This window comes from Mustela erminea, chromosome 8, assembly GCF_009829155.1.
Source record: "Mustela erminea isolate mMusErm1 chromosome 8, mMusErm1.Pri, whole genome shotgun sequence".
Classification (NCBI taxonomy): Eukaryota; Metazoa; Chordata; class Mammalia; order Carnivora; family Mustelidae; genus Mustela; species Mustela erminea.
In genome coordinates this window covers 69,961,025-70,194,814 of record NC_045621.1, presented here as the reverse complement: position 1 = coordinate 70,194,814, position 233,790 = coordinate 69,961,025, and the positions used below count along the sequence as shown (strand labels likewise).

Sequence of the window (233,790 nt, the reverse complement as noted above, 5' to 3'; positions counted from 1 at the left end):
TTGCCTTTCTACTCACTCCACATGAACCAGCAGTCAGCTAACCTGCCACTCCCCTACTGAGGAGGCTTATTACATGAACTTCTGTTAAACTACCTTATGTTCAATTATTTGAGCCAGAACATGGGTCTTTATACACACTTGGCTAAAGAGTGAAAAACTGATTCTCAGGGATAGTTGGCATTTCACCAAAGATCCCATGACTAGTTTAACTAAACTTCTAGCATATCATTCCTTGATAGCACACATCCAAGTCTTTTTCAGTCTTGACTTTTTTTTTTTAAGGTTTTATATATTTATTTGACAAAAAGTGAGTAAACACAAGCAGCGGGAGAGGGAGAAGCAGGCTTCCCACTGAGCAGGGAGACCATTGCAGGGCTTGGTCTCAGGACCCCGGGATCATGACCTAAGCCCAAGGCAGATGTTTAACGACGGAACCACCCAGGCGCCCCTCAGTCTCGACTCTTTCATCCGAAAAAGTATCTGCATCACCAAATAAAACAAAAGTTAAAAAAAAGAAACATCAGGCATTATTTAAGTGCTTTTTTTGTAAATTAATTCACTTAATCCTCATCAGTTTTTGAGGTAGGTCCTATTATCATCTACATTTTAGGGTTTCAGAAGATGACACACAGAGAAATGAATAAATTGCCCAAGGTCACGGAGTGGATAATGTGGGAGAGCTGGGATCTCACTTCGCCAGTCTGGCTCCAGTCTGCTTACCCATGAGGCCTCTCAAAGCAACCTTTCCAGTTTCCTGGAAGCTTTATAAAAGTGTCTCTGGTTTTAAGACTCTGCTCATGTATTTACTCAGCATTTGCTGATTTCCAGGCCTCATGGTTGGCTCTGGGTACCCATGCACAGGACAGACAGGGGACAGTGGGGCACAGGGAGATTTCTGTCTGTTTTAAGTGACAGAAACCTGACTCCAAACTAGATTAAGCTTAAAAAAGGCAGTTTATTGGCTCACGTATCCAAAATCTAAGAGCAATAGATCTTGATTTGGAGGCAGTAAGATCTAGAGACAGATCTAGAGACAGGATCTAGATCCTGTAGTTAGGGCATGGGTGGGGTTTGTTGCCAGAAGACGGTGAAGGAAAGCCTGCCAGGCAGAGCCACCTGTAGACAAGGAAGACCTTCAGCTACAAGCAACAGAGGTGGGTTCTGTTACCTTGAAAATACATGTATTAGAAGGCATGGGGTGGCTGTTCTGGTACCTTGAAAATACATGTATTAGAAGGCATGGGTGGTTGGGGCGCCTGGGTGGCTCAGTGGGTTAAGCCGCTGCCTTCGGCTCAGGTCATGATCTCAGGGTCCTGGGATCGAGACCCGCATCGGGCTCTCTGCTCAGCAGGGAGCCTGCTTTCTCCTCTCTCTCTCTCTCTCTGCCTGCCTCTCTGCCTACTTGTGATCTCTCTCTGTCAAATAAATAAATAAAGTCTTTAAAAAAAAAAAAAAACAAACAAAGAAGGCATGGGTGGCTTTTAGCATCATAAAATCACGTGAAGATCTAGACTCACCAGGACCAACAACTAAGCAGCTTGGGGGGACTCAAGTAGCATGAGATGAACTGACAGGCATCTTTCCAGAAATGAATTCACACCAGTCTTCCCCCCAACCCCCATCATGTCTCTTCACTCAAAATTAGTAAGCTACCCTTGCACACCTACTAGAATGGCTAAAATTTAGACTGATCATACCAAGTGTTGATGAGCATGTAGAGAAATAGGAGCTCTCCTACGTTGTTGGTGGGAATGTAGAATCACAAAAACTCTTTCCAAAAACAGTTATTTCTCAAAAAGCTAAACTTGCATTTATCATCTGACCCAACCATTACTTCCCTAAGAGAAATGGAAGCATGTGTGTATGCTAAGACTCGTACATGAACGTCCATGGCACTTTGTTCATTATAGGCCCCCAGGGGGAAACAACCCTGATGCCCATCAAAAGGGGAATGGATAGACAAACTGCTATCTCCATGCATTAGAATGCAAGTCAGCAATAAAAAGGAATGAACTGTTGCTGAGCACAAGGGCATGGATGAGTCTAAACTAATTCTGCCAAATGAAACAAGCCAGTCAAAAGAGGTTACATAGTATGTGATTCAATTTATATAAAATTCTAAAACAATGCAAACTAATCTAGTGACAGAAAGGACATCAGTGGGTTTCTGGGGAGAGCAGCTAGAAGAAGAAATTAGAAAGGAGAACAAGAAAACTTTTTGAGGTGATGGATATCTTTATTATTTTGACCACGATGATTTCGTGGGTATGTACTTAGGTCTCTGTATCAGCATATAAATATGTAGTTTGTTCTATGTTAGTTATACCTCAAGAGAGCTATTAAAAATGTTCTTTGCAAAGTCTACACTAAAGATTTAAGGAGGAATAATAATTCTCCTCTCCCAGTCACCACTATTGGAGAAATTATTAAATGTATACTAATTTCTTTTTTTTTTTAAGATTTTATTTATTTATTTGACAGAGACACACCGAGAGAAGGAACACAAGCAGGGGGAGTGGGAGAGGGAGAAGCAGGCTTCCTGCTCAGGAAGCCTGATGCAGGGCTTGATCTCAAGACCCTGGGATCAAGACTTGAGCTGAAGGCAGATGCTTAACTGACTGAGCCACCCAGGCACCTGGTGTATACTAATTTCTTAATGTGTCACTGGTAGGTTAGTCTTTGGAGTCTTAGCTCTAGTGAGTGTGGAGTGCCTTGGGGGAAGACAGCATTGAGCTTGTAGTTTCATACAGCCCCACACACTTCTACACAGAAAACTAGGAAATTAGTAAACCAGGATTTTTACATTTGTAGAAACGTTAGAAATCATCTCGTTCAACTGTGACACTTAATAAGTGAAAAAAATAAGAATCAAAGAAGTAATTTGCCGACACTTGTTTTGCCAGTATAAGAAAATCATGGTATAATTACTTAATTAAAAAATTATCTTCCTGGGCAAATGACAAAATAATTACTAACAACAATCTGGACAGATATTTTTGGTTGGTTGGTTGGTTGGTTTCTGCCTCTTCAGTAATCTCTGGGACTTATCTAGTCTAGAGGTGCTCCTTCCCCATAGGAAAAAGGGCTGGGAAAGAAGTGGAGTCACTTGGCTGATCATGTCTTTCTGAATTCAGCTATTTCTCCATCAAGGTCTGGACAAAGATTCCTCAAACATGGGGGCCTAGTGGTGGTGCCTATCTTCCTTGTGCCAGTGAGCCATAAAGTAGAGGGATCATGTTTGCTGATTCTATCATTTTATTTATTTATTTATTTATTATTAACATATAATGAATTATTTGTTTCAGGGGTACAGGTCTGTGAGTCATCAGTCTTACACAATTCACGCACTCACCATGGCACATACCTCCCCAGTGTTCATCCCCCAGCCACCCCATCCCTTCCACCCCACCTTCCAGCAACTCTCAGTTTGCTTCCTGAGATTAAGAGTCCCTTATGGTTTGTCTCCTTTCCTGGTCCCATCTTGTTTCATTTTTCCCTCCCTTCCTCCCCACAGCCCCTCCACCCTGCCTCTCAGATTCCTCATATCAGAGAGATCATATAATAATTGTCTTTCTCTGATTGACTTCACTTAGCATAATACCCTCTAGTTCCATCCACGTCATTGCAAATGGCAAGATTTTGGGGTTTTTGATGGCTGCATAATATTCCATTGTACATGTATACCACATCTTCTTTATCCATTCATCCACTGATGGACATCTAGGCTCTTTCCATAGTTTGACTATTGTGGACATTACTCATAAACATTGGGGTGCACGTGCCCCTTTGGATCCCGACATTTGTATCTTTAGGGTAAGTGATCAGTACTGCAATTGCTGCATCGTAGGGTAGCTCTATTTTCAACTTTTTGAGGAACCTCCATACTGTTTTCCAGAATGGCTGCACCAGCTTGCATTTCCACCAACAGTGTAGGAGGGTTCCCCTTTCTCCTCATCCTTACCAACATCTGTCATTTCCTGACTTGTTAATTTTGGTGTGAGGTGGTATCTCACTGTGGTTTTGATTTGTATTTCCCTGATGCCAAGCAATGTGGAACACATTTTCATGTGTCTGTTGGCCACCTGGATGTCTTCTTTGCAGAAATGTCTGTTCATGTGTTCTGCCCATTTCTTGATTAGGTTATTTGTGCTTTGAGTTTGGTTGAGTTGAGTTTGGTAAATTCTTTATAGATTTTGGATACTAGCCCTTTATCTGATATGTCGTTTGCAAATATCTTCTCCCATTCTGTCAGTTGTCTTTTGGTTTTGTTGACTGTTTCCTTTGCTGTGCAAAAGCTTTTGATCTTGAAGTCCCAATAGTTCATTTTTGCCCTTGCTTCCCTAGCTTTTGGCAATGTTTCTAGGAAGAAGTTGCTGTGGCTAAGGTCAAAGAGGTTGCTGCCTATGTTCGCCTCAAGGATTTCGATGGATTCCTGTCTCACATTGAGGTCTTTTACATTTTCTGTATCTGAGTATAGTGGGCACACCGTATTACGTTAGTTTCAGGTGTACAACATAGTGATTCAACCTCTATACATTATGCTGTGCTTACCACAGGTGTGGCTACCATCACCATACAACACTATTACAATGTCATTGACATAATCTCCGTGCGGTACCCTTTATTCCCCTGACTTATTTATTCCATTACTGGAAGCCTGTGTCTCCCACTGGCCTTCGCTCATTATGCCTACCCCCTCCACTCCCTTCCCCTCTGGCAACCATGAACTTGTCTTCTATATTTATTCAGCGTTTTGTTTGCTTTTTCATTTGTTTTTTTAGATTCCACATTTAAATGGAATCATATGGTATTTGTCTTTCTCAGTTGGACTTACTTCGCTTAGCATAATACCCGTTAGGCCCATCCACGTTGTCACAAATGGTAAGATCCCATCCTTTCTTATGGCTATTATTCCCTTGTATATGTGTATGTATGTATGTATGATATAGAGAGATATAGATATAGGTATAGATATATATCTCACATCTTCTTTATCCATTCATCTATTGACAGACACTAGTTTGCTTCCATATCTTGGTCTTTGTAAATAATGCTGTAATAAATACAAGGATGCATATATCTTTTCAAAACAGTGTTTTCATTTCCTTTGGGTAAATACCTAGTAGTAGAATTATCATAGGGTAACTCTGTTTTTAACTTTTTGAGCAACCTCCACACTGTTTTCCAGAGTGGCTGCACCAGTTTGAATCCCCATTAATAGTGCATGAGGGTTCCTTTTTCTCTACATCGTCGCCAACCCTTATTTCTTGTCTTTTGTATTTTAGCTATCTGACAGGAGTGAGGTGATATCTCATTGTTATTTGGATTTGTCTTTCACTGACAATCATGATGCTGAACATTTTTTCATGTGTCTGCCGTATGCATGTCTTCTTTAGAAAAATGTCTATTCGGGTCCACTGCCCATTTTTATTTTTATTTTTTTAAAGGATTTTATTTATTTGACAGAGAGAGGCACAGTGAGAGAGGAAACACAAGCAGGGTGAGTGGGAGAGGGAGAAGCAGGCTTCCTGCTGATCAGGGAGCCTGAGGTAGGGCTCTAACTCAGGACCCTGGGATCATGACATGAACTGAAGGCAGATGCTTAACGACTGAGCTATCCAGGTGCCTCCTCTGCCCATTTTTAGATCAGACTGTTTTTGTGTGTGTGTGTGTGTGTGTTCCTTTGGCATGTGTTTTAATTAGTAAAGAAGAACAATAACAACAAAACATATATCCAAGAGGCGTTTCCAACAATTAAATCATTATTTAAATAGTGGGACTCCTCAAATACTTTAAACAACCTGATATATAAGACATCTGGTTCATTTCAATAGCAATTTTGGCACAAGTTTGACTTTTTTTCTATCACATTTTGGGGACAGGTGGTTAACATTTTGCAATATAAAATAAAAACAAAATGATACTTCTAAAGCATACCTTACACAAAAATTGATTTCAGAAGTATGGAAAATTCAAAGCCCTAGAGGTGCTAGAATAAAATACTGATGAATGTGGATTATACTTGTTCTATGGTAAATGCTCAGGGCACATTCTTTATTCCCTTTGATAACTGCGCTTTCTCCACATGCCCCTCCCCGGATGAGCCCCTTAAAGTTTGTGACTCCAGCATTCCCTGGACACCATTGAAGGTTTTGGTTTGGAGAGAAGGGCGCAGAATAGGCCAACTTACAGGGTGGACTGTGTGAGTTAGCTTGCCATGAGTTAAAACTGAGGCAAAGAGATGCCAGTCTGCTCATCAGGGTGCCAGAAGTGGGGTGGCCACAGTATGGAGAAAAGAAGAGGGAAGAGTGATGTGGCTGCTCAGAGAGAAGCAGAGCGGAGAGATGAAGAGAGCAAAGCAGGTCAAAGCAGGTCAACCAACACTTTGGTTCCAGGTAAGGCTTTTAGTTCTGAGTTCCAGAATCTGCTGTGGCCACATTGACTCTCCTACCTCCAGGTTACAGTTTAGATCCCAAGTTTTATGATGAATTTCCCTTTAGTTATGCCGGCTTCTGTGGCTTGCAAATAAAAAAGCCTAAACGGAAGCAATGGTCTTGGCAAAATTCTAGGTATACTATCACAAGCAGAATCTGTAACAGAAAAATTCTTTGGAAAAAAATCTGTCCTCATAAAAATTAAGAATTTCTTTATCGAAAAGAGTCACAGGACTAAATTAGAAGAGCACTTGGGGACAGAGAACTACCTAGGTGACTAAGAGCTATGTTCTTACTATTGCTGAAATCTATAGCGAAAGGTAAATACACTAATGACAACACATCATCAGCACAGATCTCAAAATGGGCCATTTCCAGTAGAAATACAAACAACCGATTTATATGTAAAATGTTCAAGTGCCAAAAAGAAAAAAAAAAACTGATAAAATACTATTTTTGGTATATCGGGCTGGGTAGGCAGTCTCCCAAGTGTCCTCCCACTTCAAATTTTGCCTTCACTATGGTTTTTTTAAGCACAGAAGCCAGGGGGCGCCTCTTGAATCCTAAGTGAGAATAAGTCACTCCTTTATTCTAATTCCGCGTCTGGTTCCCGTCTTGTCTAGAGAAACCCTTCGCCCCAGGACCCCAGAGCAGCCCCCATTACTTCACTAACCACACCCACTCTTGCCCTTGCCCGGTGCACACCAGCCTCCTGCGGGGTTGTTGCTGTTTGACACAGGAGGGGTGATTCAGCTTCCAGAGCCTTGTTCCCTCAGACCAAAACGCTCTTCCCTCCATGTCCTCACGCCCTGATCCTTTCTCTCCTTCAGGGCTTTGCTGAAAAGTCACTGTCTCAGTGAGGGGTTCTCTGTCCCCTGTACTTACAGTGGACAACAACCCCTCTCCCCCTGCACTCCCTCCCCTGTTTGATATGTCTCTGTAGCACTTACCACCTTCTGGTACACAAAATAACTTAACTATTTCGTTAATTGCCTGTCTCTTCCTACCTAGAGCGAAAGCTCCACCAGGGCAGATATTTACCCTGAGCTCTTAGCACACAGCCAAGCCAGTATCAGGCGCTCAAAAAGCATTTGCTGAACGAACAAATGAACTTTAAAAGCATAGTATCAGGGTTGTGCCAAGTCTGGGAAGTGGTTACTTTCATACACTTTGGATGAGAATGTAAACTGGTGAGGTGTTTCTTTTCTTTTCTTTTTTCTTTCTTTCTTTCTTTCTTTTTTTTTTTTTTTTTTAAGATTTTATTTGTTTATTTGACAGAGAGAAAGAGAGAGATCTCAGGTAGGCAGAGAGAGAGGTGGGGGAAACAGGCTCCCCGCTGAGCAGAGAGCCCTACATGGGGCTTGATCCCAGGACTGAGACCATGACCTGAGCTGAAGGCAGAGGCTTAACCCACTGAGCCACCCAGGTGCCCCTGGTGGGGTGTTTTGAAGGATAATGTGGCAATAGGGATCAAAATTCTTAAAGCTGTATATCTCTTGTAGAACATTAATTTTACTTCTAGAAAGTTCTCGAAAGGAAATAATGTATTAGAGCATTTTTGAGGGGGTCACCTGGGTGGCTCAGTCAGTTAAGCATCTGCCTTCGGCTCAGATCATCATCCCAGGGTCCTGGGATGGAGCCCAGCATTGAGCTCCCCGTTCAGTGGGATGTCTGCTTCTCCCTCTGCCCCTCACTCCACTCGTGCTCTCTCTCTTTCTCTCCCAAATAAATAAGTAAAATTAAAAAAAAAAAAAGGACCTTTTTGGTTACAAAAAACAAGAAGCTGCTCCGGGTAGTTTAAGTAATAATTGTGAAGTGATTCATTACAAAGGATTTATTACATTATTAGCCATATTACAAAGAAAGAAAGGGAGAATGCATCATGTGGGACATTTAGACATCTCTGCCACCCCCACCCGCATAGGGGAGGCTCCCCAGGAAACAGTCTGAGACTCAGATTTGCATGCAGAAAGCTTAGTGGGCAGTGCTCTTGGAGTCAGTACTTGAAAGCAAGTGAGGAAGGAGGACTGGGCAGAGGGCAAAACCGAACTGTGATCCATTGTGATCAATGCTGTAGTCAGTGGCACGGGGAGCTCTACAGTTGTCCCATACTGAGGTAAGGAGCCAGGCTTTTACACCCACATATCAAACAATCTTTGGATGCAGGTTGCCCCTGCAGAGGATATGTGACCTTGATCCAAGCAACTCCTTCAGCCCAAGGGCAAGGCCTGGGAAGTGACTCAGCTGGGAGCCATCAGCAGCAGACATTCCTGGCATCTGGGAGAACAGCTACCTCCATCCTGGAGGGAGGATCTGGACAGTACCAGGACCCAGCAGCATGCACTCTACCTGCAGAGCTTAGGGAAAGTTTTCATTCTTCCAAGACTTTGAATGACTGGAATCAGACACTTGCATGCCGACAGGGCTCTCTCTCATCTTCATTGTTTTTGATGCATCTCTTTCATTCTGGACTGTTACCTGTTCCTTATTGCACATGGTCAAAGATTGTTTCCAGCAGGCCCCAATTTAAACATACAGCTTCATCCTCAGAGAGCAGGCAACTCAGAATGGGCCAGCTGGGGTCGGTGTCCATTCACTGACCTACCAATGAAACAGTGGAGGGGTAAGGCACACAGTACAAACATGTTATAACCATCTGGACTCGAGGAGGCAGGAAAATGGACAAATCTATGCCGGCATGTGCCATATCTATAGAGTTGGGGGAAAAGTCTCAAATAATATAAAATAAATGTAAACAGTGGTTACTTTTTAGTGGTGGTGGTGGAATTAACAATGGTTTCCCTTTCCTCTTTTTCTTATTGCGTGGCTATGTTTGTAACTTTTACGTGTAGAGAAATAATATTTTTGTAATTGAAAATAGTTTTGGGGGGTGCCTGGGTATGTTCAGTCAGTTAAGTGTCTGACTCTTGATTTCGGCTCAGGTCATGATCTCAGGGTCCTTGGATCAAGCCCCACATCAGGCTCCACACTCTGTACAGAGTCTGTTTGTCCCTCTCCCTATTCTCCGCCATGTTCTCTCTCTCAAATAAACAAATTTTTATAAAAAATATTTTTTAAAAAAAGAAAATATTTTTTAAAAAGAAGAAGTAGGTACTCATCTCTGGCCCTTTGGATAAAAATGGTCACTAGTCACTGGGTATAGAAAGACTATTCATATAAAGTAAGATTTTCTAGGAACTGGGATGAAAAAACAATCTGGCTTGACTTTGCAAAGCTTATTCCACTGAACTGTAAACAAACTGAACATGAAAAAGCCAAATACTCAGCACTTATAATTAACCTTCTTATATCTCCTCACTCCTTAATCCTCCATCACGTAAGCACCAACTTTAAACAAAACACCTTCTGTTTGCTTTTGCCAGAATGTAAACCATTGATGAGAATGTTATCAATATCTTAGCACGCTGCCCCCCAGGAGGTCCAGGACACAGACAGCCTATTTGGAATAACTGTATTAGCTTTTATACTTACATGAATGTATTCAGCTATGTTTGCTGAGTATCTGTGTGCAGCAAAATATAAAGAAAAACACAGGGTGCCTGCATGGCTCTGTTGGTTAAGCACCCGACTCTTGGTTTCAGCTCAGGTCATGATAACAAGGTTGTGAGATCAAGCCCCACGTTTAGTTCCACGTTCAGCGCAGAATCTACTTCTCTCTCTCTCTTTCTCATAAATAAATAAAATCTTTGAGAAAGAAAAAACACAACAGAACCCGACTCTTAATCAGCTAAGGATCCAGTAGGTAGAAAGTGTGTGTGTGTGTGTGTGTGTGTGTGTGTGTGTGTTACTCACAAATATATATGTTATATGTGGGTGTATATACACACTCAGAAAACTAAACAAGGGACGCCTGGGTGGCTCAGTTGGTTGGGCAGCTGCCTTCAGCTCCGGTCATCATCCCGGCGTCCTGGGATTGAGTCCCACATCGGGCTCCTTGCTCCGCAGGGAGCCTGCTTCTCCCTCTGACTCTGCCTTCCACTCTGTCTGCCTGTGCTTGCTCTCACTCGCTCTCTCTCTGACAAATAAATAAATAAAATCTTAAAAAAAAAAAACTATAACAAAATATAAAATGTATTGAGACCCATAGCTGGACTCAAAGGATGGAGTTCTCTGGGAATTAAAAGGACTGGTTACTTCTGGGTGGGTGGCTTCACAAAGAATTTCAGTTTAAATGATTGGGGAATTTCAGGTAGACAATATCATTATACATTTACTTGTTTGGACAGTTTTGTTTATTTTCACCAAGCATCCCTATTAACATATCCCTCTACTGCCATGGTCTCCACACGAGCTTGAAAACTAAAAAGAGGTCATAAAGAAAAACCAGCACTAAATATTTTCAGTTACATGACACTCCTAACTCCAGTTTTAGGGGAGGGAAAAGAAAGGTGGGACTTTAAGGCCCTGGGTGGGGGAGAGCTCTGGGTATTGGAAAAGACTACAGAATGTGGATGCTGTCAAGCCTGACTTTCTCACTCTGAGAGATGCCTGGATCTGACCCCGATTACAGGCAAACGCCAGTTCTTCCCTGAAAGAGACTGCACTATTAAAAAAAAAAAATGCTGGAGAAATGAATTAGCTGTTTCATTCCATTAAGTAATGGGATAAAAATGCATGCTGAATGGTAGAAAGCCTAATGTTTCCCATCATAGCTGGGGAGGAGGAGAAAAAAAAAAAAAGGCTTTTAAGATTAAAAAGAGACTTTACTTCAATTTGCAGGGACAAACGAAATGCACTAATATGCCGGGACTGGAAGGGGTGGGGGAACAGGCATGGCCATGCTGAGTGAAGACCGGATAGGAAAGCTGTTTCACGTTCTGGGTGTTTTCTCCTTTTTGTTAGGACTCGTGCCCTACTTCACCCCGTCTGTCTCGAGAGGCTATCTTTCTCCACTTTGCATTGTTCTTCAGAAGAAACACAGGAAACACAGGAAGACATACCCTAAGACAGCTGGTTTCCCTTCACAGCTCCAGAAGTACTAGGCGTTTAGAACATTTTTAAAGCCTAGGAATTGGACTAACCCAGAAAATAAGGAGCATTGATGAGGTCACTCATGGATACAGTAAACACTCAACAGGGAGTTATTTACTCTACCTCAGATTAAAAATTTGAAATCTTACTTGCCAGTTAAATAAATTTCACCCTGGCACTCATCTGCTCCGGAGCCCATTCTCGTTTGACTGCTTGTATTTCTGGGGTGAGCAACGTCTGGGCCTTGTGGGGGCCCTTTCCTTCTTCCTCTTCTTCTCTCTACTGCTGAGCCGGCTGCCTCGCACCAGTCACCATCACCCAGAGGGATTTCAGGGCAGGCTAGCCCTCTCCCAGCATTTAAATAATTTAACCCCCCTCCAATTATATGGTGTTTCTTTCATTTGGTCTGTCCAAAAGGCAGAAGCTTTAACCCACTGAGACATCCAGGCACCCCTCCCAGACAAATTCTTGCTTAGAATGTAACTGTAGGCCATTTGGGGTCCTGGAGTAGATTCGTCTTATGATTAGCTCTATCGGTTTTAGCCAATTATTAACATCAATGAATACTTACCCACTCCTCAATGTTGTTTCTACAAATATAAAGCCTACAGGTTCATCCCATATGACCAGACTTGGAATCCCAGTTGAGGCTCAGGTGGAAACCCTAAAACATACAGAAAACAATTTTCCTGATGTTGAATCAATTGTATATTTTGAAAGAGATTTAAATTATTTTAAGGCAGGGAAATGGATGACAAAACAGGTGGCTGTTTTAATGAAAAAAAAAAAAATCCAGCCAAACTATGGAAAGAACCTAGATGTCCATCAACAGATGAATGGATCAAGAAGATGTGGTATATATACACAATGGAATACTATGCAGCCATCAAAAGAAATGAAATCTTGCCATTTGCGACAACATGGAACTAGAGTGTATCATGCTTAGCGAAATAAGTCAAGCAGAGAAAGACAACTATCATATGATCTCCCTGATATGAGGAAGTGGTGATGCAACATGGGGGCTTAAGTGGGTAGGAGAAGAATAAATGAAACAAGATGGGATTGGGAGGGAGACAAACCATAAGTGACTCTTAATCTCACAAAACAAACTGAGGGTTGCTGGGGGGAGGGGGTTTGGGAGAAGGGGGTGGGATTATGGACACTGGGGAGGGTATGTGCTTTGGTGAGTGCTGTGAAGTGTGTAAACCTGGTGATTCACAGACCTGTACCCCTGGGGATAAAAACATATGTTTATAAAAAATAAAAAATTAAAAATTAAAAAAAAATCCAACAGTTTAGTTGGCACTGTGTAATAGACAAGCACATTTTGCAAAATAATTGATTACAATGTTTCCCCCCCCACAGGTTATATCAGTGATGCCACCCAGACAGTGTGGAGAGCAAGTATATATGAGGTTCAAAAGTTGGGCATTGCTTTTAAATGTGGGAGAAGGTGGCTTAAGGAGGAGAGGTCTTGTTGGCACAAGACTCGGGTGCTTTTAGAGAAAATAGGGTTTTTGCTGAATATTGAGGAAGATAATCCTCATAGAGAGAGGAAGAAAAACCATTATTTATTACATGTCCCCTTAGTGCTTTATTTAATTCTCAGAATGACCCTAAAAGGCAGAATGACCCTAACAGGCAGACATGTATGAACCTCCTGCCCAGCCCCTTCTCTCTCCTCCAAGCTCTGTACTGGGTTTTCTTTAAGGGATTCACCTCAGCCATGATGTTTGGAAGGGTTAATGCACTCAGATTTGGGGTAACCTGTGATTGGCCTGCACTCACCCCTTCTCCCTGGCCACAGCAGTGATTCATGCAAGGGCACCTATGCCAACTCAAGCCAATGAGAGTGAGAGATTCCGGGACTCTTCCCTTGGATGGAGAGGTAGGACTCTGTAATGCCTAGAATCTCTGGAGCCATTTTGCTACCACAGGGGAGATTCTGGGAGATGCCATGAACAGGGGACTCTGCGTTATATAAAGACTAGGAATAGAGAGATTAGGTCTTTGGGGACATTTTTTGCACTGCTGGATCAGTGTTCCCTGAAACTCATCCTGACTCTGAGTTTGTCCATGTCAGGGACAATAAATTTCCTTCGTTTGTTTAAGCAGATTTGAATGAAGTTTTCTGTCAATTACAATCAAAATGTTGCAAACCAAGAGATAGAGCAAGTACCTCTCTTTTGCAGAGGAGAAACTGAAGTCCTAAAAGATTAAATCTACCTCCGGTCACATAGATACTGAGAGGTGAAGCCAACATTGGAAGCCAGATCTCCCCCCGGCCCCGCCTTTTTTTTTTTTTTTTTTAAGATTTTAAAAATTTATTTATTTTGGAGAGAGAGAGAAAGAGAGAGAGAGCATGCAAGCAGGGGGAGGTGGATGGGGAGAGAGAGAGAGAGAGAGAGGGAGAGAGAATCCCAAGCAGACTCTGCACTGAGCACAGAGCCTGATGCGGGCTCAATATCATGGCCCTGATATCACGACTTGAGCCGAAATCAAGAGTTGGATGTTTAACCAACTGAGCCACCCAGGTGCCCCTGAAGTCAGATCTTTTGACCAGTGTTTCTCAAGATGCACTGTGGCATTGGAGAAGTCTAGGGAGGTAGCAGATAACAACTTCCCACTCTCACCCCCAGGTTCAGTCAAATGCAGTGTTTTATAAGCTATGTGTTTTATGGGCTGTTTCCACTCAGTATTAAGAGGAAACAAAATGTTCAGAAAACTTTCATCATGCCTGGTTTCTGAGTTGTAGAACATTCTACTGTAGTGCTCGGCCTTTCTTCTCTTTATGGCTAATCTTCTTTATTCCTAACTCTCTAAAAGTTGCCTCATTTTCCCCAGGATATCAGAAGTGTTGGGTGACATTTCCTGTAACTGTTTAAAGGCTAGGCTCTCTCAAAGTTCAGAGCAGAACTCTTAGTCCTTGGGAACAATTGCAATAATAGGTGGGTAGGGCTTGAAGTAAGAGCCGCTGTAATTGTTTTCCTCCCTTCAACCTCTCTACACACAGGTAATCAGAGTCACCTTTCAGAAGGTCAGCCCTGACCATACTACTTCACAAGTATTTTCCCTGGTTTCCTGTCCATACCCGCAACCTCCAAAGTAGAGTGTACCTACCCCCAAGACTTTCTTCTCTTATGGAAATAAAAAGTAGGACTTCTAGGTAGAGTTATTAGTTATTTTTATAAGTGAGGAGAAAATTAAGCTTTATTAGTATTTTATGTACAGATTGACAGAGATTTGCTCACTCACTTTGTATTTTAGAAAATCCTGCATCATATAGATCATGTATGAGTTATCCTGGGGGAACAAAGAGAGTTTCACTCTGGGGTGGGGTTGACAGTACGTTGACTCATCTCTTCCCATTTGGCTCATTGTAACTTACTGTAATTTACATGGCCAAGTCAGTTGGATTTATGGGTTATAGTATACGCTTTTTAACTAAACTGAATCTTACCAAATGAAGAAATGCCTTTAAAAGATCCTTTCAGGGCGCCTGGGTGGCTCAGTGGGTTAAGCCTCTGCCTTCGGCTCAGGTCATGATCTCAGGGTCCTTGGGACGGAGCCCTGCATCAGGCTCCCTGCTCAGCGGAAAACTGCTTCTCCCTCTCTCTCTGCCTGCTGCTCTGCCTACTTGTGATCTCTCTTAAAAAAAAAAAAAATTAAAAAAGTTTCTTTCAAAGAAATCCTGCATTGAAAATCATACTAATAATACAAGCACAAGTAACTGGAGAAGAAATGGCAGAACCGACATGACTCCTATACTTGGGGCAAGCTCTTTGTCAGTCAGGTTGTGAAGTAAAATAATTATGTTATAGTGAATTCTGACTAAAAGTTGACTAAAAATTCAGAAATTATCAGGGAGATTTTAAAATGTAGATTTATATTATTAATGATACTTCACCTTAAGTGTATACTGTGCCTTGAGTTATTAGCTTACAATAGACCTTTGTGTATGTGTGTATGTATATTCATATATTTTCACATATTGGTGGGTAGTAAAAAATTTGTTACTGGAAAATAGGGCTTAAAAATTTTGAGACCAGACTTTTGCATAATGAATCCAAATTCCCAGTTACCTCAAGTACTTGTAGAAAACCTGTAGGATTCAGATAACATAGTAAGTTTTGAGGCAACAGGTTGGCCTTCTACATATGTCCCTGACATGTCTAACCTCTCCTCCCAGAAGTCCTCGCTACAGCCAAATTGTCCTACCCGCAATTCTTCTGTCATAATTTCCCACCTCTCTCCCATAGATTTTTGTCATGTTCTTTTCTCTTAGCTAAGCCCTACTTCTCCGTTTCTCTATTCTGTTTGCCTCATTTCTGTCTGTACCAGAAAGCATAGCTTCATCCTTCATGAAAACGTCATCCATTTTATCAGCAGTAAATAATTTTCCTCTGCTCTGAACTTCCACAATATTTAATCTGTATCCCTCTTATGGTCTATCCATTGTCCCATCTATAAGGATTATCTCAAAGGACTGCAAATTTTTAAAGATCTGAATACACGTTTGGGTCATCTTTGACTCCTTTGTTAGATTCTAGCATCATGCCTGATATATCATAGGTCCTTAGTAAATATTTGTTGAGTGAATGAAGGAAGGATGGATGAATTCCAACTGGTGCTTTGTCTTAAATGTCTGATATAAGTTCTATTTCACAAAAGTATACAAAAGAGCTTTATGAAAAATCCATCACAAGGGTAGACAAGATTTGAGCCCAGATTGTGATTTTAATCATGGAAATACACTTCTCTCTTTTTTAGCTCTGTTATTTAATTAGAGATTGTGTAATTCTCACTCAGAGTTCATAGCTATTTAGCTGATTTATAACTCACAATGTAATCAACTTGAATAAGTCATCTTATTGTGGACACCCACATTAACCAGAAGAACCATGGCCATATTAGGGAGATTTGATTTGCAGCCAAATCTCCTTATACCCTCTTGAAAACAAAATCTGGCAGAAATCCAACTGCTCAAGTCAAATAGACATTTAGCTTACACTGTGCATTAGATATGCCTGGTGACCTCAGAAAAACACACACAAATGGAAATGCTGGCTTAAAGTACTATAATATGATTATAGTTCAGACAAAAACTTTTACTTGAGGGCTGCCATAATTGCTGTACGTTTAGCTAATGTGCACTTGAAAATGTATTTGCTTTTAAGCCTGTAAAAATTTCCAAAGATATGCTATACTATACTATTTAAAAGGAAATAAGTATTCTCTTAAACATGTATTGAAAACAGACCTTTTATACCCTTTCTTTTTCCTTGGTTACTTCTGACCAGCGGTCATTTTGACATTTCAAGGAAATCCTATCACTAAGTTAAAAAAACGAGGACCTGTGTCATTTAGAAGATTCAAACCTAGGGCTCATAGTAATACCTATGGTCCCATAACCTATTGGACTAAAATTTCCTCTTCAAGCTGAGCATGAACAAGAAATCCATTACCTTAGGTCAGGAATAGAAGACCTCTATGGACTGCTTTTGAATTCCAGCTTTCCCTCTCTTCATACCAACACACACACACACATACACACACCAGCCCTTCTACAAACACTTTCATTTTACTTTGGAAGTAATATAATGAGGACTGAACAAACACCGCTCAGTGATTTATAATTCCCCCGAATCTGTGTCTAATGAGCCAAAAGCCACCTCCCCTTTTAGCATGATTTTAGTGGGATTATTTTCTGCTACTTCATAAGAAACACTGCAGGGGAACTGAGAAAATTTTCAATTCTTAAGGATTCTTATGTATTTTCAAATTTTACTTCCTTTCTAAGATCCACAGTTGTTCCCATGAATTTAATTTAGGCACCCTCTGGTGGTCAGTGGAACACAGCTAACTCTCCTAAACATTACTTTGAATTATTTAAGCTGAAAGGCCAGATTTATCGTTTATGACATAAATTTTTCTTTCTTGAATAGTTTTGTCATCTAAATCTTCACATTGAAAGCCAATACTGCTTCCATCACTTGTATGTATATGCCTTTGCCCTATGAAAGTGCTATTTATAAGTCATGAAATGCCATGCAAATATTAGGTAAGATATTAATTCAGAAGGATAAAGATTACTTTATCTTCAGAAAGATAAAAGTGGAGGACTCATCTGGATTCGGGGAAACACTACTAAAACATTATTAAAAACATTAAGGAGGGGCATCTGGGTGGCTCAGTGGGTTAAAGCCTCTGCCTTCGGCTTGGGTCATGATCCCAGAGTCCTAGGATCGAGCCCCACATCGGGTTCTCTGCTCAGCAGGGAGCCTGCTTCCCTTCCTCTCTCTCTGCCTGCCTCTCTGCCTACTTGTGATCTCTGTCTGCCAAATAAATAAATAAAATCTTTAAAAAAAAACATTAAGGAAAAAATTATTAGGAACATTATTAAACATTATTATTATTATTATTCAACATTATTAAAAACAGACCAAATCCACTCTACATACATTCACACTATGGCAATAAATACTCTGACCGGTAACATAAATATAGGATAGAGAGAATGTTATAGATTGTGATTATTTTAAATAAATAATTTAAACCTTAATCAGTATAACTGAGTAATAAAAAACGTTTCTATCACATTAGCAGAAATATGCTCTGTGAGTTTTTCTTCAACAGCAAACTTCGGCACTATTTTGGGAACAGTGCTAATAGCACTGGTATTCCTAGTGTTTAAAGCTGTGTTGACATGATAAAGTGCTATAATTTCAACTTGTTATGGTGAAGCAGAAACCGCCTCATTAATTTCTGCTTCATTCAAAACTGAGGAACAAATCAATGTTTACCAGTGGGAACAAAGCTAAATGAGTAACAAAAAGAAAACCCCAAACACTTGCAATATGTCATTAGTTTAAAATGTAGAAAAGAATTTTAAAGGGCTGCCTAAATTCTGTTTAGTCCACAATACTTACATTAAAATGAGAAACTGTTACAGTAAATTTGACATGGATTGTTCAGTGCATACTTTTAATTTTAATCCTGTTAAACCTGAGAAAGAGAACATGATAATAATATTAGTAACATACTGCAGATGAAATAACAGTATTGATATATTTTAAAAAAGATATTATTTATTCTTTGAGAGAGAGCATGAGCACAGGCACAAGCAGGGTGGAGGGGGAGAGGAAGAGGAAGAAACAGACTCCCCGCTGAGCAGGGAGCCCAAAGTGGGGCTCCATTCCAGGACCTGGATATCATGACCTGAACTGAAGGCAAATGCTTAACCATCTGAGCCACCCAGGCACTCAATACAGTATCAATATTTTAATAAAATATGACTTCTTTACTTTATGAAAATGTAACCTATGACTCTTATACTTACCAGATATACTAGCACCTTAAATATACTGAACACGTAGATAAATGATATATTGAATATTCAAATAAAAATATCTTCTGTTTTATCCATAATCCAGTTAATTTAAATACTTTAAAATATCACAGAATGACAGCTAAGCCTAAAAAGGACATTAGATATAAATTAGCTCCATCCCGTCCCCTCATTTTATAAATGAGGAAGAACCAGAAAGAGTTAAACATTCATCTAAAAATCTAATGTAAGTAACAGAGCAAACAAATCCTGCCATTCTAGGTTCTTTTTTGTTAAGCACAAAATTAAATGTTTGAATGAAAACATAAGTGTTTTAAAAGCCTACTCATTCTTTGCCCTTTTAAATAACCAACTAAGATACTACCGTAATAATCGTCCCCAAGTGGTTAATGCCCTTCCTTACATTGAATCTGTGGCTGAAAGTCTATTGCTTTATTTCCAGCGGGTGAGAAAAGCAACACTCTCTATTCCTCATTAGATAATACAATATTAGAAAAATGAGCATCATTTTCAAGACATAGCACTTCAATCAAGTAAATAAAGAAAGCATTTTGTTATTATGAAGTCACTTCATTTACTTGTGGAAAACTATATGTTTAAAAAGGGAAACATAGTAACACTGAGTCCTATTGTTTCAAATAGTACGCTAAAAATCTCTCTTGGAAGGGGTGTGTGTGTGTGTGTGTGTGTGTGTGTGTGTATGTGGGAGTGCCCAGACTTGTACAGAAAAGAGGAAGGGAAGGAAAGAAATGTCCCCACCTGAGCCTAAGCCGGGTCTATCACTAAGATTCAGCTAGGTGCAGCCACAACTAGCAGTACAAAGCTGGTCTGTTAACCAAAGCTTGGTTGTATAATGGGAGTGTGAGTCTGCCCACAGGATTGTTAATTTCCCTCAAAGGCGCAAAATAAGCCCCAGGGGGACAGAGAGAATTACCCAGAAACTGAGGTATACTAGCAAAACACTGACGCTCTGGTACTTTAGAGAGTTTCACAAAGAGAAGAGAAAAGCACTTTTTCTCTCAACCCGACTGGACACAGAGTTCTGAATTGAAGAGCATGTGAATAAAGACGCTTTGAGACAAATTCAACTTCCCAAACTGCGAGAAGACCCAAACAAGCAAAATGACTGAGGACAAAATACTCTCCATGCCACTCTGCTTCTAATACTAAACAGATTTTTCTTTTTAAATTTAAACCATGTATCCTCTAAATTGGTGGGGGATGGAGAGTTGAGGTGGTGGTCAGGGAGAACACCAGACGCCATAGATTTTCCTGTTAGTTCTGCCGCTAAAAGGTGTACGCATTTGGGAAAATCTTTCGACCGCTGCTGAGTCTTCAATTTCTTTATCTTTAAGTTAGTGGAGTTTGGTACTCTCCTGTTCAAAATTCCATGCTTCCAGGTGGAAGGTGAAAATTTTTAATTTTAAATGTAAAACTTTCCAAGATTACAAAGGATCTCTGGGTCCCTGAATAGGCCATAATCCCCCTGGAATTCTGGGAAGCAATTTTGGTGAGTGTATATATGCACTTACGCATTTCCCAGGAAGGGGAACAGTATTTTCATCAGAGACCTAAAGGGAAATTAAGTTCCAAAAAAGGTTGAAAATCACTGGTTTGGGCAGCAAATGTTGTCTTTAGTTTCTGATTTATCTGATTGCTGAACAGATCAGCAGCAATCTACATGGTTATAAAATCTGTCCCACAAAGCCTTCTGGAGTATCTCATTTATCTTCATGAGGTGTGTGTTTGTAATTTTTCACGAGCAGAAAGGCTGCTCAAAATCAAGAGTACTTTTCATTAAAGATTGAAAATTGTGGGCATTTCAAGATTTATTTTGATATTAGTAGCTAAAGGAGAATCATTTTAGTACAGTGGAAAATTTCAAGCATACAGCATCTTACACATTTGCTTGTTCATGTTGAATTATTCTACTATTTCTTTTTTCTTGAGTTAACTGACATGAAACAAAAGGCTTGGCTCCTCCTTCCAACTGGCTTTTCTTTTTCTTCTGATGTTAGAGTCTGATGTGAAATGATGATGAATTAACTGTGGCTCTATTTGTAGTAGTAATTTTCATTTTTGTAACGATTTGATCCTCAAGATATAGTAAGTAGAAGATATTTATATAATATTCTAAAAAGAATTAGTTGAAAATTAGAAGCAGAAAATGACATTAGGGAATCTGAGGAACTGTAAGAGGAAAGATGCACGTAGGAAGACATGAGAACCAAAGAGAAAATCTACATGATTAGATGCTGCAACAGTATCCAATGCCTAAGGGAAAGAAGAAAAAGGGGGATTTTTTTTTTTTTTTTTTTTTTTTTTTTTACAGAGGGAACATGGCAACTAGAGAATATTGAATTTTTGAATACATTAAATGAAAACGACATAAACATCATAACCGAGCTTTTCAAGAACATGTTTTGGCTGATAATCTCGAGGCGTTCTATGGCTTTTCGTTAATTAAGGCAAAGACAGAGGCGAGCAGGGAACATCACAGAAAGAAGGATGTTGCCAGTGATTATCAGATAAATGCAAAAAGCTCAGGGGAGCAATCTTTTGTGGTATAGCAGAAGTGCCAAACAGTGTGAAACGCTGATTTTTCCCGAGACAATATCAAAGAGGTGTAAAGCAAGGGGAAGAAAATTAGGTTTAAGCATTGGCCTTGTATCAAATTATTTTAGGTAATCCTAACGACTCCTGATTTCCTCAGATATGACAGTCTGATCCGTACTCCCAGCGGCTCCCAAGTCCAAGTGGAAAGGAAGCCAAGAGTCAGGGTCTCTGCTCGACTCCAGGCTCCCTTTCCGAGTCCCGTAGCTTCAGGTCACCGGCTCCCGACTCTCCGTTAACCCCGAGGGCCCCGGGCGAGATATTTATCCTCAAACGAACCCGATCCCCAGGTGACCCTGCTTGGGGACTTGGATTCACGGAGCATCCTCCTGTGACTCTTCCTCTTTCGAGTAACAGCTCAGTTTTTCTCCTCTCCGCGCCTCCTCAAATCCCATTCAAGAAAAATCCCAGGGATTTCAGCTAAAACGCACACCAACCCCGCCCCCGCTGGGCTCCCGGAGGCTGTCTCCCGGGCGGCTGGGGCGGCTCCTCCCGGCCCGGGGCAGGAGGGGCGCGCGCCCCCGACCCCCGCGCGCGCCCGTTGCTATGGGAACGCACGGGGCTCCGGCGCCCGAGGCGGGAGGCACGAGGAGGCGCAGGGGCAGATCCAGTGGGAGACGCTATCGCAAGATGGCGTCTGCGAGGCCGCGGGATGCGGAGTGAGCGCGCCCCGCCGGGGGCCCCGCGAGGCTGCTCCTCTCCCCGCCGCCGCCTCCGCCGCCGCCGCCGCCACTGCGGCGCCGCCTCTCCGCCTGCCATTGCGCCGCGGCCAAGCCTCCCGCCTCGCAGGTACCGCCGCCCGCGCGCGCTCCGCGTAGTGCGCAGATGGCAGCGACAAGTGCCGGCTCGCCTAGGGCTAGCGGGTCTCCCCCGGTGCGGGTGCGCCTGACAATAACGCATAAATAACTTTTTCTTGCAGCGGCCCCCTGCAGCCCCGGCCTGCAGCCTCCCCGCGCGCCCGCGCCGCACCACGCCCCTCCGACTGCCCGCTCCCTCCGAGGTGAGAGCGCTTCGGGCAGATGCGGTGATCTCCGGCCGGCCTGGGAGGAGCGCGTGGACCGGCGGGCGGCGGCGAGCAGCTGGCGAACGCCTTTACAATGGCCCTGACCCTGTTTGGTAAGTACAGCCTTTTGCCCGCGCCCTTGCAGGTGGGCCGCGCCCCGGGGACGGAAGCCCCGGGCGCCAGGGGAAGGGTCGTAGCGCGCGGTATCGGGCGCGGGCCGGAGCGGGGGAGCTGGGGCGTCTGGGACGCCGGGCTCGGTCCCTCGCGCCTCTCCCATTGTTTCCTCTCCAGGCAGGGCCGATGGGCGTGTGCTCCCTGGCCAATTCTGGGCTGGGAGTCTGTGAGGTCCGGGGTGTTTTGTAAACGGAGGATTCTTCAAGATGCCAACTTGTGAGCGAAGTTAGCTGGTTGTTTCCAAATCTGTGCTTCTCCAGTCAGTAAATAAAGATCCTGGAAAGTTTATTTATTTTGTACAAGATGTCTGTGCATCCCCACCTCCCCGGAATTGCCAAATGCATGTGTTGAGTCTTGTTGGATTTTGGGGCGGATTTTTTGGAGACGGTATATTTCGTTGGAAAGAAGAATAACTGGTGAACTGAATATTTGTTAAAATGGAAAATGTTTGCTCTAACAAATACTAGAGCAGACAGAAGAAAGTTGGTTCCTGGAAGATAAGTGATCTCCGGAGAATAACTTTGAGTATTTTAGGAAAGAAATGTTATTTCTGTGATGTAATTACTGCAACACTATTGTTTCAGTCTTTAAGACTCAAGGTCCCCCCCCCCCCGAGTCTGTAATGACAATAGGTTGGGAAGAAGGGCTGAAAAGATACCGTGTTTCCTATTGCCAAAGCGGACTATATAGTACACATGTCCCTCCCTTTAAGAAAACTCAGTTTGTGAAAATTTAGATGTTCAAAGTAGTATGGTATGTACTGGTAGGAAACTGATAGCTAAGAGGACGGTCTTAGTAAGTTACTCAGAATATCAAGTTTCCAGTTATGTTTTAATTGCTTCATTTGATCAAGCAAGTTACAGGCATCACATACCACAAATGCTTTTTCATATAAGTTAGAATGAATTAATCTGGAGTCAAAGAGTTACATTTATTTAATCATTTTATAAATTAAATTCAGATGCAGGAAGGTTATTTTCCAAGGTCACATGACCCTTTTGTGGCAAAACTGAGCCTAGAACACAATTTGCCAGTCTGCAGTCTGGGGTATGTTTATTTTGCTGGAATACCCATAGTATTAGAAATGACATTTGGTGTTGGTTCTTCATAGGTGCTTTAAAAATGTTTCATCTTTCTCTGAAAGAAATAAAAATCTCACCATTGCTTTGCAGTACCTTATGTTTAATCTGCATCATTTAGTAGAGCACTTTTTCTTAAGTGTGGACTTTTTTTTTTGGTACAAAAGTTAAAAATGGTGGAAGACTTAGTTAGTGTTTTCTTTGGAAGAAGCATTTCTTATACTGTAGTACCTAATACATAGCACTAATATTTCCCCAGGAAAATTACCCCTTAAACTAGTTTTTCGTAGTAAGTTCATTTTCTGTTCTAAGGAGAGAGTCTGCATTTCCAGGTTTGTTTTCAAAGGTAAGGTTCATGAATCAGCCAGTTCTTGAATGTTGACATTCTCAGTGAATCAACAGATAAATTGGAGAGAAGCAGAGTAAGGAATAAGTTACTTTTAAAAGGATTCCTAAATTACTACATCTTCACTGACGTAGAGATGAGGAAAGGAAGGGCACAGGTTTGACCTCTAGATGAAGATAAAAGCAACCACTCGCACCCCTCAGAATGAACAAAGTGTCTTCAAAATTTTAGGTCAACTTGTGGGAAAATAGAATGTAATTAACAAAATCCAATTTGGTTACAATTTTTAAGAATATTTCCCTGTTATAAAGGAAAGTACACCTGTGTGCAGAGTCTATTTTTCGGTCACGATAGAGCAGTAGCTGTCGTTGAACACCGCCCATCAGTCCTCTTTGTTCAAAATTAATATTCCTTTGCCCCTAGATCCACAGATTCTGCAGTTCTATGCGAAGGGGATTTTAGAGGAATTCCCCTGTGATTCTGTCATCCTCAAATTTGAGAACCGTTGTATTAAAGATCAATACGAAATTGCTCAAATTTGCCCAGTTCAAAATGGCCTTTGTATGCATTAAGAGCAGTCCCCAACGGTTAGAAGAAATGGATTTTATTTTAGATGTAACAGTTGACCCACCAAACACATGAGGATTAAGATGCTGATCTCCTATGTAGTCCAAAATCTGTGTTAACTTTTCACTCCCCAAAAACCAAATAACCTACTGTTGATCAGAAGACTTACCAATGGTATAAACAGTTGATTACCACGTATTTTTTATGTTATATGTATCACACACTGTATTCTTACAATAAACTAGTGAAAAATGTTAAGTCATAAGGAAGAGAAAATACATTTATAAGTACTGTACTGGTTTTATTGAGAAAGATCCACGTGTAAGTATACCCATGCAGTTCAAATCTGTTTTTTCAAGAGTCAACTAGACTACCTTAAAAAAAAAAAAAAAAAAAAAAAGATTTATTTATTTATTATTTGAGAGAGAGCACATGCGCACAGCAGGGGCGGGAGGGAGCAAAGGACAAGAGGGAATCTCAAACAGATTCTCTGCTGAGCATGGAGCCCCACATGCGGCTTGATCTCACAACCCTGAGATCATGACCTGAGCGGAAATCAAGAGTCATGCTTAACTGACTAAGCCACCCAGGCGCCCCAACGGTACTACTTTTTAACTAGTTTAATCAGAAGTACCTCATAACCCTTTATAGTTCCTCTTAGTAACCAACTTAGAGCAGAGGAGCAGTGAGGTAATAAAGTTCTGTGAGATGGTAGTGAAGAGAAGATAGGAATATAAGAAACTGGATGAACCTAACTAAACAGTCATCAAAGTCAGAGCTCAATAGAGTTTCTCCCAAAGCCTTCCCAAGGCAACCAGTGCTAGGACCCTACCTTGTGTTTCATGGGTGTGGTAGTTGGTAAGGTTAGTGTCTTCAATCTACTTGAACTCCTGTAGTGGAAATACCATAAACTGAGCGAGTGGCTTACACAACAGACATCTATTTCCTGAAGTTTTGGAGGCTGGGAATTCTAAGACCAGCAAGCCAGCAGATTCATTTCCTGCTGAAATGACCTCTTTCTGGTTTGCGGACATCCATCTTTTTGCTGTATCCTCCGGTGGTGGAGAGATGGGAAACCTAGGTCTTTGGTCTCCTGCACTACCACTGATCTCATCATGAGAACCCCACCCTCACAATGTCATCTAATCTAATTTCCCTTCAAAGGCCTCATTTCCAGAGATACCATCACATTGCGTGTTAGGGCTTCAACAAAGGAATTTATTGGAGAACACAGTTGCGTGCATAGCAGCCTGCAATAGAGTCTAGGTTTTAAAAAATTTAATTTAATTTAATATAGAGAGAGAGTGCAAGTGTGGGTAGTGGAAGGTAAAGGCAGAGAGAGAATCCTAAGCAGGCTCCACGTGCAGTGTGGAAGCCAACTCGGGGCTCGATCTCACAACCCTTGCTATCATGATCAGAGCTGCAGTCAGGAAGTGGGTGCTCAACCAAACAAACTACCCAGACACCCCTATGTTCTTTTTTTTCCATCCAGGCTTTGTTTTTTATCATTGTAAAGAATGTTCTTTTTATGAGACATTGGTGAAAGTGAGCTTCATTTAAAAAAAATGAGAGCCTCTGAAATTACTCAGTACAATTTCACATTGATATACTTTTAACTTTTTGTCACCAAAGTACAGTGTAGCAACTCAAAATATTTGTCAACTTAAGCTGAAGAGTGAAACTCTTATCTCTTACCTTCACCATTATTCACCTTTGCTACTTAAAAAGATACTTTTAATGCAAATTTCTGTTTATCTGTGACAGAAGAACTAAACCCCAATCCTTCCTGATTTTATAGTCCCATTTGGGAGTTGAAAATGCACACTTTTGAAGGGTCAGGACTTTGCCAGCATTTTTCTCAACCTTGTAGATGAATATAACTTTCAGTCATCTGCATCAATACGAATAATTTTTAAATCCTCAAATCCTAAAAATTATCCAAATGTAGTTCATACTCTGCTCACTCACCTGTTGTATGTTGATGTATGTTGATCTGTTCAACATACATCTGTAGCAGTGTGCAAGAGACATGGTCCCTTTCTCCTTAGAGCTTACATTCCAGAACTATAGTGTATGTACCTAACTACTTATTTCCAATAAGACTTGTTAGAACTTCCCTGAAAAAGAAGCACATGTTCTCTAATAACTGCTGGGCTAGAAGGAAAGTCTCGAGTCATCTAATTTAGGACTTTTTAGCTTGTGTACCTAACAGAATGCCTTGAGTGGCCATACCAATAAAACCCTATTTGACAGAGCTGGATGAAAAAGCATCCTGCCAGGTTATCTTTTGGCAGGAATGTCTGTCATTTATAGCTAAATGGGGCTGTGGTTTACAGCTCAGACAAATGCTGAGACTGGGAACTCAGTTACTATCCAGCTGGGCTGGCTGAACCCTGAGTAACTCTCTTCTCTTTTGGGGTAGAACTAGCTCTGGCATGGCCCCTCTCCCTTTTCTGCTTTTTTCTTTAATTTACCAGTCACTATCGTCACTGCCATTGATGTGATCTCATAGCTAGGATTCCATGGAAACCTTTTCATTACACCACCACCTGATGCACCTGCCCTTGGGCATCTTTATAGAGATCCTTTGGAGCATTTAAATGGTAATGGTGTATTCTTTGTAATACAGTTAGGAAAATTTCTGATTTCCTATTACTGTCTTGACATTAAATTTTTTTTTTCTTTCTTTCTTAAAGTTATCTCTGCACCCATGGTGGGGCTCGAACTCACAGACCTGAGATAACAAGTTGCATGCTCCACCGACTGAGCCAGCCAAGTGCCTCTAAAATTTGTTTTTATAAAGACAAATCAGCTGCATTTTCAGTATGACTTATTTGACCAAAAGCCAATTTTATAGGAAACTCCACTTGAATACGGTCTCTGCTCACATTTTTATTTTTCAGATTTTGCTCATCAACGAATATGAGAGGGACTTACCTAATAAGTGGCAGGGTGGTCCAGTGGTGAGAACTCAGCTACTTTTCTTAGAATGTTTCCTCTTTTCAGCTGTCATTAAAATCACCATCCTTATTTAAAAAATACTTGTGCATATTCTCTCACCTGTATCAAAAACTTATTATTTCAACTTTAAAGTTTTTCTTTTAATTTGTGGTGATTTAGTGCTATGTAAGACAGATAAAAGAATTATAGTTGCTATGCCTCTGATAGTTACCATCTGTATACAGTGGAAAAGATATTGGTGATGCAGTCTTTCCAGTGACATCTGTCCCTGCAAGTAACAATCCTACTAGCATCCTAATCTTTGAAGATAGAGTGATATGCATAATAAAAATTTGACACATTTGTCAATAAGAGTTTCAGTTTCTTTATAACTGGATTTGTCTACCTTTTAAAAAAAATCACTCTTCATAAGATTTTTAGGCATATTTTTCCTTTTTTTAAAAGATTTAAAAAATTGATTCATTTGAGAGAGCAAGAGACACACACACTTACACATAGAGAATGAGTGGGGGTGGGGCAGCGGGAGAGGTAGAGAGGAAGCAGACCTCTGGCTGAGCTGGGAGCCCCCCCCCCCAACTTCTGTCTTGATCCCAGGATGCTCAGGTCAAGACCTGAGCCAAAGTCAGATGCTTAGCTTAAAGGACTGCATGACACAGGTGCCCCTAGGCATTTTTTCTTTCCTTCTTTCTTCTTTTTTTTTTTTTTTTAAGATTTTATTTATTTATTCGACAGAGACAGAGATCACAAGTAAGCAGAGAGGCAGGCAGAGAGAGAGGAGGAAGAAGGTTCTCCGCTGAGCAGAGAGCCCAAAGCGGGCTCGATCCTAGAACCCTGGGATCATGACCTGAGCCGAAGGCAGAGGCTTTAAACCACTGAGCCACCCAGGCGCTCCTAGGCATTTTTTCTTGTTTTCCCCATGAAACTTTAATAACAGATACCCTGTCTGTCTTTTTATACCGTGTGTATATCTGCTTTATGCACAAAAAGAGTAAGGTTTTTGACCACCATAAGCTAATTTTTGCTCACTTGAAGGCAATATTACCTTCAATGAGAATACATTTTTAGACTAATCTAAAATAATCATAAGAGAAATAGGCAGAAAAATACTGTTTGATCACAATACTTTGTGTGCCATCTAATAATAGTTTTGAAGGAATGACATTAGTAGAAGTTACACATTTTTCATCAGATTGGATTAACCTAAGAGTTACGTTTACTATCATTTTGAACAGCCATAACAGGGTTTTCCTTGCCAGGCTGGGGTTTGTGTAGCTTTTCTCAAAGTCCCTCTAGTAGTAATAATATCCTTTGATATGGATAATTGATGTTTATATAAAGTATCAGTAATAGCACCTTTAAAAACACTTTATTATTTGTCTGGCATATATAAACTAAATGAAGTCACTGAACTTTCTGTGCAAATCCAACTCAGGACAAGGTGTTGAGCCCAGTCTTACCAGTCATAAGTCATTCTTATAGAGAAAATGACTCCCATAAGCTTTGATTTTTATTTATTAATGTAATCCTACTATCCTTAAAACACAGAATAGGGAGGGGTGTCTGGGTGGCTTAGTTGTTAAGTGACTGACTCTTGATTTCAGCTCATTTCATGATCTCAGGGTCATGGGATCAGCCCTGCATCAGACTCCATGCTGGGTGTGGATTTTGCTTAAGATTCTCTCTTTAAAAGAAAAAAAGAAAGAAAGAAAGAAAGAAAAATAGGGAGAAACTAAGAACCGGAATGGTGTGACTGTATTCTGCACTGAAAAGTTGTATTGGGGAAAAAAAGTCTCATGAAATAGTTATAAATATACTTTCTTAATTTGTCTCTATATTTCTAAAAAACACAATGAATACTTTATGAATATATTAAAAACCACCTCCGTGTATATGTTAAAGGCTGAATTTTATGGTTTGTGAATTCTATCTCAATCAAGCTGTTATTAATTTAAAAATTACCTTGAGTGGGGATGACCAAATTGAATAGAAGAAAGATGTACTTCACTTAAACTGTAAAAAACAGAAATCACTATTTTTGAAGTAATGGTTTTATATCCAGGAATCTTTTAGAACTTTTTACATTTTTAGAAAGTTTTTTTCTTTTTGTTCTCCAAGAAACAAAAACAAAATAAAAAAATCAATAACTAGAAAGGTCCTTGCCTGTTTTGAATACTTGTTTTAAATTTAGAAAAGTAAGCACTTCTTGGAAAGAATGCAGACAGTTGAATTTGTGGGGGAGAAGGGAAGATGAGTCAGGTGCCCCCCTCCCCCTCCACCCCCCAGTGTGGCCAGCTGCTTAGTAGCCTGGCAGGGGGCCACCTCATTGTGTTTCCTCTAGCTGTACTGAAGGTTGTCCTTTCCCTTTCCACTCTGACTTTTTAACCTTCGGATTTCATTGGACCATGTCTATTTCCTGGTGTAAAACAAGTTAGAAGAAAAGATGTAGTCCAAGAAAAGTATCTCTGCATGAATAGATTTTCAGACCCAGAGACCTGACCTTTTGAAAACTGTGCTGTTCCTTTTCTTTAAACTGCTAATCTCTCTCTCTCTCTTTTTTTTTTTTAAAGTCCTGTTTATTTATTAGAGAGTGTATGCTCCCGCATGTGCACGCTGGTGGGGTGGGGAGGGTTGGAAGGAGAGGGAGAGGGAGAGAGAAACCCAAGCTGACTTGTCACTGAGCACAGAGCCCACTGTTGGGCTTGAACTCATGTCCCTAAGATCAGGGCCTGAGCCCAGTAGGTAAGTGGTGTAAATGTGTAAATATCTGCCTGACTGAAGTATTTCCTCTGCAGACCTTCCATAGTAAATGAGTTTAATACTATTATACTATAATTAAAGCATGGATACTTAGCATGTTACCTATGAGGAATAACATGGTAGATATAGATATCTTCACATAGCAAGAGAATGATTTCAATTTACGGACTCAAGATCTTCAAGTAGCAGAGCAAACATTTTGACTGAGGGAACTGCACTGTAAGAGAAGAGAAAGTGGCATGTTTTTGTTTTTGTTTTTGATTTTTAAAGATTTATTTATTTATTTGGCAGACAGAGATCACAAGTAGGCAGAGAGACAGGCAGAGAGAGAAGGGGAAGCAGGCTCCCCGCTGAGCAGAGAGCCGGACTTGGGGCTCAATCCCAGGACCCTGAGATCATGACCTGAGCCGAAGGCAGAGGCTTAACCCGCTGAGCCACCCAGGTGCCCCGAGAGTGGCGGTTTTTTTTTTGTTTTTTTTTTTTTTTATGTAGAGCTTGAGACATTACTGAGAAAGACCTGAAGGGGGCTGGGGTAGTAAGAAGAAGAACAGTGCGAAAGCCCTGGGTTTTGGGGATTTGGGCGGGAATGGATAGAACCATAGGGTGAGAGAAGGAAGCAGCAACAGGAGGTGTTTCCTACTTTTTCTGAGGATAGCTCTGAGGTTTGGGATGGGTGGTCTTTTGTGATTTGTTTAGTCATCTGTTCAAGGAATTGAGGACCTAAAATGTGCCAGGTATGTCTTAGTTCCTGTCCTCAAGGAATTTATGTTTGCAATGGAGGGAAACAGACAATAAAAAATGTACGGTGTGGGGCGCCTGGGTGGTGCAGTTGGCTAAGCACCCGACTCTTGGTTTCAGCTCAGGTCGTGATCTCAGGGTCATGACCTGGAGCCCCGCATCGACTCATGCTCAGCACGGAGTCTGCTTGAGAGTCTTCCTTTCCCTCTCCCTCTGCCCCTCTTGCACGCCCATGCATGCACACTCTCTTTTCCTCTCTCTCTAAAATAAATAAATCTTTAAAAAAATGTATAGTGTGCCTGGTGGCTAGTGCTATGAAGAAGTATAAAGCAGGGTGAGGAGATGGGGCCCGCGACGTGGCAGCGTGGTCAGGGAAGGCTTCAGAGTTGAGGTGGATTTTAAGGAGAGACGTGAAGGACATGAGGGAATGAGTCCTGTGAAGTGGGGGCGTCGCCTCATGGAACAGGCTCTGAGGTGGGGATGTGCTTGACAGTTTTGAGGAACAGAAAGAAGGGCAATGAGCTGGAGCAGAGTAAGTCAGGGGAAAGTGGTGGGAGAGGAGACAGAGAGGTCCCGGGGAATGGAGGAGTGTTGGGGTCACAGATTATACCTTATAAACCATGGGAAGGATCAGATTTTACTCTGCAAGATGGGAAGCTTGTGGAGTGTGTAGTATAGAGGAAAGGGCTTAGATTTTGGTGTGCAAGGGCTATGTTTAATCCTTTCTCTGCCAAGTGTCTGCTATATGTTCTAGTCTCATTTTTCTTATATATAAACATGGGCTATTAATTCCCTTCTTCCATCTGTGCAGAAATAGATGAGATCATGTGTGTAAGGTTCCTAATACAGTGGTGAAGATACATAGTAGCTAATATTGTCACTGATATTGTTATTATTGATATTAATAAAGATCCAAGATAGCAATTGTTTTCTTTCTTTTTTTTTTTTTAAAGATTTTATTGTTGGAGAGAGAGAGCGCACGCTCAAGAGAGAGCATGAGTGGGGTGAGGGGCAGAGGGAGAAGCAGGCTGAGTAGGGAACCTGTTGTGGGGGTCCGTCCTGATCCCTGGGATCGTGACCAGAGCTGAAGGCAGACGCTTAATCAACTGAGCCTCCCAGGTGCCACAGCAGTTGTTTTCACGTCTGTTGACCTACATGAGAAAGTGGTTCTGCAGTATTACTGCTTATGTATGTAGTTAAATATATGGCACGTGCCATTTTAGTATTTGTCTGAGGATGCTCTGGTAGAGACCTAGTTCAGGATTATACACTGAATACCAGATAGACTTTGGTATTGGATAGACTTTGGTATTGGTCTATTTGGATAGACCAGAGATAGACTTTGGTCACTGGGCGGCTCAGTCGGTTAAGTGTCTGCCTTTGGCTCAAGTCATGATCTCAGGGTTGTGGGATCAAGCCCCATGTTGGGCTCCCTGCTCAGTGGGGAGTCTGCTTCTCCCTCTCCTTCTGCCCTTTCCCACAAGGGCAGAAGCCCACTTGCATATGTGCTCTTTCTGCTTTCTCTCTCTCTCTCCCTCCCTCTTAAAGAAATAAATAAAATCTTTTTAAAAATACCAGATAGACTTCCAAAAGTGCTAGACAATTTATACCTCCTACTGTACTTTGAAATGTGAAATATACTGACCAGTAAACAGTGCTTCTTCTTTGGGTGGTAATCCAGACCACAATCAGATCTAGCGCCTGCCCTCTTAGTGCTTGAAATATATTAAGGGATGGAGCGCCTGGGTGGCTCAGTGGGTGAAGTGGCTGCCTTCAGCTCAGGTCATGATCCCAGGGTCATGGGATAGAGTCCTGCATCGGGCTCCCTGTTCAGTGGGGAGCTTTCTTCTCCCTCACCCTCTGCCTTGTGCTTGCTCTCTTTCTCTCTTGTGCTCTCTCTCTCTCTCTCAAATAAACAAATAAAATCTTTAAAAAATATATATTAAGGCCTGTAAGCTCAGTGTTTGGTATGTCATAGGTACTCCGTCCAGGTTTACTGAGCAAATAAGTGAATGAAAGAGGAATAAGTATAATTTAATAATGACCTTCATCTGTATACTTATCCTTTGAACAACGTTGAATCAGTTTGTTTATTTTTTTAAAAGATTTATTTATTTTTTGGAGGAAAAGGGATAGAGCATCTTGAGCAGAATCCCTGCTGAAGGCAGAGCCTGATGTGGGGCTTGATCCCATGACCCTGAGATCAGGTGAAGTGAAGAGCTAGACATTTAACCAACTGAGCCACCCAGGTGCCCCACCTTGAATCAGTTGGAATATTTGCTTTCATTTATTTATCTTTTTTTCTTTCTTTATTGTTTTGGATTATTCTTAATATGTTAGAGTCCGTACTTGGGAATTTAAACTTGCCTCTTAGAATTTGGTTAGTCTAACAGTTAGACTAGGAGTTTCTTACTCCTCCAGCCCATCACCATTAAGATTAAGTCCAAATTCCCCAGTTTGCATATAAGGCTTCTAGGATAGGACTCCTGCTTATATGTCTGGCCTCATCTCTTACTGTCTCCTCCTCAGAGGCTGTGCTTCAGCCATACTGAACTACTTGATGTTTCCAGAAGAGACTGCACTCAGTGTGCCTTTAGCACAGTCATTTCCCAAGCCCTCCTTTGTGCTCACTCACCTCTGCACATCTTGCAAAACTCACTAGAATAGTCTCTTCTAAGTAGTCTTCCTTTGTTTTACACCTTTTCTGCATCCACCGTACCCAAAACACCTACGTTTTAGTGGTGATACTGTGGTTAGTGGATGCCTAATCTTGTCTTCCCTTTTGGATGAAGTTCCCTAACACGAAAGCTCTGGATTTCTTGTTTGTATCCTTAACCTTAACAGTGTCTGATGCAGCCCAGCTACTCAATACATGCTCAAATGAATGTTGCATATTACAGTAGGCTGCTTTGTGTCTTAAATTTGGAAGTTAATTTTAATGCCTAAATCCATATGATATGCACCCTCTGCTGTTCGTTTCTTTGGGAGTTAATTTTAAGGTCTAAATCCATGTGATATACACCCTCTTCTGTTCGTTTCTTTTTGTTCATTTGCTAATTTTTTTTTTTAACGGTGTAAAAGTGCCATTATGTCATCCCTTGGTTCCATACTCTGGTATGGATTTCCCAAGTGGAAGCTCACAAGGGCTTGAGTAAAATGGAAATCTCTCTGGGAGCAGATTCTTTGAGGTTTAACTATATTATTACTAACCATCAGCAGATGTTTCTGAATTATTTGGCATAATTAGATAACAAATTCCAGTTCATTAAACTATTGTTCCTTTTCATTTCAATAGTACAAAGGAATTTTACATAAATTAGCTTGGTTTGTTCACGTTTTACCCTCATGGTAGGGAACATAATCAAATTGAATAGGAATTCAGTATGAAAATGGCTAACTTAACTTTTTAGAAAGGTCTGAAAATGAAAGCGTATAGTCTTTCTCCCATAATAATAAATCTGCATTCTACATAAGCATTCCTATTAATTGTCATAGGTTTATTAGAAGAGTAGATACAAACAATAGTCCAAACATTCATATTTTTAAATGGATAAAAGGAAAATTTTATTTGTCATTTATGAACACCTCTCATTGTTCCAGAAAGAAATGAGGTGGTTTACAAAAAAGCATAATGCAAGAGGATTGAAAACAATAAACATAGGAATTTGTTTTTCTCTGTCTTGTTTCATTAGTTTCCTCCTCTCCCCTGTATCGGCTCCCTTACATTACAGCCGTGCTCTCCTAGTCAGTGTGAGGAAGCCTTTCCTCGACTGTGGGACCCAGCACGAGTGTTAGCGCTCCACCCTTTAGCAGAGTGATATAGAAAGAACATTATGCCCCACAGCCTCTTCCCACACAGCTGCTTCCTCCTTAACCCTGTCTGCACCGTAGCTTCTCAGCCAGTGTTTGGTTGTAATAGTTTGGTGTTTGGGAATGGCATTCGACCCTGGTGAAAAGAAAGGTGGGCAGCTCTGAAGGCACAGCAATTTCTGACGCTTGTTTAAAGAACAAGGAAGACTTAGGACTGTCGCGATAGGTGTCGAGAGATGGGCCTTACCTCTGAATCTGAGAACAGGGGAGGATTTGTAGCCGAGGAGCAGGAGCCAAGCGTGTCAGGGGATGGAAAACGACTAAGAGGAGACAAGGTAGGGGGAATTCTTGCTATACTGACCCAACAGGATTCTCAGGGAGGGCAGGCGGGGGTGATGAGATATCAGGGGTCGGGGGCGAGGAATTTGATCAGATATCAAAGGGACGAGAATTCTCTCTCAACTGAGTTAGCAGATATCTTGCTCAAATGGCTGTGCAGGCCCGGCGCGGCCTGGACACAAGGCTGAGGCTAGTCAAGAAGAGGGCTTGGAGGAGCCTGACTCGGGTTTGGTCAAGGAAAGCCTCCTATCACAGCTGCCACCTCATGTTCAGCTTCTGTCTGGCCCGAAGTGGTTTTGTCAGTGAGCAGCCAGTAATCCGTGGCTTCCCCTCAGTCCTCATCTTTGATCTTTCTGAACTCTTCATGATTTTGACTACCTCTTTCTTCTTGAGAACTTTTTCTGTTGTCCTTCAAGACACTGTGTTCTCCTGCTACTCCTTTTCTTCCCTTTCACTCTTCCTCAATTTCCTCTGTTTGCTGCCTGAAATGTCTGCTTTGCAAGAACTGGCCTCCCTTTCTCACTAGGGAGTCTTCAGGCTTCAACCGTGCGCTCTGGGTGGGTGATTCCCAAGTCTCCTGGCACCCCGCCTCCAAATCTCTTATGTGCTCCAGACGGCACATTGCTGGTGCCAACGCCTTAGCTTTCCTTCTTCTGTCCTTCCTCCCTCACCTCCGTACCCAGTCAGCTGCCAGCTTGTGCCCATTCTGCTTTGCTTTGTCTTCCCCGTCTCTTCCCTTGTCTGTGTTTCCAGTGCTTGCTCTGTCCTTCCTTTAGTACTGTAGTTGGGACCGCCTTCCTGCTGCCACCCATTCCAAAGGAATGCCTGGTCTTCTGAATTCCTTATCATTTTTTAAAAGATTATATTTATTTATTTTTTTAAAAGATTTTATTTATTTATTTGACAGACAGAGATCACAAAAGAAGCAGGCAGAGAGAGAGAGGAGGAAGCAGGCTCCCCGCTGAGCAGAGAGCCTGATGCAGGGCTTGATCCCAGGACCCTGAGATCATGACCTGAGCTGAAGGCAGAGGCTTTAACCCACTGAGCCACCCAGGTGCCCCAGGAATTCCTTATCATTTTATCTTTAGATCTCCTGTTACATCTGCCAGTGTGTTCCTTTCATAGTAGTTATGTATCTTTCTATCTTTCTAGGCTGCTGGTGTCTGTAAGGTAACATCCATTCTTTCTTACTTTGTACTCACAGTGCTTAGCATAGTGCTTCACACGAAGTAGGTGCTCAAGAAATAATTAAGTGAGGGGCACCTGGGTGTCTCTCTACACCCACTCTACACCCACTGTGGGGCTTAAAGCAGAGATCAAGAGTCGCCTGTTCTACGGACTGAGCCAGCCAGGCGCCCCGGTCCCTCTGGAGTTTAACAATTCCAGGATAGAAACAGAGCACTCATTAATTTTTCCTCTAACTTTACAACATGCCAATCAAGTTAGCAGTAGTAAACATATCTCAAAATCTCTTATTGTTTTTGTTGTCTAATTATCTTCAGTCTTTAAAGGAAGACATATGTGTATATTTCTGCAATATTGTTGCATGTCAAGGGCAGGACATATCATTTGCTTAGGGATTGGTTGCTTTTGTCAGCCTAACTTTTTTGAAAAGTTTTTGGTGAAATTCTGGTTGGATTTATACTGCTTTACATTCTGTACCAAAAAAAAAAAAAAATCTCTTTATTCTTCTTCCAACTTTCAAAGCAGAGGAGAAGGAACACTAAACAGGATCTGCAAACACAGGGCTTCTTAATCCAGGTTCGTTGTTGGTCCTTTTAGTGTTGCTGGGTGTCCAGTATCCCCTGGAAACCAAACCTCCTCCTGGACAGACCAGACTAAATGTGAGGGGAATGTTGGGTACCTCTGGTTTGATATCTCTTCTCTGTTCATTTAGATATTTTCAGGCTCTTAGCAAGGAGGTGGTGAAGGGATGCCCTTCTTTGTTCCAGCCTCCCTTAGACCTTGGTGGGTTAGCCAGGTTCATAGGATATCTGCATCTTAGTCCTCTGTTTACAGAATGGCTCATGAAGTGTCTTTAAGTTGCTGGACAGAAGGCACAAAGCAGTGGATTAAAAAAGCTCATGCAAGTGACTGTTTTTTAGAATGTGCTGAAACTCAAACAGAAAGATGAAGTCAGTGATTTATGGTACATTTCACATATTGCGAATAATATTTTTATTTAATTGTGGGAAAAAAAAAGTGGGCAAAATTGACTTTGCCACTCCCAGAAGTTGTTTTTGGTGATATCGCCTATTTAAGGCTTTGGATGGCATTTGTTAATATACTTAGGTTTGGATGTTGTTAAGGATGCTCATTATATATCTTTGCAAAATATACAGTTCAACATAAGAGCCACAAAAACAAGTCACTTTTTTTTTTTAGTCCATCACAATATTTAGAAGTTGACCAGACACTCTGAGTTACTTTCCTTGAATGACAAGTTATTCTCAGCTTGTCCATTCACTCTTTTAGTCGAAATTAAAAGGATAAATTATTTCAAAAGACCCAAGAAAAAGGAACAAGAAGGATTAATAATACAGTAATAGAAAGAAGGAATCAGAGATCCCTATACAATAGAGAGACTTGAAGAATACTTAGAGGCCTGTCATCCTGCATTTTTCAGACAGATGGCTCTGCAGTTCTCTGGAGGGGCCCAAGCCTCCTTCCTGTGCCACCCCCTTCCCTGCTGTTCTCGGTCTCTCCAGACAGGGGAGCTCTTGCTCTCTCTCTTTTACGGTCCCTCAATTCCTCCCTCCTTGCCTTCTCTCTCTCTCTCTCTCTCTGTCTCTCTCTCTCTCTCTCTCTCTCTCTCGACGGAAAGGAGGGAGCAGAGACGGCACACAGTTCTCAGAACTTATTCTTGGGGCGAAACCTCCTTCAGCTCAATTCCACTCTTCTAATCAAAACTTTATTCCTTTCATCTTGTTTTTCAAGTATAATAATTGACGTTAAGAAAACAGGCATTTCAAAATTAGAAAACAGTTTTTAGAAATAATTTTGACTTAATTAAAATTTAATGAAAGTTTCAATAGAAAATATCCAATATTTTCAGCTTATAATAGGCTATTTTCTGTTACCAAGGGAAGAAGGAAAATTAAAGTATGTTAAGTATATTAATATTAAAATGTTCCAAGATAGTTTTTTCACTAGTAAAATTACATTTAAAATAAGCATACAGTTTTAATGTGTTGCTTACTGTATATTTTCGGCTGCTATTATTAGATGGCAAGGTATAATTTTTTATAAGTTGACATTTATTTTAAAATTTAAACAGAAGGCTTATGGAAATATAATTAAACTGCATTTACGTAACAATTCCTAGATTAAGAGACTAAGAATTTATAATAGGTGAGTTTCATCTAAATTTTTTTAATTGAGAAAATGCAGCCACTTTTAATAATAAATACCATCAAGTAGCACTTTTTAAAAACTTTGATTTTAAGGAAGACTTAGGAATGGTAATATAAATTGATGTGAATGAAGTCTGTTACTTTAAACTCTCATGTTTTATATTTCAAATTTATTTTCTTAGGTTACATCTATCTCAGACTTCCTAATTAAAAAAATCTCAAATTTTTTCCTGATTACCAAAACCCCCCACAAAACTTGTATGAACTGGTATGTTTAACAGTGTATTATCACTTTACATACTTTCTCTTTTCTAAAGAATTCAAACCAGAGAGGAAGTTTAATAAGCTTCAAATTTTATTTTCCAGTGCCTTATTATAAAAAGATTCACAGCCCCTGAGAAAGCCTCTATGGAAATATTATCTAGCATATTGCCGCAAGGCAACTAAATATATTGTGGTGGTTACGTTATAAAAAAAAAATCACTTATAAAACTCAAATAAGAAAAAAAATCATTAGCAACACTAGCAAAATGGTATGCTGTGGTCTAATTTTATTAAAGCAGATGTGGGAGGCTATAAAAATTAAAAATGCTATCAAATCTTAAATCAACCCAGACTTTACCAAAGTAATGTTCTACACTATCTTCCCCAAGTATATAGTCTTTTTCCCCTCCCATAAAGAAAAGGTCGAACCATAACACAGATCTCCCTAGTTCTTCCTACCACTAGTAGGCTTGGGTTTCCCTTTGCAAAGCAGAAAACTCTCTCAAAGCTTTGCATCTCAGAGCTTTGTTTAAAAAAAAAAAAAAAAGATGAATAGGGGCACCTGGGTGGCTCAGTGGGTTAAGCCTCTGCCTTCAGCTCAGGTCATGATCTCCAGGTTCTGGGATCAAGCCCCACATTGGGCTCTCTGCTTAGTGGGGAGCCTGCTTCCCCCTATCTCTCTGCCTGCCTCTCTGCCTACTTGTGATCTCTTTCTCTGTCAAATAAATAAATAAATAAATAAAGCTATCTAAAAAAAAAAAAAGATGAGTAATCTGCAGATCTCCAGGCATTGCTGCCTCATCAACCAACAGCAGAACTGGAATTAAGCACCTTTCACCTAGAAAACTGGGGGAGAGTCCTTAAGCAGATAGCATTGCTCCATAGCATGAGCTTGGATGTCATTATGTAACCCCCCCCCCAAAAAAAAAGAGTACCAGGAAAAATCCTGAAGGAAAAATGAAGGAAGCCAGAAAGAAAAAATGTAAATGTAAGAAAAAATGTAAACCAAGGCCTACAACTCAGATACCTGCAGTGGGCCTAGGTAGCAGACAAGAGGAGATATTGAGGAATTTCCTAATTTTAAATGTTGGTATTTCATTTTGGCCTTAAAAAAAAAACCACTGGGAGACAAAGATAACACATCTTGTGGGCTTGTGGTGAGGCAACTCTACACTCTTTGAAAATGTAGAATATTAATATTTCTTCATCAATAATATATAAAATAATAAAATCATACTATTTCTAAAGTCTAAAGAGAATCATGTAAACATGACTTTGGGGACATTTCCTTTCCTGTTTGTCTTTTTTTTTTTTTTTCCATATATTATGAACCTCAACTCCTAACTTGATTTGTAAACTTTTACTTAAAAGGCACACGTACATGTGTGCACACACACACACAGTAGATTTATTAGTTCCACTGAATTTTCCAATTCCTGCTAACTTTTTTGATTTAGCCCTTATTAACAACAAAAGGCCTCTGTTCTATGACTTGGCTACATTACAAAATGAGAAAACTCATTCTAATGTCTCTATTGCCTAGATGCTTTTATAATTCATTTGGTATATAGATTCCCAAGCTTCATTATTGTATAATATATCTCTGCAGCCTTAACTCCTAAGGATGTTGTAAAGATAAAATGTGATGGTTTGGCTTTCAATACATCAAGTGCTTTAGAAGAAAGCTCTTACCCAAGTCTACAAATATACTTTATTACAGTTAATTGGTATTTGGAGCCCAGTTAATTGGTATTAATACTTTGATTTAAATTAAAGTAACGTTTTGAATATAGAGAATATTGTATTGAATAAGTCTAAAAATTTGCTTCTGGAACTGTACTGTTGAATACAGTAAAAATATTTCCTAGGGAGCCCACGAGATGGCGCTTGCCAGCCTGTTTCCTCTGTTTTTCCTTAGCTTAAGGAAATTCGGCAGTATAATAGGAAGGAACATCTCACTATTTAACTGTTAGAGTTTAGGTTTACAGAAAGCTTGACTCCAAAATTGATGAGCTTCAGTTTAACATTTTGAAAGGTGTTCATTTATATTACAGCAGTTAAAAGTCTTTGTTGAAGATTTTAAGGGTATTTCAAAAACACTGGGATCTGTGTAATATGTAGGACTGTCTTCATTCATTCCATTTGCCTGTGAACACTTATTTTTAAAGAACATACATGATTGGGGTATCTGGGTATCTGGGTGGCTCAGCTGGTTAGTTACATGTCTACCTTAGGCTTGGATCCTAATCCCAGGGTCCTGGGATCAAGCCCTGCCTCGGGTTCCCAGCTCAGCAGAAGAGCCCGCTTCTCCCTCTTTCCCCCCTCTCTTGTGCTCTCTTTCTCTCAAATAAATAAATAAAGTCTTCAAAAAAAAAAGAAAAAGGATACATATGGTTAATGAGATGTAGTTTTTATGTGTAGCCCCAAAACATTTAAAATACTGACATTTATAAAGACCTGGCCATTAGTAATTGTTCTAAAATAATTGTTCTGTTGTTTGTTTCAAATCACGAAGGTATACTTGGAATATAGTTTAGAATTTCTAATCAAGAATGAGATTTAATAAGTAGAACAGTAATGAAGGGCAACAGGAATCCACCCAATCATAATATGGATTACATAAGTCTTCCTTTTTACCCATGCTTATTTAACATTTAATTAACACTATTTTACATGACTACTGTTCACTTTAACATCGTTGTTAGAGAAGGGAATGATAGTGAAATTATGTTGAGGTTGCTAATGGAAGTCTTATATGTTTTTATTGTTTTCTGAAATCCTGATCATAATTTCAATGAAAAGAGCTATATTCATAAAAGAAAAAGACAGGAAAGTATATCCAGTAAAATTTAGAGCTAATTAGGTTTAGGACTATAGCATTCCATAGGCCTGATTTTTCTCAGTCTCATGGTAAAAGTGAGCAAGCAATAGAGTCCAAGGGGTATTAGGGAATAAGAACAATAAAAGGAACTTTCTGTTGAAAATGAAGTCATACTTTTTGAAAATTAAATTGAAGCTTAAAACCAAATATTTTAGATGGTTGTGAAAGTAGTCATTTCTTTCACCATTCTTAGGAAGGTTTGGGAAGAAGGAATCTATTATATATGAAGAAAGAATCACTAACGTTTTCTTTTTTTAAGCAATTACTGTATGTGCTGGCTGCTCAGCTTGCATAATAAATATGTTCCGTGGGTAGGCTGCACACTGAACCCGCTCCTTTGTTAGCTTGCCCTTTTCTGTATCAAGGGTGTAGTGTTCAGTTTCTTATTGCCATCATTTCCATCATGCTGTTTGGCATGGGGTCTGCTTTAAATGGGCTTATAATACACCATCATTGAATTTATGTGAGCATTGAATTTAAGCTCACTTAGTCTCTGAGCAAAGGAACTTCTTGAAACATGGGTCAGAGCAATGTAATAGAGAAGCAGATGAACCCCCCAGCGCACAGTGCTGATTCATTCATCCGCTGGCATCTCTGAATCCTGAGATCTCAAGATTTTATTTTTAAAGTGCTTTGATTTTCCATGGATAAAATGAAAATTGCATTTTCAAATGTGCCCCTTTCCGGTGTTAAGAAAACAAAATTCAGCTGAGTAAGTTTGAAGACCTACTTGGTTTTATTCTAAGATTCATGAATCAGTATCCCATCTAGCAAATACAAAGGAGCACCAAAGGGCTGCAGGAGAGGGAAGATATTAAAGGCAGAAAGGGATAGGAACAGGAAGTCATAAATGGAGGAAAAAAAGAGGATTGTTTTGGGCAAGGTTACCTCTCTGGGAGACATAGGGGCTCTCAGATGGATTACCTCACTTGTGCTGATCAGGAAATTCCGGACTGATAACCCATCAAGATATTCTGTGGGAAGGTTGAAACTGCAGTTATGTTAGGCATTAAGCCTCAGTTTGGTGATGTGGACTTAGCACAAGCAACTCCCTTTTGGGCCTGTTGGGATTTTAAAAAAATATCAGGTTTTTTTTTTTTTTTTTTTCCCCTAGAATTCTATAAAATTTCTGAAAACGAAAAAAAAAATCCAGTGGAATTCTTTTCTTCTGTCTTTAGAGTCCTAGTACATGTTTGAGAACAGAAGAAATTTAAATAGCTTAAGCTGAAATATGTTCTTTGTGGGTCTTTTCCATCGTTTTCAGAAACTGTAGATATGTATGTAATTGTCAAGGAAAGGATTCGCCTTTTTAGCTGGTCACCTGATTGCCTAGCTTCTTCTGAATGCATGAGTTCTAAAGTTGGATTTAGACTTAGATACATTTTAGTTATTTCTTCTTCCTTCCTTAAACTGTGGAATGCTCAATTTACCTCCCTTAGATTTTTTGGCATATAACAAGCACTATTTGAGATAATTATTGCACCTTCCTCAGACTTGATAATTAGAACTACTGATGTTAAAGGAAGAACAGTGGCATTGTGAGGAGCCGTATTTATTTATTCCTCAAGGAATTTTTTTTTCATTTTTAAAGTGTAACATATAGCAGAAAAATGCAAAATACATAGGCATGTTTAAATAAAATACATAAATAAACAAATACGTGAAATACAGAAGTCCTAAGCTTGAACACTTACCACAAAATGAACACACCAATGTCACTAGTGCTCTTGTCAAGAAATGAACATTACTAAGAATCTAGGTAGACATCCCTCCCCACCCTCCAGCTCCTTCCAGTCTGACTTGACTCATCCTGCCTCCCCAGTTTATCACTTCCCTGACATCTAACAGTAGAGACTGGCTTTGCCCACATTTTTTTAAGGGTTCTCCCCCCCCGCCCCGGTCTCTTTCTGGTGGTGGTGATGAAATGCTTTTTTATATTGAAGTCCTTAGTTGAATATACTTCAACCAAGGAAAATGCTTCTGAATCTTACTGGAGGGGATGTGTATATGTAAGAGAACATTGTATTCTTAAAATACTTGTTTAGTGATAATTTAAGACAGAATTTCCTGGTATAAAACTATTTTAAACTCCTGAGAGATTGCAGTAACAGGTGAAGGTATGAGATGTTGCCTATAGGAAAAGTGACGCACAGCAAGGAACATAATCTTACACTTGTTTTCACGCTTGCCATTAAGGGCAGAGGAGAATACATATGTGAGACTAAAAATGCTGGTGGACATTTCTGTGTCATAAATTGATATAACTATAAGCATGATATTTCTTCTAGCTAAATGTTATCTTAAAAATTAGGGACTTTTGGGGGGTCCCTGGATGGCTTAGTGGGTTAAGCCTCTTCCTTCACTCGGGTCATAATCTCAGGGTCCTGGGATTGAGCCCCACGTCGGGCTCTCTGCTCGGCGGGGAGCCTGCTTTTCCCTTCTCTCTATGCCTGTCTCTCTGCCTACTTGTGATCTCTCTCTGCCTATCTATGATCTCTGTCTGTCAAATAAATAAATAAAATATTTTAAAAAAATTAGGGACTTTTGGAGGGCACCTGGGTGGCTCAATGGGTTAAGCCTCTGCCTTCAGTCATGATCTCAGGGTGCTGGGATTGAGCCCCGCATCCGGCTCTCTGCTCAGCAGGGAGCCTGCTTCCCCCTCTCTCTCTGCCTGCCTCTCTGTCTACTTGTGATATCTCTGTCAAATAAAAATTAGGGACTTTTTATGTTCTCCTTAATTTATCCATTTTGAATGTTCTTCCATATTAGAAAAGAAATATTTATTATTGCTTTCCTTAGTTAATAGACAAAATGCTGATGCACTGTCCCTTTTGGATAACTGCATTAAATGAAAGAGTGTTCAGATTCATATACATGTATTCAAATGGGATGAATTTTTTATTTTTATATTGCTTTGTGTATGGGGTGTTCAGGCAGTCCTCGGGAGGGATGCTGACTAGCTTGGGCATTGTTTTTGTCCTTCACTTAGAGTTTCAATGATGCATCATCTGAGAAGCTGAACTGCTTTGTTGTATGGAAAACTGAAAGTCACTTATTCATAGGTTAACATCTTTTGTTCTCTCAAAAATAATTGTTAAGGGAATACTTTTGGTGACAAAGATTATGGCTGTGTGAAAGGTACCACGGCTTCGGGGCGGTGGGTGGCCTTGCTGCTGACAACCGTCCACAGTGGTGTCTGTCCTTTTCAGCCCAATATCTGGATAGATGCCCACAAATTTTTCAATTGATCTCAAAACTCTGGCTCTGTCATCAAGCACTTTGCAAAATGACATGTCTACGTAGATGTTATTATTATAAGTAAATGGACAAAGACCAAATTATTAAAATTCTTTTCCAACTTGAAGTTAGAGAGCCAGATGAGCTTCCTCAGTCAGCTGCTTAAGTAGATAGTGGAGCACATTAAAGGATATCATTTGATGAGGGCACCTTTCTCTAATTTGGTTTTCTCCTTTTGCCCCATGTGGATTCAGCTTTAGCCAAAACAGAATTGGCCAGATTCTACATTCAAAGTGATTCTTAAACTGACCTTTATGGAAACTTTGAGTAGTTTTAAAATTGGCAAATTAGTTTGAGGTCGAGCTTCTTACTTTATTGTTCCTTGCTAAAATGCATTTATTTAGTGGTTAGTTGCAAAATATCTTTGTGGTTTTTCCTTCCGAATTGACATGATTGCAAACCACCTGTGATAGTTGCATTGCTGTATTTCTTATCCAGATCTTCCTCGATTTACGATGAGATTATGTTCCCGGTAAACCCATTACAAGTTGAAAATAGCCAAGGTTGACAATTTATTTAGTACACCTCACCTACTTAATCTTAAATGTGCTTAGAACACTTAGATTCCTTTCCAGTGAGGTAGAATCCTCTAACACAAAGCCTATGATAAAGCATTGAGTATCTCCCGAACTTGACTGAATCCTATACGGAAAGTGAGAAACAGAATGGCTGTAAGCACATCGATTCTTTGCCCTTCATGATCGCTGGCTGGCCAGGAAAAGATCCAAATTCAAAACTGAAAGTATGGTTCTGCTGGATGCATATTGCTTTCCCATGATCATAAAGTTGAAAAGTTGTAAGTGGAACCATCTTATGTCAAGGAGTGTCAGTATATAAAAAATATGAAGGTTCAGGTTCATTTGTTCACAATAATGTGTCTATTTAAAAAATCACTTTCTTAGTACATCTTATGCCTTTTAGATGACTGCAAACTCTGGCTGGTTTATTAGATGGGGTTGAGGAAAAGCATAGCTTCCTAATCACCATAAAAACCAGGTGTGTACCTCATCTGAATTTCCTTTGTACTTCCAAATGCACTGGAAGCGTAATTATGCACGGGTTTTTAAAAAAAAAATTATGCTCCTATTTGAAAACAGTCCTCAAATCACAATAAATACTGTACAGTTTCACCAACAGAAACAGAGCTTCAGGTATTTTTCTGTTCCAGGAACTCAAACTGCCGGAGAAGTGGGACTACACGCAGTGTCTGTAAACCTGACGGCGTGCAGTAGCAGCAGGACATTGCACTGATGTTCCTGAGGGTTTTCGTTCGTTTGTTTCAAGTAAATAAGCAAACAAAACAAACATGGATTTCTAGGGTGAAAGCTTTTTTTTCCTTCTAAATCTTGCTGTTGGGTCCTCCTGCTCCCTTGGTGCACTGAACATAGCAGAGGTGGTGTTGGTCAGTGTTACCAGCCTATCTTTTCCTCAGAGCACTAGCTTTCTTGGTTCACTTACACTTGACAGAAAGAATAATATAATAACATAAAAGTGCTGGCGGTCCTAGTTATGTTTTTGTACAAGAAGCATTTCCATTCTTAGGGCTTGTGTAACCTCCCTTTTCCCCAGAGAAGAGGAAGAATCCTCCGGGAATATAAAAATTCCAAAATTAGGGACACCTGGGTGGCTCAGTGGGTTAAAGCCTCTGCCTTCGGCTCAGGTCATGATCCCAGCGTCCTGGGATGGAGCCCCGCATCGGGCTCTCTGCTCTGAAGGGAGCCTGCTTCCTCCTCTCTCTCTGCCTGCCTCTCTGCCTACTTGTGATCTCTGTCTGTCAAACAAATAAAATCTTTTAAAAAAAAATCCAAAATTATAAACCTTGGCATAAAATTACTTTTTAAAAAAGGTGCCTTTTTAACCCTGTGTACAGCCTAAATATTGCTTTGTACCCCATGAGGTATAGGTGACCAGAGCCTGCCAGTAGGCACGTTTCCTGGGCTAACTGTAAAGAAAGAAGAATGGAGAGGACTATGATTTTAGCCTGAGTGACATTAGGTTGGTCTTGCCTTCTTTAAAATAAATACTTAGCCTGTTGTCTAGAACACTTCCCATTGCTCATGAGTATTTTCAACAAATGAAGTAATTACTCTGTGTATCAAGAACAAGTTCTTGGGACACCTGAGTGCCTCAGTCAGTTAAGCATCTGCCTTTGGCTCAGATGATGGTCCTCAGGGTCCTGAGATCAGGTCCTGTGTTGGTCTCTCTGCTCCGTGGGGAGTCTGCTTCTCCCTCTGCCCCTCCCTTCACTCATTCTCTCTCTTTCTCCAATAAATAAATAAAATCTTAAAAAAAGAACAAGTTTTTATGGTTGATAATGATAATACCTCTCATATTTTTGTTCCCAAAGCTCTTCCTCTTTCATCATAAGCCCACTGAATTCTCTGAAAAATATACTGAGTGTTCATAACATTTAGTAAATGGCAGAGTCTGGGCTTGAAACTGGCTCTCCTGGTATCCGTTAGCAACTCTATGGTAACGTTTCTCACACTGCATTGTGATTATTTAATATCTTTTTTTCAGCCCTTAACTATAGAATTCTCAAGTATAGGACTGTGTTCTAGTCACCTTCCTTTCTAATTTAGCCCTAGGTCTCATCCTTGCTACGTGTTTGATGGGTTGAGGAATGAGATTTTACCTGATTGAAAGTGATGCAGATTTTCTCCTTTTGAGTCACTAAAGGTTTGGCTATCATTTTGATTTCCAGGGTATTTTGAAACCATTTTATTATATTTTATGAATTTATTATTATTCCAGTCAGTAGGGAAGGTAAGAGATAGTATCCTGGGAAAAATTTAAAATTATTGTGCATCATTGACTACATTTCACACAAGCTAGAATTTTATCAGCAGTTGCTGAAATCTGGAATCAATCGTTACTGCATTTTGACAAATGCCCGTGTAAGAAAAAGAACCAGAAGTAATGTTAACTAGAACTGATTAGACATGTAGTTGAAGCCTGGAATTAATATTTACAAAATGGCAGTGTCTCCTGATGTGTTGCTGTGGGGAGAGCGAATCACTATCTCTGCAGTAATAGTCTTGCAGAAATGCTTACCCTGGATCCTGGCTGCCCTCGTGGGTGTGGAGGACCTGTGCCGTCGCACGTGGCCCTGCGCTCAGAAGAACTTTGCTTTCAGTTTAATGCCCTGCCGTTGCCATCTTGAAATTCTGAACAAGGGATATTTGAAATTTTGGACAAGGGATTTGGAAATTAGGTAATTTAGAAAATTAGGAAATTTTGAACAAGGAATTTGGAAATTAGGTAACATGTCCTGCTCTGAGTCTTAGGGAAATAATCATGGAAATACAGACTGTGGACAGTTTACAAGACAAATGGTATAGCTTTTTTACAAATGTTGTGAAAGGTTCTTTAAAACGGTAGAGAGCAAGAAACGTTCTTGCCTAAAGAGCACTGAGAACACATGGCAGCCAAGTGCAATGGGTGAACCTTGATTGGATCTTGTATCAAAAAAACAAAAAAAGGGCTTTTTTTCCCCTGTAATTTTAATGGTATATTTAAATCTTGATGTACCACCAGGGTCCTTTTTATTCAATATTAATTTTTGAGTTTCTTTTTTGAGAAGATCTAATTCTTTGCTAGGGGCTTTCTGAATAACAAAGGAAATTTTACCTTAAAAAAAAATAGAATAATATCCTACAATTACCATGTAGGGTTTCTTTATAAATCTCAGATACATTAAGGGATTTTTATGATCTTATTTTTCCTGCATCTTGAAACATGTTGCCACTTTATCATTTTAGGAATTATTTAATCTTTACTTATCAGTTATTCTCAATAATGCTTAAAAAAAAAGACCTAAAATAATAAGAAAACAGAAGAGCACTGTAGTTGTGGAATAAATGCTCACTATTTTGTCATTGTTTTCTTACTTTGCTGTCCAAAGTATTGCATCATCTTCTAGGAAGGTACAAAAGAAGCTTGGAGACATTATCTTTGTAGTTGTGTTTTGTTAAAATTTCATTGAATACACCCCAGTGACTTTCTCATTATGTGCCCCCCTACAATAAAGAATGTATAAATCCCCCTAAAAAAACAATTTCATTGAATACACTTCACTGAACACAATTCGAATTTAGAACTTTTTATTTCCTGCCCATAATGGCAAAGGAAAATATTTTGACAGAGGAAGACATTTCACAGTAGATAAATTGGAAGGAAGATGGACAGGTAACAGTACTCTAAACTGTAATGATAATGGCTAAATTTATCATACAGTAGAAATCTCAGAATATATATTATCAAGTGATGATATCCAGGGTCCAGGGTCAGCAAGGTGGCTTACCATCTGCTTTCATAAGTAAATTTTTATTGGGAAAGCCATGCCCATTTGTTTACATATTGTCTAGGGGTAATTTCCCACTCTACAGGCAGAGTTACAGAGTTGAAACAGAGGTGGTTTGGCTTGCAAAGCTGGAAATATTTGGCTCCTTTCCTGGCTCCTTAAAGAAAAAAATTGCCAACAATTAGGTGAATATTTTCAAATTCAAGAATGATGATGAAAAGTATGTGTCTGAGGAAAAAGGAAATAAGATATTCATATCCAGTTAGTCATTCAACAGGAAGAATTTCATTACATCATATTTTGTAGCAAGAATCTGGCCCATCCCATTTTGCTAATAGGACAATGGACATTATTTTTTCATCTTTCTTGAGGCTTGTTTACCAATATATACCTGATAGAGTTCTTTTTTTTTTTTTAAGATTTTATTTATTTATTTGGCATACAGAGATCACAAGAAAGCAGAAAGGCAGACAGAGAGAGAGAGAGAGATGGGGAAGCAGGCTCCCCGCTGAGCAGAAAGCCCGATGTGGAGCTCAATTCCAGGACCCTGGGATCATGACCCGAGGCGAAGGCAGAGGCTTTAACCCACTGAGCCACACAGGCACCCCCCTGATAGAGTTCGTTAGTGGACAAATGCCTAAGATAGGTGTGTGTGCAGAAGCGATGGGAAGGAAATAGATGATGTAGAGATGACAAATTTATTGGAGTGGTCATTTTAATTAGTTTTTATAAATCTAAAAAGTTTTGCAATTATGGACCAAAGTAGATGACTCTCCTCTCTTTGACAAAATTATAAGCCATCTGAGTTTTAAAATGTGTTATGTGTTGAAGATATAAGTGCAAGAAGAAAAACCATAAATAGTTATAAGCTAGAACATTAAGAAGATGTTCTTAGAATATGAAATACTGCATTTTGACAATGCAAGTGTGAGAAAAATAAACCAGTGCAATGATAAGCCAAATTCTGTTAGAGATGTACTTGAGACCAGGGCTCTGTATTTATAACATGGATATGTAGGTTCATGAATGACTATTGGTGAGCAGTTAGTTGCATTCAGCAGTGATGTCTGTTTAAGGTATGTTCAAAACAGAAAAATATGGAATAAAATTTGGGCTTGCATGATTAAATTTTCATTAAATTTCTAATATGTTGTTTCCCACTATCCTTTTAGTCTTGAGTTGGTAAATTGTTCATAAAATGACTTATGTATACAAAAATTAAAAAGTGTCATGGACCAGATAAATAGTGATGGTTGTTTTTCCTGGCTTACAGAGGGTCAGTTTCTTGGGTATGATAACACTATTGTGTGTGTGTGTGTGTGTGTGTGTGTGTGTGTGTGTGTGTAGGAGAATGTTTTTATTTTCATAATATACATGCTGGACTATTTATGAGTGAAGTTTTACTACTCTGAAATAGTTTTGGGGATATATAGAGAGAAGGGGGAAGAAGTAACAAATGGGCAAATAGTTAGCAATTAATGAATTTAGATGAAAGATGCACCAAAGAATGTACTATTCATTCAATTTTTTGTAGGTTTGGATATTTTCAAACTAAAAAAAAAATTGAGAAAAAATTCACAGAAATGAAAATGGGTTCTCAAATAGATGAAAAAAGAACCATTTTCCCTGCCTCCCCACCCTTTTCTTTTAGAGGAAAGACATATTTATAGTAGAAACATATATATTTTCAATGATTAGTTTAGCTTGATTCTGATTCTATCAACATTTTACTGTTGAGCAGTAAAGGAATAAAATGGTGAGGTTAATAATATGCTTTTGTTTGCCAAGAGGAGTTTTCTGAGAACTTCTTGTGCTTTCAGAAAACACTACATTTACCATTAAAATGCAGAAATTATCTTCCTTATCTATGATGCAGGTTTGTTAGAATAGTTAAGGCCTAGTGAGCAGGTTAGCCTGTGTCAATATGTTACCTGTTATTTTTACCAATTTTTATGGCCTGTTTACATAGAAAATCAAGAGAATTTTCCTTAAAATTACAGGCACATTTTTTTATACTGAGAGCTCAAATTTTCTGAAATTGTTTGTTTCATATATGTGTGTGTGTGTGTATATATATATATATATATGTAAAATATGCATGAAAAAATCTAGTTGCACATGTGTATTAATGATATAAATGAAATTATATTACTTTACCTTTATTTTTGAAATTGTGGTTGTTGAGAAAACGTTTACTAATAGCATATTTGCATTGACTTTCAAAGGTACACCAAATATTTTAAAATTATGAGAAAAGAGAATTTGATTTGTCATTTGTGAACTGTAAATATTCACTTATTTTTGTTATGATATAAGAACTTTAAGTGTTATTAGAGATAAATAATTCTCCCTTACAGACTGATAAAGGCACATGAAAATGTTTTTCCCCTGCTGTCATTTCTCTGTGCTTGATGTTGGTTTGAATCAGATAAGTCTTTTCTCATTTTCAGTGACAATGACCTTTTCTTTTCCAATTCGTGGTATTCAGCATCCTTAAGGGCATTCTAACAGTGAGTGCAATAAAGCCTGCAGAAAGTATTTCAAACGAAATACTTGTTCACAACTGCATGACATAAATCATTCAGTCTGCTTTTTGAGTAACAAATAATATTGTTTATTAGAAAGCTGCATCAGGTCTGAGGTTAAACAGAGACTCTATTTAAATTTATTTATTATTTATTTATTTATTTTTTAAGCAGGGGGAATGGGAGAGGGAGAAGCAGGTTTCCCCACTGAACATGGAGCCTGATGCTCGATCCAGCACCCTGGGATCATGACTTGAACTGAAGGCAGATGCCTAACAACTGAACCACCCAGGCATCCCTAGATATTTTTAAAATGAACTAATTATCTGGCTTTTCATTTTAGTAAAACTATTGGGCTGTAACATTTCATGTGTGAAGTGTGTTGGGCATTGGCACAATATTCTTTCTGAGTCCCGAGGGAGAAGTGAGGAGAAAAAAACAAATGATTTTTTTTTTTTTAAGATTTTATTTATTTATTTGACAGGTAGGTAGGTAGAGAGGCTGGCAGAGAGAGAGAGAAGCAGGCTCCCTGCCGAGCAGAGAGCCCAGTGTGGGACTCGATCCCAGGACCCTGAGATCATGACCTGAGCCGAAGGCAGCGGCTTAACCCACTGAGCCACCCAGGTGCCCCAAACAAATGATTTTTAAAATTAATTATTTTTGTTAATATATAATGTATTGTTTGCCCCAGGGGTACAGGACTGTGAATCGTCAGACTTACACATTTCACAGCACTCACCATAGCACATACTTTCCCCAATGTCCATAACCCAACCACCCTCTCCATACCCCCAGTTTGTTTTGTGAGATTGAGTCTCATGGTTTGTTTCCCTCCCAATCCCAACTTGTTTCATTTTTTCCCCACAGCCCCCCACTCTACCTCTCAAATTCCTCATATCAGGGAGATGATATGATAATTGTCTTTCTCTGATTGACTTATTTCGCTTATTAGCATAATACCCTCTAGTTCCATCCATGTCGTTGCAAATGGCAAGATTTCACTTCATCTAGGTTCTTTCCATAGTTTGGCTGTTGTGGACACTGCTGCTATAAACATTCGGGTGCAGGTGCCCCTTCAGATCACTACATTTGTATCTTTAGGGTAAATACCCAGTAGTGTGATCGCTGGGTTGTAGGGTAGCTCTATTTTCAACTTTCTGAGAAACGTTTATGTAAGGACAGTTAAAGTATGGTACCTTGAGAGACTTCCAGGTATTCAGTTTATGTTATTGCAGTCCTCACTTCCCATCAGGGCTGGTAGGAATTCCCTGAGTTCTAGCTGTGTTTGTATAAGGGATCCCCTCGACTGCTTTAACTCATAGGTTTCTCTGTACAGCTTTAGCCTGGTTTTCCACTGTGCCCCATGCTTGATTTTATATACTTGCATATTATCGTCATTATGTACATGTATTTTGGCATATATGTCATATGTCGTCATGTATATAGTTGTCATGTGCACAGGGGGTGAAATCTTATCAGATAAATGTTGGTTGGAACTGAATTAGACAACTTGGACTCCAAGTCAGAGAGTCACTTTATGTTAAATTCTTTGCTACTTAATGCTGTAGAAGATGCTCAGCGGCTTTGGAAATGCTGGTGGCAGAGGGACAGAAAGGAGCTCTTGTTTGGTGGCTTCCATTACAGCATCTTAAACATTTTGAAGACCAGCTATGAAAATCTTACTCATGAAATCCACATTTCTTTCCCCAGAAATTTCTTTAATGTCAGTTACCTCAGGAATCAGTTACCTCAGGAATCAGGTTTCAAATTTATTGCTAATAATAACAGCTAGTATTCATCTGCCCAGGGTGAGACCTACAATTCGAAAGTACTAGTAGAAGAGGGAGGTTTCCAAGCACCTAGAGCCCACACTTGTAACCAGTACTGCCAAAGCTAGTAGCACAGTGAGGCAGGTTCTCATTTTTCCTTCTGAAACTTAACACCTGCCTGGCAGATAGCATACCAACTCCTCTTCTTCCTGATTACCCAAGGGTGAAAAGCGCAGCCATCCTGGTTCTTGAGAATGTTCCAGATATTTTAGAGGAATATCTTGCAACTTTGTTTCAATTATCAGTTTTCTAGACACTGGTGAATATATTGTCAGCTTCTACTCCTGGTTTCTGCCCTTCCTAAGAAAACTGTGTTTTGGGACCCAGCTTTGAGCAGCCTAAGCTGGCCATTAGAGTCATGGAGCAAGACCACATTGCTCTGTGGAATCTAAAATACTAATAACTGTGTTTCATATACATAATTTCTGTTTTATGATCCAGCAAAATGTTGAATCACTACAGTTCTGCATACCATATGTTGAAGCACAGGCTGTGGTAGAAGGAGGCATGATCATTGGACAGCATCCCACTCAACTATGGAAAATACCAGTGAGCATAATCACTGTTTTCCAGTATTCTCTTTCTGACCTTAGACTTTTAGTCTGATGGTCCCACGTACAGGAATTTGTGACTGAGGAACTGAAGGGTTCTAGTGTTAGGATAATCCTAGATCACCCGTGAAGCTGTGGAAGCCCTCTTAATGTTCTTTTTATAGTTACTGAAATAAAATGAAGATAGAAGACTAGAGAGAGAGATTATCAGTTATTATTATACTCTCATATCCTAGGAATGTTTCAGGACCTCCCAAAATGTTGAGAATTTGCTTGCAAGTTCATTTTTTCCCATTGTTGTACATTTTGTACATACTAAGAGGTTCTCCTTTTTTATGTCAGGTCTTGCATGTGCAGAGCTGATTCAGAATTTTTCACACCTTCTCTCTGATAGGGCTCTATAGCTTAATTCCTCACAGTCTCAACACTGAACATGTTAACGCATAGATGAACATTCTGACCTGACTTTATAACCTTCCTTTCAATGGAGCGAGGAGAACAGGTCCAAGCTTTCACTCTGTTTTCTTTGTTCTAACTCCCACTATTGGTCTGAATGTTGCATTGCTCAACCGTGACTACTGCTGTACCACCACCCACTTCATCTTCTGTTTTCCTGCCCAATCCTAGATCACTCATTTTTTAATCATCCCTAGCAAAAGTGATTCATGGTTTAAATATTACAAGAAGTATAAATTTCAAGCTTGTAGAAAGTATATCTGCATATCCTAGTAGAAGTTTTACCTTAGGAAAATTCGAAGCTGGAGAAGAATTACTCTTCTTGACCTTATCGGACACCTCCATAAAACAGATATCAGATGCCCTTTTTGTCCCTAATCCAGTCAAGATAATGGCACTTAGAATATCACCCAACTGTAGGCCTAAGAGGAGGCACTTGTTGGAGTTGACAGATTTAACTTTTTTTTTTTAAGATTTTATTTTTAATTAATCTCCACACCAAACATTGGTCTTGAACCTACAATTTGGAGATCAAGAGTCCCACGCTCTACCTACCGAGCCAGCTAAGAGCCCCGATTTAACTCTGTTTGATAGATGGAAACCAAAGTTGATAGATGGAAACTCTCTTTGGATGTGGCAACCAAAGAACAACTTTAACATTTCACAGAAGGTTATACTCAAGCTAGAGCTTCAGGGAAACCCGCAGCGTAAAAGGACTTTAATGCTTCGGAAATGAATCTGACCATAAGTGATTTATTACCCTTGGAAGCTGGTCTCAAAGCTAAATAGACATCTCAGCATTTTTATTGTTCATTCCTCAGCTTGTGATAGCTGTTGTGCCCTTGTAGGCTACAATTGAAACATTCACCTGTGAATGCCTCTGAGAAATTGTCCTGGCTTTTCTTCTGCCCACAGGAATCTCCTTGGATTGTCTCCCTTCAATCCCCAGTGCATTTTGCTTTTTTTTTTTTTTTTTTTTTGGCTCCTGGTCTTGATATTTTTAAGTGCAGTCACCTGGCTTTGCACTGTTGGTTTTGTTTTTAACATAGCAGGAGTTTATTATAGTGACAGTAGTGGCTAGGAGCATACGGTCCAGAGTCAGATAATTCCAGCTCAAGTGCTGGCTCTACCACTTTCGACTTTAAGCAAATGCCCTCATCTCTCTCAGGTACTGGTTTTCTTTCTATAAAATGGTGTTAGTAACAATACTTTATGAAGTTGTTTTTGAGGCATAAGCAAAATAATTGTCAAAACATTTTAACAGGTGCCGAGCACATTGTAAGTGTTCAGTGCAACAAAATTTACATTATCTAGTAGTTACTGTGTAGGCCAGTGGTTCTCAAGCTTTTTTTTTTAAAGATTCTATTTATTTATTTGACAGAGAGAGATCACAAGTAGGCAGAGAGAGAGAGGAGGAAGCAGGCTCACCGCTGAGCAGAGACCCCGATGTGGGACTCAATCCCAGGACCCTGAGATCATGACCCGAGCCGAAGGCAGCGGCTTAACCCACTGAGCCACCCAGGTGCCCGGTTCTCAAGCTTTTTAATCTCAGGAACCATTTACCCTCTTATTATTACTGAGAAACCTAAAAAGCATTTATTTATGTGCATTATATGTATTGCTCTTTACTGTATTTGAAAATAAAATTGAGAAACAAAAAAAATTATTAGTTGATTTAAAACTGACAATAAACATAAATAACGTATTTTATGAAAATAACATTTTAAAGTAGAAGAGTGGCATTCTTTCACATTTTACAAACTCTTTAATGTCTAACTTAAAAGAGGAAAGCTCATATCTGCACTCATTTCTTGTGATGTAGTATTTTGATTGGAATATATGGAAAAAATCTAGGCTTATATAAGTGTATAGGGGGAAAAGATGGAGGTATCTTAGTAATCTTTTAAAATAGTTGTGATTATTCTTTGATACTACACTAAAACTTGACAAGTGTTATTTTTCAAGATCAGTTGCAGTGTAGACTCTGAAACCATATCAGTGAACATTTCATGGTATTACATTAAAATCCATTGGTCTGTTTTGTACTTTGATCCACTTTGGCCCATGTACAATTTTGTACTATAAAGCCTTTGTCATTTCAAAAATATTAGCTCATTGAGTTATACAGATCCTACAGATGTTAGCACATTTCACTATACAGAGTATTAATAAATTACCGTCTGTAGTATCAGTCTTATCAGAAAAGTCTTTAAATATTAAAAAACTGTCAAGCTCATGATAGTGGTTACAGTTTTCTCCAAATTCTAATGTTCACTCAAAAGCTTGGATTTATGGCTGGCAATAAATATTGTCAGTTATTGTCCTTGAAGTGACAAGGTAACTTTGATCATTTTCAGGAAAATATCTACCAGCTATCCAAGTCTGAATAGCCACAGTTTGCCAGTCATTCTTCCCAGGGAGACAATGTTTATGAAGATTGCACCTAGTTCAGCTCACAGCTTGAGTGATCGCACCTATTTTTTCCCAAGATAGCATCATACTGTAGATATGCCTTACACACACTTCCTGTTTTATCACTCAGACTAATAAAAAGACACATACTCAAGGGTCAAGATTTAATAAAATTAATGCTTTTTAAACTGCTTCATCAAGGGCATTTTTAAATGAAAGTGCTTTTGATTTTAAGCCATGAGCATGTGTGGTGATGAAGAATACAGTGACAACTAGTACAGTTTGGTGGCCCTGTGTGGTTGGGTGCTGAAGCCCAGCAGTTTTACCCACCACAGATTTTGCACTGGTAGTGAGAAAAGCAACTAACTTCTCAGTATAATTACAAAAATAGTTTTGGTCTTGGGCTTCCCCTGAAAGAGTCCGAGTGATCCGCAGGGGTCCACAGACCAACCTGAGAATTGCTATTCCAAGCAGTGTGAGAAAGAGAGAAGAATTTTGGCCCTCATGAAGCTTACATTTAACGGGAAGAGACGAACAAAACTGAAAAATAATTTGGTAAAATGTTCGTATTTTAGATAGTGATAGGTATAACAGGAAAAACTATGACAACTCATGAAAACAGAAGACTATGAATTGCCAGGGGATTTTGAACATCTGAGATGCGGTGACAGAGAAGGCCTCATTTAGAAGATGACTTCTGAGTAAAGAACTGACACAGGTGAGGAGCAAGTCAGGAGAGATGCCTGCAGGGAGAACATGTCAGTCCGAGGGAGCAGCCAGCTGGAAGTGTTTCTTGTATGTTTGATACGTGGCAAGGGAACCAGAGACTGGAGAGGAGTGGGTGAGGGGAGAGAAGTAGGGGTAAACCTTGCAAGATAAGGACAGGTCCTCTAGGATCTTGGATCTAGGATCCCTTAGGATTCTTGCTTCCACATCACAGCGCGTGCATCAGCTGGGGCTTGTGACAGTGCGGTTTCTGATTCACAGAAGGGAATTGGGTCCTGCAGTTCTGCATTTCTAGCAGACGACCAGCTGTTGCCAATATTGTGGTTCTCTTTGAGCAGCAGTCTTGTAGGCTGTTGCAAAGAGTTTGGCTTTTAGTCTGAGTGACACAGGAAGCTGTTGGAGAAAATCTAGCAGATCAGTGTCATGTTCTGACGTGTGCATTCACATGGTTAGCTGTAAATACTAATGACCCCGGTGGATCTGTAATGCTTTACCCTAACCCTCTGGTTACAGACATGCATTAGAATGTACAATCTTTCAGATTTTAGAAAGGCAATACATTTCATATATATGTAGTCTATTTTATAACACCCCAGCATTGTCCGAGAGCACACTCTGTAGTCATACATGGATATTTCTGCAATGAAACGAATGAGCAGTCACACTCAATGGAGTAAGTAAGGACTGTAAATATTTTTATATCCATTCAGGTGAGGCTTTCTTTGCCATCAAGTGAGTTATAAGGAATTATGAAAATACTTTTAGGTTCAGGTCAGGCTAGTGTGTGTTGCCAAATGAGTTATAAAAACACTCACTTTTCAGAGCATTTGGATTTGAGAATTGAGAAAAGGTGAGCCTTTGTTGCTGTTACACTTTCAGTAGTTCTTCATCTGCCCACACTGCAGGAGCTTTTAAGACGAATAAGGCCAGCACATGTTCCTTTTAGGCCTCATTGGACGCAGCTGCCGACCAGAGAGAGCTTTCATAGCTTAGGCCCTGCTCTCATAGGAAGAAAAATAGGTACCTACCAATTTGGAACCCAGGTTCTCATTTCCAAAGAGTTTTTTGCTCTACCATCATGTGTGCAGTGGGAACACATCTAATTAAAACATGCTGAGCATTTTATTATACTGTGGGATGGTTAGCATGCGCTCAGAGTGATCACTCTGCTCATTTGTGGCTAACACAGTCTTACTCCCGTATCTCACTCAGCTTTCTTTCCCACAGCTTTGAGCTGCCTTATTCCCACATTTGGCTCCACATCTTGTAATCTAAAGCAAACTTTTCTCTGTTCTTTGCAATCCACTTTTTTTTTTTTTTTAAGTGACTGATTGCTTTCTCCAGAGAAGCCCAGTTTAAAAGAAGTGCGGTTAGGAAGTTACAGTGATAAGATGAGATATGTTTTGATCCTTTCCCATCTCAGTTATCTGTGATGTTCAAGTATTAATAATGGAAGCATTCTCTCTCTTTTCCCCATAGGGCTTCATTGAAGGGTTAGTGTATCCTCTGTTCTGAGTACCCGTCCTCTTGATGAAGCTTGAAAACACTGATGTACGGCGAGACTTTGAGAGCTGGCTCTTTTAGTGCTTGCTGGCAGACTAACGTGTTGACGCTCACCATTGGGGAATGCTAACTACTGTATGAATCTGTGTCCAAAAAAAAAAAAAAAATGCACATTTTATTTTCATTTATTTTTTTAAGATTCTATTTATTTGACAGAGCTTGCATAGCACGGGAGCGGCAGGCAGAGGGAGAGGGAGGTAGAAACAGGGAGAGGGAGAAGCAGGCTCTCCCCACTGAGCAGACAGCTCATGTGTGGGTTAGGAGTAATTGTCTCAAAGGATGAATAACGACAAAGGGAAAAATACTGTTTGCAACTTTTCCTGTAAGAAAAGAACAAGGAGGAGGGGCGCCTGGGTAGTTCAGTGGGGACTGAACCAGGGTCCTGGGATCAAGCCCCAAATTGGGCTCTCTGCTCAGCAGGGAGCCTGCTTCCTCTTCTCTCTCTCTCTGCCTGCTTCTCTGCCCACTTGTGATCTCTGTCAAATAAATAAATAAAATCTAAAAAAAAAAAAAAAGAGCAAGGAGGATATACAGTGGCTTCCTAGACGTTACAGGGGAAGGGGTGCCCACCTCCCCTCACAGTTGATAATCTGAGTGTGACTTTTTAAAAGATTTAATTTATTTATTTGACAGAGAGAGGGAGAGCACAAGCAGGGGGAGGAGCAGAGGGAGAGGGAGAAGAAGACTTCCTGCTGAGCAGGGAGCCGGATGCAGAGCTCGACCCCAGGATCCTGGGATCATGACCTGAACTGAAGGCAGACGCTTAACCGACTGAGCCACCCAGGCATCCCTGAGTGTAACTTTTGATTCCTCCAAAACTTAACTACAAAGCCCTACTAATAATATAGTCGACTAACAAATATTTTGTGGATTATATGTATTATATATTCTTACAAGACAGTAAACTAGAGAAAATAAAATGTCATTGAGAAAATCATAAGGAAGAAAAAATACATTTACAATACTCTACTGCATTTATTTAAAAAAAAAAAAATCCACATATGCATGGACCTGCGCAGCTCAAGGGTCAACTGTACACAGTTTCTACTGAAGGAAATGAGTGCATCTGAGACAAGAGAGTTATGATTCTTAGATTACTATTTAGGAGGCTCCCCACTAAAAGTAGAGTTTTAGTTGGTTATTTTCCAGAACTTATAAAAAGCAAAAATTATCCCAAGAGTGTTCATGTGATTACATTTTTAATATCTGTAACTTCAAGTGCTCTGGGTGGTTAAAAGTCTAAGTTGTTGGATTTGGAAAAGTGTTAATCAGGTATATTCTTTTTGTGTTTGTAGTGAAATGTCTATACCATATGGTAAGATGAATTACAAGGACTTCATGAAGAGTTAACTCATTGCAGTCTGATTTTACAAGTGTGAGCTATAGAAAAATCAAGTAGAAGGATATCCTTTTTTTGTTGTTTTGTTTTGTTTTGTTGTTGTTGAGTTTAGTGTATTCTGTTTTTTGTGGTAAAGGACTAGGAAATGTGTCATGATATTAGAGGTAGATTTATTTACTTACCTAATAAAATCCAAATGAAAACCATTTGAGAATGTTTAGATATTATTGGGAGGCTTGGCAGGAGTTAAATCTCCTCTTGAACTTCTCTTGTTAAAAACCTTGTGGTTAAGTAGGCCTATCTGAGGACTTTTCTGTGAATGTGCCAATATACTAGGATAAACAGTATCAGAAATGATCAGTCTTTAAAGAAAAAGCCTTAGAGAGCTAGGACTTGCCGTCTAGAAGAAGGAATAGTAGGTTGGAAAATGACAACCCTTATCTTTGAATTGAGTTGAATGACCCAGTTTCTGTGTATAGCTTTTTGTTTCTTAGCGTATAGTGAAAAGTTTGAGTCAGCAGAAAGACTTTGTTTGTGTAGTCTGTTTGCGAGGTCTGCCAAGCTGGTTAGAGGAAACATTGCTTAGGTCTTTAATAAAAGGCCAAACTTGAGTTTTAAAAAGAGAAGGTTTCCAAGTTTGGTTCACATTTCATTCAAGAGGCTTTGTTGGCCCAAGCTCTGGGTCCATGGTGAAGAGATGAACACTGCATTGATGAACTGTTTGTTTTTGGAGATCTTTGGTGAAGCCACATATGAGCACTGTAGTTGTAGTCAGAAATTTTCTTCCACGTATTAGTGGTTCTGGGTTATTATTCTCTGAAGAATTAAAAACAATTATCTTTGGTCTTAAAAATAGTTTATTTCTGTCAGAATTATATCATGACACATCAGTTTTCAACTTGGAACAGTTTTAAATGACTTTTCTTCTAAGAGTGAATTTAACTGACCTGATTTGGCCATGACTTTGCAGAGTGAATTTTAATTATCTTAGCTGAAGTGCTTACTTCCCATGTTTTGAAACATTTTCAAGGAAAAAGTTTTAGTCAGGATATGAGATACCTAGAAACCTAGTGAGGCACTTTTTTATTTGTTTCCTCTTTTGTTTAAAATTGCTCGTGTTATTATGAGCCTTTTAATTTTTACTCTGAATTTTTGTACTCCAAGAAATATTTTTCTTTTTTTTTCTTTTTAAAGATTTTATTTATTCATTTGACACAGAGAGATCACAAGTAGGCAGAGAGGCAGGCAGAGAGAGAGAGAGGAGGAAGCAGGCTCCCGGCGGAGCAGAGAACCCGATGCGGGACTCGATCCCAGGACCCTGAGATCATGACCTGAGCCGAAGGCAGCGGCTTAACCCACTGAGCCACCCAGGCGCCCTATTTTTCTTTTATTTATTTTTATTTTCCCCCCAAATATATTTCTTTTAGACTAGGAAGTTTCATTGTTTTCTTTTGTTAGTTATGCCCTTGTTCTTTTAAAAAGATCACTTTATAGTAAAATAGAGTTTTGTGATCACAAGCGTCTCATTATTTATTATGCCAAAACTGGTACAGAAACAGAATAGCAACATGTCATTAATGCCTTTCATTTTCTGATTAAAGCAGGACAGGGAATCTCCTGCCAGTTGGCTGAAACGTGAGTCTTCATTTGAAGGGAAGAAAAGCTCTTTTTCTTGTCAATAAATGTCATTCTTTTTGCAGAAATCAAAATTTTTAATTTTCAAACCGAAGGCAGTCTGAAACAAATGCGCTTTAAAACATTAATCACAGTTTTTAAGGGTTCATGCCTCATTAGTCTAAACCTCATTTCAAATGCAGCATAGTCCTGTTTGAGAAAAAGCTATCATATCATTAAAAAATTGCAAAAGCATTTTTGGTTTGAGCCTTGAAACAATAAACATCTTAAATTTAACATTCTAGTCTGTTTTACAGTGAACTGTTTATTTTTTAAACTAAAAAGCTAAGCAGATTTAAACTTAACCAGAAGAATGTTGTTCTAAACCAAAGAATTCATATAACTGTATAATGTTACACAAACTGTGTGATAAAAAGAATGAAATTTTTTGTTTTGTTTTGTTTTCTAAAGTCAGTCATTTTCAACAACATCTGTAGATATGCTGGATGTAAATAGGATCCAGGTGGAGACAGCACAGAGATTTACTCAATTACATGATGATTTGGGTTTAATATAAAAATGAAGAATACTAGGGTGTTCATAAATAAATTTAATCTTGTCAGTCAATAAATGAATACTTTGAGTACCTCCCAAATAGCCCTAATATTGTGAGTTATAATATAGCCTATCAAAGATGCTATCCTAGGTATATTTCACCAAGATATTGAAATCATTGCATAAAGATACAGATGAGCATTTTGAAATTTTTAATAATAAAGAAAAAAAGAGAATGTCCCGAAAATACTAACATTTAGAGAAAAAAGGCAGCACAGGTGAAAATTACAGGCAAAAGAAAGTTTAACACTAGAATTTGCTTTAAATCTGAACCTTTGTGTTTTAAAAAGCGAGAAAAAAGTTGGAATAATTTTTCATAGATATGATAAAATATGTTAAAAGTAAGATCTCCTTGACTCACAATTTTAGCAGCTAACCAAAAGTAAAAGAAAATTTCATTATGAAACTGTTCTCTTTTCCTTAATGAATGTCTGCCGTTCCGCAGATTCAATTAGAACAGGGAGAGGAGATAAGTGAAGACCTGCATAGAGATTCTGAGGGGAATTCAAAGACTCTTTAGGAGGATGGTGCCCTATGATGTGTAAAGTTGCCACAAAACTTGTCTCTGATTTCCAGGCCTCTCAGACTGGGAATCTGATTTCTCAGGTAGTGTGTTCATTTCAAGAGCCTGTGGAGTTTGTCAAATGGGACTTTTCTCTGAATCAGTTTCCCCGTTTTCTGTTCTTACAGATAGTTAACTTTTGCTTTTTGTTTTTAGTAGATTTCTTTCTTCCTTAGTACAAACGTAACATATTCATTGTATAATTTTTTCAAAACCATATAGACATATAAGACAAGTAAAGTCACCATCCTGGTTCTGGGAAAAAAATAATGCCCAATGGCCTAGGTCATCCACTGTGTATAGTAAGTTAACTTCTCTTCTGTGCTTCTAGAGAGACACCCATCCATGGGAGAAGTGAGAAATAGTCATTCACAGCATTTTCTGTGCTCTGTGGGTTGGATGAGGAACCTGGATGCGAAAGGCTGATCTAGAGATGACAACTGTTATTTAAATGAGTGTATGCTATTCTAGATCTTTCATATTCTCTCTCTTTGGCCCTCTGCCCCCATATATACACACACAAACAGCTTTTCTTTCATTTCTAAAAGTGCAATCAAACTGTACATACTAATCAACTTGGTCTTCATTTTCCATACAGTTTACAGGTCTCTTTTTTCCCTTGTTTTCCTGCATCTATTTGTTTCGATTTTGCTTACAGTCACTGAGGAGAACGTCTCCAACAGTCCCTGTCTTTTTACTATCCCACTTGCTTAGACAGTGCACCATCATCTGCCTTCTCAGGCCTTGCCCGCCACCTGTGATTTCTGGGCTCGTTACTCCTCACATCCTCCCAGTCTTTGCCCCATCTGTTTTCTTGGCTGTTTCTTCTACCTTTGGCCTTCCTGCTGCTTGGCTTGTTTTCTCCAACTCATGAGAATTGTTCTGGGCCTGGCTACAGTACCCCTCTCTCTGTAGACATCAGAGTATTTCGTGGGAAGTAAGGACCCAGCAGAAGAATACACATGTCATTACTTATAGATGCTTCCTGGACAACTCAGCCCAGGATCCCTCCAGTGCCCGAGTCTCAAGCTTTCCTCAGTGTGTTTTTTATTTCAACCAGTCTGCATTATTTGTGGTTCCTCAAACACTTCCTGAGCTCTCTTGTTTCTGTGCCTTCACTCGCTGTGTTCCTATGTTCAGAATGCTGTTCTCCCTCTTACTTCCAGTCTCCTTCCTTCAGCCCCTTGACTTTAAAAATCATCTGTCTTTCAAAGCCCTCATCAGAGGATACCACCTCTGTTTTTTCTTTTTTGGCACTCTGGCTAAAAATGACTCCTTCTTGGGGCACCTGGGTGGCTCCGTCAATTAAACCTCTGCCTTCAGCTCAGGTCATGATCACAGGATCCTGGAATCCAGCCCCATGCAGGGCTCCCTGCTCTGTGGGGAGCCTGCATCTCCCTCTGCCTGCTCCTCTGCCTGCTTGTGCTCGTCCTCTCTCTGTCAAATGAATAGATAAAATCTTAAAAAAAAAAAAAAAAAGTAAAAATGGTCCCTTCTTTTCCTTCTATTCTTTCATTAGTTCAGCAAATACTGGGGACCCGTTCTTGCCAATCATTTTGACCAAATGATAGTTTGTAAAACTCCTATTATGTTAAAGAGTATTCTGTACTATTCTTATTATTCTCTTGTCTATTACTTATATTATATTACCTTGTTTGTATAATAATACCCATTTATTTTCCTTACTTCCCTTGAAGGCATAAATTACATCTGGACCCACCTCATAACTGACATTTTTACCCATAGAAATGTTTAGTACATATTTATTGAATGAATGAAACTTTCTGATTATTTTAACATGAGTATGCCAACATAACTTTCTTTAAATAAAATTATCTTTTGAGTAGATACACAAGTATTACTGACACAGGCAAGGAAGAAAATCTTTTAATGGATTTTGTAGGTAGGTACCTGATTTAAACACTCATCCATATCATGCTAAGTTTATTTTAAGCAGCTGTCCCTGGGTTTTTAAAGATGGTTTTAAGGTGAGCTGACCTGGGTTCATAGGTTGTCTGGCTGTCATTCTTGGTTGTGCTCTAGTGATGGAAGTCTCTCATGTTTATATGCTTGGCGTAGATGGTTTTTCTGACAGAATCAAAACAAGGTGAGCGGAGCCCTTAAAACTTTTAGCTGTAGGCAGATCACAGACGTCTGGTACTTTTTGGCCCGTAACTTCCTTTGAACAAGCTGAAAGGACTGTAGACTGCTAAAAGACCACATAATTTCATCTCTTTTCTCTTGTTAACTTTTGTATTTCTCTATTAGATGAAATGTATCTTAGCTCACTATACCCTGTATCCTAGATATGCCAAAGAAATCATGGTTTAAAACAGTTATTCTCAAAGTGTGTTTGGGGAAACACACTTCTTCCAGAAGATACATGGCAAGTGATATCACAATATATTAAATACAGAGGCAGGTATGAGAATCTGTCTTCAATGAAAGCAGACATTAAAGATATTTGCAAAATGTAAAACAAGTTTCTTGTTTTGAAAAATAAAGTTATCTTTTATAAAAGTATTAAAATATAATTTTTATATTATTTAACAAATGAACAAATAACACTTTAACAAAGTAACATATAAAAATTTGTTAAAACAAATGAAAATAGGGGCGCCTGGGTGGCTCAGTGGGTTAAAGCCTCTGTCTTCGGCTCAGGTCATGATCCCAGCATCCTGGAATCGAGCCCAAGTCGGCCTCTCTGCTCTTTGGGGAGCCTGCTTCCTCCTCTCTCTCTGCCTGACTCTCTGCCTACTTCTGATCTCCTCTGTCAAATAAATAAACAAAATCTTAAAAAAAAAAAAAAGAAAATAAATTAAAATGTGTCAATTTTAATTTGTAATATGGTTAATATCAGTAGATATTAAAAGTTCTTTAGAATTTAGATTTTTGAAACCAAAAGTTTGAGAATCACTAGTTTAAAAGTTGTAAAATATTTAAAAGAGAACAGACCTTTAATGGATTACAAAATGAAGTCCTTTTGATGTAGTCAAGGCATCTTCAAACTGGAATATGTAATAATTGATCATATTGGTTTTTAGTTGTTGGGTGTTTAGGTTGAATACATACAGTTTTTTAGTCTTTTTTTTTTTTTTCTAAGATTTATTTATTTTTAGAAAGAGAGAGAGAGAGTGAGCATGAGCAGGAGGGGCAAAGGGAGAGAAGAGAGACTCTCTAGCAGACTCTATGCCCAGTGCGAGGCCCAATGCGAGGCTCAATCTTATGACCTTGAGATTACAACCTAAGCCAAAACCAACAGTTTGAGGCTTAATGGACTGTGCCTCCCAGTTTTTTAGTCTTAAAAATAGTATCACTACTTTTGGGTAGTGCAGTTCATCAAAGGATGACTTTTGATTTTGGCTCAAGTCATGATCTCAAGATCAAGAGTTCGAGCCCCACATCAGGATCTGCCCTCAGTGCAGAGTCTGCTTGGGATTCTCTGCCTTTCCCTCTGCCCCTCCCTCCACTTGTACCCTATCTCTCTGTAAAAGAATGAACAAAATCTTTTAAAAAAGAAGTAATATTATAGTGATATTCTTTTATATTGTGATTTTTCTAAATATCCTTAATTGTTTTATAATAAATTCCTAGAAAGAGAACAGAACTGCTGGGTCAGAAGGTACACAGAAGGAACAAGCATGTCTTTTTATATAAAGTTAGGGGCCAAATATACTCCTGTGGTGGTGGTGGTGATGGTGGTGATGGTAGTCCTGGTGGTGGTGGTTGGTGGTGGTGGTGGTTAATCAGCGCCCCAGGTAGTAGGAAGTTCAGTGTCTTCCTCTTTAAGCAGCCTCCTCCTCCTCCATATTTGAGCCCCAGCAGTCTTACTCAGTCCCGCAGTGGTCCCATCCTTTTCCAAAGGCCAGAAGGAGATGTGCACTATGATAGTACACCATCTGTATTCCTTATCACTTTCTGTCAGTGTTAAAGACCAGCCCCATATTGTTTATTGGTAGTGGCTTGCCTAACTGCTGCTAGGATGCTCTTTCTGGCCAGACGTGGCCCATGTCACAGTAGTGACCCCACTTGGAGGTCCAGGTGGCGGTTCGTTAGTTCATGTTCTTACCCTCAGCGATTCAATGCTGGGAAGGTTGAGGACACTTGTCTCATCAGCCCCATGCTGGGTCAGAATAAGCCCATAAGCCATTTGGGTGGCTCTTCATCATTAGTTTCAGTTAATCCATTTCCAAGGTCATTTTATTTCAGGAGTGTCCTTGTCTTTTCTTGCCAGTGGATTTGGTGTGAGCTATGAGCTTCTTCTATAACAGAACTCCTTAACTTTGAGTCTGAGGAATCAAAGAGTGGGGTATTGTTTCTTCCCTTCCAGAAGAATGTAGGATCCTGACAAATCAGTTTCCCCAACTCTAGTACCTGATGCTGCTCGCTAAGAGGCTGGGGCATGTTTTTCTAAACCATCCAGCCATGTCCCCTCCATGGGCTCCTTTCCCCTGAGTTCTGAGGATGGTGGTGCTTACCCATTGCCTAACTTTGTCAACAAAAAGACCAACATGACCTAAGATTGCCAGCCTTAAAATAAGGAAGATTGTCATAATTTTTAAGTGTTTTCTTTTAGAGAGCATCTTATTTGAGCGCTGCAGCAACAGATAGCTATTAAACACTTCTAAAGGCTTTGGACTTGTGTTGCTAATTGCACTCCAGAGAGGTCGGGCCAGTCTGCACTCCCATCAGCAAAAAATAGATTGCTAGGAAAAGACTTCTAAAACCCAAACTTGACTCTTAAAAGTCACTAATCATTAGAATTGTTTAAATATTACGGGAAACAACAAACTTTCCTCCCACTAGTTCTTGGTTAATTGTTAAATGCTCATTTTATTTGGTCACAAAGTTGTGATCTGTAGCATCTTGAATCGTGTCTTCTGTAATACAGTAGGTATACAGGGAAGAACAAATAAGAAGAAAATGCACAGCTTGAAATAATTGACAATGGCCTGCAGCTAATATGGTAACAACACTGTGTTTTTAAATTCACTTTTGATGAGGGCAGGAGAGGGAGCTCATTTACTAAGTCTCCTAAGTGCAGGGAGCTCTATGTATGACTCCTGGTTTGCACCTCACAACAAACCTGTGTTGTTACTGTTCCCATTTTAGACGATGATGTTACTCCATAGACAGTAAGATTCAGAGAGGTAGTAAATTTCCTAAAGTCACACAGCTTTAAGTAAAAGTTGATGCTCCCTAAGAAAGTCCCATTTAGGACTAGATACACAATTCCCCAGGGGCAGAATTTCGAGAATTAGCCTCTTTCTCACCTTCTCCAAAGTCAAAGGAGTCTGCAGAAGGCTCTTACTGCTTCTGTACAGTCTTTGCACAGGGCTTGTAAGGAATTAGAGCCAACTACACAGTTAGAGGCACAGTCCCAAAGGCTTCCCTGAATTCTGACACCAACTGCAAGTTGGAGGGGGTTTCCTCAAACTTCTCTCAGGCTTGATAATTCACTGAAAGGACTCCCTAGAACTCAGTGATCACTGATACAGTCAGTCACTGATACATGACTAATACAGTCATGATTTATTACAGAGAAAGTGCAAATTGAAATCAAGGGAAGAAGCACATAAGGTAGGGTCCAGAAGAAGTATAAAACGTGGAGCTTCCCTTGTCCTCTCTGTTTAAAATGGCCCCCAAACATAGTGATGTCTGGGGTTGCTAAGCTCGGGAAGGCTGTGATGTATCTTACAGAGAAAGATACAAGTGTTAGATGAGCTTCCCCGAGTCAGGAGTTAAAGTGCTGTTGGCCATGAGTTCAGTATTAATGAATCACAATGTTTATTAAATAAGGTGTCTTTAAACAGAAGCACAAATAAAACAAGGTTATGTATTGATGGGCTGAAGAGAATGTTGTGACTAGAGGCATACAGGAACCTAATCATGTGTATTCCGCTAGGAGCAATCATTCACTTATGCGGTGTTCAAGGTGGCCTCTGTAGAATATAACTAGGACAAATAATGAGAACCAACTGTATTTTGCTCTGTTACTTCGTTACTCATTTATTCATATAATCTTTTATTTGTTCATTAAAAAATATATTTGAGCACTCCTGAGTGCCAAGCAATTTCTACGTGGCTTAGAATTTCCTTTTTTGTGTTCTTATGCCTGTCATTAATAGTCTTGCTGTAGCCCTCTGGCTTGAAATATTTGTGTGGTTTATTAGTGAAGTGTTTAAAGGCTGAGGGGAATGATGAGTTTATTATCATTTTTACTTAACCTACATATGCTAGATCCAACCTTCACGATAAACTTTCCAGGAATTTTCTTGCCTCCTTGGAGACCTGGATCTTTTGGACCTGACTCCTTAATGGGTTTATATCGGGTGCCAGCAGAACTAGGTGACGTAGCTGGCCACAGATTTCCATGTTGCTGTGTCTGCCAATTTAGCTATGTGATCTTGGAGGCAGAGCTTCAGACCAACAGAATTAATACTGAATTGCGCTTTACTGATGAGATGCCAGACCATACTGGTGCCTCTCTTTTTTCTAATCCCGACCCCCCATCATGTGTTTGTATTCCCATCTCTTTCCACCTCTTTACACTCCTAAGTCCTCATTCAGGCAGAGTGAGGGGAGATGGACTGAAGAGCAGATATTAACCTCATGTCCTTTGTGGGTCCCTGGATGCATTGTCTTCCAACGGAATGTTTCTCATTTCTTGGTTGTGGTTATCCATGATGAATGAAGAAGTACCTTGCTGCTCTTCTCTCCTGATGTTAATAAAACCATTTATACTGGAATTCCCCAAATGTGATGGGAAAGGTACATCTCCAAGGATTAAGTGTTACCTGGTCAGTATTACTGAAAAAGAAAAATTCCATTGATTTAAGGGATCTTTCAGTGAAATTGTTACAGGGTTATGCCCGAAGATGCAAAGACTTTACTGACTATTAGTGACTGTGAGAAATGAGTTGCAAAAATTAACCTTGGTGTTGTTATGTGATAACCAGTTGGATAAATACAGTAACTTTCTTTGAACATCTTTGTGAAACTGTACTCCAAGAAAGTAAGGACCAAGACTAAAAAACCTGTGAATGCCCTTTAGAGTCTAACACAATGCCTAGGACACATAGACCTCAACAAATATATATTAAATATATGTGTAAATATATACTGATATAGTTTAATTATATTAAATATATGCAATTAAATATCAATATTCAATAATGTTAATTTTGTGTTTATTCTTCCAGATACAGATGAATATAGACCTCCTGTTTGGAAATCTTACTGTGAGTATACAAATAATTTTAAATTGCGTGGGTTATCATGCTTTATAAGTGATAGAGAAATAATAAGATCATTAAATAGGAAGATTCATTTCATTTTATACCCATTATTGAAAAATTAATTTATAGCAGGATTTGAGAATAGCCCAGAAATAATTGTGGGAAAACAGGAGTGTATCCATAAGGTGTGTCTATGGTTTGCATGTCTGGAATGCATCTCATCCCTCTGAGTTTGCGTCGAATTCCATATTGAACTTGAGGCCACTTGTTTTCAGTGGCTGATAAAAACTAGTGCCAAGAGAAGCTAACTAAGAATTGAAGCAGTATAGTTATTCTCAAATCCTAATTCTTTGTATGAGAAAGTACTGTGTAAGTGATAAGTCAGGGGGCTATCTTGATAGAATGAGTGGGTGAAAAGAGACAAAAGAAAAGAGGGTTTTTGCGTGTGTTTGTTTTTTATAGGAATTGCTTTCCCAAATACAAAAGGGAGGCATTTGAATTTGAATTCTATATTGCTCTTTAAAATTTGCATTAGAGTAAAAATGGTTTCCAGAGAGTTTAGGTTCTTAGTCCTTTATTTTCCCTTCCTTTCTCCCTAGAGAATATTATTTCTTCAAGTAAAAGATATTTCAGATTTTTAAAAAGTGGAAAGAGGATTCATATAATCAGAGTAGCTTTAAAAATAAATCCATGAATGCACTATTGCAGACAGCAGTACTGGAAGGTTTTGTTTATCTATAAAGTTGGATAAGCAACCTAAGAAACCTGTACTTTAAATACCCATTTTTAACATCTTTGTAAATGTTGAGTTATCCTCAATTTGGTATCGGTACATTGCTGGAATTTGCTGACGAAGGAGCAGCGATTCAGATTCTTGGTTTTATGTTCCCAGAACAACAGATAGCTTTATTTTAATAGGTTGCTACTTTGGGCTAATTATAGTAAGTAAAATATGAACAGTCTCTAAAAATATTGCCATAGAGGCTTTTTCCCCTCATCCCTGCTGGTGCCTTTTTATTTCTGGGGAGTATAGTTCAAAGAATGTATAAAAATGACTAATGTTCTTTACTTCTTAGAGATTTTATCTCATTCTCTCATTGGCTAGAAGCCTGTTTAAGATTCTTGTCTACATTTTCGGGTTTTCAATTTACCTTTGTTCCCTTTTCTCTGACTTGTACCTTGCACATTTTTGTTTGTGTAAGATCATCTATGAAGCCTCACACAGTTATTAAATCATGGTGGTGATTTTTTTCCCCCCTTGAAGAATATTGAGCAGTAAATGTATGGGTGATTTGTATTTTTTGTAACTCTAAATGTCTTACAGTAGCTATTACATTTTTTAAAATGGCATTTTTTGTTTTGGTGACAATTCTGCTACTGAATTTTATAGTTTCTTTTAGTAATCTCAATGCCTGAGCCCCACCCAACGTAATTCTATAAACTTAAAAATATGAACCAGTGGGAAAATAAAACCAGCAAGATGCCTAAGTTGAGGACTCTTTCTTTTTTTTTTTTTAAATAAGATTTTATTTATTTATTTGCCATCAAGAGAGGGAACACAAGCAGGAGGAGTGGGAGAGGGAGGAGCAGGCTTCCACTGATCAGGGAGCCCCATGTGGGGCTCAATCCCAGGACCCCGGGATCATGACCTGAGCCGAAGACAGACGCTTAAGGACTGAGCCACCCAGGTGCCCCAGGACTCTTTTTAAGTAAATATAGTTTTATTGCCTTTTTTAAAAGGATTTTATTTATTTATTTAGAAAGAACAAGCAGCCGGAGAAGCAGAGGGGAAGAATCCTCCAGCAGAGTCCCCATGAGTGCAGAGCCTCATGCAGGGCTGGGTCTCATAGCCCTGAGACTGAACTGAGTGGAAATCAAATATCAGACCCTTAACTGACTGAACCACCCAGGTGATGAGGGAGCAGGAGGCTGGCTGAGGACAAAGCAAAAGCTGGCGCTTTGCACCCCCTCTTCACCCGCTCCCCTCCATATGTGTAGCATTCCTCAGGCACCCCTGATCGCCATAAAACGATAAATAGTTAACTTGCAGGGATCGCAATCCTGCAGAACAGGAATCTCCCTTGCCCTACAAGATGTCCTAGAGACCTAAACAGGGAGGTTACCCTATCAATAGCACAAATTTCCAGAGGCAAATAACTCTTGGTTCCTGAAGCCCTAATGTCCCCCTCCCACCATAAACTGGAGGAGACTGGGGTAGAAAGGAACGTAAATGATAGCCAGATCATAATGCCCCACCAAGAATCCCCCATTGTCTTGATGTTAGTGCCTGACCTAAAGACGACATTGATCAAGCCATAAGGGCAAAGACTCCCCCCCGGCACCTTGTAGGCCCTCCCTAGCATGTGAGAACTCTGTCGAAATCTCCCATTCCTTCACCACCTCCCCCCAACCGTGGGGTATATAACATGCCCACCTTCACAACCCGGGGCAGCAGCTCTTCCTGCCCACGGGTCCTGTCCCCGTGCTTTAATAAACCACCATTTTGCACCAAAGGACGTCTTAAGAATTCTTTCTTTAGTCGTCGGCTCCGAACCTCCTCACCCCACCGAACCTGACTTAGGTTCTGGGACTTCATCACAGGCGCCCCCGTTCTGTTGCTTTTTGATACAAATTGCTTGACTTAAACCAGGGCCTTAGCCTGTAATAAACAAGGTGAGTGTGCCACGTGGCCCAGAGGGGAAGTGGAGCCTGGATGCCTTGTTTGCAGGGAGTGGGTCATAATGAGCTCCCCTTTATCGAGCCCTTGCTCGGATGTTGTCACATTTTCTGATATTTTGGGAGTGGAATTCTCTTTTACCTTTGTTGTTACTGTTAAATCTCTTAATTTTTAAATGTTAAAAACAAATTTAGGGCACCTGGGTGGCTCGGTTAAGTGTCTACCTTCGGCTCAGGTCAAGGCCCCAGGGTCCTGGGATTGAGTCCCACATTCAACTCCCTGTTCAGCGGGAAGGTTGCTTCTTCCTCCCTCTTTCTGCCGCTCCCCTTCCTTGTGCTGTCTCTTTCTCTCTCTGACAAATAAATAAAATCTTTAAAAACAAACAAAAAAACCAGGTTTAAATTTAGAAAACAGCAAACCAAACATGTGAGCCTATTTGACCTCAAGATACCTATTTGTGATCGCCAAACTTAATTAACAATTTTGTTACTGTCTCAGGGTACTGAGAAATTCACCAATGACAATATAAGCATTGACATTTCTAAGGCGATTGAAAAATGTTAAGTACTCTAATCATATGTCTTCTCATCTTGAATTCAGCAATTAATTTTTGGTGAATCATTTAATGATTGTGCAATTTAAATTTCACCTGAGTTCCAGTTTAAATTACCAAGAATTCTAAATTGAGAAGAGCCTAAATTAGTCAGTCTTTATTATGGTGACCTTTTCAGTGGTCTTTCCGATAGGTATTCCTTGAATTCATATGTTACATTCAGTTCTACAATAGCTGAGGTCCCCCTTCTATGTTAGTTGTTAAAAATGGGTCTTAAAGGTAAACCAACCATTGGTCGCAAATGAGGAAACATTTGTATAAAAATTACTCCTTTCCATGAAGCTCAGCTATATCCTTTGAAATACGGGTTAAAACAAAGGCTACAGTTCTCATGTGACGATATTATCACTCCTTTTTTTTTAAATTGGCTTATCTTAATGTGTGCTTAGTGAATGGGTAAATCTATAACTGGCGATAACCATATACTTCAGTATTTGTGCTTTGAATCAAAATCGATGTTTTATATTCTCCAGTAACTTTTAAGGTTCTTCTTGACTACCATTCAGTTCTCATAATTTAGTTTCCATAGGTGACGGTACTTTCCCAAGCACTTTCTTGATAAAGAAGAACTGATCTTTTGAGGATTACTAAGAGTGGAAATGTGCATTGACTTTTCACATGGACTAGTTAGCCATATGGAGGAGTGGACCTGAAGAATCCTCCCTTTGTGCAAATCATGTGTTGGCTTCCGTTAGGAGGATAGAGATTTATCTGGGGGTGTCTGGGTATTGTGTGTGTTTTGTCAGTCTCAGCACTGGACAGACTTGGTCTCTCCTCTTTCTAACATTCTCCGAGAGCTGAGAACTATTCCTTCCATATCATCTCTATCTTTTTTTTTTTTTTTAAAAGATTTTATTTATTTATTTGACAGAGAGAAATCACAAGTAGATGGAGAGGCAGGCAGAGAGAGAGAGAGGGAAGCAGGCTCCCCGCTGAGCAGAGAGCCCGATGCGGGACTCGATCCCAGGACCCTGAGATCATGACCTGAGCCGAAGGCAGCGGCCTAACCCACTGAGCCACCCAGGCGCCCTTATCTCTATCTTTAACAATGTATTCACAGGAATATTTTTGAAAAATAGACTTTCACAATAAAATATGGATATCTAAAACTATTTTTAATATATAAAATGTCAGACATTTTTGCATTGAGGAGTAAAAGACAGAGGAATTCATTTCTATCAGTAGAATTTCATACATTATGAGGGAGTGGGTTTTGTTTGTTTGATTGTTTGTTTTTTGGTTTTTAAGTAGGAAAGCTATGTTGTCTTGGTACCTTTTAAATTACAGCATTTCCCTGGTTTTGGTGGTGAATTCAAGAAACATCCTAGCAACCAAATATTAATGTAAATAATTCTATGTATTAGTATTGGTCACCTATGTATATTAATAATCTTTATTGAGTGTTTTCTAGGTGTTAGCAACTATTTTACATCTCCCACATATAATAACTTATTTAATTCTTTCAGTAATCTGTGAAGTAGAAACTATTATTATCTCCATTTTACAAATGAGGGAAACCAAGGTAAAGTATGTAGGTTTGATGGCAGAGCTCCAGTGTTCAAGCCCCAAGTGATCTGTTTCAAGAGTTAAGATTCTTAACTGCCAGAGTATATATTCCCTTTACAAAGCAATACAGAACAGTGAAGTATGTCTGTATATGTGCTTGGTGTATATTTTGGGTATATACATACATATATACGTGTACATAGTCTAATTATATATGTGTGTATATATGTATAGTGTAATTAAGTGTATTTCCATATGTCCCTATGATAAATATAAAAATATCAGAAGTGGAGTCTATATAATGATCCATTTGAAATTTTTTTTTAAAGAATTTATTTATTTATTTGACAGAGAGAGAGAAGAGTACAAGTACAAATAAAAAAACAAACAAAAAAACCAGGTTTAAATTTAGAAGACAGCAAACCAAACATGTGGAGAGAGAGGGAGAAGCAGGTTTCCCATTGATCAGGGAGCCCCATGTGGGGCTTGATCCCAGGACCCTGGGACCATGACCTGAGCGGAAGGCAGATGCTTAACTGACTGAGCCACCCAGGAGTCCCTGTCCAGCTGAAATTTTTTTAAAAAATGATTTTATTTATTTATTTGATAGACACACAGTGAGAGAACAAGCAGGGGGAGTGGGAGAGAGAGAAGCAGGCTTCCTGTTGAGCAGGGAGCCAGATGAGGGCAGGATCCCAAGACCCTGGGACCACAGCCTGAGCTAAAGGTTGATGCTTAATGACTGAGCCACCCAAGGGTCCCTGTCCAATTGAAATTTAAGTCATTCATTATCTGACAATTGCAGAAGGCTGGTTAGTTTGATGTTATGGTGACAAAATGTCGACGTATTTAAATACATTATTAACTTACATTCAATTATATGTGATTATGTATGTAGAAATAGAAGAAAAAATACCTCCAAGAGATAAACTTAGATAAACATAAGCATACTTTCTCTGATGACTACCACTTTTTGTTCTTTATTTCTTCATTACAAATCAGAAAGCCTGAAGGGAGGGTAGAATATCATAGTATTGGTATCACTCTAAAAATTACCCTCCTCAGTAGTTAACAAAGTTCCTTCAGTACCTGAATTCTATTTTGTGCTGCACTTGCTCAGTGGAAGAAACGGTGGTAACTTTGGCTCAGAAATTTTGTTTTTAGGGAGATTATCTTTGAAGATAGACGTTTGCAGTATAAATAGGGGAGAAAAGCAGCACATCTGTTACTTCTAACATAAATCCTAATTTTAGCTTCAAGTTTGACATGTAATAATGTGCTTTAAGAATATATAACCATTATTGGCTTATATGAGAGACATGATTTATGCAGTACATCCACCAAGAATTGGAGAAAATAAAAGACCAGATTATGGAGAACACAGCCAAATACCCAGTACTGATTTGTTAAGAGGTAAAAAGACATTTGTATGGGTTTTGATTTTGCTATTTATGCTTGCTTTTGGGCTTTCATTAAGTTTAGATTGTTCTGCATTCTTTGCATTGCTCTTAACAAATTTTAATTTAATAGCAAATAGGACTGTACCACAGTTTTCTTGGGAATGTAAAAAAGCAGCCAATTTGTGACTCCTAATATAGTCAAACTTTCTACAAAAGGGACATTTAGAATTATTTGTATAGCAGAATATTAGAAAAAACCTGAATATTTGTCCATAGGAGACTAATTGAATAAACTCAAACACTTAAAAGAATAAGGACGTTTTCTATGAGCTCATATGGAATGATTTACTCTCTGTCTTTACAGTGTATCAGTTGCAACAGGAAGCCCCTCATCCTCGAAGAATTACCTGTACTAACGAGGTGGGTGTGACGAAACTGTTACAACAAAATGTCTCTCCCGTGCCTGTTTCCTGAACTCTGACCTTCTTCAGCGGCAGGGTTATTTGTGGGGTTAGCCAATTATGTTTGTTAGTGCGAAGAAATTGTACTTGAAGGCATTTTTCGTAACATTCAACTGCCACTTTTTAATGGACTATTCAGAACACAGTGTGGAATGGGACATTATAGTTTCAAATGATATTTAGTGTTCTTCTTAGTCAGGTCATATATTCTTCCAGTTTTCATTTTTTATTCTTTTTGAAACCAAGTTTGAAAGCATTATTTTTTTTTGAAGGCATTATTGAAGTAACTTTTCCGTTAAGAAAAGATTTAAATTGTGGTTTTAAAAATGCACAGAAGACACAGTTCACCAAAAAAGTTATGACTTAATAAAATATGTGAAATGATATTCAGCTTCATGAACAATAAGAGAAATGCAAATTAAAATACACGGAGTGACCACTGTCACCTTTTCAAATTGGCAGAAGTTCAGAAGATTCGAATATGCTTAGCTAGTACGTCTGTGAAGAAACAAACACACTCATATATGGCCAGTACGAATGTGAAGGCCTAGAATATTAGCAGGGTTTTATGACAGCTCACAAGACTGGGTCTGCATTTATCTCCCAGTCCAAGTTCTGGTGGTTTACCCTCATGAATTTCCTGTACAAATAGGAAATTACATATGCCCAGAGTTGTTTATTATAGGATTACTTGTAACAGCACAATATTAGAAAACACCTAAACTCTGTCCATAGGACACTGATCAAATAAACTGGGATATTAGGAAGAATACGGAAGATTTCTATGAGTTGATCTGGAATGATATCCAGATAGAAAATATACATAGAAAAAAAAGAAAATATATAGAGAGATATATATAGACATTGGAGATATGATAATTTCCGTTAGACCCACTGCAATAAAGAAAGTCAAAGGAGTTTCTTTGTTTTCTAGTGCGTATAAAATTATGTTCACACTACACTGTAGTCTATTAAGCATGTGATAGCATTATGTCTGAAAACACAACGTACGTGCCTTAATTTAAAAATACTTCATTGCTGCAAATGCTGTCATGGGAGCTTTCCGTGAGGGGTGAATCTCTTTGCTGGTGGATGTCCATGCCTCAGTGCTGATAGCTGTGCCTGATCGGGGAGCTGGTTGTTGAAGGTGCAGGTGGCTGTAGCAATGTCTTAACATAAGACAACGGTGAAATTTGCCACATTGGTGGACTCTTCCTTTCATGAACAGTTTCTTGGCAGCATGCGATGCTGTTCAATAGTGTTTTACTCACAGCAGAACTTCTTTTGAAATCGGGGGTCAGTCCTCTCAAACCGTGCTGCCTCTCTGTCAGCTAGGTTTATGTAACACTCTAAATCCTTTGTCGTCATTTCCACAGTCTTCACAGCCTCTTTATCAGGAGTAGATTCCGTTTCAAGAAACCACTTTACTTTGTTCATTTGTAAGAGTCAACTCCTTGTCTGCTCAGGCGGCAGCATGAGATCGCTGCATTGCCATCATATCTTCGGGTTCCACTTCGAGTTCTCTTGCTGTTTCCACCACAGCGGGAGTGCTTCCTCCACTGGAGGCTTGAACCCCCTCAGAATCATCCGTGAGGGTTGGAATCCACTTCTTCCAAACTTCTGTATTTAATGTTGTTATTTTGACCTCTTATGAATCATGACTATTTTTAGTGACATCTAGAATGGTGAAGCCTTTCCTGAAGGTTTTCAGTTGTCCATCAGAGGAATCCCTATCTGTGGCAGCTATAACCTATGAAATGTATTTTTTAAATAATAAAATAAGACTTGAAAGTCAGAATTGCTCCTTGATCCATGGGCTGCAGAAGAGATGCTGTGTTAGCTGGCATGAGAACATCATTAGTCTCACGGCACCTCTCCATCAGGCCTCTTGGGTGGCCCAGTGCATTGTCACTGAGCAGTCATTTTTTTTTTTTTTAAGATTTTATTTATTTATTTGACAGACAGAGATCACAAGTAAGCAGAGAGGCAGGCAGAGAGAGAGAGAGAGAGGAGGAAGCAGGCTCCCTGCAGAGCACAGACCCGATGCGGGGCTCGATCCCAAGACCCTGGGATCATGACCTGAACCAAAGGCAGAGGCTTTAACCCACTGAGGCACCCAGGTGCCCCACTGAGCAGTCATATTTTGAAAGGAATCTTTTTTTTTCTGGGCAGTAGGTCTCAACAGTGCACTTAAAATATTCAGTAATTCAAGTTGTAAACCAATGTCCTGTCATCCAGATTTTTTGGTTCCATTTATAGAGCACAGGCAAGATAGATTGAGCATAATTCTTTTTTAAAATATTTTATTTATTTATTTGACAGAGAGATCACAAGTAGGCAGAGAGGCAGGCACACAGAGAGAGAGAGAGGGAAGCAGGCTCCCCGCCAAGCAGAGAGCCCAATGTGGGGCTCGATCCGAGGAGCCTGGGATCATGACCTGAGCCGAAGGCAGAGGCTTTAACCCACTGAGCCACCCAGGCGCCCCGATTGAGCATAATTCTTAAGTGCCCTAGGATTTTTGGAGTGGCCAATGAGTATTGGTTTTAACTTAAATTTACCAGTTGCATTAAAGCTACCAGCTGCATTAGCTCTTAACAAGAATCAGCTTGTATTTTGAAGCTTTGAAACCAAGCATTGACTTCTATCTCCAAAATTCCTAGATGGCATATTCTTTTAATATAAGTCTATTTGATCTACATTGAAAATCTTTTACTTAGTGTAGCCACCTTCATTAATAATCCTGGCTAGATCCTTCTGGAGAACTGGCTGCAGCTTCCATATCGGCACCTGTGGCTTCCCCTTGCACCTTGATGCGGTGGAGATGGCTTCTTTCTTTAAACCTCACGAACCAGCCTCTGCTTGCTCCCAGCTTGTCTTCTGCAGCCTCCTCACCAATCTCAGCCTCCAGAGACTTGAGAGCTGGGGCCTTGCTCTGGATTAGGCTTTGGCTTAAGGGAATGTTTTAGCTGGTTTGCTCTTTTATCCAGACCACTAAAACTTTCTCCATTATCAGCAATAAGGTTGTTTTGCTTTCTTATCATTCATTTGTTCACTGGAGTAGCACTTTTTTAAAAAACATGATTCTAATTCTTTTTATTGTGGCAAAATAAACATGGCACAAACTTTACTATTATAATCATTTTTAATTTAAATTCAGTTAGTTTTTTATATAATGTTCAGGCATTCATTAGTTGAGTGTCTCACCCAGCGCCCATGCTAGCATGTGCCCACTTTAATGCCCATCACCCAGTTACCCCATCCCCCAACCCACCTCCCTTTCTACAACCCTCAGTTTGTTTCTTGGAGTCAAGAGTCTCATATGGTTTGTCTCCATCTCTGATTTCTTCCAACCCACCCCTGTTGTCCTTTTAATTTCTTCCAAGAATTTTTCCTTTGCTTTCACAGCTTGGCTAACTGGTACAAGAGGCCTAGCTTTTGGCCTGTCTCTACTTTTTTTATTTTTTATTTTTTAAAGATTTTATTTATTTATTTATTTGACAGATGGAGATCATAAGTAAGTAGAGAAGCAGGCAGAGGAGAGAGGGGGAAGCAGGCTCCCTGCCGAACAGAGAGCCCGATGCGGGACTCCATCCCAGGAACCTGAGATCATGACCCGAGCCAAAGGCAGTGGCTTAATCCACTGAGTCACCCAGGTGCCCTGGCCTGTCTCTACTTTTGACATGCCTTCCTCACTAAGCTTAATCATTTCTATGTTTTGATTTAAATAGAGAGATATGTGACTCTTTCCCTTGAACACTTAGAGGCCTCTGTAGGGTTATTAGTTGACCTAATTTCAATATTGCCGTGTCTCAGGGAATAGATCTGGGGGGAATAGGAGGGAGATGCAGGAATGTCCATGGATGGAGAAGTCTGAATACAGTATATGTCACTATTAAGTTTGCTGTCTTATAGAGGTGCAGTTTGTGGTGCTCCAAAACAGTTACAGTAGTGACATTGAAGATCACTGATCACAGATCATCACAGTGAAAAGTTTGAATATTGTGAGAATTACCAAGTTGTAACACAGAGACAGAAAGTGAACAAATGCTGTTGGAAAAAATGGCACAAATAGCCTTGTTTGATGCAGGGTTGCCAGAAACCTACAACTTGTTAAAAAAAAGCCAAAAACAACACAGTATCCGTGAAGCACAGTAAGTGAAGCACAGTAAAATGAGGTGTGCCTCTATGTTAATTATGGTTCATTTTCGGTAATAAAGAAGGGAAAAAAATAAGGCTTATTTTTGCAAAAGAGAAACATAGGAAGAATTAAGCCAGAAACCAATGAAATAATTATCTGTAAGGAGTGCTTTGGGGGGCAGTTTGGGGAGGATAAGGCTGGAGGATACGTTTTTATTTAGTTGTGACTTTTGAATTATGCAACTATTTCACATATGCAAAGAACAAAATTAAGTAAAAAATGATAAAAAAGCAAACCCTAAACTTGAATACAAATAGAAATAAATGACCCTAACAAATTCATAACATACCCCAAAATTAATTTAAGTAGCTTATAAATATTTTGACTGTACAGACTTGGAGGGAAAGTATTCTAAGAATCATAACCTACAAAGAGATCTTTATGCTTAGCCATTTGTTGTTATTAGTGGTACTTGTGTAGTAATTCTGAAATTATTTTGTGTGTAATATAGGACAGAATAAATGAGTAACTGTATTGGATTTTGGGGAACCAGTGTTTTGAGGGGATATAAATATGGACTAGAAGGAAATTGAGAAGTGCTGCATGGTTTTGAATTTGAATTGGAGGTATAAATATGACTTCACAGATTTATAAAAATTCATTTTCTGTCTTAGTCCATGGAAAGGCTTTAGAAGCAGTGATGCCCTAGTAAGAATGGAAATACTCAGTGCCCAAAGTTTGATTTCCAAATACTACTTCCTACTGAAAGGAGCCAATTCTCCTTAGAGAAATTCCTGATTCTGGAACATGGGGCAGGCAGTGAGATTCTAGAACATTTTAAATCAGAAAGAAACAAGAGCTCAGAAATGGATGGGAGCATGTCAAAAGAGCTAGCAGCCCACTTGAATGAAGGGTTCTCACAGGCTAGATTTGGGATAGTTTGATATCAAAAAGAAAAATGATAGTAATGAATTATAACACATTGAATGATAAGATAATGTTAATCCATAATGATACTTAACCAAAAAACCCTACCTCAGTGCAAAGAAAAAATGGGGGAGAGGGGCAGAATGTAAAGTTGTCCTTTACAGCAGAAAGGTGGCTAAACATGTAGAGTGATAATGCTTTGTGCTGGTAATTGAGTCAGGCAAGGATCATCACTGGGCATTAAAACCACTGAGTGAAAGATCTTAGATGAGGAGGATATTTACATGGTCTCAGGGTGTCGCCCTACCAATTTTTTTATGAATTGGAAAGAGAAAGATATGTTTTCATAGTGAAGAGATCTGGCAGTCACACCTTTATCCATGTGATCAAATTTAACCTTACCTCTAATGGGTCAAACTGATGTGTCTCCGGAAGTGATGTAATGAGGCACGCACAGCACCACCTATGCGGTATTTCTGCCAAAATGCTTAACTTCTTTTTATGAAGTATGAATCAGACACATCCAAAATGTGTACATTCTGTAAGACATCAGTCCCGCAAATGTCATTTTCATAAAAGAAATAACAGTGGTGGGACCATTCTCAAATGAAGGAGACTAAATGCTCCCCAAATGCAGCACAGGTACCTTGATAGGGTCCTAGAGATCGACATCTCTCTCTCTCTTTGTCTGTCTCTCTTTCAAGATATGTATTTTGGGTGTAATTAGATAAATTTGAATAAGAACTATATATTAGGTAATATGGAATCATAATAACTTTCTTGGATGATATACTATTTAAAAGAATTGCTTCTTCATTGTTCAAGATATGTTGAAATGGATGTTGTTATTGGGAAAACTGGCTAAAAAACACTGAATAGCTCTGAGAATACAGAGTCATAAAAAGTATAAATTTATCAAACTAGTCAGGGATTTCATCTGATTGTCTTTTTTTTTTAAGATTTTTTTTTTTTTTTGATAGAGAGAGATTACAAATAGGCACAGAGGCAGGCAGAGAGAGTGGGGGAAGCAGGCTCCCCACTGAGCAGAGAGCCTGATGCGGGGCTCGATCTCAGGACCCTGAGATCATGACCTGAGCTGAAGGCAGAGGCTCAAACCACTGAGCCACCCAGGCGCCCCTCATGAGATTGTCTTTTAAATGTCCTATGGCAGTTTAAGTATTTGTAGATGTCCAGTCTGCACATGTGTATGTATGGAATAAGTATATAGTGTGTAATGGTTGCATTTTATTGCTACTGTGCCAGGATCAAGGATGATGAAATAATTTTATATGTAGTGAGAATTTTTTTTTAAATGCTGTTTAAAAAAACATTTCATTTTGTTTCATACTCTGACCAGACACAACTTTTTAAACTTTTAACAGAAAGTGAGATTTGAACTGTAGTTCTGTGAAAAGTCTGGAAGTACTAGTAACACAGTTATCTTTATTGAGAAATATCTATACTTGCCTTTCTCAAAAGAATCTGAGGCCACACAAATGAAGACGTAATAAAAGGAGTAAAAAAAGGAAAGTTAAGGCAGGTAAAAAAGAAACAACAATGACATCATTCGATTGCAGTGCTGATTGAGGATCAGGAACGCTGTGTGAGGAAAAGGAAACCACAGGAATAAAGTACAGAACTCTTGAGGACCAGAAAGGCTAGTAAGATCCTATTTTTTAAAAAAATATTTTATTTATTTATTTGACAGACAGAGATCATAAGTAAGCAGAGAGGCAGGCAGAGAGAGAGGAGGAAGCAGGCTCCCTGCCGAGCAGAGAGCCTGATGCGGGGCTTGATCCCAGGACTCCGGGATCATGACCTGAGCCGAAGGCAGAGGCTTTAACCCACTGAGCCACCCAGGTGCCCCTAAGATCCTGTTTTTACCTGAGCTAAATTCTTTTCAAAAAATCATGTGGCTACTTATATGAAGTGCATTTATTGATGTTACATTGACCAACTGTAGTTTCACAGCCCATGCAAAAGTAGACTTAGGGTCCTTTCTCACTGCAGCTGGCATAACATTAAGGAGGAACACATCACTGAAGCTAATTCTTAAAAGGGCTAAACTGTTGGGGCCCAAGTCTGTGGGCTTCTGGTGAATTACTGTGATTCAAACGTAGGATCCTAGAGATTGGCTGGCTCTTGGAGTCTCTGAAAATAATTTTCTTGGTTTAGTTTTGTGATGTGGTTGACTGAATGGTGCCATCCACTAAAAAATAAGAGTGTCATATGCAATACTGTTGGTTAAAGGAAGGCATAGAAGCACTGGGAAACAAAGGGTATACAACTGAGATTTTCTTATTTACATTGTTTTCACTCTGCTTAGTTTTCTTTCATAAGAAATTAGTAATCCTGTTCTAAGGGTAAGTTGGTGGGCACGGAATGCTGCTCTATGGACAGAAAGGTTTATTGTGACTGGCTTTCCTATCCCATTGTAACCACCCTCTCGTGTTGTTTAAAATTAATCTATTAGCTACTCAACTCTGACAGCTTAGTAAAGATTAATTATGCATGCAGAGGGATATATATTTAATTAGCAAATTAGTAGTGATAACAGCTTGTTTCTGTATTTGACCAATCTCTCTAATACTCAATAATATCTTTCTGTTTTTATCTGGTCATAACTGAAGGGCGATTAATGAAGAGAGGGAAATGGCCTCATTCTGAAGAAGTGACATCCCTATTCAATATTGGTCTAATGATCAAGTTTATAAATATAGATATTGAGAGTGTTTATGTCACTAATGCTGCTAATCTGCTTATTTTGAGCAATATTCAGTCTCATGGAATTCCTGTAAAACAAATAACTTAGATATCTATTTAAAGTGAAAGTAATTTTAAGTGAAAGTAAATTTAAATTTTAACATGAAAGTAAAGCATTAATCAGAATAATTATTGAATAAAGAAAGTTTCAGTCTTAGTCTTGATTAAATGATAAATAGCTGGCTTGGGAGAATTAAAGGTTCTTGGGAGGATGAGCACTAAAAATAAACCGTACTGAGTAACCAGTTGCTGTTTAACCTCAAATATTTAACTGAGGAATTGGATTTGGGACATTAAACACTAAGTGGCCACTGTGTTTAAGGGGGAAATGGCAACAGGATTTAATTACCACTGAAACATAGAAAAAGAAAAGTTAATGCAGTAGATAAACTGATGGCTCTTTTAAACAAAGGTTAGTAGGTTCTGGGGATGCTAATTGTAATTATAAAAATGGTCCAATGACATTGTCTTGAAGGACATTTCTCTACTACAGTTGTAAGAAATGGAGAGCTAACCCTGTTCATGGGGATGTGCACATTTCCACGCCTTTTTCTTCTAACCCCATAACAGTGTATCGCAGATTAGAAATGCAGAGGCTGGGAAATTATGCACACCCAGAGGGAATATATATTTATTTTCCAGCCATGTCTGATGACCTTCTCTCGTGATCTAAGCCCTTAGTTCCAGTGATGAATTCCATGTCCCGCTCTTTCTCAGCTGAATTTCTGTTAGCATTCATGAGAGCAAGATATGTAGCACCTTATTTTAAAACCTGAATTATTCAACCGTTAAATTGTAAATTATTGAAGACAAAACCCTAAAACAATATATCTAATAGTAAGAAGTAACATAATTTGACAGAAAATACAACAGTAACTAATACCCTTTTTTTTGATTTCAGGAGATTTTACCAATTGCCATTGTGAATGTTAAAATACAGAACATTTTTTAAAAAGATTTTATTTATTTATTTGACAGAGAGAGATGCAGAGAGAGAGGGAACACAGGTATGAGGAGTGGGAGAGGGAGAAGCAGACTTCCCACTGAGCAGGGAGCCCAGTGCGTGGGCGGGGGGGTGTGCTCCATCCCAGAACCCTGGGCTCATGACCTGACCTGAAGGCAGCTGCTTAACAGCTCAGCTACCCAGTCTCCGCCAAAACAGTTTTTTTTTATTAAACGCTATTTTTAGGAGAAAATTTTGAAATTTAAATATGAAAATAAATCTTTTTAGAAGGAAAGATGTCCAGGTCCACAACTAAGTACTTTACGCATGCCTTAGAGACTAAGCAAATGCATAAAAGCTTGAAAATGATTCTTAGTAATATTGTCACAGTGCAGTTTTATCTTATGGTGGAGTTATTCTGAATTTAGCACATGAAGTAAAAGTCTTACATAATCAGAATTACCTTGGAAATCCCTTTATCACCTATAAAATAATGGTACATATATTGTGTATACAACTCTGAGTCAATAAGGGAATGCATAAATATATAATTCAATGAAATGTAGTTTATAATAAATATAAAATGTATACTTATGTGATTTTCAATTATGTAAAAAGTGATTTTGTTATTTTATGTCAACTTCCTGGTTGAATTCAAATAAATGTGTATATATGTGTGTGTGTGTGTGTGTGTGTGTGTATGCATATGTGTGTAGACATATATGGGAGGCAGACACAGGCTTAAATTACATAGATATACAATATATGTATTTAAGTAGAAATATCAAAGAGCTTCCATATCTTTAGTTGATTCATACTAATATGGTATAAATCAAACTAGTTTCATATTTGAGCACCCTTAAACATAGAGCCTTAAAATGGATACAACTTTTTTTTTTCTGGCAGCCAAATAGTAGGAATGTAGTTATGATTTTTAAATGCATAAAACCAAATCTCTGCTCTCTGTGAATTGTTTTTGGAGCTAATGTTGCAGGGAGCTGGATAACATTTTTGAGGAAGCTTCTTATTGTTATAACAAACAGTTGTGTTTTTCTACAGTAAATGGGGAAAGTAGACTGAGGCTGGAGAGAATGAACCAAACTCAAGTCCGGTGCTGTTAATGAAATGAGAAATATAGGTGCCCCTGTGATCATTTCTTTACTTACTGTCTCACCCCTGTAGATTCTATTCAGCACCTGGATATGATGACTTGTATATAATAAATACTCTTAAATGTTTATTGAATGAATGGGGGTGCCTGGGTGGCTCAGTGGGTTAAAGCCTCTGCCTTGATCCCAGCGTCCTGGATCAAGCCCCACATCGGGCTCTCTGCTCAGTGGGGAACCTGCTTCTCCCCCACCCCCCCACCCCCGCCTGCCTTTCTGCCTACTTGTGATCTCTGTCTTTCGAATAAATAAACTCTTTAAAAAAGTATTTATTGAATGAATGAATGAATGAATGAATGAATATTGTTGTGCAACTTAATTGGCAAAATAACGCTCTTATTATATGGTTTACCAAAACGTGTATTAGTGTCCGTAGCCCTTAGGCTCCAGTCCTTTCTGTGGCCTGCGTGTATTCATTGAGGCAGTATACTCTGAGGCTCTTCTACCTGCCAAGTCCTCAGGATTCAAAGCAAATAAAGCAAGTCCCTTCTGCTCGAGGATCTTCCTTTCTAGGTGGCGGAGGGAGCCGCGAATCCAGCATTATAGCAGATGTGGCAGCAGTTAGTTCTCTTGTTACACATGACAGTTCCCGTGGGCAAGCGCCGAGTACCTGTGGGGGCACTTGTGGGCGCATCGCAGATGCAGCCCCAGGGCTAAGCAGACATCACTAATAAAAACTTCTGTGCCCTAAGTGTGACATGTGGACTTTATCCCGATAGCTATGGTTGGGGGGAGTGTTAATGGGATCAGATTTAGGCATAGAAAGCACATTCTGTCTGCAGCGTGGAAGAAGGACTGGAAAGGGAGATGGCAGATGGAGATTTTAGAGACAAGAAGACTGGTTTAGGGGGAATTGCGGTAATCCTAGTGAAGAGTGGTGAAGGCATATAAACTGTTCCTGAGACTAACCAGTGGAGGCAGGAAATGGGAAAACGCAAAGCGGAAGAATTCACAGAACTCGAGTGAGTTAGATAGTCATGGGCATGACTGAGAGAGGGAAGTCTAGCAGCTGTGGATGAACCAGTCCGCTTCCCTCACATGATCTTTTCTAATGTCATACTGGCTTGGCAAAACCACAGCCCTGTTTAAATCTGCTCTTGTGTACTTTGCACGTACTCCCAAGAAACCGAGTATGGCTGGAGAAAATGAAGTGCTGAACAGGGTTCACGTTAAATTTATGAACCTCAAGTTGGTACTTACTGTTCCCCCGTGGGCATACTGTGCTTTCCCTTAAACTTTTACTACCTTACTCCTCACCTCCTTCTCAGCTCATAATTTATATCCTACTTTAATCCTGATTAATGCAATTAGAAGAGACCTTCCCAAAAACTTTCAGTGCCGCATCGCCTCAGCGTTTAGCATTCGGGGCCCCGTATTCTGCGTTCTTGCCTGTTACCATTGTTCGTGGCCAGCTCTCCACTACCCCTGTTTTCCTCTTGTCTACTTAAGGACCTAATCCTAGCAGTTCCTCAGGCTCCTTCATCATCAACAGTTTTCTCTTTTTACATCAGGCCACAGACATCCTATTATTTCTCCCATCTTAAAAAATTGTCTTGACCCTACTTTATCCAGCCTTGCCCAATTTCTTCGTTCCCCTTTGTAGAAAACACTTGAAAGTACTGTCAGTGTTTGCTCTTTCCAGCCTTGCTCCTCCTATTTTCTCTTAAACCTGCTTCAGCCAGGCTGTTACCCACTACCACTCCATGAGAACTGGGTAGGCAAGGTCACCAGTGACTTCCACCTTGCTCGATCTCATGGTCGGTTTTTCTGCTTAGCCTCTGAGCAGCATGGGGCGCAGAGGATGACTTGCACCATGATACACTTTCCTCACTTCATTTCTAGGACATTGTAGTCTTTTGGTCTTTCTCCTGCCTCCACAGCCCCCTTTGCTGGTTCGTCTTCTCTCTGACCTCCATGTTCAGATGCTCCAGGGCTCAGTCCTTGATCTTCATGTCTTCTCTGCTTATATTTATTCCCTGACAAGGTTGCCAGTTTCAGGTTTTAATACAACTTGTATTTCCAGTCCAGTCCTCTTTGCCCAGATTCCAGACCATGTAATCAATTGCTTACTCTATGTCCTCCCTTGATGCCATCTCAAATATAACACATTCACAGAAATTGACATTTGTCTTCCTCCCAAAACCTGCTCTTACCAAAAAAAGTTTTCCACATGTCAGTTAATGGCAGTTCCTTCCAGTTGCTAGATCAAAAACCATGCATCATACTTGGGTCTTTTTTTTTTTTTTTCTTTTTTTCCTCGCACCATCCCATGATTAATTCATCAGGAAATCATACAGGGTCTATTTTCAGAATATGTGCACAATATGTTAACAATCCTACCACTTCTCACTATTTCCATGGCTACCGTTTGGGTATGAACTGTGGGAACTGCTAGATATCCACCCAAATCCATTCTTCCTTTTTTGAGAAACCTGGTTAGTATAATTTCCCCATTTCATTTATATAGTTATGTCCATATGATGGTTTTCTCTTGTGGAATAGAAGTGAACTTGCATGCTGGACCCATTAAAACTTCACATCTAAGTTCCTCCATATTATGCTCCTTCCTGCTTGGATTCAGATAAAAACAGGGGGGACCTCGAAAAGACGGGACAGAGCTAAAAGATGGAAGCGGTCAAGATGTGGGACAATTGTCTTCCGGGATCTGAATACTTATCTGGGGATGTTATACAAGCAAGACATAAACTCCTGTTATGTCCAGTTAGTATATATTTAAATCGATTTGTCATAGTAAATTATTCTACCCCAACGTTCAGTAATCTCTCAGCTGTGTAACTGAAATAGTTCTTAACTGATATTTCCCTTGTAGCCTGTTGTTTTCACAGAATGTTCTTTTTAAAATTTAATCAGATCTGGTCACTCTTCTACTCAGAACTGTGCATTGGCTCCCTGTTACCCAGAGTAAAAGCCCAGTCCTTACAAGGACTTCCAAGGCCCTACATAATCTCCCCATGACTTTAGTTTTCTGTGCTTATCTCCTCTCCTTCTTTCTCCATATCCTGCTTTGACCATACCATCCTTCTTGTTTTTCATACATTCTAGCTGTGCTCCTTTCTCCAAGCCATTGCACCAACTCCCTTTTCCGGAATGTTCTCTCTAATATCCAAATGGCTACTTCTTCATATCCTTCAAGTCTTCTCAAGTCTTCCCTTCTCAATGAGGCCCATCCTGACCATTGTATTTAAAATTATATTTTATCACCCACCCCATCATTTACAATTCTTAATCAATTCTACTTTGTTTTTATAACACTTTTAATTTTGTAACATTCTACAACATATAGTTTACTTATTTTTTATGTTTATTGTGATCTTCCCTTCCTTGAATACAAGCTCCATGAGGGTAGGATCTTGATCTGTTTTGTTCATCAGTATGTCCCAGGTGCCTTGAACAGTGCTTGACACATTAAGTAAGGTGCTTAAATAAAGACTTGTTAATTGAGTGAAAGGGAGGTTTAAAGCATTTGTTCTATGTTTATTTTAGAGGACATATTTTGCTAGGTGGAAGTACAAGAGTTTACAGAAGTGAGAGGAAAGTACCTTAATTGAAATCATAGCTTCACTGCTAATTGCAGCTTTATGCTGACAGACTATAGCTCAGTTTGATTCTATAAAAATACAGATTATCCTGCTCAGAGATCTCTTAGGTGTTGTGACGATCTGTTACTTAACACTTATTATATACTTTCCAGCTAGGAAGTGTTTTTTATGAATGCTGAGTAATAACATTGAATTATTAAAACCAACTATTTATTTTAAGTTCAGCCTATCATTCAAAAGTCTGTTTTCGTCTTATTTTACTTTTGAAATGTGCCCCCCCCCCGCCTTTGTGGGTCATCTCTTGCTCTTGTTTAATATTTAGTGTTCAGTAAGCAGTTGTAGGTAGTAAGGTATGCTTTGATGTCAAAATCTATACTTTAATGTAGAAGTATATTTATAAAATTGGAGATCACAACTACAATTCTAAAAAGGACCCCTTCACCAGTTACATAAACAGATTGGTGGTTTCTACATCTTTATTCATACAACTTAAAAGTTACTTGAATCTAAAGTAGGAAAATAGTGAATACAAAGAATAGAGAATACAAAGAAAAAATAACTGATATCAAGAAACTGAACTGGTTTTAAGCAAGTCACTAGGTAGTAATTACAGAGCTTTAAAAAAACTCCATAAATATTCTTTTTTTTTTAAGATTATTTATTTATTAGGGAAAGAGAGAGAGCAGAACGAGTGAGAAAAACGAGTTGGGGGAGAAGCAGAGGGAGAGGGAGAGGCAGGCTTCCCGCTGAGCAGGGAGAACCCGATAGGGGACTTGATTCTAGGACCCCAGGATCATGACCTGAGCCGAAGGCAGATGTGTAATGACTGAGCCACCCAGGCATCCCTGTAAATGCATATTCTTCATTGAATTTGTGAAATCTGACAGTACTAGAGAGCTAGCCTATTTGGCATGCTGAAGATTAATGGTTTTCTTGGGTAAGCCTAAAATATAGTGGAAAACAAGTTGCATTCTTAGCACTTGTAACTTTGGTCTAACTATCATCCAGAAGGCTATAGAATTGAGGAGGAAAGCAGAAACCTAGAAGTTTACCTTACTATTAAGGGGGATAAAAAATTAAACAATCTTTTTAAGTTCCATAACATTGCTGATCTCTTTTTTGTCACCTCCTCCCTACAAGTCATTTCCGGCTGTGTAGCTCTTTGATGAGTCCTTACTCTTCCACGATGCCGGCTTCGCTCTGTGTTTGGTTTTTCTGTTGTTGTTTTTGAAGTTTTTTTAAGTTTAAATTTTTTTGATTTGTTGAAGCTTAACTGTTATCCATGTGGATATTTTCTGTGGTGTAAAGTTCAGTGAGAAAAAAACCCAGAAATTTAGAAAATGTGGTGTAAAAATTTGTGCTTCCATGGAAAGCTGCATTGTCTTTGTGTAGGAGAGTAGCACCTCCTTCCTGGTTATCCAGTTCCAGTCTTCCGTTGCCTTTGAGTGGTTGTAAAACTCCCCCTCCTCTTCTTTCTACCCTCTCACTCTCCTCCTCCCTAACTCTAAAACAGGAAACTAAAATAGATCCAAAGCTAGAGGTTAGTACTGAGTAACTTGCTAGTATTTAATTCAGTATCTACTGCTGTAGGAAGCAAATACCAATGTGCATTTCCCCCCCCTTTCCTCGTTCCATGCCTCCAAACTGAGCCACTTTGAAAAACAATGCAAAACAAAATCTTGATACTTGAAAATATTTTTCTTTGGTTTGCTTTTATGTACATATTCTAGACTGCTGCCTGGAAAAAAGACTGTCCAGGGTTCTGTTATTTCTTACAATTTCATGTGTATATACCCTAACTTTTATAAGACTCATGTAGACCTCCAGACTAGGTTTTAAAGTACCTGGCTCCGAGTACTGTTTTTAATGGGAACAAGAAAGAGAGAATTCGTGTGACTTCTGACCAAGTCAATACCACTGTTGGAAAAGAGCAATATTAAGCATTTTGGAAATTTCCTGAATGTTCTGCTTCATTGTTCTAGTGGCATTGCCTCTAGAAATATATATTCCTTAAATTTGAATTTAAATAGAAAAATTTGGTGGTGGGGGGAAACAACTGTTCTTAACTATAGCCATGAGACAGAGTAAAAAAAATAAGAATCTGAGAGCTGAATCTATAACATTGTGTGTGAAGAGGGAAAGGAATTAACATTTATAATCCTTTTATTGTTTATCCCTGCTGTTTTCAGATTTCCTTTGCAGAGCAAGAAGCTTATATATTAAACGAGCTCTTCTTGTTTTAGTAGAAAATAAGATACGAAATAAGACTTCTTTAATTGAAAGAGTGTGGTTGGTGAATTTGATTAAGTTGTTTTATGTATGAAGAAAATTATTTAAATGCTATGTTAAAAATAACAATAAAAGAAAAATTTTTCGTTAGTTACAAAACTATAGTAAATGTTAACAAATTCCATTGATATTTAAAGTATTATAACGTGGTATCTACTACTTATTGAATTCCTGTGTTTACTGTGCACTTAATGTAATACTCAGTAATGATTGACTTAGTCCTTTCTCTGCTGGCATGACCTACATTGTAGCAACCAAACTACAGCACCTTTTATTCCTAGTTGGAATATGTATTATTCCCCTCATTTTCCATTTTTCCTACCCATGACATGGTATCATGGAAAAAATGTTAACTATTAAACACAGGAAATTAGAGAAAACTAAAGCATGTAATTCAACATAAGTACTAATTTAAAATCTCTTCTTGCTTAGTCAAATTGACTTTAGCCAGTTTTAGTCTGTTTTGTTTTGAACTTTATTTTTATTTTTTGAAACTTAGAAACAAGCACATAAATGTTTATATAAGCACAAATATATTTTTATTATTCCATGTAACATTTAAATTCCCAGGTGGATGTATTTGTAAGTAAATTAATTGGAATCATTAATAATCATTGTTTATATTACTAACCCTTTTTTATTTGATTATATGTCATAAAGTAATGCTGTCCTAGGAGTTTGAAAATCTATTGCAGATCACTACTTAAGTAATGATATCTGACACATCAGCAAAAATCTAAATGCTATTGTGGGGAAGGGAAAACTTCTTTATCTTAGGTTCAGTGTCTTGGGCCTGCAAATTGAACTGACCAAAGAGAGATTAACAGTAGAAAAGGTCTATTTCATATGCACACAGGGGAAGAGGGGCCCCCAGCAAATAAATGAAAACCTCAAGCAGGCAGTTTCAGCCAGTGGCTTACATACCACTTTAACAAGGACTAATAATGTGTGCTGAGAGCCCAGACAGAGCAAAAGGGGTTTGGGCCTCAGAGGGGTTAGGGTGAGTTGTGGAAAGGTGATCAGGAACTGTTCAGTAAGTAAGGGGTTTGGTAAAGTGTATTATGCAGGCTCCAGCCATCTCAGTTGATAAGAAGTGTCCCTGGAGTCTTTGTGTTTTTCTCTCTCTGTTATGGGAGGGGACACCTTTACAAAGGGAAATATATGCCCGCTTTGAGGTGAAAGAGGGAGGCCTCCTTGTTCCTTCTGTGTTTGGGATTTCTTAATCTCATTCTGCTCAAAATAATCCTTATGCTGAAGTGGCATATTCTGATCTCCTTCACTATCTAGGTAAAAGAGAAAAAAAAGAGTTAGTTTAAACTTGTTTTATTTCAGGGCGCGTGCCTGGGTGGCTTGGTTGGTTAAGCGTCTGCCTTCGGCTCAAGTCATGATCCCAAAGTCCTCGGATGGAGCCCCAAGTCAGGCTCCCTGCTGCTTCTCTCTCTCTCCTTCCTCCTGCTTGTGTTCCCTCTCTCACTGTGTCTCTCTCTGTCAAATAAATAAAAACCTTAAAAAAATTTTTTTAAATTGTTTTATTTTATATTCCCATAATAGTAAAGCAGAAAAGAGGCAATTGCTTTGTCACTTTATCAGTTTATCTTGGACTTAATTGATTATTAAAACAGTACTGTATTAAGCATTCAATGTTTACCTAATTTCCTTTAATTCAAAGTTCTTTTGGGTAAAACAAAATAATTATTCAGCAGTGTAAAACCTAATCAGTTGTGTTATGAAGATGACTACTTACGCAATCCGTGGAAGTGTGTTACACATCTAATGCGGGACTTTCGCCTAATCAGTATTGTCCTGGGTTTTAACACTGTTGGACTGCTGCACCATTTAAGGCCACCAGGATTTCAGGCACACCACTTCTTTGTACTGGTCGAGAATTGTCATCATTGAGTAGAGTGTATTTAAGAACTTTCATTTTGCTTCATTCCCATAGGCTTGATAAAGTGCTTTTTACCTTCAGCCACCTGTAAAGATCTTATGATTTGAGGGACCCCATTGAGGGGAATATATCCTAATGTGTTTGAGACTCTAATATTAAATTACACAAAAGTTAATCTCAATTTCTGGTTTTTTTTTAAGGTAATATCAGCTATATCAGCAGTGCATTAATGCATTCTTTATTTAAAATATTCTATTATAGATAATACTGAAGTCTCTCTTTTGCCTTCCCAGTGGGCCCATTAGTTCAGTTCTCCCCAACCTTCCTGGAAGGAAACCATTTGAATTTGGTGTATATTTTTCCAGATATCGCTCTAGTCTATAAATGTATATTAAAGTATTAGTGTACATGGGCTTTTCCTGATTGGTGTCATACTGTATAATTATTCCATAACTTACGTTTGTATTCAGTGGTTTGTTTTGGTGATTTCTTCATGTTAGTCCCTGTAGATCTACATCATTCCTCCAAACTGCATTTACTATAATTCAGCTTACTTAGTCCCCTATTGGTATATATTGGTGTAAATATATTTATTTTCATTTAAAAATTTTTATTAATTTAAAATATTTTAAAATCTGTTGTAATTTAATTTTTAATTTTTTAAATTATTGATGTATAATTGATATACATTGTTATATTCAGATATACAACATATTGATTCAACAAGTCTATAGGTTACTCAGTGCTTACCACCATAGGTGTAGTCACCATCTGTCACTGTACAACGTTATTGCTGCCTTATTGACTATATTCTCTATACTGTATTTTTTATCTCTGTGACTTATTTTATAACTAGAATTTTGTACCTCTTAATCCCCTTCATCTACTTCACACATCCCCTCCCTCTTCCTCCCTGGCAATTTGTTCTCTGTATTATAATAGTCTGTTCCTTTTGTTTTTTAGATCCCCCTTATAAGTGAAATCATACGGTATTTGTCTTTCTCTATCCAATTTATTTCATGTTGCCTAATATCTCCATGTAGTTGCAAATGTCAAGGTCTCATTCATTTTTATGGCTGAGTAGTAGTCCAGTGTGTGTGTGTGTGTGTGTGTGTGTGTGTGTGTGTGTGTGCGCGCGTGCACGCACGCGCACACGCACACACATCTTCTTTATCCTCGTTTTATCCTTTATCCTTATCTTCTTTATCCATTCATCAATCAGTAGACATGTGGACTCCCTCCATAATTTGGCTATTATAAATATAACACTATACAACACTATGTTTATAACAATAAACATAGGGTTGCAAATATCTTTTCAAATTCGTGTTTTTCATTTTCTTTGGGTAAATACCTGGTAGGGAATTACTGGATCTTATGGTATTTCTATTTTTAATTTTTTTTTAAAAGTAAGCTCTACACCCAACATGGGGCTTGAACTCACAACCCCAACCAAGATCAAGAGTCTTGTGTTTTACTGACTGGGCCAGCCAGGTACCCCTTTGTTTTTAATTTGTTGAGGATCCTCCATACTGTTTCCCACAGCGGCTACACCACTTTGCATTCCCACCCACAGTGCACGAGGGCTCCTTTTTCTCCACATCTTCGCCAAAACTTGTTGTTTCTTGTGTTTCTTAGTCTAGCCATTCTGACTGGTATAAGGTGATATATCTTATTGTGGTTCTGATTTGCATTTCCCTGAAAATAAGTGATGTCACGCATCTTTTTGTGTGTCTGTTTGCCATCTGCATGTCTTCTTGAAAAATGTCTATTCAGGTCATTCAGAACACTATTAAAATGTCACCTTCTCACAGAGGCCTTTCCTGACCACCAAGCTTAAATACCTCATTAGCCCATCATTTTACATTACCCATTGTTATTTTTATTATAGCACTTATTACTACTTTATATTTTCCCAATTTTTTTCCTTGAAACTTCTTGTCTGTTTCTAAGTTTCAAAAGAGTAATGATAGTTTTTGTTTTATTACAGCGATATGTCCCCTTCTACGAAGGATAGTGCATATCACACCGTTGGCATTCAGTAAATGTTTATTAAATGGATGGTCAAAATACTCTCTTTCAGTCTTCCTCAGTACAGATTCCTTAGACTCTTCCCTGCAGGGCCCTTCTTTAGCCACAGCCAGTACACCTGCAGTGGTATGCCTGGACTGCAGGGAGGAGGAGAGGGATGAACTCTGATGAGGGAAGAGCTGATGGGAGAGGAAAAGGGCAAGATTAAACGGAGGCATGAATGGGATGGGAAATGTGGAGTAACAGGAAGGAAGATGAAGGGTGAGAAAGCCACAGTCTGTTCTGACACAATTGTGGCACTAGGAGATTGATGTTTTACTTTACTTTTTGGATTAAGTGATGTAAATATTTTATTAGATTCATAAAGTCCTAGAAATGAAAGATCAAATTTAACCCAATTCTTTTACATACACAGCCCTTTTTAGATAAGGAATAGATGTGAGAGATGAAGTGACAAGTTCGAATAGCACAATTAACCTGCTGATAGAATTGAGACTCTCCAGACTCTGATTTTTCAAATTTTATTCTAATTCTTTATCTCAAAATATACCTTAATTTGCCACATATACAAAATGTTGAGTTAGGTTCTGAACATTTGCATTTTCACAAATATCTTTTTTTTCTTCCCAAATAGGTAGAAAACAGACCAAAGTATTATGGAAGAGAGTAAGTATGGATTATGACAAAACATTTTATAGATTGGAATATGTAAGAGAGACAGGTAAATGGATGCATTGCTAAAAATACAAACAAGATGAAAGAGGTATTCAAGTTTGAGTGAATTAAATTATTTTTCTGATTACAAATACAGTTATTCTGGGGCACCTGGGTGGCTCAGTGGGTTAAAGCCTCTGCCTTCAGCTCAGGTCATGATTCCAGGGTCCTGGGATGGAGCCCCGCATCAGGCTTTTGCTCAGCAGGGAGCCTGCTTCCCTCCCTCTCTCTCTGCCTGTGTCTCTGCCTGCTTGTGATCTCTGTCTGTGAAATAAATAAATTAAATCTTAAAAAAAAATAGTTATTCTATTGGTGAAAATATGGAAAATAAAGACAAGTATAGAGAAGAAAATAGCATGGAAAAATGTATATGTGGAATGAAGTTGAAAGAAAGATGCAAGTCATATGAATAAATAATCCTAGACATGTATGAGAAAAATGTATTTGTGTGTATATGTATATACTAAGCATATCATACATAAGCATATCTGTATGTACGTAGGTACATACGGCAGGGTAGGGGTGGTTCATTGTATTTTTACACTTTTCTTTATTTTCCAGGTTTTCTGTAAGTAAATTTATGCTATGCAGCAATAGCTAGTATTAACAATCTGAAATATTACCTTTTGAAAATCTATTTTCCTAATAGTTTTACAAAATTGAGATATTATAGTTTTATAGACTGAATTTTTCAACTTAATAATGAACATTTTTTATTTTATGAAGAATGTTGTAAAAATTTTTTAAATGCTTAATTTTTCTGATTATTAAAAGAAAGAAATAAAACCTTTTGGAAAAAAGAATAAAAATCACCTATAGTCCCATCATTCCTTGAATAAAATCATTTTTTTCAAGACTTAGGATTATATCAGGTACACAATAACATATATAGCAAGTATTTGAAATTTTTAAGAATTCTCTTCAAGTTTCCAAGACTTTTGTGGCTAGAGCATGGACACTTAAGAGTTGGCAGGGAGCCACTGATGTTTCTTATGGTTGTACCATAACTTGGTCACTTTGCTGCTTTTGGCATTTTTTGCCAAATGTTTTTGCTTCTAAACTGTATTATTAAAAGTAATAGGTGCATAAAGCTTTTTAACTGGGATAGAAATTTTGGTTCAAATGGTATGAACAGATTTACAGTGCTTTAAATATCCTTGTCAAGTTCTGTTCCAAAGGTTGTATCCTTGAATGTGATTTTCTTCTAAATTAGTAGAGTTTTTAAAAATAAATAAATATTAAAATTTACCAACTTTACTAACTGATGTCATGTAAACTTAAAACAGTATGCCAGTATGCTAATCTAATGGTACGCGTTACTGCCAGTGGTAGGTTACTGTCTTCTTGCCTCTGGCAGAGTCTGATGGATCTGGTTCCGGACTCATTATTGAGAAATATATGGAGATAAGAAATTCCCAGAGTCCATTTTGAACCTAGATGCTCTGATTGTCATGATTTGGACATACGTACCATGAACTGTTTTAACACTTACATTGAGAAAGACTGAGCCATCCTCATGAGGAAACACTCCCAAAAACTTGCCACTTGCTCCCTAGTAAAGTCCTTAAATTATTATGTTGCCACTTTGGGGCCTTTTAAATCTATCATTCCGAAATCAAGTGACTGCTGTTTTTTACACCAGTAAAAACCACAGAGTTTTCCTCGAGCTGTCTCTCAGTTCAGTTATCCTTGAATTACTGAAAGAACATAATGTATGTTTAAGTTCTTTGTAAATCACCATACAGATATAAGGTGGTTTTCTCTTTTTAATAGTAATCATCAGTCACCACTGACATTTTTTTTTCTTTTTCAGTGTTTCATGTCAAAATGGTATAGATGAATCTGCTGTCTGTGTAAAGAATGTGTTATGTTTTTTTCTTCTTCATCCCTTTTTCCTGTTAATGAAAAAGAGGGTTCTAGCAGGGAGTGAAAGCAAGTTATTACTGTTGTTTGCTTTTGGCTTGAGTATCCAGTGATGCAGATTATGCACATTATTGGGCAATCATGCCAATTAAGGGCAACCCAGGGTCCTGGAAAATTGCCAGCTTAGACTGTGAGCCAGAATTCTGGAGCAGCGCCACTAGTGTGAAGGAAGGAAAGGGAACACATTGCTGTATATTTTTTAGTATGTCCATATGGTCAGACAGCTACATAAGAAGGGAATGGCCCTCTGGAGAGAGGTGGTTGATCTTCCCTTAGATGGATGTGAGTTTTGATTTCACAATTGTTAAATGGATTGGGAAGCTACTTCGGTGCGGTTCTTGTTACCACAGAGAAGCTGGCCAGGGGCCAGGCCCAGAGAAACACAGGCAGAGTTAAACCCAACTGCTCCCCTTCGATTATATGGCAGTACTTTGTCTAGAAAACAACAGGAGAGGGTAGAGGGTTTTGTTTTATCTTGCTTTACTGAAAAAGGTGGAAAGCATTCAGTTTCTGAATTGACTTTTTTCTTAGGTTTCACGGCATGATCTCCCGAGAAGAAGCAGACCAGCTCTTGAGTGTGGCTGAGGGGAGTTACCTGATTCGTGAGAGCCAGCGTCAGCCAGGAACCTACACTTTGGCTTTGAGGTTGGTCATGGACCTGTAATTAGAACTGTGCTTCATTTAAAACCCTCTTAATGGAGGGCTTTAAATTTTAAAAGCATCCAGCATGTAATTGAATTGGTTCTTGTTTTCTTGGGACCTAATTACCATTTTAATAGCTTTGAGACCCTTAAAAATTCCTCATGAATGGTAGCACTCAGTAATTAAGAATTGAAAAACTTTTAAAGCATTTTTATTGTAGCTGCTTTCTTCTATTTCATCTTACGGTTCTCTCCCATGTCCTGCTGTGTTAGCTCCCATCTATTTCTTGAATAAGGAAAGAAACTAAGAGTAAAGATCTTTGTAACTCATAAGATTAAAGCCAATATCATTTCTCTTAGGTGGCTTTTGATGGAAGCAGCTTTTCCTGGGAGCTCTTGGCTCTTCCCTGTCAACTGAACTTTGCCTAGTATTTTGGCTATTCTTAGCTTCTAGTACAGTGCCCAGAAAACAAATATTTCCATTAGCCCTGCAATAATAACAGAGCAGTAGTACAACAGCATGCTTATCCATTGGGCTTCCTTCATGCCAAGCCCTGACCTTATTTAATCTTCTCAGCAACTCGAGGATGGATGTACTCTTACTATCTCTGCTTAACAGAGAGGGAAACTGAGGACCTAGAGGTTGAGTAACTTGGCCAAGGTCATACATTTAATAATTCCTGTAGCTGATATTTGAATGCAGATAATCTGGCTTCAGAGCCTGTGTTCTTAGTCACTCTCCATTGCTCCCTCTCCAAAGGCTTGAGATAATTATCCATTGTCTTTGTGTATTTATTCATCTTTGGAAAAGACTTAAGTGTGGAAACTTCCTAAGATGGAGGCCAAAGGCGTGGCAATTTCTTTTGGTAGCCACAGTGAGAGAACAGAAAGATGATGTTGTTGCTCTAATATGACCAGGTCAAACCCCTTCTCCAGTCACCTATGCCTATTTGGGTGAGCAGGGACTGCTCTTAGTCCTATCCACAAGACTTAATCTTCTTGACAAAAAGAATGATATAATCCAGTACTGTTTTTTACTGAATTCTGGAATCAGTTGTGTACTTGGAGAATAAAGCTTGTTGCAGGCATGGAAATTTGCTTTTTATGGCAAATTAAAAAGTGTAAATCCCCCTGTAGTTATTTGATTATATTGTTTTTCAGGTTTAAATTATGGTATATAGAGAAAAAAATCTGGGCTCGGAATTCAGATACTCATTTTACCACCAAATAAACTAAAGACACATTTGGTGTAAGTCACAGAATTCCCTCAAGTCAGTTTTTTCCTCTTTTTATGCCAAACATTTTGTAATTTTAGGATTCTACCACACCCCATTTCCGAATAGTCTGGTCTTCTCTGTGTCTGTGGTAAACGAGTGTACATGTGAAGACTTATGGGCCAGAATAATGAAGAAGGAAGTGGGGTGAGGGAGAGACAGATATCTGCACAACACTCTCTTCCTTTCCCCTTTATTACCTTCGGCCCCAAATCCCTCCAAGATCACACAGTAAGTTACAAAACTGACTTTGAGCTCAGTGTCACCTCGTTGAAGGTTCAGGTACTCCATCATACCATAATGCCACTCATCTTCTAGTGTGGCTGTCACTCACTTTTCACTGAGTGACATCAGGGAACACCCTAGGGCCAAGGATTTAGTGTGGAGAGAAGTAGGACCCAGAGCTCCCAAGCTCTTCCTCCTTCCCACCTGCAGGGACTGTAGGGATACACTGACCATATTCCTACACTGTAATTTTATAATTACTTCCCATCCACTTCAGTGCAGGAAATCTGACAATAGAAATTGGAGAATAGATGAACATGGGATTGATTGGAATGTTTTTAATTTATATGTCTGGAGGAAACATGCAGCCTTCCTTTTGTTATTGAAAATGACCATAAAATTGTACAGGGAAAAGAAATAGTAACGAGTAATGGGCTGTAGTGGGAGTAGGGGATTTGGGAATATACACTGTGAGGAATTTATATGCTGAAATATGATCTTCCTTGTTTTGAACTAGGTGTGTGGCAGGGAAGTGTTAAAATAAAAAGAAGTTGTATTGATATATCTGATATTCCCCCATTTCAACTGAAAATTCTCCCAATTCACATCAGTTTGTTTTGTTTTCAACATAATGCCTGACCCATTTGGGGGAGCCAGTTTCATAAATTTTGGCTGTCAATGTTCATTATGCGTTTACTCTGATAACCACAGCCCCTATAGTTAAAAACAAGTACCTGGAGTCAGCTTGCTCCACTGGCACCTCAGCCTCATGATGTCCAAGACTGAACTCATCAGTTTTCCTCCCAAATATGCTGTAACATCTGTATTCCCTTTATTAGCTGATGACACTATCATTTAGTCGGTCTGCACAACTGAAACCAAGACCTCACTCTTCTTTTTCTTCTTAGTTCTATTTTAAGGTGTTTGTAGGCCCTGGCACTGCCACATTTAGAGGCCTTCACCTCGCATTGTATCAGACACTGCATCCCATAGCAAATATTTTTTTCGTGTTAATTTAAAAAAAAAAACACAAGTTGCTTTTGAGCATGGGAGGTCTTCTGTAGTTAACATCTTAGTTTTCTCTTGAGCACCATCTTCTCCCATACCCGACCTCAGCCTGAATTTCAGGCCAGGTTTTTCTGGCTTTGCCTTTGCTCATATTCACTCCTCAGTTCAAGAAAAATGATTGTTGCTTAAAGAAAGATTTTTATACGATGAAAGTCTATGGACAGGCATCCGCATGGTTGGAATGTGTAGTTGAAGATAAAATGCTAGCCCAAGCACTGGATTATACCTCAGGAAGCATGAAGTAGTTGAGTGACTTTGGGATTTTCTGTGTATTGATATTGACAACATTTGGATTAGTTGTAGTTTAATGATATATTGTAATTATCAGTTATTAAAAAAAACTAAGAAAATCTAAGGAGTTTGCTTTTGAAAACATTTTTTATGATTTTCATAGTTTAGAATTAATTCTTTAAAAATATCTTATCATTCTCACTAGAAAAAAATTAGGTTCAGTGTCATATAGAATGACATATGAAAGGGTAGGACTAGTGCATGTTATATATTGTCATATAAAACATACTTTTTATTAAATGTTAAGAACATGCAAAGGAATACTTACAAGAAATATAAAAATTATATTTATATTATAGTTATTTAAAAATTATTAAATAACATGTTACTATAACTCTTATGTGCCCAACCTGCATTTTAAGAAATAGCTGTTGCCTTTGGAGTCTCATTTGTACTGTATATACCTACCCCAATCCTTCCTTCTTCCTCCTGTCCCTCACACTGGCTAATCTATCTTGATTATCATTCTCTCACTTTTCTTTACTAGCTTATAACATATGTTTGTATCCCTACATAATGCATTGTTTTGATTTGTTCATTTTTGAGCTTTAAATAAATAGGACATGTAGAATGTATTCTTCAGTTTTTTTTCATTCCACATTATATTCCTGAGATTTTTTCTTTATTTTAGAACATGGCTATAATTGATTTATTTACACTGTGATATTATCCACTAAATAAATATACTACGATTTATTTATCCATCCTATTATTGATGGACATGTGGGTGGTTTTTAGTTTGGTGCTATTAAAAAGAGTCCTCCATGTATAATAATCTTGTAAATATCTCCTGGTATATATTATGATTTTCTCTAGAATATTTACTTAGATGTAAAGTTGCTGCTTTTGGTTTATTAGATAATGAGTAATTTTTTCCAAAGTAGTTAGTTGCACAGTTTATTCCACAACACTGTATAAGAATTCCTATTGTTTTCACTTAATACTGTCAGATATTATGGCAGGCTGATGGTGTCTGCTGATTAATTTGAATGTCTCTGATTCCGAGTGAGGTTGAGCATCTTTTTGTGTTTATTTACTATTCACATTTTTTCTTCTGTGAAATTTGCATTCAGATCCCTTACTCTGTCATTTTCTTGTTGATTTATAAAAGTCATTTATTCTGGCTACTCATCATTTGGTTATATATATATTGAATTGTCTCCTTCAAGTTTGTGACTTGTCCTTTATTTCTGTTTTCGGTGTTCCGAGTTTTTAATTTCAGCTAAAAATATAGAATCCATTTACATTTAATGTAATTGCTGATATATTTGATTTAAATACTATCTTATTTTCTATGTAACTCTCCTGTTTTATGCTTCTCTTTCTTTGTTTACAAGTCAATTTTTTTTAAAGATTTTATTTATTTATTTGACTGAGAGAGAGACAGTGAGAGCAGGAACATGAACAGGAAAAGTGGGAGAGGGTAAGCAGTCTTCCTGCCAAACCTGGAGCCCGATAGGGGGCTTGATCCCACGACCCTGGGATCGTGACCCAAGCTGAAGACAGATGATTACTGACTGAGCCACTGAGGCACCCCTACAAGTCAATTTTTTATTGCATTTTTTCCTCCCACTTGAGTAATACATTCTTCTACTCTTCTTTTAATGGTTAAACTAGAGGTTAAAACATATGGCCTTGGCTCATTTATATTTAATATAAATGATTGTTTCTATCATTTTCCTAATAATGCTAGAATCTTAGAATACTCTAATTTCCATTTCCCTCCCTCCTACCTTTTATCTTGTTATTTTGAGATGTTTTATTTCCATATACCATAAACCACAATACCTAATTGTTATTGTATAAACAGAAAAGTCAGTATTTGTCTCTATTTACTCCTATATTAACCCCTTCATTGTTCTTCATTTTTTCCTATAATTTTGCATTTTCTTGGAATTATCTTTCCTTAGCTTGAAAAAACTCCATTAGTATTTCTCTAACTACAGGTTTATTCAGAATAAATTATTTTCTTACTATTCTAAATTTTTTTGCCTCTTGACTAACTTTCCGACTTTTATCTCTCTGAACTTTAGTTTGGACATTTTCTATTGACCCATCTTTCTGTTCACTAGTCCTGTATTCTACTATTTTTGACCTGCTGTTAAACCAATCCACTGAGTTCCTGGTTTCATATTTTGTGTTACTTAGGTACAGAATTTTCTTCCTCTCTTTCTTTTTTTTCGATTCTAATTCTCTGATGAATTTCTCCATCTTTTCCTGTATTTTCTTGAATAATGAGCCATTAAAACAATTGTTCACTATAAATATCTGATAGAGTTACATAAGTACTGCACCATGAATTCTTGGAAGTAGTGAAATAAGGTGAAAAGACCAGTGAAGGGCGCCTGGGTGGCTCAGTGGGTTGGGCCGCTGCCTTCGGCTCAGGTCATGATCTCAGGGTCCTGGGATCGAGTCCCGCATTGGACTCTCTGCTCAGCAGGGAGCCTGCTTCCTCCTCTCTCTCTCTGCCTACTTGTAATCTCTCTCTGTCAAATAAATAAATAAAATCTTTAAAAAAAAAAAAAAAAAAAGACCAGTGAAGAGTTAATATTAGTGTTCATATGAAATGATCTTTTAGATATTTGCTATCTATATTCTCATTGCCACTGCTATACCTGATAAGAGTCTAACCAGTTTCTGCATATAGGTCTAATCACAACACATTCAAAACTAGTTTTTTCACTATGTTTATCTGAAATTTTCATAAAATTGATATGAATGCAAAAAAGACCTTTACTCTCTGAACAAATGTGTAAATAACATTCTGATCTTCAAGAACTGGATACTTTTTCTGTCTTTAGTGTGCTAATAGGTGGAATTGGAATCATAGCTCAACTCTAGGATTTCACTATTATTTTCCTAAGCCATTCATTTAATGTGGGGCATACTTGCTTGGATTCCATCCAAGAATTTCCTTGGAAATATTAAAACACCTCTTTATATTGATGTTGCACATTTAATATGATGTCAGTACTAAAGTTATACATTACTTTGATGTATTGTGCTCTTTGATAACACTGGTTCCCTTTGATATAAAGATATCCCTTTTCCTCAGTGGCCTGATTTGCTAAATTTGTTCATTTTTACTGACAAGAAAAATGTAAGTATGCATTTTACCAAAACTAGAAAAGAAAGCTGAAAGAAGAAACTTTTTTTTAAAGATTTATTTATTTATCTGCGAGAGAGAGAGAGAGAGTGCGCGTGCAAGCACAAGAGCAAGCAGAGGGAGGTGCAGAGGGAGAATCCCAAGCAGACTCCTTGCTAAGTATGGAGCCCGATGCGGGGCTCGATCTCAAAACTCTGAGATCAGGACCTGAGCTGAAACCAAGAGTCAGATGCTTAACTGACTGTACCACCCAGGTATCCCTGAAAGAAGAAACATTTACTGACCTAAACAGGAGAACTTTCAGTAAACATATAGGTTGAAAGTGAAGAAGGTCAGAGAGAATCAAGAATTGAGATTTTAAAACATCTGTCACAAAATAGAATTTCAGTTACCTGCTCTCACTATAGAACTTTGGAAATAGCTGTAGTAGTTTAGAGCCTGACAAACATGAGTTCGAGTTGCCTAATCTTATTATATATATTTAACCTCTTTGAGCTTTAGATTCTTATGTGTAAAGTAGGGATTATAATCCCATTAGGTGGCAAAAGAGACCTTTTAAAAGTCTGTAATTAGCGGCAGCCTTTTTTTATTATTTATTTATTTATTTTTAAAAGATTTTATTTATTTGTGAGAGAGAGAGAGCGAGCACAGGCAGAGTGGCAGGCAGAGGGAGAAGCAGGCTTCCCGCTGAGCAAGGAACCCAATGTGGGGCTTGATCCCAGGACTGTGGGATCATGACCCTAGCAGAAGGTAGCTGCCTAACCGACTGAGCCACCCAGGCATCCCAGCAGCAGCCTTTCTAAAAGAATCAAATTCTCTATCAATTGAGATTCGTTCAACTGCAAGTATTATCTGATATCTAAAACAGGCAAACTCTGTTGGCTCAAACAATAAATTACTTAAGGAAATACCTAATGAGAAATTTGGAAATGCAGTAACATGGATGATCAGTGCCCTAGTGATGTTATCAAGAACTTGTTACCTCATTTCTATTCAGGGCCGCTCACAGCATCAGCTCTGGTCTAAGAGTGGCTTTTCTTGTAGTCAGAAAGTGGCTGCCAAGGGTCATCAGAGGTGTACGCGTCCTTCTTTATGCCTGGCCATAGAGTACAAGGGAACCTCTCCTTTCTCATGCCTCCTTCCCTTCAAGTGGACCAGGCCTCCGCAGCTCTCCCTTTCCCACCCCTGAGCCAATATCAGTCTGCAAGGAAATGCACGTACTGATTGATTGCTTGTCTAACCAGCCCATGGTTCTGGAGCTTGGGAGATGGGATCAGTTTCTTCTGGAAGATAAGGCTTGAGAGGGAATCTGGACGAACAAACAAAATCTAGTTTTCTTTTCCTATTTTAAAGAAGGAAGCAGGTTGAGTGAGGAGAGAAAATGGATACAAGGCACATAGTATATAAAATAGTGGGTATTCATTAAAGTAGTTTCCTTGTTTGACAGTGAGGATCCATCTGTGGTATAATTATTCAAACCTTTTAGTCCTGATCAATCTCTGATTAAAGTAGTATATCCAATTTTAGCTTTGGTAAATAAGTGAGAGTATCTGGTATTAGCTCCAAAGAAAGTTGTATATGAGGCTAGAGCTTTGTAAATTCTGTTTTGATGTCCTTTTGCCTATAATTTTTTTCAAAACTTGACTTAAAATATTTTCCAAACTGACTTTAAAGTAATTCAATATTTTAAAGATGATTGGAAAACCTAATTATATACCTTAAAATATTTATGCCTTGTGTGTTGTAAATGTGTCCATGGCTTTTGTCAACGTCAGGAGCTTGGTCTTCACTGTTAAATTGGGAAATTAAAATAATCTCTCAGATAACTGCCTCACCAAAAATTGTAGTGTTTTTTGAGCTTCGGTGTTTTGGCAGTACTATCAACTTGGGTCAAGAAAGAAGACATTTAAGTTGGCTCTTAATGGTAGACTAGAGGTATGCCAGGTAGAAAAATAGAGTGTATTGAAAAACAAGCATTTGGGGAAGAAACAGCCAAGGAAGGAAGATATAGAACAGAGTGGAACATTCAGTGCATGGCAGGCTGCTGGGGCTTGGGGGTACAGGAAGTGTTGGCAGTCAGAGTGCCAGGAAAACCTGGTATTTCATCCTTAAGAATTTGGACTTTATCTTTAGGAAATGGGAGTCACTGAAAACTTTTAATAGAAGGGGGTGATGATTACATTTGTAATTTGGAAGGATCATTGTGAAAGCAAAAGAATAATGAGCGGAAAACTTAGTGGAACCTAAGTTTTTCCAGAATTATTTAGGTAATTAATTTAGTAGGTGGTTTTCCTTTGGCTAAAAAAAATAACTTTTACAAGGGTTTCAGGTATCTTAATAGATTTTGAAGGGCTCATGATGAGGAAAAATGTTAACTACAGATTTGGCAATTCCAAAGACATTTCTTTTGAGTCTGACTCATTTTAGCTTCTCTAAATTGGGAGAAGAGCAAGATGACATATGTGCAAGAGTCTTGATAATCCCTAAATTCTGTGTCTGGATATTCCAGAGAATGCTTTATACCCACAGTGCTTAGCACTTTCCTGTTAGTTTTGTGCTGACCACTATGATAAGAATTATTTAGGAAATTTTTATTTATTTATTTTTAAAAAAATTTTATTTATTTATTTGACAGAAATCACAAGTAGGCAGAGAGAGGGAGAAGCAGGCTCCCTGCTGAGCAGAGAACCCTATGCGGGGCTCAGTCCCAGGACCCTGAGATCATGACCTGAGCTGAAGGCAGAGGTTTAACCCTCTGAGCCACCCAGGCGCACCTAGGAAAATTTTAGATAATGGAGAACAAATGAGAATTTAAAGATTGAGAAAGCATATTGTTAATATGTTTAGATATATCTATTATATGTATTTTTAAAAATAGACCTTATTGGGGCACCTGGCTGGCTCCATTCAAAGAACATGCAACTCTTGATCTTGGGGTCATAAGTTCAAGCCCCACATTCGGGGGTAGAGATTATGTAAATAAAAATTTTTTTTTAAATTAAGAAAATATATCTTCTTTTTTTAAAAAATATTTTATTTATTTATTTGACAGACAAAGATTACAAGTAGGCAGAGAGGCAGGCAGAGCGAGAGGAAAGAAAGCAGTCTCCCTGCTGAGCAGGGAGCCCAATGTGGGGTTTGATCCCAGGACCCTGAGATCATGACCTGAGCCGAAGGCAGAGGCTTTAACTCACTGAGCCACTCAGGCGCCCCAGAAAATATATATTTTTATTCAATAAATTTTGAAATATGTATTGGTTCGTGTTAATTTGAAAAATAAAATTCATTATATAGAACAGTATGTATGGTATTATACTACTAAAGTAAGATTATGTATTTATTGGGTATCTATTGGGTATAAGCAAAGAAGTATCTAAAGGAATCTTTATGAGTTGCCTGATTTTTTTGTTTTACAGTGCATGTGTATCATTTTTATAATCACACACAAAAAATTCAATAGTGTGATTTTCATTTTGGGAAGAATCAAAGAAACTAATTTGCAACCTTGCATCAAAGTGGAAGGTAATAACTTCTAAAACTCTGAAGATTTAACTCTAAATGGAATGTATCAACTTATTTAAATAATTGGTTAGGAGAAGGATTGGTCAGTGTTGGGGGCGATAGAAAGGGAAGTCAGAGAGGACAGTGTTCTCGAGTTCAGGGTCTGTGCAACAGGGGATTCTAGGCCAACATTGGCAGCATTATCTGTAGTAGAGAGGTGAATTTGAGGAACCCCATGAGTGACCTCCCATTAAATATAAGTGGTTGGACTTCTTTCCTACAGTAGTTCTCAGAGCCCGTGAGTATTGTTTAAAAACCATACTGCCTTTCCCAAACTCATTTATGAGACCCTCTTCATTGCTCTCTGTGGAGCACTCTTTGAGAGATATTCCATTAAACATTTGATTTGCTCACTTTCTGTATTTCTGGACTCCAATCTCGCCAAGCATTCTGCTTAATGGCTTTTCAAGTGAACTGTCTTCAGGGAGAGAAAACTTTATCTATAGGTTGAGTATAAGAGCCTTTGATATATTTCTCATTTCCAGTCAACAAATTAGAATTAAATGCTGGAAGCAGAGAAGGGGAAAGAAGGGGGAAAAAATCTACCAGATTTCTTCGGTTTCCTAAGTTCAGATACCTTCCCCACTTTTTTTCTCCTTTTCACAACCCCCTGTTTTTAAAGACTTTATTTAGTTATTTGTCTAAAAGAGTGAATGTGCATAAGCAGGTGGCGTGCCAGGCAGAGGGAGAAGCAGGTGCCCCGCTGAGCAAGGAGCCCAATGCAGGAATTGGTCCCAGGAGCCCAGATCATGACCCAAGACAAAGATGCTTAAGTGACTGAGCCACACAGACTTCCCTTTCACACCCCTTTTTTGTTAAGCCTAAAAGACTTCTTGCTGAAGTATTAGATAGAGAAAAAAAGTTAAGGGCTCATTGACTAACTGATTTGTTTTCTTCCTGTTTCCTGGGGTTTTAATCTTTTTTTCCCCTTGGACTGAAAAAGATTTCCCTCTTGTCCAGAGTGTTCTGTAACTTCAACCGATAGCAACCACTTAGTTTCAATATATTACAAAATTCCAACTTTTCCCCCTAACTTTTTTCACAAGCTTGCCTTTTGCATGTTATTTTACCTTACTCTTTAAAAAATTTTTTTAAAGAATTATAATTAACATATGAATTCACCCATTTAAATTGTACAATTCAGTAGGTTTTGATGCAATCACAAAGTTATGCAACATAATCAATTTTAAAACATTTAACCACCCTAAAAAAGAAACTCCAAACTCATCTGTAGTCACTTCTCTCTTATTCCCAATCCTTCCAGCCTCGGGGAACCATTGGCATGTTTTTATCTCTACAAATTCATACCTCAAAGACATTTCATAAAAATGGAATAATATATAATACGTGGTTTTTTTTTACATCTTTCCCTTAGCATGTTTTCAAGGTTCATCTGTGTTGTCACATGTATTACTATTTAATTCCTTTTTATTAATGTATAGTATTTGAATAATACTTTGATGTATAGATATATACTTCCTTTTGTTTCCCACTCATCAGTTCATGAACATTTGAGTTGTTTCCACTTTGGGGCTATTATGAATAACATTGTTATAAATATGCTAGTATGGTTAATGCTCTGTAAAAGTCTTTGTGTAGGCATGTGTTTTCATTTCTCTTGGGTACACATCTAGGAGTGAAATTGCTGGATCATATTGTGGCTCTAGGTTTAACATTTTGAAGAACTGCCAAATTTTTTCCCAAAGTTTTACTATTTTACAGTTCCACCAGTGATGTCTGAGGGTTCCAATTTCTCCAGTCCTTGCAACACTTGTTATTATGTCTTTGATTTAAACAGTAGGTGTGGGCGCCTGGGTGGCTATGTGGGTTAAAGCCTCTTTCTTTGGCTCAGGTCATGATCCCAGGGTCCTGGGATTGAGCCCCGCACGGGGCTCTCTGCTCGGCGGGAAGCCTGCTTCCTCCTCTCTCTCTCTCTCTCTCTCTGCCTGCCTTTCTGCCTATTTGTGACCTCTGTCTGTCAAATAAATAAATAAAATCTTTAAAAAAAAATGAAATAAACAATAGGTGTGATGCCCTAGTAGGGGTAAAGTGGTACTGCACTGTGGTTTTGATGTGCACTCTTGAATGGTACTACATTTGTCGTGTTTTTATGGTCTTATATTCACTCATATACTGTCTGTTTAAGCTTCAGTTCTATCTCGAAAGTATGCATACTTTGCAATGGATTTAAAACCAAGATAGAGAAATTAAAAAAGCTGATTTCAAGATATTTTTGGTTTTTGTATTCTTAAGGCACAACATAAGGCACATTCCACAGAGCATTGAGGATGGAGTTGAATTTCAAGTACATTTTAGAGTGTATTGACAGGAACTTTGATGGTAGAGAGGTAACTTACTCTGGTTATCTGCTTTGTAAAGGGAAACTGGAATCTGACTTACGTATCTACTGTAAGGTGCAGTGGAAAGCCTACCAGGTTCTCTTAATTTAAGATCTGTTTCTTGGTAACAGATACTGCCCCAGAATGTGTTGATAACGTGCCTCCTTTCCTGTGAATGATTTGGCATACATAAATATCTTACTAATGGACTTAACAGTTTTATAAATATAGTAAGAGATAGCATTTACTGAATATTTCCTGAGTCAGGCAGACACTATGGTAAATACTTTATGTGCATTATCTTTGAGTATTTTCCAATACTTTTTCATATTGTGGCACCCATTGAAAATTATGATGTTCTATGGTACACTAAAGTAAATGTACTGTATTTACCTTAATGTGGCCCAATGTGACCAGCCCAAGGACTTCAGCTGCATCATACCTTCCTGGTCTTTAAAATGGCTGGACACTTTTTGTATTTTTTAACCTGCAACCTCTTTTCAGGACATACAGGTTGGAAAATTGAGTGTGATCTATGAAATAAGCCCATGTGGTATATACTGTATTTTCTGCATTTTATAGTAAGGAATCCAAGGGTTAACTTGCTAAAGAGCAAAAAGCTAAGAAATAGAGAATAAAGGGGCACCCGGGTGGCTCAGTGGGTTAAGCCTCTGCCTTCAGCTCATGTCATGATCTCAGGGTCCTGGGATCGAGCCCCGTGTTGGGCTCTCTGCTTGGCAGGGAGCCTGTTTCCTTCCCCCTCTCTCTCTGCCTGCCTCTGCCTACTTGTGATCTCTCTCCCTCTGTCAAATAAATAAATAAAATCTTAAAAAATAATAGAGGATATAAGTAGTTAAAAACAATATCCAAAACAACACTAAATCATGCAGCACTTCTCTAAGTTGACAAGGAATGTGGCAGAAAAGTAAACTCTTAGCTTTTGAATTTTTTAGTAAAGACTTTTAAGTTAACACATTATCATTTTTATAAAGCCTACCAATCCTCTCTAAAGACTTTTAGGATAAGACTTACTCTAACTAATCCTTAAGGGTTAACTTTTCACCCCTGCCCCCCCAAAAAGAGAAAAGCAAAATCAAATATGTATAAGTTTAATTATTTAAACTAAAATTTCATGATAAAATCATTTGGTGATCATTTGTACTTACAAAAATAATTTTTGTAGTCAGCTTGAATAAAGAAAAATAATAGTCATCTATAAAAATAATCACATTCTGCATTTATGTAATTTACTACATCTATTACGATTATGAAATCAACATGTGGATGTGGTTGAATTTTTTTTCCAAATAATGTCAAATAACCTTTCTTTTCTACCACATGCTGCTTCTAGTTCCACTTCTTAGAAAAAATGTCATTCGCAATTAGGTGTCTATCTGTTCAGAAATTCGTTGTGCATAAAATATATGTATTTTTTATGGCATGTTTGCATTTTATTTTGTGGCACATTACATATGCATATATTTTTATATAAAAGAAAGAATATATTAAGTGATCACTTTAGAGAGCGGCTAACCACAGCATTTAGTCTTTTTTTTTTTTTTTAAGATTTTATTTATTTATTTGACAGACAGAGATCACAAACAGGCAGAGAGAGAGGAAGGGAAGAAGGCTCCCTGCCGAGCAGAGAGCCCGAAACCGAAACCGGGGCTCAATCCCAGAACCCTGGGATCATGACCTGAGCCTAAAGCAGAGGCTTTAACCCAGTGAGCCACCCAGGTGCCCCGATAATCCTTAGTCTTTATGGAGGCTTGCCCTATTGTTTCTCTGGCTAAATAGTTACATAATAAACAATTAATGCCTGACAAAAGCCATCAATACATTGTTTATTTCATTTTAACTGATGGTTGGTAGTTTAAGAACATGTTGAGCTAGATTCTCTGGATTTAGCTTCAGTTCCTAGGATGGGGGTTGATGATTGGTGACAGAATGGGCAAGAGGACAAAAGGGGCTTTTCTGTATTATGTGCAGTTATGATTTAATTTATTGTGTCTTTGAGTTTGGAATGCTGGTAAGATTCTATTAAGGAAGAAATTCCTGTGAGAATATGTTTTTATCTTTACAGTGCTGAAGATTTAGTATGAAGAAACTATTGCTCCTGTATTTAAAAAACTCATAAAATTCATTGAAGTAAAAAATGTAATTTGCTAATAATTGGGGGGGAAAAAACCCTACAGGATTTCTTAATTGAATCTCAGAGCATGAGGTTGACTCTTAAAGGTAAACTCAGCCAGAGTTCCTGGATAAAGTCAGAGAATTACAGATAGATACTGGTAGATACTGGTAAAGGGGCTTTCACATTTTTATGAGATAAAAACCGGTTGAAGGCTTTTTTCATGTATAGGAAGAAGGATTAAAAAGAACCGGGGAAAGATTGTGCTGGTGGTAGGCGTTGACGTGTAATGTACTATGTGTTCTTTTGATCTGATAGCTCATGATAGGTTTAGTTGGTTACCATGGTTTCATTTCATTTCCTGCAGACCTTGTGCTGTTTGGAATAAGTGGAAAATAGTGTTCTGCAGAATAATTTTTCAAAAATGTTTTTCGGCTTCTCTTAGTTAAGATTATGGTGACTTTTGGGGAAGTTTTATGGATGTAAGCGTAGGTGATGACTCACATTACAACAATAGAATCTAGAAGGCTTGCAGTATTGGAAAATTGATATTGATAATTTGTAATACCATATTATCAGTGCCATGAACTTGTTAAAAAGACTGGTATAATAAGTTTATGTGAAGTACCTTTGGGTCAGGTATGCTTTAATAAAACAAACTGTAGAAAATAATTGGTATGATACTGTAAGAAGTAGGTAGGGTAGTTTAAGGCATTTCTTACTTGAAAAAAATAGATGTATTCCTAAAAATGGGCTGCAAATTGAACCAAAATGTAAATGTGAAAAAAGAGATTAGATTTTTCCCAACATGTATACAAACCGAAAGCATTAAAAATGTAGAAAAGCAAACGACCTTGTAGAAAAAAAAGACCTTTTAGTTAGTACCCAGAGATTATCACATTTAAAGGTTGTAGTATATGAAATTCTAGTACTTGCCAAGTTTTCATAAATCAAAATAGTCATATAATGGTTATATGGCTTATATAACCATAAAATGGTTTCATATCAGGTACACTATTTTATGGTATATTTTTTCAGTTAACTCTACATCAAGAACATTTTCCTTTTCAATAAATATGTGCTAAGTTTTCTATTTGAATTAATTCTGCACAAGATCAAGTTTCACCACCTCAATTTTTTAAAGAGTCTGATTTTCACTTATTATATTTACTTATTTAGATATGGGTCCATCATAAACTTCTGTATTTTATTAACATGCGTCATAGAAAATAAATGTAAAATGCAGAAAAGTAGGAAAAGAAAAGTATTACCTATAGTCTCCCTGTCCTAAAAATATATAGCATCTTTATCCTTTTTCAGAAGTATTTTTTGTTGTTGCTTTGTTTTTTAAAAATTGTTATGATATTCTTCTGAGTGCTGGGGGTACTAAGATGAACAACACAGTCATGGTCCCTGGCCTTGTGGAGTTTATCAGGTAGTCAGACGATTCAACTTTAATGCAGTTGTCTCACACTCATTTCATTAAAACCGGAGGTGAGCTCTGTGAAGGGAAAGGGCAGGGTGCCAAGACTATTAAAAGGAGAATCTGATACAAGTCCACAGAATCACAGTAGAAGAAGGCTCTTCTGAGAAAATAGAGTCTGAACTGAAAGTTAGAACTGAAGGCTATGTGCAAGTGAACTGAGATAAATGAGTGGGATGATAGGGAGAGAATATCCTGGGAGAAAGAGTGTCCTACACTGTGGTTCTGTGGCTGGGGGAGGAGGGTAGTGGGAGGCAGAGAGGAAGCTGGAGAGTAAAGGCATAAGTCTGCCAAGTTCACTTCCTGTCGGCCATGTTAAGGAGTTTGCTTTTTATCCTAAGAGCCATGGGCAAGTGGGCCAAATTTTAAGTTAGGCCGTCATATCACCCTAGTTTGAATTTTTGTTTTGTTTTGTTTTGTGTCAGTAGGAAAAATAGTCAAAAGGGGTCACTAGTGCAGGCACATAGGCAAGTTACTTGTTATATTTTCTCTTAGTTAACTGTGCATGTCCATTGTCCTATAAATTCTTTAATGCATTATATATGCAACTGTTTATTTTATTTATTGTGCATACTTTCTCTTTTTTTGTTGGTTTTGACTTAAAAATATTTTATTTTTTCATGGTCACATTTTCAGTGAATCTTTTTCTTAATGACTTACTCCATTTTTCTTTAGTCAAGAGAGTACTAACTCTGCAAGAGATTTGTTAAATTTCTTTTAATTGGTTCCCTTCTAGATTTTATGATGTATCTTGTATATTTAACTTTTTTAATCTCCAGCTAATTTATTTTGATATCATATGAAGTAAATATTTCCCAAACTATATTGTATCTATACTTTCTTTGAGATATTAATAGGTATCAGAGAAGTAAAGTAAAATATATTTAGGAACTGGTGTATACCATATCCCAGTCTAGGAGATTTTTTTAAGGCTCTGAGAAGTCAGAGTAAAGCAAAATGAACACACATATACACATACAAAACAATACTTTGTTCAACTTTCTGTAAGTATTTTCCTAATTTTTCACCACAAATAACACTTACTAACATCTCTCCGAGTATCATAAGATATTATTCTAAGTAAATTTATTTGCCAATTGTTAACCAGTGGTTCAAATTCTAAGTAGGCCTTTCTAGTCCAACTGTGGAGACTTTTTTTGTTATTGTTAAAGATTGATTGATTGATTGATTTACCTGAGAGAGAAAGACCATGCAAATGGAGGGAGAGGGTGAGAGAGAATCTCTAGCAGACTCCCCACTGTGGGTGGAGCCCACCACAGGGCTCCATCCCATCACCCATGATATCACAATCTGAGCTGAAATCTTGAGTTGGATGCTTAACTGACTAAGCCACCCAGGTGCCCCGTGGGGATTATTCTTAATATCATACTGACTATAGTCAGTATATATACCACAGTACTATAGTACTGTGGAGTTTCACAAGTTTCTCAAATTTGAATTTGTCTTGTCCTTAAGTATTAGTCAGAAAGACTTGATTAATCATGCAGATCAAGCACTGGCAGTTTAGGATCGAGTAGTAAATATTAAAGTTTTGGCAGGCCAATTGAGAGTATTTTGTTATGTAGGTACTTATATAGTTATATAAAACATAACCATTTAAAAATGTAAAATCCAATTTTAGCTTATTAGCCATACAAAAACAGGTAGTGGCCTGGATTTGGCCTTGAGCTATATTGCTGGAACCTGTGTAGACTACTCTCTATGTAACTGCTATTACATTTGGCCAATTTTTGACCTCGTTATGCATTCTAGAGTTGCCACATATGCTGGGTCGTGGCCACAAGGAAAAGACATTTGTAGGACGTTATTGTTTTTACTTTCACTTTGCTTTTGTTGTTCAAATATAATTTCTATTATTTTTGTTAGTGATTTTAAAACCATTATCACTGATTTGAAAATTCATCCGTACTATGACTCTAATTTGCCTTTCTAATTTGTGTACCATGTCTTTTCTGTCCTGCGGGCCTACCTTTTCAGTTACCAAAATTCTGCTGCTAGGCTTCCTTTAACAGTTTTTCATTCAGAAAGATCCAATGTGCCTGGGTGGCTCGACTCTTGATCTCAGGTCAGGTCTTGCCTCAGGGTCATGAGTTCAAGTACCATCCCCTCCTCAATAAATAAATAAATAAATAAATAAATAAATAAAACACATTTTGTTATTTTTTTAGAATTCTTAGATAAGACTCACTAGTGGCAGCTGTTCGAAGAAAGTTGTTCATAGTATTACTTTTAAAAAAAAATTGTATTATGCTCAGGAAAACATGATCTCAAATGAGAGAATCCCTAAGTAACAGAAACAAATGTAGACTGTTCTGTGCGGTGGGGAATGAGTAAGACTTGGGATCAGGTTTGAGTGTTAAGTAACTGAATAAGAGGTGACAGTTCCTTACGCAAAATAGATGGTTCTTTTTCTCCCACATTCAAGAAATCTGGAGGCATTTCAAGGCTGGTGTGGCCCTTTTGAACAATGTGAGAGAGTCAGACAAGTTCCATCCTGTTGCTTTCCTGTGTGAGGCTTCCCAGTTTATCTCATGGGGGCACCAGACTTCGCATCCACGTTCCAGCTGATAAGGCAGAAGGGGTGAAGATTCGTGCCATTTTCCCTTAATTCTCATTGGTTGCTCCTGAAAGCAAGGCCAGGTTCACACCTGAAGGTCAAAGGGCCTGTGGAGGAAGATACTGGAAGAATGGATACTGGAAGAGTATCAGTCTCTGATGCAGAAGTGTAAGATGAGTTTTTGGTCAGATTTTGACTTAGAGGCAGGTTGTTCCTTTTGAAAAATAGTAAAAGCTGGGTTTTCTTTCCCTCCACACCCACACCCCCCCCCCAACCCTGCCTGCTTCATTAAACCTCTCCTTTTGTTGATAGTCCCGGAAGAGAATATTTTGTGATGGGTTCAGAGGAGACTGTTCTCTCTAGGTTGCCAGAGCTATCTCTTCTAGTAAGGATTCAGTTCTACTGCAGTTATGTTTGTGTGTTTGTTTTTCTAATCAAGTTTTGTGGGTTTTTTTCTTTCCAAAATAGAAGTACATAACACTTTTACATAGTCACTGGTTAGGTCAATGAAACATTTCATTGATTTTATGAACTACTGTGGGAGAGGAGAAATATTTTTTATTTCATGGAGCTGAACTTTGGAGTGTTCTAAATTTTTTTTATTCTCCTGCTAGTAGAACTAACATATCTTAGAAATGTCTGTGAAAAATTCATTCATATATATATATATATATATATATATATATATATATATGAATCTCATACACATACACACACACACACACACTAACAACCCCACAACCCCTCCCTCCCAGGCACACACACATAGATTTCTTTCTTTAAAGATAATTTTGTCGGGGCGCCTGGGTGGCTCAGTGGGTTAAAGCCTCTGCCTTTGGCTCAGGTCATGATCTCAGGGTCCTGGGAGCGAGCCCCACATCGGGCTCTCTGCTTGGCAGGGAGCCTGCTTCCTCCTCTCTCTCTCTCTCTGCCTACTCCTGATCTCTCTGTCAAATAAATAAATAAAATCTTTTAAAAAAAAAGAGAGATCTTATTTTTAAAAAAGATAATTTTGTTATGATCCTAAGACAAATATCAGTATTCCGTCATTTATCCTACCAGTTGTTTAAATAGTACACTTCTGCCCTGCCCAAATACAAAAGAACGAATGCGTGTTCTCTCAGATTATAACGTAAAAAATAATAAAAATTCAGTAAGTATACAAAGTGATTATTCCAAGAAAAACTATGTTTCCATTCTCCAAATTTGAGTGGATTTCAAAAATTGGAATATCCATTTTGAGTAAGAAAGATTCTTTGAATAAGCACAAAGTTCCAAATAATTATCCAACTTTGTGTAGTGAGATTTTGCCAGATCACAGATTTCAGAATTTCATAACACACCAATTTTAGAATTTGCCAGAATATATTGATAGAAAATGGGAAAAGAAAATGTCTTTCTTTCCTTCCTTTTTCCCTCTCCTATATTTTCAGATTTACTTATAAACCATTTTATTAAAGTATATATGATTTGAATATTGATATGATATTTATTGTGTAGATAAAGTATGATTTATACCATTATGTGATATTATATATGTGGTTGGTGGTCTACATTAAAATTTAACTAATTGAGCCTGACAGCTGACCAACAAATATGAGTTTTGAAAATTTATTGATAAGCAGAATTAGATACAGGGATGTTAAAAGTAGATAAATGTTAAATTCCTGCACCTCCCTAATTAAACTGCCCTCCCTGCCCCAACCAAATGTCACCTTCCAACAGTGTTTAGAAAGAAATGATAAGTTGGTGACAATATATCTTGAAAATAGAAGGAAATCAAGTATGTACTTATGATTGGGAAGAGAGAAAAGAACACAGAAGAAAATGTGAAGAAAGTTTGTGGTTTTTTCTTTTATAAACTTAATCTTTGTTATTTTCAATACAGAGGGAAGTCAGTGAGTTCTGTTGCAGTATCCAGTTCTGTCTCAGGAATATAAACCAGGTTCTTTATACTCTCCTGGGGCAGGCAGGCATTAATTAATTAATCAGTAATTAATCAATTTTAAAATCATATATAAAGGAGTATGGTTGGGTTTTTTTTTCCATTTTAGATTTGGTTTTAGTGACTTTTTAATTTTTATCTTAATTTTTAATTTTCCAACTTATATGTGTAAAAAATAGTGAAGCCCCAAATTAGTTAAGGACTCTGTAAATGTCATGTAAACTTAACCGATGTGTCTTTAGAGTCTAGTGTAGGTGTTGTTTTTAATTAATTGGTAAAGCCTTTCATTTTCCCCTTGCACCAGAAATGTTTCAATATCGAGATTTCAGTCACATTCATTTCTAGCCTCTGTTGACTGAAAACATAACACGTTCAGCTTTCCACTGTCAATAAAAATAAATAATTTCCATGAGTTGCTCAGAGGGGAAAATGGAAACTTTTCATATATACTTACTAATTATAGTAGAAACTTTCAGATTTCAGAAACCTCCTCTGTCATGGATAGGGTGAGTGTTTTCAAATAGCCACATGTACAATATATAGATTAAGAATGATAACTTCCATTGTCTTGTATGAAGAACTATATTTGGATTTACTCGGGAAAGAACAGTTATTAATTTGTCTCAATGCATTGTCTTTTTGGTACTCCTAATCTATACCCTCATTTTCCTGAATTACATTATTACACATACAGGTATTTTTTTAACCCTCTTAATTTTCAAGTATAGATTAATTTATTGCTTACTTTGTGCACATTGTTGTACATCAGATCTCTAAACTCTCATACTGCATGACAGAACTTTGTACCTGTTTAACGGTGACTCTCCCTTTCTCCCCATCCCCCCCTTCTGCTGGCAACCACCAATCTTTTTTCTGTCTCTATGAGTTTGATTACTTTAAATACTTCCTGTAAGTAAAATTATGCGGTATTTGCCCTTTTGTATTTGGCTCAGATTATTATTATTTTTTTATCCATTCATCCTTAGATGGACCTTGAGGTTGCCTTCACATTTTGCCTATTGTGAATAATGCTGTAGTGTTCATAGATATGCAAATATCTCTTGGAAGTCTGTTTTCAGTTCTTTTGAATATATACTCCAAAGTGGGATTGCTGGTCAAGTGGTAGTTGTATTTTTAATTTCTCGAGGAACCTCCAGACTGTTTTCCATAGTGGTTGTACCATATACAGTCCCACCAACATCGCACAAGGGTTCCAATTTCTCCATATCGTCATCAACACTTGTCATTTTATTTTACTGATAATGGCCATCCTAACAGGTATAAGGTGATACTTCATTGTGGTTTTGATTTGTATCTCACTGATTACTGAAATCGAGCATCTTTTCATACGCTTGTTGGCCATTTGGATATATTCTTTGGAGAACTATTTATTGAAGTCCTTTGTTTAATCAGATTATTATTTTTTGAATTGCGCTTTATGGGTTCTTTTTATATTCTGGATATTGACCCCTTATTTGATAAGCCATTTGCAGATATTTTCTCCCCTTCCATTGGTTGCCTTTTCACTCTTTTGTTTCCTTTGCTGTGCAGAAGTTTTTAAGTTTAATGGGGCACCTGGGTGGCTTAGTCATTAAGCAGCTGTCTTTGGGTCAGGTCGTGATCCCAGAGTCCTGAGATCCAGCCCCATATTAGGCTTCTGGCTTATTAGCAGGAAGCCTGCTTCTCCCTCTCCAGCTCCCCCTGCTTATGTTTCCTCTCTCACTATCTCTCTCTGCCATAAATAAATAAAATCTTTAAAAAAAAAGTTTTTAAGCTTGATGTAGTCCCCTTTGTCTCTCTGTTTTTGTTACCTGTGCTTTTGGTGTTAAAACCAAGAAATCATTGCCTGTTCCACTGTATGAAGCTTTCCACTATATTTTCTTCAAGAGTTTTATAGTTTCAGGTCTTACATTAAGTCTTTAATCCATTTTGTGTATATGGTGGTTTAAGATAAATGTCCGTCTTCATTCTTTTGCATGCGGATATCCAGTTTTCCAAGCACCATTTGTTGAAAAGACTATCCTTGCTCCATTGTGACACCCTTGTCAAAGATCATTCAGTATACATGAGGGTTTATTTCTGGGCTCTTCATTCTGTTCCATTTGCCTATATGTCTGTCTTTAGTGTGGTTACTGCTTATTTATTTTGTTGATATTTTCAAAAAACCAACCCTTAGTTTCACTGATTGTTTTTCAGTTGTTTTTGATTATTTTGTTTATCTTTGTTTTAGTCTTCATTTCCTTCCTTTTATTAACTTTGATTTTAGTTTTTTTTCCCCCCCTAGTTCTTGGAGGTATAAAATCAGGTTGTTGATTTGAGATCTTCTTTTTCAGTGTAGGTGTTTATTACTATAGACTTCCCTCTTAATACTTTGTGTTTTTGTTTTTATTTATTTCAAAATACTTTTTAATTTCCCTTGTGACTTCTTCTTTGGCCCATTGGTTATTCAAGAGTAAGTCGTTTCATTTCTAAATACCTGTGAATTTTCCAATTTTCCTACTGCTGTTGACTTCTGGTATCATTCCGTTGTGACTGGAAAAAATACTTGGTATGAGTCCCTCTTCTTCAATTTGTCAAGATTTCTTTTGTGCACTAATATGTAATATAACCTGGAGAACAGTCTCTATGTGTTTGAGAAGAACATGTATTCTGCTTCTGTTGAGTGGGTGTTCTGTATATGTCTGTTAGGTCCTTTTGGTATGTAGTGTTGCTCAGGTCCTCCCTTTCCTTATTGCTGTCTGGTTGTTTTATCTACTGAAATCTTTTACTAACATGGTGTTACCATCTGTTTCTTCCTTCAATTCTGTGAATGTTGGCTTCATACATTTGGGTGCAGTGGTATTAGGAACATATATACTTATAATTGTTATATCTTACTGGTGAATTGACTCTTTTATCATTACATAATGACTTTGTCTCTCTGTCTCTGCTCGGTAGGGTGCCTGCTTCCTCACTGGATCCCAGGACCCTGAGATCATGACCTGAGCCAAAGGCAGAGGCTTAACCCACTGAGCCACCCAGGCACCCCTTGGCCATTTTTGACTTAAAGTCTGTCTGATAGAAGTATGGTCAACTTGTTTTTCAGATTACTATTTGGATAGAAAATCTTTTTCCATCCTTTCATTTTCACCTTATGTAAAGTGTCTTTTAGCACTCATTGTCTTTGATTGGGGAGTTTAATCCATTTATATTTCAAGCAATTAGTAATAGGGAAGGACGTAACTGTTGCGATGTTGTTTTCTCTGTCTTACAACTGTTTTTTCTCTCTTGCTGCCTTTGTTTCATTGATGTTTTTGTGTAGACATGCTTTGATTCCTTTTTCTTTTTTTTTTTTTTAAAGAATTTATTTACTTATTTGACAGGGGGAGAGAAAGCACAAGTTGGGGAAACAGCAGACAGAGGGAGAGGGAGAAGCAGGCTTCCTGCTGAGCAGGGAGCACGATGATGGGGCTCGATTCCAGGACCCTGTGATCCTGACCTGAGCTGAAGGCAGACGCTTAACCACTGAGCCACGCGGCCACCCTTCCTTTTCCATTGTCTTTTATGTGTTTGGGTTCTTGTGGTGACCATGAGGCTTCCATGAAACATCTTATAGTTATAACATAAAGCTATTTAAACTTAACTTCAGTTGTATACAAAAGCTCTGTTATATCTCATCACCTCCACTGACGTTACTGATTTCACAAATTACATCTTTACATGTTGCGTATCCATTAACATAGTGTCATAATTATTTTTATGCTTTTGTCTTTTAAGTTCCATATCAGAATTAATAGTGCTGTACACATAACTGTTGCGGGGTTACAGCATTCTGTAGCTGTCTCTATAGTCACATCTACCAGGAAGCTCCACGTGTGTACATGCTTTCATGCTGCTGTCAGGTGTCCTCCTGCTTCAACTTGAGGTCTTCAGCATTTATTATTTAGAACAGGTCCAGTGACAGTGAAGACCCCCAGCTTTTGTGTAGCTGGGAAAGATAAAGCTTTTGTTTATTTCCTTCATTTTTGAGGGACATTTTTACCAGATATAATATTCTTAGTGGCAGTATTTTCTTTTTTTCTTCCAGCGATTTGAATATATCATGCAATTCCCACTGGCCTGTAAGGTTTCTGCTGAGAAAGCCATGGAGAGGATCATGGAAGCTCTCATGTACATGACGAGCTTTTTTTCTTATGCTGCTTTTAATAGTCGGTCTTTGACTTTTGACACTTGGATTATAATGCGTCTTGGCATGAACCTCTTTTAGGTTCATGTTAGTTAGAGTTAGTTGAATTTCTTCCATTTGAATATCCATTTCCTTTCTCTGATTTGCAGCATTTTCAGTCATTGTTTATTCAGATAAGCTCTTTGTCCTTTTCTCTTTCTCTTCTCCTTCTGACCCATGTAATACATATTGTGGTCCATTTGATGATCTACCGTAAGTCTTTTAGGAGTTTCACTTTTCTTCATTCTTTTTGTCTTTGTTCCTCTGGCTCAATAATTTCAAATGACTTGTCTTCAATTTTGCTGACTCTTCTGCTTGATCAAGACTGACGCTGAACCTTTTTTGGAATTGAATAAACTTGACATGTAACATTGTGTAAATTTAAGTTGTATAGTGTATTACTTTGTTAAATTTATATATTACAATATAATTGCCATGATAGTGGTATTTATCACATTACATCAGGACAGTACAGTGCAGTAGATCTCTATGGCTTATTTACTACTCATTACAAATTGTATCATTAAACATGGTCAGTCTTACCCCTTGCTCTTTATCTCCTGGTAACCAGTATTTTACTCTGTTTTTTACAGGTTTGAATTTTTTAGATTCTGCGTATAAGTGATATCATATAGCATTTGTCTTTCTCTGATTTATCTCACTTAGTGCAATGTGCTCAGGGTTTGTCCATGTTGTCACAAATGGCAGGATATCCTCCTTTCTCATGGCTGAATAATATTCTGTTCTGTATGTGTGCCACATCTTTTTTATCCATGTATCCATTGATGGGCATTGGGTTGTTTCCATATTTGGGCTACTGTGAATAATGCTGTGATCAACATGAAAGAGCATGTATCCCGTTAACATCCTGTTTTCATTTCCTTTGGGTATATATCCAGAAGCCGAATTGTTGGTTTGTATAGTAGATCTATTTTTAATCTTTGAGGAACCTCTCTATTGTTTTCTGTAGTGGTTGGACCATTTACATTCTCACAACCAATGTATAAGAGTTCCCTTTTCACCACATTCTCACCAGTACCTGTTGTCTCTTGTCTCCTTGATGGTAGCCAAGTGATACTTCATCGTGGTTTTTTGCATTTCTCTGATGGTTAGTGATATTGAACATCTTTTCATCTGTCTGTTGGCCATTTTGATGTCTTCTTTGGAAATACGTCTTTTTAGTTCTCTGCTCATTTTTAAGTTGGATTGTTGGGGTGGTTTTTTGTTGTTGTTAAGTTTTATGAGTTCTTTATATATTTTAGATATTAATCCCTCATTCAATAGGTGGTTTGGAAGAATTTTCTCCTGTAGGTTGTCTTTTTATTCTGTTAATTGTTTCTTTTGCTGTACAGAAGCTTTTGAATTTGATGTAGTCCCATTTGTCATTTTTGCTTTTGTGGTTTATGCATTTGGTGTCATGTCTGAAAAGTCATTGCCAAGACTAGTATCAGTGAGCTTCTTCCCTGTGTTTTTTTCCTAGGAGTTTAGGGTATTAGTTCTTATGTTCAAGTGTCTGATCCATTTTGAGTTAAGTTTTATTAGTTGTGTGAGATGGGGTTCCAGTTTCATTGTTCTGCATGTATTTCTCTAGTTTTCCCAGTAACATTTGTTAAAAAGACTGCCCTTTGCTCTACTGGGTATTCTTAGATCCCTTGTTGAATATTAGTTGACCAAACTTTTCTAATTATTCTTTAGCTCCAAAATTTGTTTGGTTGTTTTTAATGGTTGTTTCTGTCTCTCTGTTGATATTCTCATTTTGTTCATGTATCATTTTACTGATTTTATTACATTTAATTGTCTAACTGTGTTCTCTTTTAGATCATTGAGCTCTTTAAGGAAATTATTTATATTCTTTGTCATGTAATTAATAGAACTCTGTTCCTTGGGGTTGGTTTCTGGGAATTTATTTTGTTCCATTGATTGAAACATATTTCACTTGTTCTTTATGTGGTTTGTTTTTGGTTTTTTCCCCTGAGTTTTTTGCATTTGTTAATGCACCCACTTCTTCCAGGCTCTATGGACTGCTTCATACACAGGACGACTTCACCAGTCAGCACAAGTATAGATTTTGGAGGCCTCTGACACCTTTGGAGGGGGAGGGTGTGTGACTCTCAAGGCTGTATACATGATTTTTCAGTTAAAGAGGTTTTCAGTTTTGTTTTCAGGACCTTGTAGTCTTTTGTACCATCTGGTATCTGTCTGTGGCACTGCAGGTTCTTGGGAGCCATAGGAGCAGGCTGCCCTGTTCTCCTTGTTCCCACTAGCCTCCAGGCTTCTGAAGCATCCTGGCTCCCCAGAAGCTTCCCAGATCAGGCAAGATAGATACCATTCCCTTGGGAAACTTGCTGAAAAGCCAGAACATTGGACATATGCCCCTTCTCCCTTCTGAGAGAGAAGCAACAAGTTGGGCACCTTCTCCCAATTGCCGCAGGCCGTGCCAGCCCATCTGTGGCCCTGCAGGCTCTCGGATGCTGTGGCAAGCTGCTCCTGTTCTCCCTTGCTTTCGGAACCCTCCGGGCATCCAGACCGTGCCAGTCACCTTAGCACTTGAATCACATGAGATAGTAACCAGTCCCTTGAGCAGCCCTCCAAACCACCGAATGTTCCACTCTTTTCCCTCCACACTCACCCTTAGGGGAACAGCCACAAGCCAGGCTGAAACTGTTGTCTTGGGGAAGGGGCAGTCATAGATAATATGAAATGGCCCTTCTCACCTGTTCCAGTGAGGCTTTCCTGGACTTCGCACTTGCTGGCAGTACTGCAGGTTCTTAAATGGGTTCTGGAGTTTTCATAACAGAATTTTTGTCTGTATGTTGTTAATTCAGTGGTTCTGTGGAAGAAGGGGGGCTGGGACTTCCTTTTCATCCATCTTGCTCTTATCTGTCTTTTCTATACATTGCCCTGATTAAGTATCTACTGAATGTTTCTTCTGCTTTCTCATTCCATCCCTACCCCCCTTGAATCGTCCTATCCTCCCTGAGGCTAGTAACAGATCGCCTGTGAATATCTCATGATGTTCTTAGGCTAAAATAGCTGCCCTATGGCTCTTGTCATTGTTCTGAGTGAGTGTTTCTCCATCCTTCTGCTCCTCATCTGCTCATTTCAGGCAGTTGTGTTAGCTTTTGGCCCTGCTCCTATTCTCAATTGTGGTCATTTTCCAGGCTACAGATTGACTCATCCTGCTAGGTCTTTCAAAATTTTTCTTTACTTCTCTTTCTTTTATTTTTTAAAAGATTTTATTTATTTATTTATTTGACACAGAGAGAGAGAGAGAGAGAGTCAGAGAGCACAGGCAGGCGGAATAGCAGAGAGAAGGGAAGCAGGATCCCCACTGAGCAGGGAACTCAATGCGGGTCTGGATCTCAGGACCCTGGGATCATGACCTGAGCTGAAGGCAGACACTTAATGGACTGAGCCACCCAGGTGTCCCTCAGAATTTTTCTTAAGGGTTCCATTAGATGTTTGCTGCCAGGTTTTTAGGATCACTTGGAAATCTATTCATGACTCAGGTCTTTTTATTTTTAGGGATGGTACCTAATGTGCAAGACGATATTTGAGTTTCTACTGAATACATTTATGCCTGGTACTGTTGATCACATGGTTATTCATTTATTTTGGGAAAAGCTCTTCACATGTTCCCAGAGTATAGCTAAAAACAAGTTACCACCTACAGTTATAATCTATTTACATGTCTGTCTTCTTTACAAATGAATTGACATCCTCCAGGGCAGGAACTAAGTCTTCTTGGTTTCCTTGAACCTCCTGCACTGCTTGGTGTATACTGGCTTATTTTTCTACTATTATTATTTTAAATTTTTATTAAGATTATATTTGACAGATCATAAGCAGGGGGAGCGGCAGGCAGAGGCAGAGGGAAAGGGAAAAAAGCAGGCCTCTTGCCAAGCAGAGAGCCCAATGTGGGGCTCCATCCCAGGACCCTGGGACCATGACCTGAGCCAAAGGCAGACAGTCAACCAACTGAGCCACTCAGGTACCCCAATATACTGGCTTATTTAATAAAATTGCATTGCAGAATTATCAGATTGCCTGCCTGTGATACAGTTCTTTGTATAAGTAGGAACTAAAGAACCATTTTTCATTCTCTTTACTGCTCTTATCTAAGGACCTCTTAACTGGATACGTATTTGTGATTCTTTTGCCATGTCCCTCTAAAAGAAAAATAACCCAATTATTGGGCTTCTGATGATCTTTTTGACCCTATGATTTTAAATCAGCATATATGATCTGTGGTTCAGAATGTGCCTTTACAGTCAGACTGTTCTAGATATATTCAGACTCTGGTTCCAGCATTTTCTGTAAAACTTCGGGCAAATTACTTACCTCCCTTAAGTCTCAGTTTCCTTATCAATGAAATGAGGGTGTAATAATACCTCATACTATTAGAAGGATTATTTGGGAGAAGGCATGCATAATGCCTAGCACAGAACATTCAAAAATGTTAAACAGTATTGTAAAAATGAACATACATAGGGGTGCTTGGGTTGTACAGTCGGTTAAACGTGCAACTCTTTGGTTTCTGCTCAGGTTGTGATCTCAGGGGATTTCCAAGTGATCCTAAAAACCTGGCAGCAAACATCTAATGGAACCCTTAAGAAAAATTCTGAGGGACACCTGGGTGGCTCAGTCCATTAAGTGTCTGCCTTCAGCTCAGGTCATGATCCCAGGGTCCTGAGATCCAGACCCGCATTGAGTTCCCTGCTCAGTGGGGATCCTGCTTCCCCTCTCTCTGCTATTCCGCCTGCCTGTGCTCTCTGACTCTCTCTCTCTCTCTCTCTGTGTCAAATAAATAAATAAATAAAATCTTTTAAACTCTTTGGTTTCTGCTCAGGTTGTGATCTCAGGGTCATGATACTGAGTCCCGAGTAGGGCTCCACGTGGAGGCTGCTTAAGACTCTTTCTTCCTCTGCCCCTGCCCCCATTTGTGTGTGTATGTGTGCACACTCTCTCTTTCAAATAAATAAAAAAATCTTTTTAAAAAATGTACATATAGTGCATTACATTTTAAGCCTTTTGCTTATTAGTCATTAAAAGTCAATGATTTGCAACCAGGGCCATGTTGCTAATTCTTTGTTTCCAACTGCCAGGTTGATTATATTTGATGTTTATATTTTAGTTAGATGTAATTGGCTATTTAAGAAAAACCCTAGAAACAAGAAAGCAATTATAGATTTCTTTATTGCTCTTCTGCAGCCTGAAGTCCTGGTCTAGTTGCAGTTAAAATCCAATGAGAACAGTATTCATTAGTTTAAAAGTGATGGTTTAGAAAAGCTGAGACATCCAAACACAAAAAGAATATATGCTGTATGATTCCATTTACATAAAACAGTAGAAAACTATAGTTCAAGAAAGGAGGTAAGTGGTTGAATAGGACAAGGGAAAAAAGGATAGGCCACAAAAGGACATGAGGATACATTGGAGATGTTGGAAATGTTCTGAATCTGTGTAGAATCTGCACATTGAAATGTGCGCTTCAAATGGATGTGGTTTCTTGTATATAAACTATATATGAATAAATTGATTTTTTAGAGTGAGGCATTTTTATGATCCATTTTATTTAGTAATTTCTGATTCTTAATCACCACTAGATAATAAACTTTAAGGTTTATATTTAGTCAAATTTAGGCTTACCTCTGCTGCGATAACATCCTACTTGTCTGGAAGTCAAATTGTTGGCCACCTCATGTCTCTAACACTCAGCAGAAGGCTGGAAATCAGGGGAAATGTTCTTTAGTGGCTTCATAGCTACCACGGAGCCCATGTGTTGAGTGCAAAGGAATGGTCAGTAATTCCCATTAGAGTCTGTTTAATGTAATTTTATATAAAATATTAATAAATCCTATCTTTTCCCCAAGCTTACAGCCAATACAAAGTAATAAATTAGAAGGTGAACACAGGTGGTAATGTGCAAAGAAGATTTAAAAATATAAAACTGGATTTAAGAACTTCAAGTTCAATGACTGGGGGCAATGTAGGTCCAGGGAAAGGCTGACTCAATACACTACAATAGGCTGTGGGATATTTCTGTATTCAGACACTAGAATTTTAGTCGTGTATTCGTGACAATGAACTTTAATAGTTAAGAAAATATTAAAGTGTATTATTAATTATTAATAACTTTAATACTTAAAATATTACGTTACAGTCCCTCTGTGATACTTAGAATTGTATAGTTTATACAGAAACAAATAAAACATTTTGTTGTTTAAGAGAAATAGTAGGAATCTGTAAAACCTATATATGAGGGTTGCCTAGGTGGCTCAGTGGATTAAGCCTCTGCCTTTAGCTCAGGTCATGATCTCAGGGTCCTGGGATCGCGCCCCACATCGGGTTCTCTGCTCAGCTGTGAGCCTGCTTCCCCCTCTCTGCCTGCCTCTCTGCCTACTTGTGATCGCTGTCTGTCAAATAAATAAATAAATAAAATATTAAAAAAAAAACCACAAAAAACCCTATATATGAACATGTGGGTGTGTGTGTTTATGTGCTTATGTGTACATATACAAGCATGCACACACATATAGAACTCCATGCTCTTGTAAACTTCTATCATAGTGTGACTTTTTATCCTGAACTAGTAGACTCTTGGAAACAAGATTTTAGTAAGCTGTTAGTGGGACTAATTACCAGCTCTTGAAGAAGCCAAATCTGTTGTTAATTATACTAATATACTGATCATTTCTGGACCTATTCTTGTTTTAAAAAGATTAAAATGTGTCTATGATACTTTTCTGTAAGTAAGCACATCCACTTATTTATTGGCTAGAGATACTTTGGTTTCTCTGATAGTAAAATGAAAACAAGGTAGGAGAAATCATTATAATTGGTTCACTGCATGAGAAGTTATTTATTTATTTATTTTCTCTCAGTTAGCAATATAAAAAACATTAGAGCTCTACATTACAAGCACTTTATTGCAATAATTATCACAAAATTAGTAATCTGCTTATATTTGGGCAATCCTATGTTACATGTATTTTTTAGAGCAGTTATTTTTTATTTGGGGGATTTTTGTTGTTGTTGTTGTTACATTCAGCTGGCCAACTTAAGGGGACGTATTAATGGAACCTTTACTAATTCTGTTCAGCAGCCCCTTAGTTAGGGTCTACTATGTGCCAGCACTATGCCAATCTCCTTTGCTTTCAAAGTAAAACTAGTAACTGATTCTTAAGGGCCTAGGACTTGCTAACGCATGGACTTTTTCTTATAGGCAGTAATGAACCATTACAATTTTCAAAAGGAAAAATAGTGTGATAAGATCTTTCTCGGAATGAACGCTCATGGCTGTAGGCAGAAGGGGCAGAGTCTGCATAGATTTAGAAAGATCAATCAATACAAGTCTAAGTGTAGAGGGAGATTGAAGAATCCCAGATAATTATGAAAGTTTCGTCAGGGTTGACTGTGTGGGTGGCTGTTCCTTTAAGGGATGTTTGAGAAGGAATGGTTTTCTGAGGAGATGACAGGATGGATTAGTTTGGTTGGGGACCGCTGATCTGGCAGTGCTCAGAAATACTGGGGAGCACAGTACACTTGGACTCCTGTTGGGCTAGGAGGCTTTCCAGAAAGAGACTAAAAAGCAACTGGTACTAATGCAGAAAAAGAACCATTTTATTTTAAACAGTGGGTTGAATTTTATTTATTTATTTTTTAGTTTTGTATTGTTTGGAGCTTTGGGGTTGTTTTTGTTGGCCTCTCTATTTTACTGTTTAGGGATTTGAATGTCTTCATTGCTGCACTAAAAATGTGAGGAGGTTGAATTAGACTAGTGTTTCCCAGACTTCCGGCCTCATAGGAATTACCCCAGTATCTTGCTACCAATGCAGATTCTGAATCTGATGATCGGGTGGAGGCTGGGGGCCTGGATTTCCAACAAGCAGTAACAAAGATTATCACAAAGGAGGAAAGGTCTCTTTCCTCTTCAGAGTCTCATCTTTCAGACTTAACACTTTTGTAAAATAAGAGAAGACAGAATTATTGTACTTCACTCATTCAACATACAGTTTTACTTCAAAATTGGTAGATGAGCCAGTAGCTATAGGTAAAATTCACCAAAACACATTATTAATAGCTCTGACAGGCATTATAGTTCAGAAAATTGAGCCATCCTGTCTTCTTCCATATAGGTTTGATTGGGCCATATGCATTTTATTATCTTAACATATTCTCATTTTTAAAATCTTTTATTATAATTTAGTTAGCTGTTAAATTGAACAGTACACTGAAATATTAGGTGTGTTTTTGTGATGACACAAAATACCTTTTTTGGAATGACATTGACATATACTTGCTCAAATAAATGAGCTTTCCTAACCTTACTGAATCACTGGTCAGATTAAACAGTTTTAATGACTGTGTTACAAGTACAGTATAGTGGTGAGGGTTTTTTTGTTCATGTTTTTGACTATGACATCCATTAACTTATCCTTGACATTCCGTATAACCATTGTTGTTTAAGAGATCGTGATAGAAATGAGGAAGGCTATGAGTTAGGGGTTGGCAAGAAGGAGTAAGTATGGGAAGAAGGCATGAATAGGAGAGATTTTATAAATTCCAAGATACAAGGTACTCTTATTAAAATTGTTAACAAAAGAGATTTTACCAGTGAATAAGCTGTTCCCTGAGTTTAAGACACCTTTAAGGCTTTAAGGCTTGATCATTTTGGGCTCTATGAAGACTCTTTAGTGAAATGGAACAGGTCATCAAGACTGGTTCCACTCACTAGGCTTTCACTCGAATTGGGTTTCATCACAACAGTTCTGTGAATTGTATCCTAAAGATACACTCACCAGCACATGATCAAGAAAGAGTGATGGCATTTCGTGGAAGTGAAGTTCTAATAACTATAGTTCTTTTGTAAAGAATGGTCACTTATTAGCTTAAGTAAGATTCTAGGCATTTCCTAAAGGCATCAGTATTCTAAAATGTTAAATTGCTGCTGCTAAGTGCAGTATTGCTTTTATTAAAAAAAAAAAATTGGGGCACAAACAAACCCTGAAATCATCATTCATTGGCTTCTAAAGACTTGGGGAGCTATAACTTTATAACAAGAATGTGTCGCTGTTGTCTTTAATTTAAACAACAGCTTGTTTGGGTAGAATATCCTCAGTGTATTTTTTTTCTTACCCTCAACACTTGATGGTAATCCGCTGTCTCTTGGCATTTATTGTGAGTGTCGATAAGTCTGAGAACAATCTTGCGTCCCACCCCTTATATGAAAGTGACAGTTTCCTGCCTGGTTATCTGAAAAATTCTTTGTTTATTCTTCAAATTTAGTAATTTAAACCAGGATTTGTTTTAATGTTGATAGTTTTTTTATAAGCTCATCCATGAAACAGTGTGTTCTCTCAGTCTTGAGACTCAGTTCCTTTTTCCCTTGCTGGAGCATTGCCCAAATTCTATTTCTGAATAATTTTTCTGTTCCATGTGTTGGCATCTCAAGTTGAGGCACAATTTTTATGTTGGATTGTCTTAATCTTCTATGTTTACCATGTACATTGCAATTGATTTCCCCTTTTATTTTTCCTTAGCCATTCATTTGATTATTTGAGCCCTTATCTCCACACCCTTGATTTGCCTTTCAGTTCTGTTGATCCTATTTCCTGTCATTTCTAGTTATTTATTAGATTTGTAGTAATTATATTGGTACTCAATTTTTTTTCTTAGCTCTGTAATCTCACCTCATTGTTTTAAAAACTCATCATTAAATTTGGTTATTAAATTTATATTCTTTTTTTTTAAACAGACTTTTTAAAGATTTTATTTATTTATTTATGTGACAGAGATCATAAGTAGGCAAAGAGGCAGGCAGAGAGAGAGAGGAGGAAGCAGGCTCCCTGCTGAGCAGAGAGCCCCATGCAGGGCTCGATCCCAGGACCCTGAGATCATGACCTGAGCTGAAGGCAGAGTCTTTAACCCACTGAGCCACCCAGGTCCTCTTAAATTTATATTCTTAAGGGACTCCTGGGTGGCTCAGTTGATTGAGTGTCCAACTCTTGGTTTCGGCTTAGGTCATGATCTCCGGGTCGTGAGATGAGGGCCCAATCTGGGCACCACACTCAGCACAATGAACTTGAGAGTCTCTCCCTTTGTCCCTTCCTGCACTCATGCACACACTTTATATCTCTCTAAGATAAAATTTTAAAAATCTTTAAATTTATATTCTTAAATTCTGTAGTGTAAAGCACTTAGAGGGAATCTGTTTCTGATGGCTTTTTCTTCTAGATTAAATCTTTGTCATTTAGATGCTATATTTTCTGAAACAAATTTATTATACAATAAAACATATGGGAAAGTGTGTAAAATTCAAATACAATTTAAAAATTGATGACACATAAATATGTGTTAATCCATAATGCCTGCCACATCAAGATACATTCATGGTGGTCCAGAAAGTCCCTGTGTTTGTCTTGCTTGTCATTATCCCCCACTTCTACACAAGAGGTAATGACTGCAGTAACTTTATAGTTATGTCTTTCGTGCTTTCCTTTATGGTCTTACCACCCGTGTATACATATTTTTGTATAATACATTTGAGTTTTGCCTGACGGTGGACTTTATATAATCAGACCATATTGTGTGTATTCTTCTGTGACTTGTTCTTTTTTCCCCACCATTATATTTGTAAAATTCATCCATGTTCTTGCATGTATCTCTTTGTTTTCCTTCCTATATAGTATTTCATTATTAATCAAGGTTCCCCAAAGAGACAGAGTGAACAGGATGTGTGTGTCTATACACATACAGAGAAGAGGATATTTATCAGAAGCCATTGTGTTACGTGGTTATGGGGACTGGCAAGTCTGAATCTGCACTGTGGGCTGGTAGGCCTGAGACATGGGAGGGAGGATCGGTGTTGCAGGTAAATGCAAAGGCAGTCTGCTGGAGAATCCCCTCTTGCTCAGCGAGGCCAACGTGTTGTTCTATTCAGGCCTTGAACTGACCGGATGAGCCCACCTAATTATGGAGATCATTCTCTTTATGCAAAGTGCATTGACTTAAAAGTTAATCTCATCTGGGGCGCCTGGGTGGCTCAGTGGGTTAAAGCCTCTGCCTTTGGCTCAGGTCATGATCCCAGGGTCCTGGGATCGAGCCCCGCGTCGGGCTCTCTGCTCAGCAAGGAGCCTGCTTCCTTCTCTCTCTCTGCCTGCCTCTCTGCCTACTTGTGATCTCTGTCTTGTCAAATAAATAAAGAAAATCTTAAAAAAAAAAAAAGTTAATCTCATCTGAAAATACCGATCAAGCTGGCATATAAAGTTAACCATCACAGTATGTATACTACATTTCTTTCTGTTTTACTGGGGAAATGTAGGTTTTAGGCTTAGGCGTTTAAGAACATTACTGTTAGGGTGTGAGTGTGCATGTGTATGTGCCTCCTAATCCATATAATCATATTGTCTAGGACATTATCTAGGAATAGGATTGCTGTGTCATAGGGAATGCATATATTCAACTGTACTAGATAATATAAAACCCTTTCGTTAAGCAGTATGCCAGGTGCTGGTTATATTAGGTGCTCTGTATCCTTGCTGGTACATGGTGTGATCAGACTTGTTGGGTTTTACCATTCTGAAGATTTAATTTGCATTTGCCAGACTCACTAAATGCCTTCTCACGTTTGCCTTCTGGGTGTGAGCCCGTTGTAATCATCCACCGTATAGACTTGTGTCCTTCAACTTAGATGACTTAAATTACCTTTTTGGACTTCCCCTTCTATTTCCTCTGTCTCTGTTTTTAGAGCTCTTATTATTTAGATATTAGACTTCTTGGATTGATCATCTGTCTCATTTCTTTTCTCTATTTTCCATCTTATTGCTCTTCTTGAAAATTTTCTCGACTTCATATTTTCATTGCTTCCTTTGGAGTCCTCATCCGTGCCATCTTCATTTTTTCTATGCCTTCTATATTTATTCCTCTTTCATAGTATCCTAGTGTTTCTCCTTCAATTTTCTCTCATTCTGTTTGTCTATCTTTGTTCTTCCTGAGACAGTCTTTCCTCAGATGTCAGGTGGTCCTTGGCTAACTGTTCACATTTAAGTTTACTTGGCACTAAAAAGCTGACTGGTAGTTCTGAGAGCTTGAAAGAAAGCAGCCAAGCAGAGGGTGATGTTTCTATTCTTAAGTCTTTTCAGTTGGGCGGATCAGATTTCCCAGAGCAGAATATTCCAGTCTCCGCTCGTGAAAAGTGCAAGCCTTTTGAGACTCCGGTAACAAAGAAAGCCTGGGGATTCAGTCTTCAACATGTAAAACTTGCACTTAATTTTCAGGATAGCACCTCTCCCTTCAACTCTTGTCTGGTGTCCCTCAGTTCACAACAATCCTTGTTTTACTCTATCCAGAAAACAAGACTTAAGTCTTCCACCAGTTTGGGGGAAGGGATGGCACTGGAGACAGGATTGGAGACGGTGGGGGGAATAACTCACTGCTTCTAAAGCAGACCTTCAACTCATTCTCGTCTATCAGTTCCACCTTCCAGAGCTTGACTGGTACTGCCTTTAGAGGATTAGATAGGCACATTGGCTTGCCTTGTTCACTGAAGACGATTTACTGTGCCAAGGGAATATATTCATGAGGTCATGTATTTTAATACTTTTCTCCCATTCCACCATCCAAAACTATAGGACCAGATAGACAACTGTAGTATCCTGACAAAGGTTTCCAATGGCAAAAATATTTTTAAATTGTATGTGGCTATGTTCTCTCTTTCTGAGCCTTTCAGTTTTTAGTATTTAACTCGGTGCCTCATCATGTTCTTGTCTCTCTTTTAACTTTCCTTTCAAGGGTGTATTTACGATTAAATTTATGAGATTCTTGCACTTTATCATTAGATTAGCTTCTCTGACTTTGGTAAACAATACACAGATATGTATTTAGGACAAATAAAATTGTTCTTACATGTTGGTTTCTGGAAATAGTTCTAACATTTTATTGTTAACTTAGACAAGTGTGTTGTGTATATTTCTTTGTTAAGAGAAAACATCTGTTAGCGTGGAGCTTTCCTTTGAAGAGATATTTTCAAATACTTTGACCTCAAATCAGAACTAATTCTTGGTTTTAGAAGAAGTAAAGTAAAATCCCAAAGGCTATTCCTTATACATATTTTCATCACTTTGTACCTCTAGACTGAATTTTTTTAGTACAATTTACTTCTAAAAAAAATACAAAGGATGCTATTAAGGGTTTTGTTCACTGTTTAAAGCTAGATGTTGGAATTATATATTTTGAAATTCATTTGAATACAACTGGGCATAGCATTAAACAGCTTTTTAAAACATGAAAAGCCAAACCTGAAATCACTGGAGAAAAAGACATTTCTAGAAAGTGGTAATTATCTGCTACAACAGTAGCAGTTCAAAGCAGATTATCCCAGTCTCTCTTTTCTCTTTGTTAACTACAGTACCACTTTGAAAAAAATGAATTTTGTTGAACTCTAACTGGGTCTAAGAGTTGGTCATATACAGCTTCAAACATGTTCACCAAAGAGGGAACAGCTATAAAAAAGCAAGGGCAGATGCAAGTAATAAATATAAGAAAACAGGAAAAGGAAGATTTTCCTGTAAAAATGGAGGAAAATGGTTTAGTTTTAGCAGTTTTTTACAAATCACTGTCCAATAATGTGGAATTCAGCCCATGTCACCAGAACCGTTTCACATGTCCTGCCTTCAGTTTGGCTGCGTTGACTGACCTTTCGCCTTTGAATTCAGAGACCTCACTCACAGGCCACCGTGCAAAGACTCATTGCTTCTCCCTTCCTCCCCTCTTTGCTTTCGCTGTAGTTTCACTCTGTTCAACCAGGTGGTATAAGCTTATTCAGGGACATAGAAGAAATTCACAGAGCGCTTGTCCTTGCCTTGTGTTGACTGTGAAATCAGGCAGCGCAGAGATGGTCCTGGACAAGTCATTTGTATTTGCAGTTAGTTATTCAGCCCCCTCCAATGCATAGTCATTCTCTCTTCTCTTTTACGTCATTGTTTGATATGTGTTCCATCATTCCCTTTAGGACCTAACAGGGAAGGAGAAAGGGAACTACCCACCATTCATTGAACCGGGGTGCACTTAGTTTTCACTTAAATATGCTTATGTAATCCTCACAGTCATGTATTGGAGAAAGGTGATGCTATTCCTGGTCTCTAGAGGCAGTATCTGAAGAATGAGTTGCTCAAATCACTCGGCTAAAATGTGGCAGTCCCAGGATTTAAACTTATTTTGTGTGATCCCAAAACCTAAGGTTTTCTATTAAAAACACAGGGCCCCACATTTGCCTTTCCCAGGTCAAACCTTATTTCAATATGCAAAGGTGCTTTTGTACTTGGACGTAAGCAGTAGCTCTGAGACCTTCTAAGCAGTGAGCACCTTCGTTTTCATGGTGTGAGAGAGACTTTGGATTCCCTTGTTTCATGAATCACTCCACAGAGATATAACTCTTCCATGTAAGGCTATACACATTTTTATGATCATTTTTTAGAAATCAAACTAAAGATGAACTCTTTAAAATTCAGCATTTTGGGGCACCTGCCTGGCTCAATTGGTAGAACATGTGACTCTTGGTCTTGAGGTCATGAGTTTGAGGGTAGAGTTTACTTTTAAAAAAATAATAAAATAGACTCTTAAATAAATAAAATTCAGTGTTTCATCTTGTGTTTGTATTGACTTGTTTTTATGTATATCTCTTTCCTATTAAGGTAATCAAGGGAGCAGGAACTTTATTATGAACCACCTAATACTTACCAGAGTTCTTGGGTGTGTTGTTAAATGTTGCATAAATGACAATCTGTAAGTGATAAATTTTTACAAGGATGGATTCTTTCTTTGCCCTTAGATTTGTCATCTCTCTTTTTATGGCTCTTTTTCTGTCGAAGAAACACATCCATTCCCCATCCTCCTCAAAGATTTTCTATCATGCCTTTCAAATCACAGGAGAGAAGAGGACTCTGTCGGTCTGTGCTGTGATGCTGTCTTTATGTAACTTGCAAAGTGAAAGGAGATACAGGGTAGACAAAGAAAGCGTGCACTTCCGATAGTAAAAATAATGCAGTTTTCTTAAAAAGTCAATCACAATTCCAAAATGGAAATTCATTTTCTTGCCCTTTGAGGTCAAGTTTTAAATCAACTTTTTATGAGTTATCTTCATTATCTGATCACCTCCCTTAAGACTTGAAGTTTGATTGGACTGGAAGCCCAGAGTTGAAGTGCAGGCTCAGGAGGAATTGCAGATTTTGCGTAGGGTCTCTTGAAGTTGTTATGATAAGAGAAAAGGACAAACCGACTTAGTCTTTTTTGCCCGCTACCTAAAGGTAGCCAGGAAATCCTCTCCTTGGCTGGATTAGGAGTAGGCCCATTGTGAAGCCTCCTAAACTTCTCTGCTCTTATTGGTCTAACCATCCCAACACAAGTGAGGCCAAGCCTGCCATCTTCCCTTCTGCCTGACAGTCCCATCCTGCTCAGATTTTAGAAGAAATTCGATTGACAAATGCCTGCCACCACTGCTTGGGTAGTCTTTAGCTTGTCATATGTACTGTAAAATCATAAACCCCTGAAGGAGTAAAATGGCCTCATGTTTCATTGAAGTGACCCTGAATACAATTGAGATATGAAAGGACTTCATGTTAAACAGTATTATGAGTGATTATTGTTGTAAGAATCATAAAGTGGCTTTCTGTATTCATTTTGCAAAACCAGATAGTATGTAGCAAAAAAAAAAATTATAAAAAGCAGCATATTAAACTGAAAAAAACTTTCACATTTAATTTTGGTGTAGAAATCTTACCTTCTAATTTTTTAGACTTATAGTGAAAGTTTACTCAGGAAAAATATGTCTGTAACATTACAGTAAAATGGAGAATGGGAAATTGGAATTATATGGATATTCACTTGAGTATAAATCAAAATATAATTGCTTTTAAAGAACCAAAACATGGATAAATTTTATTTTAGTAGAAGGACCATCATTGGTAGAATGTTGGGTTGTAGATTAAATAATTGTTAAAATTCAATTTGAACTACAGAAACAAAGATACCTCAGACCATTATATAAATGTTTCCTTTTTAAAGGATACATTAAAAGTAGATTCTTAAATTGCTAAGTCCTGTCCTTCTAGAATATAACCAATACCAGAATAATATTGTTACATAGGTTTACAGTCCTAATTAAGCACTTTATTTTAGTATAAACAGGGTATTATTTTAGTATTTTAGTTCACCTCTGTTCTGTTTTTGTTGTTGTTCTGTGTTTTGTTTTTTTTTTTTAAGATTTTATTTATTTACTTGACAGAGAGAGATTGCAGGTAGTCAGAGAGGCAGGCAAAGAGAGAGGGGGAAGCAGGCTCCCTGCCAAGCAGAGAGCCTGACATGGGGCTCGATCCCAGACCCCTGAGATCATGACCCAAGCTGAAGGCAGAGGCTTAACTCACTGAGCCACCCAGGCGCTCCTTCTGTGTGTTTTAAACAATGAAATTAAATATACTCTTTCTGATTTGTTCAGTTTTTAATTATGCTCACTTGGGACTGCCTTTGGCGAGACCATAATACTGGCTCTTGGTGCCTTGTGGCATCAGCTTTCATAAAGTCAAGAAACAAAATGCTGAAATTATCATAAAACTAAACCATTATTCTCCACAGTTTTTAAAGTATGTCACCAAAACAGGACCCAAAACTGAACAGAATTTCTAGAGTCCAACAGTTTGTGACTTCTGTGCCCTATATATACCTCAAATATTTCTTGCTTAGACTCAAAAAAGAGACACAGAAAAATGACTATGTAATAGGGAAGAGCAAGTGATTGACCCGTGGCTAGAAATCACAAAAGTATGTTTCTTTCTTTTTAATTAGCATATAATGTATTATTTGCTTCAGGGATACAGGTCTCTGAATCATCAGTTACAGAATTGCCCTCCTGCCTTACTGTATGGCTCAGGGTCTGGAATCCATTCTACTTTAAATGGTTACTGGCCTCATAGCTAGCTGAGCCCTGAGTGGAGCTTTCGCATTGAAAGAAACAAACGCTGGGATCTATAGTATGTTGAATATTTTTATTGATCAACTTGAGAACATGTTAATATAGAAATTTCATCTGTGATGGAACTGACCAATTGAATAAAGAAGTGTTCTAATAGGATATGAGCTTTATTTTTCCTACAGGACAATGAAGTGGTTTAAAAAGACAAACAAGAACATTTTTTTTCCTTCTAGAGGAGACGTGCTTCTGACTAGTTATTCCTAGTTGTTGCAGATTCATTCTTTGTGTGCAAGTGTTTTGTTTTCTATATTCCAGACGATTCATAGAGATATAGCCGCAGTTTATTTAACAAAGGAGACACACACAAACAAAGCAATAGTGGGGTTTTTTGTTCTTTTTTTTTTTTTTTTTCCGAAAGAATTCACTTGCTTACTTTTCTTAAAAACATCTTTCCCATTTCATTGAGGCAGATTTGGAAGTCAAACCAGAAACTTCAGGCTGTACTACGATGGAAAGCACTTCGTTGGGGAGAAGCGCTTTGAGTCCATCCACGATCTGGTGACTGATGGATTGATTACTCTCTATATTGAAACCAAGGCAGCAGAATACATTGCCAAGATGACGATAAACCCAATTTATGAGCACATAGGATACACAACCTTAAACAGAGAGCCAGCATACCAAAAACATATGCCAGTCCTGAAAGAGACACATGATGAGAGAGATTCTACAGGCCAGGATGGGGTGTCAGAGAAAAGGGTAAGCTACCATGAAACCACACTTGATCTTCTTCCGTTCGGGGTCTGTATGAACAAGCCATGACCGCCAGAAGAGGCTGGCTCCCCAGAGCTTTGAAAAAGATGTGCACTTTTCCTACTGTCTGGTTTTGGTGGTGCTGAGCTTTGCATATATCTAATTCTTGTTCAGTTATATCAGGTCTATGTTTGTGTTCCATATTACTTCTTATTTCATCAGTTTCACAGCTTCAAAACTATGTTGAAAAAAAAATGTCCCCTGATAAGAAAAAAAAAAAGTTCAGGGCTTTGAGTCAGAAGCATAACTGTGATCCAGAAAAGACAGCTGTATGACACGAGAAGTTGAGGAAGTCGTATAATTATCAAAACTACTTTTTCGTTCCCTTTATACATAGTTCTGTTCTCTAGCAAAATGATACATATCCATACTTTAAAATACCTAGGATTAAATTCAGTCTATCAATAACTATTACACTGTTTCGAGAATCAGTCAGTCCTGAGTAACGGGAGCGTTTATCTCCTTCTGGACTCTTAAGAAGTAATTGAATCAGAAAGATTTATTTTAATTTTAAAAGACAATTTAAGTTTATCATTTGGCATATCTTGTAATATATTTAAAGTAAACAGTAAGTTTCAGTTCCTTGGCATTAATATTATTTTACGTTGAAAATTGTTCCTAGCTGCTTCCTTATCCCTCAAAAAAAGAGTGAGAGAATTTCCCGATGTTTTATATTGTGTGGGATGTAGGTGGGAGAATTTTATGTATTCTAATTGGAATTGCATTAATCCATTCTTATATTTTCGAGACTCTCTAGTTGCCATGTTAAAGAAATGCAGTGTTACACGGTGATTTGAGCTTGGATTGCCAAATAGATTTGTATGCAAATTCTGCCATTTTACCCATTGCGTGAATTACTTCATGTTACTTAATTTTTCTATGCTTTGATGTTCTTCTTTGCAAAATTGTAGTAATAATCAAGTTGTTGTGAGAATTGATTGAAGGAGATAATATGTGTGAAATAATCAAACAGTGGTTGGCACATAGTAAGCACTCCCAATTTGGTGGTGATGTTATTTTAACAGCCATATTCCCTCAAGGTGGTATCCTAAAATACTTCCAGTTGTCTTAAACTACTTAGGTAGAATATGGGAATCTAAAATGTTCCTCGTCTAGCCTCAGTTTTAGTTTTTGGCCAGTCTAACTCAAAGTGACACTTTGTGGCTACAGAGAAACCAACATTTGAAATTAGAGATTGTAGAAAATGGTTTTCATATATTCACATTTGTTAGGAACCCAGATCTTTTTGGGAAGTAACCAGCATTTAGAATCCTAAAAGCTGTGCTGTATCTGATATTGTTCTTTTCACTCTCTAATTCCCATTTTCTCACTTTTGGTTATTTTCCATTCATGGCCTTTTTCAGTAATGGTTGTATTTAAATATCTCTAACACTGAAAATATATTTTACGCAGCTGTGATAGAATGTTCTAAGTCAACATTTGTGAAATATTTTTACAGTGTGTGCATGTGGGTTTTTTAGAGTTGATCAGCCTAATGATAACCTTTGCTAATGCGTTCTGGATATACTTTTCAACATTAAGAGACTTCAGCTATTCCCCGTGGGGCTAGTCATTTAACCTCTTAAGGTCTTGGTTGTCCCTCCTACAAAGAGCAAATAGCATTCACAGAGGAAAGACACTGAGGCAGCTAATGCCTGGAGGACCCTTTCAGCTCTAGGATCCATGAGCCCCCGTGTGTTCTGGCAACAACTCATGTTACCCTGCCTGGACTGTCTTGTGCTGATGACCAGTGATAGCCACGTAGAGTGAGAGAGCTGGGCCTGGAAACTAGTTCTCGCCAGCAGTACATAATTATGCATCACTTTAAAAATTATTCTTTGTTTTAAACTGCATGCATCTTAAGTCTAGTTGGCTTAAAATCTACTCACTCAAAAATAGATTTATTTTATTTATAGGTGTCATCCAACAGGACAGGGATGATGACCTGTTCAAGAGCTTGACACATTGATTCCCTGTCACAGTTGATGACATTTGTAAGTAAAGACAATCATGTTTAATTGATTTAAAATATCTCTTGCCACAAGTATGGTTTAGTAAATCTTTAATTGGGTCCTGAATAGCTAAAGCCCTCTTGTCCGTGAGGGGTTTGCCTTTTCCTCAGAGGCAAAAGCGTTGATGTTGCAGGCGTTAGTATACTGCCGTGGAAAGGTGCCCAATGTTGGAATTAAGAGCTAGGTTCCAGTTCTCCTACGGGAATTGATTTCATGGGTCACTTTGGACAAACTGCTTCACTTCTCTGAGACTGTATTTCCCCACCTTTAATAAGAGGGCTTTGGACTAGATAGTCTCAAGATGTGGCTCTTGTTATAGTCTGTGATGCTTCAGGGAGTGTAGGTGTTGTACAAGAGAGAGAACATGGTACTAGAAATAGCACTAGAAATGGGTCCTAAAATGGGAGCTCTCTTTTCAGCTTATCCACCAATTAATCGTATCTTTTCGGTGCAATCCCCTAGCCTTTCTGGACTTCAGATTCTTCACAGATAAGGGTTTTTCTATAAGCCAGTATAATTTTACAAGAGTTTCATTATAAATATTTGCTGCAAAAAGGGCTCTATGCTCAAATAGGTTTGATTAAAAAACCAAGTCTGTTTTTTTTTTAAACTTACCTATTTCTTTTCTTTGGGCTTCCGAGTTTTGCTAATAACCTATTATTAATAACCTGTATTATGACCCTCCAAGAGGGTTCCCAATCTCACCTGGATCACCCCACCACTATTCGCAAAATTATTTAGGAAAATCATGTTTCATGAAATCCACTTGGAGAAATTCTAGACCAGATAATCTCTTAAGGCCTTTCATTGTTTTAAAACTGAAGGATAAGAGTTCTATGTATATATATATATATTTTTTCCAGTCCTTAAGGTGTAAGTTGAGCATCTGTGCTTTGTGGAAGGTTGTCAGGATGGTTTTATGGACATAAAGTTGTTGCCGCAAGAAGTGAATCCTGAGCTGTCCCTCAGAAATTTCATGGCCTGTTGTGAGGGGGAATATTATTTTTTCAAGTGACATCTATGTCATTTTTTTCATTAGCTGTTTAAGTTGCTTCTCCTGCTTGAAATATCAATAAGAAACTTAAATTCTTTTTCAAAAAAACATTGAGAGAAATTTAATCATGAAGTTGTAGCATGTTGAAAAGCCAAACTTCTTCTCTTCTAAAATGGCTTAACTTTAGCATCCAGACTGGCCATAAGCCCAGCTTTTATTAGTGGCTTTTTAAAAATTTATCTTGGAACTATTTTTGAATAGTTTCTTTCTCCAAGTAGTAAATATAGTATGTTCACTTCAACAGATACTGAACGAACGGCTAAATGCAACAATTTTTATGCTGATTTTTACTTATTATTAATGTAATTTTAAAATTCTCCAAAGCCATGCTATAAAAAATGCCTCATAACTGTTAATAATATAAACTGTCAAATATATAATTTGCATTTCAGAAACTGTACTGAGTCAGAATTCTGAATCTTGCCAGAACCTCTTTACTTGGATTTAATCTTCTAAGCCCCGAAATTTTCTCAGGTGTTAGAATGACCTGCGATGGCAAGGGTATGCTGAATCCATTTATTGGTTTTATGGAACTGCACCAGGCCAAATAACCTCTGTGTGTGCGTGCGTGCGTGTGCATGCACGTGCTTGTGTAGTTTTTTTTCTTCCCCTGGAAGTTTGGGATGGGTGCGATGCTTGGCATACTGTCATATTAATTTATTCTTAAGGAATTTCTTTCACATTTAAATTCTACTTTTTAGAGACTTTTTTGGGGATCACCACATTGTGTATGTATTGAAAAGCCTTGTGAAATTTGAAGTTGCAGTGCAATCAGGGCCCTGCCAAAGAACAGCCGTAATTATTAGAATTCTTTGGGTACCTCCATAAAGTGATGGGATTGTATGTCCCTGGGAATGCTGAATGGGGCACAGTTGTTCTGATCTACCAGTTGTCTTATTCTCCCACAAAGCAACTCTTCTAAGTTGCTTCAGATATACTTAGATATACAGTAAGCTATTTGGGTTCATATAATCTCAGTGTAGAAATCAGCAGGGAAGCCATACTTAAATTTAATCATTACAAAAACAGCAATACCAGAGGAGTGGGTAGCATGAAGCAGTCTCTAGAAAACTGTTTGATTCCTTGATTTTGTGCTTTCCCACTTTTTAAGACCTGTCCTTTTCCTCCCCCTTCCTCAGTCCTCCCGAACCTCTGCTCCTCCTGTTCATCTCCTTCCTAGCGCTGCCTTTATCCACATCTATCCCTCTCTCCCCTAGTCAAATTTACACACTCACATTTCCCCTGTGGCTCATCCAAGGTTGGGACTGGTCATTCCAGGGATGAACAGGCCCTTGGAGAGCTGCCACATGTGCCCAGGGTCACCTATTTGTATGAAAAGCCAATTTAGCAATTTATGAGGAAGACGGCAGTTGCCCTGCAGAACTTCTAATTATGAGTTTGACCTCGGTAAATATCCTTCTAAAGAATAAAGTAGAGTTACGGGGCGCCCGGGTGGTGCAGTGCGTTGAGCGTCAGGTTGTGAACGCAGGGCCATGGGATTGAGCTCTTGGTTTTGGCTCAGGTTGTGAACACAGGGCCATGGGATTGAGCTCAGCACAGAATCTGCTTGGATTTCTCTCTCCCTCTTCTCCAACCCCCTGCATGCTCTCTCTCTTGCTTAAATAAAGAAATCTTAAAAAAAAAAATGTAGAGTTAAAAAAAATCCTACATAGTCAGTATATTAGTATATATTAGTCTGTGTCATCTTGAGCAGGCCCTAGATCTCCCTGGGTCCCAATTCATCTCAGTCTCTTAAAATGAGGGCAGTGGATTCCATTACATTGGTGGTTATGAGTATTCATGAAATTTTATAAAGTGGTCTTCTTTGTATGTGATATGTTACTGCCCTTTGTGATCAGAGCGCTCATCAACCAGATGCCCATTCATGGGTCTGAGTACTGCTCCCCCAGCCCATGCTGGGAACAGCATTTTCAGATTTCTCTTCAAGGTGCGTGTTCTCATTGCTTGAAGTGTGCCCTCCAGGTTCGCAGGATGACAGCTGGTGGCTCCTAATTCCTTCATCCAAGAGTGGCGCTTCTCTTTTACTAATGCTGTGACACCTCTAATTGTGTCTAATCAGGAGGCATGTGTCTTTGCCCAATAATGTCCTAAGGAATTTTAAGGCTAAATTGTTATTTTTCTGTGGTTATTTGTACTTCAATATTGACCAGTATTTTAACTACTTTTCCCTGAATGTAAGACAAGTAAAGGTTCCAGATTCTTTGCCTGCTAGTGAACTTTTATTGAATGTGCATCCCATGGGAGCCCATTAGCATCTCTCAGATTTCCCTTGACTTCTAACAGTTCCCTTAACTCCAGCTAGGCAAGCCCTCTCCTTCCTTTGCCTCAACACCTTCACACTTCATTTTCTAAATAGTCTTCCATGAGCTGTCTGTATCATTAAACTCTTTTTGTTACTCAGGAGTTCTCTTGGAACATAAGCAAGTTAAAAGCATTTCAGGGCACCTGGGTGGCTCAGTCAGTTAAATGTCTGCCTTCTGCTCTGGTCAGGATCCATAAGGCTCCCGGCTCAGTGGGGAGTTTGCTTCCCTTTCTCCGTCTGCCCTGCTTGTACTCTCTCTCTCTCAAATAAATAAATAAAACCTTTTTATATAAATTATATATATATATAAATTATATTTATATAAATAAATAAATAAACATTGCAGAAATATCCCCATTTTTTCTTCCATCTCCATGAACCAACATCTATCAAAATTAATTGCATTTAACTCACCATTTATTGCATACCTCCTGTTTGTAAGAAAACAGGCTAGGCTCTGGAAGGGATAAAAGATGGACAAGATATAAGTCCTGCCTCAGAGAACTTCCATGTTAATGTTTTTATTGTTTCTGCTTTGTTTAGGGATTTTGCTAGTAGGAGGCAACCTGTCTATATAGTCTGTATGGTGTCACAGGTTAGTACATACTAAGTTGGATTCACTCGGATTTGAGTTTGCTTCTCTAATAGCCCAGCAGATGACAGAAAACACTTTTGTTGACAAGCATACTAATTTTTCAGAATTGTGGATCAGAAATCAACATGACATTCTGTCATTCCACCCCAGTTTCAAGGCTTAAGTCCCCTAGTATTGGTTCACCTCTGATTTGGCACCTTGGATTTTATATACATAGCTGTTGACTAACCAGATGAACAAACAAATTAGTACATTTTATGAATTCAGCCAAATCCAAAGCCCTAATATAATGTCCTGAGACTGAGAAAGGAAAGTAGTGTAATTCAAGTTGATTTCCTACTCTACATTTTTTCCTTTAAGACCTCAGAATCCTTAGAATGTTCCTAATTCCACAAAGCATCCGAGGTACAGAAAAGTTGTCTTTGTGACATGAAATGGTTTGTGAAAGGTGGTGGCTAGATGCACCTCTTCAGTGATATTTGCAAAGAAATCAAGGATAGCTTGGCATCTCCCCAAACTCATAGTTATCAGTTATGTGTTGGGGACAATCTGGACCCCACCAGAGAATCTCACAATGATTAAAGAAGAATCAAAGGGGGCCCAGGAAATTTTATGCACAAATCTCATCTGCTCTTCCATCCTATCACCCACAAAAAGGATTAGTAACTGAAAGCCATTAGAGAAAACCAGATGGAAAGATGAAAATGGAAGATAAACATCAATTCCTCAGCTCCAAAAACCAGGCCAACAGAAGACCAAATTGTAATTTACCAAGCCAGCTGCAGTTTGGGAAGATTTGTGTATATGAGCCAATTAAACAAACAAAATCTTCAATTACTGGCTTGAGGGTTGGAAAAGGAAGCTATAAGAAATTCTTTCACAATTGCTTTTTCAGAGTCTTGAGCATTTTGGTGGGGAAATAATCATTGGTGGCCCATCCATTTAACTTCGTGAAACAAATTGGCTCTCGTGGCTTTAGGAGTAATAGCATTCTGTGGTCCAAAACAAGTTGAGACGATCAAGCAATAATCTGGCTTTTCCATGTTGTCCACAGACCAGTTCGGTGGGCAATTCTAAAATTAAACTGTCCGGTTTCAACAAATCTTTATATTAGACCTCATGCTAAATGATTTGGATTTGTAATGTTCATTAAGCTTTTGACTTTTCTATATAAAATTTTATATATTCTTATATATTTTTAAAATATATATCATGTATTTAGATGTTATTTTCCTTTATATTTGGGGTCATTCCTCTTTCTCTGACATTTGGACCGCTCAGAGACTGGCAAATCAGAGTCATGCCCTGAGCCTTAACTTACTCAAGTTATGAGAACTTAATTGTTTTCAAACAGCCTTGTAAGTTAGTTCTTAACTCTTCTTGGGTCTCCTCTGAGTAACTACACGTGGTTAGAAATGCTCAAACCTGCAAAAATAGATTCATTCAATAAGAAATTCTAGACATCTGTAATGGCAACTTATCATGCCCTTATTTAGGTCTCCTTTTAAGTGTGCTGCTATATTAGTTCATTGTTCTGTTCTGTAACTCAAATGAATCAGCTTTGTTATCCTCTCTTTCCCTAGCTTCTATAAAACCATTCAGTGAAATTTCACTAAATGCTGTAGGCTTGCTGATGACCTAAATTTTACAACTTAAATATTATCTTTGATAATTAATTTTTTTTTCTATTTTAGGAAGCTTTTTCTTTTTTTCTTTTTATTTGTTTTTTTTAAGATTTTATTTATTGATTTGACAGAGAAAGATCACAGATAGGCAGAGAGGCAGCCAGAGAGAGAGGGGGAAGAAGGCTCCCAGATGAGCAAAGAGCCCAATGCAGGCTCTATCCCAGGACCCTGAGATCATGACCTGAGCCGAAGGCAGCGGCTTAACCCACTGAACCACCCAGGCGCCCCATTTTTTAAAAAAATTTTAATTCCAGTATAGTTAACATATAGTGTTATATTAATTTGGGGTGTACAGTGTAGTGATTTAACAATTCTATACATTACTCAGTGCTCATCAAGATAAGTCTACCCTTGGGACACCTGGGTGACTCAGTTAAGCATCTGACTGTTGATTTCTGCTCATGTCATGATCCAGGGTCTTGAGATCATGCTCTGAGTTGGACTCCGTGCCGAGCATAGAGCCTGTTTAAGAGTTTCTCTCTCCTTCTTCCTCTGCTTCTCCCCACTCACATGCTCACTAGCTCGCTCTTGCGCTCTCTCTCTCTCTCGCAAGAAAAGGTAAGTGTACCTTTAATCTCCTTTACCTTTTTCACTACCTACTCCCACCTCTCCTCTGATAAACATCTGTTGTCTATAGTTAAGAGATAGTTTCTCTATTGTTTTTTGGTTTGTCTTTTTTTCTTTATTCATTTGTTTCTTAAATTCCACATGAGTGAAGTCATAAGGTATTTATCTTTCCCTGAATGACTTATTTCACTTAGGATTTTGTCCTCCAGATCTCTCCATATTGCAAATGGCAAGATTTCATTCTTTTTCATAGCCGTTATGCTATTACATATATATGTATGTATGTATATATGTATAATGTTTTGTTATATATGTATATATGTATGTATAACACATTTTATTCATCCATCAGTGAATATTTGGGCTGCTTCCATGATTTGGCTGTTGTAAATAATGCTGCAGTGAAGATAGAGGTACATATCTTTTCAAATTGGTGTTCTCATATTGTTTGGGTAAATACCCAGTAGTGCAGTTACCAGATCATACAGTAATTCTGTTATTAATTTTCTGAGGAACCACTGTTTTCCACAGTGGCTGCACCATTTTGCATTCCTACCAAGAGTGCATGAGGGTTATCTTTGATAATTTCTAAGACACTTCACAATAAGTTTGTACTTATTTCCCAGCAGTGTTTGATAGTTACCTTTAGTGTAAAATTTCTTTTAAAAGCAAAGCTTCTATACAAACTGCAGATTATGTAGCAGCATCTTAAGACATTTGCACCTTTCTTTCTTTCACCCACTCAACAGAAGGAGAGCCTGTTGTGGGTATAGTTCGCTTAATAACTTTAGAATGATCTTGGGCTGCTGTCCAAGTTTATAGGAAAAAAAGAAAAAAAAAAACTGTAGTTCTCCTAGCCCTTGAGAAAGTTCTGTTTTTCCTTGTGATGGGGAAACTCTGCAAATTAGCAAGCCCTATCTTTTTATAGGCTCATTTTCCAAGAATGTTTTATAAGTCAACTTTATGGAGGTATAATTCTTATACAGTAAAATGCACAGTTACATGTATAGTTTGATAAGCTTTGACAAATATACACACCAGTGTAACCACTGCAATTAAATATAGCACATTTCATTACTCCATAAAATTCCCTAGTGTCTCTTTGCAGAAAATCGCACCCAGTCCCAGGACAGCCACGGATTAGATTTCTATCCCAACAAGATAGTTTTTTTGAGTGTTTCTGTGACAGGTGGCATTCTATTTAATGTTTTAGTGTTCCACATTTACAGTATTTTTTTCCCTTCATTTTGTCTCTTTCTTATAAAGACATCTTCTTATTTAAATACCTACCTTTCTTAATTTTAGGTATAAAATTTCCCTATTATTTTAGGGAAATATGGGCAACACAAGAATTATCGAGGTGTAGTACTGATTGTAGGGCACTATCACTTGTTGACAGTTTCAATCCTGTCATGGGCTTTTCACCTTTTTTTTTTTTAAGATTTTATTTATTTATTTGACAGAGATCACAAGTAGGCAGGGAGGCAGGCAGAGAGAAAGGAGGAAGCAGACTCCCTGCTGAGCAGAGATCCTGATGTGGGGCTTGATCCCAAGACCCTGGTATCATGACCTGAGCTGAAGGCAGAGGCTTTAACCCACTGAGCCACCCAGGCACCCGAGATTTTCACTTTTTAACCAATAATAAGGACGGCAATAAATGTGGGTCTACTATGAGGGAGGATTCTTAGGGAAGAAGATCTGCTCTGCCCAATCTTGTCCCTGAGCCAGAAGCACTCAGCCAGCCCTCATTTCATCACTGGATGTCTCTTGGCCATTCCTCTCTGGAGTAGGTCCCATGGCAGATGTTAGTCACAGTCACAGTTGGCGGGTGTCAACTCTCTGGATGTGAACTGTACCATGCAGAACCAAGTATCACAGTGAGAAAAACTACCATTTCTTCTTTCCTCCTTTCCGTCTACCCAGAAGGAAAAGGCTTTGTTTGTAGAGTGATATGATTTCAGAATTCCCTGTGGAATACCACTAAAACATTTTTTTGCCCCAATTTTATTGAGACCACTCAAACATTTGGGTATCTCTCCCTATGATCCTTAAAAGCTTGCAGGTACAACCCACTTGAGAAATCCTGTAGACTAGAGTTCTCTGCCCAGTCCCAGCTGAAGATTGATACTCTCTTGTATAACAAGCTCCCATGTGTGGACTGTGGGTTATATAAATTCCTGGAGAAATGGTTTTGAGTTGTCTCCTGTCTTCCTCAGGCCAGACTATTGGTATATGAGTGAATGAGGGGAATGCTACTAGATGCGGAGCCTTGGCTTTACTCTCATTTCTTAAAAATAGTTTTAACCATTAGCATATGAAATTTAGTAATCATTTTCAAGGCAGTTTAATTACAGTAGGCTCTCCAGTGATCTCGAGCAGTCGCTAAGCCAAACAGTTCTCAGGAGCTCAAAAACTTCTTTCTTGTGACCCTCTTGGAATTCCACATGGTTTTTGGCTACCCTGTAGGGGTCTAGTGTTCTTTTTAAATTTTCTTTAATTTTATTAACATATAATGTATTATTTGCCCCAGGGGTACAGGTCTGTGAATCATCAGTCTTACACACTTCACAGCACTCACCATAGCACATACCCTCCCCAGTGTCCATCACCCAGCCACCCTATCCTTCCCCCTTTACCCCCAGCAACCCTCAGTTTATTTCTTGAGATTAAGAGTCTCTTATGGTTTGTCTTCCTCCCCGTCCCATCTTGTTTCATTTTTTTCCCCTTCCTTCCCACCACGAACCACCCCCACCCTGCCTCTCAAATTCCTCTTATCAGAGAGATCATAATTGTCTTTCTCTGATTGACTTATTTTGCCCAGCATAATACCCTCTAGTTCCATCCACGTTGTTGCAAATGGGAAGATTTCAGTTTTTTGATGGCTGCATAGTATTCCTTTGTATCTTTATACCATATCTTCTTTATCCATTCATCTGTTGATAGACATCTAGGTTCTTTCCATAGTTTGGCTATTTTGGACATTGCTGCTATAAACATTTGGGTGCCCTACCCTTTCTGATCATTACATTTGTATCTTTAGGATAAGTACCCAGTAGTGTATTGATTGCTGGGTTGTAGGGTAGCTCTATTTTAAACTTTTTGAGGAACCTCCCTCCTGTTTTCCAGAGTGGCTGCACCAGCTTGCATTCCCACCAACAGTGTAGGGATGTCTAGTGCTTCTTAAGCCTGGGAGGACTGGGTATAATGGTGGAGAGAGGAGAGTACCAGAGTGTGAAAACGTAGAAAATTGTAGAAATGTTTTATTTACAGTGACTCTTTCACTGCGTTATGTCTATGTGAACAAGTCTAATCATGTTACCTGAAACGACTCTTTTTTTTTCTTTTTAAAGATTTTATTATTTGAGAGAGCAAATTGAGCTTTCTCATGAAGTGGGAGGGGGGCACAGAGTGAGAGGGAGAAGCAGTTTCCCAGTGAGCAGGGAGCCTGATACAGGGCTTGATCCCAGGACCCTGGGATCACAACCTAAGCTGAAGGCAGATGCTTAACCAACTCAGCTACCCAGGTGCCCTCTAAAACCATTCTTAAATTTAAGAAAGGAATTGTGATGATATATCTAGTGAATTAGTTTAGGAGAGTTTTTTTCCCCCTAGTCTTAAAAGAAATACATGTTCTTTATAAAACACTTGAAAAATAGGAACTAAAAAAAAAAAAAGATTACCCATAGCTTCACTATCCACAACTGTGTTAACATTTTAATGGACTTCCTTCTAGTTCTCCTATGCACAGGTTATTTTAAACTTTTATGTTTTCATTACAAGTAATTCCTGTTCGTTTCCTACAAAAATAATAAAACATTGAAAAAATAGAGGAGTGTTAAAATCACACCAAATCCCACTATTGAGGGATAACATAACCAATTATATTCTGCTGTTTATCCTTCTAGAACTTGTGTCTGTGTCTGTGTGAGAGAGAGTGAAAAAGAGAAAGGAAAGAGAAAATACGTTTCTTCTGTATGAACTGCCTGGTAATTTACTTTATTGTTAGGAAAAATCTTTCCATGTGAATAAATGTATTTCTGCTCATTTGTTTTAGATAGCTACATAACATTCCATTGTGTTTATATACAACAGTTATTTAGCCAATCCCTTAATATATTTTTTCATTCATTCATTTTATAAGTATTGAGTAACTGATTTGGGCTACTGTGACTAGAATAAGACATGGATCTTCTCATGAAGCTAATTTTCTGTCTTGTACACCAACAATATTAAAAAGAAACTTAAAGGGCGCCTTGGTGGCTCAGTTGGTTGGGCGACTGCCTTCGGCCCAGGTCATGATCCTGGAGTCTTGGGATCAAGTCATGCATCAGGTTCCCTGCCCAGCTTGGAGTTTGCTTCTCCCTCTGACCTTCACCCCACTTGTGCTCTCTCTCTGTCTCTCTCAAATAAATAAATAAAATCTTTTTTAAAAATTAACTTCATGATTTTAAATGATGGTGAGATGAGGGTACAGATAGAAAAACTCTTTTTGCCTAGAAATTTTGTTCTTAAGTGACTGATAACCATTGCTTTTATAATAAGTCTTCTTTAAGTAATCTTTTTTCAAAAACATTAAGTAAAAATGTTTCCTTTGCTTATTCAGATTAGCATAATTTAGATTATACTAGTCATTTTAGCAGACTTTCTAAATTTAGAATTTTGTTTATTCTTGATAAGTGGCTTTACCCTTTCAAATAAAAAAATTTTCCAGAATATTTAAGGCTCTAAAAATCAGTATTTCTTTAGAAATAATGAGAATTAACCAAAAATTTAAATTTATAAGTTAATTAATTTGGGGAACAACTTAAAAGCATATAGTTTTTTCTTGGCATAATCTCTATCTTTAAAATGTATAAGACTTTCATGTGAGAGAACCCTATTTCTGCATTTGTTGAATATAGAGAGTTGCACGTTAACTTCACATGTGATCACAGCCACGCTTGTCTACTCCTAAGCGTTACCTAGTTATAAATTGATGAAGCATTTTGAGGGGAAAGGATTTCCATAATTTATATCTGCAGCATGCACTGGCGATGGTGGGGGAGGGTGGTCTTAGGTAAAACTATTATTTAAGCCAGAACTATTTTGATATCTTGTGTACATAACATTCTAATTACCACTTACTTCAGTTTGGATAGAAATCTCTTTGTCCCTTATAGATAAAGACCCTAAAATGCCTTAAAATTCACTCTAATTAGTGAATGTGACAAATGCTTTTATTTGGAAGCAGCATTTATTGTTACCAAGGAGGGGGTAATTTTTTCCATATCTATTTTTTTAGTTCATAGCAATATTGGAGTCTAAACAAATGTTTTTATTTTTCACTTTTGGTTTCTTACAAGAATAATCTAAACTTTGAAGGTAAAATTTTTTTAAAACAGAACCTAAATAGTAATAGATCTTTAACATTTGATCTGGTGTTAAGACTCAGAAGATTTTCTGTAGCCATGTATGCCAGTGTTTGATCATAGCTTTGGAGCAGTCCACAGCTTATGGTTCAAATGTTCTCTTTATGCTATTTCTTTCTTTAATTCCTTATTTTCTGAGATTTGTTTTCCAGAAAGATCTACCTTTTCTTCTCAAAAACAAGTATGTCAAAAGGAGCTCTGATTATCATGTTATCTCTTATTTATCCAGCCATTCTAGCACACACCCAAAACATTTTTTTTTTTTTTTTAATTGGGCATCCCCCTGGGATAGAATGTCTGCTTGTCTTATGACTTTAATGATGTCACCTTAAGCACAGGCCTGAGTTGAAGCACTCAACTTCATAGATGATATTCAGGTCCCTTTTAGCTGTCATGATTCACAACGTGTAAGTTCTCTTTGTTAACCCTCAAGAGATTTTTCAGACTTAAGATTCTATACTTCTGAGAACTTACTATTCTAAGAGGAAGGCACTGAAAACATGCCAGTTTAAGTACAGGCCTGGCTCTGATGCTAACTAGGATTGTTAAGTCTTTGAGCCAGTGACATATTTCGTGTGGCCTCAGAAAATTGAAGGTCTCTTCTAGCTTCCCAATTAACATGTCTGAGTGTTGTAAAAAATAATAATAGAAATAACTAACATTTATTGAGCTTCACTGCGTCAGAAAGTGTGCTGAGTACTTCACCAGACTATCTGCTTTAATCTTTTCAGCAATCCTTTTGAGGGTAGGTATTATGGTAACATGGCTATGTTTGGGGATGATAGGTTTCTGGAGAGTTATCAAGGGATTCTAGGGGTGTGTGTGTGTGTGTGTGTGTGTGTGTGTGTGTGTGTGTAAGATTTTATTTATTTGACAGAGAATGAGAGAGCTCAGGGGGGAGGGTCAGAGGGAGAAGCAGACTCCCTGCTGAGCAGGGAGCCCAATGTGGGATTTGATCCTGGGATTGCAAGATCATGACCTGAGCTGAAGGCAGTCGCTTAACCGACTGAGCCACCCAGGTGGCTCTCTAGGGGTGTGTTTTAATAGTGCATACTTTATTTTTAACAATGAAATTACAAAGGACCACCAGACCCCTTCCACCAAATGCCACTTGGTATCATCATAAAGATGAAACTAAACAGATCGCAGTTTTTTGAGTAATTGGATTATTCAAAAAGGAAGAAGTTAAGACACTTGGAGGCCACCCAAAGATAGCTGAAGTTTCAGATGGGTCCTTCACCCACCGAGGCTTGTCACACTAGAACTGCAATGCTTAGGTTCAGCTTTTTTTTTTTTTTTAATAAACTTATCAAATGCTAAAAAAATGAAAAGCTTCCCATTTATAGTACAAGAAAACTTAGAACTATTGAGTTTTTTGCATAAAAAACGAAACGTGTTGTTCCCTATGTTGTAGCTTAGTTCTCTAAGTCAGACGCTACTCTCCTTTCTTTATCTCCACCACAAAAATGTAAAATCCAGATATTCTTGTTCCTTTCATAGGAACAACAAAAATAAGTAAGAAAGATATTATACTTACGTGATAGTGTAAATTATACATAAATGTGCAAAACTATCAATAATTCAACATGTAAACAATATACTTAATAAAATGGAATCTGTAAATTTCTTTAAAGTTTTTATGATTGAACCAAATTAAATGATTAACATAGCTTATTTGTGTACTAATGAAATATACTTGCAACTAAGCTTTATGATAAGCATGTTGCATTTATTATATTTAAGAAAAGTCAGCATACATTTTTGTTTTTGGCAGTTGACTTGAATTCACTTTGACATCTTCAGGTTTTCATCATTTCAGTCTTCAAACTGCTTATTAGCATTTCCTTGTCAAAGTTGACGCTTACTTAGCTCTTTGAAACTGACAACAGACCTCTGAGTTGACAGTCACCTCCTAAATAAATAAGATTGTGAAGGCCGCTGAAGTGTTTTTCAAATCAATACCCTAGAGACTATACATAAAACTATGGAGAGTTTATTATAATTTAGAAGCAAACATAAAAGAAAAATGAAACAAACAAAACCCCTCTTGTCTTTTTAACACAGTTTGACAACGGTATCATTTTCTGTGGTGTCTCAAAAGCAGGGAAACCAGTAACAATAAATAAGGATTAGCATTCACAACTATGAAAAGAAAAAAATTAAGGATATTATTACTAATGATAACATTTTTTAGAAATAAAGTAATGAAGTAAAAAAATTAATATAAAATAAACTTGGGAAGTTCTAAAATATGCAGTCATAAACAATTTTTGGCCAGAGTCAAATCAGATCAAAGTACTCAGAAATGAAACTTTATATACAATAGAGATGGCTGCAGAAATTTTGATTCAGTAGATTCAATACAGGGCCCAGACACCCATTAATATATGTGTCTTTCTTTTTCTTTTCTTTTTTTTTTTAGATTTTATTTATTTATTTGAGAAAGAGAAAGAGTATGTGTGAGCAGGAGGTGGGGCTAGGGGGAAAAGACAGAGTGGGAGGGAGAGGGACAAGCAGACTCCCCACTGAGCATGAAACCCAATTCAGGGCTCAGTCCCACAACCCTGAGATCATTACCTGAATTGAAATGAAGAGTCGGATGCTTAACTGACAGTCACCAGGTGCCCCAATATACGCATCTTTCTGTATATGAGGGAGAGCAAAAAGGAGATTGAGACTGAGTGTATAGCGTGTGTGTGAGATCCTGTTGCACAGTAAGGATTATAAGTAATGGATTAGTTTAGTGCTTCTCAAGCATTTTGGACTGAGGAGCTCTTTACACTTTGAAAATTGTTGAAAACCTTAACAATTTGGGTCATACCTATTGACATTTACTATATTGGAAATTAAAACAGATTTTTTTTAACATCTGGTAATTCATTTAAAAAACAATAAGCCCATTGCATGTTAATGTAATAGCATTATTATTAAGATAATCATATTTTATTAAATTTACTTAGAAGAGTGGTATTTTTTACATTTCTCTTAATCTCTTTGATGTCTTAATACTGAGGAAACTATTTGGATTCTCACATGCTTCTGCATTCAAGCTGTCGTGATATGTTATTTTTTTTAAAAAGATTTGCTTATTTATTTTGAGAGAGAGAGCAAGAGGTCATGGGCAGTGGCAGAGAGAGAGAGAGAGAGAAACTTTAAGGAGTTTATCTGCAGAGTGCGGAGCCCAGTGCGGGGCTCGATGCCAGGGCCCTGAGATCACTAGCTGAGCCAAAACCAAGAGTCAAATGCCTAACCCACTGCAGCACCCAGGCGCACCATGTGGTGATATGTTATTTTAGTTCAAGCAGTATGAGGAGAATCTGACCTCATACAAATAATGTGCATTCGGGAAAATAAGGAGTATCTGAATAGCCTTTTCAGGTATTTGTGGATATTTGTCTTTGGTATCTCACCAAAACTACATAAATGGTAATGTGTTTTCTTATTGAAGTGTAGTTAACATACAATAATATTCATTTCAAGCACAATATAGTAATACATTTATATACATTACAAAATGATCACCATGAAAAGTCTAGTCACCATCTTTCACTATACAAAATTATTGCAATATTATTGACTGTATTCCCAGTGTTGTACTTTGACTTACAGATTTAGTAATTGGAAGTTTGTACCTCTGAATTCCTCTCACCTATTTCGTCCATCTCTCCACCCTATTACCCTCTGACAACCACCAGTACTTTATATTTATGAATCTATTTCTGTTTCATTTGTTCACTTACTTTTTTTTCTTTAGATTCCAAATATAAGTGAAATCATATGGTATTTGTCTTTATCTGACTTATTTCACTTAGCATAATACTTTCCACATCCATCCATGTTGCTGCAAATAGCAAGATTTCATTCTTTTTTATGGCTGAGTGATATTCCAGTGTGTGTATATATTTATGTGCCTGTGTGTGTGTGTGTGTGCGTGCGCGCATGCACAACTGAATAAGTGGTGTATATATATGCCACACTCACAAATGTGTGTCTGTGTATATGTATACCTGGATAAGTGGCAGTTTCTTAAAGGTTAACTTGCAGTGGTGTTAGCTAAAACCTTCACTTAAGTAAGCATTTCTTCTTCTGGTACATTAAAATCCATGGATCTGCAGTGAACTCTGAATGGATCTTCCAGCTATGCATGATTCTGTAGTATCGTGCATTGGTCATTTGGAAAATATCGGTTCACTGAGTTCTGCAGATCTAAACATGGACACATTTCTTTATACAATATCAAAAAATTGCAGTTGTTAATATCACCATTGATCTCATCAGAAAACTTATTTAAGTGGTGGGAAGCAGCTTGTATGTTCAAGGTGACAGATATAAAATTTCCAAAATTCTTTTTTTTTTTTCCACTTCAAATTTTGAATTTTATCTAGAGTCCTTTGTTTTCCTTGATGTGGCTGGCTCACTTTGTTCAATTCTGAGAAAATGCCAAGTCAAAATAACAAATATTTATGTTAATTATTCTTCCAAGTTAAAAATGTTATTCCATGGAAAAAGCAATGACCTCAGCTTGCAACTCAAACAATACTTTTCCTCAAGAAAACCATCATTACCAGGAACCCACATACCTTTTACATCATTTTGAATGACACTAACTATCTTTTGAAGAGTTTTTTAAAATGTGGAGGTGTAAAACTCTAAACTTAATGTAATCTACAGCAGAAACAACAGAGGAGACAGTTAGGAGGAAAAAAGTCTAAATATGTGACCCACAATCAGTAATTTAACACGCTCTTTATTGTTCATTAAAAGCAGTACCATTGGTAGAAAATAATGCATAAAATGCTATACTTAGGATTTCAAAGACTGGGTTCTTTAAAAAATGGAAGCAAGGAAATATTATTCAACTGATGACATGGTTTGGTATTTCTAACAGTGAAAAAAATGTAACAAAAGCATCCAAAGGGAAAAAAAAATCTACAGCTGATCCTGCAGGAGGAGATATTTTAGGCAAGTTATTTTTTTAAACATCATACTTCTTATTTTAATGTCTTCCTTATTAAGACATACATTTGAAAATAGTTTCATCTTGCAGTTTTATAACAAGTTGTGGGTTTGAATTCTTGGGAAGAAAATAATCGAACTTTAAACAAAACTTACTAATGGTACATACTGTGCAAATTCCCTTTTCTTTCTAACATCATTACAGAGGGGTTTTATTCATCCATAGATTTCCATTGCACTTTGCCCTGTTCCTCCAGTAATATTGTTTGGTCCTCCATATTCATTTAAACACAATGCTTCAACCATCGTTAGGATTGAAAACTGCAGGTCGTGAATCCTGAGCTTCCTTTATGTTTCAGGTAGCACCTGTTCTCTTAACACAACAAATGTTTTTTAATTCAGTCTCATTCTTTAGTCAGCTGTGTTGCTAAGATACCTATGTTGTCACAAATTTCCTAACATGTTTTCAGTTCATATTTGCATACATTTTGGCTGTCAAATGAGGAAACAGTATTTAAATTGCCCTTCTTCTTTGCACCCCTGGCCAACTGTTACTTTTTTAAAACCCATGATAAAAGATATTTTAAGGCATGATCATTATAAGAAAATAGCCATTTTCCTTGTATCAAATATACTCTGACAGTATCTCAAGGGCAGGAGTTTAGAGTCATCCAGACAAGCATTCATTTATGAGTCCGAAGAACTCAGTGAGTCTTACAACTGTGCCATGAACTTTGCTGACTCCATCTTTCATCATTGATTTTTTTATTTTCATTCTTTCAACATTTAGCCCCTACTTCAGTCCAAGCACTGTTAGGTGATAAGCCTGATGCCAACGATGATAATGGTACCAGCCATGGCCAGTGCAAAAACATCATCACTGACACCTAATCTGAGAGAGCTCTCTGCATGCTAGGTTCTAAAAATGCATGCTTTACATACATTCCCTACATTCCACATATATTATTTCATCTCATCCTCCCAACAACGCTATGAGGTAGGTACTGTTATCATTTCAGTTTTACCCATGAAGAAACTGGAACTTCCCCTCAAGGTCCCATAACTATAGTAAGTGGAGCAGAGAACTTTTATGGTTAGTCTTTACTCAGGAGCCAAGCTTTTAACTATATAACTGTAGATAACACTGAACTGCAGTTTTAGGTGCACCTAGGTGGTTCACTTGGTTGAGTGTGAGACTCTTAATATTGGCTCAGGTCATGATCTCAGAGTCATGAGATCAAGCTCTGTGTTTGGCTCACGCTCAGTGTGGAGTCGGCTTGTCCCATTACCTCCCCCTCTGCCCTCCACTCCATTTGCTACTCTCTCTGTATATCTAAAATGAATAAAATCTTAAAAAAACTTTTTTAAAAAACTCTTTATGGATGGAATTATTAGGAAGATTGGGGAGGAACATTTATTATTTTTTTAAAGATTTTATTTATTAGAGAGAGAGCACAAGCAGGGTTGGAAAGGCAAAGGGAGAAGTGAACTCCCCGCTGAGCTGCGAACCCCATGCGGGGCCCGACCCCAGAACCCTGAGATCATGACCTGAGCCAGGGGTAGTCACTTAACCGACTGAGCTACCTAGGTGCCCCAAGGAGGACTGTTCATAAACAGCAGCTCCCTGCTTGCATTATTTCTGATCAAAGGACTGTATGAGGTGGTCACCAAACTGTCCTGTGGTTTCAGTGTTAGAGGCTGGTAAAGGCACTCCAGACTTGGAGAAGAAAGAAATCTGGGATGTAGAGATGTGTAGAAGTCCCCTGAGAGAGTCTCAGAAGGATTGGTAGAAGAGGAAGCAGCTTAGAAGGAGGACATGGCATAGATTTCATAAATAAATTCAACTTTTGTTAGAGAATGTGGTCATCAGGATTAAAACATGATGGAATAAATCCATTATCCATCCAGTACTTATCCCAGTTATAATCGATTCATTAAGTATGTATTTATTTGTTTAATACCAGGTCCTTGCAAAAATAGCTAGGGCTCTATTTCCTGGTATTCACCAGTTTCATTAATGCCTAGAACATAGATATTCAAAAAAATATTTTTTGAATGCAAGCTATTTAGAACTTTGTATTGTACTTATATAATTTGGCCATTTCTATATTTTCTTTTAATGAGTTAGTGGGCCCTATGAAGTATTTATACTTTCTTAGACCACTTGTCCCAAATTCTTAATTTTTTAGACTATATTCTTTTAAAGATAAAATGTACCTAATTGTGTAATCACTGCTTTGGCCAGTTTGGAATCTTACTTATCAATATAAGACCTAGTTAATTGTTTACCCATGAGCTTGAAATGGCTTTCCACCTTGTAAATTATGTATGTCTTTTTGGTGAATTTTAATGGAAAGCTTAATTATCTCTTTCTAAAGACAACTTAGTTAGTTGCTCAGGAGACTAGTCTCTCAATCCATTGGTTTGGAGGGTAGTTTTGTTGATTTGTTTTTATCTAAGGAACACAAAAAGCCAGTGCAAAAACAAATATAAAAACAAACAAAAAAAGCAAGCTGCTCCATAACTCTTCTTGAAGCCCCAATAGACATTTGTCAAACGGTCTGCGTCTGCATATATCTAATTAAAAGCAACATAAAACTTAACTCACCACAATCTAAATAATAAAAAAGGCTTTTAATTGCTGGAAATTAATCACCAAGGCTGACCATACTTCTCTATAAACCACTTGTCAGGCTTAGAACTGGATTGGGTATGGTCATTTTCAGGTGTAAATACTTATCCTTGCTCTTGGTTCTGGGTCTTTGTAAACCTGGGACTTCCTAAGGTGAGAGGCATTCTCATGCCGTGTTAAGTGATCATATCTCCAGTGTCAGGGAAGCAGAGCGGATTAGAGAGAGATTAGAGTGTGAAGTCAGGAGGGCTGGGTTTCCATCATGGCTCTTTTGCTTACTGATTATCTGCAAATACCTTAGCATCATAGAATTTTCCTTCTGAAGAACAGGATTGGATACAATGCCCTGGTTTATGTGACAAAGCACTTTGTAGAACCTGAAGCTCTGTGTAAGTGTTACTGAGCGGGGGATAGCCTGAAAACCAGACTTGGAATTTTTTTTTTTTTATCAAAATACGCAGAAGAATACAGTGATGACAGTTCTTGTAAAGTAAGACTAGATCAGGATCATGAAGCCAGTTACCTCACAGATTACTTTGTGCTATGTGACATGGCCCTAGAACCAGGGATCTGCCTGGACCTCCCTCAGTCACCCAGGCCTGCTGTCCTGAAACTAGCTTGTGTGCTTCCCGCTACAAGGCAGGGACATCCTAAGCCTAGGGAGAAATACAACACATCTTCCTAAACCATCACTTTTTGCCCAGTAGTAATTGATTGAAAACATTTTTATATGGGTATGCTATTGAGGGACCTTAGAGAGCTACCCCTGGGTCCTTGCATGTGCCTTTTCACCGTTGGTTGCTCTTGGGAACATCTTGGTGGGAAAGGTAGTAGAGCTCTAGCCCAAGCTAGCCAGAGAGCCTTAAATAACATTTGACCTTCTCAACCTAAGATCTTTGCTTGCTCCTTAAATTATCCTCCATTAACCTGTCCTTTGTGGAGGTGGAAAGCAGCAGGGTAGATTCCTCTCAGTACAAGCAAATGTCACTGAAAGATGGAGGTTAAATTCTCCTTTAATCTTTTCTTCTTCCTCCTCGCAGGAAGTTGATTACAGTCTTTCTGTCTTATTGACTAATGTACTAGTCACTTCTGGGCCTGGTCCCCATGCCTCAAATTACTCTTCAGATGTCCAGCTGAATACATATACATATACATATACATATACATATACATATACATATACATATACGTGTGTGTATGAATATATATAGATGGATAAGGACACATAAAACATGGGGCACTTGGGTGGCCCATTCAGTTAATCATCTGTCTTTGGCTCAGGTCGTGATCCCAGGCTCCTGGGATGGAGTCCCACATGGGGCTCCCTGCTCAGTGGGGAGCCTGCTTCCCCCTCTGCCCCTTGCCCCCACCCATGTGCATGTTCTCTCTCTTTCTCTCAAGTAAAGAAAATCTTTAAAAAGAAAAATACGTAAGGGGTGTGTGTGTATGTGTGTGTGTGTGTGTGTGTGTATAGAAGAATCTATCTTTTGAAAGTTACAGGTGGTGAAAGTTCTCTCTTAATTTCATTAGGATCCTTTGAACTAGTAAGAATTTCAGAAAATGAAATACTATAGACATGATATAAAAGGTTGATTTTAGCAAGTGCCCAGAAAGAGACTGTTTTTACTTTTTTTTTTTTTTTAAAGATTTATTTATTTATTTATTTGACAGACCGATCACAAGTAGGCAGAGAGGCAGGCAGAGAGGAGGAAGCAGGCTCCCTGCTGAGCAGAGAGCCCGATGTGGCGCTCGATCCCAGGATCCTGGGATCATGACCTGAGCCGAAGGCAGAGGGTTTAACCCACTGAGCCACCCAGGCACCCCTATTTTTACTTTTTTTTAAACATCATTATCTTGACGTAAAACGTGCCATATGGCAGTGTCATTACAAGAAAACACGTTAACGTCTAGCACTGAGGTGAACAATGAACACATCTATGAATTCTGCTCATGCTTACAATTCTTCTCAGGGTAATCGTTAGGCAAGTTAAATTTTTTGCCTTCAGGCCACTCTCGCCATGTTCAGATAATAAAAACAGGTTTTCAAAATAGGTATGTTTGAATGGTATGTGTTCACAAATATACCTCATACCATGTGTCAGAGTTTATCTTTATTGAGGCTTTGAAATACTAAAATAAATTATAATTAGAATATTTTAATTGGACTATACATAAAGGAAATAAGTTTTTGTACCTTAAGTTTAAGTAAGTTGGTACACGTCCTTTTTAAAATAACCAAAACACAAGGACTTCATCCCAGCCTAGTCCATGGAAGTCACTGGAGGAAGGAGAAAACTAAATTTTTATTGTGATACGCTGTTGATTGTGAAATGTTTACTGGACCGCAGTAGTTTGAAATAACCTCACGTGGTAGTTTAAAATCTGAAAATACTCCTCATTATATAGGTCTGAGTTGGCATTTTAGTTGTAATTTCCAAATATGTAACTAAAAGCTTTCTGTAAATGTGAAATGTCTGCGATTCAAGAGTTTTGCTGTGGTTGTTCACAAGGTGTCTGTGCTCCTCTAATTTCATCTGTGTTGTTACTGAATAATAACAGTGTTTCTTTAAGTCTTGCAGATAATATACCAAAAATATGGGTAAACCAAAAATCAAGAAATCAATGATAACCTTTCCTACATTAGGAAAAATTCATTGAGATGGAAAAACTGAGAATTTCCCATAGAGGCCAATTTGAGCTTTTCATTAAGAACAACCAGGAAAGAATGTTGTTATGATCAGCAGCATCCAACCAATCGTTGCCAGTGGCTGAATATTGGAGGGTGTTAGACTAGAATGTGTAATGGGTAATTTTATGTGTATTACATGTATATATTACTTTGTCATCACATAACTCAGGATAAGAAAACATCTTCCATTTATTTTATTTTTCCAAAGCACCTATTATATGAATTGTTATCAATACATCAGGGGTAAAATCTAGTATCCTTTAAGAATTTATAAGTGAAAACTTGGGACTGTGGTTTAGGAACTGTCTTTAAAATAGACATTTATGATATTTGAACAGAAGTATGCAAAACCATCATAAAGAGACTCCTGGAAAAAGACTCAGAGAGGTGGAATTTGCTTGGTCCATCTAAGCAGTGGTCAAAAATGAGGGAGCCCCACTAACTGGGCGTTCTTGTATATGAGCAGGGCCATCCTGGCTGAATAAGGCTTACCTCCGCGTTCAGTACCAGCTCATCTAACCCACTTGACTTGCTCTGATTCCTTTCTCATCAGCATCCTAATCATTTTTTGTTTCCAGTATAGGTATGTTAGCAGAGGAAAGAATGTTGGTCACCAGTTTATGATAATTGTATTTCATACCTTTATAAACTAGATGTGTCATTCTGCTTTTACCATATCAGTTTTATGAGCTTGGTATTATAATGTCACTCTCTCTTGAGAAATAAATATGATCACCTTGAGTTTCTGAGCCTACAAGACTGGGTCCCAGAAAAAAATCCTGTAGTAAATTAGTCAGAGCTGCCTTGTGGGGAATTGGAGATGGCCAAGCTGGTCTTTCCCAGTAGACCCACCCAAGTCTTCATACCCCTGTGTGCTGAATGAGTAGGAACCTTCCTTTCTCCTTTGATTTTCTATTACAAACACAGAGAACGCCACAGAGTTCATTTAGTGGAGGAGTTGGAAAAGTTCAGTGAGTTGGCTTCTCTCAGTCAGAGCCAGGCTTGGAAACCGGGCTTTGCGCCATTCCACCCCCTCTCCGGGCCTGGTGCTCTTCGTGCAGAGTGCAAAACACTCCCGCCAAACTGTTGCTTGGAAAATTTGATCGTTTCTGTTGTTTCTTGAAAGAATAAGGAACACAGGGCTGTACTTTTTTGTTTGCATTATGTTTTCATATGTCCTGTGTTTAAAATTATTGCATACGAGTCTGTCAGGGAACATGTGAGAGTATACAGAATTTGGTGGTGTCCGTGTTCGTGTAATTTAAATTTATTATACACTGAACTGAGTGCACTGATGTGCTTTATTATCTGTTTAGATGGATATTATGTTAATGCTAGAGGAGCTATGTAATGAAGACGAAGTTAGGAATTACAATGTGACTGATGCCAGTAGCATAAAAATTTAGAGCCCTAGCAGAATGTAAGGGTTTCCCATGCAACATAAAAAGTTATTTATCCTAACATAACTAAAGGAATTTATTTGTCAAGTTCTGTATAGATGTTTTTACTGTTTGACTTAAAATGTATTTGAAAATTTTTATTAAGTGATGAATATGGTAGATACTCCAAATTCTAATGAAAGCAATACTAAAATAGCTAGGGATCTAAAGGGTACCAGAATTTAAATGACCTAGAAATTTATTCAAATGATAGCCTTTCAGAATTGCATGTTAACAAAAGATAATTTGAGAAGCAGGACAGTTCTAGAGGAAAGACACAGAATTTGAAGTCACATGGGCCTGGGTTCAAATTCTATTCCTCCCATATACCGAATGACCTCGGGCAATGTACTTAACCTTCTTAAGCTTCTGCCTCACCATTTACAAAGTCAGAATTGTAATGTCTAGCTTACTGATTGTTTTAACAACTAACCTACATCATCTGTTTGAAGCATTTCTTAGTATGGTAACATGCAGTTATTAGTTAATGTAATGTGACATATTGTCACTAAGTACCTTGCAGTATATTCCATTCTTGGCTCTAATGGAGAGAAAAATTAGGTTTTAAATTATAATTCAGGAGAAAAGGTATGAATAATCTGTGTATCTAGGGTGAGCTTTGCTTGGATCCACAAATCTTCATGATACAACTTGATATTGGGGGTTAGGAAAGCTGTTTTTAATTGCATTAGTTACTCACGGTGTTACATTAGTTTTAGGTATACAGCATAGGGATTGTACAATTGACAATTCTGTATGTTATGCTATGCTCACAAGTGTAACTACCATCTGTCACTATACTACGGTGACATATATACGCTATACTACAGTGACATATACTATGGTAATATACTGACTGTATTCCCTATGCTGTACATCTCATCCCTGTGACTTAGTCATTCCATAACTAGATGCCTGTGTCTACCATTTCTCCTTACCCATTTTGCCTATCTCTTCCCTTTTGGGCAACCAACAGTTTGTTCTCTATGTAAGGTCTAATTCTGCTTTTGTTTGTTTTGTTTTGTTTTTTTAGATTCCACATCTAAGTGAAAACATGTTATTTGTCTTTCTTTGTCTGACTCAGTTTACCTAACATAATACCCTCTATGTTGTTGCAGATAGCAAGACCTCATTCTTTTTTTTATGGCTGAGTAATACTCCAGTGGTGTGTGTGTGTGTGTGTGTGTGTGTGTGTGTGTGTGTGTATCTCACATCTTTTTCTATCTGTGGATGGATGCTTCCACATATTGGCTACTGTAAACAATGGTACAGTAAACATAGGGGTACATGTATCTTTTCTAATTAGTGTTTTCAACTTTGGGAGATAAATACCTAGTAGTGGAATTTCTGGATCATATGGTATTTCAATTTTTTGAGTAATCTTCATACTGTTTTTCATAGTTGCACCAAAAATTTACATTCCCACCAACAGAGCATGAGGGTTCCTTTTCTTCAATATCCTTACCAACATTTGATGTTTCTTGTCTTTTTGACTCTAGTTATTGTGACATGTGTATCATGATATCTCATTGTGGTTTTGATTTGCATTTCCCTGATGATGAGTAATGTTGAACATCTTCTCATGTCTTTTGGCCATCTGTCTTCAGAAAAATATCTGTTTATGTCCTCTGCCCACTTTTAATAAGATTATTTGGCTTTTTGGTGTTGAGTTTTGTCAATTCTTTATATATTTTGGATACTAACCCTTTATTTTATATGTCTGTTGCAAATTTCTTCTCCCATTCAGTAGGTTGCCTTTTTATTTTTTTTGATGGTTTCCTTTATTTTGGTGTAATCCCAATAGTTTATTTTTGTTTTTGTTTCCCTTGCCTGAGGAGACACATCTAGAAAAATGTTGCTGAGGCCTTTATGTCTTAGAGATCCGTCAGAGAGATATTGTCAAATGTCAAAGAGATATTGCCTATGTTTTCTTTTAGTTTTGTGGTTTCAGATCTCACATTTAGAGTATACTTTACTCCATTTTGAGTTCATCTTTATGTACAGTGTGAGAAAAGAGTCCATTCTTTTACGTGTAGCTGTCCAGTTTTCCCCCGCATCATTTATTGATGAGACTGTCTTTTCCCCATTGTATATTCTTGTCTCCTGTATCATAGATTAATGGGCGATCTGAGCATGGGTTTATTTCTGGACTGTCTGTTCTGTTCCATTGATTTGTGTCTGTTTTGTGCCAGTCCTGTACTCTTGATTACTACAGATATTTAGTATATATCTTGAATTCTGGAGCTGTAATAACTCCAGCATTGTTCTTTCTCAAGAATGCTTTGGCTTTTGATGTCTTTTGTGGTTCCATACAAATTTTAGAATTATTTGTTCTAGTTCTGTGAAAAATGCTCTTCGTATTTTGATAAGAATTGTATTGAATCTGTAGATTGCTTTGGGAAGTATGGATATTTTAACAACATTAATTCTCCAATTAATGAGCGTGGAATATTGTTCCATTTGTTTGTGTCATCCTCCATTTCTTTCATCAGTGTTTTTTACTTTTTAGAGTATAGGTTTTTCACCTCCTTAGTTAAGTTTATTCCTAGTTATCTTATTCTTTTTGGTACAATTATAAATAGGATTGTTTTTGTAATTTCTCTTTCTACTACCTCATTATTAGTATATGGAAACACAACCTTTTTCTGTATATTAATTTTGTTTCCTGTGACTTTACTGAATTCATTTGTTACTTCTAATAGCTTTTTGGTGGATTCTTTAGGTTTCTCTATGTATACTATCATGTAATCTGCAAACAGTGACAGGTCAATGTCTTCTTTATCAATTTGGATACCTTTTGTTTCTTTTCCTTGTCTGATTGCTATGGCTAGGAGTTCCACTACAGTGTTGAATGAAAGGGGTGAGAGTGGATATTCTTGTCTTTTTCCTAATCTTAGGGAAACTCAATTTTTCACTTCTAAGTGTAGTGTTAGCTGTGTGTTTTTTATATCCTTTATTATATTGAGGTTTGTTCCCTCTAGACCTATTTTGTAGAGGGTTTTTAATCATGAATGGATATTATACTTTTTTTCTGCATCTTTTGAGATTATCATGATTTTTTCTTAAAGATTTTATTTATTTGAGAGAGACAGAGCACTGGGAGGCAGAGCAACAGAGGGAAAGATAAAAGCAGGCTTTCCACTAAGCCAGGAGTCCAAGGCAGGGCTGTATCTCAGGACCCTGAGATCATGACCTGGGCCAAAGGCTTAGCTGACTGATCCACCCAGGCAGCCCAAGAGGATTGTGATTTTTATCTTTCATTTTGTTGATGTGGTGTTTCATCCTGGTTGATTTGCAAATATTTAATCATCCTTGCATCCCCAGAATAAATTCCAGTTGGTTGTGGTGACCAATCCCTTTAGTGTATTGCATAGTATGGTTTGCTAATATTTTGTTGAGGACTTTTGCCTTTATGTTCAAGGATATTTTGTATCAGGGATATTGGCTTAAAGTTTTCTTTTTTCATGGTGTTTTTGTCTGGTTTTGGTACCAGAGTAATGCTGGACTCAACGAATGTATTTGGAAATTTTATCTTCTAATTTATGGAACAGCTTATGGAGAAGAGGTGTTAATTATTGTTTAAATGTTTGGTAGAATTTACCTGTGAATCCATCTGGTCTTGGACTTTAATTTGTTGGGAGTTTTTTGATGACCAGTTCTCTTTCATTATTAGTAATTAGTCTATTCAGATTTGCTATTTCTTTTTTTTTTTAACATTTTTTTATTTGCTTATTTTGAGAGAGAGAGAGACAGAGTGAGAGAGAGCATGAGAGGGAAGGTCAGAGGAAGAAGCAGACTCCCCATGGAGCCGGGAGCCCGATGTGGGACCTGATCCCAGGGCTCTGGGACCATGACCTGAGCCGAAGACAGTCGCCCAACCAACTGAGCCACCCAGGTGCCCCAGATTTGCTATTTCTTCATGCTTCAGTTTTGTTTGTATGTTTCTAGAAATGTATCCATTTCTTCTAGGTTGCCCAATTTGTTGACATATAATTTTTTTATAGTATTCTCCTAGAATTCTTTTTATTTCTTGAATGTTGGTTGTTTCTTCTTTTCCTTTTCTGATTTTACTTATGTGAGTCTTCTCCCTTTTATTCTTGATGAGTCTGCCTAAAGGTTTATGAATTTTGTTTATCTTTTCAAAGACCCAGCTCTTGATTTCATTGACCTTTTCTGTTGTGTTTTAGGTTCTATTTCATTTATTTCTGCTTTGATCTTCATTATTTCCTTTCTTCTACTAACTGTAGTCTTTGTTCTTTCTTTTTCTACTTCCTTTAGGTGTAAATCTAGATTGTTTATTGGAGGTTTTTCTTTTTTTTGAGGTAGGCCTGTATCAGTATGAATTTTCCTCTTAGAACTGCTTTCATTGTATCCCAAAGGTTTTGGACTATTGTGTTTTTATTTTCATTTGTCTCCATGTGTTTTTTTTATTTCTTTATTGACCCATTGGTCTTTTAGTAACATGTTCTTTAGCCTCTACATGTTTGTGGTTTTTCTCTAGTTTTGTTTTTTGCTTGTAATTGATTTCTAGTTTCATAGGTTTATAATCAGAAAAGATGCATGATATGATTTCAGTATTCTTAAGTTTATTGAGACTTGTTTTTTGCCTAATATGTCATCTGTCTTGGAGAATGTTCCATGTGCACCTGAAAAGAATGTGTATTCTACTGTTTTGGGGTGGAAGGTTCTGTGTATATCTGTTAAGTCCATCTGGTCTCATGTGTTATTCAGGGCACTGTTTCCTTATTGATTTTATGCCTGGATGATCTATCCATTGATGTAATTGGGGTACTAAACTCCCTTACTATTATTGTATTACTGTCAGCTTCTCCCTTTATGTCTTTTAATATTTGCTTTATGTGTTTAGGTGCTCCAATGCTGAGTGCATAAATGTTTACAATTGTTATATCTTCTTGTTGGATTGATCCTTTTATCATTATGTAATGCCCTTGTCTCTTGTTACAGTCTCTAAAGTCTCTTTTGTCTAGATTTTGCTACTGCAGCTTTTTTTCCACTTTCATTTGCATGAAATATCTTTTTCCTTCCATTCACTTTCAGTCTCTATGTGTGTTTGGGTCTGAAGTGAGTATCTTCTAGCCAGCCTATACATAGATCTTGTTTCTTTATCCATATCGACTTCACCACCCTCACCACCCTATGTCTTTCAATTGGAGCATTTAGACAATTTACATTCAAAGTAATTATTAATAGCTAAATACTTGCTGCCATTTTATTCATTGCTTTCTGGATGTTTTTGTACTTCTCTGTTCTTCTCTTGCTCTCTTTCTTTTTGGTTGATGCTTGACTGTTATTCTTACCTTTCATTCTCTTTATTTTTTATGTAGATACTGTGGGTTTTGGGTTCATACATAACATCCTCAGTATATATGAATCTATACCAAGTTGATAGTCACTTAAGTTTAAAGTAAACACATTCTTTAAAAACTACTTTATTTCCTCTGCCATATCTTATGTATATGTTGTCCTATTTTACATCTTTTCATTTATAATTTTTTTCTATTTATCATCTTTTCTTTTCCACTTAAAGCAGTTCCTTTAACACATCTTATAAGGCCAGTTTAGTGGTGATGAACTCCTTTAACTTTTGTTTTTGTGGGAAACTCTCCCTCTTCTTCCATTGTGAATGATAACCTTGGTGGGTAGGGTATTCTTGGCTGTAAGTTTTTTTCTTTAAGTTCTTTGAATATATCATGCCACTCTCTTCTAGCATGCAGAGTTTCTGCTGAAAAATCAGCTGATAGCTTCATGGGGTTCCCTTGTGTGTAACTATTTGTTTGTCTTTTGCTGCTTTTAAAATTCTCTTTACCATTAATCTTAAACATTTTTTAAATTTTTTTAAGATTTTATTTATTTATTTGACAGACAGAGATCACAAGTAGGCAGAGAGGCAGGCAGAGAGAGGGGGTAAGCAGGCTCCCTGCTGAGCAGAGAGCCCAACACAGGGCTCGATCCCAGGACCCTAAGATCATGACCTGAGCCGAAGGCAGAGGCTTAACCCACTGAGCCACTCAGGTACCCCAATCTTAAACATTTAAATGATTGTTTGTCATGGTGTGGACGTCCTTGGATTCATCTTGTTTGGAATTCTGTTTGCTTCCTGAACCTGGGGTTTCCTTCCCCAGGTTAGAGAAGTTTTCAGTAATCATTTGTTCAGATAAGTTTTCTACCCCTTTCTCTCTCTCTTCTTCTTCTGGGACCTCTATAATGCAAATGTTTGTTGACTTGATGTTGTCTAAGAGATCCCTTAACCTCCTTTTTATAATTTCTTTTTTTCCTTTTTACTGTTCAGCTTGGTTGCTTTCCACTAACCCAGATTTCAGATTACTGCTCTGTTCTTCTCCCTCTATTAATCTACTAGTGATTTCATCTAGTGTAGTTTTCATTTTAGCTATTGTAGTCTTCAACTCTGATGCTTTTTAATATTTTGTCTCTTTTTGAAGTTCTCACTGAGTTCTTCAACTCTTTCCTCCAGTCCATGAGCATCTTTATGATTGTTACTTAAACTTTTTATCAGGCATATTGCTTATGTCTGTTTCATTTAATTCTTTTTCTGATATTTTGTCTTGTTCTTTCATTTGGACCATATTTCTCTGTATTCTCATTTTGCTTCACTTTCTGTGTTTGTTTCAATGAATCAGAACAGCTACTTCTAAGCTTGCAGGAATAGTCTTGTATATGGTCATTCCCTGTGTAGACTGCATGTGTCTCGTGATTGGCTGGCATGTACTGGGGGTCCTTGGGCTGTCCTTATGGGATGGCTGGAACTGAAGAGGACACGGGGTGGGCCGTCCCATAGTTGTCAATGCCAAGGGCTCCCTGGTAGGACAGCTGAAGCTGAAATGGTTATAAGCCAGGGGGACCTGGGACTCTCTGTGCAAAGGGCACCCTGGCAGAGCTGAAGTGCATATAGATGGGGAGAGAGGAGGGTCCTGGGGCTCTATGTGCAGAGGGGGCTCTGGCAGGACAGCTGAAATGGATGCAGTTGTGGGTGTCCTGGGATGCTTGGCACAGGAGGTGCCCTGGTGAGCAGCTGGAGCTAAAGGAGGTGGGAGCCAGGAGGTCCCAGAGCACTCTGCACTGGGGTTGCTCCGGCAGTCATCTGGAGCTGAGCTGAAGTGGTGTGGGACTGGTGTGCTCCAGGGTGCTTTATGCTTGTGTCATCTCAGTAAGACAGCTGGAGCTGGAGCAAACACCAATTGGGGTGGCCTGGTGTATCCTGTGCCAGAGCCACGTAGGTGGCACAGCTTGGGTTGGTGTGGGCAGCTCGGGGCCTGCTGAGATGGCAGGCCAGCTGTGCTCCTGTCTGTGCTGTCAGGTGGAGGGGCACATAGACCATGGCCCTCACCAGCCCCATCAACTCAGAGAATTCCAACAGCTCCCCTGCCATTTGGCAGAGTTCTAGGGCTGGATCTTTCATATTGTAGTTGCTTTTTAATTTTTTAATTTTTTTTATGAGTTTCAGGAGTAGAATGTAGTGATGTCATCAGCTGTGTGTGACACCTGGTGCTCATGAGGTCATTGCCCGCCTTAATACCTGTCACCCAGTTACGCCATCCCCCCACCCAGTTCCCCTCTTGTTTTTTTAACCGTGGCCTGCTCACAGCCCCTCAGTATTATTCCTTCCCACTGCAGTTTACAGTTTCAGGGGTGGCAGTTTCCTTTGTTATTGTCTGTCAGGTGGTTCTCTATGCTGTCTGGCTTTTGTTGTGCAGAAGCTGTGAAGTCAACCCTCCGTCCTTCAGGAGGGCTTCCTCTATAAATAGGTGTAGATGTGCTTTGTCCACAGACAAGGGGAGTTCAGGGTCTTCCTGTGTTACCATCCTGGACCCCCAAAATCAAAGCTGTGTTCTTAATATCTGAATATTAATATTTTATAGAAATTGTAGGATTTTGCTAAACCTGAACCAGGTTTACCCAGTAGTTAATCCCGTTACTCCTCATCTCTCCAAGTTCTGGGCTATGCCAGCTGGAACATTCCTTTATGGTGCTTTTCTGATGAAATGTTGACTTTACTTAGTTAACTGGAACATTGTGTTCATGAGTCTGTGGTATCATCATGATATTCAAAGGAGGTGGCTCTCTGTGTGAGGTCCTTTCAGTTTCCTAGAGAATACTCTTACTGTTAACGAGTTCTGACATTCATAGTTAGATTTATTCCTTTGGCATAAGTCTTCGGTCTTACATTAAAAACCAGATATTTGTGGAAAAGGAAGTATAATCAGTCATTTGTACCTTAGCATGAATAAATTGATAAGACCCTTCCCTGTAAGCAGGTTTTGAGGTGGGAAGGTGGACAGAACAAGGATTATTCAGAGTTTGAACCTGGGGGTTCAGATTGCCAGGACAGGATAAGGTAAGGATTGCAGAACAGTGATGCCTGTGTTGTGTCCTTAAAGCACCTGATTACAGCCTGACCTGAAGCTTATACTGCTTAGGCCAGTGGTTTGGGGCCTTCTATGTGTCCCACAGTCCCACTATATTAACCCTGATCTTGGAAATAGATGTCCTCAGATACAAGGGAAGGAGGGAAACTTCTACTTATTGATTATTGTCTGTGCCAAGAATAATACAAAATGTTTTCCATATATTATCTCATCTAATTCTATAATCTAAGTACTTTTTTTTTTTTAAAGATTTTATTTATTTATTTGACAGAGAGAGAGATCACAAGTAGGCAGAGAGGCAGGCAGAGAGAGAGGAGGAAGCAGGCTCCCTGCTGAGCAGAGAGCCCGATGTGGGACTCGATCCCAGGACTCTGAGATCATGACCTGAGCCGAAGGCAGCGGCTTAACCCACTGAGCCACCCAGGCGCCCCTAATCTAAGTACTTTTAATCAATTATACACATAAGGAAACAAAGACTGAAAGAAATGAGTAACTTGATCAGGACGTGACACAGCTAGTAGAAGACAGGGTTAAGATCAGCACTTTTGTCTGGCCCACAACCTGGTCCTGTCGTACTACACTTGGTGAAAATGAGAAACTAGTTTTGCATAAATTCAGTATTATTACTGGACAAACAGGATAGAGAGATCAGTGGTGGAAATTTCTTTATTTGAAAAACAGCAAATTGTTCCCTTCCAGGGTCTCCTGTTTCCCCCTTCTGTTTCTTTTTTTTTTTCTTCTTTTAAGATTTTATTTATTTATTTGACAGACAGATACCACAAGTAGGCAGAGACGCAGGCACAGAGAGACAGAGAGGAGGAAGCAAGCTCCCTGCAGAGCAGAGAGCCCGATGTGGGGCTCCATCCCAGGACCCTGGGATCATGACCTGAGCCGAAGGCAGAGGCTTTAACTCACTGAGCCACCCAGGCGCCCCTCCCACTTCTGTTTCTTATTCCTCACACAACTGCCTCCCACTATACACACACCATTTTTGTAGTTCCTTTTTTGTAGTCCCCTTCTCTATATTACAGATGGTACAGACAGAGGTAGAAACTGAGAGGGTTGTAGATTCTGCCTGTTCTTCATTTCTTTTTCCAGGCTCGTCACCCTCATTTAGGTGAATGTACAAAAGTGCCATTAGTATCAAGGATGGCCAGAGTTAGGTCTCAGGCAGGCCAAAGAGTTAGTCAAAATGAAACACTAAATACTGCTGGTAATACCACCATTTAGTGAGTGCTTACTACTAGGCAGTCTCTTCCCTTTGATACATCATCTCTTTTGAACTGCCCTGTTTAGGTGTGTAAATGAGGTAAGCAGGGCACCAAGCAAATCTCCCAAGGTCAGGATTCAAACCTAAGTGTCTCTGATTGCAAATCCCATCTTTTTTTATTGTAATAATTTATTATATAACATATAGGTATATAATAAATTATTACAATAAAAAGATGGGATTATATATAATATATAAAATATATATTTATAAATATATGTATTATACATTATACATATATTTATAAATATATATATAAATTATTATAGTATATCACACCCAATATAAATAGGTACCTTCATTTGATCTTGTTTTCTTACCCAGGTATTTCATGGACCATTATTTGTGTAAGCTCCCGTGTTAAATTCAGGGTTTATACTCAGATGTGTAAAACTCAGTCTATATGAACAGCTACACAGGAACTGTGATATCAGGTGGAATGTGGTACATCTCATAATTAATGAACAGGGAAGGGAGCAGAGGTTCCCGGATGGGTAAAGTCACACCTAATTGGTGCAGATCCTCAAAGGTCCCACTGGGGGAGGGCGTGCTGAAACGGAGCCTTGCAGGCTGCACTGCCTGTTGCACACACTGGTGCTGAACTTGAGGTCTAGGGTTGTTAGTTACTACTGCTTTTCTTACTGTCCATTGTTATTCATTGCTTCCTCTGTTTTACCATCTATTGCTGCTTTTTGAAATTGAAAGGGAAAAATAACTAGAGAAACCACCTTGAAGAGAATCAGAGAGGAAAACAACTACCCTCAGACTTCAAAATTCCCTCTCATTTTCCAATGTCGATGTTTAAGCATGATGTTTAAAAAGCCAACTCTTACCTACCACCAACTAGCTGTGGAGTGCTGAAAGTTAACTTTTGTAGGCCTCTCTTCTTTCAGCTGTGAAGTGAGGAGAACATATGCCTCACGGGCATCTTTCTGCAGATTTAATGGGATTCTGTATGTGAAGTGCTTAGCTAGGTGCCTGGAACATGGATACGTAATAATAAATGATAGCCATCACTAGTAGATTCTATAGCTATCTAAATATGGCCAGATAAATACAAGGATGAGCGGTATATATCTGTCTAGAACATCAGAACATTGGTGTTAGTTCTGAACTTCAGAATTAGCAGTTCTTAGGACTTGAGAGCTGTTGTAGCAAAATTAATGCAAAAGTTGCATTATTGCAAGTTATTAAAGGCATCATGTGACCAAAATCCCCTAGTTCTTTGAGAGTAGCTAAGAACTTCTTCCTTCGCCATTGTTTTCTGTCTCCTGTTGCTCTGGGTAGCTGCCTGAATTACAGTTAATCTAGTATGTCTCAATTAGGTACCAAAATTATTTGGGAAGAAAAGTGACTGTGCAGAGACTACAGCAGACTTGCCTCTCAAAGACAAAATGTACACTGTTGCCCAGCCGTGAATTTTCTCTACCATCAGTCTTTCTATGCATTGGTTGAATTTTAGTTACTACAGCTGAAGAACTGGGGATGGTTTATAACAAAGGACCTTGATCAGAAATACTTGCGGGGGGGTGGGGGGGGCTGCTTTGAGTTACATGGGTGATTGTTTTCTTTGACATAGCAATGTAAACATTAAGCGTTAAACATTGTAGAGAGAAAAATAATTACTGTTAAATTTGCCTTTGGAGTCTGTTTTTCTAGTGTCTACTGAGAATTGGATAAACTTCACCTTTGGTTGTACATGACTAAAGGGCTGTTTGGCGTTTGTATTTTTAGTCATCACATGACAAACTAGGTCTAAACTGAAAAGTAATTTAGGTTAGGCAAGGAAAAAATTCTTTCCCTTGTATTTTCTCTTAGAACAGGAACTTTTTTTTTTTGGTCTTATTGAATGACAAAATGGTATAAATTCGTGGGAATGAAATACCTATGGATATAAATATTAACTTCTGCCTTTTATTAGAAAATTTTTGAAAAATTATTTTTTTTCTTAAGTTTATTTTTTTTTAAGTAATTAAGATTTAAGAGATTAAAGTAATCTCTACACCCAGCATGGGGCTCAAATTCACAATCCTAAGAATAAGAGTCCCATGTTCTTCCAGGTGAACCAACCAGATGCCCTCAGAAATTTTTTTAAAGAGTAAGACATTTTAAAAGAACAGACTATATACTCAAGTAAATAAAAAAATTGGAAAATCAGTCATCAGTATTTCTAATATCTAGTGTGGTTTCAGAACAACTTCATGTCCTAATTAAGTTAGAATCTGCACATACCCCCTATAGATTGGGCACATTGGACACATATCCCTATAGATAATGAAATCTGAGATAAATTGTGCTCAACAAATGGACTGAATTCACTTAAAAATAATTTTTTTTTAAAGATTTTATTTATTTATTGTACAGAGAGAGAGATCACAAGTAGACAGAGAGGCAGGCAGAGAGAGAGGAGGAAGCAGGCTCCCCGCTGAGCAGAGAGCCCGATGTGGGGCTCGATCCCAGCACCCTGGGATCATGACCTGAGCCGAAGGCAGAGGCTTAACCCACTGAGCCACCCAGGCGCCCCTTAAAAATAATTTTTGATTCTTTAAGTACAAGGTAACAATTAGAACCATAATGGGTTAAACTTAATTACCATAACATGAGGAAGCAAACGGGAGATGTTTAGGGAACCAATATGGGAAAACTTCAGCTTCTTATAGTAGTTTAGCAAAAAGTATGGGTATTGCTTTTAAATGGAGCTGGATTTGTCTCTTACCCAGCACCCTTCCCCCCTTTTTATATCAGCAAACAAATATCCAAGGGTTCTACAAGCACAGTTACTCTACGTCTCTGACTTGTGTGCATGAGAAATTATTCTCAGCTGGCCTCAAGCTCTTTGAATTAAGAATGTTGAGACTAATAATAAAAATAAAGACTGGATCCATTTACTTGTAGATTCGCAACAAAATCCTTATAGGGAGACAAAACTGACCACTGCAGGGTGATAGCTGTGCTATATGCACACGGCTCATTCTGCATGAAAATCATGTGCTACCAGTTCAAAGCCTTTTTTTTTTCCATCAAAATACTTACCAGCTTTTGCTCATCTTAAATAAAATTGGGTTTTTGTGAGTTAACCTCAGTCCATAATGCACAAAGGAGGATAGAGATTAGCCTTTCATAATTTACCAGGCAGTGATGGGAAATTCTTTTGAAACCTGGTGCTGCCTGTTAATGTTCCTTTGCTTTTATTAGGTAAAAGAAATATTCCATTTTGTAATAATGCATGACTCATTCATCCCTCATTGTCTTCCCACTGATTTTTTTTTTTTTTTCCTTGAGCCAGCAAGAAAATCTTACAGGAGAGGAGGGAGGAAAAGAGACAGAGTTGAGGAATACAATACTTAAATACTGTTGCTTGATCCTCATTGGTTATCTCCTTTCTTACGGTGACCAGTGTAATCCAGCCTTCCCTGTCAAATCCCTTCCTTCCCCACCCTCCCTGCTAGGGGCTCCACAGGGTGCCTGCTGCTAGAAGCTGACTGCAGGCAGTATGTAGGCATCTTTCATCCAGAATGGACAGTAACATATTGAATAGAGAAGGAAGCTTTTAGAAATGTATCATATGTCAAAATTGCATGGTTTTTAAAGAGGGATGGAGAGATGCTGAATGTTTTGTATATTAGCATCGATTCTTTATGTCTGTTCAGACTCTTAAGTTTTCAGAAGCTTAAATATAGAGCCCTTTAAAAAAAAAAAAAGAAGAAGAAAGAAGAATTTTTCTGGTTAGTCGACCTCTTTCTAAGAAGTGCTTCATCATTCTCCTCCACCTCTCCGCGATGTTTCTCTGCAGCTCTCTGTAGATTAGGGTTCTGTGCTGGCTGGCAGAATGCTCATTTGTTAGCTGAACAGAGTTCACCGGCAGACAGAGCTATATAGGTTTTATTTCTTTTCTGAATTCCAAAATGCCATCCAAAGAGTCTTGGTCGGGTAGGAAAACTAACAGAGCTGCAGTTCACAAATCAAAACCAGAGGGCCGTCAGCAAGATTTATTGATAGCAGCCTTGGGAATGAAACTGGGTTCTCAAAAGTCGTCTGTGACAATCTGGCAACCTCTGAAACTCTTTGCTTATTCGCAGTTGACATCACTTGTTAGAAGAGCAACTCTGAAAGAAAACGAGCAAATTCCAAAATATGAAAAGGTTCACAATTTCAAGGTAAGAATATTTGTTTTTAACCTTTTCTTACAAGAGAGAAAATGCCCATTGCGTGCAGTACACAGCGTTAAAGGAATTTCTTTTGCTGTCTTTTTTAAAACTACGATGACTGGACTAAAATGTTCTTGCTATTTAAGGAATGAAGATGTTTTAAGCATGGTTTTATTTAAGGGATAGCTGACTAAAGCTAATAGAACCCAACTCCATTTTCTCTAATGCTGATTTAGTATTCTGCTTAATCAATGTACACTCGATGGTAAAAGTCTGGACTGACATTTGAAAGGTCTCATTTAATAATGATTCTGGCATTATTTTATTTGTGATGCAAATATGTCTAACTACCTTTGTCGGATATTTCATGAGAAGATTAGATCTTATCTCTGTCCCTTTCTGGTGAAAAGCTTTGGATGTAAGAGGCGTGTGTTGTTGCATCTGGATTGAGCAGATGGTCTGCATTTCCCCCAGTTTCTGTCTTTTCTCCTCTGTTAATGAATTGACCATAATGAAAGGAGGGTGGCTACCCCAGGACTGTTCCTGCAGATTCAAGCAGCCTCTCTTTACTTTTTTGAGTATTGCTTTCTGTGTGTGTGTGTGTGTGTGTGTGTGTGTGTATGTGTAATTAGTGTGTCACTGTGTTTTACCAACTCTACTTTAGTAATCATCTTTCGTCAAGATGATGTGTGTGTTGGTTCAAGTTGCCTGCATACCTAGCAGGATATAAGGCCTTGGAGTTGGGTCCTCAGCAGCCTAACTGGGGAAACATGCAGTGGGAAGCTGTGCAGACGAACACCCAGTTAGCTCGGCGGGTGGATGCACCGGTACGTCCACCGTCCCTTCCCAGGAGTTACCTGGTCAAGTTTTCTGTCTTTAGTTTAGTAATGTTGGAGGGCATATGGTTTCAAAGGAGGATAGGCTGGATCCCTGATCTTCTGTTTATTCAGCAGATATATTCATTCAGGATGTACTTCTCACTTCCCATTTGCAATTTGTCCTGATTGTTAACACTAGCATTTATTTTACTCAAATGCTAATCACCACACCCCTAATACTACTTTTTTAGCAAGGAACAGATTTTTATTATCTCCATATCATTTGGGGATAAAGGATAAATTTTAAACTGTTTGGACTGTATGAAGATTGCTAATATTTCAAGGTAAAACAAATACCATTTTATTCTCCCTCTTTAAATATATTGTTCAGGACCTTACCTTTCATCTGGTATCTTTGATTTTAAGTGAAATTGAGACCATTCAGTATGTGCATCCAGACTCAACCACCTCTTTCATTTTTGAACCTGAACAGTACATGCAAGTTACTAGGCCTCAGTCTCCTCTTGCATGACAAATTGGTCATACAGGATTTTTATCAAGAGAATGACCCCAAGTATAAAGTTACATGCATGCTCAGTCGAAAAAAGCCACTGAAGTTTCTAAGCAAGAAACTATGCATACTGTTTAGAAATGGCTGGGATTTAAAATTATATCTCTAAGGATCCCCCCTCCGCTGTGTTCAGCAGGAATAGACTGACCTATTAAGGATGCCATTTTAGGGGCGCCTGGGTGGCTCAGTCATTGGGTGTCTGCCTTTAGCTCCAGTCGTGATCCCTGGGTCCTGGGATCGAGCCCTGTATCGGGCTCCTGCTCAGCGGGGAGCCTGCTTCTCCCTCTCCCACTCCCGCCTGCCTGTGTTCTCTCTCTCTCTGTGTCTCTCTCTGTCAAATAAATAAAATCTTTAAAAAAAAAAAAAAAAAGGATGCCATTTTAGTGCCAAGTCAAGTTTAATCAAAAGCAAATAGTAAGTCTGTTCAGGGATTTGCATAAACAAGCACATCCTCCCCCCCTCCCTTTTTTTGGTGGTGGTGTAGTATTTTCCAATAATTGTTCTGTTTTAATTTAACACATGGCTTTAATGAGCAAATTTTGAACAGACAGAAAAGTGCTGACTCTGGGACCAATTGTGACCCTTTGCTTGGTACCCAAACTGCTATAAAGATGCTTGTGTTTTTTAAAAAAAACAAAAAACAAAAAATGGAGAAAGAACGCGTTAAAAAGAAGTCTGCTTCCTTCACTGGAGCTAAAAAAAATTAAAATCAAGTGGGCTGTACTTTTTAAAAAGTATTTATGCTCCGGGAAGAGCTCATATTAGACAGTGAAGTTCTATTACATATTTTTTATAGTTGCTAATAAGGTCAGAAGTCTCAGAATTTGACTCCTTCTGTTGAAATTATTCTTTGTTATTTAAAAAATGTTTCTGTGGGGTGGCATTATAAAAAAGAGAAAGGTGGGGGGGTAGTCATAGTCGACTTTAGAGAACATGCCCCCCGCCAAAGAATTCAGACTCTGTGGCAGGAGCACTTCTCTCCCACACAGATGTTCACTTAGAAGGTCACGCTTGTGATATGTAAGTGTGTACAGTTCAGCGATTTATGGTGGGAAGAACTCTGAGCATTTATATGATGATAATCATTCATATGGCCTTGCCCTTGACTATTTCTCTGTTGGTAAAAGTGGATTTTGCTATCCACAGGCCCAAAAGCCTCATTTCAATGTGGTTTTCTTTTTTGCTTCTTGAACTGCCTTGTTATGTAACATTGCTCTGTGGCATTGAACAGCTGCCAGATCTCATTTCAGAAGGTAAAGCCAAGAATACCTTATACCTTTGGTGCAAATACTCACCAAGCTGAGATCCAAAAAAAAAAAAAAATCAACCAGGCCTAACTGCAGACAGGTGTTTTGTTTTTTGATTTTTTTTTAATAGATTTTTTTTTAATAGAAAGCAGGAAGTCTTCCCAATTACTGTTATGTAACATGGCCTTTTAAATTTTTTCTGATGTTATTTATAAGAATTTGATTTAAAAAAATCTATCTCAACAATTGCTTCTTGTAGGGAGATCATCGTTTAAAAAACAAATGTACCACATCCTTTAAAACTGATTATAATTTGTCAACATAACTTAGAGTGAAAATAATTTTAACTCTTTCCTGGATCAAGCTCTCTCTTTTTTTTTTTTTTTAAGATTTTTATTTATTTATTTGACAGAGAGAGATCACAAGTAGACAGAGAGGCAGGCAGAGAGAGAGGGGAAGGGAAGCAGGCTCCCCACCAAGCAGAGAGCCCGATGTGGGACTCAATCCCAGGACCCTGAGATAATGACCTGAGCCGAAGGCAGCAGCTTAATCCACTGAGACACCCAGGCACCCCTCAAGCTCTCATTTTAAGAACTGCTCCTGTCCTAACACAACAGAGAGAGAGAGAGAGAGAGAGTACAGGGTTAATTTCTTGAGCAAACTTAAAAACTGAACCAAAACACCTCTGACATTAAGACACAGGCACTCCAGCAGCAATGACTATATCCTTATATCCTACATTTGAGGTTTTCTGGTTGGAATCATAACTGAGACCCAGCCCTGGCCCTCAGGAGCTTGCTTAGCATTTATATGACCTTGGGCAGACTGCTTGATCTTTCAGCCACTGGTTCTGCATCAGAACTGAGCTCCTGGTAGGTATAAGGTACTTGGTAATGGCTATTTTCCTTATAACAAATTACCCCTAGATGGTTTTTTTCCTGAATCCATACCAAGGCTATTTCATGCCCAGGTACAGAGGTCGTGATGCAATTGAGAGCCCAGGCATGATTGTGTGGTGAAAGGAAGCCCTTGCTTCTTTCTTAGCTCCCAGGCAGAGTTAGAGGTTATGCAAGAGCCGTTGCATTTTCATGCACCACAGAGTACAGTGAAATCCTCGCGTGTTTCTTACTCCTTCCAGATTTAACTATTTGGTGTTTCATTCAGTATAATTTAGATAGCTCTATAAAATAAAATCAAGATTCCATATAGTGAAAACAACCATAGAAACCTGGCTACTTACACAAATTAAGTCATTTAAAGAAAAGAACATTAAGAATTACAGTGAAATAATATTTTAAAATCTGTCTTTAGTCTTTTTTTTTTAAGGTAGTCTTGAAGTGGCCACTGGTTCATGCTCAAGTCTCAGATACTTGCATTCTGCATAGAAATGAAAGATGTGACATTATATTAACAGCCTTTATGTTGCCAATATAATATGCAAGCAGTGAATCCTGAAATGTGAATTGATATTGTAATTAAATAAGACTATAACATGAACCTTGTAATATTTACTAAAATTACTGAGTCAGGACCTACTGGGTTTAAAGTGATAGTGGTGGACCTGCCAATCCTGGCCGAGCAGGTGTGCTGCTGTCTGATAAACGGGAAGGTAGAAATGGCCAGCTCTCCTATTGAGAGTGGTCTTTCCTTTCCTCCGAAGGACACAGACAGATCCAACACCTGTGGTCCTTATTTGATTCCCATTTGAGAATAAACACAAAATGAACCAGCAAATAAAAACAGAGTTAGGATGAAACGTGGAGTTAAACTACATGATCCATAAGTGACCTTACAGCTCTATAATTCTCTTGGGACAGCTGGCTGGCTCATTTGCTGGAGCGTGCAACACTTGATCTCAGAGTTGTGAGTTCGAGCCCTATAGTGGGTATAGAGACTGCTTAAAAATTAAAAGTTCTCTTGAGTATATTGAGAAGTATTAGATTTGTTAAGATATTCTTCATTTTCATTCATCATTTTAAAACTTTATTAAGGCCCATATGAGGACAAGATATTAGTGTTTATTTATTTTTTTTTTTTTATTAGTGTTTATTTTTACACTTGATCTTAGCCAAAAGGCTGAGAAGCAACTGTTTATTTTTTAAAAAGAATTAAAATAACCTATATATGAAGGAATACTTTTTAAAAACATGTTATATTAACAGTGAACTATCCTGTTCACCGACTAGGGTACCTGTGTACTCTCCCCACCAACCATCACACTGCTACCATCCCCCACTTCTTTACTCATCTCCACTCTTCCTTCCCCTGTCCCTATATTTAGTAAAACACAAATGTTCAAGAAACATCTGCTGAATGACTAAATGCGCATACAATGTGACAGGAGGGAACTTTCTTTGTGGTGGTGGCAGTGATTGTTGTATTTGGAAATCACCTCTCCTGCAGCAGGAAATTTCAACATAAAAATAGGTTCTACCAATGATTTTTAAGGCACATAATGTTACAATTTTAATCGAATTTACGTGAGTTTTTTAAGTGCAGTCAAACAATACCTTCTTCTTGTCTTACATTTTACTGGAGAATCTGTGTTCATGTTTTAAGTGCTCAGAAATTTCACTACTGTTTTGAATTAGTAACATTATAAAAGAAGTTAAATGCAATATGACTAATGGAAAAGGCAACCTGGAATGTCTCATTATTAGACATCATTGCTCTTCCTATGGGTAAGAACATGGAGTGTCTGACAGCTGTTTTAAAGGAATAAATGTTTTCCTTCAAATGGAAGATTAAATTATATATAATATGTATTATACATTCTCTATATATCTATATATAGAGAAATATATATATTACATATATATATTTCTAGGTTATACAAATATATTTATATGTGTCTCTGTATATAGACACACAGACAAAATTCCCAATTCTTAATGTGGGTCACTTACAAGAGAAGATAAAAATAACAAAGCTCAGCACAGATCAGCAGTTTTTCTCTCCTTAGGGCAGTCATGGAGGGAAAGTGGGAGATTGGACAAGATCATCTATAAGATCCCTGTAGGCACTGTTGCTGTTACTGTTCAGTATAGTACTTATCAGATGCTACAGAAGTCAAAAATAATGAACACATGCTACTCTGCTCTTTATCTCTGTCCCTAATGGTGGTGAGGAGGACCACAAAGACTCACCATGCATTTCTGTCCAGTCCACTGCACTGCCCCTCAGCATCATGACCTTCTCAGCCTCAGCCCTGTCTGTCCTTTTTAGGGTTTGGAGCATTGGCTGAGGAGCCGGTTATGATGCCTCAAGTACAGAGAAGGTTACTGCTTGCCATTCATAATCCAAAAAGAAACACTTCTCAAGCTTAGCACATAGTTGCTTTTACTTCTTTGTATCCATTTTATGGGGCTAGAGAATTTTAAATGTTATACTTAACCCAAGAGAAACCCACGTTTTATGGATTGGAAGAATATTGCTAAAATGTGCATACTACCCAAAGTGATCTTCAGAGCTAATGCAACTCCAGGCGTAATCCCAATGGCATTCTTTACAGAACTAGAAAAAGCAATCCTAAAATTCACGTGAAACCACAAAAGACCAAAAGCAATCTTGAGCAAGAAGAACAAAGGTGGAGGCATCAGTACTTTCTGATTTCAAAACGTATAACAAAGCTACAGTAATCAAAACAGGATAGCACTGGCATAAAAATAGACCTATAGACTAATGAAACAAACGGAAGGCCCAGAAATAAATCCATGTGTCAGCTGATCTTCAACAAGGACACCAAGTACACTAAATAAGGACAGGCTGGTTTCTTCATTAAATGATGCTGGGAAAACTGGCTATATGCAAAAAAAAAAAAAAAAAAGAAGAAGAAGAAGAAGAAATTTATCCCTTATTTCACATCGTATACAACAATCAACTCAAAATGGGTTAAAGACTTAAATATAAGACTTGAGACTATAAAAGTACTAGTAGAAAACAAAGGCAAAAACATTGGTGTTGGCTGTGATTTTTTCAGATAGGACCCTAAAAACACATGCAACCAAACCAAAAATAGACAAGTGGAATTGCATCAAAGTAAAAGCTTCTGCACAGCAAAGAAAATAATTGATGGAATGAAAATGCAACCTATGGGATGGAAGAAAATATTTTAAAACCATATATCTGATAAGAGGTTAGTATCCCAAAATATGTAAGGAACTCATACAGCCCAATAGCAGAAGCAGCCTGATTTAAAAACAGACACAAGACCTGAGAATAGCCATTTCTCAAAAGATAAACAAACAGCCAATAGGTCTGTGGAAAGATGCTCAACATCACGAATCAGCAGGGAAATGGAAATCAAAGCCACAATGAGATATTACCTCATACCTGTTAGAATGGCTGTTAGAAACAAGACAAAAGATGGCCAGTGCTGGTGACGATGTGGAGAAAGAGGAACCCCTGTACGTTGTTGCTGTGAATGTAAGTTGATGTAGCCATTATGAAAAATAGTATGGAAGTTCCTCAAAAAATTTTTTAAAAACAGCCTTATGATCCAGCGGTAGGTTACCTTTCCACTCTGCTGATTGTTTCCTTTGCTATGCAAAAGATTTATCATTAAATGTAGTCCCAATTGTCTATTTTTGCTTATGCTGTTTTAAAATTTAGAGGGATTCAGATTTGTCTTTCTCACTAGGAGACTATCAACAGAACTTATTAAGAGTACTATTTGTTTTGTTTAATTAAAAAGCAAATAAAAAGAACATCAGGCCAGCCTTGAAATTAAAATACATGGTTGTCACTTTTTTTTAAGAGAGAGAGTGAGACATCGAGAATGCACATGAGTGGGGGGAAGGGTAAAGGGGGAGAAAGAAAGAGAGAATTCCAAGCAGGCTCTGCTGTCGGAGCCCCAAAATGGGGCTCTTTCCCTCTCATGAGCCTGAAATCATGACCTGAGCTGAAATCAAGAGTCAGACACCCAGCTGACTGAACCCCCCAGGCGCCCCTAGGGTTGTCACTTTTAAATGTCTGGGCTCTCTTACCAGAACCAATTCTGATTCTTATTCCCAACCAATATCTTAATGTGAGACCCTCTGACAAATAACTACATCTAACACTATATTGATTATTTCTGGCATTTATAACTATTCTATTGGTATATTTTAGAAAATTTGGTATCACTCACACCTGTCCGAATGGCTAGAATCAATAAGACAAAAAAACAAGATTTGGGAAGGACATGGAGAAAAAGTAACCCCCATGCACTATTGGTGGGAATGTAAATTGGTGCGACTACTTTGGAAAACACTATGGAGTTTTCTCAAAAGATTAACAACGAAACCACCATGCAATACAAATATTTCCACTTCTAGATACTTATGCAAAGAAAATGAAAACACTAATTCAGAAAGACCTATTCATCCCTATGTTGTTGCAGCATTATTTATCATAGTGAAGATATTGGAAGCAACCTAAATATCTATCAAAAGATAAATGGCAAAAGAAGGTGTGGGGTAGGATATGTGTGTGTGTAAAATAGAATATTAGCATAAAAAATGAAATCTTGCTATTGGCAACAACATGGGTGAACCTACAGGGTGTTATGCTAAGTCAGACAGAGAAAACACATACTATAGGATTTCATTATATGTGGAATTTAAAATCAAAGCAGCTCTTTTCCCTGGCACCTCAGAGGCAGCAGGCTGCTTTAGGATGAAGCTGAACATTTCTTTCCCAGTTACTGGCTGCCAGAAACTCATCGAAGTAGATGATGAACGCAAACTCCATACCTTTTATGAGAAGCATATGGCCACAGAAATTGACGCGGGCACTCTGGGTGAACAGTAGAAGGATCGCACCATCCTAATCAGAGGTGGCGATGACAAACAAGGAGTCCCCATGAAGCAGGGTGTCTTGATCCATGGCCATGTCCACCTGCTGCTGAGGAAGGGCCATTCCTGCTACAAACGGAGGTGGACTGGAGAAAAGGCTACTCTGTTCGCCGTTGCATTATGAATGCCAATCTCAGTGTTCTCAACTCAGTCATTGTTTAAAAAAAAAAAAAAAAAAATGGAGAAGGCTATTCCTGAACTCACCGATTCTACTGTGCCATGTCGCCAGAGGTGCAGAAGAGCCTAAAGAAGGCATCACCTTCTTTAGAGGGACTTTTCCAGTCCCTCTAAAGAAGGTGATGCCCGCCAGTATGTTGTGAGAAAGCCCATAAACAAAGAAGCTAAGAAACCTAGAGCCAGAGCACCCACAATCCCATGTCTTGTTACTCCATGTGTTCTGCCACACAAATGTTGGCATATTGCTCTGAGGAAACAGCGTACTAAGAAAGATAAGGAAGAGGCTGCAGAACATTCTCAGGTTTTGGCCAAGAGAATGAAGGAGGCCAAAGAATAACTCCAAGAACAGATTGCCAAGAGACAGAGGCTGTCCTTTCTGAGGCTGTCCTGTCTGAGGCCAGTCAACAGTGAGATCTTCTGGAGTTAACAAATAAGATCAGACATCAAAAAATAAATAAAAATCATATTAAAACAAATGAACAAATGGAACTGAAACAAACGCACAAATACAGAGAACAAGCTGATGATTGCTGTAGGGTAGAGCAGTGGCAAGGATGAACAAAATAAGCAAAGGCAGTTAAGAGGTACAGTCTTCCAGTTGTAAATACATAAGACGTGGGGATGAACTGTGCAACACAGGAAATCTCGCCAGTAGTCTTGCCACAGTAGTGTATAGGGGCAGATAGCAACTAGACAATGTGGTGATCCTGCTGTAATATGCACAAATAGCGAATCACTGTGTTTTTACCTCAAACTAATACAACATTGCGTGACGGTTACTCTTCAGTTTAAAAATAATTGGCATCTCCAAAATTTATCTCAAAGGAGAGAAGCAGCCTGGCATGTGACTCTCATTGCATTAACAAGATAAGGATCTAAACCCATAGGAAGAACATACAATAAGAAGTCCCCTGTACCACAGTTCTTTTCTCTTAATACTCTGTGTCCACATAATCATCTACCCTTCAAGGATGAGTTTTTTGCACGTTTGGGACACAGCGGCATGGTAAAGGCAAGTTTTGTAGTCCCTTGTTACCCTCTCTCCCTTCTCACCTTCCAGATCTAACTAAGGACTGAGTCTTAATTGTATTCTGCTTACTTTGTAATCTAATAGGATACCTATGTAATAATTTAGATTTCTAATTTTTAAACATTGTTTAATTCACAAATTATACTGTCCTACTTCATCTTCTTTGTGACCTACTATGTCAACATTCCTCAGAGGAAAGTCTTCCTTAGGAGGGAAGTTTACCATGGCTTTAATCAGGTAGTGAAAGCATACGACTGAAGAATATGTACATGTCGTGACACCTTACCCGGTTACTGTCTATGCTGCCAAGTTCCCTGTATCACCACATACTTACTGTCATCATTAGGCAGCTTTCGTTATTCTTTTGTAATAATACATAACACAAAAATATAATTGCCTTCATCAAAGAGCCCACAGGACAGAGAGAAGCAATACATGCATAAGTGGAATATAGGTCTAGGAAAGATTTTTAAGTGAAGAAAAAACACAAAAAAATGGATTTTTCTTTTTTAAATATTTTATCAAGTACTGCTGGTATCTGAGAAACCGCTACAAATTATTTTTTTAATAAACACCATACCAATAGTGTTTTTGTTTTTTTCAGGTTTCTTAACCCCTCTTCTTAAATTATCTTAACATTCATCTGGTTACAAAATAGGAAAGCTAGAAAGGAAAGGGGAAATAGCCCAGTGATGTTACGTTTCTAAGGATCATCAACTGCTCGTTTAAAAAATATTTGTATATTCTTTGGGGAACAAAAATAGAGCTGGGTGCATTTTTTTAAGTATTATGCAGACATAAAAATTTAAAATATATTTATTTGTAGGCCATGGACGTCTGAGGATGCTTGTCATATTAGGGGATAGCCTCCAGTCTGTTGTGTTAGAAATGACAAGGTTTTGGCTAGTTATGTGAGTGGATTTGTTCAAATCAGGCCTAAAATGTTATGTTCACTCTTTTTTCTAGAACTCCCTTTGTTTGGAGCTCTAGCCTTATATGTGCCACGGCCAGCTCACTGCTCTTGGCTCTGCCTGATGCGTGTGCACAGTGCACTTGTTCATACTGAGAAGGGCCGTCTCTAGGAAGCAGGCGGTTCTGTTTTGACCATTGCTAGTATAGTGCATTACTCCACAGTTGAATGACATTGCTTCGGTGTCTTTTTAAAAAACTATTTGGAACCCATGATTGATAATTAACATTTGATGGAACAGTTGAAGACTTTCCATTGCAAATGTTAGAAAGCCCAACTCTTGCTTGCTAAGGCAAAAAGGTAGCTTATGGGCTCACATAGGATAAGTCTGCTGGTGGTTGGTATCCTTTGCCCAAGGGACTTAAAATGGCACCAGAACCCTGTCTTCTAGCTCTTTCTTCATTTTTAGCCTTCCTCTGTTGACAAGATGGCCTGAAGAGGCTCCAGCTCTAAATCTTCTCTGATTCTAGTCAGCTCAAAATGAGACTGAACAAAAAAGTCTGGGCCTGGCAGGCATTTGCCCAATTATCTTATGTGCCCATCTCTGAACCAGTAACTCAGCCCCTAGGCAGGAGAATTGAATGTACTGATTGGCTTGGATCAAGGTCATATACTCTCTCTTGGAGCTGGGGATGGATTGAGAACTGGTGCCCAAAGAGAAGACATTTATTCTGTGTAGCTAAAAAAATAAATGCCCACAACATTAAATGACAAAATGATGTCACTAAATCTAAGATCCTAGTATACAACCTACTGAACACAATAGTGTCAATGTGACACTTTGCTGCGAGAGACATGTTCATAGAGCGTGATGATATAAGAATCCTGAAGAAGCTGAGCCTCTAGAAGGGACACTGAGAATCACCGATGAAGTTAATTTTGCATGTGTAGAAACTGAAGCCCAGAAATTCCAGGTTCAAGCTCACATGAAAGATCAGTTTAGAAATAAGAATATAATCTGAACCCCTACTTCCAGCCATGGCAGAACAACTATATTTACCTTCCCATCTTAAAACAACCAACAGACCAGGAAAAAACATATAAAACCACACTCAGATATTGAACAGGTAGTATAGTACTATGATACCTGAAAAAAGGAACGCAATAACAGGAGTCTTCTTTTTTTTTTTTTAATTTATTTAACAGAGATTACAAGTAGGCAGAGAGGCAGGCAGAGAGAGAGAGGGGGAAGCAGGCTCCTTGCTCAGCAGAGAGCCCGATGTGGGGCTCGATCCCAGGACCCTGGGACCATGACCCGAGCCGAAGGCGAAGGCTTAACCCACTGAGGCGCCCCAATAACAGGAGTCTTCAGATTGATTTCATTTCCTGCTTAAGGGCAGTTTTGTGGCCACAATACATAGAGGGAGAATCTAAAGAGAACCCAATGGTCTAGGTGAGTTAAAGATACAGAGATTGGAGTTTGAGGAGGCAAAGCAGCTAAAATTTGTAGAGCAGTGTTCCTGGGGTAGGGGGGTAGAATTCTGTCGATCTGCATTGGGGTCTCCTTGATTCTTAGAGCAAGTACCTATCTACATATGCACGAAAGGGGCCTCTTAAAACACACATATACACACCACCACCACCACCACCGCGATGGAAAACATTAAGCTGAAAAATTACTGAAATTCACTCAGGGTTGAGAATAGTTTTGCCCTCCAGAAGGTGTAGAAAAATGTGATAATATATGAGGCATTGTTTTAAAAGTCCTCACAGGGGATTATCTCAGTAGCATGACTAAATTAGCAATAGACTGAAGGTTGCAGTTAGGAAAAAAATTGAAGCCATCTGAAAGAATCCAAGTCAAGGGCGCCTGCATGGCTCAGTGGGTTAAGCCTCTGCCTTGGGCTCAGGTCATGGTCTCAGGGTCCTGGGATCGAGCCCCGAATCCGGCTCTCTGCTCAGCAGGGAGCCTGCTTTCCCTTCTCTCTCTGCCTGCTGCTCTGCCTACTTGTGATCTTTCTCTCTCTCTAATTAATAAATAAATAAAATCTTTAAAAAAAAATCCAAGTTGAATCTCTAGAGATTGAAGATACATCTGAAATGGGGGCACCTGTCTGGCTCAGTCAGTGGAGCATGCGACTCTTGATCTCAGGGTTGTGAGCCCCATGGTGGGTGTAGAGATTAAAAATAAAATCTTAAAAAGTAATGAAAAAGTACATTGGATAATATTAATGGCATATTAGGCATCAAAGAAGAAAAGATTTGTGAACCAGAGGACACAACTATAGAAAACATCTGAAATGAAGGACAGAAAGATTTAAAAAAATAAGTAAAAATTAACATAGCATCAGTGTTCAGTGGGGGACAGTATCAAGCAATCTAATTTAAAAGTGTAATTGGAGGGGCGCCCGGGTGGCTCAGTGTGTTGAGCCACTGCCTTCGGCTTGGGTCATGATCTCAGGGTCCTGGGATCGAGTCCCTCATCGGGCTCTCTGCTCAGCGGGGAGCCTGCTTCCCTCTCTCTCTCTCTCTCTCTCTCCCTCTCTGCCTGCCTCTATGCCTACTTGTGATCTCTGTCAAATGAATAAATAAAATCTTAAAAAAAAAAAAAGTGTAACTGGAGTCAGAAGGAGCAATGGTGAGGGGCCAGGGAACAGTACAATTATTTGAAGATCTAATCAAAAAATTTTTAATTTTGATGAAAACCCATAGATCTAATAAGTACAGTGAACTATAAATAGGGGCAAAAATATGAAGAAAACAACACCTTGGTATATCATAATGAAATTGCTAAAAACCAGTACTGAAGAGAAAAATCGTAAGAGCAGCCAGAGAGGAGAAAACCAGGTTATGGGAAAGAAAAATTATATTCCTTAAGTGGTACTTTACCTCAGCCTGGAAGGAAGTTGTTCCTCTCCCTTGTGACATCAGAATGTGCAGAGGACATATTTAAGATCTAGAAACTAAACATGCATTCAGCTTCTCTGCAATTTTATTTTCATATTCCAGCTTCAGAAAGTGTTTATAATTTTATGACTTTGTAGGATCTTAAATGTGCACACTCATAGTCATAAATTACAAAGTACATTTTTTTAAAAGAGAATTGATTTTTACACTACCGTTTTCTTCTTTAATATCTATAAAGTTTCGGGGCACATGGGTGGCTCAGTCAGTCAAAGTGGCTGCCTTTGGCTCAGGTCATGATCCCAAGATCCTGGGATGGAGCCCTGCATCATCAGGCTCTCTGCTCAGCAGGGAGCCTGCTTCTCCCACTCCCTCTGCCTACAGCTCCCCCTGCTTGTCCACACACTCTCTGTCAATAAATAAAATCTTTTTTAAAAACTCTATAAAGCTTATTCCAGTGTTAGGAAAATATGTCAGAGGAAGAAACAAATTATTTTTCTTTGTCACTGAATCAATTACATATTTTAGAAAGTTTTTTAAAAGGCAGAGGGGGAGAAGGGGAAGAAAATACATTTTACATAGAGATGAAAAATACTGATGACAGAGTTCTCCTCAGAAACTATGGAAGACAACAGAGTGACATCTTCAAAGTACTCAATGACAACTAAAAAAAAGCCTTTCAAAAATGAAGACATAAAATATTTTTTTAAACAAAGAAAACCGGGGAAAATGCATCCCCAGGAGACCTATACTACAAGAATGTTAAAGGAGGTTCTTCAGACAAAAGGAAAATACCAGATGGAAATTTAGATCTGTACAAAAGAATAAAGAATCCCAGAAATGGCAAATGTATGGATAAGTGTAAAAGATGGTTTTTTTCTTTCATTTTAGTGATATTAAAGATAACTGACTAAAGCAAAAAGTGATATTACATAGTTTATACAAGTATATGACAGCAATAGTATAATGTACAGGGTGAAGGAAGCACAGTGTCATAAGAGTCTTACACTTTACATAAAGTGGTATAAAATAGTTACAAGCTAATAGAGACAAAAGGGACTCATAAAAAATATGCAATTTATTCAAAAGTATGGAAGAAGAGAGAAAAAGGAACAAGAGAGCAAACAAAGTTATATAGAAAACAAAGCCAACGTGGCAGATTTTAAACCCAATCATATTGATAGTTACTTTAAAGGGAAATGGCCCAAATACTCCACTAAAAGGCAAAAGTTGTCAAATTGGATTAAAAAAAAAAAGCAAGATCTAATGTGCTATCCATAGAAACCCACTTTATTTATTTTTTTTAAGATTTTATTTATTTATTTGACAGAGATCACAAGTAGGCTGAGAGGCAGGCAGAGAGAGAGGAGGAAGCAGGCTCCCCTCTGAGCAGAGAGCCCGATGTGGGGCTCGATCCCAGGACCCTGGGACCATGACCGGAGCCAAAGGCGTTTAACCCACTGAACCGCCCAGGTGCCCCAGAAACCCACTTTAAATATAAAGACCCAGAGAAGTCAAAAGAAAAAGCTACCATGGAGACAATAATTCAGAGAGAGAAAAATAGAGTGATTTTCAGAATAAGGAATATTCGTGAGAGGAGAGAAGGTAAAATTCATCAAGAGAACATAATTTAAAATTTATATTCACCTGGGGCGCCTGGGTGGCTCAGTGGGTTAAGCCGCTGCCTTCGGCTCAGATCATGATCTCGGGGTCCTGGGATCGAGCCCCGCATCGGACTCTCTGCTCAGCAGGGAGCCTGCTTCCTCCCCTCTCTCTGCCTGCCTCTCTGCCTGCTTGTCATCTCTCTCTGTCAAATAAATAAATAAATAATCTTTTTTAAAAAATTAAAAAAAATTTATATTCACCTAATAACAGAGGTTCAAAATACATAAAGCAACAACTAAAAAGTGAAAGAGACAGATCTACAATTGTAGATGGAGACTTCCACAGTTGTTTCTCAGTGACCGAGCAGACAACTAGAACACTAATAATGAGATGGAAGATTTGAACTATAGTGTCAACCAGTTTGGCCTAATCGATATTTATGGAAGTATTCTACTCAGCAACAGAAGGTGTATACTGTTCAAAATAACACATACCTGAAAAATTTTCCACATGTTTAGAAATTAAACAACTTACTGCTAAATAACTCATGGTTAAAGAAGAAGAGACATTAGAAAATACTTTGAACTGAATTTTAAAAATATGACATATCAAAATTTGTTTAATACAGCTATGGTGAAATCTTTACCACTAAATGCTTATTTTAGGAAAGAAAGAAAGTCTTAAATCAGTGAGTTAAGCTTCCACCTAAAACTTGAAAAAGACATAATTAAACCAGGTCATGGAAGGACATATTAAAGGTAAGAGCAGCAATCAGTGAAGTAGAGGAAAGTAGAGAAAACCTGAATCTCTTCCACTAGAGCTTTAAAAAGGGTTTTAACTACATAGTTTAATAATTTCTTATGCACTGTAGTCTAACCTTTTTCCTGGCATATTAGAGAAATACTTCCATTCTTAATGTCTGTTAACAGTAAACTTCGGATGACATTATTACAACTAAACCAAAGAAATTGAAACCTGTTTATGTGGAAATATATACTAGTACAATATTGGCTTCAGGGAATTGTGGATCGTAAGATAATGTGGGTTGGTTTGGGGGCTCTTTGTCTTGTAGTATTCAGTTTCCTTGTCTGTAATGTATGTGTAGAGATTATGGATTGTACTGTGGTTTTTATTGCACAACCAAGGATGAGTCATTCACTTTTCTATCATAGCTTCATAATACAACTTTAGGAGACCGACATTTTGAAGTATTGACTATGTTGATTTTTTTACTGCTGATACTTAAATGCAAACTTCTTGATCCAAGTAATAAAACTAAACTTTCAAAATGAAGTGTTTTAGGTTATGTATTTGACAGTGTTAAACTTTAACCATGATTCAGTTTAGAGGTAAAGTTCTCATTAAAACTCCTGTGGCTGGGGTGGAGGTGGGCGGAAATTTGCTTCTGAAGCATAAAAAAGTCTAAACATTAAAATCATGGGTTTTCTAATACTTTAAACAATCATATTTTGAAACAGTATTTTTAAATTATTGGTTGTTTTTATTTTTTCCTATTTTTATGTTATTTATTACCCAGTCTATACCTTGTAACTTAATAAAAGTAAGTAAATAAATGGAATCCCTGGAAAACTTGGACAAACTTTGAAACTACTGCCTGATTCCTAGGTTTCAGAATGATGGCTTTGTATCAGGAGCCACTCTGGCAGCTGAGAACAGAATACAGACACAAGAAACTGTGTGGTGCGCCTGGGTCGCTCAGTGGGTTGGGCCCCTGCCTTCAGCTCAGGTCATGATCTCAGGGTCTTGGGATGGAGCCCCACATAGAGCTCTCTGCTCAGAGGGGAGCCTGCTCCACCCCACACCCTCCTGCTGCCTGGCTCTCTGCCTTCTTGTTATCTGTCAAATGAATAAAAATCTTTTAAAAAAAGAAAATAAACTCTGTGTGTATTCGAGCATGAAGATGGTTGTGTGTGATTCTAAGTAAGCTCACTTGGTCTCCACCACAGTTAACTCAGCTGTAGTTTTAGAGATATTTCTCCCTCACTGAGACAGTGTTCATTTGGGAGGTGGGGTAGGGAGAGGAGAATCATGAAGCAAGCCATAAAGAAATGTAAACTCTGAAGAAGGCCCGCATAAAATCGAGGGAAATAGACTGTATGAGTGGAACTGGTAAGAAGCCCTTATTTGTCTGGACATGTTCACTTAAGGTGTCATTTTAGATCCCAATCCATAAAAAACCATTTTTATAATATTTTGTATGTGGAAGGACTGCCTTATTATATTGCCCTAATCATTGCCCTGCTAATTAAGACCAGTATTACAGGGTGACAGTTATTATCCCAGTATTTTCCTACTGTTATTTTTCATATTCAGGGGGACATCATTTATTAATGGTCTGTATGCCTTGTAGATTTTTATGGCATCTCCCTCAATGTTGGACAGTTTTCTAATTCTTGAAACCTTAGGTCACTCGTTTTCTGTCATTTGTCATCCTCTCCAGAATGGTACTTCTGACCCTGTTAACTATTGTGAGGTTGAGTGTCTGCCTCAGAGAGCCCCTGCGAGCTTTCCCCTGCACAGTCATCCTCTGTAGCAGCGAGCTGGAGAAGCTTTCGCACCTGGGCCCCCTCACCGTGGTCCCATGCCTCCATGCAGTGCCCCATTCAGCCTGCTGGGGGCACTGCACGGAGCCAATGGGTATGCCCTTCCAGTTCCAGGCACCGTTTCCGTAAGTGTTTGGTGCACTCCTTCCACCTTCCCTGCTGTGGGCGCTGCGTTACACAGCCATTCCGTCAGGACAAGGAGAGAGTAGGCGCAGCTAGCATGAGATCAGTGCTGGGGGCTTAACCGTGCTCAAACCTCACTGTTTGTTAGAGATCTTTCTTCAAGAATTTTGAAACCACTAGTCATTTTGACTAGATTTAACTAATAATAAGACAAGAAGGTATTGCCTTGATACTAAAGACACTCCTCTATTTTGAGTACCTGTTTCCTACTGCTTTTCGCAGGGAACCCCCACACAGTTTTATATATTTCTTGCTAATGATCATAGCCAACATTATACATTCTCTGCTCATGACTTAATAGTATAAATCAAAATACTTTAACTGAGGTGGCAAAATCTGAGGACCAAAATTCTAAATTTCAAATATTTTGGATCAAAGTTAAGCCATCTTGGTGAGACTAAAATTGATTACATAAAAGAGTATGTTCTGGTTGCCCAAAAGATAAAAATGGGGGGAAAAGGATGAAAAAGCCTTTCTTGCCCAGCTGCGTATCTACCTACATTGCTTTCCGTTTTGATTTCGATCATCTGTTCTCTCCCTCCATCACCCAGTACCAGGCTGCAGAGATGACTCACCAGAGCCTCCCAAATGTCAGTCCTCTTACCCCAAAGCAAAATTTCATTTCCCCAAAAGTGTGTGTGTGTGTGTGTGTGTGTGTGTGTGTGTGTAAGTAGGCCCCTTGCCGGGTATGAAGCCCAACATGGGGCTTGAACTCACAACCCTGAGATCAAGACCTGAGCTGAGATCAAGAGCCAAATGCTTAACCGACCGAGCCATCCAGGCACCCCTCCCCAAATATTTTTCTCGCCTCTGACATAGTTTCCGTTTGCAGCAGGCTTTGCAGGCCAGTGCCTTGGCTATTGGCATTCATGCTTATTACCAGAGGGAGTGTTACGGCTTGGGAGGGATAATAAAGATAGGCTGAAATTTTTTCTCGTCCCGTTGCATAGATTTCTTGTCCTCTCCTTTTATTACTGACATTCAAACTGAAGATAGGAATGTCAGAAACCTGAAGAAAAGGTGTTCTGGTTTTCTTCCAGAAGCCGGGGTTTGGGGCAGGGTCACAGCAGGCCCAGTGGAGAAGAGCTTCAGTTTCCCTGGGTCAGTGCTTGGGAAACAGCTGACCCACAGGCTGTGCCATGGGGGTCCCTCAGCGGCCCACTCACTTCCCTCCGTGTGTTCTCAGACTGGTTCTAACCAGCGTCTTCTCTGGGATAGACGTTTGGGATCCGATAATTAACTCAGTCTTTCGTCCCTGGTTCTCAGTGATGTCAGTGATGTTAACATGAAGGGAGTTGTTCACAGCTAAAAAGCAGTCTCAAATGTCATGGTAATAAAGTTGTCTTCTTTCTAGTTATAGAAAAGGACCTTCAAACTAGTTGCAATGCCCTTTGTTCAGGAAGGTATAATTCATGCTGTGTACTTTGTCACTTCCATTTGTCAAGACGTACCAGAGGTTTGGAGGTGGCCTAGAAAAAAACCTGTGGCAATTTACAAGGTTGCTTTTCTCAGGACCATCCTTGTCCTCCCTGATAATGTTATACACTGAAGCTGAATGCGCTCTTGGATTATCTCACCAAAACACCCTCCCCAAAGGGATTTTATTTATTTTTTTATTTTTTTGTAAATTGATAAGTGATTTGTTCAAATAACTCTAAGGAAGAAAATAGTGCTGGTCAGTTTCCCATGTTATAAAGCCAACGTACGTCATTAAGGTCACAGAGTAAACAGCCGAAACAGATTGTAAGAAACACTAATTAACGATCAGCAGAAGTCATAGAATAAAATAAGACACCACTTAACACCTTATGCATCTTAAGACCATGGTCCCTACTGTTCATCAGCCTTGACTACAAGAAACACAGACAAGAAACCAGAAGTTTGTGTTTTTCTTGTAAAAGGCCTTCAACAGGAATATAGATGACCTCGGTTCTTGATTTACATCCAGTGTTAGCAAAGTTCTCTGAGATGACCTCATCTGCATCTAAGAATCAGTGAACGGGAAAAGGGACAAGGGGGTAAGGAAGAAGGAGAAAGAGCTGACATGACAGCCCTGGAGCAGAAGAAGAAAAAGGAAAACTAAAACACAAACTTTTGAAAACATAAAAAACCTGGAACCATTTAGAATCAAAATCCTATGGAAAAGGTTACTAATGATTGTCCGCTAGCTGTTTCTGTTGTAAAGATGTCAATAATTCTGAACCCCGAGTGCTGACCAGCAGCTGATCCCTAAGAAGGCATCTCCTGTGTTCCAGTGCATTCCAGACAAAAGTTGCCTTCTGGTACAATGCGAGGCTTCGGGCCGAGTCCCTGGACCCCTTGAGAACAACTCCATGCCTCCTTTCTCCCACATTCTACCCCAGTTCTTTCTTAGTGTCCTCCTAAGCAGAAAAAAATCCCCAAGGCACAACTTTTGACCTTTTAATTATTATATTTTGAATGCCCATTATATTCTGATTTAGTCATTTTTAGGACAGGTAATCAGAAAACAACCATCTCTGTTAAACAGAAGGAGATGCATGTGTGCGGGCCCTAGGGCCTCGTGTGCAGGAACAGCACTCCGTTTCCATCATGCTGGAAGGAGCAGTCTTCCAGCTGTCCTGCTCAAAGTTGTATGATTTGGGCAATTGAGTTTTAAAGATACCTTTCTCTGAATTGTCAAAATATGTGATATAAACATCACCGATTATATAAAACTGCATTTAAAATAAAACATTTAAATAAGGCACTTTAACAAAGTATTTGTTACTTTTTCTTTAATGTGCTTGACATTTATTGTATGATGTTAGTGTCATCCAGGAAAGAAACTTGCTTTCAAGTCCAGCAGCCCTTCTCCGAATTTCTGGCCACTTCCAGTCCGCATCCCCCATTTCAGCTAACTGAACTTCCATCTAATGCAGAGACTCTGGACAGGGAACTCCCTTAACCTTCCAGACTCCAGGCCCCGTGACTGCGGCACAGCCATCCTCTCCCCCCTCCTTCCTTTTTCCCAACTCAGGGAATGGGGGAAAGAATTCTCTTATTCAAAGCTAATCCTTCTGTCCTGGATCTTATCTCCACTTGCCACCTTCAGGAACTCTACTGCAGGAGTTTCTCCTCTTTCCCAGTAGTTTTCTTCAGTCTACCATTGCCCACCCTCCTCCCTTCCAAACCTGTTCCCCTTCCGTTCCCCCTGTTGATGCCCTCTTCCCCTCTCCTGTGCCTCTGATTCTGTTGGTTACCAAGGCCTGCTCATTCTGCCTCCTACATAACTCCTTTACCCCTTCCTCCGCCACCGCTGCCCGAGTTCAGCCCACACCATCTGTTACCTGGACTCCTGCCAGACATAGCCTCCTACCTAATTTGTCTTCTGCCAGCCTTTCCTGCCTGTGTCACTCACCTGGAAAATCCTCAGTGACCCTGCTTTGTTCACTGGGCAAAGTTAATCTGTAGGCATGGAAAAGAGACACGCTGTCTCTCTTGATTCTTGCCATGTGATCATCCCCACCTCTGCCCATGCTGAACGTCCTTATGATTCTCTAAACTTCCCATTGTTTGGCTCAAGCCATATACCTTTGATTTCCTTAGAACAGTCAAGGAATTTTCCTAATGCACCCCCTCCAACACACATACCCCAGTCGTGCCCTACAGGTCACCCAGCTGACCCACCTCTTGGGGTGCATCTTAAGCCTGCAGAGTGCCCATCCCCTCCCCTCCAAGCCTTCCGTGTACTCTGTGGGGACTTTCTCTTGAGCATTTTCACACTGTATTTAATGGGAGAAACCTACGGTGAATTCCTTGAGCCAGGATCCTTTTTATCTTTGTGTGTCATTACTTTCAAAATGTTCATGAATGAATAAAAATGACTACTGAATGAAGTCTCTGTTTTGATGACATCTAGGGGAATGAAAAAGACAAAAAGGCTACAATGTTCCATTTTTACAGACAGAGTCCACTGTCATAAGCCATAGTGGTCACAAAACAAAATTTAAGAAATATGCATTCTAGAGATAATGATTCAAAAGGGAATCCAGTTAAATCCCGTTAAACAAGTAGACATTTAGTAAGCTTCCGGTGCTTCAGTCTCCTTTCTAGAACTGTTTCCTGGAAAGCTGTACAACTTTGTATAACGCCCCCTTCCGAGGGGTGTTAACAAAGAGAAAACAGCAGCAGCCCCACACGGCTCAGGATGCCTTTATAAAACACCATCCAAGAGGGAAACGTATACATTACAATTTCCTAGAGATTACTTTCTGATCTCGCATGGGATCCTTCAGTCAGAGCGCCAGCCTGCTCGGACCATTCAAACCCTTCCTTTGTCATATTTTGTCATACTTGTCATATGAAGAGACATCCCAAGAATTCCCAGACGCCGCACTCACTACTGCTGTTTTGAAGGTGGGGAAGGGATTTGGTTCTGTCATAACCTCCCAGTACTCAGTGCTGTTTGCCACGAGCCCAGTTTTAAGGTATTTCACATCATCTACTCTGTTTTTGCTCTCCCCGATGTGACTTTAAGATCCTTTATCATGAGATAACTGGCAGGTACAAGACAGACTTACTTCCTCTGTGCTTCTAGTCTATTTCTGTTGACCTCACCAAGTCAAGTGATACTGGAGTGTCCAACGTCTTGCAACATCTAAGCCAGTGGGTATCCCAGAAACTCTCCTGAAACTAACGCCATGCTTCTATAGCTATTTCATGATTATGTAACTTTTTGAAATACAAGTCAGTGCTGTCTCACTCATTCTGCTCAAAGCAAAGCAAGGCTTCCTACTTTATCCAGTTTTATTCATTCCGGGGAACACAGACCAACAAAAAAGACATCACAGACTATCTGAATGTTGATCTTGGGCTCTGCTTTAGAAACTCTAGGAAATGCTTTCCGTTACAGGCACTGAGCATCAGTAACAATCCGGAAGCAACTGTGTCCGCATTCCTGATGCTTTTCCATAAAAGACACAGAAGAGATTATGGCCTTCTTTTCCAAAATCAACACATTTTGTACTCAAGCTCACTTGGCAGTGACCAGAGTCACAAGCACATACCTACTTGGAAGGAACCAACACCAGGTTATCCATGACAGCCTTACCCAGCCAGTGTTAGTATTCTGACATACCTTTTCTCATTGATCTGAATAATGTGCTTTTTTTTTTTTTTTCCATTTTAACATCTTTGGAATTGGGATTTCTCTTATAATCAGTGGTTTGTCATAATTTACCTGGTTTGGTTTTTCTAAATGGAATATATGCCCTGTGTTCAATGTAAGTCTTGTGTTCAATACCATCTTAAGTTTGAAAGAATAAGTTATATTAAAAATCATCTACCTGTTTGATACATACAAAGAACAGTAGCAAAAATGACCATCTTAGCAGTGGATTTCATTATTTGTATTATCTGTTCTGACAGATACTTATGTTGGAATACAAATCGTCACATTTTATGATTTTCATTATCTTTATATGACTGTTTTCTGCAGGAGAACATCATACATATAAGAAATTTTCTCAGGTAACTGTACTTTGATACACAGATCAGTGACTTCCTGGTTTCCTCTCCCTTTTTTTTTTTTTTTTTTCCTGGGTGGATTTTCAGCTAATATCTGCTCGGAATTTTTTTTCCTCAGAAATCTCAAAGTGTAAGGGAAATATTCCAATTTTTTTTCTTTTATTTTTTAATATTGGGGTTTGAATTCCTTGCCTCTCTTTTCTACCAATACTTTTTCATCTGAGTTAAGCTAGAATGGCTTCTCTCTCCTATACAAAAAATTTAGGTATCTTAGCATTTGAAATCCTTTCTTTGGAGATTCCTTTCTTAGGGATAAAGGAATCAAATGCATTTAAATGTTTTTGAGGCTGAAATGATTCATGCATAATTACTACACTCAAGTAGGGTTTCTGATTAATTCTCCCTTCATAAAAATGAATATATTTTAGAAACTCTCTTCTGCAGTTTCTAAAATATATTCATTCCCTTAACTAATGTAAGTATCAAATGGTTCTGAACAGAAATTGGCCATTTTTGCTGCTTCAGTTGTGACCAGTCACTAAGTATCACCTTCACCATCTGTGGTCACAGAAGGTAGGTCATCTGACAAAATCCTGACAGGACCCAGACATACCCTGCATCGCTCCTTTCCTTTGTGTAACTCAGAGATGAGGCTTAGGGCTGGAGGGAACCAGCTGGAGAACCACTGTAGAAATTGTTTTGCAAAGTGAATCACAGAATAATGATTTGATGTATCACCATTTCTAAAACAAAGAGCAAATTGAGCTCTGAAAGAAATTTTAACTGCTTGTCGCGGTTCCACTCAGCTAAAGTTTCCCTAAATGCAGCCACATCACACCTCTTTGTTACCATGGTTTGTATTTCCGCACTTTGACAGAAAACCATCTCTTCGTCCATGTGTTTTCCCCTCTGGCCACTCTGTCACTCACTGCTCTTTTTCAGGTCCATACGTTCAGAGGGCCACACTGGTGTGAATACTGTGCCAACTTCATGTGGGGTCTCATTGCTCAGGGAGTAAAATGTGCAGGTAAGAGCCCTTCCCTTTTTGCTTTATTGAGTTACAGAGTTAGAAGGAATAAGTTATAAGGATATTTGCTATTATGCACATATAGTGGGCTGGATTCAGGTTTGCTCTTAACACACAGGCAGTAGTCTAGATTTGCAGAAACTCAGTTTATCCGCCCTTAACCTTCTGTACTTAGGGGGCAGCAGACTAGGGATCCAGTATTAGTCCATTAAAAAGAGAGAAGTTGGCCTGTTCAGAAAGTCTGATAAAAGGAGATAAAAGTAAGGCAGTTATATTTAACTCTTGCCTTTGATGTTACAGTAACTAAATTTATAAAAATGATTTTTTTAAGCAGTGTACAGGGACCTATGATTGTTGCCTTGGAAACTGAATTTTAAAGATAACTTGTTAAGCTGGATTGTCCTTACTACATTTTTTTGCAAAATCAAACTGAAGTTTAAAAATCTGTGAATTTATCTTCAAAGATGGTTACCAAATTCTGAAAAACCACTTAGTCAGTAATATTTTGTTTGTGACATTTTGAAATCTTGAATATGCCGAATCCTTTCTATAAAATATGACCACAGTAGTTTTAGATATACATTTTGAAGAAACTTTGAAGTTTTACTCATAAAGAAATAAGCAACTCTGGGATACATTGAAATGCCTTATGAAAATAAGTTATTCACATCATGTGAAATTCCTTTGTATAAAACAACTATACCAAGAATTGACCATTTATTCAAACTACTCTAAATTCTGACATAGGCTTAGAAATAATGGTTTAAATTATAGAGTTTGGTCATAGACATTTCTTTCTGCTATTTAAATTGTTAAAGTAAAAAATACATTCTTACATCTCTTTTAGCATGAAGCTTAGCACTTAAAACTGTATACTAAAAGTATTTCAAAATGGTAACTGTAATAATTCTATCAAGTTTATCACTAAAAAAACCCATCTTTCTTTAGTGGCATGATCTTGTAAAAATTTTAATTCCAGTAGAAGTAGCATACACATGCTATATTAGTTTCAGGTGTACAATACAGTGATTCGGCAGTTCTGCACCTTCCAATGTGCTCATCGCAGTAAGTGTACTAGGAGCCTCCTACTCTGCCATCTTCCCCAGAAGTCTCCTACAGCATGATTTTTTTTCTTAAGATTTTATTGACTTTTGGGAGGGGAGGGCAGGTAGAGGGAGAGAGAATCTCAAGTAGACTCTTCACCCACCAAGTGCAGAGCCTGATGCAGGGCTCCATCTTAGGACCCTGCGGCCATGACCTGAGCTGAAATCAAGAGTCAGACACTCAACTGTCTGCACCACCAACAACCCCCCCAACTCTGTGGCATGATTTTTAGTGGAATATTTTTATTGCCCATTATGTGCAGAAATCTCTGGGGTCTGATTTTTCTTACTTCTAAACTGCATTTTTTTTTAATTGCAAGGTAAAATATGCAATGCACATTAATGTTCCAAGCCCTTCTTTCAGTTATTATTCCCGTAGCGTCAGTAAGGCATGATAAGGTTCCAGGCATACATCATTAGACAAATCCATTCAAGGACCTCCCTGTCACACACAGGGATAAAAATTCCCCTCGTCTTGACTTTGAGCCACACAGAGGTATCTCATAGAGAGCCTCGGCTCAGATCCAGTCTGACTCGTCCATCATCCTAGAGGGATGACAACCCCAGTTGCAAGTCTCTGCCCAGAGAATAAATGAGGATAATCTTGTCAGCCTTCGACTGGCAGTTACCAGTAAGGATGAGATTAGGCAGGCTGTGGGTAAGCCTTTGAACTGGAGGGGAACACATTGGAACCTCCAGTGATGTTAAGACCATCTACAGTGTGGGAGTGCTTGTTCCTGGGCACAAATCACCTGCTTGAGGAATGTTGGTCTCAGTCAGCATTAGGGATTAGATATAAATTTAGAAACTTTGACACAGCCAAACCAGCCAAGAACTTGCAACAGTTTCTTGAACGCTTTGTGACTATCGCTGATTTAAAAGCTTCTCGTTTATGGGAGTAATGATGTATACCACTTAAGTTTTGAAATATGAAGCCCATCTACATAAGAATTCTGAGTTTGCTATGTTAGCAGGGAATAGGTTCTTGTATGCATAACCCTTGACAATATGCTACGATCCCAAATCATGTTTGAAAGAAATGCTTTGGAACTTTTATGATAGTAATAATAGGAAGGAAAAGGAAAGAGAAAGTGATTTGCCCCCTCCTACAGCTACCCGCTTTAATAGTCTCCACAATTGTGTAGGAATTGAAAGAAAAGCCTTGAGGAGAATTTTCATTTTTATGCCTTGTCCATGAAAGCATTCTGTTCTCTGTGATTTGAACCATATTAATGTATAAGAACAAGTCAACTCCTTTTTTTAAATGTGCAGGTTGGCATTTGAATTCGTTCTGTTTTCTATGACAATGAATTCTTAGCTCTGAAGTGGCTGATCCTGACCTTTGAGTCATCCACTTTAAAACAGAATGCAAAGAATTAAGAATATAAAGAGAGAGAATTATGAAAGGTTAAACAATGCCTCCCTAAAGAAGTCTACTCTCTAATCCCTGGAACCTGTGAGTATGTTACCTTTAATGGCAAAAGGGACTGATTTAAGCTAAGGTCTTGAAATGGGGAGATGACCTTCCATTGTTGGGATGGGCCCAGGATAATCACAGTCACGGGGTCCCTACAAGAAAGAGGCAGAGTCTGAAAAAAAGGGACAGAAACAGACCTCAGAAAAGGGAGAAGATGCTAGGCCGTTGGTTTTGCAGAGGGAGGAAGTGGGCCAGGAGCTAAGGAATGTGGGCAGCCTCTAGAAGCTGGAAAAGGAAGCCTAGAAACACTGCCTCTCCGGAGCCTCCCGAAGAAGCACAGGCCTGCAACACCTTGATATCCACCTAGGGAAACTTGTGGCCTTGGGGCATCTGACCCCCAGAACTAGGACATGAACTCTAATGATGTAAGCCACTGAATTCGTGGTAATTTGTTACAGCAGCAATGGGAAACTAATACACTAGCCACTGAACATTTAAGACATTACTTCCGAAGGAAGAGGGCAGGCTAACTGCCTATCTGAAAAGAGATGTATTTATCTGCTTTTGATCCTAAGACAGCTTGCTTTGTTCTGGTGTCTTTTTTTTTTTAATCCACCAAGGCAGAAGAGAGCGTGTCAGGAATTTTTCAGGGAGCATTGGCCAAAAGCATCAGTTTTGTATCTCCCCACCCCCTCTGGTTTTTTTTGTTAAACATCATGTGAATTGTCGAGTGGTGTTCCAGGCACCAGGCTGGCAGAGTTACCGCCAGAATCGGACTGAATCCAGTTAGTGAGAGACAAGCTGTCCCTTCCGACCCACATGCTCTAGGCTGGCTAAGAGGCAGGCTGCGGCTGAAGAGGGCAGCGGCGGGACAGGCAGTGTAGACACGGCCTTTCCTATGCCTGCTCTTGAGATCCCAGAGCAGGCACCAAACATCCTCTTTGTCTACCAACATCTCCCTCCCTCTAGCTTGCTTGAAAGACTACAAGGACAGGGCAAGGGAGCATGGAACGGCAACTTGGGAGCGGAGACCTTAATATTTATGAGCATTGTAAAAAAAAAAAAAAACTACCTGTAGGTAGTTTGTAATAGCAGAGTTCAAAGGATCCTCGTTCAGACAAAAAAAGAGTTTCCCCAAACCATGTTTCCTTTCTCTATGAAAGGGACTTAACTTATAAGTTAAAATCATCTGTTGTTATATAATCACTGAGCTTGCCAAACACCCCTCCCATCAAAAAGACCATGATTCCACCAGCGTTGCTGAGTTGTTTTCACTTCAGCCTTGCCATAATAATCTGAGAATTAAGCCAGATAATAATTGTAAATCACACATCAACTTAGTATTGGTTATTTATTCAAGCGACTCTGTTTTTCACATCGCTGTCATCACACACAGACACACACACACACACACACACACACACACACACACACGCCACAACAGAGAATGGGAGTTCTTTCCTAGTAATAAAATGTATTCATTGCTTAAAGTACAGGACTTAGCTTTTAGGTTGAAGAAAAGAAGTGGAAATAATTTATCTTAATTACTGCTTTGATTGACTGGACCTAAAAAGTTATGTTTGTCCTTTTATTTTTTTTTTAAATCGTATCCATTTATTTGAGAGAGAGAGAGCGCGCGCGTGCATGGTGGTGGGTGGAGAGGGAAAGAGAGTCTCAAGCAGACTGGGTGCTGAGCACAGAGCTCTACAGAGGGCTCGCTCTCACTACCCTGAGATCATGATCTGAACCAAAACCAAGAGCCACACGCTTAACCAACTGAGCCACCCAGGTGCCCCTATGTTTGTCCTTATAAATTACCAGTGAGAAGTTGATTAGACTTGTTTAGAAGTTTCATGTAGCAGTATTTTCACAAATATGCAAAAAATAAATTATTCTTTTTAATTTTGCTTATGAAAGTAATGACTTCTAATACATATGAGAATTGGGCTATTCCCATTTTTCCTGGATGGATATTCAGGGAGGGAGATATCTAAGAGACACATTTTAGAATAAAAATTTGATTCGCAATTATTTAAAATATGAACACACATGGGGCACCTGGCTAGAACATGTGACTCTTGATCTCAGAGTTGTGAGTCCAAGCCTCACATGGGGTATAGAGAGTACTTTACAAAAAATCTTTTTAAAAAATGAATAAAATATGAACACTCAAAGAATGAACAATTATCTTTCCTTTCAAAACATGCATTAACATTACCTTTTAATCCTAACAATATAATGTGAATATAAGCTATTTTTTTTCAAAAGATAGATTTTTGTGCTTTTTAGATATGAAACATCCATTTTTTAGAGAAATCAAACCCCAGGAATTCTGAAATCTGAGAATAGCTTAAAGTTAGTGTCTAAGTAATAGAAACATTAATAAAGGACAGAATAAAATGTGAGTTGAGTTTTTTCATTTTTCCTTTCATATGGTCCATGCTTATTAACTTGAAGGATTAGGAGGGGGAAATGTTTCATTGCAGCATAATAATAACCTACTAACCAAGAGATGCAACAAATAAAATTATCTTTTACGGACTTTTGTTGTTGTTTACAGTGTAGAGCTTCCTTGGGAGAAATGGAATGGTAGAGGAGTTATATGACTTTAATAAATAAGGATGAAAACCAAATAAAGTCTTAATGGCAAACTGAAATATGATGTATGGCTAGTTCCTGTAGGAGCGATTTTCAGAGCGAGCTCAGAGCTGGTATATTGCACCGTGAACTTAAGGGTATAAAGATGCTTTATTTTATGACTTTGCCCTATCCTTTGTTCATCTGAAGGACTTCATAGCTAATCCTGCCAAAAATTTGGCTTTTGAAATTTATTTCTAAACTCGAGTAGAAGATGTTGTCGCATAGTTTTTTTTTTTTTAATTTTTTTTTAAGATCTTATTTATTTATTTCACAGACCGAGATCACAAGTAGGCAGAAAAGGAGGGCGGGGAGGGAGCAGGCTCCCTGCTGAGCAGAGATCCCAGTGATGCGGGGCTCAATGCCAGGACCCTGGCATCATGATCTGAGCCGAAGGCAGAGGCTTTAACCCACTGAGCCACCTGGGCGCCACCCATAGTTTATTCTCATTCAAATGGAAGAAATAGATCAGGTTAGAAAACATTTTCCTCTTCCTTAATTCCTAAATCTGAGCTCAGTCATCACTCTACCCTCTTGTCACTGAGTCACAAATAATCTAGGAGTTTAATGTTTAAAGTGATAGCTGACTCCAGTTATTGAATGGAAAAATGTTAGCATTAACATCAGACGAGAAGTGCTATTCACCTGTTTTGATTATGTGTCAAAATTTTACTGGATTGCTTTGTAGTGGTTTTCCATATGGAATTTATACCTGGGGAAAGAATAGGACAAAACAAGAATATAACGGGTAGCTTCTATCACTGATTTTTAAAAGTCCTTGCCAGAGGCACCTGGGTGGCTCAGTTAATGAAGCGTCTGCCTTTGGCTTGGGTCGTGATCCCCAGGGTCCTGGGACCGAGCCCCGTGTGTTGGGCTCCCTGCTCAGTGGGGAGCCTGCTTCTCCCTCTCCCTCTGTCTCTGCCTCCTTCTCTCACTACTGCTTGTGCTCTGTGTGTCAACAGAGTAAAATCTTAAAAAAATAAATAAATAAATAAGTCCTTGCCAATGATTTCACTCATATGTGTAATTTAGGAAATAAATGAGCAAAGGGGAAAAAGAGAGAGAGAGAGACACAAACCAAGAAAACAGATTGTTAACAATAAAGAATAAACCGATGGTCACCAGAGGGGAAGTGGGTGGAGAGATGGGTGAAGTAGGTGATGGGGATTAGGGAGGACACTTGTGATGAGCCCAGGGTCATGTATGGAAATGCTGGATCACTATATTGTACACCTGGAACTCATATGATACTGTGTCTTAACTGGAATTAAAATAAAAACTTAAATAAAAGTACACTGATAAAAAAGTCCTTGCCAAATCATTTATATATATGTATATACACCCACATATACATACATACATCCATACATACATATATGTAAAACAGTAAAATATAACAATGTCTCTTTTAAACTCAAGTATATACAACAAACAATGGGTACAATAAACATTACCGAGTAAGAGGTTGAAACTAGCCAATTCATCTTCGGGGCTGGAAACCAACTCTTGGGTGTGTGATACGCGGCTAGTGAAGGGCAGCAGGCGTCGCTCGGTGGGAAGAGCACAGGCTGGGAATCCAGAGGCCAAGGCTACGTCTCAGTTCTGCCACTTTCCGGCTGGAACAAGTTATTTGGACTCTTGGAGCTTTATTGCCTCTATAGGTAAAGGCAATGGGATAGGCTGTTACCAAAAGCCCTTTCCAACTGGATCTGTTGCTTCTTTGTACACACTTCAAGTATGAGGCACATCAACATTAATATGAAATTATGAAGCTTTGCTGACTTTTATACATTTAAATACTATGGATGAGTTCTTCCGGTTCTGGACGAGATAAATAAATAGGTTTCATTTTATTCCTCACAATATTAATAACAAAAGACCCTGTACAAAACCTATACATCAGCTATGAGAAGACTCTGAAAGTGGAGAAAAGCGGGCAGGCCAACCCCAGGATCCCTGCAGCAAGTTGCCTGGTGGTTGGGGTTGGCTTGTTTCCTCCCTCCCGTGTATCCCCAGCCTGGGCATGGGAGAGGCCCACAACCCAGCAGTGCCAATAAGCACAGACCAAAGATGATCCAAAGAAAATCCTTCTCTTCCTAGCCAAAGCGCTGGGAAAGGGTAGCCAGCCGAACCCTTTCCGCCCTTCCTGCCGTCCTCCAGGCGAGCATCGCGAACAAGGCATAGTGCGGCAGCCGCCCTCAGTAGTCTATGGGCAGAACCCGGTTTCGCCCTGCCCTGCAGTCCCCAGGGTGCACCTCGCCCCTGGGAGTGAGTGGAGCCCTGTATTTCATCACTGCCTGGCAGGAAGGAAGCGGTAGCCCCTCCTGGCTGAGCCTGTGGGTGACACCTGGACTTCTGTCCTGCCACGAAGTAGGAGCAGCACCCTCTCAGCCCAAGTCTGTGGGTGAAGCCCTGTCTTCACCCTGACCTGCAGTGATGAGGCAGCTGAGACAGGACATTACCCTGTCTTCCACATGTACCCTGTGGTTCCACATGGCACAGCATTCCTTCTCAACCAGGCTTCTGGGCAAACCCTGGCTTCCATCCCCACCCTAGTAACTAGGATGTGGCCGTCTCCCTCCCCAGAATGTGGGATACAGTCCTGCTATTTGGGTACTGTACAAGTAGGGTGGGCAAAATAGCACTGCGGTAATGTTACAAAGGCTTTGCAAACTAGGTAGGTATTTGAACCTTGGCCTACAAAAGCAAGCCAGGACACGCATTCTGAATCTCAACAGGTTAACTCTGCGAAAAGAGAAATGTTCAGTAGGAACCAGAGTCTTCTTGTAACACTCAAAAACATCCAGGCTTCAATTCAAAATTAAACTTCATACTGAGAAGCAGGAAAATCTCAACTTAGATGAGAAAAGAATCAACAGATGCCAATACCGAAACGACCTAGGCACTAGAATGATCAGACCAGGAAAACAGCCACCACAATAATGCTCCAGCAAGCAATTAGAAACACTCTGGAGACAAATGAAATATAAGAAATAGAAAATGAAGACGAAAAATAAATGGAGGGGCGCCTAGGTGGCCCAGTGGGTTAAAGCCTCTGCCTTCGGCTCAGGTCATGATCTCAGGCTCTCTCAGGCTCAGGCTCTCAGCTCAGCAGGGAACCTGCTTTTTCCCTTCCTCTCTCTCTGCCTGATTCTCTGCCTACTTATGACCTCTGTCTGTCAAATAAATAAATAAATTCTTTTTAAAAATTTTTTTAAATAAATAATAAATGGAAATTTTATAACTGAAAATTGCATTAACAATAAACTCACCGGATAGATGGGCTCAATAGCAGAATGGAGGGGACAGAGGACAGAACTGGTGAACCTGAATACAGATCAATAGAACTTCTCCAACTCAAACAAGAGAAAGAAAATAGACTTTGAAAAGTGACCTCAGCCTCAGAGACCTGTAGCAGAATAGTAAAAGATTTATCATTTGCATTTTTGGAGTCCCAGAAGAGGAGAGAGGCTGAAAAAATACTTGAAAAATGAGTGGCTGAAAACTCCTCAGATTTGGTAAAAGCCAAGAAAAATGAAGTACTTATTTGGAGACGCTTTTTTGTAAATGAAATGTATTAGAACAGTAAAGAGGAAGAAGCAGCTATAACCTGAGGCATCCACGTCCTGTCGCATTCACATGGGACGAACAGAGCTGTCCCAGAATCCCACTTAGCTTCCCACCGTAAGCTGACTGGGGCAATGCCATGTAACGGACCCTGGGCTGCTGCGTAGAAAAGGCCTCTCAAAAGATTCTTCTCAATAATGACAACAACATAGTCCTGGTAAACACCTCTAACCTACTATGGCTAAGAAATTGCATATATTAATATTAAAGTCTCACAGGAACCTATAATGGATAGATAATAAATACTTTTATGATTCCTATTTTACATAACTGAGGTGCAGGAAAGGCACTCAGAATTGGACAGCTAATAGATGAGAGAGCTAATTCTAACTCAGAGAAGTTATAGGAAACATTAAAATATTCAGGGGAAACAAGGTCTTTTAAGTGGACATTTGCCATTGATTTGCCTTAGGATTGAATCAGAAATCTTACCAGTAACTAAGAGAGATATAAAGAGGAACTGGGGGTCTGGGTGATGTAATCACTTGGACATTGTCTAAGTATTACAGAATGTTGTCAAGCCATGTCCTCTGGTAATACAGATCCAGCTCGGTGCTCTGGAGGCCCATTTCTGTCTTCAAAGAAGCAGTTGCTATTCTTTAGTGAGGATAACATTGGGCATTGTTGGTATTGGCCGTGCCTTCTCCAGTGCTGTTCTCTTCCACACATATGCAAAGACCCAGTGTCCCTCTGCACCTAGCTTGTCTTTGCACATGGGAGGTGCTCACTACAGTGGAATTCCTCCCTTTGAGTCACACAGGCCTTACGTATGCATTGCAAGTTGGCAGTGTCTACATATTTAACGAAAGAATGATTCCATTTATAAATTTTGGCAAATGTCCCTCATCTCTGTTTATTGTTACCGCCCTATAGAACTAGACTGCAGCTTTACCAAGTCATTATTAGAATGATAAGCACCAACATTTGCTGAAAGAGCAAGAAAACTAAAGCTTGCCCAGTGACCACAGGCAGTGGCCGTGGCCTTGTAGGATTTTCAGACTGTTTCATTAAGACCTGGATATCTCTGAATCAGATTTACAAGGGGTCAACATCAAGTCCTTATGAAAAACATCAAATGGGTTAGGTTTTTAGAAACATAAAGATGACATTTATTTTAGTTAAATTATTCAGTGATGGTTTATCACTCTAAAAGAACAAAATATTTGAATTCTTCTCTGTCCCTTCTAAAACTCCATTGCTCTCTTCTTATTGAAAATGAAGTATCTCCTGACATTAACTAGAAGATGTTTGAGTTCTGGCATCTTACAAGTTACAACTCAGTAAAATTACAAAGCAAAGGACAAGCTTCAGGAGAGGCACGATGGTTATAGATGTTAAAATCGTGGACCCTAGAAATATCTGTAGGCTTAAATCTCAGTTCCATTGCAAACTCAGGGCATGACTTTGGGTAAATCACTAACATGTGCTCGGTTTCGTCAGATTTACAAAATGAGAAGAAAAATAGTACGTATTTTATAAAGTTTTGTGAGCTTAATGGAAATAATGTAAAGCACTTGGACTAGTGCTTGGCATCAGTAAACCAGTGCTAATAGTAAATAATACTATGGCTATTTTTAGCCGCTAAATTTATTGTTTTATATATCTATATATCAAGGCTTATGAAGAGATATGAATATGAATGGCATGATTTTAAGAAGATCCTGGGATACTTTTACTTTCGGAGATCTAATTCCTCTTCATATCAAATATATTAAAGTATAATCCTATTTCCCACATCAAATATAATGTTTATGTCACTTTGAAGAAATGGACAATTTTAAGTTGCCTCTTTGGCATAATATTATATTTTGTAGACATTTAAACACTAATTTTGTTTCATCTGGGTTGAATTTCTCCTGAGATCACACAGCAAGTAAGAAATGAAGCACGAGCTAGAATTATCATCTGCTGACTTAAAACCAAAATTTTCCAAGAGAAAAGATGGGAAGAATGTTTTTACACTCGGCAGAAACTGCTGGAAGCTAGTCCCCTTTTAAGCCTCACTGAAGCTGGACGGACTGTCTTTTGCTAAAATAAACACTCCAGAATGCTCAAAACTCTGCTCAAAACATTGATGTATTTTTCCTTTCTGTATTTTTCTTTTAGATTGTGGTTTGAATGTTCATAAGCAGTGTTCCAAGATGGTCCCAAATGACTGTAAGCCAGACTTGAAACATGTCAAGAAGGTGTACAGTTGTGACCTTACAACACTCGTGAAAGCCCATATCACCAAGCGACCAATGGTGGTGGACATGTGCATCAGGGAAATTGAATCTAGAGGTGAGGCATTTCCGGTGTGGTTCAGCAGTTGTAATGCACCATGAATGCAAGTTCTCATGCCCTTCCGGGTGCCTCATTGCATAATCCAGTTGTCTTCTTTTATAAGTTTAGGGGGGAATGATTTCAGATGTCCAATGACCTGAAAGCCTGAAATGAGTTAATGTAGCATCTAATGAACTAGCCTGATTTTAAGGTACATTGAACTAGTTACAGGAAATACACTTAAATATTTTTATGGATGATGATGCTTCTAGTCTATAAAAGTTGACATGTAGATAGCAATTTGTTTTTCACTTTTTACATTTTTCTAGGTCTAAGAAGCAAAGGTGTAAATGCTCTATTAAAACTAACCTAAGCCAAAAAGAACGCTGCATCCCAATTCTTATTTCCCATTTGGGAAACACTGGTATGGGCCTATTAACATGGTTATCTTAATCTTCGGTTATGTAAAGAATTATGGTATAATTGGGGTGATGAATTATTTCCCTTAAGACTCAACATATTTGATCTAATTAGACTCAGTGGTGAGCCAAATTACAAATACTCAGGTAACAGTAGGTCAGAGTTTAAAAACTGTGAGTGCAGTGGTTTTATTTTAGGAGAAAATGTGAAGAGGTTTCTAAACAAGTGTATTTAATCATTCTTTCATGCACATTACTTCCCCAGCCTGAAGTATGGGAAGAAATTAAAATTTGGAGAAAAGGCATAATTCCAAAGAAACTAATTAGCTCCCTTGCTTTATTTTTACAGGTCTTAATTCTGAAGGACTGTATCGAGTATCAGGATTTAGTGACTTAATCGAAGATGTCAAGATGGCTTTTGACAGAGGTATGTTCTTCAGCATGTTCATTAACTTAGGACAACAATGCCCTCTGCCAAGAAGGCACAGTTTATGTTATTCTTTATATTAATTATTTATATTTATATTATTGTCTTAAGTCATTGATTATTATTCCAAATTAAAAGCTTAAAATTCTACTTTTTATTAGTATATTAAAGTGCTACACTTCAAGGTGAGGAAGAAACTGTATAAAATGTAACTATATTACCAGTACCTGAGCACCCAAGGCTGGTCCCTATTCATAAAAATATACACAGAACAGTTAAATTTACCAGAAATCATGGAGAAGATAGGGCAGAGTGGTTGGGAGAATCTTAGTCATTGCAGATCTCAGGTTTCCCAGGCTGGAGTTGGCTCATCAAACCGCCTGTCGTCCATGTATCCCATCACCATATTTGACTGGGTGGAGACTCAGTTTAATGACTTAGATGCCCCTACTACAGAATCGTTACTGATTTTATTTGAATTTATGCCATAAAGGAAAATATTAATAACTTTGGAATATAACGTAGTTTGTTGGGGTTGGAGGAATGCTGGCGATCAGAAGAGGCTTTTCCGGAGAAGAACAGAGGTTAACCACATAATATGTAAAGACATTGGCAAGAGAAGAGTCTGTGCAAAAGACCTGAGGCTGTGCTTGTCAAGGCCCTGGAAAGTGCTGTGGCTTAGAGAGGAGAAGTGAGAGGAGAGTGGATGAAGGTGCAATGACTGCAGTATCTCACTGTAGAAAGAATTAGCTGAATGGTAGAAGGGTTCTCAGATCCATGTCTAAATTCGATTCGATTTAACTTGTCATAAAACTGAGCTATAAGGTTGGTAATTTTATTTTCCAAACCAAAAATTGGATGTGTAACCCGTAATGAGACAGGATATTTGATATGTGGATTCTCATAGAAAAATAACTAATAGAAGGCGGAAGCAGGAACTCTGTGGCAGGAGAGAATACCAGTTTTCTTTCACTTTCCCTGAATAAAAATGTCAATAGAGGTGATACTTACCTTTGCAGTTTTTCTACCTACCATTTGTGCCCTCCCATCTCCTTTTCCATATCTTTGGGCCTCTAGCACCTGCCCTCTTGCCCAGGGTTCCCCAGGGAAGCATTCTACATTGCTTTCTCCTCCCAGAAAGTGGTCTATCCCAATTTGTACCACCACAGCCCGTGCTTTCAACCCAAGTGTGAAAGACACATACCAGTGATCTAATTCACACTTCAAATGTGAATGTATGACATGCCATGGCATTTTGCATTTAAAAGAGGCTTCTTTAAAGAAAAAGTAGTAGTAGTTTTAGGTTTACCGTTCTAGGTTGACAGTAGATTTAGCTTACAAAATTTCACAGAGATTTCCCATCTAACCTCTCCTCTCATGCTCCCCCCAACCCAGTTTCCCATTGTTAACACCTTGCATTAGTATAGTACATTTGTTACAATTGATGAACCACCATGGGTACGTTCTTAATAACTAAAGTGAGTAGCTCACATCGAAATTCACTCTTTATGTTACAGAGTTCTGTGGGTTTGGCAAATGCATAATGTCATATATCCACATTAAGTGGCACATAGAACTTTCACTACCATGAAAATCATCTGTACTTTACCTGTTCTTCCTTCCCCTTCTCCCCCTGCACCCCTGACAACCACAGTTCTTTCTACGGACTCCACAGTTAAGCCTTTCCCAGAATGTATATAGCTGGAATCATGGAGTATGTAGCCTTTTTCGACTGATTTCCTTTACTTAGCGGTATGCATTTAAAGTTCTCCCATTGCTTTTCATGGCTTGATAGCTCTTTTCTTGCTGTTGCTCAATAACATTCTTTGTCTAGATATATCAGTTTATTTGCCTATTGAAGGACATCTCAATTGCTTCCAGTTTTTTGGCAATTATGAATGAGAGTGGCTATAAATATTTGTGAGCACAGTTTTGTGTAGACATAAGTAGTTTTCAGCTCTTCTGGGTAAATACCCTGGAATGTGATTGCTGGATTATATGGTGAGAGTATGTTTAGGAAACCGCCTACCCCCAAGTGGCTGTACCTTTTGTGTTCGCACCAGCAGCAGCATACAGTTCTGTGGCTCCTGGTCCTCCCAGCATTCATTGTCAGGGTTCTGGATTTTAGCCATTCTAGTATCAGGGTAGGGAACAGGCTGCCTTTTTTTTTTTTTTTTTTAAGATTTTATTTATTTATTTGACAGACAGAAATCACAAGTAGGTGGAGAGGCAGGCAGAGAGAGAGGAGGAAGCAGGCTCCCTGCTGAGCAAAGAGCCCGATGCGGGGCTCGATCCCAGGACCCTGGGATCATGACCTGAGCCGAAGGCAGAGACTTTAACCCACAGAGCTACCCGGGCGCCCCAACAGGCTGCTTTTTAATCAGCCGAAATCATTTGTAAGCCAAACGGAATAAAAGAAACCTAGGATAAGGTCAGCTCAGAGTAGGCACTAATTGAATGTTTTGTAGATGAAAATTCAGGTATTTTAACCAGTGACTAAATGCAGGGGAGTAAAGGAAGGCCAGCTTCCCTCGAGAGTCTTAAGGCCCAGCTCCTCTGAATTACTCCTCTATTGTATAACTTCTTTTCTTGTTATTTCAACATTCTAAAGTTTTGTTTCATTTTACTCTCGTGCTTCTCGCTATCTGCCTACCTCCAAGGCTTAGACAGCATCCCAGCGTGTCATGGTCATGTATCAGAGCCTGGGGTGAGTCAGAAGTGGCCTTTTGTAGGTTAGGAGTGACTTTCTTGTTATTTTTCACATTCTCTAGGTTTATTTAAAAAAGAAAGAGAAAGCAATCCCACTCATTCCCCTAGGAATTCTCAAGTACTCCTGGAATTTACAAATATTGCTGTTGACCTCTGTCCTCTTGTACTCCTCCCTCATTAAACCTGGAAAAATAAGTAACTTCAGAATAGAAAATTAAAAAAAAAATGATTTCGCTTTCCACAGAAAATTAATCATTTATATACATCGGCACACAGAATTTGATACTAAAAACTGACGCACTGCCAATCTCTAAAGACTGTACCCAAAAACACGTTATGAAAACAGTGCTCTGCATTCAGACACTTACTCTTACTTTTTTAACCTCCTTCCAAGATGGGGAGAAGGCAGATATTTCTGTGAACATGTATGAAGACATCAACATCATCACTGGCGCGCTGAAACTTTACTTCAGGGATCTCCCAATCCCACTCATCACGTACGACGCCTACCCGAAGTTTATCGAGTCCGCCAGTAAGTATGAAGCCACGCATTCCGAATGACCCCCCAGACTGCCTCCTCCTGGTAATCATTTCTCTGGTTTTTCCTGAGTTTCTTGAATGCGTACTAAGTATTTCCCCCTCGCCTTTCTCTACGGCTAATATACTCACAAGAATTTTGATCTCCTCTCTAACATCAGTTATTTATGACTTCTGCCGTCAGAAGCTTCTTTGTCATGGGCTAACCCTCATTTTCCAGAGTAAGGCTTAACCCAGTGTTCCTTAAGTAAGGACCAACACTTCCACAAAGTAAAAATGAATAACTAGAAAAATAAAATTGAAAAAACAGGACCAAACTATTTTGTTACTAGATTCAGCTAGGCATAAAAGTTGCTCGATCAGATCCCATAAAAGTTTCTAAATTCTTACTTTCAATGTCTGTCCTTATCCTGTGACAGACCATTAACAGACAGTTTGTGAACTGGCACCGGTCCGTAGATCATACTTTAAGGAACACGGTTTTAGATCAAGAAGTGTTTCTTTTTTTTTTTTTTTTTTTTTAAGTTCTAGTTGAAATGCAAATGAGAAAAAGCAAAGCCTCATATGCCAAATTGTATTTATGGTGCAAAACTCATACCTGTAATTCACAGTACATTTTTTTTAAAGAAGGGAATTTTTAACAGATTTTAAGTGTTGGCATTGCCATTTTTTTAGAAAAGATAAGCTATTTCTGTCATTTTCTTTTCTCTCTTAAAAACCATATGTTGTCTTGATCTTTAAATAATAACATCACTTTCTTAGTAACACTGATTTGCTTTTTGACTTGGAAATTTCTTGAAGTACAGACTTGCTTTGTTCTCATTTTTAGTTTCCCCTTCAGTGCTTTTGTTGAGAATTTCTGTGGTTAGCTCCCTGGAGCCCTGATTTCTTGTGGGTCAGCCCAGCTCTCATGTAGAGAACATCCAGAAGAATTAGACTGATTTGTACAAATGTCCATGTTAGGAGCCTGAAAGCCTCTAGGTCACTTCCATGGGAGTTTAACTCCTCTTATTTTGGGATGGATTTGGTGCTGATCATGAAAATTGTCTGCAGGAGCTTCTGGGTTCCTGTTTTGTGGTCCAGACGTTTCCGCCCCAGAGAAGCCTTATGGCCATGAACATGGGCAGCACTTGACACTTCCATCACGAAGGGCTGCTCAGTCCACAGTCTGCCCTGATCCCCAGGACAACACTGAGGGCCCAAGGAGACAGTGTTCCTGTCCCCAGTGTCACTTTGAGGTAAAACTGAAAGTTGGCTTCTGCGCCAAAGCCAAAGGCTCCCCATTAGCAGGGGACAGAGCAGTTCTTCAGACCCAGGTTCTGAACTCGACACAACCACCTCATTGATGCAGAAGAAAAATCCAAGCCTTCCTTAATGGGGTTCAAGGCCTTTGCCTCTCACACTCCCACACTGTTCCACCTTCATCCCCCGACGCCCACCTCAGCTGCCGCGGTTAACCTTCCAAACGATCTGTCAGCGTTCAGGGTTTGTATCTGGAACAGGCCTCCCGTCTCCTGTCAGTGAACCCCCCCTTGTACCTCAGAGAGCTGTTCAGAGCCTATCACAGGATAAAAACGTCCTAAATCAAGGCAGATTCCTTCTCATAAGTTCAGCTATTTTGAGGTGTGATTTCTCTGACACCAAAACCATGGCTTAACACTTAAATACGATATCAGTGTTTATTTTATGTGTTTGCAGTTGATCTGATTGCCTATGGAATATGGTGTCCTTGTCTGCGTCTCTTCTAGCAGTGGCATCGCTTTCATCTTTGGACACACAGATGCAACCTTTCTCTTATCTTTACAGGCACAGAAGGGAGACAAGAGAAGCTAAGATTTGTACAGCATATACTAGGTACAGAAATCGTGTTAGGCACTTTATAGCCACAATTTCATTTTAGTTGTTTTTTTCTTTTTTTTTTTCATTTTTGTTTAGTTTTAGTTTAGTTTAGGAACCTCTACACCCAACATGGGGCTCAAACTCATGACCCTGAGATCAAGAGTTGCATGTCCTTCCAACCGAGGCAGACAGGCGCTCCACCAGGATAGCATTTTAGGAAGGAGATATTATAGGGTGTAAATTGTCCGAGGTCCTTTTGGTGGAGGAGAGGCCCTGGCATTCTGACTCACATGTGTCTAATGACCGAGCCCCTCTCTCTCCACTCAGCCCACTGCCCGGCTCCCTGGAGCAGCAGAAGACTTACCCACAGGAGGAAGACCGAAAGGCAGAAAGTCCTCCCAAAGATGGTCAGGGCTGGCCCACCCTTCCTGATGCAGGGACTCTTGAACCTTTTTCTCACTCAGCCCCTAGGAAACGAGGAGGTGGGGGAATTCTTCTTGAAGGCTCGGGTTTCTCTGGCATTTATTAGCATTTCTTGCCAACAGAAACTCCGACTTCACATTAAAGCTTTCTCCTGTCAAAGCCATCTGAGCTCTGCTGCCTCCCGCAGACATGCACCACTTGGGAGCTGGAGGGAAGTGGCTACAGGAAATGAAGAGGGACACACAGGTGGTGGGGGCCAGGGCGTCTCATCGAAGGGCTTAAAGGTCTTTGTAATCCCTTGGCAAGTGCCCTGGAACCACCTGGAAGTCTCAGACTACCTTTTTCCTCACTGCCTCCCCTTCCCCTCCAGGGAAGAAATCGCTGCCCTCCCCTCTCCCCCCCCACCAGGTGCAAAGGCCTGGAAGGCAGGTGCCTCTCGAAGGCATGCTCTGTAAGCCCGCACTCGGGCGCTTCTGACCACAAGGACAACAGTGCTGCTGGGGCTGAATGTGGAAATCTTTCTCTGGCCAAGGACTCTAAGAGCTGTGCTCCCAGATGATCTTAGAAAATGTGATTCAGTGTGTAATCCTGAGTGAGTCAGATAAACTCAGAAATAAAACCCGGGGTTCTTCGTCCCAAACAACTTAGAATGTCCTGAAGCCTGGGATGAGAACTTGCAAGTTTTTCCCTCAACTCTGCCACTGAGTCACTCCTTAACCTTAAGTCTTTTTTCTTCTTCTATTTGAATTTCTATTTCTCTTTTTGAGTTGGCAGCACATACCTTAAAAAGAACTTTTAACTAATGTTGATATAGGTTCAGGTGCTTATTTCCCGCCCCCACCATGTTCACATTTCCACATCCTTCCAGACCTCCCTCAGATGCCATCTCTTTCTCTCCTCTGTTCCGCTCAGCCCCCGAGCCATCTTTCTCCTCCGTCTCCCTGTCATACTTCACATGGACCTCGGTTACGGCCTCCTTCCTTCATGCTGAAAAGTTGCCTTCATATCTTGCCTTTCTTGTTAGACTGACCCCTTTACAAGCGGGAGTTCTCTTGCTCATGTTTATTGTCCCACAGCCCCTGCAGGAGTACCTCATTTACATAATAGGTGCTTAATAAATACTTGTTGAATGCGTAAGCATAATTTTATATTGAGAACCACAGATTCTTAGAGTTCTTAGATCTTCTAAAGGGTCATGTTAACAAGACTTCCTTCTATGACACATTCTTTTTTAAATACCCGGTAATTGCAGGATCGCCGCTTCTCTCAGCAGACAGCTGCCAGTGGACAGACTTAACGGTCAGAAGGCCCTATTGTGCACAGCAGAGAGCCACCTGCCTTCAACTCCCTCCCATTGGCAATGGTCCTAACATCCCCCTCTTCTGCATACAAGCCTTTCACATACTTGAAACAACTGATGGTGGTTGTTCATCTCTAAATACATTCCATTTTATCTTTGCTTAAATTATGCCATGGTCGTCTTAGGACAAAATATTTCTGTTCTCTAAAAAGAATATGGTTACTAGTCCTTTAAGTAGGAAAAAAAAAACAGAGAAAAATTAATTCCAGGGAAGAGTCTGTCAATTTGATGTCAGAATATTCAAATGTAATTTATCATATGCCCCCAAATTGCTCTCTCCAGTCTGGCCTCACCCCGAGCTCCAGATTCACCAGCGTCAGCGAGATCATTTGGAGGTCTGATAGACATCGTGACTAGAACCCTGGTCTTTCCCACAAAACCTCTTCCACCCATAACCTTTAGGGAGGCTCCATCCTCCCAGTCACCTATGGCCAAAACTTAGCTCATTCTTGATTCTTCTCCTCATACATCCCTTATCAGGAAATCCCATGGACTCTACCTTTAAAATATACCCAGAATCCAGCAACTTCTCATCACCGTCACTGCCACCATCTGGTCTAAGCTAGAGTCATTCCTCACCTGGTCTTTTTTTTTTTTTTTTTTTTTTTTTAAGATTTATGTATTTGAGAGAGAGAGCAAAAGAGCATATACTAGCCTGAAGGGAGGGGCAGAGGGAGAGGGAGAGAATCTTAAGCAGACTTCCCGCTGAGCACGGAACCCGTTGCGGGGCTCAATCCCACGACCCTGAGATCATGACCTGAACTAAAACCAAGAGTCAGATGCTTAACCAACTGCACTGTCCAGGCACCCTCCTCACCTGGATTTTTGTAATAGTTACTAGAATAGTCTGTTTCTACTTTGGCCTTTCCATAGCCTGTCTCCCACGTGGGAGACAGAGGAGAGATACTGTGAGCAACATCTGTCACATCATGTCCTTGTTCAGCACCTTCCCTTTTCTCTCTAGAATAGCCTACAGTCCCTGGAATAGCCTACAGCACCTGACACAACAGTGTCCTGTTTTGTTTTTGACCTCCTTCCATACCCCTCTTGCTCACTCCAGCACAGCCACCTCTGGCTTCTCACGTGTCCTCAGATGTCACAGGCCTACTCGCCCTTCAGCATCCTGACACAGCTGCTCCTTTGCCTGGAAGCCCTTCCCCCTCGCTCTTGCAGTGTTTCTTACCCTGCTGTTCTTTCCCGAAGCACTGGCCTCATTCTAATATAGTACAGACTGGAAGGTCCATGTTCACTGTGGATTGTCAGTCACCCTCTGAGAGAGAGAAGCAGCTCTCTGTGAGCAGGGAATTTTACTTGCTAGCCCACCAACACCATCCCTGATTTCACACCATCTCAAGATTCTCTCTGCAAAGATTAAATATGAAAATTAGAAGGAAACTATGTTACTCTTTTTTTCAATTTCCAAAACAATATAGTTTCAAATTAATTAGCCCCATGGCAAAAATTATAAGACAAAGTAATAGTTTTCTATAGTAAATGGAGTTTTCTTAATTCTAGAAATTAAATGATTAAATTTCAGTATCTGAAATGGTATTGCTGTTATGAACTGACATTCTTTAAAGACCCGAAGTTTCAAAGACCATGTATCAGTTATCATGGCAAATAATACATCCTGTATCACTGAGAAACGAACCAGGAACCCTGAGTAAGCTTTGGGCAGAAATCCTAATGGCTAAAGTTTCTTTTTTCTTTACGGAGATACAGAGATAGTGAGAGAGAGCATGAGCAAGAAGGAGAGGGAGAAGCAGGCTCCCTGCTGTGCAGAGAGCCCGATGCTGGGCTCCATCCCAATACCTGAGCCGAAGGCAGACGCTTAACCAACTTAGTCACCCGGGCCCCTCCTAAAGTTTCTTTGAATTAAAAAACTTCGCTTTTCCTATTCTGACATTTATCAGCTCTACATTGCCAATGCTAGGAAAGCTCACATTCATTTTTATGTCAGCTTTACCCTGACTGATGCATGGCCATGGAATCGGTTTGTCTTAGACGTTAGAAAATCAGGGTTCTTAGTCTTGTGTCTTGAATGATACATTGTGATCAGCTATGGCCTTCTAGTATTTCAAGGCTGCTCTCCTGATTCAGACTCAGCACTTTGAGGTCCCCTTGCACCTGCCCTGCGCCCCGACATTCAAAGGCCCCCTATTTTCCTGACATCTGAGGAGAAGCAGGAATGTGCTAGGGTGCTCTGAGAGCACAGCATTCCACAGACGTCTGCTGCTTCTGATTATGGGAATAACTGATGAACTAAATGCAATCTGTGACCTCAAAGGAACGTGCTGCGGTTTTGGCCAACACAGAACGAAAATGTCCAAATGAAGATGGTTCCCTTTGAAGTTTCTACCTTCGGAAGAGTCACATTTATTTCAGGGACCCTGCTGTCACTCCCAATGTTTAGAATTGCCTTCACTGGCTCATTAAAGTCTCCGGTTGTCCTACGTAGTAGAATATTTTTGTGCTCTGAGGATAGGTTTGACTTTTTTATATAACAAAAAGTAAATTAAAACCAAGGAAGTAGGGGCGCCTGGGTGGCTCAGTGGGTTAAGCCTCTGCCTTCGGCTCGTCTTGATCCCAGGATCCTGGGATCGAGCCCCACATCGGGGGAGCTTCCTCCTCTCTCTCTGCCTGCCTCTCTGACTACTTGTGATCTCTGTCAAATAAATAATAAATAAAATCTTTTTTAAAAAATTAAAAAAAAAAAAAAACAACTAAGGAAGTAAATACTGGGTGATTCCTCTCTTGGTTTACAAAGAAAATAGCATGAATATCAATGAAGCCTCTGGCAGGGGTTACCATGGCAGAACTGGGATGTTCAGAAGATCTGGAAGGAATTAGCCTCCCTTCAGTATGTCTGTAATGTGGTAAGATGATCTCATTTGAATGTCTCAGTTTTTACTCTGTGCATACATGTGTCTGAACTCTTTGGGGTGACAGCCGATCTACCCAGTGTCCAAGGTCCCCAGTGACCAGCCTCAGGCGCTCAAGTGAAGCAAGTGGGGGCTGTCCCCCAAAGTCTGAGTAAATGGTATCGCTGCTCCAAAACCAAGTCTCACAGAAACTGGAGACTTGGACCTTAAAATACTTTCCATAGCTTGTGGGTGGGGGGTGGCAAGGATCTGCAAAAAAGCATTTTGGACCGGTCCTAGGTGATCACTGCAAGAACAGAATTCAGTGAAGCATTTATACAAGGTGTTAAAGTTCTTCTCCTTGGTGTTCAACTTGCTGTTTTAGAAATTATGGATCCGGACGAGCAGTTAGAAGCGCTGCACGAGGCCCTGAGGCTGCTGCCCCCCGCCCACTGCGAGACCCTGCGGTACCTCATGGCGCATCTCAAGAGGCAAGTCACGGGCCGGAGGTTGCTCCTTGTGCTGCGGCCCAGTGGTAATAATGAGATGAGACCAAAGATCTAAGAAAGGACAGATCACTGAGGGAGTAACTACAGACACGCGCAAGCGGAGGAGGAAGGCTAAACAGTGCGCACCAGTGCCGGGCACAGGCTGGATGTGGCCATGTTGGCCGTTCGGGTCTGTGGGTGCAGATATGTGAGAGCGCCCGGTGTCCAGTTCTGGTGGGAAGAGGAAAGGTGGTAGCTGTCCCGGCAGGAGCATTAGCATAAGAAAGAGCAAAGCAACTCTCCAGAAGTCTCGCTTTTCTTACTTCTTGCTCCCAAATAGGCACTTCACCCTGGGTGACAGGATTATTGCCGTAATGTCTCCGACACTGAAAACTGCTATAAAAAATGGAGTAAAATAAGAGGTAGAGAGATGAATAGAAAATAAAATACTCTGGCTACTCCTGGTTTAATGTCTTAAGTAGCTTGATGGTGATGTAACTTCATTTCCGTGCTCGGTCACTCTCACTCTCTACTAGTTGAAGCAAATGGTTTTAAATTATGGGATCGAGTTTTAGTGGTTTTAGGATTTCAAAATATAAAGCCAATTAGAAACAAAAAAGACAGAACTTGACATCTATTTTGTATGCCTCTCGGCAAGAGCTACCCAGAAATGAATATTTAACTGGTGGCGCATTTAACATTTACACGGTTTCCCTCCTTAAAAGCAGTAGGAGTTAAAACTTGTGTTTAATATGCTTACAAATTCACTTGCAAATTCAAGTTTGCTTCATATATGTATGCAATTAAGTCCTTAGCACTAACGCAAAGGAATGGCTCTCCAGCCCTAGTCCGGGCCTTTGCTAGCTAGCAGGAGAGCGAACACGGACACTCAGCCTCCCTCAGTCTCCCTGAACGCAGCCCACTCTGTGCCTCCGCCACCCCCTTCCCCGATACTCTGTAAATATCCTGGGAACCGGGCAGCCAAGGGAAGGAGGGCTGATGGAATAATAGAGACGACCTAGCCCCCCCGTCCACTCCAGGCAAACACCCCACACACTCCAGCAGTGAGCTTGGCCAGGAGCTTCGGTGATACCAGAAGTTTAATTTATTGATATGATTTACTTTGAGGTGAAGAGGGGGACATACAAGGAGCATAGCCAAAGAGCTGGTAAGTGGGCCGGAGCCTTGACCGTGAGCCTGGTTTTTGTTGTAGCACTCGAGCGCTGTGCAGAATGCCCGGGCTTACACGAAGCCGCACCCCTGTGCTTCTGTTTTCCAGAGTGACCCTCCACGAGAAGGAGAACCTTATGAACGCCGAGAACCTTGGCATTGTGTTTGGCCCGACCCTGATGAGATCTCCAGAGCTGGACGCCATGGCCGCCCTGAATGATATCAGATACCAGAGACTGGTGGTGGAGCTGCTTATCAAAAATGAAGACATTTTATTTTAAATGTTAGTTCGCAGGGGAAAAAATGTTTTACAGATGAAGGAATGTTTTATAGTAATTTAATTGGCTCTTATAGCTGCATCATTTCTTGGTTAGAAGTTCGGGCAGATAGCCAGGTTAAAATGAAGGAACTTTCCATTGTTTCCATAGCACCGCTCCGCCGTCCTTGTAAAACAGTGAACACGCACTCCAGTTCTAGTGCCCCTGGGTGTTTATCATGTTAAGAGAAACTCAAGCTATTGCATGATTAGCCCCCTCTCTGGCAAGGGAACCCCACACAAAGGAGACAACAAGCCTGCACCGCCTCTCCGTCCCAGGTAGTCTGTGGTTGTAATTCAGCATGTTTCGCAGAGTCGATCTGTCGTGACTTCGCTTTTGAGTTCTATGTCATTGGTTTCTGACGCTTCTATAAACGCTCACATGAATGGATGAACCAGCCCCCCTCAGCTGCTGCGTTGCCATAGACTAGAACATACGCCAACTTTTCTCAGACGCTTCATTTCTGGTTTCTCTTAGTTCTTCGCTAACATAGTCTTTTCTTTCCAGCAAAAGCAAACTGTGTTTTCAGATTTGTTACTTTAGTAAATTATCCACCAATAAAAAACTACAATGCGGAACATTTTCTGTTATGTTATTATTGGGTTCCTGTTGCAATTTTGTGGTTTTGTCTGGCATGCATTTATTAATTTATTAAATTTGACTTTTAGAAATCAAAAATATTGATAGCTTACTTTTTCCCCCCATGATTGAAAATATTTGGGAAAATGCATTTGGCTATTTATTTAATACCGAGTAAAGTTTTGTGTTGAGTTCCTAAAGTAATTTAAAGCTGATTAAAATATCCATTCGTTGGATTTTTCTTCTGGCACACTTTGGCAGAAAGCTAGACTTATTTTCTCAACTTCGGGTGAGGGGTGAGGGGGGCCGGCAGTTGTTCCTTCTTGAGCCTTCAGAAGAAAAACTAAAAACAGTGACTTCTTCAACATTTGATTTGTCAGAAATGCTGGCATTCACCTGTGGTGGGGCTGCTCAGGCTGCTGGAGAGGAGTTGGTGCGCATACTTCCAGATCCCAGGACTCCAGTGGTGGGCCTGATGCTGTCACTAACTACCTGTGTGCCTTTGCATAAGAGCCCTCCAGGGTCTGTCAAATGAGCATCCTTCTAGAACTCAAGTTGTATCCTGCTTTAAAAAGTAGAATAATAATAATAATGACACAATGTACATTTTTGTGTTTTCACCACTTCAATCCTTGATACCATGAAGACCATCTCAAAGATAATGGTAACTGACAGAAATGAGGATTTTTCCCTATTTTTGCCCCTAGGCTTTGGTAGGAGGTTGATAGTAGAACTACTAATGTATGTGTTCAGAAAAGTATGGTTGTTCAAGAGTTAGTCCCTCACTGTGGCCTTCTCAACCACGGTCTCCCACGGAAAATGTCATGGCACTAAACATGGGAAGCATGGATTAAGAGGGTACAGAGATTTCTTTTGTATAACAAAGAAACTTCTTTAAAATGGAGGCCACTAAAAGGCACTATACACGTAAATCTGTGCTCTTGACTCCTAAAATACATTTGTCAGAGAAATCTGATCACATAAGTCTGTCCCAGATCAGGTAAGGCTACATTGTGTCATGGCTAATGTTCATTTTGTACAAAGTCCTTTTAAAGGAGAAATCCAATTACAGAGAAAGATGCTTTATTAGAGTATAATCACCCTGTTCTTTTCCTAAAAGGAATATATCTATATATTTTTATATATATCTATGGCTGACTCTCTAGGCACTTTTTCTTTTCTAAGGGAAAACACATTTATTATTGTTCTGATTTACTGAAACTTGAAATATTCCATAAAATTACCCAGGAAAATCCAGGTAGCAGAAATATTTAACACTATGCCTTCCTTCAAGAGGTTCCAAACATGTTTTAAAAGGCCACAGAATGATACACACACACACACACTATGCCACTTAAAGCACTTCTGTCTTCCATAGGTGCAGACATAAGCTCTGTGGTCCCAGGGTAACACTGCAGCCTTCCCCTGGCAGGACCACATAGACATTCCACGTTAAGTGTGAATACAACCGTGGAGGCTCCAAGTCATCTGATGAATGAGTCCCATTTCAATGTCAGACCAAAGGCAGCATAGGAGACACGCACCTGGAGGGAACAGCTTCCGTATGTGCGCAGGGGAATTGGGGAGGCACTTGCTAAAATTAGAGATCTACCTGAAGCAGAAGCAATTCCTGATCATAGTAAACACTCCGCAGATGTTCAGATAAACCTCCAAGTCTTCAGACCAGATCCTTGTTTACCAGCTCGGTGAACAAGCACCGTTGGTATGTTTTTAAAGACCCGGATGTGTAGCTCATCTCCTCAGGACAAGCAGATTCAAATTACAGCTACATCATCTGGGAGCATTCTGGGACCGTGGGGGTGACACTCCTTGAAATGAAGAAACAATCCCCTGTTGGCTCAGGAGACTCTTAATAACTACCAGAAGGTTTTACACGTAGCCTTCTGTGACTAATGGGAGATTTCTGAAATCATGACCTTTTACGATGAGGCAAAAATGTCTGTTGATCTCCACTGCAGGAGTGAAGGAGGGACCCATAGAGCTCCCCATCATCATCCGCTCATTTGGCAAGCACCGTGTGTACTCTGCCCCAGATATCAGGTCCATTTCTTCTCAATTTTCCATAAATAGTTTTTAAAGAAATTATTGAGAAAGCAATCTCCCTTCTCTGTATTTTCTGTTAGTTTTTAATGCCCGTTCATCACACCAGCTGGCCAAAGGAAGTCGTTCTTCACTGAACTGATATTTAAAATGTTTGTCAGTGGAAGAACGGATGTTTATCACAATCTTTCTGGTTACTTGATGAGCTCAAATGGAGTGCCTCTGAATAAATTAGGTTCAGGGTTCCAACACTATTCATTTTCAACAAAATATTTTAGTGTTTATAGCCCCAGAGCTGATTAGCTATTATTAGTAATTCCATTTAAAAAAGCAAAAAGAGGGGCGCCTGGGTGGCTCAGTGTGTTAAAGCCTCTGCCTTCGGCTCAGGTCATGATCCCAGGGTCCTGGGATCGAGCCCCACAATCAGGCTCTCTGCTCAGCAGGGAGCCTGCTTCTTCCTCTCTCTCTCTGCCTGCCTCTCTGCCTACTTGTGATCTCTGTCTGCCAAATAAATACATAAAATCTCTTTTAAAAAATAAAAAAGCAAAAAGAGTTTTTTGGGTTGGGTTTGGTTTTGTTTTTAAATGCACATTGGAAAAGCAGGACACCCAAAATTCTTCTCCCAATTATATGTTTTACTCATCAGGAGGGTCACTTCTTATAGAACTCTCTGAGGGTCTTTATAACCAGATTGGCCTGTAACAACTGTGTGGTACTCCCGTTTGTCCATTAGTGTTAAGTGAACGGCACGTCCTTGTCTGAGCTGAAGCAATAGTGGGCTTCACATATACCTCATCATCACACCGCACACTCCCACCAAACATCTGGGCCGTTTTGACCCTTGTCTGGCTCGCAGCGTGGTGGAATGTAGGAGAAGGCTAAGAAGAAGAGAATGTTGCCAGGGATCTGTCAGTCTCTCTAAGTCTTAGAGATGGAGTTTTTACTTGCACTCTCTGTCCAAATGCAGCCCAGTCAGGCGTTCCCCTGCTGGGGGACTCCCCATTCCACTCCCACTTCCTGCCTGCTCCCTGTGGGCCCGGCACTGTGCTAGGCCTGGGAACAGGGTCACTTCCAGTTCTCAAGGAGCTTAATGGGTCATCATGGCCTAGTCAAACTTGGATTTTGTCCTTTCTCACTGAGAGTCTTTTTTCCTATGAGCCTCAGCACTAGACATCAGGAGAAAGCTAAAACAAGACAGCATGGATGTATCTGCCTTTCTTTGGGGAAAGGCACACTCTTACAGTTCCATCGATACTCTCAAGTTGACTGTAAACATTCATTTGACCAATAAGAAAAGAAAATACGAAAATGACTTCACACATACTCAGTAAGAGCTTATTTGGAGACATCCAGAGCATAAGGTTTCAGCTGCCTGTCCCTGTGGGCAAGTTTTTTCTGGAATGGGATGACAGAGCACGAAGGAGCCCCATCATGTCCTCGGCCATGGGTCCACTCGCCCCTGACCTCCCTGCATCACTCGAGTCTCGGCATTGCTGCTAGCAGTCCTTTGCATTTATTTTGGCCAATTCTGTGCTTAGATGGTGGTCCTTCTGGAAAAAGAGATGGTCTCAACCTGACAGCTCAGAGTCACCATTCATCTATAACAGACTGACAGTCTTCCACATTTACTGAATAGTAGTGAAGGGAAATCTAAAGATGTTCTTTTTACTTGGTTCTGTCCAGCCAAGGAATTCGGCCATA

At 38.9% G+C, this 233,790-nt stretch overlaps 1 protein-coding gene and 1 pseudogene across 6 annotated transcripts; both read left to right on the top strand.

The window, feature by feature from the left end:
• The first annotated feature begins 22,234 nt into the window (after positions 1–22,234).
• On the top strand, positions 22,235–230,029 carry CHN1 (chimerin 1). Of its 6 annotated transcripts, XM_032355997.1 has the most exons (13): positions 22,235–22,503; positions 70,654–70,692; positions 77,250–77,305; positions 97,686–97,717; positions 100,220–100,333; positions 141,971–142,259; positions 181,428–181,505; positions 205,769–205,853; positions 216,744–216,917; positions 217,668–217,745; positions 220,849–220,986; positions 227,860–227,965; positions 229,242–230,029. In XM_032355997.1, the coding sequence occupies exons 1-13, from the start codon at positions 22,485–22,487 to the stop codon at positions 229,411–229,413; spliced, it is 1,380 nt and encodes a 459-aa protein (XP_032211888.1). In that variant the 5' UTR covers positions 22,235–22,484; the 3' UTR covers positions 229,414–230,029. The 6 variants fall into 6 exon arrangements, with proteins under 6 accessions (XP_032211888.1, XP_032211889.1, XP_032211891.1 ...); XM_032355998.1 differs by lacking the exon at positions 97,686–97,717 and having other exon boundaries at positions 22,236–22,503; XM_032356000.1 differs by lacking the exons at positions 22,235–22,503; positions 70,654–70,692; positions 77,250–77,305; positions 97,686–97,717 and adding an exon at positions 99,587–99,618.
• On the top strand, positions 189,699–193,274 carry LOC116597801 (annotated as a pseudogene).
• Positions 230,030–233,790: the final 3,761 nt, after the last annotated feature.

Excerpts from the sequence above, each read along its gene's own strand:
- CHN1 (XM_032355997.1), top strand. Across the intron at positions 181,506-205,768 it reads AAAAGGTTCACAATTTCAAG|GTCCATACGTTCAGAGGGCC; the intron begins GTAAGAATATTT and ends GCTCTTTTTCAG. Across the intron at positions 220,987-227,859 it reads GAAGTTTATCGAGTCCGCCA|AAATTATGGATCCGGACGAG; the intron begins GTAAGTATGAAG and ends TTGCTGTTTTAG.